The 288,358-nt window shown below is 39.4% G+C and overlaps 1 protein-coding gene across 6 annotated transcripts; it reads left to right on the top strand.

The window, feature by feature from the left end:
• The first annotated feature begins 122,970 nt into the window (after positions 1 to 122,970).
• NRP1 (neuropilin 1) lies at positions 122,971 to 261,826 on the top strand. Of its 6 annotated transcripts, none has more exons than XM_049624782.1 (18): positions 122,971 to 123,037; positions 123,705 to 124,218; positions 127,655 to 127,829; positions 179,482 to 179,663; positions 185,668 to 185,895; positions 192,080 to 192,235; positions 195,033 to 195,199; positions 220,133 to 220,288; positions 223,705 to 223,849; positions 230,905 to 231,236; positions 235,791 to 235,935; positions 239,338 to 239,442; positions 243,805 to 243,864; positions 249,619 to 249,756; positions 253,591 to 253,865; positions 254,342 to 254,438; positions 256,716 to 256,766; positions 258,900 to 261,826. In XM_049624782.1, exons 2-18 carry the CDS (start codon positions 124,146 to 124,148, stop codon positions 259,187 to 259,189), a joined length of 2,775 nt encoding a protein of 924 aa, XP_049480739.1. In that variant the 5' UTR covers positions 122,971 to 123,037; positions 123,705 to 124,145; the 3' UTR covers positions 259,190 to 261,826. The 6 variants fall into 6 exon arrangements, with proteins under 6 accessions (XP_049480739.1, XP_049480740.1, XP_049480743.1 ...); XM_049624783.1 differs by lacking the exon at positions 122,971 to 123,037 and adding an exon at positions 123,297 to 123,311; XM_049624786.1 differs by lacking the exon at positions 122,971 to 123,037 and having other exon boundaries at positions 124,129 to 124,218; positions 239,338 to 239,421; positions 253,594 to 253,865.
• Positions 261,827 to 288,358: the final 26,532 nt, after the last annotated feature.

Here is a 288,358-nt window from a genome sequence, read left to right as displayed (position 1 = left end):
AGAAAGGAGAAAAAAAAGTGACGGTATAAAGGCAGGAACCACAAAAACAGTAAAAATGAATATTTCTGTAAAAATAAGTCAAGAATAACACAAAAAAAGATACAAAATATAGTAACATATCTAAAACATGGATAGAGAAGAATGTGTTCAAATTTGAACGACCATCAACTTAACATAGACTGTTATTTGCAAGTTAGGTTATATACAAACCTAATGGTAACCATATATCAACACCCACTAATAATCATGCAAAGAATAAAGAGAAATAAATTCAAATATATCACTAAACAAAATCAGCAAAATATGAAAGAGAGAAAGACAAGAAAAGATTAGAAAATTTCTAGAAACAACCACAAATCAAGTAATAAGATGTCAATAAATACATATCTATGAATAATTACTTTGAATGTAAAAGGAATAAATGCTCCAATCAGGATACATAGCATTTGGAATGGAAAAAAAAAAAAAAAAAAAAAAAACACCTATATACTAGAAACAGATTTTAGACCTAAGGACACCTACAGATTGAAAGTGAAGGGATGGAGAAACATTTATTACACAAATGGATGTCTAAAGAAAGCCAGGGTAACAATACTTATACTAGACTAACTAGACTTTAAAACAAAGACTGAAACAAGAGACAAGAAGAGGACTATATAATCATAAAGGAGACAATCCAGAAGAAGAAATAAAAATTATGAATATTTATGCACCCAACATGATACCACCCAAATATATAAAACAATTAATAACAAACATAAAGGAATTAATTGATAATAATACAATAATAGTAGGGGACTTTAACTCTCCACTTACAACAATGGACAGATTACCTAAACAGAAAATAACAGAGGAAACAATGGCTTTGAACAATGCACTGGACCAGATGGACTTTACAGGTATATTCAGAACATTCCATTCTAAAACAGCATAATATACATTCTTTTCAAGGGCACAAGGAACATTCTCCAGAATAGATCACATATTAGGCCACAATACAGGCCTCAACAAATTCAAGGTGATCAAAGTCATACCATGCACCTTTTCTGATCAAAACTCTATCATACTATAAGTCAACCACAAGAAAAAAATCTGGAAAGACCACAAATTCATGGAGGTTAAACAATATGCTACTAAATAATGAATGGGTCAACCAGGAAATCAAAGAAGAAATTTAAAAATACAGGGAAACAAATTAAAATGAAAATACAAGAGTCCTAAACCTTTGGGATATACCAAAGTACTAAGAGGGAAGTATATTGCAATACAGGCCTACCTCAAGAAGCAAGAATAATCTCAAATAAACAACCTAACCTTATACTTAAAGGATCAAGAAAAAGAACGAAGCCTAAATCCAGCAGAAGAAAGGGAATAATAAAGATTCGAGCAGAAATAAATGATACTGAAACTGAAAAACCAATTAGAACAGATCAATGAAACCTGGAGCTAGTTCTTTGAAAAAATTAATTGATAAACCTCTAGCCAGACTTATCAAAAAGAGAAGAGAAAGGATCCAAATAAATAAAATCACAAATGAGAGAGGAGAAATAAAAACCAACACCACAGAAATATGAACAATTATAAGAGAATATTATAAAATATATGCCAACAAATCAGACAACCTAGAAGAAATGGATAAATTCCTAGAAACATATAAATTACCAAAACTTAAATAGGAAGAATTTGAAAACTTGAACAGATCCATAACCAGGAAAGAAATTGAATCAGTAATAAAAAAATAAATAAAAAAAAAACCCCTCCCAATAAACAAAAGTCCAGGGCCAGATGGCTTCCCAGGAGAATTCTACCAAATATTTAAAGAAGAGTTAAAATCTATTCTTCTCAAACTATTCCAAAATATTTAAAACGGAAGGAAAGCTTCCAAGTTCATTCTATGAGGTCAGCATAACACTGATACCAAAACCAGATAAAGACACCTCTAAAAAAGAGGTCTATAGGCCAATATCCCTGATTAATATTAATGCAAAAATTCTCAATAAAATACTAACAAACTGAATCCAACAATATATTAAAATAAGCATTCAACACAATCAAGTGGAATTTATTCCTGTGTTGCAGGGGGTGGTTCAATATTTGCAAATCAATGAACATGATACATCACATTTAAAAATGAAATATCATTTCAATAAATGCAGCAAATACATTTGACAAAAGTCCAACATCCATTATGATAAAAGCCCTCAAAACAGTAGGTTTAGAGTGAACATACCTCAACACAGTAAAGGTATTGTCTTCAATGTGGAAAACCTGAGAACTTTACTCTATGGTCAGGAACAAGACAGGAATGTCCACTCTCACCACTTTTATTTAACATAGTACTGGAAGTCCTAACCACAGCAATTGAACAACAAAAAGAAATAAAAGGCATCCAAAAATTAGTAAGAAAGAAGTAAAACTTTCACTATTTGCAGATGAGATAGTACCATGCACAGAAAACATGAAAGATTCCACCAACAAACTATCAGAACTGAAAAACAAATTCAGTAAAAAAAACTGATATCACTTAGAACTGATAAATGAATTCAGTAAAGTCACAGGATACAAAATCAACATAAAGAAATCTGTTGCATTGCTATATACCAATAATGAAGCCAAAGAAAGAAAATTAAGGAAACCATTCCATTTACAATTGCACCAAATACAATAAGATACCTATGAATGAATAAATGTAACCAAAGAGGTGAAAGACATGTACTCTGAAAACTATAAAACACTGAAGAAAGAAATTTAGATTACACAAAGAAATTAAAAAACACTTCATGTTCATGATTGGAAGAAGAAATATTGTTAAAATGTCTATACTACCCAAAGAAATCTACATGTGTCATAAAATCCCTACCAAAATACCACCAGTATTTTTCAGAGTGAGTACAATCTTAAAATTTGTATGGAACCACATAAGACCCTGAATAGCCAAAGCAAACTGAAAAAAGAAAAACAAAGCTGGAGGCATCACAATTCCGGACTTCAAGTTATATTATAAATCTGTAGTGATCAAAACAGTATGATACTGTCACAAAAATAGATACACCGATCAATGAAACAGAATAGAAAACCCAGAAATTAACACACAAGTATATGGTCAATAATCTTTGACAAAGCAGGAAAGAATACCCAATGGGAAAAAGAATATCTCTTCAACAAATGGTGTTGGGAAAACTGGACAGCAGCTCGCAAAAGAATGAAACTGGACCACTTTATTATACCATACACTAAAATAAATTCAAAATGGAATAAGAATCAAAATGTGATACCTGAAACCATAAAAATACTAGAAGGAAACACAGGCGGTAACCTCTTTGACACTGGCTGGAAACTTCTTTCTAGATATGTCTCCTGAGTCAAGGGAAACAAAAGCAATAATAAATAATTGGGACCATGTCAAAATAAAACACTTCTACACAGGGAAGGAAATAATCAGCAAAACTAAAGGCAACATATAGAATTGGAGAAGATATTTTCAAATGACAAGTCTGATAAAGGGTTAGTATCCAAAATATACAAGAAACTTAATGAAACTCAACACACAAAAGTGAATAATTCAATTTTAAAAAATGGGCAGAAGATATGAATAGCCACAACAGATACATGAAAAGATGCTCAATATTACTTATCATCAGGGAAATTAAAATCAAAACTACAATGAGATATTACCTGTCAGTTCAGCTAAAATCAATAACACAAGAAACAACAGGTGTTGGTGAGGATGTGGAGAAAGGGGAATCCTCTTGCACTGTTGGTGGGAATGCAAACTGGTGCAGCCGCTGTGGAAAACAGTATGGCAGTTCCTCAAAAAGTCAAAAATACACAACCCTATGATCCAGCCATTGCAGTACTAGGTTATTTACCCAAAGAATACGAAAATATTAATCAAAGGGTGGCATGCACCCCAATGTTTATAGCAGCCTTATCTGTAAAAGACAAATTATGGATACAGCCCAAGTGTCCACTGACTGATGAATGGATAAAAAAGATGTGGTCTATACATACAAATGAATATTATTCAGCCATAAAAAAGAATGAAATCTTAACATTTGCAACAACATAGATGGAGCTGAGAGTATTGTGCTAAGCAAACCAAGTCATCATAGAAAGACAAACACTGTATGATTTCTTTCATATGTAGAATTTAAGAAACAAAATAAATGAGCAAAAAGGGAAAAAAGAGAATGTGGTAAACCCAGAATTAGACTGTTAACTATAGAGAACAAACTGATGATTACGAGGGGTGGTGGGTGGAGGATGAGTTAAGTAGGTGATGGGGATTAAGGAGTGCATTTGTAATGAGCATCAGTGATGTATGGAAGTGTTCAATCACTATATTTTACATCTGACACTAATATAACACTGTATGTTAACTAACAAGCATTTAAATAAATTTTTTAATGACAAGGCAACCTACTGAATGGGAGAAGATGTTTGCAAACCCAATAAGTGGTTAATATACAAAATATATTAAAAACTTACACAACTCATACCTCAAATCATCCAATTAAAAATGGGCAGAAGACCTGAATAGACATTTTTTCCAAAGAAGTGGCCAACAGACACATGAAAAGATGTTCAATGACACTAATCATAAGGGAATACAAAATCAAAGTAAAATGAGGTATCACTTCACCTGTCAGATGGCTAAAATAAAAAATAAAGAAATAACAAGTGTTGGTGAGGATGTGGAGAAAAAGGAACCTTCATGTACTGTTGGTAGGAATGCAAATTGGTGCAGCCACTATGGAAAAAACAGTATGGAATTCCCACAAAAAAATTAAAAATAGGTTAACCATATAATCCACTAACTAGACTACTAGGTATTTACCCAAACAAAACAAAAACACTAATTTGAAAAGATATATGCACTTCTATGTTTATTGCAGCATTATTTACAATAGCCAAGATTTAGAAGTAACCCACATGTCCATCCATAGATAAAGAGGTGTATGTATGCAATGGAATATTACTCAGCTGTGAAAAAGAATGAAATCTTGCCACTTGTGACAACATGAAAGGACCTAGGGGTATTATGCTAAGTAAAATAAATTAGAGAAAGGCAAATAGCATATTGTTCCATTCATAGGCAGAATTTAAGAAGCAAAACAAATGAACAACAAAAAAAAAAGACAGACAAGGGGCGCCTGGGTGGTTCAGTCATTTAAGCATCAAACTCTTGATTATGGCTTAGGTCAGGATCCCATGGTTCATGGGATCAAGCCTCACATTGGCAGGGGGAGGCTGTCAGTGTGAAGCCTGCTTCGGATTCTCTCTCTCTCTCTCTCTCTCTCTCTCCCTCTCCATGTATCTCTCTCTCTCAAAATAAACTGAAAAAAAAATGAGAGAAAGACAATAAAACAGACTCTTAAATACAGAGAACAAACTGATGGCTGCAAACCCATCAGAGAGGTGAGGGATGGGTGAAATAGGTGAAGAGGATTAAGTGTACACTTACCTTGATAAGCACTGAGAAATGGATAGAATTGTTGAATCATATATTGTACACCTGAATCTAGTATGGCACTATATGTTAATTATACTTCAATTAAACAAAATGTTCTTAATGTGACCTGTGGGTGCACTGTTATGTTTGATCTGAGGTTGGGAAGAGCCTCTAAAATGAAGTCCTGCTTGTGCCATAAATCATATGCTCTCGTCCTGCACTTTTCTCCTCACTTTGTCCTGGTTCCTTTCTCTAAGCAGTTAAATATGTGTATGTCTTTCATATTGTAAAATTACTACCTATCCATCCCTTCTCAACTTCCAGCTATTATCCTATTCTTCCTAATGCCTCAGATGTGGTCTACACAGATGGTCCATATTTTCCCACCTTCTAGTCACTCTTTATATCACAGAAATATGGTTTCTATTATAACCATTCCACTGAAATAAAATGTCCTCACCAAAGGCATGAGCAACTTTGTTCTAAAATGCAATTCATACATTTCAGTTCCTTATTTACCCACTTTCTCTTCCTTCTTCTTGAAACACAGTTGCATTAGGTTCTGTGATATCTTTCTGTCTTGGTTTCCTTTGCACTTCTCCGGCCACTTCTTGGTTTTCCTTCAAGACCTCTTTGTCCTTTAGATGATAGTGTTTAGGGTTTTGATCCAAGGATCTCTTTTTTCCCTCAACATACTGTCCCTGGGAAATTCCCTTGGTTCATCTACCATCTTTGAAGTAATAATTCTCAAATTTATATCTGCAATTTATATCCATCTCCTAGTTCAGACCAATATCACCAGCTGTCTACTGGTCATCTCAAGATAGACTTTAAGCCTTAGTGTTGAATGAAATTTCCATTTCACATCCTCACCCCCACTCCCATCAACTCTTCCTTGTGCTCCTAATACCAACAATTGGTTCCAACATCAATGCAGCTAGAATCTAGGAGCCAGCTTGACTCCTCAGCCTCCCTTATTGGCCTTATTCAACAATCTAGAAGTCCTAATCTGAATTTTCCATAATTCCATCTCCCTTTCTCCATCCCCAAGGATCCTTTCCTAATTTAGGCCACCATTATTACCTGTCCAAATTATTACAGCAGCCTCCTAAACAGCCTCTGCTTCTGGTCTCATCAATCATTTCTCCACTCTGCTCTCCAAAGTGACATTTTTAAAACGACTAAACTAGAGGCGCCTCAGTGGCTCAGTCTGTTAATCTTCCAACTTCAGATCAGGTCGTGATCTCGAGGTTTGTGAGTTCAGGCCTCACATCAGGCTCTGTGCTGACAGCTCAGGGCTTGAAACCTGCTTCGGATTCTGTGTGTCCCTCTCTCTCTGCCCCTCCACTACTCGTGCACTCTCTCTCTCAAAAATAAAAACATTAAATTTTTTTAAAGAAAATAAAAAACCAATCATGATATGCTATTATTTAAATCCTTCAATATTTTCCCTAGCACTGTCAATAAAAAAAAGTCAAAAGTCCTTAAACGGGTTTACAAAATCAGCAAAATCTGGTTCCAATGTATCTCTAGCCCTGTCTCTTTCTTCCCACCTTATTTTATTAGAGTGAAAATCTTTTACCTCCCCAATCATTCCACATTCTCATTTTCTCCCTGGCTTTTATGTGTACTGTTCCCCTGTCTCTCCAACTGGCTGATCCCCAACTGCATCCTATAGGTGCCCTACTCTTTATTCTAATGTGGTTCTTGCATTGTTTATAATTGCTTGGCTATTCTCATATTTTCACTAAACTGTGAACTCTAGGGGGACTGGGATTATGTCTCTACTGTATAAGAACATAATAAATACTTGATAAATATGTGTTGATTATGCAAATAAATAAGCACAAGACACACACCTCATTGGCTGCTCATTATTCTGACTTTAGTAGGAGATTTGCTGAGTTGGATTTCCCATCTAACAACTTTGTTCTTAACCATTGTTATGATGCCTTCCAAAACTGTTAAAAATGTTCTTTAATTTTTACTGAGCACTTTGAAATAGTGAGATAAATACTCCTAGCAAGGTGGCCTATTTTAAATAAGATCTGGGTCTGGCTTCACAGCACAAAATGGGCTGCCTTTACTGCAGTGATGTCACTAATGGTCGTTTGTTGCAAGCACCAAAATTTACTGCTAGTGGGGAAGGAAGTCACCAAGTATGTTCAAGGCCAGATTCAAACAAATGCTTGCTGCTATTTGCAGGGATCAGTGGAAGACTCTTTCACATGCTTTATTCTCAAAAACCCGTGCACAATTATTGCCACGTTTGGAAAGTAAGCAAATTAATACAAAAGGTTACCATATTTCCTTCCTAGTTATGACATAAGCTTGTGATTGCACTGGTTAGAAAACACTCTTTGTTGAGAGTCAAACAGCATTTTTTTAATGAAATTTTACACAAAGGCAGTAACAATACTATGTTTTCACTTGTGATTGTCAGGTTTATTCACAAAGGAGGTGGCAAAAGTAAAAGACATTCCAGGTTATTAGGGTGAGTTAATTTGAAGGCAAGGGAATATTAAATTTAGGCTTAACAAGTAAAAGGACCTCTGGCAGAGTTGGATCAGGCATCCAGATAACCTCTACTTCTTATTGTACAATGTTCTGAGTTCAAAGGGATGGCAAGATTTAATGTGCTTGTCACTGACACTATACTGACTTGTGCATATGCAGTCTTGTTTTGGCACGAGCACCAGGAGAAACTATTACGCCCAGAATTCGTGATCCCCAAAGACCACCAGGGAGCCGAGTCCAATGCAAAAGCAAAGAGCCTTTATTCGAGGTAGCTCGAGCTCAATCCCCTACCTGCACCGACGCAGCGGTGAGATACTGGAGAGAGAGAGCGAGTTTCAAAAGCACAAAGGTTTTATAGGGGTCTAGGGGCAGTTGGTGAGGTAATGGCTGTGGCCTCAGCCCATTGGCTGGGGAAGGGTCGGAGTCCTGTTTCGCAGGTCGCCGGGCATGTTTTGATTGGGAAGTTTGAATGGGTGAGCAGGAGGTTACCCAAGGGGAGGAGGCATGGTCTGAGGTTTCTGCGATTTTCCTGGAAAGGGGCCACGTTGGGGACATAGTCACTCAAGGTGGAGGACTCAGAACGAGATGGAGTCGGCCAGCGTAGGTCCGCTCTTTCAAAACCTCTTTAAAATACGAGGTTAATACCACATAAATGTGACTCAAGATCTGAAGTATAATCTTTAGGTAGAAGGGTTATTCAGTGCATAAAAAGGAATCCTATCACTTTAAAGCAACAGCATTTATAATGCACATTCCTTGTAAAAGAAAATTACGGTAAGTTCAGGATTTCAGTTGAGTCCCCTGGGGAAGGGATGTCCCCCAAACCCACATGCTAGAACTGGTTTTGGGTTTAATTCTCCCAGTCTCTTGCTTCAAAGTAATGAGGTATAAACTTTACTTTTCCCCTTTACTTCTTATTTTTGAAAAGGAGCAGTAATATTTTTCTTTAGGACCGGAAGGCTAATTAGCTAATGTTTGCCAAGAACCATGAAGATGAAAAGGCCTATATTAAGTCCAGAATTATAACTATTATTGTCACAAAATTCAAATTAGCTCAGAAATTTAGGTTTGATGACGCAGGAGCCCACATTCAGGATTCTAGTTAGATTGTGTCTATAAACAGTCAAACCAATTCCCACAATGATTCACATTCTAAGTATTTATGGGTTCAGCATGACTGTATCCCAAATCATGCATAACAATAAAAATTAAACTGCATTCCTACTGATAATTTAGAAGACAATTGATAAAAGGGATCCCCAAAAGCTTTGTCTGTGTTGCTTCCAAGGCCAAATCCCTGCAAAGTTAGCCTGAGGAGAGACAGCCCAGCCAAGTAGAGGGTGGTGCAGACCAAAGGCAGTAGATACAGACTGGCAGCTGGAAATGCCAATTATACCAGATAAAGCCACTCGTAAATCACAATGCTATGCACTAAATAATTTAGTAGGGAAGAAACCAAATCAGGCAACTATCTTCAGCCCTACTTCCTCAAAGACCCTTCCCTGTACACCATTTTTCACACTGATCTGTCATTAATTTTTAAAATATTTATTGAAGAAAGGTATTCACTGTATGTTTCTCGTAAATGCTCTTTATCAGGTTGAGAAAGTTCTCTTCTAGTCTTAGTTTGCTGAGAGTTTATGGTTGTTGTTTTTTTTAAAATGGGGAATGGCTGTTGGATTTTTGTCAAGTGCTTTATTTGTATCCATTGAGATGATTGACTGTTTTTGTTTTTTTGTTTTTTTTTTTTTGTTTTTTTTTGTTTTAGTTTATTAATATGATGAATCACATTGACTTTGCAACGTTAAATTAACATTCCTGAGATAAACCCCACTTGGGGTTTATATTATATATAAATTATATTATATGATATATATATATAATAATATATATATTATATTTTTATGTATTATATATTATGTATAAACACATAATTATGTATAATTTTATATAAAAGTACTTCTATATATTGTTGGATTTGATTTGCTAAAATTCCGTGTAGAATTTTGCATGCATGTTCTTTGGGGATGTTGTACAGCTTTCCTTGGAATGTCTTTTTTTGCTTTTGGTGTCAGGGTAATAATAAAATAAGTTGGAAATTATCTCTCCTTTTCTGAAAGACTTTGTGTAGAATTAGTATTATTTCTTCCTTAAATATTTGGTAGAGTTGACAAATGAAACCTTCTGAGCCTGAAGCTTTCTTTGTAAAAAAGTTTTTAACAACACATCCAATTTATTTAATAGATATATTTAGTTTCCAATGACCTGACTACTTACCAATCATCTTTTTATTATTGGTCTCTAATTTTTTTTAAATATGGAGAGCATACTTTATGTTACTCGGGTCCTTTTAAATTTATTGGCACTCCTGTGAGAGAATATGGTTTATCTAGGTAAGCATACCATGTGCACTTGAAGATTGTTTACTCTAGGTTGTTGGCTGAAGTGGTCTAGAGATGTCAATTAGATCAATTGGTGGGAGTGTTTTTCGAATCTTCTATATACTAATTTCCTGTCTATTTGTTCTACCAATTATTAAGATAAGATTATAAAAACCTCTGATTATAAATGTAGGCTTACCTATTTCTCCTGTACCTCTATCAGTTTTTGCTTCATGAATTTTGAAACCCTTCTATTATATGCATAAATATTTAGGATTATTATGTCCTCTGGATTAATTAACCCCTTTATTATTATCAAAGGGTCTTTTTCTTTTCTTTTTATTTTAATGTTTATTTATTTTTGAGAGAGAGAGAGACAGAGCATGAGCAGGGTAAGGGCAGAGAGAGACACAGAATCTGAAGTGGGCTCCAGGCTCTGAGCTGTCAGCACAGAGCTAGACGCTGGGCTCAAATTCACCATCTGTGATATAATGACCTGAGCTGAAGTCAGATGCTTAACCGACTGAGCCATCCAGGTGCCCCTGAAAGGATCTTTTTCTATCCCTGTTAATGTCCTTTGCCTTGAAATATACTTTGTCTAATACTGCTATAGCTACTCTAACTTCTTGAAAATTCATTTTTGCACAGTATACTTGCATGGTTTTTGTTTGTTTGTTTGTTTGTCTTACTTTTAATCTGTGCATTTATATTTAAATATGTGTTTCAGGGCACCTGAACTGGGTGGCTCTGTCCATTAAGCATCTGAGTCTTGATTGCAGCTCAGGTCATGATCTCACGGTGGTGAAAGTGAGCCCATGTGGGGCTCCATCTTGGGCTTGGAGACTGCTTACTTAAGATTCTCTCCCACTCACTCTGCCCCACCCATACGTGTGTACATACTCTCTCAAAAGAACAAATTAAATAAACGAATGAATGAATGAATGAATGAATACATACATACATACATGCATACATACATAAAGTGTGTTTCTTCTAAGCAGCATTTAGTTGGGTCTTAACTTTTTTGGTAATATAATGGCCCTTGCCTTTTAAGTAGGAGATGTGCAACTGAAATGTGCTATTTCACATTTGATGGAAATATCATATGGACAAATGCAGATCTACAATCTTGTTGTTTTTTTTTTCTATTTGTCCCATCTGCTCTTTGTTCCTGTTCCCTCTTTTTATGCCATGTTTTTGATGAACTGCATATCTTTTTTATAATTCCATTGCATATCTTCTAATAATTTTAGGTGCTTCCCTCCCCTCCTCCCCCAGCTTCAGATAATTTCCTCAAATGCGTCATCTGGTCAAAACTCAGATCTTCTGCACGCCTCAGAATTCTATCTTTCTCTCTCCCCGCTGTCTCATGACAGTATGGTGTCTCGTGAATCCTAGCTGCATTGGTCTCCCTGGACTCTCAGCTCCATTTCCTCAACTCAGTGAGACTATCAGACTCTGCCTGAGTTCCCCTTCCCTACACAGTGGCTTGTAAGTAATCTGGGGCAGTAGCTGGGGCAATCATAAGGCTTACCTCATTTCTCTGCCATCCCTCAGGGATCACTATCCTTTGTTGTCTGATGTCCAATGTCTTGGAAACTTTTGTTTCATATATTTTGTCTATTTTTATTTTTGTTTTTTGTTTTTGTTTGTTTATTTGTGGGGTTTTTTTGCTTGTTTCAAGCAGGAGGGTAAATCTACTTCCTTTTACTCTATCTTGGCCAGAGGCAATTCTGGGTAGAAGGTGATTTTGACAATCATGAGTTATCCTGATGCAAATTGGACATGTTTTAAAACATGAATCTGAAGATTTTCTGAAACTTTTCATAAAATGACCTAAAACGCTTAAGAAAACTGGTTGGGGCATTTTCTTATGTTAATTAGCTCCAAAATTTATAGCACCATTAAAATATTAAAGCAAAATAACCCAGAAACAAATAGCTAATTCTTGCCCCAGTTTAACAATCACTGAAAACACTAATGTAACCTTTCTCTCAAGGGCTTAGTTAAAAGGAATGCCTGTTAGATTTATTTCATTTTCAGGAAAGAGAGAGGTCATTATGGCCTAACAATTACCTAAGTCCTTCCTTGATTTAATCTTAGTCTATAAACACAGGTCTGTGTTTTGAAGACTATTACACTGAATGAAACACACTTATTACTGATATTCGTGGCTAAATGTATACCCCAGTGTTTGGAAGATGCATCCAAGAAGCTAATTTACCACCATGAGTTATCATCTGAAAATATATGTCTTCCACATAGCACAGTCTAAAAATATTCCTTTAGTACTCAAACTAATGCTTTATAAAGAAAAGATGAAGAAAACCATGTGAATTCTTATATATTTTCCATATGTAATTTTTTAAAGGGCAGGATTTTTTTCCCCTTGGTTGTATTTATTTCCTGATTCTATGAGATTTTTATCATATACCTGCTATTTGTCCTCACTTTTTTCTCAAACCTTTCAGTTTTCAAGAGCATCTGATATAAACAATGCCAGTGCCCTAGATTTCTATGTAAATGGCAATGTCTGAACATTCTCTGGAGTAATTGCTTAATGACCATCCGGCTTGGTTTTTTTCTGGACAATCAGTCCTTGCTTCTGAATCATCACATTTTCCTCTATTAATCCCTCAAATTCTTTAAATCTAATATTCACATATGCATATGTTAGATTTTAAGAATATATATATGTACTCATACATATGTATGTATGTGTATGTATGTATATATGCACTATATATATATATATATATATATATATATATATATTTTGCCTAGAAGTAATTTCCTTGATTTTGTAAGAGTTTAAGAATAAATAATTAATTGGGGCACCTGGGTGGCTCTGTCGGTGAAGCAACTGATTCTTGATTTCAGCTCAGGTCATGATCTCATGGTTCATGAGTTTGAGCCCCACATCAGGCTCTGCACTGTCAGCATGGAGATCCCTTGGGATTCTCTCTCTCTCTCTCTCTCTCTCTCTCTCTGCCCCTCCCCCACTTGTGCTCCCTTGCTCTCTCTAAATAAATAAATTTTTAAGAGGAATAAATAATTAATAAATAATAAATTATTAGTAAATAATAGTTTGGAAAAGCAAAGAACTATTTTAACTTCCTGGGAGGAAGGGAAACACACAGATTTGTCAGAAGTGGAATTCTTTCCGTGCCCCATCTCTTTGAAACCAAAAATGCCCCCTCACAGTGATAAACAGTCACTGACTTTCTCCACACTATCTTTCTGGAAACCTGAACAGAATGTAGTCCCCCAATTTAGTCCTTCATGGTTTAATTCGCAAAACCTTAACTGACCTCAGGAATCTCACAATGCCTCTCTGGTTCTAGAGCGTTTGCATGTTTGGCCATCCCTCGTCTCTGAACTGGTGCCTCTCCAGCTGTGTATACTTTGTATCCCTCAACCTTCAGTTGGCATGGCTGACTGTGCCCAGCTTCTGAACACTGACGTTAGCTGCTGCCTTGATTTTCACTTGACCTTCCCATGTCCATTGACGCTGAGAGGGCCAATCACCATCTTGAAATATGTCCCTAAGTTTCCTGAATTTCTTCACCAAATCTATTTCCAATGTCCCATTTTTTTTTCTTTTTCAGTTTATTTTATTTCTTTAAAGAGAGAGTGAGGATGAGCAAGGGAGGGGCACAGAGAGAGAGACAGAGACAGAGAATCCCATGCAAGCTTCATGCTGTCTGCGCAGAGCCTGACATGGGGCTTGATCTCTTGAACTGCAAGATCGTGACCTGAGCCAAAATCAAGAGGCAAACACTTAACCGACTGAGCCACCCAGGAGCCCCTCAATGTCTACTTTCTTATTCTGACTACGCGGCACTGGTATACTAAGTGTGCCCATTTTTCCTCTTTGGCAGACGTACAGCTAAATGAATGTAAGCAAGTGGCCAAGGAGGTAGAGAAAACTAAAAGAACACTGAAATATGTCCAGATAGAAGCTGCCATCATGCTAACCTATTTTGTGTTTACTGTGACCTTTTGCCACTAAATGGGATGAGAGAGGGAGGTGAGCGTGGGGAAAATGGTGTGGAAATTGAACTGGGGCAGAAATGATGGGAAGCAAAAGAATAGATTCTAAACATTTTACAGAGAAATGACAGAAAATTGAAAGTTGAGTCAATTGAAAGGGAGGAGATTGAAGAATTGGTGAAAAAAATGAAAAAAGATACATCATCAAGGGAGTTAGAGAGCTGGATGTGACAGAATTTTTTTTCACAGAAGAAAATCATGTTTTGCTGGGACCAGATTTTGTCCATGTTAGGTATATTTCAGCACTTAGTTCTGTGAAACGTCTGGTGGTACTTTTTTGTTTCTTTTCCCACGCAAGTGTTTCAGTGGATGTGGAGGTTTGCTATAAGCTGCTTTCACCATGCAAAGTATTTTTCCTACAAAACTTTCCAAGGTACCACGTTTCAAAACTCTATGGGTGAAAACATGGTAAACATGAGGACATTGTTAGAAGATATTTTAACTGGGCAGAGAAAAGAAAACTGAGGCAGGTGCTGGAAGTTAGACATAGACATTGCACACATTTTATGTAAGGCAGAGTCTAAATGTAACATTTTTCACAGAGTGCTGCATGCCAGAGAAAGGAAGATTCGTGTACTGATTATTGCAAGAAATCACACATATCAAGTTTGATCTTACAGTCCATATGTATGCAAAACACCAATCAAAATGATGGGAGTCTGCTTTTGTAGATATGACAATATTGTACGCAATTGATATTTATTTACCTCTGTAACTGCTTCATAAACAGTATGCATTATGAAGTCAGTTGTGGCTTCCTGGAACATTCTCCCGGACTTCCTAGTTTTAAATCTTCTCCTATTGTCTCCTCTGCTTTGCCAACCTATTTATGAGAAAATGGGTGGGCTCTGCTTATGTCACTAATGATAATTATTTATATCCTTTCATTAGGGATCATCAGCTAAATCACCCCAGTACTTAAAAGTTCAAAGCATCTATCTATATTAATTTCAAGTTCCTATGAAAGGAAGAAGATACATCTTCTATTTCTTTATCTCTACCAGGGCAACAATGGAGCTGCTTACCAATTTTTCATTTTTCTCAAAAATAATGAACTGGGTCTTTTCCACCAGGATGAAGGGGGTAAATCAAAAAGGGGAGCATTTACTGGCCATTAGCAAGGTCACAATAGGCAAATAGTGATTGCTTATTTCTGTTGTAGACATAACAGGAAAAAAGTTAAATACAGTCAGTTCCAGTTCTACCATTTAGCATCTGAAATATTTTCTCCTTTTTCATCATCCACCATCATTGACTCAGAACTGACCTCATAGGTGTAGAAGACAGCAAGGGTCAGAGACAAGAGAACTGGGTGGGAAGGAGAATCAGAAAAAACAATAAGCCTCTCTGGTTTTAAAAGGCCAGGTCCGAGGATAGGGAAGCATACATGCGGTTAGCAATACTAATTGATTGCAGTTTTTAAGAACTCTTTTTCTTAAAGTTTTCTTTCTTTCTTTCTTTCTTTCTTTCTTTCTTTCTTTCTGAGAGAGTGCAAATTGATTGCAGTTTTTGATCTATCTATCTATCTATCTATCATCATCTATCTACCATCATCTATTTATTTTAGAGAGAGAGAGAGCACGAGTGAGGGAGACGGGCATAGGAAGAGAAAGAGAATCTTAAGCAGGCTCCACACTGAGTTTGAAGCCCAACACCAGGATTGATCCCACAACTCTGGGATCCTGACTTTAGCTAAAATCAAGAGTCAAACACTCAACCAACTGAGCTACACAGGCCCAAGAGTACTTTAAATTAGGGTTTCTTGAATATTGTCTTTCTCTCTTTATCTCTCTCTCTGCACATGTACATAGGTTTCACAAGTATTTTAAAGGAAAGATGAAGACTTTCACTGTCTCTCTCAGGATGTTCAAAAGTATTTTTTTTTTTTACTTTTTCAATGTTTGTTTATTTTTGAGAGAGGCAGAGGCGGAGCATGAGCAGGGGAGGGGCAGAGAGAGAGGGAGACACAAAGTCTGAAGCAGGCTCCAGGCTACAAGCTGTCAGCACAGAGCCCAATGTGGGGCTCGAATTCACAAACCATGAGCTCATGACCTGAACCAAAGTCGGACCAAGCCACCCAGGTGCCCATGTTCAAAACTATTTTAAAAAGCTAGCTGGAATTTTTTCTAAAGTTGGTTCAACTAATTGGGGTAGGCTATTAGACACTTAGTTGCTAGTTTCATATGCGGTTAAAATTTCATAAATACTTTTTTGGTGGTGTGTGTGCCACCTTATGCACAAACACATTTTCCATTGGCAGAATCGTGAACTAAATAACATTTTAGGGGTGCCTGGGTGGATCAGTCGGTTAGGCGTCCGACTTCAGCTCAGGTCATGATCTCACAGTTTGTGAGTACAAGCCTGGCATAGGGATCTGTGCTTACAGCTTGGAGCCTGGAGCCTGCTTGGGATTCTGTGTCCTGCCCCTCCCCCACTCATGCTCTGTCTCTCAAAAACGAATAGACATTTAAAAAAATTTAAATAAATACATAAATAACATTTTAATAAGTATCAGGAAACATGAATACAAGGCCTGACTTTGACGTTAGCATGCAGCCTTGGACCAGTCACATAACTTCTCTAGACCTTGGTGTGCTGGGCTATAAAATGGTGGTAGAGAGAAAGACCCCAGGCAAGGAAGGGCAGGTTAGTAATGTTAGACCAAAAATGATCCTTCCCTTAAGGGTCCTTTATGGGAAATTTGCTTTAAGTTTTTTCCTGTCATCTCTCATGCTGCAAGCATTCTATTAGAGGAGGAGTACATTTCCATGAAAATTACTTGGTTTTTATTTGTATTTGTCTTCCCATGAAATGCTTGCCCGGGCCCCAAAGATAACCTGTTTCCCCAATCAGACTTAAAATAATGTATATCTAGCTACAATATATATCTCTTGAAAAAGGAGGGCCTGCAGAAAAAAAATTAATTTCTGAATTTCAAAAAACACTGTTTCCTGAGACATTATCTCTCAAATAGGAGATAAACTTTTTTTTTTTTTTCAGTATTTGAAAATTGACGGGAAGAATTCAAGTGTATTTACTCTTACTTTGTCTCGATCTTGCTTCCTCTCTCTTGAGTCTGAATGCAAATTAATTTGCAAACAAATTCAGAGTACTAAAACAGTCCACACATTAAAAAAAAACATATCTAGAGAATATTGACTCTTACCTGGAATACCGTTGTTGACATATTGTCTCTCATTTTTCCCTTTCTATACTGGTGGTGTCCTTAGTAGAGTTTGTATTTATCTCTGTATGAAGCTGGATTTCACTTTACTTTCTCTTTATGGTCTTATCACATCGTTTACAAACACTTTATCTCTGTTACAGAAAATAAATGAAATTCCAGCCTTTCGATGAAATGTCATGCTGAAATGGATGGTCCAAAAATCTATATTTAGATGAGTGACTCCTGTTTGAGGAAGACATGATAAATGTTTCATGCATATAAACTGAAGGATGATGGATTTAATGATCATACCCTAACTGGGGAATGCTATTTTGGAATAATTAAATGTTCCATCATTTGCAAGTCTAAATAGTCCATTGTTAGTTCCTGTTTTTGTCTGTCAACAGATCCTTCCATTTTCTAAAGGAAATTTATCATTAAAACAATTGAAGTGATAGCAACATCCCACCAGTGTGTTAGCAATAGCACATTTCATGGGACTCTAATTCATAGCTACAGTTTAGGAAAACTTAATTTATGTATGAGTCTGCTTCATAAATGACAAACATGACAAGTATTGTTTAAAGGCTAGTGGTAGATATTTATCTTCAGGTATTGAGAGAAGAGGTGGTTAAGTCTTTTGTCAGATGAAAAAAATCCCATAGAATACAAAGCATTCAAAAACTATTTTATGATAAAATAATAATAATTTCACAATTTCCTTGTTAATCCTTATATTTTAGAGGCCGTTACACTCTACATTTCTTTTTAAATCTTAATTATTGTTCAGCATTTCAAAATAAAAATGTATCTAGTTATCTAATTATAGTTATGTATATATACTTTGATATAAATTTTAATATTTGACTTCTCTAGGTTTTAGTCTGTTAGGCTGCAAAATGGTGGTAGGGAGAAGAAGTGGGACTGGAGAGTATAATATTTTTGAGATATAAATATATTTAGAATTGAAAAATATGCTATATATGAATAAACATTGCTTCTTTCTCATGAAAACTCTTATTCTTATTTGTAAAACTAAAAGATATCCCCAAATTCTATCAAAATGTTTGCATCATGTTAAAGATCTGTATACACCTTTCTCTCTCTCCCTCTTTAGATAGGTAGATGATTTAGATAGATGATAGATAGATAGATAGATAGATAACAGATAGATGATAGATGATAGGTAGATAGATGTATATACATATAAAAATCTTAATTGGGAATGGCATAGTCAATGCATTAGTAATACATACGAATAAAAAATTAATTAACAATTAATTGTTAATTGCTGATTTATTGGCTTCTCGCCCCATCACTGACACAGTTATATTTGTATGAATTATTTGCATATAGCTATGACATGTAAATATTTTTGAGAACCTAGTCAAAACCTCACTATTTCCATGACAAGGTCCTAGAAATGAAAACACCTAGACCAATTATCATGAAAACCTAGTTACATTACTGACCAAATTGAATCATTGAATTATTGATTCAGATGTTATCCAATTAATTATTAAGATGGCTGAAAATACCAGACAGATCGTCCCATGACTAACAGATTTTGATTGCTTTGTATGTGCTGTGCAGTCCATATGTGGAAACTTGAACATTTGTAAATAGGTAGGACTGATTGGGCATGGCCAGATGGGCTTTGCCCAAGTTAGAAAAATCATTGCAGGCCATCCAGAACTTTCTATGTATCAATGCAGTGGCAGAGACATGTTAGTGAAGCAATGACCAAATTGCTTCCAATTTGATCCATGGAGTAAGTCATTTGTTGGAAGATAGTCTGCTTTTAAGAACACTGTATTAAAGATTTTCAAACTCTACTTGGACAGGGTGTCTTGCAATCCTTGATTATTTTACTTAATTCAAGTATACCCAGACATCTTATTGATTTTGAATGTCCTAAAGCAGGTCCCCACATCTGAACAAGACCATTTGAAGATGTGTGAGTTTCTGCACATAGGCTATAATGAAACACAGTGATCCAAACCTACCAAATCTGACCAAGTCAATTTGATAATTTTAAACCCTTTAATGGCCAAATGTACTACAGTCCTCAAAACTATTCCTGGAAATTTTAAACTGAATTTATATGTGATTTCTACCATTAAAGATATAGTGAAGCTATATGATCTGTAATTTAGGTGTTATGAAGAGAAATATCAATGATTCAACAGTTTGTTCCCCAAAGGTAAGGTCTTAGACTGAAAATAAGCTTGTAACAGTAGACATAAATGGATTTTTATGAGTTTCCTTAGGAGAAAAAAAAATCTTTAAGAAATGTTTCAGTTAAGGGGTGCCCAGGTGGCTCAGTCAGCTAAGTGTCTGACTCTTGATCTTGGCTCAGATCATGATCTCATGGTTGGTAAGGTTGAACCCCAGCTGGGCTCTGCACTGACAGTGCAGAATCTGCTTGGGATTCTCTCTCTCCCTTTCTCTCTCTCTGCCCCTCCCCTGCTTGCACACACTCCCTCTTTCTCTCTCAAAATAATAAATAAACAAACAAACAAATAAACAAACTTTTATAAAAAGCTTAAAAAAAGAGAAATGTCTCAGTAAATATTTTGAAAGTAATTTGGAGAAAAGAAAGGACTCCATCATTGGATATGAGAAAGATAAAGCATTGTTTAAACTATGAAAAAGTGATTGTTGATTTGTTGTGAGCTATATTTTAAGTGTTTTTCAAAATATTTTTGTAATCAAAGTGGTATTATAACCATTAAAATATTGGAGTAGATACGAGTATCAAAATCATGTCATGGCTTGAAATATTTTAAAGAAAAGCCAATCTAATTTTAACATCAATGAGTGACATGTATTTATTGCAGCCCTTGTTTGATTAACCAGAAGTTTGTTATTAAAGAAGTAATAAAAGTAAAATGTACCCTCAAAATTTTTGATTTAGTGAATTGGTATAGATACAGTTTCATCAGAGATTAACTGCACTTTAATCATAATCCTAACAATAAATGAACATCAAACCATACTTCAAAATTATGGGATGCTCACAGAAAAAGTTAATTTAAAGAGGAATGGAAAGACAGGGCTGCCTTCAGGCAGCTGCAGTTTGGATTGCAGGAAATATGCAAGGTCATGTAGGCTCCTAGAGAAAAGAAAACATGTCTTACTCCTCTTTTTATTCTCTTACAGTCCACTCCTCAATATCTTCTTACAGAACTAATAATTTGTAAACAGTTTTGTAATTATTGAGACATTGCACAGGAAAAACAGAAAAGAAAGGAAAAACCACTAACTAATTGTAAAAACGGAGTCTTACTGCTCACTGACCTTGCTTGTTGTTTATTGCTGTTAAATAACTTAGCGTCTTACTCCTGTATAAAATTAAAACCAGATCTTCTCTGCCTGGTTCTCAACATTGTTGAACCAATCAAATAAAAGATGCATATGCCAGTACTTTGAAAATGGCGAGACTCTAAAAGAAGGAATTGATGATTTTGTTAGCTGTATCTGCAACTCAAAGTGGACAAGTTTGATTGGATATCAGAAAGGCATGTTGGTGGATTAAGTGCTGACATTGGCCATCCAGTCATGTGTGGTTGGAATCACCATTTCATCTGTCTTTTAAAATAGAGATCTAGGGGAGCCTGGGTGGCTCGGTTAAGCATCCAACTTTGGCTCAGGTCATGATCTCGTAGTTTGTGAGTTCCAGCCCTGCGTGGGGCTCTCTGCTGACAGCTCAGAGCCTGGAGTTTGCTTTGGATTCTGTGTCTTCCGCTCTCTCTGCCCCTCCCACACTCATACTCTGTCTCTGCCTCTCAAAAATAAATAAAACATCAATTTTTTTTAAATAGAGATCTATCACTAATTGATCTAGATTGAGAAAGGAATAACTGAATAAAAAAATATAAGGTGACAATATAAGGTTCCTGTCAATAGTACCAGTTATTTTTAATACAAACAGAGGACTTTAAAAATTAAGCTAGTATTGGGGCGCCTGGGTGGCGCAGTCGGTTAAGCGTCCGACTTCAGCCAGGTCACGATCTCGCGGTCCGTGGGTTCGAGCCCCGCGTCAGGCTCTGGGCTGATGGCTCGGAGCCTGGAGCCTGTTTCCGATTCTGTGTCTCCCTCTCTCTCTGCCCCTCCCCCGTTCATGCTCTGTCTCTCTCTGTCCCAAAAATAAATAAAAAACGTTGAAAAAAAAATTAAAAAAAAAAATTAAGCTAGTATCTGGGTATGTTAGTTTAAAAAGAAAACAAACACAACTTCTAAAAAGTTGGGAGTTGCTATGGACTAAATTTTGCCCTCCCCCCAAATTCATGGGTCATAGCCCTAATTCCTGCTGTGACTGTATACGTTTTTTACAGAAGTAATCAAGGTTAACTGAGATCATATGGGTAGGGCTCTTATCAGATAGGATTAATATCCTTATAAGGAAAAGTGGAACCGGATCTCTTGCTCTCTCCTTGGGCATGCACTTGAGGAAAGGCCTTGTGAGCACACAGGGAGGGGGCAGCTGTCCACAGGCCAAGAAGAGGGATCTCACCAGAAACCCACTACCCTGACACCTTGATCCCAGACTTCCAGCTCCAGAACTACAAAAAAACAAACTTCTGTTTAAGCCACCCAGTCAATAGTATTTTGTTATGGCAACCCGACCAGACCCACATAACGGTTGTAAAAGAAACAAAACATGGATAATTCGTTTTGAAAGCTTAAACAGAATTTGTAAGGACCACATTAAGAATGTATATTTTTAAAAAACAATGAATGCATATTTTTAAGCACTGTGATACTTATAAATTAAGTACTCTGCTTTATCCTTGCTTTTATTTTTTGTTCCTTTCCTTTCCAAAAAGTTTAAGAATAATAAAGATATTGCTTATTTCTGTCCCTCCCCCCTCCCTTCTTTAACAACACAGCTCCATTAATAGGTGAGCAAAACATTGTCTAAGGATTCTTCTGAGTCAATGGCAAAGAAATTGAAGGAGACAGCAGATGTTCTCTCCTTGGAAGCCTGGGAAATAATAATCCTGGAAATCATTGCAACTTTTCATTAAGCACCTACTAAGGGAAAGACACTGTTCTAAAAATTGACATGTAATATGTCGTTTTTACTGAGAAAATGCTGTCAACTAGATAGTTTTTCTTTCTTCCCTTCTTCTTTTCATTTGCTCTAATTTTTGGAATATTGACATAATTTATTTTTATAGAAGTGAAACATAATTGCTAATTTAAGAAATTATAGATAAGGAATAAGAAGAGAGGAAAAAACCTCCCCAATCTACTACTCAGAACCAACACTATTAATGCCATTCTAGACATGCATGTTTAGAGATAGATGGATGAAAGACAGACAGACATATACACATGTGTACATATTTACATACATGTAAACAGAAAATGGGTTATTATACAAATAATAAAGCTAAATTGACTAAAATTAAAAAAGAAAAATGAGTTGAAATAAAACTGGAGAAATTGGTGAACTTCAGATAATATTTCTTCACCAAGAAAGATCTTAATTCTTAAATGTTCCACATAAAGTTACATTAAAGTAAAAATATTTAAAAAAAATTAATAAGACAAAGTCACATTTATTATTACTGATTTCCTACTTTAAAAATGGAGAAGTTAGCATACTCATACCCTTCTTACCTCTTTTTTCTCCTCATTCTATTATAACATTTACATTCTGGCCTACATCCCTAATTCTCCCAATTGCCCAGATGTATTTTTATATTTAAGTAGAGTGTTTTGGTTTTTGCTTTGTTTTGGCTTGGTTTTGCTTTTTTTTTTTCTTTCTTTTCTTTTATTTACTTTTTATTGAGAGAGAGAGAGAGCATGTGCACAAGTTAGGGAGGGGCAGTGAGAGAAGGAGAGAGAGAGAATCCCAAGCAGGTTCTGTCAGTGCAGAGTCCAATGCGGGACTGGAACTCACAAACCTGAGTTTGAGACCATGACCTGAACTGAAGTAAGACACAACCGACTGAGCCACTCAAGTGCCCCTGGTTTGGCTATTCTTAATAGTTTCTCTATTTCTGTTTGGCTATCTCTTTCTTGCCTAGATTCCATCTTTTCATAGATTTTTCAAGAAGGGTTCATAAGAGATAAAGTCCCTAAATCTTCTATTTTTGAAGATGTCTCTGTCTTGCCTTAAATTTGAAAGACAATTTTCCTGGGTATAACTTTTTTTTTTACTTTTTTGGATCACATTTTCTTTTCTTCAGATCTCTTGTTTAATGTTGCCACACCATCTTCTTAAATTAACTATCACTGTGGGCACATCTAACCCAAATGATTTTCCCCCTTCAAACATGATCTATTTTCTCTCCTATTTCATTTTGTCCCCATAGTGCTTAAGAAGCTGAAGTGAGCTTTTGAAGATGTAAATCAAATCATTGTATCCCCTGCTTGAAGTTCTCCTATTAATACCCATTGGATTTAAAACAGATTCCAAACCCCTCCAGTGTTCTTCAAAGACCCTCATGATTCCATTAGTCTTGCCAATTTCTCAAACCCCCATTTCCCTTACTACCCACCCTGACCTGCTCTTCTGTTTCTCATGCCTCAACAAACCTACCTGTTCCTGTCTTGGGGTCTTAGCCATCTACCAGTTCCTAAGGTTACTTGTGGCTCATCACTCTGTTCCAGCATACATATCACTTCCTCAGAGGCCTTCTCTGACCACCCTCTCTCTCCCACCCTGCCACCATTCACCAGGCTTATTCATATTGTTCCATTACCCAGTTTCCTTAGCTTTATTTTCCACCCTGGACTGTCTGTCAATGCACAACTCAGGACTGAAGGCACACAATCAATCATGAGTTCATGACCATCCAATATTATTAGTTCATGCATAGGCTGTCTTTTTATTTTATTGTATTTTTTATCTTCTTTTGTATCCTCAATTTCTCCAAAGGCATCCCTTCTTGTGATACATTGTGTTACATCTTCTTTGTCTTCCTTTTTTTTTTTCCTTTTCACTTAACATAGGTTTTTGAGACTTTACATGGAGGTACATATGGATCTATTTCATTCATTTTGCGCATTATGTAATATTTCATCATTTGCATGTCTCCCATATTTATCCATTCCATTATTCATAACCATTGAAGTTTTATTTCAAAACTGTGTTATCTCAAACAACATTGTGACTATCGACATATATGGCTTTTTGTGAATCTCTGTGAGGGCTTTATGGAGATAGATACTTAGGAGTAGAATCACTGAGTTGGTAGAATGTACACACTCAAATTTTCAAAACTCTTTGAAATTGCTTTCCAACACACTGCATCAGTTTGTGTTCCTCCCAGCAAGTGTTTCAAGGTTGAACTCTGTTTTAATTCTCTTTATCTTCTATTGACACTTGATATCATCAAGTTTTTGCAGTTTTACCAATCTAGTGCTTTTTTAATAAATCCCACTGCCTTATAGTGAGGCTGAGTTTCTCATAAGCCATTTGGCTCTCTATTTCTATTGGGTTAATTTTTTTTTTTTTTACTTAAAGAACTTTATGTATATGCTACATATTAATCCTTTAGTAGTAATATAAATTGGAAACATCTTTACTCAGTCTGTCTCCTACCACACTTGTTGAATATAAGTCTTTCATATTTATTCAATAAATTCCATCAATTTCCCTTTATGATTTATGATTTTTACATGTCTTTGAGGAAATAATTCCCCAAAACAATGTCACAAAAATAGCCTTCTACTTTGCTTTCTAATATATGTGTATTTTGCCTTTCATGCTTAAAACCTGAAACCATCGGGGATGTGTTTTGGTATATGGGATGAGATATTTTGACTTTTGTACATATGATCAACTAATTTCCTCAGAACAATTTATTTAAATATTGATATTTCCCAAACGTTTAATTTCTCTGCTGTCATATATTAGGTTTCCATATATATGAATCCATTGTTCTAGTTTAATACTATAAATTTGAAACATGTCTTTATATATGGTAGAATGATATCCTCAGGAAGATTTTCTTTTTAAGAATATTCTTAGCTACTTGTTGGCCTTCATTTGTCTACATAAATTTTAAACACTTAGTCTAATTTTGCTAAAGCTCCTACTGGGATATTGATGGGAATAATATTAAACATATACATTAATTTAGGGAAAATTAACAACTGTAAAATATTGTCTTCTCATTTTAAACCATGACCATTTTTCCATTGTTTAGGTTTCATTTAATATTATTGAGCAGAGTTTAAATTTTTTTTCTATAAATGTCTTGTGTATTTTTTTGTTGTTGTTAGGACTAAAACTCTGCTCTTCTCTTGCCAGTCAATCTTGTCTCTTTAATGCTTTGGTTTCATATTTACAGGATACACAATTTTCTTTATAGCTATTATTCACTGAAAAATAAACTTAAAATTTTGTACTTTCCTACTTTCCAATAATTCATTGCTTTCTCCTTGATTCATTTCTCTACTTTCTGATTTAATTCCTCCAAATTTCTCCAGAACGTGATTAAACATTTAGTGTTGTAATATGTCTAAATATTTTCTTATTTTAGCCTTGCATTTAAATAACAGCTTAGCTGGATTTTTTTTTTTTTTTAAATCTAGGTTTGAGGCCCCTGCGTGGTTCAGTTGGTTAAACGTTCAACTTGGGCTCAGGTCATGATCTTGTGGTTGGTGAGTTTGAGACCGGTTGTGGGCCCCTGTCCTGACAGCTCAGAGCCTGGAGTGTGCTTCAGATTCTGTGTCTTCCTCTCTCTCTCTGCCCCTTTTATGCTCACACTCTGTCTCTCTGTCTCTCTCTCTCTCTGTCTCCCTGTCTCTCTCTCTCTCAAAAATAAATAAACATTAAAAAAAATCTAGCTTCAAATTCTTTTACTTTGTACTGTTAAACTCTTACTCCATTTCTTCTTTCTTCTCATGTGGCTATTGAAAATCTGATGTCCTATCCTTCCTCCTTATTTCTAGGTAACCCTCTTGTTATTTTGAAAGCTTACATGTTCTGTTTGATTTGAGTGTTCCGAAGTTATTCTGCATTGTGTACATTATATTTTTTCTCTAATTTGTCTTATACAGCATGCTATACAATTTTTTAATTAAAAGTTCTGATGTAATTCTTTAAATTTGAGAATTTTTGACTATTATTCTGCTTTTAATTGCTAGGCTTTGTTCATTAATTCCATTTATCCTTTTTCTTTCAAAGAATTTGAACTTCATATTTGCTTTTGATACATTTTGTGGTCATCTTTCTTAGTTTGGGGCTCTTTATGATACCTGCCCATGGCAACCTACTTTGTAATCCTCAGATTTAGTCTGAAGAATGGTTGGGACATGCCTTGACCATTTTCATTGTACAAAAGTATCTTATTCATGTATTTCTTTGCTTATTTATTTTATCCCTCCTCATTAGACTGTAAACATCCTGAGAACAGCAGTTTTGTCTATCCCAACTACAGTCATTGTTCTAAAGATAATGCCTGACATTATACAATATACCCAAGAAATACGTATTTTATAAAAGAATATGGAAAAGATTTTCTGTACCCACTAAAACAGGGCAGGCTATGCTGTAGAAACAAACAACCTCAAAATCTTGGTAGATTATAACATGTTTATCATAGAGCTCCTGCCTGAGGGTTCTGCTCCCCTCCATTCTCACTCATGTACACAAGCTGATGGAGCCCCCTCCACCAGGAGGTTGGTTGCACAAAGTAGAGTAAAGTGATGCAAGACGAGTTCAGAAAGATAGTCATGAACCAGATCAGGTGACCTTTGAAAGTGAAGGTATAGATTTTGGATTCTGTGAGGGAATTCAATGGAGGATTTTAAAAAGAGGAATAACATTATATGATTTACCAGGTTATTCTTACTGCTGGTAGGGAATGAATTGAAGGCAGGAGGCAAGAATAGAATCAAGGAGACCACTACAGAGGCTCCAGCAGCATTTCAGGTAAGAGATGATGATGGCTTAGAGAGACGTGTGGCAGTGGGAGATAAACAGCAGTAGATGGGTTTGGCATATGTTCTTGACGTCAAGTTGACAGATCTTTTGGAGGATTAAAATAGAGGGGATAAAAGAAGTCAAGGATGACACCTAGGTTCTTGGCTTGAGTAATTGGTAGATGCTGGGGTATTTTTCTGGCAAGGGAAAACTGGCAATATCTTTGTGGTAAGAAATCAAGAATTCTGTTTTGAACACCAAGTGGAGAGTCTATGAGTCATTTAGAAATCAAATAACCAGAAATAAGCACAGAAGTAATAGATTTGGGTTCATTATCATATAGATTATAGCTATAGCCATGGGACTTGCTAAGATTACTGAGGGAAGAGAAGGAGCCTGGGATTATGGCTTGGTTATTAAACAGAGGAAGAGGAGCTGGGGAAAGAGCCTAATAAGAAAAACTGTCAAGATGGAGGAAGAGTGTGGTGTCAAGGAAACCAAGTGCAGACAGTGTTTTTACAAAATAGGGAATGCTCAAGTGTTTTTGAAGGATGGTAAAATGTCAAGTAAGACAAGGAAAAAGAAATGACCATTGGTGACTGAAAAGAGCAATTTCAGAGAGATTTCTGGGAACAGAAGCCTGATTGGAGAGGACTGAGTGCTGAAATGAGGTGAGAAGTAGAGTTTTACTCTAGAAAATTCTTTCAAGAAGTATTGCTATGAAGGGACCTTGAGGAATTAAACAAATCATGCAGAATGTACTCTTTGTTTCCTCCTTTCGTCAGGGAAGAAATCAAGTACTTGGCTCAAGTGAAAGAACGAGGAAGGAAAAGAAAATGAACACATAATGAAATTTTCACAAAATCAAATGGAAATAATAAAATAATTTTCTTAGAAATCTTTAGATATAAATTAGTCGTTCATTGCAGAAAAGATTTTTTATTTGTTTTGCAAAAGAGCTAAAAAGCTATGTGACCAACCAGACCTGAGCATTTGTTCATTATTTTATATTGCTATTAAAATGCTGTAGGTAATTTTCAGTTATATATAAAGAACTAGCAAGACAGCTATATTCTTATAATTTAAAAATTATCACATGTCAATAAAACTATTAAATTATAATTTTAGGCCATTAAAATGAATAATTTAAGGCTATGAGGAGAGCTTTCACTTTAATAAGTTCATAAGGTGTCAAACTTTGCAATTTATTATAGATTCTCCAGCTAATATGCCATAATTAATGCGAATGAAAAATATTTCATTGCCTAAATATTCTGTTTACGTATTCCTTTCTAATGATGAAACAAAAGGACTAATTTGTTAAAGATGTTCTTTAATTGACTCCAAAGGGAATACTTAGAATATAATTTGCTGACTGGTTTTGTGCAATTCCTGATTCCTGGTACTCAATGACGTCCATAATTTTATGATGACAAAACAGTATAATCATGTAGTAATGTTATTCCCAAGCACAACAGTTCCCAGTGGATTTTCACTACCAACTGTATGGTTTAATAAAAAGAACACTGGGGATAAGATTTCAAAAGGTAGAGGTAAAAAAAGGTCCCTCTGGCAAAGTACACCCTTGCCACCAAGAATACAGACCTGGGAGAAGGTAGGCAGGTGAGACAGATAGATAGATAGATACATAGATAGATGATAGATAGATAGATAGATAGATAGATAGACAGCAAGAAGTATTATCATTTACTGCCAAGTATTTGCCCAGTTGGGGAAAACAAAGTTTCCCTACTTTAGGAGAGAGTAGACTTACACATCTCTTCACTCCATACCAAATATGATACACACTATTAGGTATTAAGGGGATAGGATTCCACCACCTATGAGGAAGGGTGATAGCTTTATCTGCTCAGGAAAAAGATATAAATTCTGCTAGGCACCTTCTTTTATGGTACTCCCCAAATATCCTTGTGGCTCTTATTGATATCAGCTGGGTACTTGCTGTCTGTGCTGCATGTACACAAAAACAACTCATCAATCCCCTCAGTCATAACCTAATAATTCAAGTCACAACCTAATAATTCAATATAGGCAAATTGGGCTTAAATTTTAGCTAGTATCCTACAGATAAATTACATTTTATTATTAATTGTTTGGGGCTCATATGTGTTAACAATTTAGGGGAGAATTTGGAGGCAAAGCATTTGTTTGAAGAGGCAGGTCTTATTAGGGCTTATTTAGTTTAGATTAGATTTTTAGAAGTTCACCATTCACAATTTACTTACATAAATAAATTACCACATATAAACCTTAATTTGCTCAATGGGAAAACAATGATCGAATTAGCAACCATTCGACATCCCCAGCAGGATGTTTGTGAGATCCTCAAAGACCATGTCAATAAACGTTCTTAGCTAAATTCATACTACTTTACCAATAGGAGGCAGCTTTAAGCCTACTTCATTTCCAGTGTTCAAACATTAAAATTCTAATCACAATGGATATTTGTCAGAATATAACCCATTTAAAGGGTAAGAACTCCTACATTTTATGACCCCAAAGAAAACTTTAGTGAGCTGTTCATAGAGCCAAAACTTGCCTTAGCTCTGAAATCATAATGGACAGAACAAATGTGGGCCCATGACATGGTCCTGACATTAGGAAGTAAACATCACATGATGTCATGTGAGTGGAATATGAAATGTGAAAGCCAAGCCATTCTTTAACCCTACCTGTCATATGTTAGGCCCTGTATTAATGTGCTCTGCCAAAATGGGGTCTTTACTACTAAAGAGACATGGAAGTTTGGACTAGGTCCAGAGGAGAACGTGACAATTATTAATGACTTGGAAAAAAGACCTATGAAGAAAGGTCAAAGAAACTCAGAACTTTTCAGAGAAGACTTAAGTATCTTCACAATTTCAAAGTGGGCAATTAACCAGTAGGAAACACAAAATCAAGAAGAGGAGTCTGGCTGTTAAATTTGTCAGACAGAAGAAGTTTCCAAGGGACAATGTGGAATCTTATCTGGGGGTGATTACAGGTTTGATGATCTTTTGCTTGGATGGTTTCAATTTCATGTTATCTCAACTCCTAGGCTTAGACTTAGGAACCTCTTAAGGCCATTTGTAAAAGGGGTGCTTGGGCTTATCTGAAGGGCAATGTTTATTCCTTGTGTCAACATAGAGCTGGAACCAAAGAAATTGAGACTGTTCTTTCATTCTGGCAACTAAATTGTCACTCCCTCAATAAAATTTGTTGCAATAAAAGTCTACCCAGTACATACAAAAATCACTTGACTGTTCCACTTTGGTTTTAGTTCTTTCTTTGAGGTACCCTTTTTTAATGTCCCACACATACTTGCTAAACACTCCCTGAATGTATCCTGTACTCCCTTATGTCTGAACCTTTTCTTATTTTCTCTTCTCCCCCAGGAATGTCTTTGCTCACCCTTTCCATCTGTTAAAATACTACTACTTTATTTCATATTCCTCAAGGCCAATTCAATTGGCATTTCCTCCAAATAAACTTCCTTAGTTTTCTCCTTCCACTCTGTTGGAACTAATCTCTCCCATATGCACATATGGAAGTATAGCTTCTATAGCACTTTGTACTTTTATTTTACTTCTGTTTTTGAAAATAGATGCTCAATTATTTATTTGCCTCTCTTCTAGAGATAAAGTTCCTTGAGGACAAGAAAAAGTATTCTTTCTTCTACTCCCCATAGTGCCATGCATATAATAAATAAGAATATTTCTCAGGAAATACTCTCTGCAGTCATGGACATGAACCCTTGAACGTTCTTTTCTTTGTAACTGGAATACACTGTCTTATTCTAAGAAAAGTCATCTGTCTTTCTCCTTCACAACTCTGCATAGAATTTATATCTTCTATTATAATTTTTAACCTAATTCCACTGAGATATTGGTTCACATTATTCTAGACTCTAGACCAAAATCTGTATTTGTTACCTATTGCTGCATAATAAATTCCCCCCACATCTTAGTGGCTCCACATTTTCATTATCTCATAGTTTTTGTGGTTCAGGAATTGAGGTCTGGTGTACCTGGTCCTCTGCTTCATGTTCTCTCAAAGGTTGTAATCATAGTGTCAGTCCAGGATAAGAAGCTTCATCTAAAATATCAACTGGGGAAGGATCTCCCATATGGTTGTAGGCAAGATTCAGTCTCTACAGGGTGGTTGGCTTGAGGTTCTTTGTTGGCTACTGGAAGAAGAATCTCTCAGTGCCTTGCTACATGGCCCTCTCCAATATGGCAATTTGCTTCATCAAAGCTGTTAAGAGAGAACATCTTTATAGTGTAAAGCTTATCCCATCTCATTCCCAGCTTATTTACTGGTTCTCAAGCCACCTTAGATTAGTGAAAATAGAATCAATTCTTCTCCCTCTGTAACTCCTGATGGTGCACCATAGTGCATAAAGTGTGTTTGACTAAAGATGTTCCTTAATGAAATTCAAGTAAGTTTGAGAAATGTAGCAAACTCTGCAACTCTCAGAAGACTCACAAAACAAATAAATATAGTAAAAGATCTGTAATATATTAATTTGCCATGGTAAAGAAAACTGTTTAATTTTATTTTTTTCAGGGTTTCCCAAATTTGTTTGGCAAGGGACCCCTATAACAACCTATGAAACTACTGCTCTGAAGAATGTGCTTATATAAATAAGGTGTTAATTTTATAGCAAGAAATAATCCCTTCTGAGAGTGTACCCAAAACACAGAGAAACTGAAAGCACTTGAGAGGCATTGTATTTCATATATGCTACCCAGGAAAGTAGGACAGAAGGCAGAGTGGTACTTAGAAGCACCATTGTGCAAATTCTATGAAGGAGTTTGATAAGCAATGGTTTGGGTGATCTCTGCACACAGGACATATAAGACATACCATCCATCCAAGGAGCCAAATTATGGGTCTTGCTTGTGGAAGTTACTTCAAATAAGTAAATAATTAACCTACTTCTTGCAACACTGGAGCATACCCCCATCACTCTTTTTCCCTTTCTACCTCTTCCTCCCCACAGGACTGTGCTTCTTGGATGTAAACAATGTCAAGGTAAGATGGGGATGTAGTGGGGGGAACAGTGTAGTGAAGCATTTCTAGGAGAGGACCAGGATATGCTTCAGACAGCTCTGAAATGTGTGAGCCCTGACCAACTGCCCACCAACCGCCGATTTTATCCTCTAATGAGACTTCCTTATTCCTCCCAAGCACAGTTTTAATAAATTGTCCTGGAAAACATCAAAGTTATTTGAAAAGGTCCATTATGGCATATTATTTCTTTATGCAAAATGGCTGTTTAACAAGATTGCCTCCTTGAACTTTTCACATGAATAAGAAAGCCAATCTCATTTGCTAATGGAGGCTTTACAGCAGATCCTTTTGCTGCCCTTGTCTCTCTTTACCATTATTTTATGGATAATAATTTACAATTTGTGTAAGCTGGGGGGGGGGGAATACCCTAGAGCATAGGGTGACATTCTCTGTGCTGCCATATGGTGTGAATGTCCCTGAGGCACATTTTAAGGAAGCCAGCCCTGGCCCCTTTGGCAGTTTGACAGGAAGTAGAGAAGGGCAGGTGATACTTGCCACTGAGGTGAGGCCAGGGCTAGCTTCATAAGCTCCCAGCCTTTGCTCAGAAACTCTATTTGTAAGATGCTGTTTGCATCAGTTATGGTTAAGAAGGCAATGGATTCGTAAGGAAGGAGTCATGCCGCTCTTACCCCTGATTTGAGCACAGAGTGGATGATGTGGATAATTAGGCTTCTGCTGCTGCTAATGATTATTCTAGTGAATAAGGGGATAGAAAAGAGTGAGCAGTAGAAATATCTTAGCAAGAAAACATGTACTGAATGTGAAGCTTGCACAGCACTCAGATCCTTAGTAGACACCCACCTGAGTTTTGGCACTGGTCAAAAATTGGTGAATTTACCATCTATAGAAATTACTTCCTTGACATCATGGGATATGTTTTATATTCTCTATTTGGGAAATTCCTATGTAATTTTATGTTAAATGGGGGAATTCCTTCTGAGCAGCAAGGAGAGATGTTTTCAATTGTTTTTCTGAAGGGGAAAGAAAGGAGGTTGTAGGAGACAACCCAGGATCCCTGGATAGGATGAGAAAAAAGAGAGAGAGAACTGGGGCACCTGGGTGGCTCAGTTGGTTGAGCCTCTGACCTTGGCTTGTCATGATCTTTCAGTTCGTGGGTTCACGCCCCATGTTGGGCTCTGCGCTGACATCTCAGAGCCTGGAGCCTTCTTCAAATTCTGTGTCTCCCTCTCCTCCTGCCCCTGCTCGGGCTCTGTCTCTCAAAAATAAATAAACATTAAAAAAAGTTTTTTTAAGAGAGAACTGGATTAACTATACAAGAAGGTATAATAAAACAGAAAGGAAAAAAAAAGGAAATTAAGAAGTTATGGGATTTAATTTTTTCAAAGGTGATGTTTTGAGTAAATCATTTGAGGGAAAAATTTGAGGGAAGGTTGCAAAATTATTAGTATATCAAGATTTTCATTAGGGTAAGAAAGAATGATTATTTCTTTTATGAAACTTACTTTCTTCACGGATAAGTGGAAAGCTCCTGAAAAAAAAAAGTCTATTGACTCTGACTTTGCCCACTTTATGCCAATTGTTATTTAATCTTCCTGGTTGCCAGTTTCTTTGACTATACCTGAAATATACCTTCCTTTTCAACAAAGGCTGCCTTAATAATGGAAAGAATCTCAGGACATCAGAAACTATGAGAGTTGGGAAGAAGCCAAAAGGCAGGAGATGTTTCTTTGCTGAAATTTATTTTGGAGAATTTGATACTTCAAGATTTGCGTGATGTCAGAATGCCAAATCAAAAACATCAGAAAGAAAAATATGTTTTTCCTTCTTCAGTCAGCCTTTATTCTGTGTAGAATCCCTTCAATTAAGAGTTGTAAATGATTCAATAAATAATAATAATTTCAAAAAAAGTATATCAATTTAAAAATAGTTAAAATTGAAAATGGACCGTCTTGAGAAATTTTCAGTGGTATGTGTCTGTGTGTATGTACATGGCCAAAAGGCCTTCTCGAGCAGACAGAATAAAATTAAATTAGGAGATGTACCCTTAAAAGACTGATCATAAAGAGACCCAGTACCTGATGGTGATGCCAAAAGCCCTATAAAAATGCCTATGGATAGCAGGTGCCATCAGGCGATGATCAAGTTGATTGTCTATCTGCATCGAAATGGCTCTCCACCATGTAACTAATCACGTAGATGAATATTACTGTGATTTACACAGCAAAAAAATAAAATCACTTAGCAAAAAGGCCATGATTTAATGTTTTGCCTTGTGTTTATCTATTATTATAATCAAAAAGTACCAATTACCCATCATATTGGTCAATATGGTGGCCCAAGTTAATTAAAATACTTATTGAGTACCTCCTATGTGGAAGACTTTGTACTAACCACTGTGGAAGACACACACACACGCATTCACACACACATATACACACTCACACACACAAACACGAACTGAATGATACATAAATCCTGCTTCTAGTTTCTTAAAATGTATGGACACTTTTATTAGATGAAAACTTTGAAGTATTATTCCCATGGTGGGAATACTTTGAATTACATAATCTAGGTAATCCTGAAGAGTTTGTATGTAAATATTCACAAACAGGATTATGTTTTAAATGCTCAAGGAAAGTTTGCTAATTTAAGAATCATAAATTGTCTTACATAAGGCAAATAAAGGGAAGAACAAAGAAAGAAAAAGAAGAAAAACTTTTGATAATTCCAGTAGTCTATGTTACTTGTAATTTTTGAACTTTATACTTATTTATACTTATTTATTTATACATCTGTTATCTTGTAGTAATAATTCCATTTTTCAAACAACAAAATATATCCAACCTTTTTTTTTAAAGTGTAATGTAAACATTGCCTTTTCACAAATGCCAAAAATGTTCTAACGGTGTGTAGAACAAAGACAACTTATAAGGGAAAAAAAGGCTCCTTTCACCTGAGAGATCACTTCTAGTGCATGGTGTGGTAAAGAAAATGTTTACTACTTGCCCATTTAGAGAAAATGTCTTTTATTCACTACACTGGACCATACTTTTATCCTGTGCTTTTAAAAGATAAAAGCAACAGAATGCATTTACACTCCTGTTTTAAGAAAGGATATTTGTTTAAAAATATTTTTTTCTTTCTTAAATGAATGGGGAAACATTAAAAATGTAATTTGAATGACCTTTTTTGCAGTAACCTAATGTATGTATTTCCTGACATAATCCTAATTTATACTACTATAGAGTTGAAAAAAACACATAAAGAACAAGCAAACATTTGTTTGTTGTGGTTGATATATACATGTAGTCTACAGATATGAAGGCTTATGTTAAAGTTTTAATGTGAAAAAATATTAGAATGCTTTCTTTTCATTTATTCTGATGGCTATGAAGGTCAAAGAGAGATCAATCCACAGAGGCCAGTAAAGTTAGAAGTAATTTAATTAGGGTTGTCTAGATCTGAAATATCATCTAATCCACTTATTGCTGGGGGGAAATATGTGTATCTATATTTGTCAAAAGTGATTATGTACTTTTATAACCTGTGAAGAATTATACCACAAACCCCATGAAGAAGACAGCCATACAGGAAAAAAAATGGAATGGGCAATATTTATTGTCATGCTCAATATTGTTTCAAAGTACAACAGTATTTTTTTTCTTTCTTTATGAAAACTGCATCATAACAACCACAAAGGTCAGTTAAGAAGTGTTACGCACAGCCCCTTGCCACCTAAAGGAAGCCAACTTGTTACATCGACAAGGGTGACATTGCATGGTCTCTGGGCCCCTCCCAGGAGATCACATTTCAATGTCATGATACTTGCTGGTGTCTCAGAACCTACTGTGTTGTAGAGAGGCCAATGTGATCCATTGTCACCACTCACTCTGACCAAGTCAGTTCAAGAGATAAGACTTTCAGACAAACTATAATATGTAAGCTACAAGGTAGAATGCAGAATGTGGGGCTCCAGAGAAGCTTTTTGGTGTGCTGGAGCTCTCATTCACTATTTCCACAGGACGTCATGTGAGTGGTGGCTCCAAAGGACTGTATAATTCACCTGGATGTCCCACACAGGAGTCCCATGTATCCATGGTGGGCAGAATGCACCTGTTTTGTTACCCTATCTGAGATTCCTGAATGCCACTACCAACAGGGCACTATTAACTGGTGGAACATTTGTTCTACAGAACCTCATCATTTTTTCCACTCAATCTTTCTTTGTAGACACCAAATCCACAGAGAAACTGATAAGAGAAATTATAATTAACAATTAATAAATAAGTCTCCTCAGCAAGGAAAGTCCCTTATTCCCGAAGGTTTCTAGATGCATTTAGCGACTAATTGCATAAGCAATTCTGTCACCCGTGACCTTGCATCGAGACCTCTCATTATAAAAAAGGCTTCACCAAGTTAGTCAATTTGTTCCAGGAAAATGGAGTTGATGTAAAATTTCAGTCCTGCCTATAGAGTTTTCAAAGTGCAGGCATATGTTGCCTAGAGTTCAACTCCAATGAGGTTTGAGGCTTTTATTAAATTATCCCCATTTCATCGAGCATTTTCCTGAGTCCTGCAAACCTCTAAGTGAATATAATGTTATTCTTACCTTTTTTCATAGTCCTGTGTGGGGCAGAGGGGGAGAGGGGTACGGGAGAATGAGCTTTGGGTTCATTGGACCACAACCTTCTGAATGGGCCTCACTGTGGAGAGGGACTTTTTATCCCTGACAGGATGGTAAAATAGTCTAACTTATTCGGATCTGCATTCCTTTTGCAGTCCTGAATCTAAACAACCAAGGTTTGTAAAAGTTTAAAACTCTGTAGTTTTTTTTTTTTTTTTTTTTTTTTTTTTTTTTTTTAATGAAACAAGAAGAGTATTTAAATGGCAACAAAGAAGGGAAGCTGTTAAGCCATTCCCATGATTGGCTTCCAATGGAGCAACCGGTGCGGAACAGAACTTGAGGGTTTCATATTGAGTTCCAGATTGCCATATGGGTTCAGATGAAAGTTAAAGTCAATGAGTTGGATACTTTTCAAATCAGATACATGAAAATTTGGTAGGAACACAGGGGTGGGTTTAAAAACTATACTTTAATTAAAGATCACAACATGTTTTCCACAGCTTTTCTGTGTTTAGGCTTGGCAAGCCCATGATGAGTCCACACTAATGACCACGAACAGAAAGAAAACTACTTGTGTCTCGTGTTTTTACAACACTGTTTATAGACTTCTCTTATGGTACTTATAAATTGTGCTAAAAAGAACTTGATATGTAGGACCAGATAGACCCAGTTTTGAATCCCAGGCACACTACTTACTGTATGACATTGAACTAGTTGTTTAACTTCTAAGTTTTCCTAGTGATCTGGTTATCTATTACATAATGACCAACATTCCAGAACTTAAGGATAAGGCAACAATGATTTTAGTATGTTTGTGGATTCTGTAGATCAAGAATTCAGTCAAGCCACAGCAGTGATGGCTTATCTCTGCTTTACAGTGTCTGGAAAGATGGAATCTATAGGCAAACTGAATCGCCTAGAAGTTTTATTCAGTACCTGGGTCAGGATAAATTGAAGGCTGGCTCAGCTAGGACTGGCACCCAGAGCATGTAGACATGCCCTGGGCTTCCTCACAGCATGGCAGTCTCATGATATACTTCTTCCATGATGGTTCTGGGCTCCAAGAGCAAATGTTCCAGAGGTCAAGGCAGAAGATACATGGCCTTTTAAGACATTTTGTCATTTATCTTGTACTCTACCAGTCAAGACAGTCACAAGCCTCCCTAGATTCAAGGGGAGAGGATATAGACCCCACCTCTCAAAGAGGGTATCAAAGAATGTGTGGCCATGTTTTAAAACCACCAGTACAACCTTATAGGAACATGGTGAGGATTAAATTAGAAAATGTAAAACATTATATTTCCAGTACCAGGAAATTAACAGGTGCTTAATAGATGGAGTTCTGTTTAGTACCTTGTTAGGGTTGTTAAGGTACAAATCTTACTGCCCACTGTAAGTTCGCACAAGATAAGTTCAAGTGGAATTCATGGGGTTACCCTGCACTCACGCAGTGCCCTGGCATATGCTTCATACACTTAGCTAAACATTTACTGGACTGTTTTTGGTTATAAGCCTGAGACTGTGAATGAATTAATGAAACTTTTGGAATCTTGTAGTAAGCAATGATACCTAAGATAGTTTATTAAGAAATATTGTTAAAGCCCCAAAGCACTTAAAGTGGTGCTTTAGAATTACTGACAAATTATCATTTCAACATAGGTATTGCTAAATGTGCAAAAGCAATGATTTGAATTCATGAATATATAACTGTGTAATTCTTTTAGAAAGCACTGGGATCCCTTATTGTCACTTACCAATGTCATTTAGTTAAAGTCTTAAGAACACAACTTTTCCTCAAGTTCTTCTTGTTTTTTTGTTTTTTGTTTTTTTTAATCCACACTGTATGAGATTGTGCAAACCAATGAAAGGAGAGGTTAGACAGAATTTTCTGGCCAAAATGAATTTGCACAGCTGTGAGCAATAAAATACAGCAGCCATGGCAACCCTCTCCAGTGTCCCGATAACACATCTGAAATGAGGTTATTAGAATTATTAATTCACATTAGTGGCTACTAAAATTACTACCTGCAGATTTGCTGCTTGAAAATCCTTTCTGTGTGTGTCAGAAGAAGGCCTTGTTTCCAAAGGGATCTAGGTACTTAAATAGATGCAATCTATTGTGTGTAAGGTGTTAGAGGAAGACCAATGGATTAATAAAGCTCGCAGTGCAATCGGGATAGCTGCCTTGTGAGGCAAAGAAAGCACGTGTAACACTTTGTTCTCCTGATGGTGGCAAAGGACCAATGAGGCTCTGATGGCCGGAATGATAACTGGATGCTCCTGAATTCTCTAGAAGGTATTACTTAAAATCCAATGCAGTGTGGGCTGTTTCATGAAATTCTGAGTGGCATAGAAAATATTCTACCTTGGCGAGCCATAAACAAAATTAAAAGAAATCAGCTGAAAAGTAAGTCATTTGTAAGGAGGTTATGGGGATTCTTGGAGAGCCCATGGAGACTTGGCTAACTCCCTTCCATCCCCCATTAACTCAACTCAAAAAGCAGATGCCTGCTGTTTTAAGCAAAAGAAGAAACACCATTACAGAGAGGCCACGGTAGGAATTAATCAGGGGGAGCAGCTATACGGCTGAGAAAGAACATTTTATTTATGGAAATGAGCAGGAAAAAACACACACACAAGGGGAAGAAAATCTACAGGTATAGGAAAGAGGATGCTGAGGTGACAGAGCTGCCTTCCTTGTAGCTCACGCGTGCCATGTGATGTGCGTAGAACCAAACATCTGCAGGAATGTCTTCCTGGTGACAATGGTACCCCTAATCCCTGGAGCAGGAGCCCCGTTCAGCCTTGCATAGTGTCACAGAAATGGGAGGCATGAATAAGAGGTCCTGTGTCCCTTCTGAATTTTGTCCTAGTGACTAAGAAGGGGTACTCCATACTTCTGCCTTTTTGATCTAGCTTTGCTGGGTTCTTCATCCACGCAAAGGCAGTCTGCCCTTGACTCAAGAATAGTTGTCAGCCAGAAGCCATCAGGCTTCCTCCACACTGCTAAAAGTGGGGGTCTTTTGTTTTTCTTTTTATTGAAGTATAATTAACATATAGTGTTATATGAGTTTCAGGTGTGCCATATAGTGATTCAACAAATCTATACATTTCTCAGTGTTCATCAAGGTAAGTGTACTCTTAATCCCTTTCACCTGTTTCACCCACCCTCCACCCACCTCCCCTCTGGTAACCATCAGTTTGTTCTCTGTATTTAAGAGTCTGGTGTTTTGTCTATTTTTTGTTCTTTCTTTGTATATTTGTTTTGTTTCTTAAATCCCACATACAAGTGAAATCATATGGGATTTGTCTTTCTCTGTCTGACGTTTTGCACTTTGCATTATGCCCTAGAGGTCCATCCATGTCGTTGCTGGTGGCAAGATCTTTTTCCAAAACAGGGAGCCTTTGATAACCTCTGCATAAAGCACCAGGAACAATTGCAAGGGTTCTATTTAACCTTGCTCTGAGTCTCCAGAAGTGGGCGCAGGAACCAGGAGACTAAGACAGAACACTGATAAACACCACGTAACTCCAGAAGCCACATTCTCCAAACAGAACTTCAAACACACAATCCGCAGAGGACTTGGGTGTTGCTTACAGATTCTCAGAGCAGTCTGAGTCATATATAGTTCAGAAGTCAGAAATGCTGAAATTGCTGGGACATTCCTATGGTTTGTGGGATGATTTGATAATATGTTTGTATTGAATCTGGCTGGAAAACCAGAAGGTATGTTTACTCAAAGAGGTCACACACAGAGACCTTCCTAAATAGGAATTTGTCATAGAGGCTGGCCTCAAAGAATCATTGATTCCCACCCAAGGAGAAGAGCTTCCATGAGATTTTTCTAGTAGCAGAGACTAGATCGTATCTCTGTAAAGTATATACCTGCAAAATTCAATTCTATTCACAATTCCACTGTATCTAACAAGTAACTATTGAGTACTTAGTATTTTGAAATCCCATTGCCTTAAAATTCTTACCTACTGGCAAAAATGCCACACCTCTTTCATGGAACTACATGAAAAAAACGTTTTTTTAAAGGATTAACTGCTTTACATATTTGGGCATTGAGATGGCCCAGTCTTCCCTTTGACTTGATTTTCAGTTAGCTGGCTTTCTTAATCACAAAAATAAATATACATTTTTCTGATTACAAGGTAAATCAAATCATTGATGCAAAAGCACAAAAGTAGAAAATGAATACTATTCCAAAAATCACCACTTACAGGTAGCCACCTTCTAATCTTTTTCCTGTGTGTGTGTGTGTGTGTGTTGGTATTTCTTCAAAACTTGCCTCTCTGCCACTTGATCAGTATCCATCACATCCACTTAGATTCCAGATCCCCCAAGCCCTCACCATAAGTCCCATATGGTTTCTTTTCCTCAATCTCAAAAGTTTTGGATGCAACCTCAACAATTGCTTTATGCATCTCTGGCTCTTAAAGTCATGCATTATGTTTACTTTTGGGTTACGAATCACTTCATTTATCAGTTCCCTGCTCATCTTCACCATCTTAACCTTTATCCTCGTGCACAAGTCAGCATCAGAAATTTCCTATCTTGTAGATAGGCACTATATCTGCCTTTAACTGCTAAGAATAAGAGGATGGGGTGGTGCTTTTGTTTCTCTCGGAAAAGGACAGGTGGCCCTGGCCATCTGGGTGTCATTTATCCCAAACATTTGCCTTTGATTTCCCAGACTTTTTCCCCAATTTCTTCCAGAACACTTGTCCCTTTCCTCTGTCCCTTCCCACCCACACTCCTGTTTCTTCACAGCCTGTCCTCTGTCACTGTTTTTTGCCACTTCCTCTGTACTTTCAAAATCAGTCTTGTGTTTGTCTTGTCAAAATCTTATCTGCCTTCTTTCTAGTTATTTAGAAAGTTTTATTCACATTGATACATAAAAATTCTGACTTTTGTCATTGGCTTATCCAAGAGTTTTCCCATCCCCTCTCTATTCCTCTCTTAATTGTAATCACCAAAAATCCATTTTCTCAATCTACAAAAAGCAGGTTCTAAAGCTTTGTGATTCAGAAAAATGCACTGGAAGGTACACAGATGTGGATGCACAGAAAACAATAAAATCTGGACAATGAAATCATCTGATAAATTCTCTGCCAATTGTGTCCATGCTCTTCATGTTTTCCCCTCTTGCTAAATTTTACTCTTAAGACATTTCTCCTACATTTGTGGAGTGAGTCATGACTTGGGTGTTGCAATCCCCTCTGCCCTCCTATTTCCTAGACACATCCTCTCTCTGGTCTTGACTCTTAAATGTTTCTCCTCATATATCAAATAACCAACCTAAAAATGAACCCTGTTTGTTTCCTTTTTAAGACACCTTCTTTCCCTTCTTGACTGTCAATAACACCTCCCCGCTTCCCAAACTCAGGGGCTTATAATCATGTATTATTCCTCCATTTCCTTCTCTGGCCACATTTCATTCCCATGGGACCACCGCTCCACTTCCTGAACAGAAATCTTACAAAGTGAGCGTTTTCATTCTCACTTCCACTGGACTTTAGTTTAGACTGAAATAATTTCCTGCTCAACCTGCATGCAACCCCAACTTCCTACCTTCCTAACTCTCTTGCTTCTCCCTTCTCCTTCCTAGGAATCTAAAATTTTACTAGCAAAATATTTTATTTTCTCAGCCCACTTCCCTATGTCCCCCACACCCGCAGGTGTACCCTGTTCATGTAGTTGTTCTTGATTTCCAGAAGTATTTTTTTTTTGTTTTTCATATACAATTCAGTGTTTCATGATATTTATGTAGCCTTCTCTTTTATCTCAGGCTCTGGCATCTTTCTTTCCTGACCTGCATTAGCGACTGGCTCTCATAAGCATCCTGTTATGGCATCTTTTAACTTCTATATTTATTCCAACACACTTGACTTAAAGCTTGAGCACTGAAGTATACATATTTTATCTACACTATCCCCTTCCAGATGAATAGTTTGGTTGCAAATAACCAGGATATGCTAGATTTTGTTACTACATAACAAATGATTTCTAACTACTTCTTGTTTTGAATCACAACAAACAGTGCCACAAGGCATCCTTGTTATTATTTCTTTAAAAACACTTGGAGCCCTTGTACAGGAAGTGGGAAGTAGGACAGCCTTGGAATAGCCTTGAGGAAATATTGTGTTGTGGAAACTACTTTTGGGATTACATGGGACATTTCCTAAGACCCAGGTAAAAGCAGAAGCAAGAGAAAGATAGTCTAGGCTGCTTCCCAGGGAGTTTTCACGCACTGAAAACCACAAGAGTGTCTCCATGGCTCACTTAATGGAGAAGGTACTTGAGACCTTGGGACTGATTTGTCTAACTTTGGTGTAGTTGGATTGGTGTCAAATATAAGCATCAGTACAGTGGAACCGGCCAACTTTCTGAAATCTTTCCCTTGGTTCCAGACACCTCCTCTATGATGTTTATACTAACCCTGGAGCTAGAAAATCCTCTTGAATCGGATAACTATGAAGACCTATATTTCCTCCAGTCCATCTTAAACCTGTTCATTCATCCCTTAATAATCAACATGATGCATTAACTTTCTCCCTTTGACTTTCAACTCTTAGCTATCGCCTCCCGAGTCCTTCAGCCCAAAGATGCGTTGAAATGGCTGATGCTGTACAGCTGTCACAACCAAACACTCAGTTTAAATGTTACTTCTTCCTGGAAGAATCAGTTATTGTCTTAATGTTGCCCCAAGCTGGTCCCCTCAGACCACTCCTGGGGACTCTGCCACAGTTGCTTGCGCTGTTTCACCTCTTAGATTTTAATACATATTAGAAAAATCTAAATGAGATTTTTCATTGGGGTAATTTCAATTTCTTCCCAAAAGATAGGCAGGGAAAGCAGCGGGACGCTTTGCCAGCTGCAGCTTTAGCACTTTGATGGAAGGATGCAAACTCAGTCTTTATCTCTTTATGGATCACAAAGGCCTGAACTAATTAGTACTTATTAGAAAGCCAATTAGAAATACATTTTATTTCTCCATGTGGTGTAAATGGAATATACCAAGGTTGATTGTGGACCAAGATATGCTCTACAGCACTAATGCAGAAGTGGCAAGAGAGCGGAGGTATGGTTCTCTCTTTTTCACATGCAAACTTGACAAAATGCTATGCACGGCTGGGTCTATGGCTAATATCCATGTGCTGTGGGGAATAAATATCCTTGCCTACTTTTGATCTAACATCCCTAGCATTCCAACAGATCGCTCACCTAGAGTGTTTCCTTTACTTTCTCATTTTTCTTCATTATCAAACCTATTCAGCTAAGATGTTATGTAACTGGGTTTAGACACCAATAACCACACAGATGTGACATCTATTTTTGAGAACCTTCCATCTTCTTCTCTGACAACCCTTTTACTGTGTTATCCAAAGGTGCTCAGTCAGGGTTGATATAATACCACCTCCCACCTCCCACTTTAACCACTCTGTCTTGTGCTGGCCTTAAGTGTGCTCCTGACTTTCCTCTTAGAGATGCTTTGCCAATTAGCTAGGTGATAAATACAAACAACTCAGATCCATATTCTTCCATAAATTTCATACTCACTCTATCGATATTAGAATGCTAATGACTGTTTATCAAATATAAAATTCATTATATGTCTGTGTATCAAGCCATTTGCCCATCCATCTATCCGTCCATATCTGTATCTATGTCTGTATAACCCTCATTCCCTCTCCCTCCCTCGCTCTCTCTTTTCTCATATGTGCGCACTTTAATAACAACCTATATAGCTTAGGAGGTTGGAAGAGTGATGTCTTTTCCTGTCATATGCCTCCTTTTGGTTCAGACTCAGTAAGTAAACCATTTTTGGCCCTCCACTCACAATCTGGACCTTATGTGTTTATATTAAGTGTCACCTCTTCCTTCATTAGACAAAATGCTTCTTATTAGCCAGCACTGTGCCCATACTGAAATGGAGATCATAAGCTCAGTAACCTCCATGTGGACAAAAATTATTTGCTAATTATCAGAAGTACTTGCTCAGGAACTTGGTTCTGCCCCACTGTTACTGCTGAGCTGACTAAGCCATCTGCTAGCCTGCTTTCTTTTATTGTACAGTTTGGGGCCTCCCGTGTGTCATTCTGAAAGCTGCTATTGCGACTCCCTAAGTTACTTTCCACTGCTCATATTCTTTATTGCCTTTGTCTTATTTTAGAATCTTAGATTGTTCTCATTCTTCACCTGTCTTTGAGCTTAAACAAAATTGGCCTGGTTGTATGGGTCACCCTTTATGTGGTCATTCGAAATTAAATGAAAGCTTTCAAACAGAAAGGTCTAATAAAGACATTAACTTATTTTATCCTATAATATCAATGCTTTTTTTGAGGATGGGGTAGGGTGGTAGGGGGAGATTTTCATGGTTTGTAACTCTAATCTAAAATGCCCAAGAAATTCCATCACCCATAAAGTGAAAAGCAAACAGACATCCACAAAAAAAGCACATTCCTTATGCCCCTAATATTGCCTTCAACGCACTGGCTACCTGGCTGACATTTACACTGGTATTTTCTTCTAGTTTTTCCATGAGATTTGCTTCCTTCCCCTCTTTCAGTCATCTCCCTGGTATTAACTTGTTATAAGTAGAAATCTGTGGCATGTTTCTTCTTATTTCAGGTGCCCAGATAACACATGGATCTTCATCTGTCCCTAAGATCAGCTCTTTCTTTTCATTCTAGGACATTATGCTGTGCTTTTTTTATCCCCTCTTATATATCTTCATGTTAAACAATCAAGGTTTTGTACCCATCTTGTGTTGATTAATGAACCTTAATTCTTGGAAGAAAACTCTGAGACAAGATTTTTGAGTCGTTCCTGACTCAGCGAAGCTTCTAGCATTCCCCTGTCCTCAAAGCCCTAATACGAAGAATGTCCGTCTGACAGAACCTGAGTTCATTGCCCACAAATTAAAAGTGTAATTCTTTTTCTTTTCAAAGACTCAGGCATTTGAGCATTGGAATGCTCAACTCTGAGGTCCCCAACTGCACAACATATTTCACATCATCCTTCTGTATTACATATTATTCATTCTTGATATTATTCCCAGCCATGTTCTTTGTTATTATACAGATTGCTGATGTTACATTTTTGTAGACATTTCTCCAGTACCATCCTCACTTTCTCTCTGATGGGTTAAACTTCTGCCTGTCTCTTTGAGTCCTGTTCTAGTCACTTTGATGCATTGTGATTGACAGTTTTTCTGACCCCCCCCCCAGGCCTCAAGAAAGGTCTGTTAGTGCAATGCCAGTTCTCCCTCCACTTTTCTCTGGTGAATGATTGGGCAGGTGCTCCAGAACTTGTTACCCAGCTCCCCATTGGTCCTGCTGGGACCACCCAGGTGCAAGTTGCTTTTGCTCTTGGGATCAGAGTTAGCTGCCCAGGTAAATGTGGTTCTTGCCTCTGTATGCAGAGAAAGACTCCAGAAATTTTTAGAATTTAAAAAAATATTGTTTTTATTATTTCTTTTTGAGAGAGACAGACAGAGCACAAGCAGAGGAGGGACAGAGATAGAGGGAGACATAGAATCTGAAGCACAGAGCCCGATGCAGAGCTTGAACTCACAAACTGTGAGATCATGACCTAAGCCGAAGTCTCAGACCTGAGCTTAACCACCTGAGCCACCCAGAAGCCCCCAGAATTTTTTAATGTGGGATGGGTCATCAGAGATTTCTATAGTTCCCTAGGAGCTAGGACTGTTGGAGTGTTACCACTTTCTAAATTACTAAAAATGCATTTTTGTTATTTATCAGATGGATTGGATATGATTTAAACTTCCTCAGTTATGGTTTTCATATCTAGAAATTATGCATGCATTTTTATTATCTTTGATGGATGTAAACTTTTTAGAATTTGGCAATCCTAAGGAAGCAAGATTATGTCTCAGAAAGATGAATTCTAGCTGTTTCTTCTATCTTTAGTTCCTTCCTCATAGGCCTGGTCTTCCCCAACTCTGGTCAACAGAAATAAATACAGCTTTCCTTGCCATATGAGGTCACAAAGCACCATTTCACCAGGGGTACCCCTGGGCCAGGTGCTCTCATCTGGACTATGTGAGCCTGAGCAAGTTATTAATAATAAACTGTTCTCTGAATCCTCACAAGGTATATGTGCAGCTATGCAACCTTCCTGTAAATATCTCCCCACTTCTTCACAGAAAAGGATTTCAGTACATTAATCCCAGATTCCCTTTGTCATAGATATGCACAATTTCACCCCCATGTCATTCAGGAATCTATGACAGCGCCTTCCTTCTGTCCATCCAACTGTGTCACCACTAGTAAATGTGATCCCTCAATGACACGCTAACAGCTTTTATCCTTGGCCTGTGTATCAGTATTGCTGCCAAACCAATGCTCATCTTATCCTCCAGAATAAGTCAGAAACAGCTCCCTTGATGAAGCTGACTCTGTACTCTCAACTCTGGAATCTGAATCACAGCTAAAAGGTTTGTGAGTCATGGCCACGGTTTTAATACCGAAAGTTCCCAGGGCCAATGTGCCAGTGTGGGCAGTCACTGGCTTCTTCTTCAACCCCCATCCTGATGATGACTCAGCTTTCAGCTCTTGTGATTTGCCCTCTTCCTTTTCATTAACCCTTCCAGATCTGTTCTTCCCTCTGTCATCTGGTTTCTCCTTCTGAAACTTTAGGGGAATTAACTGATTAATTCACCCATGCCAAAAAATTCAACTGCTTTTTTTTAATGTTTATTTATTGGGGTGGGGGGGAGAGAGACAGCATGCAAGAGTGGGGAGGGGCAGAGAGAGAGGAGGACAGAGAATCCAAAGAGAGCTCTGTGCTGACAGAAGTGAACTTGACTCAGGACTCGAACTCACAAACCATGAGATCATGACCTGGGCCGAAGTTGGACGCTTAACTGACTGAGCCACCTAAGCACCCCCAGAAAATTCAACTTCTTAAGTCTAATATTTCCCCATCCTTTTTATTTTTCCTTCTTCCTTCTTTTTCCTTCAAGCAGCAATTCCTCTCATGTGGTCACTTGTCTGGCTACTCCTAGCTACTCCTCAAAGAAGCATCTCCCATTCTGATGGAGTCTGTGCTCTTCCATGATATTTCGTACAGCCCTGACTTCCTCTGTGTCTCTTACAGCTTCTCTGACCTCCCACCGCAGTGCTGTCTACAGTTGTTGAAGGAGTTGTCTCTCTCCCTCTTTTGTCCTTGCAAAGTGGCCATCAGGCTTAGCTTATGTATCTCTCAGATTGGGAGGATCTTGCCCAAATATAAAACTTCAATCACATGACTAGACTTTTAGGGAACCAGTATTCCTTATGCATCCCAAACTGTCATTTCTAGAATGGACAGGGAAACTAAAAAATGGTCAATGTAGGTGACAAAAATATTCAGGACAAAACAGAACAATATCCTATAATCAAGACTTTAAATTACAATGGCAGACAAAATAGGTGAAAAGAAAGCTAAGAAGCATCTTTCTTGGTGGATGGGATAGTGCCATCTTCCTACCTTCACCCTCACAGATACTAGAATTTTCTCAGTAAAAAGCCACAGACTTGTGGGATTCCTTTACTAACCCCTTTTCTCTCCTAACCATGCTTGGTGCCACTAATACTATAATTGAGAGCAGATAGGTATCCCAGCCTCTCTAGAGCATTCAGGGGCTCTTTAGATAGGAGGAGAAGGCAGCAGAGAAACAGCCAGACTAGCTTTCTGAGTCTCCATCACAAACAGCTGGCCAGTTTCTATGTCAGATGAACAATAATTTCATGTACATTGCTCAAAATTCAGTAAATCAAAAACTATATTGACTTTCCATGAAAACTGGCTCACTTTCTCACTATTCCATTCTCCTGCATTGTGGTGTCTTTATTCTTTGGTTGAACGAGAACTTCAGGTTGGCTTCCCTTCCCTATCCCTGATATCCAGTCTGTCACTACTCTTTTTAGACTCTTCCTCCTTCCTCCTCCTCCTCTCCTCCTCCTCTTTCTTCTTCCTTTTCCTCTTCTTCTTCTTTTTTGTTCATTTTAAATTATTTTATCTTTTCCCATCTTAGATCAGATTGCCACACCTATCTGGTGGATGGGAACTATGGCACCTTGTGTTTCCTTACCCTTGCCTATGTTCTTGGGCAATGACATTGACCACCCCAAACCCTGCTCTCAGGACATCCTCTCTCATTCAAGGATGCACCATGGCTTCATTTCATCACTATACCAAAAGCAACCAACCACACTTACTAAATTTAAAGGTGGAACACTATTCAGTACTCCCTGTAGGATTGCCGTCAATCTTTGTTTGTTTTTTTTTCAGTATTATTTTGTTAAGTATATGCAGCTCATGATTGCTCTGATGACTTTGTTCTTTTAAGTATTATGTAATATCCTATTTTTGTCCCTATTGTTTCTGCCTTAAATTCTAATTTGTCGGATTAACATTACCAAACTAAATCTCTTTTGATAAACATTTGTATGGTGTCTCTTTTTACTCCTCTTCATCTTTAATCTTTCCGTGTGATTTTAAATTATCTGTTTTAAGCAATATATACCTGGATCTTTATGATATTGAATAATCTCTCTTTCAATAGATGGTTAATTCATTACTTTCATTGAATTTTATTTACTTTCAATAATTTTGTTTGGACTAATTTCACCATCTTAGTTACCATTCTTTTCCTTGACTTTTTTTCATCTTTGCCTTTTTCTGTAATAAAAATATTTCTGCATTTTTGTTTATATATTTGTTTTCTTCCACTACTTTTGTAATTAGAACTTGTGTTTCCATTCTTTCAGTGACAACTCTTAATTTTTTAAACATATATATTGTATATTTTGATACTTATATCCTTCTGTTGATCATGACAACCATATCAGTATGATTTAACACTCTCTGAAGAATGACCCTCTCATTATCTTATGGTTATTGGTTAGATTGTGTTTTACATTTTTTAGTTATTTTAGGGTAAAAAAAATAAACAAATGTAATGTCCTTTAATCAAATTCTGTTATAATCGCTTTTAACTTACCCAGTGCATTTAGCTTTTAATGTGCTCTTAAGAGTTTCTATTTTGATCTCACCCTTGAGATAGTTTAACTGGTTTTTAGATCATGCTGATGATTATTTTTCCTCACCTATTTGTTTATCTGCCATTTTGTTCTGGATAATATATCTTTTCTGTGTTATGAACTTTAAGATTTTCTCTTTATCTTTGATATCTACAAGTTTATTATGAAGTGAATGGGTATGGATTTGTTTTTATTTCTCTTTCTAGGTACATGGAATGTGCTTTCAGTCTGAGTACTCATGCCAGTCTTTTCTTCCCAACTGTTTCCTCCATTTTCTTCTGCTGGAACCCTTACTAGATATACTCTGGTGGTTTTCACCTGGCCTTCCTGTCTCTCAGTGCCTGTTCATGTGTATTTTCAAATCAATCTCTCCCCACCACCACCACCCCACCCCACCCCCCCACCTAGCCCCAGCCATTTGCTTCATGCTGAGTACGCTGTATCTTAGCAATGTCTTCCAAATGTGTAATATGTTATTCCACAGTTTATCCTGTATTTTGGATTTTTATTTTTATTTAATTACTATATTCCTCAATCCCAAAATTTTAGAATTGGTTCTTTTCTATATCCACCCATTCTAGTTTTATTTCTGCCTTTTGTTTCCTACTTATATTTTATGGTTTCATTTATCTCTTTATGCACCCTAAATGTAGGTCTTTGTCCAGACTTCATCTATGCTAATTTCTTGTCCAGATTTTTTTTTGTCTACTTCCTTCTTTCTTACCATTAGTTTTCTCCATGTGGCTTAGAGTTTTGTTTTGCTGGTTCATCCTGTTTGATTGGTTTCTTTCTCTCTTCCTCTCTCTTACATCTTCATCCTTCCTAGTCCAACCATTTGCATCTGCTTCTACCTGGTCCCTGAGTTCCAAGTGCAGAACCAGACTTTATAATGGTCATTTGGGGACCTAGTGTTTTGGGGAGAGGAGAGATGTCACAGATGGAGTTCCTTATCCTGAGACTGTGCCTCTACCTCCTACCTTCTTGGATTTCCAATTACCATCATCTGTAGTCCCTAGGCAGCAGTCGATAACAGTTTTTCCATATCTTTTTGAGAGCTTGGAGAGCCCAACCTCAGCCCCTGGCATTTGTCTTCATCTCTTGATTTTTTTTTTAAATCTCTTTTACCCTGTAGGAACTTAGTTCCCATTGCCTGCTGCCTGACCTGGACTCCATCCCACCCGTGGCTATGACCCTGCTTACCACTTTGTATTTTGTTTCACTTTTGTTCCATGGAAATGTTTTAATAGTACTTCAACTTAGCTATTATAATTTTCCCATTTAATACTTAATCATTTCTTGGTATTTGAAACAGATGGGAGGTGTGCCAAAGCCCTGCCTGCCTGTACCAGCTTGACCACAGTTCAACACTACTTCCAACTACTCACCAAAATAAGATGTTTGGTTGAGTTAGGAAACCAAACACCTCTGCCCATGCTGTATGCAATAACATATTCAAGTCTTATGAGACTTATAACCCAACTCCCTAGTCCTTGGCAAAGTCTTCACCAAAGCCTCCAACCCTTAAACCTTCGCCTCTCCTTTGAATTTCCCAAGTAGTGTAGATCTCAAATAGAAACTTAACATTCATAGCCTAGTCATTTTATGAACTATTTAGAAGGCCCATGCTTTACAATAACTTGTAATTGGTGGAGGCATAATTAAACTAGTTAGTAAAACCAGATAACCCCCAATTAATGCTGATTTTATTGTGCCTTATTTATCAATTGGTTGGTTATTACAAAAAGTGACCAAAAACTTCCTCTCTTTGACATTTAGAGGCATTTGTACATATTGCTATTATGCATCTATTTCTATTAACATAATATAGTAAAGAGTTCATTTGAGTTGTAGGATTCATTTTAATAATGTAGTATAGTTTTTGGTTCTAAACCTATATAGTTTTAAGTTTTGAATTGGACCACTGTATTTTTCAATTATATTTTATTGAATTTTAGAAAGGAGAAGAAATATATCTTATTTATTTTTTTCAATCAAATATATTAATATATTTTTTCTTTTTTATTAGGTTTTTATTTTAATTCCAGTACGGTTAATATACAGTGTTATATTAGTTTTAGGTGTACAGTATAGTGATTCAACAATTCTATACATTACTGTGTTCATCATGATAAGGGCATTCTTTAATCTCCATCACCTATTTCACCCATCCCCCCACCCACCTTCCCTCTGGTAACCATCAGTTTGTTCTCCATTGTTAATAGCCTGTTTCTTGGTTTGCCTGTATTTCCTGTTTTCCCTTTTGCTCATTTGTTTTGCTTCTTTTTTTTTCAAGCATTTTACTTCTTAGAATTTATTGCACAGATATATATTTGAGGAATGACAAAGATAAACAGAATAAAAATACCTAAATGTCCATTAGTAGTGGTCTTTTAAGGTAAGTTAGAATGTTCTGTTAAAAGTCACGTGAATTCTATACCTACAGATATGAAAAGATTGCTTAAAGTCTGTTACAGAATCAGATGTAAAGTTACCATTTATATTATGTATAAACATGCACATATTTACTACACCACATGCTCAACTATGCATACATTATCTTTGCATGAATACATACAAGAAACTGGTCACAGAGGTTGCCAGAGATGAATTTACTTTTAACCAACCATGTGTTTGCTTTTCAAGCTTTTTACTATTATATGGATACCTATGCAAAATGGAGAAAATATTTCCATTTTCAATTCATTTTGCCATGTTAAAGAGTATTTCCAAATCTGGAGGATTTACAAAGACCTAGCAGCATCTTTCATCAACGTCAAGAATCTACTCATAAAATGTTCCATTCGGTACCCATAGCTTAGCCTCTAATTTTATTTAATACTTTCACTCATATTTTCAATCTTTACAGCTGAATTATAAGCCCTTTGGTGGCAGAGAATGTCCTGCAGGACCTTGAAGAAAGGGACTCAGCTCTGTTTGTTCATGTGAACCCAGGATCTGGTACACAGAAAAATCTCAGCAAATGGTTTGCTGTGTTTGTTTGTTTGTTTGTTTTGCTCCATCAGTTCATTTTTATTTTCTTCAATCTTATCTGTAGTAGATAAATAAGAATGGGAACAAATACCTGTTACTTGTGAAAGGCTTTGTTCAATTTGAGGCACAAGCTAAAATCAGGAGTAGATTCTTAGTACACGGAGATCAAGATGATATGATGAGCCACTATTATTTGGGTTGTTTGAGGGAGCTTTTCATGTATCTCAAAGTTCCTCAGGCACAGGGTTTTGTCTTCCACTTATTTTTACATCTCCCTTAGTGCCTAACAAAGGAATTCATACCTACGTAGGTACTCCACAAATTCTTGTTGCGTGAATGCCACTTTCAGAGACTCCTAAATGGTGGATGTGAGAGCTCGAAAACTCCCTGGAGAAATCAGCCTAAAATGGGCTTGGGGAGACTGGTATCTGTGTAAAGCAATACTTTAGTATCAGGCGTTGGACTCTGAGATGTGCTACTTTGCCAGTAGGATCATCAGTGTGGCAAACCTATTTCCAGTGTTAATATTAAATTCTCTATCTCGTTGTGTCCTCTTTCCCTGGTCCCTTAAGTCCAATGGCTTGACAGTTTTAGATAATGCAAAACAATGGTAGTGCTTGGTCTTTGTCTGATTTGTGATTAGTTTTTCTTGGTTATTTTCGTACTTTAGCATTTCATCTGCCTCTTGAGACTTTGATGCTGGGCACATATTTTATTTATCTGAATTTTAAAATGCTACCATCCTTTGTGAGAAAAGATAAGTAAAAGTGCTTTTTTGGTCCCCCTGTGGAGCTGTTCTTTGTTTTATCAGTAATGCATGTGCTAGGGAACAATTTTAATGGGATCTGTTCTGAGTGTCTGAAGGACATATGCAGATTGGATTTCATTCCTCAGTGAATTTTCATCTGAGAAGATTGCACCATCCTTACTATACCCATGCTTTAGCCTTTGCATGGCTGTGGTAGACTGAGTAACAGTCTCACCCCCCACTCCCCAAGATATTCATGTCCTGATTCCCAGAACCCATGAAGGTTACCTGATGTGACAAAATAGTCTTTACAGATATGATCAAGTTAAGTATCCTGAGATGGGGAGATTATCCTGGATTGCCCAGGTGGACCCAATGTAATCATAAGAGTCCTTGTAAGAGGGTAAGCAGAGGGAGATTTGACGAAAGGAGAGGATGAGGTGATGTGACAATGAAAGCAGAGAGTGGAGTGATACTCTTTGAAGATGGAAGAAGCCACAAGCCAAAGAATATAGACAGTCACTGGAAACAAAAAAGGCAAGGAAACAGACCCTCCCTTCAGAGCCACCAGAAGGAGCCAGCCCTGCTGACACCTCGACTTTAACCTCATGAGTACCCTCTGGCTTCTGGAACTATCAGAGAAAACAAACATGTTCTTTTAAGCCATGGAGTCTCTGACAATTTGTTACAGCAGCAACAGGAAACTAATACATACCCCATATAGTGTAAGCATCCAACTTGCTTATATAATGACAAAGAACCCTGGAAGCTCTCATTGAACAGTTCCTTAACAGCCACAGAGTCCAACAATCCAAGTACTATTTGAATCCCTGTTATGTTATCCATGGCAATGATCACTGGAAGGAGAGGAAACCATCCATCTGGAACATAGTCCACTTTACCTCTGACAGCTACATTCAGGGGGTAGATAATATACAGTATAATAGTTCTTCCTGAGAGAACCTTCATGCAATGGAAGAAGAGAGCCAGATAGGTTTAAATTATGAATGCATCTGAGATCCTTCAGCAGCACAATAAGGATAAAAACATATACCTTACAGGGTTGTTGAAAGGATTAGAGATCCTGGCAGAATACCTGGCATGTATGGGTCACTAACAAATGATAAACACCATTATTTTTATTGTGCACCAAATAAATTTGCTTCAAATAAATAGCTTCATCCAATTACACAATCCGTACTTTATCGCTATACAGGAAAAGTCTAATCCTTCCTCTTACATAGACAACCTTTGCAATACTAACAATAGCAATGCGTCTTGTGAGACTTTATCTAGTCCAGTGAAACCTTTCCAGATTCTTCAGCTGTAGTTCCTATGTCATGGTTTAAATCTCCTCCATTATTTTCTAATCTCAAGCTCTATTCCATCCTTAGTGTAGAAATAAGACACGTGGAATAGGATCTGTTTGAGGGGTTCACAGCACCTGTGAATGGAAAGACAATATATAAGCACCCATGTTCTCCATTAAGGCTATCATGCAGCTGCTATGACTCAGAGTGGAAGATGGGCCTATGGGTAATAACCAGCCAGATGATAATCTCTGTCTTTAAACTGACATTTGAGGGATAATCCTCAAATTTGTAGTCCAGTGCCTAGAAAGTAGGATAGACTCAGGAGGAACAATTTGATAGTTATATATATAGTTATAAATATAAACAGTTATATATATATATATATATAAATTTATATATATAAATACACTAATTATGTATGGGATCTCTAAAACATAGTGCAGTGGCCTCTCTGATTTTACTTTCTTGGGATAGAAAGCAAGTGGTCTTAACCTGCAACAAAATATTCCTCTAGTTCTGCCTTTCTCATTTTGTCATTGACCTGCATCAAACCCATTGATAACTATCCTGCTTGGCTCTTGCCTCCCTCGGCAGCCCTCACCTCCTACCGCCTTGCCTTTATCTCCTATATCCCCACCATAGCAAACTTCCAGCAGCTTGGCAAAGTGCCACTTCCCCTTGCCCATAAGTCAATCTGCCTGGTACAATCTTCTCCCCCTCCTATGTCTATTTCACCTCCTATTTGACTGTCAAGATCCATCTCAGTATTCACCTCACTCAGGACCTCCTTCTTTACCCATCCCACCCCATCACCACCACAAGGATGAATCAGAGCTCCTCTGTATGTGGATAATACCATGTACTTGCTGCCATCATAATATTTGTTTATATCTTGTTGTATTTGATGATCATGTGTCTCTCTCCCATGTGAGTTTCTGAACTTCTTAAAGGTTGGGATTTGTGTTATTGCATGTACTTAGCACAGAGCTAGACTATGCAAAGAGTTCAATGTGTACATGCTAAATGCAAAGATAAGTGCTCACGAGTTCTCTGGTACTATATGCGCACCTTTGCCTAACCATTCTGTGTGTCTGGTGTTCTGTCATTATGTCACCAACAGGGATTGTCACACAGCCATCTCACATGGTACTCTAGATGCCAGAGCTATCCTAGTACAATTTCTCCGTGGAGTAAATGCTCAAATAGACCCAACAAACCCATAACTTTGAAAACTGGAAATGATTTACCTAGGAAAAACAGCATGGAACAACGCTTTGAGCTCTCTAAACCAGGTGGTATCTCGCAAACTAGAATGTGGTTCCTGATTGATATTGGGTGCTTGAATTACTTAACCCTGTCTCCCCTTTAATCAATTAATCATTTATAAAAAAGACCAAATAATATAAATGATTATTTATTTATTGCTTTTATTCCTTTCTTTAAGCACTCTCTAGACTAGTCCATATTTCAGTGCATGTCAGCCCTCTTCAATCATTTTTTCTTGACACACACTGATCTCAGAATTTGGTATTTATTGCAACCTACTTAATGTATTGCGGTGTGGGGCATTTTTTTCCTAATAGCATTTAAAAATGTGTGCTTATACTTCCATAAGAATAGTTACCAAATTTTCAATACATTTGTATTTGATAATTTTTGTTTCAAAAATAAATTACAAGGTCTTCCACAATTCCTTTGGTTATATCCTATGCAGGGGAGAAAATCTGTACAAAAGGATATCACTGTAAGTTTATGTGGAAAAAGTAGAGAAAATTTGCTTTCACACTTTCTAGCAAGTCTTTAGTAATTCTTATTCCCCTGAATTAACTAATCACTGACGCTTGTTCTTAAATTTGTTTAACAGGTCGGATAAATGCTGACTCAGCATTTATGGCTTATTTAAGAGAGGTAAAATTTATGTGTGTCTCTTAAACTCATTGGATAAAAAACACAAATAGTAAATCTAGGACACACTTCACACAAGTCACCAGAGGAGGTGAATAGTGTCAGATGCTAAACATGGGTCTTTTCTGAGGGAGAAAATTTTGTCAGTTTCCAATCAAACACAGGCAACTGTAACAGCTATGCTCTGCTCGCTACCTGCCATGTCACTTAACTGCTTGGTCAACAGTTTCCTTTAGAGGTGCACAAATAAGCTTTATTGGGCCTAAAGCCACTTTTTTTGCTTATGCTCAAGCCCCATTGAACCAACCTAAGTAATCAGTTGCTTTTCGGCACCTGTGTATAACACAAGAGACTGGGAAACATCCGGTGGCTTGGAGGGAAAACTAGCAAGCAGGACAAGTCCCATTGGTTTGTACAATAAAATGGCTCATGCATAGAAAAAGTAAGCCATCTAAATAGAGCGTGTGGAAATTTACTAGGACTTCTGATTCTTTTCCATGGAAAAATCTGTTTAGTAAAAACACAAGATAAAATTTAGACTATTTTCTGACTAGATGAATGCACAAGAGCCTGGGAATAAGAACATGCTAGAATATAACAATCAAATTAGAAAATGGGCAAAAGACATAGACACTTCACTGAAGAGGATGTACAGATGGCAAATAAGCACGTGAAAAGATGTTCCACATCAGTAACCATTAGGGAAATGCAAATTAAAACCACAATGAGCTATTACTACACACCTATTAGAATGGCTAAAATAAAAAATAACAAATGCTTGCAAAGATGTTCAGAAACTGGATCTCTCATGCATTGCTAATGGGAATATAAAATGGCACAGCCATTCTGGAAAAGAGTATGGCTGCTTCTTATGAAACTAACCACATACTTACTATAAGACCCAGAAATTATACCACTAGGTGTTTGTTACAGAGAAATAAAAATGCACATTCACACAAAAACCTGTACATAAATGTTTGTGGCAGCTTTATTCCTAATAGCTAAAGCCTGGAAACAATCCAGATGCCCTTCTGTGGGTGACTAGTTAAGCAAATGGTGTTCCATCTGCAGCATAGAACACTACTCAGCAAGAAAAAGGAACTTTGGACTAATGATACACAGAACAATTTGGATAGATCTCAAGGGAATTATTTGAATTTAAAAGGTTATGTACTGCATGCTTCCATTTATATAACATTCTTGAAATAGCCAAATAATAGAAATAAAAAAACATATTAGTAGTTGCCAGCGTCCAGATAGTAGGAAAGAGAGAAGTAGCCCAAGGTATCCTCATGATGAAACTGTTCTATATTTTGACTGTTGTGGTGGTCACATGAGTCTACACATGGATAAAATTGCATAGAACTAAATACATGCACACTAAAATAAGTGCATGTAAAACTGGTGAATTTTGAACACAGTTGGTACAGAGTATCAGTGTCAATTTCTTGCTTGTGATATTGTAGTATGGTTACCATCAAGGGAAACTGGATGAAAAGTGCATAGGAACTCTGTGTTACTTCTCAAAATGAAAAGTTAAAAAAATTTTAATGTTAGAAAAATATCTGTAGGTTACTGATTGATAGGATTACAGTTTTAGGTTGATAAATTTGCTCTTCTGAAAAATGGTCACCTTAGGGTTTCAACATTACTCAGGGTTCTAAAGCAATGGATGACAGACCTGGACATCACCCTCAATTTTTTCCCTGTTTTTATTCTCTTCCACACTAACTCATCAAGTTCTACTTCCTATACACTCCTTAAATATTATGTCCTCCCTTGTTTCTACCGCCATTGTCTTGGTATGGATCATCATCTTTCCTTAGAGACTATTCCAATAGTCTCCTGACTAGCCTCAAAGTCTTTGTTCTCTTCTTCATTGCAGTCCATTATCAAAAGTGTAATAAGCTAGTCCTCTTTCTTAAAAAGAAAGTTTGCCTTTCATCTACTTCATTGACTCCCACTTACCCCCAGGATAATAAAGAATTCTTATATATTAGAGAGAAGCCCCAACATGCTGGAACCATTACCTTAGTATCTACCATTATTTTTCCCTCAGGACACTTGATACTTCAAGGATTTTAAACTACATGGGATTTCTATTCACACCACAAGTACTTACACTTCCATACTTTGTCCACACCCTTCCCTCTCCCTTGAATGATCCATTCCACCCTCTTACCTTCCAAGCAGTCTTCTGCAAAAACTCAACTTAGATATTAGCTTCTCTATCAAACCTCCCCTGAAAACCTAAGTAGAATTGATCACTTTCTTTTGTGTCTCGAACATACTGTTGAATTTATAACATTGGTTCATATGTGTTGATGTACATGTCTCTTTCCCTTCTCAGGGTGATGAACTCGTTAAGGACAAGTTCCATGCCCTCTCATCTTTATCTTCTTATGATCACACACAATGTTTATCAAACAATAGGCACTTGATAAGTGTTTGATGAATTGAGTTAGAGAAAAATTATGGAACTCCAGCAGTCTGATTGACTTGGATGTAGCTATTTGGTATCAGTAATGAGAATTACAGCTGTGATTAATTTCAATGATGGTCCCAATTAATAGCCTCCCATTACAATGTGACTTTGCAGCTCCTCCCATCGGGAGGGGTAGTCTGTTCCCTCACACCTTGATTCTGAGCTGGTCTTGTGATTTGCTTTTGCAAACTGAAAGTGACAGAAATGTCAGTGTGCCAGTTCTGAGCCTAGGCCTTGAGAGACCTCTTGTGATTCTGCTCTCTCTCTTGGAAAGCTGCCCAACCACTATGTGAATGAGCCAGGCTGACCTGCTGGAGGACAAGAAACCACATGAAGGACAGCCCAATATTCCTAACCAGGCTATGCCAGACAAGCCTATAGTGAGCCAGTCCCTAAGACAAGCCAACAGAACTATCTCTATGACCTAAAGTTGACAGGAGATTTATAAGTGAGCCAGTTGAGACTAAGAAGACCACCCAATTGACCTGTAGATTCATCAACAAAACAAAGTGATTATTATTGCATGCCACTGATGTTTGATTGTTTCTGATATAATATTAGTTTGGTAATAAATAAAGATGTGAAAATTAGTACCAGAGGTGGAATGTCGATGTAACCAACATCCAAAGTATGCAGCATTGATTTGGGAAACAATGTGTGAGTAGAGGATGGAAAAACAGTAAGTACACTCTTAGCAAAGGCTAGAGAAATGGTGTAAATATTGTTTTCAAAGCTAGAAAAATGGTGATCTGTGTTATGAAACAGCAAAATTACTTGTAAATGGTCATCCCTGCACATTACATGAAGTGAAAGGAGCCAGTCATAAAAATCCACATATAACTCCATTTGCATGGAATGGCCAGAATAGGCCAATCAGTAGAAATAGAGGTGGAATTTGAGGAACTTAACAGAAGGCCATAGAGGAAAGGAAGGAAAAATAAGTTACAAACAAAGAGGGAGGCAAACCATAAGAGACTCAAGTACAGAGAACAAACTGAGGGTTGATGGGCATGGGGGGGTTGGGAGGGGTGGGGAAAATGGGTAATGGGCATCAAGGAGGCACTTGGTAGGATGAACACAGGGTGTTGGATGTAAGTGATGAATCACAGGAATCTACTCCTGAAGTCAAGATTACACTGTATACATTATATGCTAGCTACTATGACAATAAAATATTATATATATGTATATTAGATTAATTAATGTTTGCCAGGGGCTTGGGGAAGAGAGAAATGGGGAGTGACTTCTGGTGGATATAGGATTTATTTTTGGAAGCACAAAAATTTTCTAAAATTAGATAGTAATGAGAGTAGTACAACCACTGAACTGTACAATTTAAATGAATGAATTTTAGAGTATGTGTATTATTTCTCAGTAACGCTGTTATTGAAAAAGCTATCACCTGCTGCAAAATAAAACATGCTTCATCAATCAATCAATAGATTGATCAATCAAGTATCATATATACACACATATATATGTATATATACACACACACATATATATACATATATATATATATATATATATACACACATATACATATAAAACCTAAAAAATGCTTGGTTTTGGTTAAGTGCATTCTCCAGGCAGAATGTTAAAAGTGTTAGCTGGTCACTTCTAGCTGCATATGGCAAGGTACATAATCAGAAGATGATGTAAAGAAAGCTCTGGACAGTGTGTAAACAGAATGACTTGATGGATTGAAAAATAAAACACTTATTTCCAGTCTCTTTAGATAGCAAAAGATTCTTAATGTAAAACTCTGCCTGAGGACACAGATCAAATCAAGGGTATCATTGTGTGACCATTTGTTTAAACCTCTGAAATAGTTAAAGGACACATTGAGACAAATGATTCAATTGCCACGAACCAAAGGACTTCTAAAATATTAATGGTATAATCTCTCAAAAACGGAATCCCAAAGTAGCAGTTGATAAATCTAGAGAGCCATATCTACAGAACAATCTTGGGTATTGGCTTTGTCCAATAAGGTGAAGAAAATAATCAGATTAATTAGGAAGTTATATAAGCAAAAGCACTGCCATTCTAGACTAAAGGTGATTGAGATTGTCCAAAATGTTCAAAATATTCTAAGCATCCTACTTTCTGTAGGCAGAAATATGTTAAGAACCTCATTCATCAAAAAAAAAAAAAAAAAAAATCCATTCATCTGCCAATATGGGTTATTTCTTCAGATAGAGCCAATGAGGATGATGGAAAAGAAGAACATCTCAGAGGCCAGGGACAGGATCTCAGAGGATGGCATAAGAACTTTAAAACAAACAAAAAAAAGGGGCGCCTGGGTGGCTCAGTTGGTTGAGCATCCGACTTCAGCTCAGGTCACGATCTCGCGGTCCGTGAGTTCGAGCCCCGCGTCAGGCTCTGGGCTGATGGCTCAGAGCCTGAAGCCTGCTTCTGATTCTGTGTCTCCCTCTCTCTCTGCCCCTCCCCCGTTCATGCTCTGTCTCTCTCTGTCTCAAAAATAAATAAAACGTTAAAAAAAAAATTTTTTTAATAAATAAATAAATAAAACAAACAAAAAAAGACCAAGGAATCAGTCACAAGAATCAGAACCAAGGTTCCTCACCACCAGCCAAGGTCTAATCAAGAAACACTCCCCATCTCCAGAGTTGGCGGCACCCGGTAACATTTCCCTGGTGAGTTTCAGAACTGCTATGGGTCAGTTACTGCTAGTGTCTCCCATCCTCTCCCTTTTTCAAAAGGAGTTTTTATTGCAGTGATTTGCCCCTGTGCCATCATGATATGCTGGGTCTCTGGTGACACGTAACTTGTCTCTACATTTCACAGACCTCTGGATCAAGAGGATACACATTCCAAGAGCCACATGCAGAGCTGATATTAAGTTTAATGCCATGATTGGTTGAGATTTTGTCAGTCTTAGCAGAGTCTGACTATATTTTGCATGTAGGAGGGCTATGAATTATTGAGACCAGAGGCAAATTGCTATGAATTGATTGTAGAGATAGCCCCAACTAATGGCATCTCTATATCTGCCCTCTGCTATGTGACTTTGCTGCTATTCCCATCAAGAAACAGAGGCTAGCTCCCTAGCACTTGGACCTGGCTAAATTGTCTATTTGCTTTGACTAATAGAATATGGTGAGGCCAAAGTTATGCCAGTTCTGTGTCTAGGTCTTGAGGACTTTCACACTTTCACTTTCTTTTAGAATCTTGCTTCTGCTAGGAGAACAAGCTTAATAAGCCTGCTAGATAATATGAGAGACAGAGTGTAGAGTATAGAGTATGAGAGAATTCAATTGCCATTGTTATTCCCTAGCCAGTGACTATAGAAACGAACCAACATCCAGAAGCAGAGCCACCTGGCCAACTTGCAGATGACTGCAGATGCATAAAGAAGCATACCAAGATGCACTGAACCCAGTCTAAATTGCCAGCCTTAAGAATTGTAAGCCAAATTAGTGTCTATGGGTGTAAGTTTCCAAACTTGGGGCAGTTTGTTATGTAGAGATAGTTAACTGGTACAATAACTAACATAAACTGGGTACCTACTCAATGTTAGGCATTGTTTTATACACCTTGTAGGTATTAGTTCATTTATTCCTTACAAGAACTCCGAAGTAGGTGTTTTTATTATCTCAGTTTTACAGAGAATGAAACTGAATTAAAGAGAGTTGAAATAATTTGCCAAGGCTACCAACCAGAAGGTAGTAAATCCTGAGCTCAAACTCAGAAAGTCTGGAGAGAAAGTCCACGCTTTTAAGCAGTATACTATACGATTGCATTGAGCAAGCAACTTGAGACAAACACCTTGATTTATTTACCTTTGTTTCCCCAATGCTTGGCATCAACTAAGGGCTCTAAAAATACTAAATTTTCCATTTGTAACAACATGTATGAACCCATTTTTAATTTCTACATGTTGCTAACTATAAGGAGCCATTATCTGAGGAATAAAGTTCAAGTCCTTTAACATCTATCTAAAAAGCAGCTTATAATGTAATTTCCTCTACCCCTTTCCCTCCATAGTGTACACACTATTCCTTGATAATTCTCCATAGGGATCTACCAACGTGTTCAAGTGTTCAGTAAATATTGAGTACATATGGTTTGGCAGATACTGGTCCTCTTGCTTTTTATGCATTACGGATGGCTCAATTCACACAACTCTATGAAGTATTTTATCCTAATTTATAAATGTGTGCAAGTATATGATTTTTTAGTATACAAGTACAGTTGTAAGAACAGAACCAAAATATCAATGATTTAAACAACAGAGAAATTTATTTATCTATTGTTTAACAGTCCAAATATAAACCAGGGAAGGTTGGAAACCCCACAGGGTTGCAGATCCAGACAATTTCTATCTTTTTGCTACATTATCCCCAACCCACAATTTTTGCTATATGGCCCAAGATGGGTGCATTGGCTCCAGCCATCACATGTGGATTCCAGCCATAAAGGAGAAAAATAAAGGCAAATAAGAAAGCATCTTCTTTCCTTTCAAGGAAATGGCCCAGAACACACCCACATTTTTTTTCCATGTTCCATGGGCCAAAACTTTATCATGTGTTCACATCTGGTAATAGCGGAGGCTGAGAATTATAATCCTTAGCAGAGCAGCCATGTTCAAAGTTTAAAAAAAAATGTGTGTAATGTGAGAATGAGAGCATAGGCACTGGGGACTACTGGTCACTGTTGTCACACCCACTGGGTCACATCCAGGTCACAGAGCTAGAGAGTGATAGAACTGGGATTTAATAAATGTGGGCCTGCCTCTGCCACCTGTGCTTGGTGCATTGTGCCGCCCTTCTGCTTTCCTCTCTCTTGCTCCCTCAGCAAGTTGTTTGTGCTTTCCTCAGAGCACTTGCACTGTGTTACAGTCGTGTCTGTGCCTCTTTGTCTCAACCGTGAGACAAGACGTCAGGACATCCTGAAGTCACAGAGCTATTTTAATCATCATTCTTGCTCCTAAGCCTTCAGTATAATCCTAATGACCATTGTGTGCCAGGCAGTGTGCCAGACTCTGCATTCATTCACCCCCCCATGTGAAGAACACTGTACTGATGTACTCGTTTCAGAGGCCAGGAAACAGACACTTCAAGAGATTAGGTAACCTGCCCGAGATCATGCAACTAGAAAGTGTCCAAATGGAGATCTGGAATCTGCACCGCTGGCCTCCAAATCCTCTTTTACACTGTCTATTCCGGACCAAGCTTAGCCATGGAAAGTCATGATTTACATACAGCCCTCCCATTCACTCAGTAAGCCACTTAATTATGCCACTGAAAATATTCCCTTGGGAATTATAAAGAATAGTTATTTTGTCCGTGTTCTCCAAGATTTTTTGGGTCAGTTCTCTTGGTCTTCTTCTGACAATTTACTCCTTTCTTACTTATCCTTATCCAGGGGTTTCCTCTCTGCTGATTTTATTCTTTTCCTGGGAGGTTTTTTTCTCTTTCCTTCGAAGGCAGGTACCCCACAATTATATTCTCTGAGCTCTGCCCACCCTTCTCGTCCTCTCACTCAAAGACAGCATCCAGAACACTCCTTTGGAAGCTCCAGTCAGCCAAATTCCCGATGAGTCTTCATCTCTCCCTTCCCTGTCTCCCCTGTTCTGGTGCACATCCACCTGCCCGTGGACACTTCCTCCTGTTAACTATGCTAGCCATCTAAACTTGTCATGTCCAAAATGGAACAGCGTGCCTCTGCCTCTCCTCCAACCCAACCCCAAAACTAAAATTAAAACATAAATAAATTGACTCCTGCTTATTTTCCTTCCTATATCAGGGTATCATTTTTTTCTGTATTTCGCCAACTTTAAATGCCATAGTTGCATCTTACTTCTTTTTCTCCTTAGCCCAGTCCCTTCCCCTGCCCTTCTATGGTTCTTTTCCTACTCTATTGTTACCCTTATGTCAGATCCTGGCCACCTGTGACAGGGCACGACCTCTCAACAAGCCTCTCTGCTGCCCCCAGATGCATGAGTGTGGGCTGGGACTTGGGGCTTATCTCCCTGCAGCCCCCGTCTCCCTTGTGGGTTCCCATAGAACTGCACCTTGGCTCCCTTGGTCCTACCCAGCCTCTTCCCACTGGCTTCTGCCCAGCAGTCACTTCTACCTTCCACTCCCATCAGGGGCTAGGCAAAGGCTCAGGGATGGTCACATTTGGACACATGTGCCTTGCAGAATCTCAGGGCGGAGTATGGCTATGGCCCTCCCTGACCCAGGCTGGCTGTACCACTGACCACTGTATGGGAATTTGGCAGAGATGAGCTTCTCATCCACCCTGATCCAGGAACCTCGCACCTTTAGGTGCCCTGAGGCCACCCATCTGCTATGGGTTGAGGCAGCGGGCCATGGGAAGGGAATACGTATGTGGCTTGACTTCCTCACCACCAGCCAAGGCAAAGCACACTTGTACAACAGCTGGTGGGAGGGAGAACCCAGCAGCTGAATGATGGGCTCTAGCCAGGCACCCATGGAGCACAGATCTTCCCCTGAGAGGACCCTGGTGCCCTGTATATTATCCCTAAAACACCCCTTCAACTCTAGTATCTCCTCACTTACTGGACAACCTGGCAAACAGGCTGCAAGTGCTTTAACCCAGTGTGTAATTTCTCCTTGCTCTGGACACGTGAACATCACCAACATCCTCTCTCCCTATCTCTTTCCTTCCTCCTGCTTGCCTGCCTTTGCTCATGCTGAACTCCTGTTGGAAATGCCAGTCCACACCTCAGCCCCATTGGATTCTACTTACCTGAACCCTGTGCGTCCTGCAGGGCTAGGTAAATCTCTCCTCCACGATGTCCCCATGATTCCCAAGGGATGAGCTCTCCCCTCTAAATACGTACATCACTCCCATACATTTGGCTACTTTACTGCCTTATATTTTCATCGGTTACACATATATTTCTCTTCATTCTAAAGGAGATTTTAAACCTGTTGAAGTATCTGGGTCTTAAAGATCTTTGACTACCATCAATATCCAGCACAGAGCTTGCACACAGTCAGCCTACAGTAAGTAGCTATTGATTGTTAGAATGTGGACAAGGCGTGCAGAACAGACACTCCAAGAGGGTTGGCCAGTATCTGCAAGAGTGTGGAGGTGGAATACGTGTAAGGGACAGAAGGAGGCTGCAGAGAAGGGGGTAGAAGCTCGAAGAGGAGACTTCTTGACAAGAGCCGGGGGTCCTGGTGGGGAAGTGAAACATTTAAAAAAATCCCAGGTCACTGTATCTAATGAAATGTCAGACTGGTTCTCAAATCCTCTGCACAATTTTGCATTCCCACTCCAGTAGCCTCCAGGTGCTGTTCTCATACATTGATCTCCCTAATTGTATCTCACTGTTCGTTTGAAATGTGATTTGCAAATCCAGCCCGTTGCTTCAGAGCCCAGGTCCTGGCAACTGCTTGTGACTGATTCAGACGAGACTGTTTGAGGATACTCTCCTTCCCCCACCTCGTACATGTTTGCTGCAAGTCCTGTCTCTCAGAAAGGGTCTTTGTGCCACTATTTTACAATAATATTTTGGATAAAATGTTCAGTTTCTTCTTTGTGATTCCAGTCAGATGGAGAAGATCTGAGCTCAGTGTGCAGGAAAGGGCAGAGGATCTGTAATTTTCCTTAAAACAGTTCTTGGCCAGAGCCCTTGTCTAATTTGTATGATGCATTGCTTGACAATGTTACGAAACACCATGCTGGCCTACAAGGCTAATTTATGGAAATTACAAACATGCATGGATTGGATTCTTTTTTATATTATAAAGTGGTTTGACGTTTTGAATTTTTGTTGGCTTTTTAGTCTCTGAGGGATGAGTGAGCCCAGAAACTTCCTAACGTTCCCATACATCAGAATCTTGCTAATCTTTTGGTGGTCTGTGAGTCGAAAAGCAGCAAAGCCTTTGAAAATGCCTCCTGCATTCTGTTCCACATTGCATTTCAAAGTTTCTTTTTGATGATTTTATTTTTGGGAGACCTTCAGAATCCTGTTTGTAAGTTGGCCATTTTGTTCCTATTGCTTGATATTTCACTAACATCTCAATAGACAGTACATTCAGCCAAAAGTACTCTGGACTCATACATCAAAGAAATCCTTAATGAAAGTACATTAAAATCAGCCTTCAGGGTCTGACTTAAATCACTAGAAATACATTTACACTGTAAAAAATTTAATTGAAAGGATTTTCTTTTTTTCAAAAATGTATGTAGTGATCTGATCCTAAGTATATTCCAAATCCAAGGTCATCTTCATAATGAAGCAAATAGCTACTGATTTGCTTAGCTTTGATGATAAATTCCATTTTTTTTCCCAGGCAAAATATAAGCCACCAAGGATTTGTCTATTAGGAAATAAGGTTGATGCACTGGGTTTGTCTTAATTTACTATGTAAGTAATTGTTACTTGAGATAATGTTTAAATAGTTCCTAGATACTCCTTTTATTCCAAGAAAGGTAGCCTATCACCTGTTTTCACCTAAATGAACATGTTTTCTAAATTTAAAAAAAGTACATTTTTTGCTTCTTTAATTAATCCCTTCTTCAATCCTAGAGACCATAAAAACAAAAGCAAAATATTTCTTAAAGTCACGTATTACTCTCTCATCTTCTCCTTAAAAATGTCAATCAATTTATTCTGAAATCTTCTCGTAATTAAAGTATGGAATATCTTACTTTTTATTCATTCATTCATACCATAGACATTTTCCCTAAGAATTCTCATTTCTCCATTCCAATTTTGGCTTTGCAAGCAAGCCTGCTATTTATTTCTGGTACTGTTCGATGTCTCTCAATTTAATCCTCAAATAATTATATTCAAACATCCAAAGAGCACAAATGTAGCAGCCTATTTAACTCAAATTCTAAATCACAAGTTATTCATGTTAATGGTTATAATGAGTTTTTAAAGCATATATTACCATTATTTAACATGCCAGAAAAGGAGTTCAGTGTTTCTTTTCCTCATGAAATTTCAAAAATCACTAGAATTAAAATCACATCAGACATTTTTGGCTGACCTGTGAGTATCACAGGGCAGTGGTCCTCGCTTCCCATGACTTAGCACCCTCTTTCTCATTCGGTGTTCTCTTATGTAGAGAGGAAACAGCAACAGAGGATCAAATATCTGGATCTTTTCCATTTTTTTCCATATTTTGTCCACACATTTACACAGGTCTAATTGGCAAGATATAAATACGATGATCTTTTTCTGAAAGGAGAGCTTGTGGCATCATCCATATTCTCCATGCCTTTATACATGCATACACACACACTCATGTACACACACACACACACACACACACACAGGATCTGTTACTGCTCCTTGTGAAATTACCCCAACTGTCTATGTTGGGAAAACTAGGAATATGTCCTTACTCTGCAGCAAGTCAGCTCATTCAGACAATGGAAGCCTGGAAGTTAGGACTTGGCACTTGGCTTTATTCTCCTTCCCAGAAAAATGCAAATACCAGCGCTGTGACCAGGTTCCATATCCTCCTCACCACTCCCTGCCACTAACCCTGCCTCATCCAGGTCTCATTGCCAAACCCAAGCCTGAACAGAGGAGAAGAGCCACAAACACAAGGGGGTGGGCTCAGACCAGCAGTGGAGCAACAGGTGCAGAGGACTCGGTCATAATCCCAAAAGGATTCCATGTCCTAACACTGCTTTTGTTACTGACTGGACCAGGTTCCTTGGACACAGCTAGAGTAGAAATGAGGCCGAGCCCCAAATTTAAAGGCACAGGCAAGGCTTTGTTGGGGGCAACAGCTGCAGCTGAAAGGAGACACAGTCAGACAAAGGTGTCAGACTGGCTCCCTGAACAATATCCAGGGAAAGGCTTAAAGGGGCTGAGGTGGGAAAGGAATGATGTGTAAACAGGTAAGGGTGGGGAATCCCAGTAAAGTGGGAGCACAGGCGCAGTTGACAGAACATGATCTGGGTGTGGTTTTTAGCATTAAAATGAGGGGAGATGTTAGTGAAAGGTCAACTTTGGTGACCCTCTTGTTTCAGATCAGTTTGAACAGGTCTGGGCTTGCTCCTTGGTCCCAGCTGTACTCTGGAAGAAAAGCAACAAGAGCCAGTGGAGGGTGCCCCGGGTGCATAGGGACTGGTTACCAGAGTCCTTGACTGTCTCACTTTCCCTTCTCCCTCCTGTTTCCAGGCAGGGTTCCCACATACTGGCCTCCTAGGACCAAATTTCTGGTTTTCTTTAACCTCTCTTAAGCCTTCCTTTACTGGCCATCTATCCCCATCTGCTGCTTCAGGAATTTCTCTCATTTCCTTTCCAGAACAAGGTGGACTATCAGAGTCCACTCTGCAGACTCACCCCAATTCAGCATCCTCCCCTAAATTGTTGGTCTGCGGGGTGGTAACTATACCCATGATTCTGGAAAAAATCTCCTTGTTAGGTGTATCATCAGTTCTCAGTGGTGAGCAAGTTAGTGGAAGGCTACTTGGCATACGGGCTTTCGTGAGGATCATCTAACTGTAATGCTTGGCATCTCAGCTATTCTGGCCACATGCATATTCCCTTCTGTCTGACTCTAGCCCAACATTTGAAGTAAGTCAACAAGGTAATCTTTCTAATACCGATTCTTCCATCAAAGGCTGCTTGGATTAATAGGCAAACATTCAGGCCTTGACCGTATCAGACTTTCCTTTTACTTACATTGTCTTCTAAAATATATTATGTAAGCCAAACACTATAACTGAAATTTCTACTCATTCGGAATTAGTTGCCCCACCTGCCTGTCTGACCAACAATGACTCAGTGGGAACTTCTGTCTATCAATGTCAGAAGGTCTTCAGGATGTTCTTTTGGCTGTTTCCAAAGTCATTCCAAAAAGCATTCCTTCAGTGCTGTAATAGAGGCCAGATTTGGTATTCAACAGCACAAAGACTTTTCTTTCTTTCCTGCCAACTTGAGACATCCTTATAGCTTTAAAGGACAAGAATATTCAGTAACTGCCAAGACTGAATGAATCAGCCCCCAAAAGCTATAGTAAAAATTATGTAGGAAATAACAGGCCAAGAAAACCCAGTGCAAAACAATGGTCATTTTACATGTAAATTTCATGGCCTTCATATTACAAAAGAAACAAACAAATTAGTAGAGACCTTAGCCCCAAGGAAATTAGTTTGGAATTTAGAAAGTGTGACAAATAAATTTAAAGATTTTAACAAAACCTGGCATTTTTAGCCAACACACAAGTCTTGTATTTCATCAAACTTTTCCTTAGATCATAAAATGCTCCGTTATGAATATATTGGAAACACGATGAACTATTGTTCTTGGCTTCTTTGCAAGAAAGCAATAAAGTTGCCTTTTTCTTGGCTGTTATCTAGATTCTTGTCATTATCCATGACATTGCGTGAACCTGTATTATCTTTAATTTTGTTTTTGCAAACTAATAGTCATAAGAAAATCTCCTTTTTTCACTTAATGATTTGGTTTATTTTCAGTCTCTTTTTCAGTATGATCTCAGCTCCCAGGCAAAAAGGAGTTGAGAAACTTGTAGAAGATTGACAAGGGCAGAGGACTGCAGTTGGCAGGTAGAGGCACAATAAAGCCCTGATAAATCTATAAAATTTTGGCTTAAATATCTTAAGTAGCACTACTGTTTAAAACCTGCCCCAATATCATGGTAGTAGGGAAAGAATTCCAAAATATTGGCCAGTTTAGTGGGCATTCCCTTTCCTCTGGTGACCCAACACCACAGGAGAAATACACTTAGGAAGCTGAACAATGATATCTGACTGATGTGTGATGGCTACCCTGTAGGGGTACCCTAAAGGGTTTAGGCCAAGGTGGCTAAATGCGTTCTCACTAAGACAGCAACATAGGTTATGAGACAAACACTTTAGTGACTTCATATTTACTTTGGAGTCCCAACACCAGCCACTCTAGATTATTGTCTCATTATCTCCTGCTCTGGGCATATTATTCATAGACAAGGTGGGGGCTTATGATGGCAACAGAAAGAGAAAATTATTATTAAAAACATTTCAAGAACCCCAATCTCTTGCACATTTAGAATATGAATCAGGCAGAAAGAAAAAGCTTCATGTTTGTCAAACAAAAAGCATCCTGATAGACAAATAACATGGAAAGTTTAACATTAAGTTAAGGCAAAAAACAACCAGGGCTCGTAATGTTGTCCATCAAGGACGGAGACGGGGGGGAATGTGGGCAAATGCTACCAGCATGTAGACAGTGACCTGGATAATCCAGGACGTTCCAGGTAAGGGAACAGTGCTTTCCCATGCCCTGACTCCCTCTGTCTGTGGGGGGCCACTTTATCTAAAAATCTCAGTTAGTTAAAACTTCAAAACACCTACAATAAAACTGAGGGACCTACAGAAGGTACACCTGTAAACAAGACTCCTTCCCTTTCAAGGTCCTGACGGATAACAAAGGACCGGTGGTAAAAGCCTAGAAATAGATACAGTATGAGTGCTGTGAGGGGGTTATTTAAATAGACCCTGAGGTGAGGGTGGGAGGATCCCAGAAAGCATGAAATTGGTTCAAATCTTACAAATGAAGAAGGAAAGAGATTTGTTCAAGATCCCACAGTTACCAGGGTGCCTGGGTAGCTCAGTGGGCTGTCAGACTCTTGATTTTGGCTCAGGTCATCATCTTGGAGTTGTTGAGTTAGAGCCCTGCGTCGCACTCTACACTGACAGTGCAGAACCTGCTTGGGATTCTGTCTCTTTCCTTCTCTCTGGCCTGCCCCGCGCCCCCCCCCCCAAATAAATAAATCAACTTTAAATATAAAAAAGATCCCACAGTTACCAGTAGAAACTGAGTCTTCTACTTCCTCCATTATGTAGCACTACCTCTCCAGGACTCACATTTCTGAGAAATAATGAGGTTAATGGAATTAGATAACTCATAACCCAATTTCTCGTTTCTCAGTGAGATCAGGAAGGGAACTATGAAGTCAGGATGTGTGTGACAATGAGATAGGGCAGTTCAAAGAGGACCAAGGGTAGACAGGGGTTAGTGCTGATATCTATCAGGGAGGGGACTTCTGTCCAGGATCTGGGAAGTCTGCAGAGGTGTGCAGAAAGGACTGAGAATTAAAAGCAGGTGTGCGGGAGCAGCCACACAGGTCAGCAAAGCAGAACAGACGAACCTGTTCTGATGTGGTGCTGAGGAATAGAATATTTACTCAACCTAGGTCAGAGGCTCTTTGTTTTCCAGTTTTATGCTGTTAGAAACACAAAAGACTATTCCAGAGAGAGGCATGCTTTACAGGTCCTGACAAACGCTACTCACAGAAAATACTGGATATAGGCTTGTTAAGAATGAGGATTTAAAGAATCTAGCCGACTTCGCGAAATAACCAATTAAATTAGAATTAATTATTGAGAAGAATGTACATACATATATGTACATACATATATATTTGGGTCTCTGGAAACAAATAACAAAACCAATTAGAGCTACTTTGCATCCAAAAAAAGAGGAAAAAAAAGAAAATTTACTCTCAGTATACAAAGTCACTCTATGGAACTCAAGGTCAAGCAAGCCTCAGGCTTCAGCAAGGAACTAGAATAGAAGTTGCTGGAACTCTCCACTTGCCCAGCCTGCTTTGCTCTGTAGATTGCTTCATTGTTCCCTCTCTGCATTTTGCCTGTGCTGCCTGACTACCACACTGGGCAGGAGGCGGCCACCCCCAGATCCACAGGTCACCGTTCAGTCACAAGCAGATTCTGATTGGCAGGACCACAGACCTAATGCCAAACACCTGAAAAGAGAATATGTTCATTCCAGCTCAATTCCAGAGTCCATCACTGGCCTAAATGGCTCTATCCAGGAAAAGTGCCCCAGCAGAGGGAAATGGATTGGGGGCTGAGCAGATGGTTTCCAGAAAAAGACCTGGAGGTAGGGTCCTGAGGCATCTACTATGTATTCATTCCTTAAATTTAAAACTAGGGACCTCCAAGAGCTTCTAGGCCAAACCAGTCATTTTGTAAATAAAGAATATGAGGCTCTAAGAAGTGAAATGCTTGCCCAAATTTATAAACCATATATATGGCAAAGCCAGAATTAATCCGAAGTCCTCCTATTCCTTCATTCCTTCATTCAACTCATGTTGACTTATAGCTTGTCAGCTTACTACATGTCAGGTCCTTGGCCAAGGACTAGAAATAAGTGTTGTATGCCAGACAAGATCTTCTCCTTCCTGGAGTATACAGACATGTGGGGGAACAATCACACAAATAAATAAAAGTATAACTCTCATCGGTGTTAAAAAATTGACAGTACCAATTTTCATTTTGCTGTTAGATGTCATTGGCTAGGTCAAAAGAGTAGATATCAGCACTCAGAAGAGGAGTTTCACCTAAAATCAACTTTGACAGGCATGATATCGCCAAGATGGTTGCATAGGAGGCTTCTGACTGGCCCTTCCTTCTATGGACACACTGCAAATATAGCTACCCACAGACCAATTACCTCTGAGAGAAATCTAGAACTAGTTGAGTGACTCCTGCACATTGGATGACACAGAAAATACCCACATCAAAACACGTAGAAAAGGCTGAGACACTCTTGCTATAAACTGCACCCAGGACACAGTGACATGCATTTGGGAAGGAACCCCCAAGTCTAAGCTGCTCCTTGAGGGCCAGAGGATTTGGACCACACTTAAGTATCCTGACTTCTAAGGCTGCCACTCAAGGGACAGTCTCTCACACAAGGGACAGACTCCCAAATCACCTAGCTCTGAGAGTCAATGAGGTTTGTATTTACCAGATCCATAGCACTATAGCAAACAAAAAAACAGTTGTTAGATGGACATCTGAGCACTCCCCTTGGTTATATCCCCAGCTCAGCGCAGAGGGAGTAGGGAAAAATAGCCATCCCTCAGTTTCTTGCTGGAAGGGACTGCATACTTTCCAAGCTGCTGCCTGAAGGTCCAGCTTCTTATCAGCCCGTTGCTAGGTGCTGACTGAGTTCCTCCCCAGAACCCAAAAAAGCTGGTAAGCACTTTCCCTACATTCTCCCTCCGGCTCACTCTAACAATAAAACCAAGTTTCCAGCTTCTCTCTGGAAGGAACTTGTTCACACATTTAGTGCCCCAACTTCTCAGCTTTTGTGGTGGCCACCCAAGGGATAAGCCCTCAAATCACCTAGCTATGATAGCCAACAGGGCTCAGCATTCACAGGTCTATATTAAACAAACAAACAAAGAAAACAGTTTTCAAATGGGTGTGCAAGTACTTCCTGCAGATATCTTCCACCCTGGGCTCAGCACAAATACCAAATGGAAATAAAGAAAATCCCATTTACAATAGCATCAAAAGTATTCCTAAAATACTTAGGAATAAATTTAACCAAGGAAATGAAAGAACTATACACTGAAAACTGTAAAACATTGTTGATAGAAATTGAGGAACACACAAATAAATAGAAAATATTCCATACCCATGAATTGGAAGAATTCATAGTATTCAAATATCCATAGTTCCCAAAGTTATCTACATATCCGATTCAATTTCTCTCAAAATTCCAATGGCATTTTTCACAGAAATGGGAAAACATAACCTTAAAATTCATATGGAACTACAAAAGACCCTAAATAGCCAAAGCAATCTTGAGAAAGAACAAACCTGTAGGCATCACACTTCCTGATTTCAAACTACACAAAGCTGTAGTAATCAAAACAAAGTGTAGCACTGGTATAAAAACAGACACATAGGTCAATGGAACAGAATAGAAAGCTCAGAAAGAAACTCAAGCATATTAGTCACTTAATTTTTGACAGGGATGCCAAGTGGGGAAAAAATAGTCCCTTCAATAAATGATGCTGGGAAAACTGGGTTTCACATGGCAAAAAAAAAAAAAATGAAACTGGCCCCCCAACTTATACCATACAAAAAAAAATCAACTCGAAATGTACTAAAGACTTGAAAATAAGACCTGGAACTGTAAAACTTCTCAAAGAAAACATAGGCAGTAAGCTCCATGACATTGGTATTGGCAATGATTTTCTTTGGGTTTACACTGAAAGAAAAAGTAACAAAGACAAAAATAAAGAATGAGACTACATCAAATTTAAGAACTTCTGCACTATAGGGGCACCTGGGTGGCTCAGTCAGTTAAGCCTCTGACTTTGGCTCAGGTCATGATCTCACTGTCCATGAGTTTGAGCTCCCCTTCAGGCTCTGTGCTGATAGCTCAGAGCCTGGATCCTGCATCAGAGCCTGGATCCTGCATCAGAGCCTGGATCCTGCTTCAGATTCTCCATCTCCCTCTCTCTCTGCCCCTCCCCTGCTCATGCTTTGTCTCTCTCTCTCTCTCTCTCTCTCTCTCTCAAAAATAAATAAAGATTTTTAAAATTTTTTTAAATAAAATAAAATAAAAGCTTATGCACCATAAAGGAAACCATTAACAAAGTGAAAAGACAACCTGTGGGGGAAAAAGACAACCTATGGAATGGGAGAAAATATTTGCAAACCACATATCCAATAAGGGATTAATATCCAAAATATATAAAGAACTCATACAACTCAACAGCAAAGTAAAGAAATTTTATTTTCCCTAAATTTAGATAACATTTTATTTTGCTTAAATTTAAATAAAAATTTAAAAATGAAAAAAAAAGACAAAGGACCTGAATAGATATTTTTCCATTTTCCAAAGAATACACACATATAGGCAACAGGTACATGAAAAGGTGCTCAGCATCACTAATCACCAGGAAAATGCAAATCAAAACCACAATGTGATATCACCTCACCCATGTTAGAATGTCTATTATCAAAAAGACAAGAGATAATAAGCATTGGTGAGGATGTGGAGAAGAGGGAACCCTTGTCCATCACTGGGGGAAATGTAAACTGGTGTAGCCAATATGGAAAACAGTATGAAGCTTCCTCAAGAAATTAAAAATAGAACTACCATATGATCCAGAGATCTCACTTCTGGGAATATAGCCAAAGGAAATAAAATCATTATCTCAAAAAGATATTTGTACTCTCATGTTCATTATAGCATTATTCACCATACCCAAGGTACAGAAACAACCTAAGTTTCTGTCAGTGAGTGGATAAATAAATAAAATGTGATACATACACATTTATACACAACGAAATATCATTCAGCCTTAAGAAAGAAGGAAATGCTGCCTTTTGTGAGAAGATGGATGGAGCTAGAGAATAATATGCTAAGTGAAATAAGTCAGAAAAAGACAAATAATGCATGCTTTCCTTATATATGGAATTAAAAAAAATAAAGAAAAAAGCCTTCCTCATAGAAACAGATAGTAGAAAAGTGGTTCCAGGGGCTGCAGAGAGGGAGAAATGGGGAGAGACTGGTAAAAGTATACAAACTTTCAGTTACAAGAAGAATAAAGTCTGAGGATCTAACACATAACATGGTGACTATAGTTGAAATTTGCTAAGAGATAGATAGAACTTAGGAGTTACCACACACACAAAAGGTAAATATGTGAGGTGACGGATATGTTAATTAACTCAATTGTTGGAATCCTTTTTAAACATTTTTTTTTAACGTTTATTTATTTTTCAGACAGAGAGAGACAGAGCATGAACGGGGGAGGGTCAGAGACAGGGAGACACAGAATCTGAAACAGGCTCCAGACTCTGAGCTGTCCGCACAGAGCCCGACGCGGGGCTCGAACTCACAGATCGTGAGATCATGACCTGAGCTGAAGTCGGCCACCCAGGCGCTCCTGGAATCCTTTAACAATATACACATGTGTCAAATCACCACACTGTATACTCTAAATATACTACAATTGTATTTGTAATAAAATAAACTTAGACACTTCATTATTTCATCAATCAATATAGTGTGTGTAGACATGTTACACTATTATAAAATCTTGAGAAGTGGTTTTAAAAGCACCCATAGCTGTGGCACAGCCCTCAGTGTGACTGTTTACCAGCAAACAGCATTTTATCAATAGACATTAATTTTTGTTTAATTGGCATTGGCTGAACATTTGGAAACAATGAAAATATTCCATCAACTCAGAATACAGTCTTTTTCGAAGATTCTTATAGTACAAGCATCCTAGATATTTCTTTTTTGGATATCTGTGGCTCCTTAACTGAGATGTTGTCATCAAAAATGTAAAAGCCTATGAAAAATTAAAATGGCTTTGGTTTGGCTAAGGCCCTCAGCTGAAAGAATATCATCACATGTCTTCACTTCTCTTGTACGTATGGAATTGTACTTTGGAGATTTTTTTTCTTTTCTTCCTTTTGACTAAAACCAAGTGAGTTGCAAAGTATCAAGCCGCCTTGCTTCTTAAGAAAGTACTCTTGATTTTTAGGTGTCATTGTTCTCTCCCATTACCATGCAGCAGGTTTCTTCTCTAAACAAGTGGCATTCTTAATCTTTCCTTCCATTCCATGCAACACAAACTGAGTTGGAAAAAAATAACTCCAAAATAGCATCTTTCTATTTTTGCAGTTTTATATGATTATAACATGCTAGAAATGTCACTATAATTATAGCAACAAATTATTTCAACAATCCTCACAAGTGATGCTATTTATAGACACTTGGAGAAGTATACAGAGCATGAATCGACCCTGGCGGAAAATCTACTGAATGGCTGTGCTGTAGCCTTGGGCGGGTACCACCTGGCACCAGGTGATTAGATGCGTCCTGTGGAAACGAGGTTCCGGGAGTCTTCACTCAAATGCAAAACATAAGAAACAGAATAAAGGAAAGAGGACATTTAACTGATTATAGCTTGGCATTCACTCTGCATTCCTAGTGTGTTAGATACTATTTTAAAAAATTACAATCACTGTTTCACTCTCTTTCAAGACTTAAAGCTGACTGTTCTATCAGAGAGACCTCAGGTTCAGGAGAGGTAAATGGCAAGGGAGAAATGTTTAGGTCAGGAAAAGAATGAGATATCCACCTATCTCTTATCTGTGATCATTTATGGACTATTGAAGCTGGAAAGAATACAAATAGTTATTATGGACCATGCTTACTTCGTTCATGGCAGTTTAAGCAGATTGGCTGGACGTGTTTGTTTGTTACTGGGTTTTCCCTTTTTTGTTTTTAGTTTCTTTCATTTTATGGTTTTTATATAGTATTGCTTAACAAAGCTGTAAATTCAGGGATGAAGTAAATTTCACAGTGGCTCCTTTAACCTCTACTGCTCGGATGCATTTGCAGAAACTGCACTTTAGCTCAGAGATTCAGCCTAGGATGAGATTTAGAGAGCAGGGAAAACCATTTCATCAAAAGTAACCCCTCAGTAAATCACAATTTGCTCCAAATTATCTGTGTTTTTGCATATTGGTTGACGAAGCTCTCTTCCTGGGTCACTGAGTAGAGTTGACAGTGCTGTCATTCTGACAGCAATGGGTAAGTAGCTTCCCTTCTCTTCCCCAAAACCTGACCATGCCTCTCCGGGACACCTCCCAGGAAAGTGTGAGCACCAGCTGCAGTAGCTGATAATGACAACCCTATGTTTGATTTTTTTTTCCTAGCAAACAAAAAAGATGTCCCTAATTTTCCTAATCTCCCTGTGAATGTCCACCTCTGTGTCATTAAATGTTCACCTATTTTAAACTCTATCAGAGATTGCTTTTTTCCTATCTGTATTTCTCTGGTGTGCATTATTGCCTCGAGTATGCAAAGGTAAATTTGCCATTAGTTGGCTGTCATTATGTTGTGGGAGTATACATACAGAGTGAAGCTTAATGCAGGGCACAAGGTTGAACTTCCGTGACTGTTGCATGGTGCCGAGAAAGTGATCTGGGGACACACTTTATGGGTAAATGGCAAGTGCAAGAAAGGGGTCTCCAAGGCAGATGACAAAGATTTCCAGAATTAATTGCTAGTAGCTTCTTCTGATCCATGTAAAGGACCAACCTAAGTAGGAAAAATAGTAACAATAAGAACAACAAAAAAAACAAACCCAACAACATGTGTACAGCAGGGACTGCAGCCGCAGCTCCATTTGGAATGAATAAACATGTGTTAATCATTAGAGTTTGAAACTGATCCCAGAGTATGTTGCATTATAGCTACAGACGTGAAAAATGCATATTTGCACAGACAATAACTATGAATGCTTAGATGGCGACAAAGCCATCCCTCATAGTGCAGAGCTCAGGATGGGCTGGGGAGGACAACGCAATGTTACAGGTCACATTTAAGGAAGGAGGAGATGAATTTTCTTCAGAAGCAGCAGGATGTTCCCTGGCACGCAAACTACGGGCTTTGTAAGAGAGCTCCAGATGGATGCTGAGAATAAGATACTAAACACAGCAACACCATGCTAGTTGGACAGCTACCTGACAGCATTGGAAGAAGCCTGCAGAAAGGGTCCCTTCATTACGCTAATAATACATGGGCTTATGTGGTTAACTGAAGCCAAGGGCTGGGGATAATTTTACAAAAAGGAAAAAAATTTAGCTGCCATGGTAACCTAGACAACGACAGATCTTCTGGATGTGACAAGATTCCAGTCTGAATTATACAAAGTCACCATAAGCCCAGAAAGCAAAATGGATTTAATTAGTTGGTTAAAGTCTGCAGTACAGGAAAAATGGCAACATTTGTCCTTTATTCTCTTTCCAAACTAACAACATTTCACTAGTATGAGCGTTCCTAGAAAAGGAGCATTTTTAGCTAAGCACGTGATTGCAAAACGATGCTTCACATGGGAAATCCCCAAATTTAAATTCCCTCAAAACTCCAGATCCAAATTAGCCATGACTCCTTGAAGGATGAACAGAGAATAGGCTTCATGTCATGTCATTACTAAACATGGAGTCTTCAAATGTCCCTCCCTGTAGCCACAGATGCCAGATTCCTAATTTTAAGGCTATTAAGATAACTATAGCACAGGAACCTTCTTCATCTTATTAATCAAAATATATTTTGGTAAGTACATATGGCATATTGAATATTAAATAAAGCAACTCTCAACAGAGAAGATTCCTATAAACTAAGATTTACTAACCAAAACAACAGCCGTGTTATCATAGCCAGGCCTGTGGGGGGATATTAAAGGGCACTGAAAACTTTTCTAAAATTGGAAGACTTGTGGGGATGTTGCCCATGTATTTTGCCTTCCTATAATTGTCTTTTCCTTGGTGTCTTAACTGTGTATTATAGACTATTAAGATTATACAATTATTATTACTACTATTAATAATAATAATTGTTACTATTACACCTGCTTTATAACTCTCTTCCTTTGGTTTTCTAACCCCCATTTCTGGGTAATCTTGGTCCCATTCATAGCTCCTCTTCATGGAGTCCTCGTTCTCTCCTTTTCTGATGTCAGCTTCGACTCCTCATCTCCCATTTCTCCAATTTACCATTCGATATTTATATGTTTCCCAAAGCCTCCTCTCATATCCACAGTTAAATTCTTCTCCCCGGTCCTTTATTTCCATAGGCTTCTGTCAATGCAGTCATTGCCCTTCCAGGGTTTCTAGTCGAAGCTTCAGAATTGGTTATCTTCACATCTCATGTCTAATCAACCACCAAGTCCTGTGGGTTCTTCCTTCAGATTCTCCCTCAATCCTGCCCACATATTTATACTTGGCAATGTCAAATGAACTGCTGCTCATGAACAGATCATAGTCCCTCAGGTCTGCGTGCCTGGGAGTATGTGCTTTCCTCAAGTATCATTAGGTAAAGAGCAGTAGAAACTCAAAATAATTCTCAATGAAGGGATATTGTGTAAAGATTCAGAGAAATCTCATGGAACTCAAGGTGGGAAGCCAAGAGTAGCTGGCAGTCCCAGAGCTGAGAGTGGGAAGAGCGCCAGGAACTAAGGGGGTGTTTCTCTTTACTCAAGAGGTGCTTCATTCCCTCAGTTTGCTTGAAGGCCAACCGTCTCTTTATTCATCAACATGCAAATGACTACCAGGCATCAAGACCTTCCAGCTCTATTTTCTGTCACCACTTGGCAACATACCTGGGTCTCTCAGTTCAAAGTTCAAGGGAAAGAAAAGATTGGACCAAGTTATCTGTTTAACCAAAACCACACATATGTTTGGTAGCTGGACCATCAGTAGGCTGCCTTTGTGTCAGGTGGCACGTGCCTACCCCTTAGGCAATGAGCCTGATTCAAGTAGTGGGAGCCGTAACCATTGTGGCCATTTGCAGAGACTGCAGGTGGAGGATGGTCTTTAGAAGGGACCATGGGGAGGACAGGCAATGAAACAATTCTTGTCAAAAGTGCTGTTTCCTAGAACACTCTTTTCCCCACCCATCTACTCAGAATACTCCTCCTACTCATTCTTTGAAACCCAGAAAGGGTCACTCTTTTGTTCACCATTTCACTTATTTTGCTCAGAGCCCCAAGCAGAAACAATCACACCCAGCTCGGTGTTGTTGCTATTTCTTGAGCTTATATCTATTACTGCATATAAATCACTAAACTGTAATTATTTATTTGCATGATTGGGTCTCCCACTGGACCGAGCATCTCTTCAGGACAGTTTTGAATTCTGTTCATTGCAGTATTCCCAACATTGAACACAGTGTCTGGTAGTAAGTACTCAACAAATGTTTTGTTGACTGAGTTGCTTTTAATATGCTAATTAATTAATTAATATTTATGAATGTTGTCTCCCAAGTCTGCCCCTTGCTTTAGGGAATTAATTGTATGTAATTGAAAGGGCAGAAGTTGCAGTTAGAAGCAATGAATTAGAAGCATCTATAGAAATATGGATGAATCTTAAAAATACAGTCCTTAGTAAAAAACAGAAAGGAAGAGAAGATATGTAATGAATTATCATTTGAATGAATTAAATTTTTAATGCACACAAAATGTAGTAATATTTAGGAACACATACAAAAAAACAAATATACAACAAACACACGGAAATTTTTGACTATGGAAAGAGAGTAATGGAAAAAAGGTACAAGAATTTTTAAGAGATAAAAACAAATAAATAAAATAAGAAAGGGGTCTTACACAGATTGAAGATGGTAATGTGCCTTGATCCAAGGAGAATGATGGACTCAACCATCTGCTTTGACTTCAAAATAAAGAATAACAAATGGAATGAATTTTAACATTATTAAGGTTTACATTGGTTTACGTATCCTAGCTCTTGTTTGTTGGTGAATTGATACTGGGAAAGTTACTTACATCTCCTTGTACTTTAGTTTCCCTATTTATAAAATTGGGATATTATCAACTTAGTAGGTATGCCTTAAAATTAAATTAGAAAATGTATATAAAACACAGGTCAAACAGCAACTCAAGAAATATTCATATAAATGGATTCCTATGCTGTATCCCTGCTTGCATTTGCCTTTGGGTTCTTCCAGATCAAATTTACCTACTATAAAAGACAAAGACATCCTGCCCCTATTCAAAAATTTTCCATTATTTCCTGATTCCTATATTATCTATTTCCCACTTTGTTGGAATTGGGGGGTTAGTGGTAACAAGGTAGAGGTGTTAGAAATGATGTCTTAAATCTTACCTGTGAGTTTAACACAGTAGAGGAAAAGGTGGCTGAGGGAGACAATAGAGAGGGCATGGAAGGATATTGCCCTTGTACCACAGAGTTAGACCATGGAATTGGCTACTGGAATGACTATCACACTCCTATAATATGAGAATTGGAGTGCCACCCAGTGATCCACTAATCAATGCTTAGCAACTCAAGGCCAACCTTACTCACTTCCTTTCATAAATCTTGAGCTCCAGGTAAACTGATTTTGTTATCATTCTCTCTGTAGGAGTGCTGACATTTCCTGCTCTGTGACTTTCCTGAAGATATTCCACACTTGGAATGTCTTGTCTCTTGTCCCCCTATTTCAATACTATTCATTTTTCAGGGACCAGCTAAAACCCAAACTTCTGAAAAAACTTCCATTGATCACTTCAATTTTTGAGGAAGCTCTCCTTTCAAGATGGTCACATTTATTTGGCATTATATACTACCCCCTCATAAGTTTGAGTCATCTGTTCAATCTGAATTATATATTGGGTGTATAGACTTTTATTCTTATGGTATCTTAGTATCTAAACAGTGATTTATATGTAGTAGACCCTCAAAAAATATTGTTTAACAAAGAAGTCACTTCAATAGCCTAAAATTATATAATTTTTAGGTGAGTTAACTGAAGGCTAAAATCTCAACTTGTTTTATCAGTGAGGAGACAGCAGGTAGAGGAAATAACGTCATATCTATGAATTAATGAATACATTTGTTCTTTTAAATTTTGAGTTTCCCTGTCTTTTTCCTAATCCATAGAGGTTTATGGGGATATCTTGGGATGATACACAACCACAAAGGGCCTTAATTTCAACCATTTGTGAAATGAAAGTGTTTGATTAGAACTTTCTTCAATCAAAATCTTACAGAGAAACCCAATCAACAATAACAACACACACACATGCACACACACATACACACACATACACACACAAATACGTAGCTGCTGTGATTGAAGATTCCCATCATCTTTCCCTTACTCCATTCACCAGTTACTTGGAAGTAGAGTTTGAAAACCCCAGGATGGAACCAAAGGCTCTCAGACACTTGTTAGTTGCTGACTCCATGACTGCAGGAAACTGAACACCTTCTTGCTTCTTTCATACCATCCTCCATTTGGCAGGCTATCTGAGAGGTACAAATTACTTAATAGGCCATTCAAAGTAGTAGGAGTTTCACTGCCTTCCCAAGATTCTATGAAGATCAAATGAAATAACATCAGTTGAGGTGTTTGCCAGTAATAAATCATAGCATAAAGGCATAGTGGTATTATTCATATTCAGATGGTGATTGTTGTTGCTTTTACCATTTTTATTATTAACTTGTAACACTACTTAGAGATACTAATTTTACTTAAATATGAGGAAATGAGGACTTATAGAGGTTAACTAACCTCAAACCAGGCAAATTCTAAGTAACAGAACAGTGATTTTAATTGCAGGCTTTCTTATCCAACATCCATCTTTTCACAACATGCGTCCTCAAACTGAATTAAAAAGGCTGCCTGAAAGAAAAGATGGTTTTTGAAAAATATGTTTAAAAGAACACAACTTATAATGTCCTCCATGACAGTAACCCTAACTGATATCTCTGAAGAGCTTGGAGTGAATCATTTTGATCCTTGGGGCCACCTTGAAACATGGAAGTGTTGGGGGTGATGGAGTAACAGCTTTTCATGAGCTTGGGATGCAATAAAAGATGTCAGAGGGAAACAAAGCCAGCTGGTGGAATTTACCGGAAGCCAGGGATGAGTGTTTCTGGTAAGAGTAAACTCTATTCCCTGGGATATTACTCTGGTTCCTGTTTGTCATCTCCTATACTGTTGGTAATAGTTGGACACATTTCTATGCTTGGTTTCTAGGCACTCCCAACCACATACTAACAAGTTTAATCTTTGCTCCCCATTGATCTAATACCTCTCATAGATAAGACCTTCACACTTCCACATATGTACACTCTGCTTTGTGGTGTCAAACTTATGTACTTGTTTTTTTACTCTGCAAGCTCAAGACCCATCATCAGTCATGACAGGTAAGACATTGAGACTGAGACTGCCTATATTACTCAAATGAAATGACTTTCCCAAGATCATGAGAACACAGACAAATTCAGTGTCCAGATCCAAAATCCAGCTGTCTTCCCACCACATAGTTTTTTGGATGAAGCATTAAAAACTGGTCTGCATATTATTACATTGCTATCTGATTCCATTAGTGACATACAAGCTTTGTGAAATACAGTGCTTTCTTCCTCTGGAAGCCATTTGATTCTCATATAATCAAACACTGAAAGTATTGTATTTCATGTCCTCACAATCAACATGGAAGGTAATGAATATGGAGCATGTTTGGTTTTAAGAAATCTCTACATGAGGGGTGGAAGGGAGCAGGCATGGTGTATATTCATTTGTTTGACTTCATTTTATTGTCTTTTGCAAATCCTTTTTAAATTAATTGATTGGGCCCAATGAACAGGTCTTTCTTTTCTCCTTCCCACTCTCTTCTCTTTCCATAGAGATCCCTCTGGGATCCCAAAGACATCTATTCAGAGAAGAGAGCTTGAGACATAAAGGGGTCCATGCTTTGCGGAAAGTCTTCAATACCTGCTGTCTCATTGGGCTCCATGTGTGTCAATAACTTTACTTCTGGAAGGTGCTGGTATGAACATTCAGATTCAGGACAGAGACTCCAAAACCTCTAGTTAAAACCTCTGTCCTACTAGTTTCAGAGAATCTAAGTCTTCCCTCTAAGGTTTCATTTTTGGTCTCAGTACTACAAAAAAGGACATGTTTTCAATATAATTCACAAAAACCAGTCACATCTGGCGAATTATTAGTAAATACTAAATAATTAAGCTTCAGTTCAACAAAATTTGAATCTAATGTCATTAGGTGACCTCCATTTGGAGCTTCTGTTAACTACTTCGAGTCTAAAACTGGTACAAAACCCTTTCAATTCACCAATGTTTAAATTTTGCATTTCAATTTAGGAGGAGAAACAGGAAATGAAGAAAGAAAGAAAATTATTACAGTTCCAAATGTCTAAAAGTGTTTAACTTCAGTTTTTTTTAACTTGGTTTTCATTTTATTCAAATTAGTGTAGGCACTGCAAATAAAATTTTAGAATGCAGACAGAAGGTCTGTGAAGCATAAATTATAGGTGTTTTCCCAACTGGTTTGTATAAAGGATTTGCTAGATCATAAAAGTTTAATTCACTAAAAGTCAATTCTTCTGAAAAAGAAATTAACTTGGTTTAAAGAATAATATTCATTCACTTAAGGAGTTTATACTGAGTGCCTAGGATGTACCAAGCATTGTGCTTAGTACCATGGGAGACATGGATATACATATAGGTATATAATCTAGAAGTTTGGTGAACTTATTTGAAAAAGAAGAGGAGAGGGACAGAAAGATATACCTATAATACTGGAAATGCTGGCAAATCTAGTTTTTGCAAACATGATATATGTTGAATTTCCTCTGCCACAGTTTGGATGCATATACCTTATCTATAAAACAAATATCTATCTAGTATTTAAGCACCAGTGAAGATACAATGATGAATAATCTGTAACCCCTGCCCTCAAGGAGTTTACAGTCTCGTAATCAATTTGATAACTAGGTGATTTTTTAGAAAAAGGGGTGAGCTCTCTATTCTCCCAAAGTAAGGATCAGTAGCTTTGAATACAGGAATTAGGGAAGCAGCAGAACCAGGCAGTATCTGGGTTGAATTCTGTAGGAAGGGGATGATGTTAAAAAGACTAACAACTAACTTTTGAGAAACAAGCTCAACATAGAAGAAAAATAGACTGGAGGGAGCCAATTTTAATTCCTGAGCCAAGAATTTACCACGGCCTGGATGGATGATCCAATCTGAGAAGAATCTGTAAGAATGGCCTCTTTATCTTTACAAAGCTAGATGCCTTATCCTTGGTGCCTGCATGCTCCTATCAATAAGGAACTGGTACCCACATCTGGCTATAATAAGTGATGAGTCCTTCCCCCCAAAAAAGATTCAGAGTTCCAAGACTGAAGCACAGAAGAAAAAATTGCAGAATATACATTCATCCTGCCACCCACCCCCACCTCAAGCAGGGTGCACAGTGCCAGTCCCCCTTCTCAGTATTGAGAGGACACTGAAGGGACTATGTCATTGTCCACAGTAACAGCAACAACCAATTTAGATCCTTAATGACAGTCATCCTGCACTTTCTCCCCATGCAGAATCTAGATGAAATAACAAGCACACCAGAGATGAGGTAAGAAATTAAAGTCATAAACTCAGACTCTAAGAGTGTACCTTAGTGTAACATTTAAATTTTAGCATTAGAGATTGTCTATCTACTCATAATATAAAAATAAAACACAGTAAGTCTTTTAAAAATCTGGCTCAAAAACTTTTTCATGAATTGATTTGAAATGAAATCTATGACATGTTCTAAAAACTCTTGAATCACTTAAAAAAGAATTCTGTAGAACCACGGAAACTTAAGGCATGGATGTTACCTTAGGAGGTAATATTCAAAATTGATTATGGGATTCTCCTGGGAATTCTCTATCGGAAGTACCCATAGTGTAATTCTGTACTGGAAACCAAGGATTACCTGTCCTTCAATATTCCCCCTATATCATCTTCTACAAAATCTGCCTCAGTAAGAATCTGCATTCTCAGGGCGCCTGGGTGGCTCAGTGAGACTGACTCTTGTTTTTGGCTCAGGTCACAATCTCTTGGTTTGGTTCCTGAGTTCAAGCCCTGTGTCAGGCTCTGTGTTGACAGTGCAGAGCCTGCTTGGAATTTTCTCTCTCCCTCTCTCTGCCCCTCCTGGACTTGAGATCTCTCCCTCTGTCTCTCAAAATAAATAAACTTAAAAAAGAGGGGTGGGGAAGGGTTCCTGGATGGCTCAGCTGGTTAAGCATCTGACTTCCGCTCAGGTTATGATCTTGCCATTTCAGAGTTTGAGCCCCGCGTTGGGCTCTGTGCTGACAGCTAAGAGTCTGGAGCCTGTTTCAGATCCTGTGTCTCCCTCTCCTTCCCTGTCCCTCCCCCACTCGCACTCTGTCTCTCTCTCAAAAATAAATAAACATTAAAAACATTTTTTAAATATAAATAAAAAAGAATCTGTGTTACTCACATTCCCTAAAGTAATTTGCAAATGGGATTCTGTTTGCCTACAAGAGATGGAACAGGGTAATTTTAACAACAAAATTTAATTTGATCTAGGAAACATATGAGGGAATTTTAGCCATTCAAAGCAGAAAAAAGGAATAATAAGAACTGAGGCTTCTCTTTTCCCTCACTTTCCTCAAAACTTGAACTTCTGGCAGGACCTTGTTCATTCTTTCACTTCTCAAACCTGCCATTCTTTGTTTCCAGTTTTTACCTTTTTCTTTAATACCCCATTCTCCTTATTTAAAGCCAAATGTGGAGTTATTAAAAAGTAATTTTTTTAAAAAGAGAAATAAAATTTGTAGAGTACATACCAAAAAACCCCTACATTTTATAAATTATAAATCTGAGGCATAAGGAATTTAGTGACTTGCCTGAAGTCACACAGTGAACACATCAAAAACCTAGGGACCCAGCTTCTAGGAAGATTAGAGTCAGATAGACATTGACTCTGGAGGCAGAATAATAATGAGATAACGTTTGGAGATTAGTTCCAAACCTGCATATAGTAAATACCCAAGAAAAAAATCACCATCATAAGTTTCTGTCTTCAAAGATGTCAGGATGATAAGTGCTGCAGAGGAAAAAAAAAAAAGGTGGGGGGGGAGGAAAGTAGAAAGTAAGGAGGGATGCTAACTTCATTGAGAGAGATGTATGTCGTTCACAATAACCCTGCCCGCTGCCTCCTGACGTAGCCCCCTTTTATCCTGGCTCTTTGCTTTAAGACTTTTTTTTTTTCCCTTATATCTCTTGCTTCCTCTACTTTTTGAATACTAAATGTTTAATACCCAAGATAAAAAATATAAGTTCTGCACTCAATAAAGAGAGAGGTGAACGACATGGATACAAAAATTACTTCAGCAAACTGTGTATAACTTGGCTTAATTTTTGTCAAATATAGGGATGCCTGGGTGGCTTGGTCAGTTGAGCGTTGGACTCTTGATTTGGACCCAGTTCATGATCTCACAATATAGCCTGCTTGGGATTCTCTCCCTCTCTCTCTCTCTGCCTCTCTCCTACTCATGCTTGTTCTCTCTGTCTCTCCCTTTCTCTCAAAATAAATAAACATTAAACAAATCTGTCAAATATAAGAAAAATGGTTTCAAGTTTTAAAAAGAAAACCCAAAATACACAGAAAAACTAAATTTTGTTGAAGACCCGTTAGTCTTTGCTCATTAATCTCAGGATAGTTGCAGAAAGGTGAAATCCATTCAAACAAGCTGTGGTCCCTAAAATTGAATTTTCACCGAGTCCCCAAACCTCTCTGCCAGTATCTCATTGACCTACTCATTTTTTGTGTGTATCCATCAAATATAATCCTCCACACACTGAATTGAAAAAGGAGTTAGAGTCAGAGTATTCAAATAATTTAGAATTTTTATAGCAGCTGATATCTATTATTAAATTAATTTTCACCTGTAGGATAAAACTGAAGTGTTTTATGGGCATCTACAATCTTAAAAACCTTTATTTCCATTTTAAAATAACTGAATACATGTTCTGGTAATCTCTCTTTCAGACTCTTCTTCTATGAAAAGAGGGTAGATTCACAACCCCTTTGGATACTCAAGCAGGAGAGGACTGAGAGACCCAAACCTTTAAAAGTAATTTTAATGCCATTTAGAAATTATCTCATCAAACCTAAGATGGTGGCATGAAGTAGTGAGAAATCTTTGCCCTGACACTCTGGTGGGGTTGGGAAAGGAGACAAACCAAGTTTTCTAGAACCAATTGTGCTGGAAAATGCTATATGGTATTTTAAAAGAAACACCTTCATTTTTCCAGGTCCCAATTTCCTCATCTATAAAATGATGGGGTTATGTCAGCTGCTTCTAAGTTCAGGAATTGAAACTTAACGTAGTCAATTTCAACCTAAATATCTTCCTTATCTGGGGTGCCTGGGTGGCTCAGTCAGTTAAACATCTGACTTAGGGCTCAGGTCATGATCTCATGGTTCATGGGTTCAAGCTCCATATCTGGCTCTGTGCTGGCAGCTCAGAACCTGGACCCTGTTTCAGATTCTGTGTCTCCTTTGCTCTCTGCCCTTCCTCCGCTCATGCTCTGTCTCTCTCCCTCTTTCTAAAATAAATAAATTTTTTTAATTCGAAATATCTTCCCTATCTTGCTTTATACCTCAACCTGACCAGTGCCATCTGTCTCAGGAAAAGGAAACACCACTCACCCAGGTGGTCACACCCGTCACCTAGAAGATGTCGTTCATGCCTTTCTTTCTCTCACAACCCAAATTCAAGCCATGAGTACATGATTTCTGAACATATCCTGAATTTGGATCTTTCTTTCTATCATAATTGCATTCCAAACTACCTCCCTTTCTCTTCTCTCCTAATGTATTTTCCTGTTCCCGCTTTTGCTCTGATAAGGTTTATTCTCTACAGAGCAGCCAGAGTGATCCTTTTAAAACATACATCAAACCCTGTCCCTTTCCAGAACAAATTCATCCACAAGTTTCCCTTCAATCTCAGAATACCTTGGCAAATCCTTACCATGCTCTGCAAAGGCCTACACAGCTCACTTCTGGCTATCCCACCAAGTATGACTATATTCTCCCTCTGCCTATTGGCCTCCAACCACTCTGCCCCCCTATTGTCCCCACTCACAGTCTTTGTACACACAGCTCCCCTGGCTAGAACCCTCTCCCCTCACACCTGGATGGCCCCCTATTCTGCTGCACAGGTCTCTGTTTTATTGTCACTTGCTCAGAGATACTCATGCTGACCTCCATATCTGAAATAACTTCCCTGTTACTCTCTCTGAATCCCCTTCCCTTTGCTTTATTTTCCTTTGTACCTCTATCACAAATGTGTTAGATTGTTTCCATAGTGGTGCACAATGAATCATGGCTCCTGACCATATGTAGCTCACTCTGAGCCCCTGGGACATGAGCAAAAATGACACACTTGATAAACACTTGTTCTTTGGTGCTTGTTCCCATGGAACCCTAGGACCACCCAGGGTCAAAAGACCACATGGACAGAGGATCCCAGCCAGCCCCACTCTGCCAACTGAGCCCAGCCACCAGCTGACCTTTCAGTTCAAAGCGGTCACATGAGGGAGCCCAGGTGAGGCCAGCAGGGACCCCGCAGCTCATCCACAGAATTGTGGGACATAATAAACCATTGTTTAAGCCACTCAGTTTGGGATGGTTTTTTATACACCAAAATATAACCAACACAGCTCTGATGGCATATTATTCCTTTATTGTTGTCTTCCCATTGACATGTGTAGCCTATGTGCATGTAGGGACTTGGTGCCAGAGAGTGTTGTGGTGGCAAACTGCCAAAGGAAAAGTATTTGAGAAGGTAATCCCAGCCAGAACGAGTGCAGACCAATCAAAAATATCTTACAATATTTCAGTTCATTCACACAGGCAGTGTCCATGACCAAAACCACTGCTGTGCCCATCCTGTCTTCCTGCTAAATCAGAATCCCCTCAAGCTGAAACCTTAGCTCACTCTATTATTGATTTCTAAACATACCCATCACTGAGCTTCTAGACCCTTGGACAAAGAACAATATACTTTTTAAGTAACCATTATTTTATATCTGGTATAATTAAAGTTATAAACCTGCCATTCCTCCCACCACATTAGAAAAATGACTTCCCCACACACTCGTAGCCTCAGGCAAGATGGGCAAAGAAAACTATGTTCATGGAAGAGCTGTCAGTTCTATTGATGATGAGCAACATGGATTGAGAGGCCAGACCTAACACCCTGTCCCCTGCCCAGTGGGCTGGTAGAGCAAGACTGGGGGAACGAATCAGAGAAACAGGCATGGAGGCTTTAAACTGAGCCCAGAAGTGAGCTGAATCTGAGCAGACAGTAGACAGGAGATACCATTTGTTTTTCATAGTCACTACTCTTGGGGACACCCTGGTGTCAAGTAAGGCAGGCAAACTAGGGGCTCGTTTGCTTGGGAGCCATTCTTGAGTTTTCCCACAGGCTACACTGCCTGGAGCAAGTTCATTCAGCACTCTGGGTTGTAGTTTTCTTATCTGCAAGAAGAGGAAATTGTCCTAGATGGGATCTAGGGCCCTTTTAAGCTAATGCTATGAGCCTAAATCAGTAATACCAGAAAGATGCTGTTTATCACCCCCACATCCAAGAGATGAACAATGAAGTCACTATTTTTATCAATTGTTAGACACAAATTAATAGTCCTATGAAGCAGTTTTTATGAAACTGCTCATTCCGCATGTATGTGCTGAACACCACTGCATGTTGGAAACTGGACAAGCACACAGGCCAGGTGAGAGGCACAGAAGACAACCCCCTGTGGAAGGCTGTAGTCAGTTCATAAAGGATCTTGAGTCCCCAGTGGCTTTAAAGGAGGAAGTTACTGGTCAGCGTGATTCAGAGGAGGCTCATTCTGGTGTCAGGGCTGCTGGGCAGGGGGGGAGAAGCAGATGGTGGGGAAGCCAGCAAGAAGGCTGTCGCAGTAGTGTGAGTGAAACAGAAGCATAAAGATCTTCCTCTGTTATGCGGGCAAACTGTAACAAAGAGACCCAAGCAGGCCACAGCTCAACACAAGAGGCATTTCCTGGGCAGTGGGTCAGCACCGGGGGTAGTTCCTCCACATGGGTTGTGCCATCCGCATCTCCACCACCTCATGGGGACTCATGGCGAGCAGTGTACAACCAACAGAAAATGAAAGAGCCCAGAAGACCTCGTGTGGCAGGTTCTCAGAGACCACACCTGAAAAAAACACATTTCTGTTCTGTGTCCCATTGGCATGGCCTGGATGATACAACAGAGTCTGGGAAAACCATGTACTCCTTGACAGTCCCAGGAAGACAAAAACTTTTGGAAAACTACTGGAAGTGTCTGCTACAAGATGTGAGCTGACAAAGTAGCAAAGACAATAAGATGAGGGAAGGATGGAATTAGGAGACATTTCTGAGATTAAATCACAGAATGTGGTGACAATTTGGAAGGAAGCTAGGGAACAAAAGGGAGACATTTGGTGATGACCCTGAAATTTCTAGCTTAGTAAACTGAAATTAAAAATATTGCCAATAAGAAATAATGTTTTTGAAGGGCAACTTAGTGTTATCCATCAAAACTTCAAATGAAGCATATCTTTCATACAGACATTCTACTCTAGGAACTTCTATATAGAAAAATTGATTCTCTCTCTCTCTCTCTCTCTCTCTCACACACACACACACACGCACACACACACACTTACACACACACATACACACATGCAAAAGCATTTCTTGCAACATAGCTTGCATTAGTCAAATAAGGGAAAACTACTTAAATGTCCATCAAAGAATACAATAGGATGAAATATGATATAGCCACATAAGTGACAACCATTAAAAATTGCAAGAGTGATCTATATGTATTGACAAGAAAAGATGTTTAAATTGTACTGTCACATTTAAAAAGCAAGTTGCAGAATGATATATACAACTGTTTTTGGAATAAAAATATATGTATGCATATTCATTGAAGAAAAATTCTAAAATAATATACCAAAAACCATTAAGTCATTACTTTGAGAATTATGTATTATTTAAGTTTATTTTTATAGAGTTTCTATCTTCACTTGAATAATCAGGAAAATATATGATTAGGGGTTTTATTATTCATCTATTCATCTAGCTAGCTAGCTTCTAATTTATTTCCCAGGATCTAATTTATTTCAAGGAGTACATAGTTTCCCATGTCTGTTTAGGTTTAGGAGAATGGTCAGAATGTGAACATGTATGTGTGCATGTGTGGAAATGTGTGTTATTTTTGCTGTTCCTCCAAAACGCTTCATAACATCAGCAGCTTTCCCATTTTAGACAAGAGTCTCTGAGAAGTTAATGTGCTTCCTCCATATCACAAGCATCCATATGAAGGATCTTTCCTTGGGCTTCAGGGAAAATATGAAGGCCTTCTTCTGCTATCCTTGTCTGCACAAGACCCCCACAGGCAGACATTAGTGGTGGCTTGGTGGCAGAAGGGTGGGCTGAGTGGGCAGAGAGGGAAAGGCAATGAGCAAAATAAAGAAAGCTGTGTCTTCTTTTGGAAGATCATGTGGAATGTCAGCTAAAACAACCCCCTGTCTATTTTCACTTTTCCTAGTTCTTGTTTCCCTTTTCTCTTGATCCTTCTCTCTGACTCTGTTTTTCTCCCCTCTGCCTTTCAGCAAAAGATGATAATGAGAAGAGATATAAAAGCCAACAAACCTTTAGCTGTTTTTGATATTTGGAAATGTTGCCTTAGTATTTTTTTGTTTGTTTTGTTTTTGTTTTTGTTTCTGATCACAAGCCCTTGAGAGATACAAGCCGTGCAATTTTGAATTTTTGTTTGTTTGTTTGTTTAGAAAGAGCAGGAGGTATGTAGAGAGAGGAAGGGAGAGAGAATCCCAAGCAGGCTCCACACCATCAGCACAGAGCTCAATATGGGGCCTGAACTCACAAACCACAAGATCATGACCTGAGCCAAAACCACGAATCAGATGTTAAACAACTGAGCTACCAAGGCATCCCACAATTTGAAAATTGTGTACCCTGTCTTCTATAGGGACATAGTCATGCCCATAAAATTCTATTATTAAGCTCTTGATCACAGGTACCATTTGAGAAATAAACGGCAATTGTTGAGTTTTTTAGTTGTATATTGATGTTACCAGTTAATTTTTGTTTTTCTCTTTCTTCTCAATCCAGTTATCTCTCTCAAATGTATTGAGTGAAATAAATAACAAGGGTGTACATTTTGTCTTCCTGTCTTGTTTTTTTATTTCTTTTTTTTTTAACATTTTATTTATCTTTGAGAGACAGAGCATGAGCAGGGGAGGGGCAGAGAAAGACAGAGAATCCGAAGAAGGCTCCAGGCTCTAACACAGAGCCAGATGCAGGGCTTGTGAACTGTGTGATCATGACCTGAGCCAAAGTCAGAGACTCAACCAAATGAGCCACCCAGGTGCCCCTTCCTGTCTTGTTTTTGATGAATCATAAAAGGATCCATATCAAAAAATGTAAAAGGCATTTCACATGCAAAATATTTCACAAAAAATGAAACTAAGACATAAAATATCACATATATTTGTATCAGCTCACAGAAACCTGCTATTTCCATGTAATAAGACATTTCATAGGCTACCCATGAAGTCTGTTTCTTAATATTATAGCCACTACACACACACACACACACACGCACGCACACACACATGTACACACACACAGCGAGTTGGGGGAGAGACAAAGACTGACTTGGCTTAGCAAATATCACTAATAGCCAGTATTGTTGCAAATTCATCTTTATTGCTTTATGTATAAAAATAAATTTAAGTATATATTTAATATGCATCTAATGTAACAATAAATTTGTTATAAAAATAATCATTAGAATGCAGATGGTAAGACTTTGTTTCTAAATAAAGTCGGCAAAAATTACTAAAAATGGTTTATTAGGTTCTTTTTTAAATAAAGGAAAATGATAAGCCTCAGTGTGTGTAGGATATGTCTGCATCATGCAGGTTTACTTGGAGCATAAGAATGCATACTGCTTCAGTAATTCGGATGAGAAGAAAGAAGTTACGATATTTTAACTTGTAATAAAAATCCATCAAATATGCTTTTCAAAAAATATTATTGTGTGAATGTCTTAAATGGCTATCATTTCTAGGAATCTTCTTTAGCTATCTCTGCCCTCAAGAAAATCAAATAAATTACACTAGACCAAGCATTAATTGGTTGCCAAGATTCATTTTGGTAAAAATCATTCTGGAGTTATAGACGTTCATAAAAAGACTAATTGCAAAGTGGTTTAAATTATTGTTATTATGATTTAATTGTTCAAAACAATTTTCCTTTAAGAGTATTTTTTCCAAGTCATTTATTTCACTTTACCAAATGACCTTTTAAGAAGTTCTGTAATCAGCATACTTTGTCAAGCCAAAATAGGAAATATGCAGAAATACTCTGGACTGTTTGCTCTCTTTTCTTCTCTGTCTCTTTCTTTCTTTAGGAAAGCCATGAATTTTATTATTAAAGTAATTCAAAAAGATAGGCACCTATAAAATTAAAAACAAAAGCTCAACCTTAATGCCATTAGGCTCATTAATTTTATGTGAAAAATAGAAACAGTATGTTAAAGTAGTATGCTGAATATTTAATATGAAAAATAATGTGAAATGGCTTAAACATATTAGATGTAATATTAATATATAATATAATATAAATATAAAATAAAATATAAAATGCAATACCTAAATATATGATGTGAATATATTTATCTTGTAACACTTTGTATTTAAAGTCTTCTTTATAGGGAGTCTTTGAAAGGCCCCAAATATTTTCCTTTCCACAGCGTATAATTTAGCAACATGTCCTTTCTGTGCACTGACTGATATCAAAGTGGTTCAATAATCAAAATATATACAGAAAAAGAAATTCAACTCAGTATATTTGCATCTGCTTAATGTGAAAAATTTTATTGTCATCTGAGTTCCCAAAATAAAGAGGAGGATTGGAGACTGACAGTCTAGCTTGTGGCCCTTTTTCTATCCACACATTGAGCACAGGGCCCATGGGGTAAATATGAAGATGTGGGCCAGCTGACCTTCCCATCTTATGAAGAACCTGAGTAAAGAATAAAGTTAGGAAACAGGATGGAGTTCATCTACAGATGATCAAACTCAATATTTTTTCATAGTTAAAAGCTGGGTGTATTTAAAATAGAATTTACTCTTGGGGCGCCTGGGTGGCTCAGTTGGTTGAGCATCCGACTTCGGCTCAGGTCATGATCTCACGGTCCGTGAGTTCGAGCCCCGCATCGGGCTCTGTGCTGACAGCTCAGAGCCTGGAGCCTGCTTCAGATTCTGTGTCTCCCCCTCTCTCTGCCCCTCCCCTGTTCATGCTCTGTCTCTCTCTGTCTCAAAATTAAATAAACGTTTAAAAAAAATTTTATAAAATAGAATGTACTCTTGATAATAGTTTGAGATTTCATCTATATAATATTAATCAGTAAAAACACAGGTTTATCAGATTCTCTTTTAAATCTAGCATTTATCTCTGGTCTTCAAATGGTATAAGAAGGTGGTGACCAGTGTCACGTATGCACAAAAAGTGTCTTCTACCAAAAAAGAAAAAAGAAAGAAAGAAAGAAAGAGAAATTAGCAGATGTAGTATGCATTAACTGTTCTTTAAAACTTTGTGGCCATGGTAAGAATATGGAGGAAAAACAGAAGGTGAAAATGTATGCAGATGAAAGGATCTTGTTATGGACTGAATTGTGCTCCTTCCCCCAAATTCATATGTTGAAGCCCTAACTTCCAATGTGACTATATTTGGATATAAGACATTTAGGGAATAATTAAGGTTAACAAAAGTCAAATGGGTGGGGTCCTATTCTAACACCGATGGTGGCCTTATAAGAACACAAAGAGACACCAGAGTTCTCTCTTTCTGCTAGTGCACAGAGGAATTCCATAGGAAGACACCATGAGAAGGTGGCCAACTGCAAGCCAAGAAAAGAAGTCTCATTAGAAACCAACCCTAACAACACCTTCACCTTGGACATTTAGCCTTCAGAACTGTGAGAAAATTAGTGTTTTGTTGTTTAAGCCACCCAGCCTGTGGCATTCTGTTATGGCAGCCCAGAAAGACAATGCCAGTTTAAAAAGTGCTTCCATTTGTTAGCTAATGGAAGGTGAATGAAAAGAAAAAGGAGACACAGGACAGGGGCAACAACTGATTGAACAAGTCCCAGAGGAGACTAAAGATGATGGAGTCTTGAACACAGAACACAGTTCACAGAACACAGATGACTTTCATTGAATAAATCAATTGCTCTAGAACATTTTAGACAGAATTTAGAGAACTTAACAAGCATTCTGACTTAGTAGGTGCAGTATTTTCAAAAATGCTTCAAAACAGTACCCTTTCCCTTTTATCTCAGAAGAAATAGCTCCTACTCCAGAACCAAACCTTCCACTTGTGCTTAGGATTTCAAAACTTCCCACCCCCTGAAGACATCTTAGACTTTCTCTTCATTACATTCCTGGCCAGGCCTCTCCTTGAGGTCTCTCCCCACCAACAACCACACCCATATACCCTATGCCCAGGCTTGAATTTTCTAGCCTCTTGTGACTTACGAACCCCTTTCATAATGATCTTGCAAATCATCTCCTTTAAATTTCTCCATGGTATAAAATGAGTAAATTTTAAGTTAAATTTTTTTTAAATTTTACATCAGTGTATTATTAAAAATTATATCACAAAATTCATTTAAAATACTCTCCTATAATATTAAATCTGTGTATAAAAATGTTTAGCTTTTTCCATTTATTATATGACATAGTACTGTTTGATTTGCTTTAATTATGTAAAAAAAAAAAAAAAAAAAAAAGATGGTTTAGTAACAAATCCCAAAATGATACTGTATGCAATTTGGAGACTGATGTATATTAAAATGTAGATTAAAATTTAATTACGTGTTACATCATCAGGATTTGACTACTTTAGTAGCTGATGTTTAGAATCCCTATATTTTGCAGTTTAAAAATCAACTGGTTCATTTATATAATTGTTAAGTTCTAATGATGATATGAAAGGAGTTTTCAGGCTGTTATTTGCAAGCACTTTCCAAATAACGTATTTTTATTAGATGAAAAGCCAAACTAGATATGATAACTACTCTATTTTTTTCTCTTTTTCTGTTTTTTTTAAGCATTTGAGGCATCTTGAAGAGCTTCTTCAGAATTTTGATATATGACTTAGGTGGATTAGGTGAAAATCACATAGAGGCAAACATGCAGAAATATTATCATGTGCTTTTCAATAATTTCTATTCTGACATCAACATTCCTTACTTTATGCCTTAAACCCAGAGGCCCCTTTGTCAGCTCCAAGACGAAATTGAACAAATTGCTTAAAAATTATATGATGATTAAAACCAGTGGTATTGGGGCGCCTGGGTGGCGCAGTTGGTTAAGCCTCCGACTTCAGCCAGGTCACGATCTCGCGGTCCGTGAGTTCGAGCCCCGCGTCGGGCTCTGGGCTGATGGCTCAGAGCCTGGAGCCTGTTTCCGATTCTGTGTCTCCCTCTCTCTCTGCCCCTCCCCCGTTCATGCTCTGTCTTTCTCTGTCCCAAAAATAAATAAAAAACATTGAAAAAAAAAAAATTTTAAAACCAGTGGTATTCAGTCTAGTGACAACCTTGTTATTTCCATCTCCACTTTCTACCATGCTTGCCTATCTGGTGTGTATAGGGACTCTGGCATCCTGCTGCTATTACTTACTAGGGCACAAATCCCTTGGAAAATCTTGGGGAATCTCTGGGTGTCCACAGATCACAGATCAGAACACATTGCTTTAGCCCCTTGCTCTCAAACTTGAGTGAGCATCAGAATCAAATGAAGGAACTGTTAAAGCACAAACTGCTGGGCCCCAGAAAATCCAAATTTTCTGATTCAGTAAATCTGGAGAGGTGCAACAATTTGCATCTCTAGTGAGTTCTCAGATGATGCTGAAGCTGCCAGGTCCAGAAGCAGGCAGGAAGAAGCACTGCTCCACCATTGCAGACTGTTTAAAGTGTTCCCATTTGTATCCAGGGTCCAGGTCTCAGCTTTTTCCCTTCCTGGAATGCCACTCCCCCAGCTCTTCCCATCCTCTGAGTTCTACCTGTGGAAACTCCACCCCCACCTGTCCTTCAAGGCAAATTTACTACACTTCCTCTAGCCAGCTTTCTATTCTGCCCAGAGTTCCCCATGTTCTCCCCTGTGAGACAGCCAGGTGGATGCTTGCCCAGCATGCACACATTGAGCACAGACTACGGGCTAGGCTGCAAGGAAAATGTCCAGGATACAAAGATGTGTAAGCTGCAGATCTTCCCTTTAAGGAGACCTCATTTATGGATCTCACTCTTGTTGGCTGAGTTGAAAACGCCTGGATTGTGACAACTATGTCTTATTAATCTCTATATCCCCTAAAGAGCCTCATGCACATTTAGGCATTTAATAAGGTTACTTCTAATTTTAATTGACTCATGAAAAATATTATTTACTTATTCAACAAATACTTATTGGATGTGCCATGATGGATGAGGAAGACCTAATCCCAGCCCTTATAATAATAATGACACATGATGATTTATTGAGTGCTTATTATGTGTCAGACACTGTACTGAGTGCTTTATATTTATCAACTCATTTAAACCTCAAAACAAGTCTATATGATGAGTACTGTAATTACTTTGACTTTACATTGAGGAAGTCTAGGTAATCTGCTCAAGGTCACACAGCTAGGAAGAAAAGGAACCAGGATTTAGGGCCCAGGCAATCTGGCCCTAGAGTTTGCCATTTACCATGACAGTACAGCTGATGAAACCTATTTTATTTAGTAAGGGAGGAGGGCAGTAATGCTGAATGAATTAAACACAATCCTAATATGTACTATGAAATGAGAAGTACAAGATGTTGTAATACTAGATGATGTAGGGGCAAACTTGGTCTTTGGGGATGGTCAGGAAAAGCTTTCTTGAAAAAATAATTTCAAGCTAAAATACAAAGTGCAAACAGGAGTAAAGAAAGCAAAAGAGAAAGAGGGTAAAGTGGTGTTACAAGTCAAAGAAAAGGCATGTGCTTAGTTTGAAAGGGGTGAAATATGTTTAAGGAACTGAATGCTGGGGCGCCTGGGTGGTTCAGTCAGTTGGGTGTCAGCTCAGGTGGTGATCTCAGGGTTCCTGAGTTCAAGCCCCGCATCCACCTCTGTGCTGACAGCTTGGAGCCTGGAACCTGCTTCAGATTCTGTGACTCCCTCTCTCTCTGCCCCTCCCCCGTTCACACTCTCTCTGTCTCTCCAAAATAAATAAAACGTTAAAAATTTTTTTTTAATTAAAAAATTTTTAAAAAGGAACTGAATGCTTATGTCTGAAAAGATGCAGCTGAAAAACACTGGAAGCAGATCAGTCAGATTTAGGCATCCTGTTGGGGATTCTGAAAATCATCCTAAGAACAATGGGAAGCCACTGAAGTTGTCTATGTAAGACAGTTGTATGATTGGATGTACACAGATTGGAAAAGAACAAGTACAAATATGGACACTGGCTGGTAGGCTACTTCTATAGACTAAGCAAGAGAGGAAGATGGCTTATATTATGGTGTTGGCAGTGGAAAAATTGAGAAATGAATGGATTTTAGCAAGACTGAGAGAGAAGATAAAACTTATTGCTAACTGAATGGGAGGGCTGAGGGAGAAGTGCCAAAAAGGACTCTGATTTCTGTCATGCAGAGGGAGGTGACAGAGAGTGACTGAAGGGTGACTTTTAAATTGAAACCAGAGTGATAAAGAAGAACCAGAAATGTAGGGATCTAGACGAGGAAATTGCAGGCAGAGGTGAAAGTAAGTTCCAAAGCCCTGATGTGGGAATGAGCTTGATGTGTGTGGGATGGCAGTGTGGCTGGGGCACAGTGGGATAAGCAGGGTGTGGAGGAGAGCAAAAAAGAAGACTAGACCTGAGTCATCACAGCCTTGAGAGTGAAGGCAGAGAATTTAGAATTATTCTAAGTGAAATGGGAGCCACAGAAGAGTTGCCACATAATGGAGACATACATGCACATGTTTAAAAATTGTTTTAGCGGGGTGCCCGAGTGGTGCAGCTGGTTAAGGATCTGACTCTTGTTCTCGGCTCAGGTCATGATTTTGTGGTTCATGAGTTTGAGCCCAGCATCTGGGTCTGTGCTGCTGGTGCAGAGCCTGCTTGGGATTCTGTCTCTCCTTCTCTCTGCCCCTCCTCCATTTGTTCTCTCTCTCTCTCTCTCTCTCTCTCAATCTTAAAATAAATAAATAAACATAAAAAATTGTTTTAGCTGCTTTTGTAGAGAATTGTTTATAGCGAAGCCAGAGTATACATAGAAAGACTTGCAAGAAGCTACTATAATAGATCAGGTGATACTGGAAGCTTTAACTGGGGAAATGATTATACTTAACATTTAAAAGATCATGGGTGTTAGATTTTGGCCTAGACAACTTATGGATGGTGGTATTTACTACTTACTAATGTGGTGCATGCTGGGGAAGAACTTCTCAGGTGGACAAATATCAAGGGTTCTGTTTCCAATGTGTAGTTTAAGATGCCCAGCAGACTTCCCAGTGGAGTTACACTGACAATCAGGTATGTGGGTCCAGGGCTCAAGACGAGAGCTACTAAGAGTACATTTGGAGCTTTGCTTGAAGCCATGGGACTGAATAAGATCACTGAGTGAAACATGGAAAAGGAAGGGACAAACCCTGAGCTCTGGGACACCTCAAATATGGGCCACCTGGATCGTTAGGACGGAACTAAAGAAGTGACCACCACGTATGGCCACCTGCACATCATTGTGACCTTGACCAGGGCGATGTCAGTGGTATGGTGGCAGCGATAGCCTCATGGAATTCCAGTGAGGAGACAAATCAGAGGGAATGACACTGACTACTTGTGTCTTAAGTTGTGTTGTGATGAAACCCAGGGGAGTGGCGGGGGGCTGGAGAGGGTGTGGGAAATACTATAGCATATCTGGGTGCAGGGGAGAATGACTTTGAATAAAGGAGTGGCAAGTAGTGGGTAGCGAGAGAGAGAGAGAAAGAATAACCATAGGACTTAGTCCTTGAGAAGGCCAAAGGGGGTGACAGAAGTAGAGGAGATGGCTTTAGACAGCAACAGGGATAGCTCATCAACTGAAATAAGAGAGAAGGAATACTATATGGGTGCAGATAGTTAGGTTGGTACAGATAGGTTAGATAGATACAGATAGCAGTTAAGTTGTTAGATAACGTGGAGGGAAGATGAATTAATTCAGTTTCACTCTCTGCTTATATTTTTCAATGAAGTATGAGTTGAGGTCATCAGCTGAGCAAGATGGGAAATTGAATACAGATATTAAAAGCAAATAAAAAGTGACATAGTCAGAGAAGCAAGTGGAAAAAGAAACTACCAGAGAAATAAAGCAGGGTTGTACAACAATGTCCAGTACAGATTGTGGTTATGAATATAAGTGAGACCGGTCAGCACAGTTATGTGATCTTTTCCCCCAACATTGTTCAGCTGTTTTGGTGAAGCGTGGATGCATGGAAAGATGGATAATTGGTTGAAGCAAGGGTGTACATATGCCAAGCAGGTGCAATGAAAGAAGAGAGGGACAACAAAATGAAGGAAGTGGTTGTAATTATGGGCTGTGCAAATAAAGGTAGGTGAGGAGGGAAGGAAGAGAGGCACTAGATTTGAGATCTTGATAACATTTAAGAATCTCCGGTATAAGGTACCAGAGCATGTAATAGGGTAGCAAGGATAGGCTGTGGTGTCTCAACAGAATTATGTTTAAAACCAAGCTAGTTTCTCTTGCATTATAGGTCATAATCACTTATTCAAAGCTAATCTGGCCAGATGCATTCACTATTCAGAATTTTTCAAATTTCCCAAAACATAGTGCATATGTGTCATATTCCAATGGGAAACAGGGGCACTCTCCAATCAAACACATATATTTTTCTGTAGCAAAACCACTAATTTTCATGTGAAGTAGGATAAAGACTATTAATACCCTTGGAACAAATCAGATCAGGTCATCTTGCCAGATGAGTTGTCAGAACTGGTGGGATGTGGCCTCCAAATGAGTGGCAAATAAATAAATAATCAAATAAACAAAGGTGTCAGAGCTATTTGATTGGGGATTTCAGATAAGAGATTGTGAATACAACAACCTCTGTGCCCCCAAGTCATTTGATTTTTAATTTTCTCTCGTTTTCTTTTTCTCCAAGAAATTTCATATACTTCCCAATTAACACAGCCATAATGCTCAAACAATAGCCATAATTTTAAAGGTCACACATGTTTACAATTGCTCACCTAGAGGAATAAAGTTTTACACCAACCCATGAAAAACTTAACCTCCTGTAAAAATATGTGAACAAATGTAGACTTGCTTCCGTAGGGAAGGGAAGCAGGGGGCAATTATCCCAGAGTGTGCCAGCTCTGGAATTGCTCTGGGGTCAGCTCCATCCTCTGGTTTACATTCGTGGGGAGGATCCACCCAACAGCTGTGTTTCAATCATCTATAGAGATACTGTCTCCCACCCACTACCCTAAGTTAGTGAATTGTAATAAAAAGCACAGAATTGAATGTGCTGCGAAATATACATTATGTTCCATTGTGTAACTGTGTAATTACTGTACTATACATGCTGGGCCAGAGAATGACTGAAAACTGAAGAATTAACCAAAGTTATGGCTAATCCTGGGCCAGATCCAGCAGGCAGATGAAAGGGAAAGTCCTGATATTTTGCCAAGGCCAGGGCTGTAGATAACTGAGCGACACATGGGGTAATCGAAAGAATTAATTGACTGAAAGTTCAGATTAGAAGGTTGTTGAGTGTGGCAAGCTTTGTCCAGAATGGTCTCTTGGGATGTGGTGTTAAAACAAACAAAGAAAACCACATAGGATATTAATATTATTTTAATAATCAATAAAAATCTATATAACCTTAAGTTTTAATAATCTTTCTCTGTATCAAGCAATGTTTCCATTCCACCATTTAGCAATGTTTCATCATGTTGTTGCAAGTATCAACCTTCTTCCTTGTTTCTTTTGTAATTTACTGAGGTAAATCTGTTTTCTTTTAGGATAATCTTTCTAGCCCAACATTCCTAAGCAGACAGAGTTTGCAAGAGTGGTCCATTAAGAATTTCATCTTTCCAAAAGCTTAAGAAAACCATACATTTAATTAGGATAAGGCTAAGAAGCTAATTAACCTTGCAAGTATATTCCTGAGAAAGTACATTCCAAGTGGGAGAAAGTGAATGAAAGTAGAAAGGTAGAGAGATGTAGATGCCCAGGGAGTTCATTCCAGCAGGACAGAGAGTGTAGGTAGAATTAAGGAAATTGAAGAGCAGAAATGAATGTCACCATCCAGTTTTGAGTCTCTTAAATGCTAGCCTGACAAATTGGAATTTATTTAGTTTGTTTGCAAAGACAACACGAAGGTTTTTGAATAAGACAATGGCATTATCATATTTATATAGCTTTTTTCCGTAGAACTCAAACCACTTCACGTTCTTCTGAGTCATTAAATATGTCTGTGGCTTTAGGGTAACATCAAGTTAATTTGAGTCCTTGTCCTAGTTTTTACTGACTTCCAAGACCTGGAATCTATAAATTAAAGTCTGCCAGTGACTCAAACTCTCTGAACTTCATTTTACTTCTATGTAAGTGGGGATAATAATACTAATTTTATAAAGTCCCTGTGAGGATCAAATGAGAGAATATGTAAACCACATTGTGGAGTATATGGTACAAAGTCAATGCTCATTATAAGTCAGTTCTCCTCCCAGGCCTTCCATGTCTTCTAATAATTAGAATGATAACATCAGAAAGAAAATATCCCTCCTGTAAGCCTTTTCATTTTCTCTTTATTCAATTTGAGAGACTTTTATATGGCAACTTGCTAGATCCTAGGACACCAAGATGAATAAAATAAGGCTCTTTTTCTCAAGAATTCCACAGGCTAGTGAAGGGAGCAGAAACCACATCAATAACCAGAACACCAAGTAAGGAGAATTAACAAAACACTGGAGGCTTAGAGGATGGGAGCTAATCCTTGCCAGTGGATCTGAGATTTCACAGGAGAGCTGATAGTTTAGCTAGGCTTTCAAGAATGAGGAGGTAGACATGTGAGCAAATCACAGAGGCATAGAGGGTGAGTTCCTAAAACAAGAAGGCCAATAGGGTGGACTAACCCAGTATGAATCTGGAAGGAATATGAGAACAGGTTATTAAGGAATGTATTTATCCTACTGTGAGTATGAGTTTCATCCTACATAGAAGCAGAAACCACAAAAAGTGTTCAAGCTGATTTGATATTTTAGGCAGTGGTGCAATAGGATATACTGGAACACCAGAGCAGGAACACCTCCAAGATCCACAGAGACCTTCATGTTTCCAGCATTGGTATCACGATGGAAACTGTAACCAAGATGAAGGGTCCAAGGAGAAGAAAAGTAGGGAGAAGTGGGTTGAGGAGTGAGATGAAATTCTTTGGGAGCCCTTAGACTTGCATTGGCTGTGGCACAACCAGATTAAATCTGCTTTGAAGTTCAGTAAAGAGATCATGATGGATTCAAGGAATCACAGGTTATAGGTAAGGGCTGAAGCCTAGCATGTGACCAGGTTCAACCATGAAAATATGGAGTGTGAAGGAAAGAGGGCTAAGGGTGAAATGAATGATGGGGATCACAGGGTAAAACATGGTGTGAAGAAAAGAAAGGATTGGTAACAATAACACAGGGGCACCTAGCAGGCTTGAGCTATACAGCATGCAACTCTTAATCCCAAGGTTGTGAGTTCAAACTGTATGTTGGGTATAGATATTACTTAAAAAAATAAAAAATAAAATAAGTAATACAAGTGGAAAAAAAACAGAAAAAGAATGTCTATGAAGTCAATGGAGAAAGCCAGAAAAGACCAACTGTGTTGTTGGTTTTTTTTAATGTTTTTATTTGTTTTTGAGGCAGAGAGAGACAGAGCATGAGCAGGGGAGGGGCAGAGAGAGAGGGAGACACAGAATCCGAAGCAGGCTCCAGGCTCTGCGCTGTCAGCACAGAGCCCGACGCGGGGCTCAAACTCACCGACCATGAGATAATGACTTGAGCTGAAGCCAGAGGCTTAACTGACTGAGCCACCCAGGCGCCCCAGACCAACTGCATTTTATGCAGAAAGAAGGTCAAAACATGTTTAGAGTGAAAATACATATATAGGTCTTTTTCCTTTATTCCTTTATTTATGTATAAATAAATATAATAAAATATAATATAGAATAAAAATAAATATATATAATATAAATTTAATACATAAAACATATCTTTTATCGCCATTTAACAAACAAGATGAAATGCTTACCTGATTTTTTCCATGTATTATGTAATGGCTCCAAGTAGAAAACATTTCCTGAAGAGAATATCATTTTTTCTCATTCTTAGATGATCTAGATGGCATCATTCAGTCTTTTGTGTCCACACTCATTATAATACAATCAATCCTATATAATGACACAAGATACATTTTCCTGAGACTACCAATCTGCTACTTTCCTATTCAAAGAACTTTGAGTTACTCCTAATTGCTTACAGGATAAAGAATAAATCTTTTCCTTTGTCATTAATGACCCTTCGTATGCAAGCAACAACTTCCTGTCCTGTTACTCTATTACATGAATCTTCTCTCTCTGGTTTATTCATTGTCCTCAAACAAATCTTATGCATTTATGCTTCTAATAGTTTTTTAATACCTGATATAATTCCCTTTATCCGACCCTTAGAAACAAAACGAAATGCTGCTATGTAATTCCTGAGCATCCTGGAAGGCTTATCTCAAGTATCATTCCCACTAAAGTCCACTCTGCTTTCTAGACCTTTGATAGTTTTCATTTGGTACTTATCAGGCCAGAGATGAGAGAATCTGAGCAGGGCCCCTGAAAGACTGTGTGACCTTTGGAAATATCTCCAGCCCTCGGTTTTCTCATCTGTAAAATGAGATAATTTTTAAGATTCTCAAGCTCCAAAATCATTTTGTTAGAGTGGGCAGTAGGTTCTAACAGGATACTAGAGGCCAGCAAAGAGGAAGACATGGGGCAACACTCCACAAGAGTTGGATCAAACCAGACAGCCCAAGATGGTGGATGCCATGACAGGAACCACCCCCCAACCCCGACCAAATTAGGAAGAAAAAGCAGGAAACACTGCTTCCCACCCCAAGAGATGAATATTCCATCCCCTAGCTAACAACTATCAATACAAGATAGAAACCCAACCCCCAGAGCATGCAGCACCTGCGCAGTGCTCTATCTCTGTCTCTCTCTCCCACTCTCATATCTCCAGAGTGTACTTGTTGCTTTCATTTTCATAAACTTTCTTGCTTGTGTTGCTCATCCCCTGTGTTGTACGTCTGTCCTCGAATTCTTTCTTGAGACAAGACCAAGAACCATCTGCACCTCCTTCAGGATGGGCTAGGTCTAGGCCCTAGGGTTCAGGGTCTCCCCAGTTCACCCAGCAACAATTTGATCCTATATGTTATAGTGCGTGTCTAGCTAAAGAGATAGGCACAGAACAAAACAGAACAGAATAAAACAAACCATGATACTAGGCACACACATGCGGATGTGCACGCACAGACACACACAGACACACACAATATTCCAGCAAGGAATGAAATTGAATATCTTCTAATGAAATGAATGTACTAATACTGATGAAGGAGCATGAGGTAGGCGGAGGGGCAAAACACAAGCTAGCACACACCCCCTCCCAAGGTGGGATTTGTGTGATATTCCTTGGACACTCCCGGCTGCCCAAAAACAAGACAGGACAAAAAAATAAATTGTTAAACTGATAGGAGTCTCCACCAGCTTACCAGAAAAAAAGCAATCCCATCAACAGCCTAAAGTCCAGGAACTGCCTACTGTCTTAATGTTAATGTTTTGCTGGAGGGAAAAACAACCTTAGCTTGACAATAGCTAGGCCTCCGATTGTCTGTGAGCCTTTACCATATGACAATCCCTTTAGGAACTTCCTCTTTACTTTATCTCCCCCACTCTATAAAATGGTCACCCCTGACACTTACAGCGACGCTCTTCCTGCCCATGGGTACTGTCCCCATGCTTCAATAAAATTACCTTTTTGCAGCAGAGACGTCTTTAAGAATTTTTTCTTGGCCTCCATCTCCGGACGGCCCCTCCCCCCCACCATCACCTCAAAATTTCATCAATACTAAGACTTTGCCAATGAACTTGAGTTTGGAAAAGAACATATATATGGAATAGAATGACAGTAACACAGGAATCAATTCAAGCACCTCACAAAATTGGAAGCTAAAAGTGTAGAACAAACTTAAGCTTTTAAAAAACGTTGTCAATAAAATGAACTTAGGGTCCCTATTTTCTGACTTTGATGACCTCCTGGGATTCATTTCATGTTCCCCTCTCATGCACACTGTCCCATTTTGACATACAATATCCTCTCAAATCTCTCTGAGTATATTAGTCATAGTTTCCATATTTTTTTAAGTTCTTTTTTTCCTCCCTGAATTTTCTCTCTTTCTTATCTATCTATTTTTGTTTTCTGGTGTTTTGCTTTCACACTGCAGGATTTTCTCAAATGCTTTGTGATCCATGGTTGGCCCTTCAGACTTAAGATGAGGGAGCAAAACAGTTGTTTATATATCTGCTTTTCTTACTGAACAGTAAGTCCTTTGACCAGAAGGATTATGTTTTGTTTACCTTTTTTTTCTTAAACACTTTTGCAAACTTGACATGCAATATTAAAATTATAGTATTTAGAACACAGGAACTGATCCACTCTTTTCTATCCATACCATATTTGGAGTAAGAGTACCATTAACAACCAATAAGGAAGACTGAATCAGTTATGAAACTTCATTCTGTAATCAAAAGTTGAATAGTTATATCATTGATCACACAAATGGAGAGGTCACCTGGAAAAGAACAGGCAGAAGGAAATAAGGAAAAATGGGACATTAAAGGCAAGTCAGATATCTGAATGACTAGACATGACTGTTGTACAAATACCATTACTATGATAGGCACTCTCCCTATATCAGGCACTATCCTGAAAATTAAACATCTAACTCTTGCAGTCCTATGAGGTAGGTATTATTTTTTGCCCCATTTTACAGATGTGAGATCAAAAGGCAAAAATACTAAGTACTTTGCCCAAGGCAACACTGTTCATAATTGGCAAAGCTGAAATTTGTACCTAGGCTATTCCTAGAATAGTCATTTAATCTCTATAGACCTAATTATCATACATTAAGGGCTTTAGAATTTGGAAGTGAATGGAATTTATTAGAATTTAGAATTTCAATCAGAAATTCAATTCAATTAGAATTTCCCAGTGATGAACTAATAGAATCAAATGTCAGGGACATCAAGAGGGCACGTTTGCAATGGTCAAGAAGTTAAGTCTTCAAGATCTACTCCAAATCCAAGAGTCTCTGATGGCAGTTTTATGTGCATATATGTAGTCATCCTTTCCAAGTAAAATGTAAGATTCTTGGAGGTATGAATAATGTCTTAACCTTTTCCGTGTTTTATGTTCTCTCCATACTGTTCTGTATGCATAGTAAGCAACAACTATTTGTTGTTTAATTTTGAAATACTTTCCACTGACTAGCCTTTTAGAACAGGGTCGATTATCTCTTCTCTGTGATGTTTAGCATGAAGGCAACAGAACAGATTGATGACTTCTAAAGCTCCCTTCCAGAGCTATGATTTGGTAGGGGACAAAAATAGACAGGAAAAAGCACCAACATCCTTATGTCCCTCTGTGGCACAGTTGGAGAGTGCTATGCCAGGGTTTCTGATTTTAAAGGTTGTTTTAAAAAAGAGAGAGAGAGAAAGAGAGAAAGATAAAATGAAGTTCTGAGCAAGTCTCAAAATGGCTTATTGATCATGTCACGCAGGTCTTCTAAACTCCATCCTGAGTATATACAAAATATCAAATACGTGTTGGGAAAAGGAGCTAGCCTTTCTGATGGCCTCAAGGATATGTCAGATATAGCAGCAAGTTATCTAAATATTTCCAGACTACAACATTGAAGACAAGACAAGAGGAGCAATCACAAAGATTTTGCAAAACAATTGTCAGCAATAAGAACATATCTGACAAGTTTGGGGGTAATACTTCTTAAACATCTCTCTAGGTTGTTTAAATCCATTTGAAATCATCATTTTGTCTCCAAACAATGACAATTTGATATTACAAGTAGAACATTACAGTAATTTTGAAGCAAATGTTACTGGGTCACTTTGTAACTGACACTACATTTAAATACATTATATTATTTTTTTAAAAGCTGAATGAAAGTGCAAAAAATATTACTGAGTTAAGAAAGTGAGAGTATAGGATAATAATAATGATGCTTTAAACCTAGTCTTGAAATTTTTAGACAGCGTACATAACTATTTTCATCCAATAGCAAAAGCATACAGACATAAAGATTTGAACAAAGAGAATTAGATGTTCTTGTGTTGAGAGAGAACTGAAGAGCAGACCTCAAAAGTCTTTGAAAGCATCAAATGATCCTATAATAGTGAGATATGGTTGCTTATAAAGTTATAATTATATCCACATTGAATAAAACAGCTCCTAACCTCCAAAAAAGCCATTTACAGAGAAGATAGAAATTCTACTTACCTGCGGCCCCACCCTCCCAAACCACAAAGCCTCACTGATGGCAGCTGTTCCCTCTCACCCTCATCTTCAACTGCATGTCTTTGGCTGATCAGGCTCTTCCTTCAGGAATATGAGTACTATCAGGACCTCAACCAAGGCACTTCTTTAGAGCCCCACTATCCAGAAAATTTCCCCTCACAATCCTAGGAGTAGAACCCAGCTGCCAAAGCCTGGCTTTTTTGAGCTTTTCCCTATTATTACCCTATTGACTTAGTGTCCTTGCCCTTCTTAAAAATAACCAGGTCTAGGATCATAAGAAGCCTCACAGCTCATGGCTACCAATAATGAAAGTTCAGCTATGGGTGAGTTTACAATGTCTTAGTGAACTGGCCTGTTGCCTATCTTGTAAAACCTTGTCTCTGTGGGGAACCATGTACAACCCTAACCAACTAATTTTGAAACAGATATCTAGAGCATAACCCATGCCTAGGCTAGGGACCACCCATAATAATAATCACCCCCAAATAAGCAGCAGGAGCTAAAACTACAAATTGAAAATATTCCACCAGGGAAAGAAGAGGAACTAAGACATTGGGAATGCATATTTAATAGTTGTAGCTATAGAAAAAGAAAATAAATTAATACCCAAAAACAAAAGCAATTAAGAAGGCTTTTTAGGTGAAACTACTAGCTAATAATGCTGTCATGGGAACTCTGATAAAATGCTTACATTGCAGTCTGACAGATCCCAGAATCCTCTGATGGTCTAGGAAATCAAGTTATTGAAAACAGTGTCTTTTGTATTTAGAATGTCTTCTCTGCTTTGGAGTAAAAAAAATGTGTCCACACTGGATGTTAACAATAACCAAAAGGAAAAGAAAGGAAACAAGCAAACAAACAAAAATCACTCTCTTTTTTTCTTCTTCTTTTCCAATGGAAGCACTAGAAGGAACAGTAAAATAACAAGGCCATGGTATCAATCTGTCAGAATTAAAAGGGACATAGTAAAGGTCACAATTGCGTAGAGTGCACGAACTCAACACCAAGAAGATTTGGAAGTCATTTGGCTTTGACTTAATACCGTAAAAGTGTTTGTGCTTAATTATGGAAGCCCTTGGGGACTCGTCCCTTTCCCCTTTGAAGGTGGGGAGTCACCAGTAATGGAAATTACCTGGTTGTGAGATTAAGAAAGACAATGTGCTGGACACCAACGAGGGGCCAACATGGTTCTGACAAATTACAACCAAGCCTCTCTTTTAGGGCAGCAGGATATCACTCTGGGGGATTTTTCCATCAACCAAAGTACACCTACCTGGATCTTTGTAGATGTGACCTTCAATTAAGGCAATGATTTCCTCATTACCCATTTTCCACAGGCTTATTTTACAGAGAAACTCCCAGGGAGCATGAAATAGGAAAACTCAGAAGGAACAACAAAAGGGATTTTAAAATCAGGATAGTCATTACAGCCTCAGGGGAAAAGGAAGAATGTTTTGGGAGCCTTTATAAAACTTTTATTTTATTTATATTGTTTTCCAAGGACAGCTTTTACTAAGGGATGTGGTTGTTAAAATCACAGCAAAGGTACGCTTTGTCAGATAGATGAAGAAGCTCTACTCTGACCTCCTCATGCTTTGGGCCAGCAAGACACTGAGGAATATTTTTATCTTAGCCACAAAAACAAACCTATCTTCTGGACTTAATAACATGGGGAATATTTGCTAGAGCCAACCACAGCTTAATCAGTATGAGCTCATCTAATACCCCTATGAAGAACCAAAAATTGCCCCAGAAAATGCTCCTGTGTCAAAAGCATGGTACTGGGTAGGTAGAGCTTTCAATCTCACGAGCAAGTCTGCAACTGAGGTCCAGATTAATCTGAAAAATACTCTGAAACATAATGTGCCCTTGATATGGAAGCTAGAGGTAACATAAAAGGAGACCCACAAACCAAATGTGTTATTTTTTGTCTTCAACTTGACCTAGCACTGGCAAGTCTCCATTATTGCTCCCTGAAGGGAAGTGGGAATGAAAGAGCAGAAACCCAGCTTGGTGCATATTCCGCTTCCATTGACAAGGGTACCCAGAAAGGCAGAGCATGTCCATTAGCACAACAGCACATGGTCAGAGAAACATAAAGAGGAACAGCCTTGCTTTAACCTGTACTTTCTCAATAAACCTTTTCTTAAATTTTTAATCTAGTTAACTCACAAAGATCCTTTATGAAATAAGTACTCCTGTTCCCAGCTGAATAGGAATGCTGACTTGCCCTATACTTATGAGAAATCAGGCAAAGAAGAGTTTTGGTGAGGGGTGTTTTGTGGTTTCTTTATTTTGCTTTCTCTTATGGTTTTCATCACTCCCTGCCATTCCTCCAATAGTACTATTTTTATTTTATTTTATTTTATTTTATTTTATTTTATTTTATTTTATTTTAATTTCTTACTGACAGTATATACAGATGGACACAGGACACAGTCTTCAAGTCCACTGCAAAGCTTCATGGTTCATGTTAGGAAAACAATTCAGAAAGAAAATACACTGGGAAGGTTTTAAATATCACATGAGCAAAGGAGCCAGTGTGAGAGACTCCCTGAGATGTCCTGGAATAGCACCCATACATTCAAGGTCTTACAGAATATTGGAGAATGAGACACCCACTCTAATGTTTAAAAAAAAAAAACTGCTCTCAAATAGTAAAATTATCATCCTATTTTGCCACTGATAAGGCCTTGAAAGATTACTGAATCCAATGCCTGTGTTTTACAGATGAAAACCCTGGCAGCCCAGCAGGATGAAGCGATGTGTTCAGTACTGCACAGAGTTGTGGTAAAATGGTAGCCTGGACCCTCTGGGTCTGGACTCTCAGCACAGTGCTCTGAAATTAAGTTGTACTTTCCTGTTATATGCTTTCATAGGTAAGCATCTCTCTGACATTGTTCACATCCTTATTTAAGCAAGTATCTTAAAAAATTTTTAGGGACAGCTGGTGGCTCAGCCAGTTAAGTTTCTGACTCTTGATTTCAGCTCAGGTCATGATTTCACAGTTAATGAGATCGAGCCCCAAGTGGGGGCTCTGTGCTGACAACAGGAACCTGCTTGGGATTCTCTCTCCCTCTTTCTCTTCTCCACGCCCCCCAACCCCTCTCTCTCTCAAAATATACATTAAAAAATACTATTTTTAAAGAGTAACATTATGTAAAAAAAAAAGTCTGGTACTATAAATGTGTGTGGGCCTGTTCCAAATATGTCTCAATATAGTCAAGTAGTTCTTTTGTTCCATGAGGCTTAACATACCTCAAGAAAACGTACCACATAAGACCTGCATTAGAACATATTGTTCTGCGTTCTTTTCAGGATGTGATTACTGTTTATTGCAAACTTCACACCAGAGTCTACCAATCATGTCACCCTAAAAACTGTTTATTTGTTGAAGAAAACAAATTATTTTATAAGTGATTCTTAGGCTGTGTCTTCACAGCAATCTCCCCAAAGTAGATATGTTTTTATTTCCCCCTTGAAGGCAACTTAACATTTTGGAACCCCAGTGGTGGTACTCTGACACCATTGTGCACAGATTCCTTATTCATATCCTTATGAGGGTATCCTGAAAATTTCCTGGCCTCTAAGAGCTTACTAACTTGGATTACATAGCCCCTGAAATTTCACCATTCTGTGGGTTAAATCTTGTGCTCTTACAGTGAGTGCTATATTTTTTTTTAAAGGCCTTTGTGAAGGAGCAGGGAGAAGAGAAATAAAATGCAGGAGAGTCACTGAAAAGAAGGTGGAGTTAAAAAGGAACTCCTTCACCTGCTTTATCATTTTACTGACAGCTAACCTTAAATGAAGTTTGAAATAAAAACTATAGATGCATGCTATGTCACAGTTGGATATTTGGATAAAAATCTAAAAACAAAGGAAAGCAAAACAAACACACACTGTCATCCACCATAATAAAAATGAAGAACTGAAAGTTTGGTAACTGGTCACTCCCAAACAACAAAGAGACTGGTCTGCTGAATAGTGGACACTTGTGGCTTCTGGTGACCTGGCATTCCTTCCTACTTCTTCCAGGAAACTAGAGACCCTCTTTTTCTTTTGGAGACTGCCTCTCTGCACTCCGTCTATCATGCGCCCTCATGCCCACAGCTCTGGTTGGGCAAGTGACCCAGGATGACGAACAAGAGGAATCCATCTCCCTTGACAACTGCCTGCTCCAGGGATGGGCACATAAACCAAGCAGATCCATCTGGATTTTATGGAAGGTAAGTACATATTTTGGGAGAGAAAGCCTACCTCTGAACCCTTTCTCTACTAACACAATCTACAAAGAAGGAAGCTTTAAGTATGGACTTGCTATTACCCTTGACACTGCCTGGAGAGTGCCCGTTGGAGAATGAAGCCAGCTCAGATGAAAACACACATATCCTGCTGATTGGCACCAATTGAACCTTTGGCCTAGCTATGCCTGAGGCTAGGTCCACATCTTGATTTCCCAATTAGGACCATTAAATCACTTTTTTGTTTAAGCTAAAACGGACTGACAAGTGACAACCTTGATTACCCCTCATCAACCTGGAATTTAGGAGATGCTTCCTTTTATACCTGACAGGAAAGTTGCTGTCTTATATCTACATAATAAAAGATATTCACCTGACATGATCAGAGCTAATAGGAACTACACAGATATCAAGAGTTGATCTGTTTCCTACAGTAGCACCTGTTTAAAAACCCAAGGCAGACCATTTCAAACCAAGGTCCAAAGAATCTTAAAAATCAATGAGACAAGAGTTTGCTTAGGCAGGCAACATTAAATTTGAGTATGTTTGAGTAAATCTGAGAATGAGTTAAATTTGACTACATCCAGTCCGTGTCTCAATATAATTCCAAAGTCTGAGATATCACAAAGGAATTTTAAAATCCAATGGAGAAATATGCCTTTGAATGCCAGACTAGAGACAATAGCACAGTGTGAATTTAAGATACCATTTGACCTCATAAAACACAAGCTAGTGGATATTTTATGAATTTTCTAAAGAATAAACCAATTGTGTTAAACTTATTTTATAGTTTTACTTCTATCTTCCTTAAGATACAAAGGAATATCAATTGGTAAAGATAAATTCAGAACATCAATTTCCCACAGTTTATTCCATCACAGAATTGCTGCATAATCTTGCCAAATTTGAATTCTCCATGTATCTTGGTTCTTCAACCTGTGGCATAAGAGGGAGAAATGATCTCTTTAGAGGCTGGTGAGACCCAGGTCCACTTTGAACTCTGAATGCAAATTGTAAGTAGTAAAGTTCTCATGGATGCTTGCTTTTTGTTTCTTTCTTTCTTTTTTTTTTTTTTTTGCTTTTCATTTCAAAATGCAAGCCCATATATTTTGTTTTATCACCTATCGCTTAACAATTTTGCTGTCTCAACTTTTACATTTCTATTATTTTTAATTTCTACAACTAAAAGTTATACCAACAAAATTGAGAAGAGAAAGTGCAGGAGCGTCTCTTACTAAATATTTTCCCTTCCTGTCTACATTGCTATTTATTGTCCCTGCTGAGGTGTTTATAGCATTTGTGCAGGAGGAGAATGTGCCTGCAAAAGGTAACTTGTTGAATGACTAGTCTGAGGAACTTTTACAGTACAAAGGTTCCCCAAAGGCTTCCCTTGTTCTGCATGCCTTCCTCAGGTCATACAAACTTTTATGTGGCATTAGGACAAGTCCATCAAAGCAATGAATTTTGTAGCTGAAAATCAACCAGCAAGTATATGTTACCTCTTATATAGGAGAAAAGGTGCTTTGACAATCTATTGGTTTAACATAATAAACTGAAGGAAGAGGGCTTGTTGAAAATGATGCCCACTGACAATAGTCTATCAAATACATTTGACTGAACTATCAAGACAGGAAATTGTATAACAACTCAAAGTAAGCAAAACAATCACCTATGTATCTATGGAAAGTGTGTGCAATATTGTTGTTGAATCTTGACTTTCCAAAGTTGAAGAAACAGTTTATTTCACATGGAATATTCAAACAAGCAAGTCTGTGGATGGCTTCTATAGGGTGTAAGTGAACATTTAAAATTCTTCTTTGGCCATCTCCAGAAGGATAAAAGACAAAGAAGAGATTGGGTGGGAGTGGAAGACATTGCAAAGAGTTATTTGGAGTGACACTTTCCTGTACATTAGTAGACACATTCATTAATTTGTTATAAATAATAGTTAGAAAAATTCCCTTTTATTAAGGCATTATTAAACACCTACTTTGAGTCACTAAAACTGAAATAATACCATGAATATTTGATTACTAGGTCAGTAGGGGTTAAGCAAGCTTTTATGTTTCATGGAAGCCAATTTTTCTAGGAAAAGTGTCCCTAGTTCAAATTTTCAACCTACAAAATTATCAAAACAACAGGAACAGCTTCTCTGGTCAGTCTGTTCTTCATTCCAATTATGCTCATCTCCAGAGACTTTCAATACCTCTCTCTCTCCCTCTTATCGCATGGGACAGGAGAAAATGGAAGACACTGGAGAGAAACTGTCCCCTACCAGGACAGCAAACCTCCATGCAATTACATCCACCAGCTCCTCTTTCCTCACATGGCTATGACAGAGAGGCTGTGCCTTATTTTCAATATCTTTCCCAATACTAGATTCTACCCATTGGCGTTTAAGAGTGTTCGAGAGCACCCATCTTGAAAGCAAACAAGAAAGAGAAAAAATCAACCTCCCTCCACACTTCTTCTTCCAGGGCTATTTTCTGTCTCCCCCACCTTCAGTAGAAACTTGCAAACAGAATTATCTTTGCTCATTGTCGCTATTTCCTTACCTTCCACTCATTCACTAGCCTCCTCCACGCTGGCCTCTAGCCCTGTCCCTCCATCACTCCACTGGAAAGACTGTTGTCAAAGTCACTGTCAGTAGTGATTGGCCACTACATCCAATTGCATTTCAGTCCTCATCCAACTAGGACTCTCAACAGTATTTCAACTTGCTTGTCTAGCATTTCCTGTTTGAAATCTCCCTTCTACTTGACTTTTATGACAATATACTCTCCTGGTTTTCCTTCTACTTCTCCAGCTGCTCGTTCTCCAGACCTTTTGTTGAATCACCCTGACAATCCAGTCTTTAAATGTTCCTCAGCGTTCTGTCTTGCTCTCCTTTTCCAATTCCCTTAGTAATTTAATCCATTCCTTCCACTTCAATTACTAAATTCTTATAATTACTGGATTGTAATATCACAATCTATTGCTACATACCAAAGACTACAAATGTATATCTCCAATCCAAACCACTCCTCCGTATTCCTACCTCATTTGATTGTCTCAAAGACACTAAACACTAAACCTGGATCAGATCAAACTCATGATCTTCTTTCCACACTAGTCTTTCTTCCAGTGTCTTTTGCCTGTTTGAAGACTATCACCACCAATTATGAAAGCCATAACCTTAGGGGTTGTCCTTGACCACACCCTCTTCTTCATTAGCATAGCCATTTCACCATCTGTCCTGTTATTACACCTTCTAAATACACCAGAAATACATCTTTTTCCAACCTCCACTGCTATGATCTTTGTTCATGTTCATATTCAGATTCTACCATAGTTACTTCCTAACTGGTCTCTTGGCTTCTTCCCTTATTCTACTCTTAACCTATTCCCCACATAGCAGCTGGAATCATCTGATATGAACACAAAACAAAATTAAATTCTGCTAACATAAATTTTACAATTCTTAACTGTGGGTTTGTTTTGTTTTGTTGTTTTTGTTGTTGTTTTGATTTTTGTTTTCAACTTTTAAATTAGTTTTTACTAGTTTTTTTTCAAAATTCCTTAAAATTTTAGTTCTCTGTATAAAACTATGATTAAATGTTAAGAGAGAACTACTTCCCTGTTTGATTGCTCAAATTATATTTTATACATTGTCCTACTTAAAAACAATCCCTTGGAAATTTTGAATATGTTCTCCGTAATGTTTTTATTGGTCTGATGAGTGTTTCTATTGGTTATTATTACCTTAATTTTCCTAATTAAAAAGTAATTCAATAAAGGCAGAACAATCTAAGAATATTCTTTTAGACAAATAATACATAATTTTCAAATTCTAGCCCTGACCTCTAACACCAAAAACTGTTTTAAATCCGATAACATGCTTCCAATTTTAGCATTGTCTTCCTGCATCTTGTTATTGCATGTACTGTATTATAACTTTGTCTTAAAACTTTAGATGGTAGCATTTTCTCCAACATGTGAAGAATTTTTAAAGTAATTTTTTATTTACTTAAATTTTTTTTAACATTTATTTTGAGAGACAGAGACATAGAATGAGCAGGGGAGGGGCAGAGAGAGAGGGAAACACAGAATCTGAAGCAGGCTCCAGGCTCTGAGTTGTCAGCACAGAGCCTGACACGGGGCTCAAACCCATGAACCATGAGATCAGGACCTGAGCCTAAATTGGATACTTAACTGACTGAGCCACCCAGGTGCCCCTTAAAGTAATTTTTAAAAGGCCAAAACTGAAAGATAAGAAAGTAAAGGTTCATTTGTTTATTTTCTTCCTTCCTCTGCCAATCCAAATTAATGACATACCTGTGGATGAGGTCCAAAAGACACCTCCTGAATAGCAGAGTCCTTTGACAGAAGTGTCATTTGTAATATAATTTTAAAAAATAGTAGTAGGGACTCCTGGCTGGCTCAGTAGGAAGAGTATGCAACTCTTGATCTCAGGGTTGTAAGTTCGAGCCCCATCTTGGGTGTAGAGATTACTAAAAATAAATAAATAAACCTAAAATAAAATAAAATAATAGTAAATTAATTTAAATTTAAATTTCTAATCTTTTCCCAGTTTCACTTCTTCCATCCTTACATTTCAAATGTAGGTTAGCTCCTGCTAAAAATATGTTGTTTTATTGCTTTTCTGAAATATGTGGGCTTGGTGCTTTAAAAAACTTGCCTAGACTTGATATAGTTTTGAAATACCAACCTCAATCTCCATATTGCATCAACCTGGAATACTTTGAGGAAGTTTGTGGCTCAAATGGCCCTCCCGGAGCAATGGATCTCATCTTATTTCTGATAAATTGATGAGAGCTTGATGAAAAGAACCAAACATTTACCACCCAGTCTATTCTTAATGGCGGGCAAAGATTCCAGCCCTGCTAGGGAGGTCTGAGTCCCTTATTCCTCTGCAGTTCCAGTGTGGGAGTCTATGGGGCTCGGTGTTGCCCACCCAGGGCCTCCGCCTGGCATTCTGGAAGTATGCTCCATGAATCTTCCCTTCACTGAAACTGGGTCCTATCTAGTCTGGGGATTTGTGATGTCAGGAAGAGCGATGTGTTCGTGAGATCAAAATAAAATCAACCTAGGAACACTGCCAAATTCTTCCTCTGTCTATCACTTATTCTCATATAAAGGTCGGTCTGTCTCCCTTGCTGGAGAATTGCGGAAATCTAAAACTGACCCTCTTCAGCACTTCAGCGGAATCTAACAGCAGAGGAAAGAGGTTGTTAGCAAGGACAATTTGCTCTGTACCAACCCACTAGCTGGCAATTATCAATCAGTGTGGTAGGGCTCCATTCCTCAGTACTGTGTAGAAACTAAGAAGTCTAGAAAAGCCTCAGATCAGGTAAGCCCAGAAAAATCAGAGGCAGAACTTAAATTTGATATTTCCCCCCAGCACTTAGTGCAAGTCTTATTAGTTGCTTGGAGAAAGCCTGGCTAAAGTGTTCACCGGTGAGCAAGAGAGAAGACAGGAGTTTTTTTGTTTTTGTTTTTGTTTTTGTTTTTTTCCTGCGTGTTGACACGCTGAAGGAGCCCTTCCTCCGGGAAAGGAGGAAGGGAGCCAGAGGGGGCGGCGAGGTTGCAGAGTGGGGGTAGTCCCTCTCTGAGCGTCTGATCTGGTGGCTTTATTTGTTAGCGCGGTGGGTCCAGGCTGGGAACTGCACACTCAGCAGGGAAAGGGGAAGAGAGATTGGCGGCAGTTTTATAAAAACAATACAGCTCAAGTCTCCCGCGTGTGCCCCCTCGCTCACCCCGCGGAGGCACAGTCCGGTCAGAAACGGCTCCCTGGAGCGAGTGCGGCCTCCTAGTTCCCAGTAGGAAGAAGGCGGGTGTTTGCGACTGGAGGACGCCCTGACCGCTGCACGCCCCTCCCCATTCCCCTTCTCTGTCAAACCGCCAGGTTCTGAGAGGCGCCTTTCTCTCCGAGCCCGGGACGGAGGTCGCTCGGGGTCACCCCAAATCTGATGATGCCGCTCGCCCTGCGCAGCTGGGGCTTGGGACTGGCGGGGGTGCGCTGGAGGCAGAGAGGACACGGGGAGGAGGCGACGTGCGCCTGTCGTAGCCAAGCGCCGGGGCTTTCCTCCGCAGCGCCTGCTCCCCCGGGTCTGCGCTGGGCGCGGCTGGCGCCCTGGTCTCGCCTCCCTCCCGCCCTCCCGCCGGCCGCCAGGGCCCCCGGACGCCGGGCTGCCCACGGCCCCGCCACTGTCCCTTCCGCTCAACCCGGGCATTTGACTCCCGGCCTCGTAGCGCCACCTCCCCACCCAGCGCCTCCCGGGGGTCCGAGAGCCAAGACTCGGGAAACTGATGAGGGGAAGGAGGCGCCCTGTGGCCGGGTCTCCAGCTTGGAGGCGGGGGCTTCCCGCACGCCCGCAGCGGGAAGGAAAGCTGGACCCGGAGAGAGCGCGCGGTGAATGCCGGCGCCACGGCTGCACCTCCGCCCGGCCACTAGCCCGCCGGCACCCCGAGGGGCGCGCGCCATCGCGCGTTGCCGGGGCCGCGCGCCTCGGGCTGCCCTCCTCCCGTCCCGCCCCTAGTTCTTCCGCCAAAACCCTTGACCAGAGTCTCCTGGCCAACATTCTTAAATCTCTTTTGCCAGCTCTTTGCGCCAGGTAGGAATAAAGCTCTGCTTTCAGGGTGTGTGAAGAACGCCTATTCCCAGAAGGTGTAGTGACCTTTTTACCTCCCGCACGAACTCCTTGGGAGGGGGGTCCGAGGGCATTTACCCTCTCAAGGGCCTGATCGGTGGCCGAAACGTTTGTTCCCTATTCTTGCTATACATATCCTCAGAGGCCTTATGCAGCAGTTCCGGGAAAGCCTTTGGGGATGGAACTGGGGGGCATCCAGTCCACAGTGAGGACGCGCCGCCACGGGAGGTGGGGGTGGACAGGAGCTGGAGGACTGGCATGACAATTGCCTGTGGCCTGGGGCGGGCACCATGCGAGCCCTGCCAAGAGCCCTCCTACCCCGCTACCGTTCTCCCTCCCAGCAGAGGCACAGAAACGGGGGCCCCTGGACTCCTAATTGCCAACCCCCGGGAACACCTGGGCTCCAGAGAGACAAGAGTCTGGGCGGGGTCGGGCGACGGCTGCCCCCTAGCTGAAGGCGCACCACTTCCCACCCTCCCGCGTTCCCTCTGTCCCGCAGGAGAGGGCCCCAGATCTCAGTTAACAATGGAGCCCCCGGTGCGCGGCGGGCACCCGGGCACCACTGGCGCCCGGCAGCGCGCCCTGCTGCGGGACAGGGAGGCCGTGTGCGGCTGCAGCACAGCCTTGCCCGCTCGAGTGGTCTGATTCGGATTTACGTGGCAGCGACACTGTCAACCCTTGCCTGGCTCTGTGGTGCGTCTCCCACTCCAGCCTAGCTTTCCCGGGTCTCCCTCGTCCTGGCCCGGAGCGCCAGGGGAGCCCTGCTCCTCCTCGCCCCAGGCCTCGGGCCGGCACAGCGGGAGTGACCCGGCAGGCCCAGCGCTCCTCGCCGCCGCGGGTCGGGGATTTGAAGTTGCTCGAAGCTGCAGCCAGCTCCCGGGCGCGCCGCACTCCTCCGCGGCCGGATCCCGGGGATCCTCCACCAGCTGCCGGGCTCTCCCCCGGGGTCCTGAGCGAGCGCGCAGAGGTAGGCTAGCCCGACCCAGTCAGTCGCTGGCACCGACCTCGATGCTTTCTTTCCAAACACACACACACACACACACACACACACACACACACACACACAGACGCCCTGGGCGCAGACCCCCCAACGCCTCCCTTCCCGTGGATATCCTTCAGGGCCTCCGGGAGAGACCGACAGACGGACGGGGAAAGCACACGGAGGGAAACTTGTTCCTTCCAGTCTCCTGTCAGGCAATTACTGGCGAGCCTGTGCCGGCAGAGGGGAGGGAGGAAGAGAGGGAAGGGCTCCAGAAGGGGAGGGGGAGGACGAAGGAGGTGGGGGAGGCGGGGGTGCAGTTGGTGAAACTCCTCTGTCTCCCGCTCATCTTTTCATTGCGTGCTCCTCTCCTTCGCGCAGACACCCCAGACCTCCCCTGGGCGCCAGCTCCTCGGCTCCAACGGGTCCAGAAACAAGCCGGATTTTTTTTTTTTTTTTTTCTGGAAATTGGCTTTGGTGTGTTTCCCTACCTCCCTCCTCCCCCGTCTAGCCCCCCCCCCCTTTTTTTTTTTTTGAGACATGGCCCGGGCAGTGGCTCCTGGAAGAGGAACAAGTGTGGGAAAAGAGAGAGGAAACTGGAGCTAAATGACAGGATGCAGACGACTTGAGACACAAAAAGAGAAGCATTTCTCTCGGATCAAGGCATTGCATCGCTGCTCTCCTTTCTCCAAGACGGACTGAGGATTTTACAGCTCTAGGCGGAGTTGAAGCTCTTCAGATTGTTTAGATTCCCCGCTTTGCTCTATTTTCCCCCCACGTTCTGGTTCTCCCGCGTCTGCCTGGGGATCCGGCGAAGGGAGAATGGAGAGGGGGCTGCCGCTCCTCTGCGCCGCGCTCGCCGTCGCCTTCGCCCCGGCCAGCGCTTTTCGAAACGGTAAGTGACAGGCGGAGGCGCGTGTGACAGCGCGGCGCCCGGGCTCCCCCGCTGCCCGCGTCCGGCCGGGACTCGGGCTTCCCGCTCCAGCCACGGGACTCACGCGGAACTGCCGGGATGCACCGGGAATAGCCACCTCCTGGGAGGAGGAAACTTTTGTCCAGGAGGAGAAATAAAAAAAATAAGAACGGTCGGTTCTGGGCAGGAAGATTTCAAGTCCTCCGCCTCCCTCCCGAAGTTGGTTGTTTGGTTATGGGGGTTTTCCTACCTCCGTTACAAGGCAAAGCTGCCTACCTTCCCAGATCAGCACACCAATTATCTTAATAATGTTTCCTCCCAAAGGCAATTAGATGAGACTCCCTTTCAAAAATCTGATGGCTGTTGAAAGTTAATGAACACTTTGCCGGGAGAACTTCCTGGTTGTTTTGCAGCTCTTTGAAACCATCTCCTCTGGTGGGTGCCTGCAAGAGATAGCGGCTTTGGGGTTGCTGGACCTCCCTCCTCTGTCTTTACATATCGCCCCTCATCTGTCTGAAGTATGAATGAAAGTTACATAGTGTCAATAAAGGAATCTGATATATACAGTGTAAGACACCGGGATATCTGAAAATCCCTAACCTAGCTACAGCTTCCACTTAGCTTCTAACACCACTCACTGCTAAGTAAATGAAAGAGTGCTGGGATATAAACAGTATTCTGTAAACTAAATAATATATTTTAAAATGTGATCTGGTTATAGGCATGTTTAACTTACACTTTAAAGTAGGTGAAGGCAAGGATATGGAATTATCTTTACAGTAATTCTTCAGCAATTATTATTAACTATTTATCAAATATTTACTTTTGTCTGGCTTAGGTTTCAATCAAAGTAATTAGGAAAAAAAAAGAACACCCACTACTTACTGTGGTATATTGTTTTAATAAGAGGCCACAAGTGGAGGGGTTCATACCAAGAGGAATTTAAATCACGTCTTTATGATAGGAGTTAATCTCTCTAATATGCTTTTTGGAGGTTTTGTGTTTGAAGCAATAGATTTCCCCCAACAGCCACCAAGCAGTGTTCTAAAAGAAAAGCTTAGAGGTGACACACACACACACACACACACACACACACACACACACCTGTAAATATGGAGTTCAGTTTATTAATGAACCTGAGTTAGTGGCATCTTTCTATTATCTGGCTGGCAAGGGATGAAAAACATTCTCCTCCAATTGAAAGAGGTCAAGTGGTTAGACTTTAGAAATTACAGTAACCCAACCTCTGCCCTCTACAACTCCCGAGATTAAGTCCTTAGTAGGGATATTCACAGGATGGATTCGTAGCCTAATGCAAATAGCTTCCAGACTTTAGATTGTGAAGTCCATGGAGATATATATATATATATATATATATATATATATATATATATATGGTATATTTTTAAATTTTCTTAGCAGAAATCTGGGGAATGCTGAGAACCTGAGCTCCAGTCTGTGAGCTTGCCTGGTTAAAGCCATGTTGCTATGCGTTCAGTGACCAGAGCCAGTAAATGCCTCTGTAACACAGCAGACCTCTTAAAGCCATGTCCACCTCCACCAAGTACCAGTGTCTGCTAAATTAATTCATTAACCTTATTTAGGTCTAATGGTCCAGAGTCATTAGAAATTGCTCTTTCTTAATCAACTGTTAGAGAGATTTAACAGAGCCAGGGAGTCTAGCAGTCCACATTATCTTATTACACTGTCACTTTCTCAGAAGTCACAGATTAAAGAGCTCTGGTGTGGTACCGAGTCTACCTAAATGTCTTCTGAAGTGACTCTGTGGAGTGACTAGAAACAGTGCTGTTTTATTTCACTCCTCTTACGGATGCCAGACACTGCCATGATGTTTGTATAGAGCTGGATGAGACTTAATGAGATGGGGTCACTTTCCAAGTTTTCTACACATTTGAAATAATGGAAAAGCCTCAGTAGAATCACATAACAGAGTCCAACATGATCATTAGTTGAGATCCTGAACTCTAGTTGCAACATTTCTTCTTGGCAAGCCTTAAGCTTTTAAAAGCCAAGGCAAAGGAAACCAGTAGAAGGGTACCCCCCAGTCTAAGAAACAGGGTCAGAAACATCTAGCAATTGAGAAAAACAATGTGATTTATATTGTCTTCTTTTTAATTTATGGGAAATGATTTCTGTAATGCATGTAGCTTTATGCATTTTTGATGTGCACTTCATCTTTCATTTCCATTTGACCTGGTTTTCCTGTAATAAAATTCTGTAGATTTATAAATTCATGCTGAGAGCAAAGAATGCCATTCTCTTTCCACAGGGAATCTATTAGATGCAATATTAAAATCTATATATACCATTACTGAAAATTTGTGATTGATAGGCTTATATATTTCACTGCTTTCATACCTATTCCTCTTACATAGTTTATGCACCAAATTTTTATTGCTTAAAATTAAGCATCAATAAATGTGGCAGCATTTCAGGCTGAGACTCTCCAGCATGAAATCCATCATAAAAAGTGACAATGAGAATCTACGCTGAACAATAAAGCAGCCCAGTGACTGGTTTATTTGGCTCTCAGTGAATCACTTCAGCATTTGGTTTTTGTTTTTGTTTTTTAAATGAGGGCTCAAAACTAGTTAGCTCACCTTTCGCAGAATGTGAGACTATGGCTTACCATACCCGGACCTCATGTGTGGTAGGATTTTTTTTTCAACATATAGGGAATTAGAATTAATGCTGGGTGGCTATTTATTTTTCTTTCTGCCCAGTAGCTTTGATCTAGTCTCTAGGACTGAACAACTTTACTTGGAGCGGTAGAGCAGAATTATTTCTGCTTCACCAAATACACTTTGTTCTCTGTTGATCTGGATCTCCAGAGCAGAGATAACTCAAAATCACTTAGATTTATGGGCAGATAAAACAACAACACAAAAGGTTTGGCTTTAAGCCAATCGAAATCTTGGATGACAATCCCCACTGATCAATGACATAGACCAGGCTTATCATCAAAAAGCCACACAAGGGGTCGAATCACTTCTTTTAGTCACCTTCCACTCAGAACTTGCTACTTAATGCGATTACACTTCTTGGGGGATAATTAAGTCTAGTAGAAGCTCCCTGGGGACCATGTTAACATCCATTGAGAGGATTTAATGTTTTTAACGCTAGAAGACCTTTTTTCTTGGGAAGGAACTTTGTGGGGGTAAGGGTGGAGTCCTGTCAGATGTCAGTCTACTTTTCTCCTGTGCTAACCTTCCTGGGATCAAAGAGTGTTCCTTGGTGGGGGGTTGCTATCAGTGCCACCTGAAGGGCCTGTGGGGACCTCTTGGAGTTCCCCCTACAGAGTTGTGGAATGTTTAATAACCAGTAATGTTTGTATAAAGCTAGAATACCTAAATGGTTGTCAGGGAAAGATGTTATAAAAATGTTATTTTTATTACAGATAAATGTGGTGATACTATAAAAATTGAAAGCCCAGGGTACCTTACATCTCCTGGTTATCCTCATTCTTATCACCCAAGTGAAAAATGTGAATGGCTGATTCAGGCTCCTGACCCATACCAGAGAATTATGATCAACTTCAACCCTCACTTTGATTTGGAGGACAGAGACTGCAAGTAAGTGAGAAAGTATTTGAACAGGGCACCACACCACCATCTAGTGGTCATGGATGCCTAAGGGGGGAAGTCTGTGTGTACAGTATGGGATATAAATGGATCCAGGAAGGATTCTGATCTAGACCAGATCATGTATCAATGGTATGGAAATTAAATTATGTTAAGTAATTTCTGAGTTCCCCAAACTAGCATATTATGTTTAAATGTATAATCTCTCAATTTTTTTTTTCCTGTTAACACTTATGGTTTCAGAACTCTTTTGTTAAGAAATGTATATTTACATTTCTTTCTCTCTTTTTTTTTGTTCCTGGAAAGGGGAAGAACTAGAAACCCAAACTTTCACTTCAGATTTTTTTTTAATATTGTGGGATACTAACATATATAGCATCAACAGATGATGAGGTTGGGTATTTTTTAACAAATCTGTGACACATTTTGTGATTTAAGGACTGAATCTTATTGAGTTTGACATGACAAAAGCAAAGTGTCATTGAATAAAAATAAGGCATATAGTGTAAGCTGGATGAGGGGTTTTCGTTGTAGATTAATGATTGCAAGTGTCTTATGGAAAATGCAAAAAAAAATGTTAATGCATAATGAATACAATGGGGCTCAAATGTAAATTATTATTTCATCTATCTGCTTTCATCTTGCTAACGCCTTCTACTGTGAAGTAAATAAGCATCAATTTATGCCAGATTTCCTTATTATCAAAATATCCTCACTATAGATACAGTCTAAATTTTATCTCTTCACTTTATATGAATGAGCTAGTGTGTGGGTCTTGCTTTGCACAGTGTAGAAAATGTGTTTTAACATTGCAGGCAGCAGTCTTCTCAGATCCAGGATTTGCTCTTCTCTCTGGACATCCACGAGACCACCTGTCTCTGTCTTGTCCATGTTACCACATTCTGCCACCCTGCATGTGATGTGTTCTCCAGATACTTGAACCTGAGTATCTATCTTTAATGAATGTTTGGACAACGAAATAGTTTTAGCCAAGGAAAACAATCTACTTAAATCTCAATTCTAAAGTGTTTCTCGGGGACCAATATGTTTTCCCAAGTTTTAAAATGGATCAGTTTGATATAATTTCATACGATGTGAGTAGGCTATGGTTTCCATTGGATATGAACATTATTATGCAGGCACATTCGTTATTAAAAATGTTCTATTTGCAAACACATAGCCTTTTTAGGGAAGAACAGAGTAATATGAAAACGTTCCCACCTGTAGGAAGTCCTTAACGACCTGTTGAGTTGGTGGGGTAAACTAGTGTTTCATGGGCAGGGAAATGAGGTCATCGGAGTAATTCAACATTCTGGTACCTAGAGAATTAGCATACATTCATACACTGTTGATCAATTTCCAAATAATCAGCATACACTAGAGTGTAAAAAAAGTATGCTGATTCCAATTTAATCCTTGTTCTGTGCCTCAGGGCATTATATTGACTTCTTAATCTTATATGAAAGTTGCCATTAATAGAGTGTTCCAGTGACTGCTAAGAAACAGGGAGTTTATTGTTGTTGCCAATATTCTGTATGGTGGTTTTACAGCATCAGTCACCTAGAGAAGCTGGATATTTGTTCTCTCTTTCATTTTATTTTGTTTTGTTTTTTGCTTTTTGAAAATATTTAAACTGCTATAAGAGATATTTTTAAGAGATGGTAAAACATGTTCAAGTAATAACATTTTTCCAAAGATAAGATGCCATTACATTTTAGTAAACTCATGTCTACTAAATCCTGATCTGAAAATCATGACCACAACTGCATATGATATAATAGCTAAAACATTCAAAATAATCAGTAGTCAGTAGCAATGGTGTGCTGGTAAGGGTTGAACAACTGGTTCTTGGAAGGGGGTGGGTCAAGTCCTCATTTGTAACATTTGCCAATTTCTGTAGTGTAAATATTCCCACCATGGCCAGTTTCAAACTATCTATGTGATGTCACTGTATGCAGACTTGCAAAGAGACGTGCATGAGGGGTTCTTGTGAGCTGGTGCAAGCTGGAGTAGAAGTGTATGAAGGGGAAGCCAGTCAAGTGAGTTAATATGTGTTAAGTGCGTATCACAGTGTCTGGCAGGCAGTAAGTCTGCAATAACATTTGCTATATCATAATGGGAGGTGGAGGGTTGTGGAATTGGAAGAGCACTTTTTCAATGTTCTTTCTTAAACATGACAAGAAAAGGGAAAATTATAATTTATAGCAAGGGAAAATTTTAGTGATGTCGACAAGGTATTCAAGAAACTGACATGACCAAGAAGATTGTTGCTGTTGTTCTGATAGAGGCGAGACTTTTCAAGGCTACAGAGTGAAGTGGTTTCTTAACTGTAGCGAGTAGGGATTTGTTCTCTGTGAAGGTGCCATCTCCTGGCCAGCCTTGAAAGGCTGATAATGTTTAGCCTGATGAAGTCAACGGAGATGATGGCATAGAAAAATAGCTTTGTGCCCTGTTTTGAAGTGTTGCTACCTGATTGTTTTATCAATAAAAATTCAAAAAATGATATAGGAAGAGCAGCTTAAGACATTGCTGTCACTATATTTTCAGGCTGGTCCATATGTGACTCCTGGTCACTGTTGCACGTTGCAGTTGAGATATAAGTGTAGCACAATTCTGACAATCTTTTGTGAAAGCTGTGAGAATAATCTACAGCTTTAATTTAAAATTAAAATTCCCTACAAAAATGAAAAATACCAATAACCCTTGGGAGAACAAATTCATAGGCAAAAATTTTTTGTTGGATGTGCAAGAGCATAGTTTCTTTGTTTTTTACATTTTAGTGGGTTTGGGGTGGGTTTTTGTTTTTGTTTTTGTTTTTGTTTGTTTGTTTGTTTTTTGGTCATTTATAATAGGCTCCTTCCAAAAACATATTTGAGTTGATACAAAATTAGGTACAATAAACCAAATACAGCGAGCTGGCAAGCTTTTAGTTATCATTCCTGTTAAGATCAAACTGATTGTCTTATTTGAGATATTTAATATCTTCCCCTGTTTCAGCTACATTTTATATCTAAGAGCAGTAAAAAGTCCAATGTCATTGGGTTATTGGCAAGATAAAATAGGGTAGTGGCTATGAAAGCCCTTTGAAAAGTTAAAAAGCTTCCCTCAAAAGAAGTTGCCACTGTTATTATGATACCTTTAACAACTTGGTGATGGTTAGAACATTTAGAAATATGAAACTTAAGCATATGTCAAACTAAATACATAGATCCAGTAATGGGATGATCCACATAAAATATACCTGGCAATTTCTCTTGAAGCTTTCTAGTATTTGTACAGTCAACTTCCACCATGTGAAAGTTTAAGAAATCAATTCCCTAGCACATTTGCTTATTGAGGAACATCCTTAAAACCCAGGTAAAATTCTTTTTGTGGAGTGTAGTGATGGATAAGTAATTAAATAGATTAGCTCTGGTAGGAAAAATATTTACTTATTTAAATTGGTATTGTTTTATTTATAATTAAATTAAAAACTATGTGATATTTTTTAACAATATACTAATGCAGTATCAATTTTTCATGTGAAGAGCTCCAAGACCAACCCAACACATAAGCACTATGAACCTAACCTTACAAAAGGTTTTTAGAATGGATATCAAGGCGTTACTTCCTTAGGGAAAATGGATGTGCAAGTTTGTGCCTGATAATTTTAAAATGCAACAATCTATGCTTCAGGTTGCAGTATGAAAGTCAGGTTTCATTACGAATAAACATAAAGACATACTATTATAACTACCAGAGTTCTTTTATTGAACAATGTATAGTATTGATCAATCAATCAATCAACCAATAGAGCAGTAGAGAATCTGTCTGTGGCTAACATTGCACTAAGACGTTTAGCTAGAATTACCACCTGGTTTTATTGTTATGTTGATAAAAGAGAGGTGGCTAGAGAATATTCTGAAGGAGGAGAAGGTATGGAAGGAATGTACCAGTAAAATCCTCCATACCTGTGAAGTGTCAAAGCATAGTTACAAACAGAAAAGAAAGAAAAAGGCAACCTGCTGAAGTGTTTTTCAGAAAACAGTGTTCATTGTGACCTGTAAATGGTTTTCAGCATTTACGTTGAGCTAGTTAGCTCTTACTCAGCTACAGTTTTCTTCGGTGGTAAAGCAGACATCTTGAATCTCATAAAACTTTATATCTGCATAATAAACAAGAATGTCATTGATACAGTAGTTAGAATTTATGGAACTTTTCCGGTTTCCCAGCAATGCAAACTATCAGCATGATAATTTATAATGGGTTGTGACAAATACTGCTGAGCAAAGAGGTGTGTGATTACATTCAGATCAGATGTCCTCATCTAGGGAGCAATAAAAATTTCACAGACTTTGGGTTAAAAACATTAAGAAAATGAATGTGGAGCTCCAGAAAGAGTCTAAAAAGGTGGTAGTATTGGAGGGAGCAAACTCAGTAGTGGTCTTCTTACTGACTGGTTCCTGGCTCCAATGGCTGATTTGTCAGTTGCTGTTTTGCAGGATTTCACCAAGACACAAGCTAACATGGTACAGATGCTTTTTTGTCTATAAGAGATTTGTAATCTGTTCTTTGTGTAACCAAAAGTAGGTTTTTTTTCTAATTCAATGGAATCAAAGGAGATTTCACTCTTGTAACTTCATGTGAAGTTTAGTTATAAGAAAATTCTAACTAAACAGAGATAATACTCAAGTTTGGGCATTTGTTGGAATAGATCACACACTGTTTCTTTAATGCCACTTTTAAAATTACCTAAGTTATTATGAACTTAGAAACACTGGTCATTTCATTTATTTTCATAGACTATAAACTCACTGAATGAAAATTAATGTTATGCTAGTTTCTCAGGTCTGATAATTTCCACCAATTTAATTATCCAATGGCCATTTTGTCATTTATTGCCAATTTGGGGAAGTATAAGTTCCATTTTTGGTTTCCCTGAGTGCTATTTTCTGTTTCAGTCTTTTCTTATTTTCCTTTGTTCCACATGGGTTTTTTTTTTCCCCAATTAATTTTGATTTTTTTAAATGCTGCATTAAAATATTATTTATCTTGATTGGTAAGTTTTTCATTTTTTTGTTTTTGAGGTGAGTGCCTTACTCTAGTCCCAGTCTTGCATTTGAGAGCATCACTTACACCCAAACAAAGTCTTTGTTTTATGGAAAACAGTATTTTAAACCAAAATACTTCTCCATTTTCTATATGAAATATAGAAGTATAGGTTCTTTTAATTAAGGTATGATATGTATGTAGAAAATACACACAGTGTGAAGTTTGATAAAATTTTATAAGGTGAGCACATCCATATAACCAATCCAAAGTAAACATTTCCAGCTTCCTATGAAGAAGCCCCTTATGTTCGCTTTCAGTCACTAGCCTTTAGCTTTTTAAGGATGACTACTATCCTAACTTCTGTGATTCCATTTCTATAAATTTCAAAGTCAGACAAAACTAAACTATAGTCTTAGAAGTCTGTATGCACTATCCTTCAATATGATAAAACTCTTTGGAATAGAGATAGAACAATGCATACTATTCCCTTTCTAATAATAATAATAGTAATAATAGTAATAACAATCATACTGAAGTGTACTCTAATATTTTTTAGTAACTCCTGTAGAAATCTCTTGTATTTGTTACATATATTATGCATATGTTAAAATATACACAAAGTTTTCAATCTGGAGCTTGCTTTAGATTCAAGGCAAATGCAGAAAAATCTTCCTTTGCTTTACTTTTCAGTTTTTCATTGTTGATTTTCATCCCAAGTAACTTCCTGACATGGTCAGTGTGAGAGACACCACTCAATTAAAAACTTTTGAGTGGATAAGAATGAACCCTTCTTAGAACAACTGCTGGCCAATGTTGTTGCTACCACCTGCAGCCTCCTTGGTTACTACTCAGGCAGATAATTATCTACTTTCTTCCTTTTGATTTTTTTTTTTTCCATTAGCACTGATTCAATTTGAACAAAACCCCATGTGTTTAATAAAATTAACTTTCTTTATTATTTTTTACTATAAGCAGTCACATTTGATCATAACGAATTTTGAGTATTATAGGGTTGTTTCGCGTTAGGCATTTTGGTAATTTGAAAGAAGAAACCTTTATGAGAAACTAAAAGAGAAGGTTAGTTGAAATCTTATCAAATTGAATCAACATGTGCATGGCATTTCCAACCAGATTTCACTTGGGGAGCAGACACTTAAAAATTGATCCAAATGAGACATATGCCTTCAGCCGGCATGCATATTCTCAGCTCCTTTCTTTCCAGCATAAAACTTGATACTTGCATGCATGCTGACATACTCCGGCAGAAGCACACACACAAACACATATGTGCATGTGTGTGTGTGCTTGTAAAGGAGGCTACAAAATAAACTTAACTAATTGCTGTTGTAGTATTCATCAAGGCTGATCATTAAGCCCAAAGAAGAACAAGAGACAAGATTAGTGTTCAGATCAGGTTCCAAATGCCTCTTAATTGGGTGTTTGTAATCAATCCTGATTGTAGGAGTCAGTGACTTGGCAGAACATAGCACCTCAAAAAAAGATTTTTCCTGCTATTCTGTGGTTGATAGAACTGTGTCTAGTATCTAGGTCAGTTAGGGATGGCATGAGGTCAGGATAACTCTCAGATTGGCTGTGAAGCATGCCAAACACATTATGCTGCTTATGTTTGAAATCACTTAGTCTTTGCAGTTAGCTTAGCAAATGAACTTCATTCATTCAGAACTCTACTAAATTCTGCAGAAGAGCAGAGAGGAAAAATAATCTTTTGGCTTCTGTCCACTCAATTGCCTTGTAACTTGGATTCTTTCCTGATCACACCCAGGTCTATATTGTACACATTTTATATCTTATTCAGTCAACATGTTTTTTTCCCCTTTAATTTAAATAGTTGATAGAGTGTTTAGAAAGTAATGGTCATGGCTGGTTCTTATTGTTGGGTCCTCACTCCATGCCTGCCATGGCACTCACTAAGCACTATGTACGTGCACGGGATGTCACTTAATCTTCCTATCATCCCAATTTTACAGATGGCAGCACTGAGGTTTACAAAAGTTAGACTGAGCCCAAATGCTCAGCTGCTGCACCAAATCTCTTTCCATCTTTGTGACTGATGCGGCTTGTGATGTCCCTTTTGAATGAGAAAATTCTTATGAAGGGTTGCCACCTTATCTTTTATTCAAGTAGCCATTTTCTTCTATGAAACACCTCACACAAAACTTTGAATACAAACCAACTAACTCTGGGGAAGGACTCAGTTTTGGAACTCTCAGTTCAGATTAGGTAAGAACCGCTAGAAATGGTGCACAGAAACTTCACACCAATTGGTGATTTTCCACTCAGTTAAAACTTGCCTTGGGGTTGGGTGGCTTAGTTGAGTGTCGAGTCTTGATTTTGGCTCAGGTCATGATCCCAGGGTTGTGGGATTGAGCCCCGCATAGGGCTCCACACTCAGTGTGGAGCCTGCTTAAGATTCTCTCTCTCCCCCTTTCCCTCTCCCTGCTCACTCTCTCTCTCTCTCTCTGTCTGTCTCTCTCTCTCTCAAAAATAAATAAAAAATAATATAAAACAAAATAAAATAAAATGAAATTAAAGTAAAGTAAAATAACTTGCCTTAACTTGGGGATGAAATCCTGGGGGGGGAAATATCTAAATTCTGGTCCCTTTGGTTGGTGGAGTTGGAAAGCACAAAGCACATACAAACACAATATTTATGTAAAGCCTGATAACCAGGCAGCACAAGCGTTCGATTTATGCAATTGGTTCAGGGGACATGTGAGATCCCAGCTGGGTCCAGGGCTTTTTCACAGGCCCAGAAGGCAGCAGGATGCCTAGTCTTCCAAGCATGGCTCATTTACTTAATCTCAGGCAAATGTCAGGAAAGTTTTGCTCTCTCATGTCTTCCCTGTCTGTAAAGTTTTGATACTTCTCTTTGCCATCATGACTCTGTAAGGGTTAAATGGAGAATGTTTGCTCAGGCACTGGATTCCTATGAGAAACAGAAGAGTGTTTTTTGAGAAGAAACAGATGCTCCAGAGTATTTTGTTTTTATCTGGTCAGATACTTGTATAATCAGCTGGCCAGGTTGGAGGTGATGGCTTGTTGCTTCTGATTGACTGGCATGTCACAGAGAGAGCAGCCAGTCCCAGGCTGAAAGAGGATGCTGAATGTCTCCTTATTCAACTTCTTAAATTTCTTTAGAACAGCCAGAGGTGCCAAAGGCCAGTCAATATATTTGTGATTCCAACTTCTTGCCTGACTCTCCAACCAACAGATGCTATGAGCAGGGAAGCTATTGTGTGAAATATAAGCAGTCACTGAAATGGCATGGAAAAAAAATTAAATGTGCTCAAAATCTTGTTCTGAGAGAGATAACTTTAAAAAAAAATTGAAGGCACTAGGGATGCCTGGGTGGCTCAGTCGGTTAAGCATCCAACTTCAGCTCAAGTCATGATCTCCCTGTTTCCTGAGTTCGAGCCCCACACTGGGCTCTGCACTGTCAGTTGTCAGCGCACAGCCTGCTTGGGATTCTCTCTCCCTCTCTCTTTCTCTGCCCTTCCCCACTCATGTGCTCTCTCTCTTTCAAAATAAGTGAACTTAAAAAAAAAATTAAGAGCACTAAATTCCCAAATTTAAAGAAAAAAGAACAGGCTCTTGACCCAAACAAAATAAAGGACACAAAACCCCACAAGCATGGTAGCTTGACTTCATCTCGTTTGGGATGATGATTTTTAGACAGAGCAATCCCTGGCAAATGAGACTGATATTTTACCTTTTATCTCAGTTCATACCTGCCTGTTCATTCTTGAATAGCTTGAGAAAACAGGCGTTTATTTGTAACACAGTTGGTCACAGAAAAAGATGATTAAAATTTTAATTTCTGGATCAATCCACTGTTGAAAAAATTTCAGCCACTAGAAATGACGAATTCTCATTAGTTCGACAATGAGAGTGCATTTGCATCTCTCTCCTACCACCCATCTGTTCAGGTTCTTCATTGTAACAGTACAGGTAAAGGTTGGTCTCCCCATTGGGTAGTGAACTCTTTGGAAGTAGACACTGTGTCTTACTTTCATTTCTACTCTCTACCATCCCCACAGTGCTTTGCACATATAAGTTAGTGGAACTACACAGCTGACTTTTCTTGAAATTGAAGTCTGGAAAGAAGAGAAGAGAAGAAAACAATGTTGCCCTGAGTAGAGTTCACAGTGGGCAGTCTGGGGGACAGACTAGCAAAAGTCAGTGAAGGGAGAGCAAAGGAGCAATTCTGGTAACTGTCCAAGTGGGTGTTCTCTTGGTCTCAGTGCCAGTTTTTCGAAAAGACATGATGGCAGCCACTCCCCAGACACGGAGGTTCGTTACCGAAATCTGGCCAGGTTCCCCCTCCTCCATCCCCACCTGCCTAGTCAGAGGCATCAGAACTGGAACTTTCTTTGTTTTTTTGTTTTGTTTTGTTTTGTTTTGTTTGTTTGTTTTAATTTATTGTCAAGTGAGCTAACATACAGTGTAGTCTTGGCTTCAGGAGTAGATTCCGTGATTCATCTCTTACTGATGACACTCAGTGCTCATCCCAACAAGTACCCTTCTCAATGCCCATCACCCATTTTCCCCGCCTTCTCCAACCCCCCACCCCCATCAACCCTCAGTTTCTTCTCTGTATTTAAGAGTCTCTTATGGTTTGCCTCCCTCTCTGTATCTTATCTTTCCTTCCCTTCCCCCTATGGTCTTCTGTTAAGTTTCTCAAAGTCCACATATCAGTGAAATCATATGATATCTGTCTTTCTCTGACTGACTTATTTTGCTTAGCATAACTTTGGAGCCTCAGTTCCCAGCCACACAGGCAAGGCTGGCTGATCAGCTGGGGAGTGATCAAGCAGAAGGTGGGGGGGGGGGGGCAGGGGTTAGCCTCTCATACATGTACAGCCCACTGCTCTTACCCTGTGTATGTTTGAAATGCATTTTAGCCCTGGTTCCACTGGAGCCAAAACATCACCAGAACTGCCCTAGAAGCGTCTTCCCTTCTACAAGCGGTAGCCCGTAATTTCATTTTTCAATGAAGGTTGTTGACCCCGGGCAGAAGGAAGAGTGAGGTTTTTTTATAGAACTGATTGGATTTTCTTTCTTTCTTTCTTTCTTTTTTTCTTTCTTTCTTTCTTTCTTTCTTTCTTTCTTTCTTTTGAAAAAGTTTTATGTTTTCCTTATCCTTTATTCCATTGCCAATTTTTTTGTCCCTGAGCAACTGTTAGGTTATCTTGGTTCAGTCCGTTAAGACATCCTCCTTTCCCTCCTTAGCGGATCTAGCCTCATATCTGGTGTGTGTTAGTTCATTAACAGGAGCTGGAGATTTCTGATTGTCGGGGGAACATGTTAGCAGCTCCTGTGAAAAGTGTTCTGGTGAGGATCAGGGGCATGGAGTATAATTGCACGTCTGCCCTTCATTTCCATCTGTGAGGCAGGACACAGGGAAGGTGGGCGGGGTCACAATCTGTGAATGGCTGGGTTGTGGCGCTGTGAATACTGTGGTTTTCACAACCTCAACCAGTGCATCTCAGGCAGATGTAACAACATCAGGCTCTGATGGAGCAACACAGCCTAGACATAGCTTCAATTCCTCTTTTTCCTTCTCTTTCTGGAGAAAAAAAAAAAAATTGCTTTCCTTCCTCTACCTATCTCGGTGACACAGTGTTGATGAGATAACGTAGGTGGAAGTAGCTTAGGAATACAAGAGAAATATGTTAAATAAAGCCTAGGTATTACTATAACAGGAAGTGCATCCGCAGGTTTTGTTCCTCAAAATAAGTTCAGACTGTAAACAATAACGTCTGCATCCTTACGAGGAGGCACTTATAAATATTTCAAAAGCACTGCACATGTCTACAATGGAGATAGTATCTCATGCCCAGCATGTATTCAGCAAACAAGAATTTCTGAACGTTCTTATACTAAGTTTGGCTGGATAAGTGGGCTATAATTGCTGTCTTCTAAAACTCTGGATGGGTGGAGTTTCTGGAAAAATCTCATGGAAGATGCTATCTCAATGTCACAGACTTGATAATAAAATTCATGGCTTTAAAAACATAATTTTCTCAAGTTTGCCTGAGGACTTATAAATATATGGTACATTCAGACAGTAAACCAGCCAATACTTTATGTACAGCAGGAGCCAATATCATGGTGGCTGTTACAGGAGGGATGCCAGTCCTTTCCGACCAGTTAACCAAAATTGTGCCAGTCCATTCATGTCCACAAAAGAGGAAATTAGACGGATTTTGTGTTAGAAATTTGTACAGAAAAGCAACTGGGAAAATACATGTCTTTAAATTGATGATTCATTGCATTCCTGTCCCTGTCCCTGCACTTCTGGTGGCCCCGGATCTTTTAACTTTGCTGTCTCCTTCCCCTATTTCTGGTTGTGAGAGATTTCCCAATCGTGAGGAGATGTCTCCGTGGCTGTGATGAAAAGCACGTTCTCAGGAAGTCCCTTGAGAGAGTGGCAGAGGAGAGATTGCTGTTTTAGCCCCCTCTCCCCACTTCACCCTCATAAATGGCCTTAAATGATACAGTCATATCTGTAGCTTCTCAAATGCACTTTCAATTCTGTTTTCATTTGAAATGCCTTCAGGTGCGTGTGTCCGGGAGCTCCAGCAGAAGTGGTTTGCTTTCCTTCTTGTGGGACCATTGTGGTTCTTCACAGGTCAGATAGATTCTGTAGGACTTTCTTACTCATGAGTAAAAGAAATCCTCCTGGGAACTTGTTACCCTTCACACAAATATTTCATCTCTCTCTCTCCCTTTCCTCTTACTGCCACAAATACTACACTCCACAACTCTACCTTCTCACTTAACTCTTTTCCACATAATTCCTGTCCCCTCCAGTTGATTGAAACCTCTTGTTGAAACGTTACATTCCAATTATTCTTCTAATGCCTCGACCACTAGCCTTGCCTTGGCTCTAATTTCAATCTATGTACAACATTATACACAATTTGCTACTCTCTACACATCGGGGCTTCCTTCTTTCCTGCATCTCGTCATACTGAACCATCATGGTTTCCTCCCCACCTCTTTTTTTCTGACTTTCTCTTTCTCTTCTAACTAAAAGACAGGCCCTTGCCAAGTTTCTGCCTTTGCCCTGAATGTCTTCTCCCTGAATTGCCTTGTTGATCTTAGTCACTCAGCTCAGATAATACCCAAATTTCTGTCCAGCCCTAGACTTGACCTACGCATTGGACTCAAACTTCCAAATTCATATGGGATGATGTTGACTGCCTGAGTGGTAGACCATTGCTACAAATGAAAAATCCGATTTTGTCCCACCCCTGCATTTTCTTTCTCTTATTGACTCCTTTCTTTCCTGTTTATCCAAACTCGACACTCTGGAATGTCTCCCAATGCCTATTTGTCCCCCAGGTGCAGTCAGTTTAAAGGCCTCTAAATTACAAATCTAGAAGGTCTTTTTTGTTACATTTCTTCTGTAACCACTCAAGCCCTAACACTTTTAACCCCTTCTTGGTGCTGTTGCGCTAGCCTTATAAAGGGACTTTCCTTATTCTTCTTCCTTGCTTAGAAACATGGAGCTTCCCATTTCTCCTTGCTTCTGTCTGTACTTCTCAGTCAGTCTTTCACAACATAATTTCCCCCATCCCTCTGGCCTATCTCCTGTGGTTCCCCTATACATCCTAACCAAAATACATTGTAGTTCTTTAGACTTACTCCTGCTTTCCCACCCCACACCTATTCATAAGATGTTTCCTTCAGAAAGGTGGGAAGGGTAAACACTGTTCCCTGTGAAAATGTTACATATCATTCTAATTGAATCTGAAATGCTGCTTCCTTCATAAAACCATTCACCGAATAAACATGGTTTCTCTTTCTCTGTCCTCCAACACCTTAAAAACTGTATTTATACCTCATTCATGTTCTTTAAAATATTCTACATTGTGTCACAATCATTAATATTCTGCTACTCTTCATTCAACTAGTTCGTGAGTTGCTCAAGAATGGAGGATGACATTGATTTCCACTGCTTGCAGGGCCTTGCGTAGTGTTTCAGCTATTATAGGTGTTTAATTAACATTTCCGAACTGAACTGACCAACTGACACCCAGCGAGTCTTCTCCAGTGTGTCTATCTAGCGTGGAAGAACCAAGCCAGCTTTACAGGGAAAGCTCTAACTTAATCAGACTATTAAAATGCACACTTACACTTCTCATTTACATAGTAAACCCTTCATTTTCACAGGTAGTGGAGTCAAACTTACATTTTCCTTCTAAAAACCGCTAGGTTTAAAAACCTAGATTTCAACAGGTGAATTGCTTTAGCTAAATCTCGAAAAAATATGCAGAGGTAGTGCTTGACTGAAAGCTTTGCTTTCTGTCTTACACTCATCTCCATAACCTGTTTTGGAGTTAGAGACATAACATGAATACTATTGTATAGGTATATGTCCTGATTGCTGAGTGTTTTCTGATATCCCCACAACTCTTAAGACCTTGTGTCACTACTCTGAATATTTTGTCCATTGTATATTTATATCTGGGCTCATGTTCAAACCACCTTTATGTAAATTTAACACAAATAATTTAGAGCTTTCGTCCATTCCAGCTGGCAACCTCAGTATATGCACATGTTAACTTCCCAGCAGATCACTGGGGAAGTTGTATAAAGTTAGGTTCTCTATGATAGAAGTCAACAGGGCATACAAACTGTGCAGAATGGTGTAAGTTTGTTAGTCTATATCGCCAGATAAATACCATGCCCCAGGCCTTGGTACAGCCACTTGTAAATACCACTCTGGGGAGGTGTTAGATTGAGCTAGCCCAGGGGTTGCTGCAGTGGGGTGTTTTCTAAAATGGACAGTACAGGGTTTCAGCTACTCCTCTGGTTGACAGCATGGCAGTGTTTCCTAAGTGTTTCTTAAAGTTGTGTGTCACAATGAGCTAGTGTCAACCCAAGGGGAAGACACAAAGAAAATTGTAGGTTCATGGCTACACCTACAATAGCAAGTAACCTCAGCCACCATGGCTCATTTTTAGATTTCTTACTACTTTACACTGAGTTCTCTGGGATAGTTCCAGATGTTTCTGTTATCTGTCTTATCTAGAAACCCATAGCACATCCTCATTCTCCCATGTCCAGGTTGCCTGCAACCAGAGAACAGAATGACTTAGATGACAAACTCTTGCATTTCCATGGGTATAAAAGATTAGCTGGGGCAGAGGTGGGAGTGCTACCTGACCAGGCCCTCATTTTATGCTACTTTGTGCCAGTCTGTGTTGACCATGTTCATCGGTCCCTCGGGAGACTTGCTTAGTTAACAGTGTGCCCTTCATGTATGATGCCTATAGGAACCTATAGTGATCCTGAATTCTAGAAGCGATTCAGCATTTATGTAGCTGTGGGCTCCAGTATTTCATCTTTCTGGGCTTGCATTTCCTCATCTGTGAAGTGAGAGGATTGGGCTCTGTGCTTTAAGCTGTCTTGCCTCTAATATAACAAGAGTGAATGTGTGCAGGGGAATTCTGCTGCCATAAGAGCATATTCCAAAGATGTCTTTTCTGGCGATTTTTCCTGGCCCTGATCCCTGGGCCTTCCTTTTTCTTTGACAAGACCCCTGCCCCTTTTTCTTTTGTCTGTCTTAGCTGTAAGCTATCCCCACTCAGCCTTTTGTAAAATGGCCCCTCCCATTTCCTTACTCTTTTTTTTTTTTTTTGCCTCTGAGACACTCTTATGTCAGAGACACTCTTTTATGTCAGTTTTCTACCCCCAAATGGTATCAGACATTTTAAACTCTATTTCAGCAACATTTATTCCGAGGAATTGCCCATTTTCCCACCTGACTTTAATCTTCCCCATTACCAGGTCTGTTTCAGCTAATCAGTCATTTGGAAGAACTGAGAATGTGGTCCTCAGAAATACTCATCTCTCGTTCTGCTGTCGTTGAATATGATATTTGCGGGCAGTGGAAATTTCGCATAGGAATGAGTTGTTTATTCTTGAAACTAAATGAGCCACAGGCCAAGTTCGAAGTGTAATTTAACTGCAATTGATAGCCTAAGTGTTAATCGAAACTTGGATTTGATCACTAACACAGAAGTAGCTCTACCTTACCTTTTTGTTTAACATAGTTTCTTAAAATTAGATTATAAAAAATAGAAATTACATTGGAAAAAATACAAAGGAATGACAACAGCGATTTTGTTAATGAATCCCACCTCACTCTTTATGTCTCAGAGGCAGTGTAAACTGTGTAATAAGCTATGCATCTATTTGTAAAACAGCCTCGAATTAAGAAGCTTGTTCAGATGCCATTGTAAAAATAATTTTCTGAAATTGTGGTCTATCAACAGGAGATAAGATGGCACTTTGTTGTCGCCTGCTGAGGCCCATTATGAATATTCTATTTCAGAAGCAAATCACACTGTAAATACAATGTTCAGATTCATTTATTTCCACAATAGCATTTTTGCAAAGGTGCAATTTCATAATTTGACTTAGCATTGATAGCACATCATCATTTCAAAGCTCTTTATAACCACTGGTTAATTCACACATCCTTAGGAAATTGTTTATTTGTACCAGGCCCATTTTACAGTGAAATCACCAAAACGTACACAGATAAAGCAACTTACCAAAGACTAAACAGGGAGAGAGATGTGATTAAAATGTGCTGTCCTTCTCCTGAGCACATCTGACTAGGCACTTCTGAACATACATGTGTTCCCAATAAAAACTAAGAGCTCTCTTAATGATTCTATTACAGGCAGGAAACTTGGTTTAAAACAATAAATCCAAGTCATTCAAGATGCAAATGTAAACAGGACCTGAAATGAAAGAACATATTAATTGTACTTTTCTCCTCCCTTTGGTCCCCCGAGCCATATTTTTGTTAAAGCAAGTGATCAATGGTAGACTAATGTCTAAAGTTATTTAGCTAATTCCCAGCATTAATTGGAAAATGTCTAGTATTTCTAAACACCGCAATAAAAAAAGAACTTGAACTGTCAACCCCCATTATTTTTGTCATTACATCCTTCCTAGGACTGACCCTGGGATTTAAGCTCTTCATGCTTCTTATCCATGTTGTTTTAGGGTTTGGTGTAGATATCATTTATACAGGCCCTGAGGCTGATGATGATCATGAGTTTACCGTTCAACATCCATCACAACATATTCTTAAAAAAATACATGGTGATAAATTCAGAACTTATAACCTTGGAAGTTGAGGTCAATTCAGACACTTTCCAAAACATTGTTTATTTGGACACCAACATTCCTCCTTTGAATACCTCAACTGTTGCCTACTATTTCATTCATTTGACAAGTAATTATTGACTACATAGTATGTGCCAATGACTGTTCGGTGATATAGCAGTGACTGTAACAGACATCATCCCCTTCCATCATGGCACTTATATTCTAGAAAGACGGTGATAAACAGAAGAGAGCCTCTGTGGCAGGAGCTGTCCTTTGTGCTCACTCTGTGCCCTTCCATCTTGATCTTCATTATCTTCACCTGCAGTTTCCAGACTGTCCCACCTGGGACCTGACTCTCTCTCCAAATAAGATGCATATAAAAACATCTGGCTTAGGCAATTGTTGGTTGAGTGTCATGTTTGTTCCTGGTTGCTGATGCTCTCTACATGTAACCTCTGCTGAGGTTCCAGACCCTCTCTGACTCAGCCTTCAGTCACTACTCTTGCTTCCCAAGCTCACTCAATCTCCAGCCCTAAATACTTGACTGGTGCATGCCGGCTATCCACATCTGACACTGGCTAGGAAGGTCCTGCCTCGGGTCCTGGCTCCTTTGACTATAATTATGGATCCCAGTCCATCCTCTTTTACTCTCCAGCAGGCTCTGAGTGACAGGTTTCAGGAAGCAGTGGACATGGACAGAGTGAACATGTGGCCTCCAAAGTTCCAGGATGGTTTTGGGTTGCTTTAAAGTATATGTTTGCCAGAGCCGGCTCGGCAGGGCTGCAGGGGACATGGCCTCTGGGTGATTCATATACAAGAATCTCTCAGTGGGGACCAAGCACAATCAGCCCTCACATTTTAGAGTTGGCTTATAGCCTGAGCAACCATTTTACTCTTTCTTCAAGTGGCAGAAATTAAAGAGAAGACAGAAGGAAACTATAGGAAATCTTTTCTCTCTCATATTCCTAGCTGGAGTATAAAAATAATAATACTTTAACAAAAATGGAGCAGAATGCTTTACCTTACCATTCCATCTTCGTCTCTTTCCATTAAAGGTCCCCATCCACTTCCTGAACATAGTGAGGGGTAATAGAAATAGAAAGGAAGAGATAATCCTCAAGGAGACATGGACAGAACTTGACCAATGATTGGATCTAAGGGGAGATGGAGGCTGGGATTAGCGACTCTGGGTATCCCTGTCTTCAAGACCTGAAAAAACAACAGTACCAGTAACATAGATAGTAAAAAAGCAAGGTAGTAGGTCCCATTATGGACATTTTGAGATGCTTTTGAAATGTATACACAACATTCGATTGCTTTCGAAGTAAGATGATCCAGTTCAATGCTGATAAAAATGGGTTTGACCATTTTGTCTTAAGAGAAGGAGGAAAACTAGAATTCACCTACCAAATCTGTCAAAGATGGCAAATATGTTTGGTATGGATTAGCAGTGGCCTTCTGTAGTACATTTGAGAAAACTTCTTGGAAAGGAATGGCACAGTAGAATGCAGTGCCTCCCACAGGCTTGAGAAAGAGGTGGTAGTTCAAGTGCTACAAATAGCCATCTTTAGTCTGTACACAGAAGCAACCTCTTTTGGAAATAGGCTAACCACAGAATGGTAGACAAGAGTTTTATGTAGAACAAACATTTTTGTTGATTAAGTTAAGGCATGAGTATTTTTTTTTCTTGAGCACAGAGTTATCCGAAATAGATTTTTAAGTCTAATTGCTATCAGCCCAGTGACAATTTTTGGATTATTTGTCTTGAAAGAAGTCTTATGTATATATTCTATAGAATCAATTTTAAAAACTCAAGATTTGCAGATACTGTGAAAATATACATTATCATTTTTATAGTTCTAAATAAAGATTTTCTCTGTGGCTTGGCAAACTCTACGTTCTGATTTACACAATAGGCCTTTTATAGAGACATGCACACCACACTGAGGTTGCATATATATGATGGACTCATGCTGCATATTTTTCCTTTGAATAAATATTTGAAAAAAAAAAGACACAAGAAAATAAGTTACCCATAATCCTACCACTCAAAGATAACACTGTCTTCTTTTTGTGTATCTTTTTTTAGGCTTTTCTCTTTGCATTTGGAAATATGCATATGTTAAAAAAAATGAGACAATTCTCTGTAAACACTTTTTATCCTACCATTTTCTCTTCAAATTACATTTTAAGTATTATATTAGGCCCTTAAATAGCTTTTAAGACATGACTTTTATAAATCACATTGCCTTTGCAAAAATAATAATTTTTATTAAACTGCTTAGGACATTTATTTTCAATTATTCAAAATTATAAGTAATAACAATAATGGTGAGATGAACATCTCTATGCACATCGTTTCGTATCTTTGAGAATTTCTTTGGAAGAGATTTCTAGAATTATGATTTCTGAACTGAACAGTAAGGACAGTATTAAGCCTCTTGAATACAAATTAGCAGCTTGCTTAAGAGGGTAATTCTCAGAGATAGGGGAGGTTGGTGAGATTTACTTTAAAACCATCTACATTTTCAAAGAAATTGATATTTTTATGACCTAAATTGACACTTTAAATCAGGAATTGGCACACTTTCTGAAAAGGATCAGCTAGTAAATATTTTAGGTTTTGCTGACAAGATGATCTCAATCTCAACTTCTCAGCTCCTCCATGATAGTGTGAAAGCCCTAGACAAGTAAATGAATGAGCATGGCTGTGTTTCAATAAAACTTTATTTACAAAAACACACAGACCAGTTTGCTGTGCTGGCCGTAGTTTCCCAACCCCTGTCTCACCTGAAAATTCTGCCAGTCTGTGAAAACATCTAAATTTGTCACCAGCAAGATTTGGGAGCCATGTTTTGCAGTGTTCCCTTTGTAAAGATTTGAGCTTGTAGGATTGTAAATCCCAACTATAGTCTAGGGAAGGGAGTAAATTTGCTTTTGTTGAAAGGCAATTTGGAAACTAAGCAAGGAAGCTATGAATCAGCCTGTTGTTTCAACATATGTAGATTATGAAGAAGTCTATACAGTTAAGCTTCTGTTTGCCTCTGCTGGGCAGCTGTAGCTCTGCCTTGCATTTTTTCTTAGTGTGCTTCCTTGAGATATTCACTCTAGCTTCCACAAAAGTAGTCCCATCTATGTACACAAACTAATTTAACTCAACATTGATTCAATCAAGGGCTCCATCACTCATTAATTCCAGCATTACTGCACAATTCCTAGGAAAACAAAGCTGACGCTGGAAGAAAAAAAAAAAATCTTATGAGAAATAACTTTGTTCTCATGAAACTTACTGAACAGGGAATATTTTTCCCAGATGTTAATCATGTAATTGCTTTTCCTTAGGTGACCCTTTATGGACCAGCTAAAAGACATCACTGACTACCTTTAACAAAGGTATAAAACAAAGGAAATAAACCAAGTGTAGTCTAAATAATGCTACTATGTCATAGATAACTAGCAATTATTTGTCAAGGAAATTAGTAAACTAGCCACAGGTGTAATATATATTTTAACAGTCTTTATGGCAAAATAGAGGATGAAGAAAATTACTTTCAGTGACTGTCGGATCTTACAGAAATGGGCATGCATGTGCGTGTACACACACACACACACACACACACACACAGACACCCCCTTATGACTTTAAGAATGCAAAAGCAGCTGCCTTGGTAAACACCACATCTGAGTCCAGCAGTAGTTTTATGCTCATTGTTTCTGTCTCTTTTATTTATGCTAGGGAAACAATGTGAGCTAGATGCAGACAGCATCTCTGCCAATAATAGAACTGTGTTTGCTGGGGAGCCCAAGCAAATAACAAAGAGTTAGAAAAAAATGGATTTGACCTTAGCAAATTAATATAAACAATAACTTCCCTGCACACACGCACCCGTACTCATACACACATACACATATTCACACCATGTATGTATAACAGCTACAGTTAAAATTTTGGTTAGATTTTTTTTGTTTTACTAAAGGACCCCAAATTGTGTTCCTATCATAAGCTTTTAGGTCTAACATAGTTTTTAAAATGTATGGAAGTTATAAACACATACACTGCTTGGCAGTTAGCTAAAATGATAACCCCAGATTTATATTCTGACCCTTCTGTTGGGTGGATGAAGAAACTGGAGATTTAACAGTGAGTGACTTTCCCAGTGAGTGAGGCTGTGTTACAAGCTTGTTTCTCCTGATTCCCAGAACAATAATTCCTTCACCCATTCACACTGCCTCTGTACCTATGTTTCTTTTCCTATTTGTTGTTTGTTCTGGGTAGTATATATTCATGATTTGTTATTTGGGACACATGTATCTCTTCTGCAGCTTGTCCTTCAAGAGGTTGAGAACTTATTCTGTGTCATCTTGAAAGGTAGGACTGGGACCAGTGAGTAAAAATGATGGTCCTAACACACCATCACAACCCTTCTAATTGTCATAAAATATGACTTCCTGGGAATGTAAGCTCAATCTTGAGCTATTTTAATTTGAAAGGTTTACACGTTAAAAAAAATAGTTTTAGTACATTATATATATTTATACAAATGCAATTCAGTACCTTATAATAGTTGCTATATGACAGAAAATCTTCAGACAGAGTTATCAGTGAGGTCACGCAAATCAATGATTCCCACTATCACTGTGTGCTGTGAATTGGTCCATGGTAATGTCACAGAGTGCCCATTTGTAGCCTGGCAGAACACACGTTCCTGATGCACAGTGTTCTATAGCAAATCACTTTTCAATTACAAAGAATTGATTTGATTCTTTACATTACTTTAAATCAAGCTGGATGCTTTTGCTTTTCTGACTTTCATTGTTTAGACTCAAAGTATGTGGTTTTCTACTCAATTTCTACTCTAGTGAGGGACTATTTCATAAAGCAGTGGGCTCCCATTACCCCCAGAAGCTTTCAAGCAGTGGCTTGATGCCATCTGTGAGGAGTGTCATGCAATTCTGTAAAATTTCAGACCGAGACTGAATCGGGTCCACAAATAAATGGAGATGAGTAGATTGAATGCCAACGCCATGGCCATTGGTTTAGATGGAGTCATTTTCATTTCATTCCCCAGAGTGCATAATGAAAGACACAGCTTATCTCAGAGCTAAGTTTGACTTGGAAAATAGCATCACAACAGCTGCTATGGGACAATCATCATGTTGTAGAGTCCTGGTGCCCTTGGGTACTGAGAAGCAAAGGAACCAGTGAGGCAGTATGGATTAAAAATAAATAAATAAATAAATAAATAAATAAATAAATAAAAGGCATCCCAACCAGGATGACAGAGAACCTCACTGAAGACAAAATGCTACCAACTGTCTCTTATGGTTGGGGTTTGGTTTCTTCCCCATTCTTTTCTTAGCTTTCTCAATCTTTTGCAGTGATGAGTTAGTACTCCTGGGGGGCTAGGGGTTCAGTTCAAATAAAGAGAAGTAAATCAGTGAAAGAAGAGGAAAGGGAAGCCAAAAATAGAAGGTACTATAGTGAAAACATGTCTTGGGTCAACTCCTAAACTAATTATTATAATGTATTTCAGTTACCTTCAACCGTTTGACCTTTTTTTTCGTGTGTTAACCAAATTACTTTTCGTCATTTCCCAAGAACAGCTAAGTATCATACAGGGAATATTTGTTCTGTCATATGATTTGGTTGAATCCCCCATTTATATCTTGATGGAAAAATGGATTCTCAAAATTTGAAAAAATCAGAATCTTCATTTCTTCTTCCTTATCACCATGCTAATACTGTTTTATTCTATTCAGTAAAAACAAAAGGCAGGGGCATATATCGCATGAAGTACCACAGTGGGCAGTGGGCACTGGGCTCAGGATGATGAATAACGCCTTGTTTACCATCCTCAAAGGGGTACAGTAAATGGGGGAAGCAGGACTGGTAAACAGATGTTTTATAATTTAAGATGGTAAATGCTATAACTGATGAGTAAATGAGGCGGTTTCCAAGTTTGGTTATGTGGGCAAAGCTTCACTTTTCTCCTGCCACTTCCATCCCATTTAACATTATTTACTTTTTTCTCATTAACCACCAACCTCCCATTTAGAGAGGAAACTGAATATCCATTCACACCCACAAATTTCGGCCTTTCACTTCATTTCCCTATTATAATGAAATAAGGCCCTAATCATTGTCAACTGGAAACTAAATAAGGTAGAGTTTAAACATGAATTGTTATTGATCTGTACCACCTACAACTGTATGAAAGGCAGAGACAAAGAACTGTACCCTGGAATGCATCCCTTGATATTTAAAAGTTTATCATCTCTTTTGGAATATGGAGTTTATCCAAATAATGAGATAGCAAATGAAACAAGGCAGTCTGGAAGTGCCAGCTGAGTGTTACAGAGGAATGTGTGATAAGAATTCAAAGCACCCGTTTTTCCTTGTCAGGTAATTAAAAAGAAGAATGAGTTCTACAGATAAGATGAATACAAGAGAGAAGGTCTTTTAGAAATGTTTGTTTGTTTGAGTACACTTTGATCTATTTGTCCAATTTAGAGAGAAGGTAACTGATAGCGTTGATTGCTCTCTCTCACTTCACTCTTACATAATGAGGTTCACATACAGGTGTGATTAACTAGAAAGGAATGCAAAATCTCGCTATGGTGGAGGGACAAATTTTGCCTGAAATTGGTAGATTGTAGTGAAATTACAGAGGGGTGATTAACTGCCTTGGACAAAGATGTATTCAACTTTGGAAATATGAGCTGTGACTATAAAATGATAAAGTTTACTTTATAAACAATCATACCCAGAATTTCTGCCTGGAATGATGTCTCTACCTTTTAAGTCATTGACTGTGCTCCCATTTGTCAAAACCAGTTTCGAAGTGACCTCAGGGCCCTTACTAACCACAGGGATAGAAGCGATCTTTGTGTTTACAGTTATTATTTTTATTTCTAAACTTCGAGGTCCCCAAACTTGCCAGAGCACCTCCCACACCTCTCCTGTCCCCCTTTGTACTGTGAACAGGTCTGATCAGCTTGCCTTCCTTGGCTGTTAATCAGGACGGAGGCTCCAGGCCTGGGCCTGGATTTCTCAGAGGAAATCTTAACTTTTCTCCAAGCCCCACCTCCTCATTAACAGACCAGCTACAACTTACTCTTCCTGCATTTTCTGTGTGGCTCTTGCAGTCCTGGCAAGATGCCGGCACCTCTGCCACGGATGGTAATAAAGTGCCCTCCAAGAGAACATCTGATCTGCAAAGTGTTAATGGTGAAAAACTGGGGGGAAGTCCTTATCCAAAAGCCATCTTTTGATCAAGGAGGGGCCCTCTGCCTCAGAGGAAATCTTTCCTGTTTACAGACTTCTGGGGCTTTGAAAAGCCTTGGCAGACAGTGGGCCAGGCTCCTTAGCTTTTACAGAGGGGCAAACAGGATGAGACCAGGATGGAAACTACATATCATAGGAACCCAGAAGGACAGGAAGTAACAACATGAGAGGGAACTCTTGATTAAAAGTATAATTGGAAAGGTTTGTGGGAGGTGGGAAGGGGATAATGACATTAAAATATGTCTGTAGATTTTGTTCGTGTTTGTGATAGTACAGCCATTAGCCCACCTTTTCTTCAATTGGTTTTCTTTGTCACATTATTCTCCAGTTTGGAGAAATTTGATCTTTTTTTTTTTTTTTTTTCCCCTGCATGAAGATTTTGTGCTAAGTCTATTTGGGAGAAAAGGCAATCAAACTTCATTATTTTGATTATTATTAATTTCTTTTTTTTTCTTTTTTTAAATATGAAATTTATCATCAAATTGGTTTCCATACAACACCCAGTGCTCATCCCAACAGGTGCCCTCCTCAATACCCATCACCCACCCTCTCCTCCCTCCCAACACCCATCAACCTTCAGTTTGTTCTCAGTTTCTAAGAGTCTCTTATGTTTTGGCTCCCTCCCTCTCTAACCTCTTTTTTTTTCCTTCCCAATCCCCATGGTCTTCTGTTAAGTTTCTCAGGATCCACATAAGAGTGAAAACATATGGTATCTGTCTTTCTCTGTATAACTTGTTAAGTGAAATAAGTCATTCAGATTATTATTAATTTCTATGTGAAGTGGAACTTGGGAAAGACCTTATTATCCTTTGTAGAATTAATTATTCTAGAATTAATAATGAGGATATTGAAAATAAAAGAAGTAAGTAAAGGATGAAATTGCCATTCACTATGCTTTTCCTACATCCTGTTCTCCAAGAATGACATAGATGGTTGTGAATTCTTTTTAAAAAATGGCTCAAAATTAGACATTACTATTAAAGGAACATTTTTTTCTCCCTTCAAAAACTGTGTTGTGTGTGTGTGGTGGTGGTGGTGGTGGTGGCCATTGAACTCCCACTTGTGGATGGGGATGTCCATGAAATGCCCCACTAATCTTTACTCCATTTCCTGGCTCCACCCAGCCTTCATGTCACCACTGAGCCACACCCACCCAGCTCTGTATCCCACACTACAGGGTGAGCCATGATCATCTGTTTCCAGACAGAAGTCAGTAGTAACATGTTTTATAATTGTAGTCCTATGCCAACTAGAGAATAAATTGTCATTACCAGATGGCTCCATGTTGCAGAAAATGTGCTAGTACAGAATTCTGCATCAGCCTCCTTGACTTGCACCCAGCAGGTGATATTTATGGACTGCTTACAAGTTGCTCACATATGGCATTCTAAAGAGGTTTGTAACTTTTATATGCTGTCATCCAGTTTATTTATTTTATGAAAATCCCACTCCAAAGGTCAGTCTCGTTCTGTCTACCTCCCTAACTTCAGCCTGAAGGAAAAATCCTGAATGTAATCTCAGGACAAAAGAGCTAAACAAAGGGACTTTCAAACTCTCCAAATGTAGTGCTCCCCCCCACACACACACGTCCCTGCCACGCTGCTCATCCTGACTGCGGGCATAACCCCAGTGAGAATGGGGTAGCATCTCTCACTTATTCAAATGATACAACATTCATGTGCTTCTGTGTGGAATCATCTGCCAGCACTGGGCTTGGTTCAGCTCATATGGAGGAGAGACCCCAGCAGCAACCCTGCGGAGTGAAGTGTAGTCAGTCACGTGGGAGGGCAAGCCATGGGCACAGAAGCAGAAGTGCCCACAGACCCCTCCTGCCAGGCACGCCTGCCTCAGTCCTCAATGGGCCCTGGCCATCAGGTAGGAGCCTTGCCTGGCCACCGTCCAAAGTGGAGCATCAGGGCTCCCACCTGAGACAGTGACACATCGGTTCCTGAAAATAGTTCTTCCTGACCTGGATGCACTTTGCTCTGGACATTGGCATTCCCGACTTCATCATCCTTGGTCCAGGTAGACACTCAAGATGGGTGGAAATTCTACTCATTTTTAGGTCAAGGAAAATAGAAAGAAGATGTTTTCTTGTCCTCGGGAGAGCTAATCTACAGGAGTGACATTATTTGGTCATTGGAAACATTTCAATACTGAAACGAACACAAGGTGTCCCCATGGTGGAAAGAAGGGGCAGGAAAGAGGGGAGAAAGAGGGGGCAGGCTGCCCAGGAGCCACAAGGTCCAAGGACCATGAAGATTTTAGACGTCTTGAAAGTCAAGTTCTTCATCTTCATTTGGTAGGAAATAGGAGACAGCAGGAAATTTTTTAGAGCATGAACTTTTCAAGTGACTTTTCCAAGTCACATAGGTAATCTTTTCCCTTTTCACAGATTTCTTTAGGTAATTAGAGAGCATATCATAACACAGAGTTCATATGGGGAAAATGGAGGCCAGTGATTCCCCCACAGTTCAACAGGCACTGTCAAGCTAACCAGGATCCAGTCATTATTCTCAACTGATTGCACCCCTCCGAATCAGTTCCTGCAGCAACTTGTATTTTTATTTTTTCAAAACGTTTATTTGCTTATTTTTTAGAGAGTGCAAGTGGGGGAGGGGCAGAGAGAGGGGACAGAGAATCCAAAGCAGGCTCTGAGCTGACGGTCTGACAGCAGCAAGCCCAATGTGGGGCTGGAACTCAGGAACAGTGAGATCATGACCTGACCGGAAGTCCGACTCAACCAACTGAGCCACCCAGGTGCCCCTGCAGCAATTTTTTAAAAAATACCTAAAACTGGGCCCTCAGATAATCCTGAGCTAAGAGCCTGGGGATGGTGCTCAATACTGGTGAGCGGAACAGACAGAGACCCTGCCTCAGCACCCAGGCCTCTGGCCCACAGGTCAGCCTGCAAGGCTGATGGACCCCTGCCTGGGAGAGCCAGTGGGTCTAGGGAAGGCTGCTTCTGGGGGAAAGGAGACAAGGCTTCTGTGGTAGGGGTGGGGCAGGTTTGGCTCAGCCTCTAGAAAGAGTAGGGCATGGTTTATAGAGCCCTTTCTCTGGACCACACTGACCCAGGGTCAGCCACTTACTCTGTGACCTTGGGCAATGTAATCTCATTAAGCCTCATTTCTCTCAAGGACAAAGTGGACCTAAAAATAGTACCTGGTGGGGTTATTGGAGTATGGAATGAGATTATACAGGGCAAGTGCCTAGAAAAGCTCCTGGCGCACGTAAATGCTCATGAATAGTAGGTGGTAACAGTAGTGGCGGTGGTGGGAGTATTTTGATTAGTGGGAAGAATCTGGGGTTTCCATTCTGGCAACATTCCAGCCTCAGCCTATAACAATAACAGCTACAGTTCCTGTGGTGTCTACTGCGTGCCTGATGGCATGTGTATATCTTTAATCCTCACAAGCATGCTGCAAGATATTGCCATCCCCATTTTATGAAAGAGAAATGAAGTATAAAAAAGTTAAAAGATCTGGCTAAAACCACAGAACTTGCAGTGGCAGAACAAGGGTTTGAAGCCAGAGGTCCTTCTGATGCCAAAACCACTGGAGGATCTAGGTTACCTGACCAGATACTGAATTATGGGAACTTGTGTTCCCTTCCAGCTGAGCAGGGATCCCAGAACCCCTGACCACATGACTGGTACTAATGTGCTTATTTCCGGGGCAATAACTGAAAAGCACTTGGGATCTTGGGAATTCAGGCATGACATAAGGTTAGGACATTAAATGGGACCTCCAACTCTGAAGTTGAAAAATCAGGCTTTTCTCAGGGCAAAAGACGGCTGTGAATAATGAACAGGGGCTGCCTAGATGGGTGGGTGTTGGCTGTGTGCAGGCAGACCCCTCAGATCCCCCAGACTCCCTTCAACCTGGGCAGCACACCCTAATGGAGCAGGAACCACATGAGCCCACCTGCTGGTAAGTCCCTAGTCACCCAGGGTAGAAAGAAGACTTTCACATGCTGCTCCTGGGACCAGTGCTAGAAATAGGTTCTCTTAAAGTTCCCTATCACAAACTGAAAAAAAATTTCCTAGGGATCCCAAGATCTTAAAAATCTGCTTGGCTCCAGAAAAACAGGTACATTTAATGCTCATCTTGAGCAAGATTAACAGGATAACGTGAATTTCCACTGTGAACTGACGTTGATAAGTATATTATTAATAGGAAAATGTAGTACTCGTTTTCAGAGAATAATGTAATTCCTAAGAATGTTTTCTTAGAGCAGGGTCCAAGGGTCTAATTTTCTTTTTTAAGTTTATTTATTTATTTATTTTGAGAGAGACTGACACAGCACGAGCTGGGAAGGGGCAGAGAGAGAGGGGGGCAGAGAGAATCTCAAGCAGGCTCCACACTGCCAGCACAGAGCCCAGTGAGGGGCTTGAACTCACAGACTGTGAGATCATGACCTGAGCTGAAACCAAGAGTCGGTCACTTAACCAACTGAGCCATCCAGGTGCCCCAAGTCTAATTTTCTAGAGCCATGAGATCCATCTGACTACAGGATCTCAGGAGATCATTGAGAAGGTGGTCCTCTGTTTTTTTTCCCTCCCCTCCCTCTGTCCTCAGACCTGCACAATTTAAGGCAGTTAACCCTACCTTGAGGCCCAAAGTGTTTGAAGGAAAAGTAGGTTTGCTGGAATGGAGTGCACTTTGACAATATGAGATACAAGATGGAAAGTAAAAACTGCAGAGTCCCCAGAAATATTTCAGAATCCATATTTATATTCAATTGAAATCTAAAGAAACAGAAATTCATGCAGATGGCTTATAGGAACACCCTTGAAGAAAACAGTTCATTAATAGACTACAAGCGAAATATTCACCCCTTAAACAGTGTGCTGCTTTTTATAATAAGACACACAGGCTGTGGCCATAACTAAATTTGCCATAAATTATATGGCATCACCACAGACAGTAGTGTTTAGTGTTGGGTTACAGTACAGATTGTGTAGACTCCCAATCTGTAATTTATAATCAATTTGTAGAGTATTTAAAGTTGCAGTGAAGGAAAGATTTTTATTTGTTTAAATTGGATTATTAGGACTGACATGCTAATGCTGTCTGGACTCTGGTAGCCCAGTAGGTGCCTTCCAGGGAACTGACTGACTTGCCTAAACCAAACTTGGTGTGTGGCCTTGGAGCACTTGGCTGCCAGATTACCTGTTCCCATCCTATCCCTGCAGCTCTAGAGTAAGAACAGACCCCTTGTGCCACTCCTGGGTAGTGACTGCTCCAGATCAATCTTCCTGGCACTCCTGTCTGCATTAGCCCTACCCTGAGTGCAGAAACTTCTTGTGCTTCTCATCAAAGAAAAAGCTTATTTCCAGCTGGCTCTGGGCTGGTTTGGGTATAAGAAGCAGGATTAAGATGAAAGGAATCATTTTTCATAGGTCTACTTAAAGTAACTAAAAGGAAAAGGAGATGGAGAGTTCCAGAACAGTCAAACTAACCTCCTGAGAGGTCAGTGGACCAGGGGCAGCTTGCCTTCAAACAGATCTTCCTGTCTGGCTGTCGGTTCCTGCCCTCACTGAAAAGCCTGAGGATACAGCTGAAAGAAAAGTGTTTCCCAAACTTAAGGAATATACTTATCCCCCCTTCAAGAAAAGCATTCCTGCCAACCTTTAGTGTTGAAAATTATTTTATTATTATATTGCTTACTATATACGTACAAACATGTGTTCATGTCCTATTTATGTTTAGCATTCCCACAAAATAAATAAAATAATGCAAGTTTACACATTAATCTTGACATAACAACAAAACCAAAACACTCAGATAACAGCGTCAATTTTACGTGATGAATCATGGCATTTGGCAGAAACAAAATCCCTGTCATTGAGTAACGTAATAATAGCATGATGGGTTTGCAGTTTTATACTTAACTTATTATTAACTTAATTTCCTTGAGTTTCAGCACAATGGACAAGCCTTCTGGCTACTAGCATGGCCTTTGCTGTTTTTCCTTTTTAATTTTTTATTGTTTAATTTGTTTTAGCCACTGATGGTGGTTTAAAGTAATGGCGTATTAACGATGGATTAATTTAATGGTGTAGCCCAAAATATTATTATGTTGGAAAATAATAAAAAGTTGTTCACTGCCTATTTATGCCTGGAGTTGTCACTTGTGAACTACTGCCTATTAGTTCCCCAGTGACTAGACCATGGTGCCAATGGCCAGGATCCCAGTGCTTTAGGGTTCAGTTCTATGTTACTCCTGTGTTATCTGGTATGACTCGCCCATCCCAACCACTTGTGTCTGTTTGAATGAATGGGAAGCCTTTGTCTACACAGGGAGCCATGCCTTCAGGTGGTCTGCACTGCTCACTCATTTAATCATAAACGCAAATACACGCGTGACTACAGAAAGACATGGCAATGTTCCTTATATGATGGTTATCGAGGCGATCTAGAATATGTTTGCAGTACAGGTTTTTAAAAAGATAATCATCAAAAGGAAAACCCCATAATGTTAAATTCTTTTATAACTGTTTGACACTTGAAGAATGACTGGCCTTAGGTCCAAGTGCCCACATATGACGTATTAGAGATCGTATCAGGGCAAGCCACAGGCTCTGGATCTTGATCATAGCTATGGTAAAACCAGAACCAACATGACTATTTTTAAATCCTGGTGTGTTGTTAATGGAAAAGGCCTTTGAGATCTTCTGGGGCAATACCTTTAGGTTACAGATGAAACAAAGGCCCAGACCAGTCAAGTGACCTACCCAGCATCACCCGAGTCCCTCCTGACTCTTTGACCAAGGCTGTCCTGTCACTGCATTGGCTTCAGAGGGGCAGTCAACCCTGGCAGCTCAGCAAGTTGGTAGCTGTGGCACAGAGGAAATGTTCCTTGTTTAATGTTATGGATTTTGCTCAGATACAAAGTGAATGTCAGTTCTCTCCCAGGTTTCACTTACATCGGGTGAACCCTTCAGGATTTCACAAAGACTGGCTTATTACTGCTTTTCTTCCTCATTAACTTTCCAGTGCTTATCCTTCTGGCCCTTTCTATCTCTGAGCAGTTGCTAGAAATGAGTTTTGCTGAAACATTATTTTGTGAAAAAGATCACACCCAGAAATAAGGACTTACATATGTTAGCAGGAAGTTAGATGTCACTTTAGACTTCGTTACGATTCTCACATTCTAAGAGCTTAACCCAAAGCTTTTGAGAAATGTAGGGACCTCACCACTACATAAAACATCACATATACATAAAAATCAGTAAGTGATCAACACCTTACATTGCAAGAAATAACATCAATTTTAACTTGAGGTTGTAAACCCCACTCTGATTTTATATAAAGTTCTACTTTGTTGAATTTGCTCACACATGTTATTGTTCAAGGTAACATGAAGTAAAGAATATATTTAGCTGGTATTAGTGACCTCTTTGAGTTGTCTGAAGAAGGAACATTATCCACGCTACAACTGTGATGGAGGACTACACATTGGGTATGGGGGAGTGAAATTCATTCATTCACATGGTAATGCAAAAGTTGATAAATCCTCAGTATGGTGATAATGCCACATACCTATTATACAAATCAGCTATGTTTTAAGGGATGTTTGTGGCTTTTAAGCGTGTGTGTGTGTGTGTGTGTGCTGTTGGCAGATGTCAAGCATTCCTCCTTCAAAGATAACAAATGTTTTTTGTCTTCTCCCTCTTGCTGAATGCTGAGTGAGTGTGTTTTAATAGAAATGCTGGAATGGGGAGAGAGAATCCAGAGTCCACTACTGACTCTGCTGCAGTCTCCTGGTCGTATGACCTGTAGCAGTCACATCACTTACTAGGGGCTCTGTTTCCTTATCTGTAACATTTAGGGGTCAGAGAAGATGCCTGCCAAATTCCCTTCTGTAATTCTTGTTCTTGATAGCTTTCTTTGTTTCTAGCACGATGAAACAAATTGTGTGTGATTAAATACACCATCACCATTATAAAGATGTAATAGTCCAAACAGGTTGTAAAATTCTAAGGATGCAACGCTCTTTCTGTTTTCTTCCACACTGGAAGCCAGGGTATCTACTAAAGATGTTAGAATCAAAATTGGCTGGGCCAAAAACATTCCAGGGAAGGAAAAGCCTGGAAAATTCCTTCTCAGATTACTATATTAAAGTCTATATTTCATAAATGTCTCTTATCTCATCTCAAAAGAAATAGAGAATCTAAGTATTCTGGAATAAAAATAGATTGTTATTTAAGTATATGTGCATGCGTACATTGAAATAAATTGGAGAAAAGAAGAAATGTTCTGAAACTGAAACGAAACAGGTTGGAACTGTCTTCAAAAATTTTCTTTAAAGTAGAGGTTACAGAATGCAGGAATAAGTTACTAGGGAAGCTGTGGAATTTCTTTCTTCAATGGGTTTTAAACGTAGGACAGACACAAATCTGCTCATCTGCCTGAACTGGATTAGGTTGTACAAATGAACTCAAGCCCTTCATTGTTGATTCCCATGAAAATGCTCAGATGCCTTTCTCTGCCCATTAAGGTTCAGGGTCAAAGTCAGCACAATGGTACATGCATAGAAAACTTAATTTCCTCTCCTCCCATATTTGTAGCTAAACATTAACTGAGCCCATCAGAAGGCTTGAAATCATTTATTTTTTTCAAGTGGGGACTTTAAAAATCACTTTGCTTGCTGTTCACATATGTGCTAGAGAAACAAAGGAGCCAACAACTGTAGAATCCTGTTATTCAAGAAAAATCAGGGCAAAAGTAAATTTGTAGAGAAAGTTCATGTTCTTAAACCATACAAGTGAAAACATGTTTAGGAAGTCTGTGGAAAAATAGTAGCTAGGGTATCAGGATGTTAAAACTCACTCTGATCTTGGCTACTCCACTTCTCTGTCTCAGTTTCCATATTTAAAAATAAGGAGCTCAAACACAATTTTCAAGGACATTTCAACTTGAAAATAGATATATAAAAACCTTTCTCCCTCCCTCGCTCTCTCTCTTTATGTAATATATGGCAATATATATATGACTGTATATGGCATATATGTGACTATATATATAAGATAGATATGTGTGTGTGTGTGTGTGTGTGTGTGTGTAGAGAGAGAGAGAGAGAGAGAGGGAGAGAGAGAGAGAGACAGAGAGAGAGAGACAAGGTATATAGATATATACGTATCTTCTAAATTTTGTCCCCATTTAATTGACTCCCTAATTCCAGGAAACACTTTTTGACCCATGTTTTAAATGTTTATTATAAATGAGTTTGCAAGCCCTCGGTTTTCTCTAGAATTCATGCCGACACTCTTTTGAAGATTCTATTTGCATCTACTCTACGTACCCCACAGATGTCTTACTGCTCTCCACGTCTCCACAACACAGCTCTGTTTAGTGGCGCGCTATGGTTGCTGTTGTTCGTAGTTGTCTGGAAAAGTCTTGTCTCCAAATTACAGTGGCTTTCTTTTCTCTTGCCCTGAAGCAACAAATGATGGGAGAAATCTGTGTATGTTTCTGTTCTTCAGAGTCAGAGCTGCCTCAAGCGTAGAATTCTTAACCCTCTAGTTTATTCCAAATGCAATGAATTGCTAAATAAATGAGAACCATGGGCTGCCTATCAGGGCATTTGTGTAAGTTAAATTAATTTTTAGAACCAGATTGCATTAGTTAAGGCTGGGATCTTAATGTGCGCCGACAAAAATGTCCAATCAGCCTACCAAGGTGCCTGAGATGTATTGCCCAGATAATAGCTGAAAATTTGAACTTGGCATTTTTATGGATTGGTTTGTGTCTAAAAGGCAGGCAGCTTTTAAAAGCCCTGCATAAACACTGCTTTCTGTGGACACCTATGGCGTGACTATTTATAAAAGTACCCAATCATTTTTCCCCTCCTAAAAGTGCTATTGGCAGAGGAGGGCTTGATATTTAATCCATAACCTGCAACTCACTGCACCCCACAGTGGCAAAGAACACACAAGAGCCAGAAGAAAGAGATCAAGAAAGCATTAAAAATGTCAGGCCACAAGACCATGTTTAAATTATTAGGTGAGATGCTGTCCTGCACTGAACAATGGCCCAGCACACCTCCAGGCCCAACTTCCTCTCCACTTGCTCTGTTTTGATGGGTTACTGCAATCTGTTCTGAAATTGAATTTCAGTTTGTTTCAATAGCATTTTGCAGTAAATAAGAGTGACTCTGGTATCTTGTTTGCGAATCTTGATGTAATAATCAGAAGTAATTGAAGCATGCACAAGCCACAGAGACTTATGACATGTTTTTAAATAAGTATTGACTGATATGAAACTAATTTAGCTAAAACTGGAAATCGGACTCCTCGGAGAAGGCGTGCACAGAACACAGGGTCTGTTGCAGTTGCACTGAATTGGCCTTAAAAAATGGCTCGTTCAAGTCTCCTTACCTTTCCTGAGGAGTTTAGGTGCAAGTTAGTGGCAGGCAAGGTTGTGACCCCATGAATAGGGCTAATCATCTGACAACCGGAATTAATCATTTGTCAGTCCTGTGGTTTGGATTAAGTGGGGTCAGTCATCCACGACTGCCTCGGTGGCTCCTATGGATAAGAAAACCTCTTGGTAACAGAGGCACACAAAATCGACTGCAAATGACAACATTTTGTGTAAACCAGCACAGATTTGGAATCTTTTTGTTTTATAAGTGAAACTTCCTTAGATAAGATTGTAATCTTTTGTATTTATGCTCATGCTTACATGGATCTATGTAACTACAGACATCCCACATAACCATCATATACATTCTCACTTGCAGTGTGCCTGCTGGACTTATATTCCACTTAATGCTACTTAGGTACTGAAAAGGAGAAATAAAAGAACAAACCTATAATTTACATCTCTAAGCCTTATTACAGACAAAGATTATTAGAACAGGCCGTGCTATTCTCCTTAGGCTCCGGATTTAAAGCAGGTGAAAAGCGTTTGAGGATAAGAATTTGGAATTCAAGTGATGGAAAAAAATAGTCTAAAATGTTGGCTTCCACAGATACTGACCTTAGGTACAAATGGTGGTGAATTCTTTTGTTCACACACTAAAGAAAAGAGAATGGATTGTGTTTAGTGCACTCAGATTAGTGATAAAGTCTCTGAAACCTTTTGATGCTTGTCCCCTAATTGAAGGAAGTAGAAGAGAGTGATAATGCAGAGAGGGAACATAACAGAAAGAAAATAATTAACAGCTTCATTAGGCAAATTTTACCATTTGAATGTGTTTCTAGCACACAACTAATGTCAGTTGGATTGAGACTTTATGTGGAGCAAATTTCTTTAAAAGACAATGAATTACAACATATAATTTGAAATGCATAAATGCTGCCCTTATCAGTAACACTACCAGAGATCACAGAAAAGTTGAGGTCTAAACAGTATATTTTCCTAAATAGAATCTTGAAGACATGGACCTCATTAGAATCATCATTCCACCTGTGGAAACAGGATTGACAGAGCGACTGGGGATTTATAGACGTAATACCTATTATCACTAATAGGAGTTAGGTACCCAAATCCCAGAACGGTAGATGAGACTATGCCCCTAAGTATTTGGCATACTCCTCTGCAGAGGTGTTGTTGTCGTGATGGCTATTTTAATAAGGTTTAATGTAATTGAAACAAAAGTAGAACCACCCGGGGTCTTGAGTTTTCCCCACAGTGATTGATATCATTTGTAGAAAAAATTTCTTAGAGCATAATATGTTTTCTTCCAGAACCTTTAGTAAGCAAATTAGACAATGCAGCTGAAATGTTGTTACAATATCAATACCAAAGAGTTGGACTACCTGAGTTATGTGATGTTTGTTGCGATTTTTCTTGTTTATTCATTTTCTCCATAAGCATGAGCTTTTTTCCAGGGAGGCAGTTTTGTTTCTGATTCTCATAAAAGCCCGAGATAAATAGAGAGACATATTTTCTACCTACCAGAAATCTTATCAGGGAAAAAACTAGGGCATGGCAACACCTAAAAACCAATTCCAGGGCAACACTGGGCAAATATAATTACCTGGTCCATACTGGCTAACAAAGGGCTCCATAAATTCAAGTGGAGGAAACATCTACAGATGACTGACTATAAGGAAAGCTTCACAGAACAGATGAACCTTGAGTTGGGCTTTGAAAGAATGGAATTTGGTTTGGCAAAAATAAGAAAAGAGGAACTTCTAGGAAAAGAGATGCCAGAACAATTCTGTGCAGTTAATCTTAGGTGAGGGGTGTTAGGGAAGTTGTCTCTGGTCTTTGTAAGAGTAGTACTATCCCAGGGGTGGTGACTGGGCAGAGAGGCTGGGAGCAGAGGCCCACAGGAGTAGCCAGGGGAAGACTCTTTGGGTTTGTGTCTTCAGACGACATGCCTTCAAGTCATCGTTTCTAATTTCCTTTTTACCCTGCCATTTCTCTAGTAGGCCTTTTTTTAAGGCCATTATCAGCATTTCTATCTACATTTAAACACTGTTTTTCAAAAGTCCAGGGGAGAACAAGGGAGAGATGTGTCATGTTGTTTGCAGCCCCAGAAGAGCCTGGCTGACACTCTACCTTGAGCCAGCTCTGAAGTACTGAACGAGCAGAGCGTGCTTGAAAGGCAGTGGGAAACACCTTGCTAGAGAGATATCTTCACATCATCTTCAACTGGCACGACTTCTATTTCTTGGACTTTCCGTCTAGCATCCACGCTATTGGTTTGCTTTTTGGTCCCTGACAGTGAGGTCGAGAGCCAAGGATGAGAAGTCAGCTCTGTCTACACTGCCACTCATACCCTTGACTCTATTCCAGGCACTTCTGTGCGACTCTAGGTGAGCAATTCAGGAGTTAATTCAGCTTATTCATTAGTAAGTTCAGTAAAGAATTGCCTGTGACACCAATGGTTTAACAAAATCGACCAGCTACTCTGGTCATGATGTGGACATAGCTGCAGTAAAGACACCCTCACATGTCACAGGACACCATGTATTCACTCTTTCCTTTCAAGCCTTTAAAACAATGCCAAGTGTAAAAGCTCTGTCAGCTTTGCAGAAAAAGAGTGCTGCATAAATATAAGCTATTATTGCTTTTCTCACCAAAAATTATATATACACATATATGTGTCACACATGCTAAGAATACTTTCCTCCTTAATTGCAAAGCATAATGGGAGTAAAAATCAAAGCTTTTGCTAATAGTCTGCCATTTGTACAGAACATTTCCATTGAACAGATCAATATTATTACTGTTCAAACATTTACACAGCCTGTGTTTAACATGTCTGTCACACATTAAGGGGCAAGTATTTTTGAAGACATTGGATTTTAAAGAAGAAAAATTAGAAAAACATCAAGTTGAAGTTATTATTTTTAATGACTGCTAAACCCAACATTCCTTCTGCTTTGATAGTATTTGAACTATTAACCTGTGTTTCTGGAGTGTATGTTCATCAGTGAATAATTAAGGAGGAATTCAGTAGTAAAAAACTGATATAAAAGCCATTTGATTCTAAACTTACAAAAGCCTATTTTAAGGTTTAAAAAAATGATTAAGGCTATATGTGTGCTTAATTAATGAAAATGGGTATTTCGCCTATGTCTGGCAAGGAGAATTATTACAACCTGTCATTAGGAAAAGTATCCTGAATCAATGACATTTCTACAGTATAGCAACAATCTTGCTATATTACACTCACACACACACACACACACACACACACACACAAATGTTAAAGGGACTATCGCTTGGCATGAAATTACATAGTAGTGTGTGTGAGGAGGAAGGGAGTAAGAGAAAATTCAGCATATAAATTTAACAGTTACAAAAATAGGAACATTCTCAGTCCAGCATTGGGAGTTCTTGGCTGGTGTGCCTAGTTTGTAAAAGAAAAATCAGCAAAATAAATTCTTTCTCTGGCATCAGAAAGCCAACCCTCAATGTGAATGTGGAAAATTTTTGTATTAAATTGTCATCTGGGCATTTCTTTTGCCCTCTGGCTCCATCCATGGGGAGACCTAGAGCAGCCCTTCCTCTGCCCTGAACCTCTCTCCATTTCCTGGGTCCCTGCTCCACAGAGACAATTTGTCATTCCCATGGCAAGACCCTGCGTCAAGATTGCCTAGCCCCAAATCAATAGGAAAGGTGGAGGCTGGAGAGTATGGGAATGGAGGGAGAAGGAAAGCATGGTGGGGTATGGAAGAGAGGAGAATAGAAGTCTAGCCACCCACCCTGCCTTTTGTGGCACCAACACTACTCCAAGTGCCCACAACATTACAGTGTTTGAAATACATATGCACTTTCCATAGTGCTCACTGTCCTTATACTTGCTAAAATAAGCTTGTCTCAACAACCTTTGAGCAATTTGAGAAGTGGTTCCTTACATATCTGTGCTTTTGCCTGTTTTCAAAAGTGTCAGTCTCATATATGTGTTCTTTAATTTTTTTCTATTCTTATAATACCAAAAAAGTTAGAGACTTTAGGGTTGTAATGCTTATCCACAGATACCTGAAGAGCTGTCTTGTGGAGGAGGAATTGAATGTGGTCTTAGGATAATGGGTGGAAGCTACATTAAATACTGAAGAAGCATTTATTGAGGGAGCAGATCCAAGGTAAAACAAGGAACACACAATAATCATCAGGATGACAAAGATGGAATGAACTCCTTGTCTGGACTCAGTCCATCTCCTCTTCCTATAGGTTTTGGAGCAAGGCTGAGCAGTCCCTTGGTAGGAATCTCAAATTGGAAGTAAATCCTGATGACCATCAAGACCCTTTCATCATCTCCTCACAAATGGGATGTAATGGTTTGTCATTCATCAAAATACAGTAGAATGTTCTGGTTCTTCTGGTAACTGGATTTGAAATATTGCTCCACTCCCCTTAAGTGTTTTTGGCTTCAGTTTTCTCATCTATAAAATTTAATTTTTTTTAATTTTTTTTATTTTAGAGAGAGAGGGAGAGAGTGCATGAGTGGGGGAGAGGAGCAGAGGGAGAGAGAAAGAGAATCTTAAGCAAGCTCCTTGCTCAGCACAGAACCAGACAGGGGATTTGATCTCATGACCCTGGAATCATGACCTGAGTTGAAATCAGGAGTCGGATGCTCAACCACCTGAGCCTGCCAGGCATCCCTATACAATGCAGTATTGGTCTCCTATCCCTCAGATCTCTTCCCACTGTAAAATTTGCTAGTTCTCTTCATGGTGCTCACCACAACATGAACTACATAGTAAAAATCAGGACATTCCCAATTCCTGCTCTCAGAGTTGCAAACTAGAGTAATCTAACCAAGTGCATCTGTCAGGCGTGGTCAAGCCTGTTTTACCAAGTATAGGGATCAGTCTTAGGGATCAGCATTGTACTTGTTTAGCTAGAAACAGTTGCTAAAACAGTTTTCCAAGCACTGATTAAAATTAAATTCCTAACATTTAAGGCAGAAAAGAGGAAGGAATTATGTTGCCAAATTTATCTCTGTCTTCGCAAATTTATGTCATCACTTACAAAATTGATTCCCTTCCTGAATTTTTTATTATTTTTGACCTGTGGCTAGTTCAAAGTCAGTGACTTTCCAAAATAACACTTTGAAAATACTTTCTGATGAACAATAGTTCCACAGGTATTATGTAATAAAAGACGCTTACAATCAATAGATTGGCACATGTTGGGTTAAACCAAGTTAAATCAAGGTTTCGGACCTGTGGGACTTCTCAGAGCCTTTAATATACTGACATAAATTGTGAATATTCACAAAAGGAACATTATGACATGTAGCATTCCCAGATGATTTGGGAAAAAAAAAACCTATTTTTTCCATGAAACATTTCATGAGTATTCTGGGGAACACATTTTAGGACCAATTCTCCACTGTTTCTGCTTCCGTTAAAAAATAATAATAATAAAGGCAAACACAACAGATTGGAAATTGATGAAAACAACAATAATATTATCTAGGTAATTGGCCATTACTAGAGAAAAAAAGCAATCACAATTAATGAAATATCTGAAATATGGGATATTTTTAATGTAATGTGATAATCTCAAAGACCTGCACTATTTTAAGTAAGTTTCCCCTGAAGGATTCTCAAAGGGCCTGTTTTATTGTACATTTGTAAGTGAGCACTTATTTGCCCCCAAATAATTCAAGAACGAAAATGCTGAAAAACTACCTTGCTATCTCTCCGTGTGACTTTACACTATCAATTCTCTTAACAAACTTTTATTTATAAAGTGCAATAAACTGTAGCCCTCTACGTTAAAAGCGTTCAAAGAAAGTAAGCTGTTTAAATACAGTGAAATGTTCAATGTTTCATGTATTCTGGTTTTTAATGCAAAAAGTCACCTTTCCTTATGGAATGATTAGTCAAAGTAAGGGAAGATAAAGCACAGCCTTCTATCTCCTTTGCCTACCTGTCTTGTTTTTACAGCTGAGTCTTTACTATCATCAAGAGGAAATTTTTTATGGCTTTCTCTAGCTTATGTTGTGATAAAGAGAAGAGTGTATTTGGAAATGCTCCCTTTATGCTCCCTTTTGTTTCAGCAAACTTGACCATATTCCCTTTTCCTTTCTGTGAAGCTTGCCATTAAAGACACCTTGGGGTTGGGGAGGAGTTTAGATGGTAGGACGGAGGTTGTCTGATCTCCCGGTTGAGTCAAATCCATGCTTCCCCCACAGAGCCATTTTGGCAAACTGACCCCCTCTGTGTTCATATGGTTAAACTTAGATGGTGCTTCTGCTTTTAGTCTACTGGCAATGTTTATGGCCACTGCTTTCTTTTCTTCTAAACACGCAGTTACTCTTTAAGGTCTGCATAAATCATGGGGCCACCTAGATCATTAAAATCCTTTCTTCTCTCCATGAGCTTGCTCCTAACACAGAGATAGTTCGAGTCTTGCTCTATACCAATTAATTACTGAGTCTGTAATGCAAATCAGTGATAAGAAAAAATCATATAAACTAATGTTTAGGCCAATAACCAATCATTCCCTGAATATATTTTTTAACTGGTTTGCACGTTGCAATATAGAAGAAACCCTAGTTGACATTTGAAGTATTTTATGTCCATAGATATATTTCTTATTACATACATTATTCTCTGTATTACTAATCGACTTGGGGGTTCAGAATATATGCTAGGTTAGTAAAACTACTAGTGACCCAGTCATGTGCAGCTGATACACCTGTTTTTCAAGTTAATAGAATCTTAAATAATGAAAACCAAAAAACAGAAAAGAATACTGTAAGCATGGATGCACCGAACTCTAAAGATGGCCTACAGCAATTCAACAGTACACTGCTTTCAGTAAACATTAGGGGTTAAAGAAAAGACAAATCTCCCTTTGACCATGATCTATTTTTCTCAAGTGTATTTCATTCTAGTATTATAAATGCATTAGGCCCACGGTGCCTGGGTGGCTCAGTCGGTTGGGCGTCCAATTTTGACTCAGGTCATGACCTCACAGTTCATGGGTTCGAACCCCATCTCGGGCTCTCTGCTGTCAGCACAGAGTCCACTCTGGATCCTCTGTCCCTCTCTCTCTCTCTCTGCCCCTCCCCTGCTTGTGCTGTCTTTCTCTCTCTCTCTCAAAAACAAACATTAAAATATAATTTTTTTTAAATAAATGCATTAGGCCTATACCTAAAAGATTCATATTTCTTGGTTATGGCTAGCTTAGTGATTTGTATCTTAGGTAAACTCTAGGACCTACTGAACAGAAGTGTAGAGTTCCAACTAGGGTCAGTGCTCCCTGTCCATACTAAAATTCAACTCAATGTTGCTTTCACTGGTCGTGTCACTAAAAGGAAAACTAATCTGTGTCACTAGACACATTTTTCTTTGGCATTTTTTTTTCTTTCCACTTTTTTTTCAGAAAAGATGGGTAGCCATTTCAGGGTAAGGGACTTCCCCATTCCAGAATGAGTAATCTCACCTACCTGACACCATAGCATTCTACTGTAATTAACCTGCAAAGAAAAAAAAAAAACTTAAAAAAATGAGTATTTGCCAACTTTAGTTCCTGCAGCTCTGATTTGCAAACTACCTAGATCCCCACTGAATAATTACTAATTAATCAGGAGGATATTTTTAAAATTCTTGAAACTAGCACCTCAGGTCCTATAGTCTAAAGCAGAATTATTGCTTTATTTCTTTTTCCAAACAATGAAAAAGGAAACTTGAGGATTATGATTTTGTGACACTATAAGCCAGAGTCACTGCCTTTCTATAACTGGAAGTTGCACCCGGGGTGCTTCCATTGTACCAATTATGGGGGCTTTTGGAGAAAATTCAGCACTGCATGCTAAGAGTACTAATCCAACTGCACATCATTAAATCAGTTGGGCACATCAGTGGAAACACTTAACAGACTTAGTGATTTAAAAAAACATATTGTGGTTATCTATAAATTGATTTCTTTAATTCCATTATTGACAATGGCTTTCATTGATTGACTTTTGGTGGTAGTACTGGGGCAAGACCTACTGCCATCCCAAGTCATATTTTTCAGAATAACATGTTATCATGGTCATATTCTGAGACTTAGTCATGTGACTGATGGATCCCCCTGGGAGATAACAGTAGTTAGATTTCCTGCACTACCTGAACTACACAGTCTGTTTTGAGCTTGGTGGCATACCTTTTGGAAAACAAAGCTGTGCCCCATTTACTTTTTGATACATTCATCTCTTTCCTTCTTATGCATTCCAACCTCACTTGGGAAGGGACATCAAGACTGGCAAAGGTCATTACATTCATTACCTAATTTAACCCTCCCTATTGTCCTGTAGGTTAATCCTCACATGAGTTGTCCATTGTACAGGTGAGCAACAGAGGCTCACAGAGTTTGGTTAATACCTGCCCAAGGCACTCAGCTAGTCAGTGGCACAGTGTAAGGACTTGGATCACAGTTGTCCCAATTTGGCTAAATTGACTGCCTGATGGTCAGGCACGTGGCACTTCCTTGCCTCACTGACCCCTGTGACACTTTGTGGGAGGTCAAGTATAGTGACACATCTTGACAGACCAAAGGTGCCTGAGTGGTTCCTGAAGTTCAGAGCCCAGACCAGAACCCTGTTCTTCCTGCCCCAGATCTCTCCACTGGGCCATGTTATAAAAAGCTCAGTTAACTTAAAAAACTCAAAATTATTCCCTTTGGAGGGCCAAGAGGAGAGGAGCAGAGAGAAGAGAATATCTTTTTAGAAAGAAAAAAAAAAACAACCTTAAAGATACAAGGATTTAAAATAAATAAGAAGGAAGTAAATGTGTCCAAAAAAACCCCTCTGTCACTTCCTGATGGCTTGACTTGCTATATAAACCCATCTTGAGACAATCCATACAAGTAATTCCTTTTTTTTTTTTCCCTGAGAACAGTGGAAAGTTGGCAAGAAGTAAAAATTTTCTATGAAATAGGGAGGCGAACAAGTTGTAAATGATGTTAATATCTTCCAGATGGCACAGTTTTACTTGGGAACTGAGTTTATTGTAATTAAAGGCATGTGAATTTTTCTATAAATACTGAACTTTGCAAGTTTGACACTGAAAGACTCCATCACTTCTGGAGGATAGTTGTTTTAAGGGAGGTGTTCCTTCTCTTCCATTTAAAATGCATCATTGAATTTCATAATCTGAGTTAAATCATAGAAATATTTTCCCATGTGAAGGACTCTTTTTTATCTTCCATTCCAATAAATCTTAATTACGAAGTGAGATTCCTCAGAAATGAGAAATTTTAACTCCAAACATTTTCTATTAAAATTATGTATTTTGACCATTATTTTATACCACATGTCTTGAATTCTTTTATGTATTTATTTTTAAATTAAGCTATTATCACTTTTCTGTCTCCAGACATATGTGTTGGGCAATCTTGGAAGTTCTGTTTTTGCTTCAAACAGGAGAGTCTGGCTCACTCCAGAACCCTGCTTTCCTTTTCTCTGCAAGCAATGCCTGTGGGCTCAGGGATCCCAAACCAGCAGCCAACATGACATGAGAACATTAAAATTGTTTCCACGATTGCTCCAATTTCCTAATCCCATCCTTAGTCTTACCCTGTATCTACTAATCTCTGCTCTACCAGGTGATGCAAGTGGATGATCCCTGTTGGCTTCGGTTTCTACTGTAGCTTCCAAGCCCCGTATGTCCTACCAGAGCTTGGTCTGTGTGGTAGGCAGAATTCTAAGAAGGGCCCCCAGGATCTTTGGCCCCTGGGATGCACACACCTTCTCCCAGTTATTCAATCAGCCATTAATCCAGGTGCTGCTACAAAGGGATTTTGCTGATTTAATTAAGTGGCTAAACCAGCAGACCTCAAGAAAGGGAGATGATCCTGAATGAGCCTGACCTAATCAAATGAGCCCTTAGAAGGGACTGAACTTTTCCTGAAGACCATGAGGCATGAGTAAGGCAGATTTTCTGCTGTTGGCTTTGAAGCTGGAGAGGGCCACATGATGACAGGTGCAGGTGGTCTGTAGGATCTGAGAGCAGCCCCCAGCTGACAGCCAGCAAGAGAGTGGGGATTGCAGTCCTGCAGCTACAAGAAACTGAATTCTGCCCTGGTGGTGTGGGCTTTGACAAGGACACCAAGCTCAAGTTGAGAATGCAACCCTGCTGACACCTTGATTTTGGTCTTAGGTTGCCCCGAGCAGAGAGCCCCAGCCATGCCATGCCAGACTGCTGAACTATGTGACCTAATAAATATGTGTTGTCTTTGGCCCCTCTCTTCACGGTGATTTGTTATGCAGCAGCAGGGATCTGTCTATAACCTGCTGGACATTTATTATCTCAGTTTTTCTCCTATGCTAGTCCTGACCAGCCACGGCATCCCTCGTAATCAACTGCCATCCCTTTGCATGGCTCCAGGGAGAACCATTTAATATCTCTTAATTTTACTCCAGTAAAACTTTTTTCTTTAACACTTTCTTTCTTTACTTTTGTAATGCCTCATTTCCTGGGACTGTTAACTCTCATACATATTATTATGTTACTATCTAGTCTATTAATCATCAGTTTTCAATAGCTGCAATAAAATTATGGATATTCATTATAATGACCCTGAGGCATCACAAAAGCTTAAAGATGAAAATTTTAATGTGTGAGATTAGCTTTATGAGTTTTACTATACTCTGATTATTGAGAACAAGTTATCTGACTACCTACATAAAGAAACCCTTACTATACTGAATCAGCAGAACCACCTTCTGGAAAAGATGCTAGGGAGACTGTATTGTGTTGGGATTTCCTGCAGGAGAATTATCTGGAAGCCTGTGGACAAGTGCAAGATTAACATCTTGCAAGCCTTTGAGGAGGACAATGACAAGACAAAAGCGTTTGCAACAGTTTTTGTTCTAAGAGAGGTAGGGGGTTGGCCTCCCATTCACAATCTGTAAAGTCAGTTACAGGAGGCATGGTTTGGCTGGAGTACATCCAGCAGCCACTAAGCAAAGCTACCTGTTTTCTTTAGCACCACCTACTTCCCAGCTCTGTGGCATGGGCACAGCCAGCTGGCCAGGGTTGTCATCCCTGCCCTCTGGACCTTGAGCTCTGTACTGAAGAACTCCAGGGTAGAGAAATGGCAATGTTGATAAAATGCCACTCTCCTTATAAGTGAATGGGGTCACCACTATGTTGGGTAGCTCTGCAACTGAAATAATGCTCCCCCATGCCCAGACACTGTCAAGAGCATATCACTTAGGGCAACTATTCATAACCACATCATAAGTATAGCTATAGTCAGGCTATGGACTAGAAGTTAGGGGTGTATCAAAAGGATAACTAGACTTGGGGCATATCAGAAGGATTGCCAGAATAGAAATAAGGGGGACTGACTTTTAGAAAGTGTCAGCACAAGTTAAAATGAGGCTTAGCTTAAAGACTCATGTCCTACAATCCTACTTATAATACACAGAGTGCATACAGGAAGAAAATATATATATATATGTATATATATATATATATATATTATATATGAAAAAACATGTATCATTAGGAAAAGATATTTAGCATTATTTTAATAAGGGAAAATTACTTTATTAAGTTAGAAACAAACATTAAAGGGGAATATGACAAAATATTAAACAAAACAATTTTCTGTCTATAGTATAAATTTAAAATTTTTGCCAGATTCAGAATGGCTTTCTTAGAAATTGGCACTTCATAGAATCAGCCAGCACAACCCAGTTTCTCTGTCCCTCTGAAAATGTCAAGGGCTCTCTGGCCATGCCCAAGGCTCAGGCCCTCTGCTTGTCCTGAGTTTGGTGTGTTACTACCTCCTTCCTGGGAGGAGTGGCCCAGGCCAACTCCAGCTCTGGTGGCAGTCAGAGGGGCCTGCCTTTCCCACTTATCCATCCTGGGGAGTGCGGATAGGCCTGCATAACCCAGTCTCTGTGCCTGCCCCATCCTTACTGGAGTAATCTGTGTTCAGACCCCAGTGCCAGCAGTGGGGAGAAACCAAAATTTGAGCTGCTATTCGATAACACTCTAGCACCCTCCTCTGTTTCATCTCTATTTCTCTACTGCCCAGGCGGGGCTTGGATTCTAGTCATGTGGTCCCTGAACATCCAGCCAAAGCAGGAGGACCAGGACCAGGACTAGAATAGCTCTGGAAGAGGCCCATTAAATGACCACCACCAATTCCACTGAAACTTTCAACCCACGTGACTCCCTGGAGGCCAGTGGCTCTCTCTTATCTCTGTCTATGTCTGTCTCACACATGCACACATGCACACAAACCTCCATACACACTGATATGTCTGTGTATATAGCTCTAGCACACTGTTAAGAAAAAAATCAATGAGATATTAGTCGATATGGTGGTTTTCTAGCAACAATGACCAGTTGAAAATGAATTATGAGTTGTTAATAAGTAATTCTAAAATAATAAGGTCATACCCATCCTCCACCTCTCAAAATATATGTATGAGAAAGAGTAACAAGAACAAAAATAGGAATCAAATTTGCCCAAAAGTAGGCAATGTCGAAAGGATGCAAATTTCTTCATCTGTGTCTCCCACTCAGTGCTTCCCCAGCTCTGTGCTCCCTCTGGGTTGGTACCACCTGATCAGTGCCTTCCTGGGATCATGGGAAAGACTATGTTAGATAGTACATCTGACAGCACTTTGTAACGTGGAAATTACCATACAAATGGCAAGTATTATTGCCAGTATCAGATCACATCTGATTCATTTTTACTTTCTAATACTTAAAAAAAAAAAAGCACACAGACTTTCATTGATCCAGTTATTTTTTAAAAAGATGAAGCCTTTGATTTATTTCCAAATAAAACCTCATAAAAAATAGTGTTTTCTGACCAAGAAATAAAAAATTATTAGCTAGGCAACAGGATATTGATTTGCTACTTTATATACAGATAGTTAATGCTTTTCAAAATAACTTTTATTTGATTACAAAGAACACTTATCCATTGTAAAAATTTTGAAAAATACAGAAATGACTGAGGAACATAATCTCACTACCTGGAGACAATCACTTATTAATGGCTCTACATACTCCCTTCCATTTCTTTTTCTTCATATGATTAAGAATTGAGAATATACTGTATATAGGGTTTTATGCTCTTACTTTTCACTTATGATATCATTAACATTTTTCCTATGTTATAAAAAAATCTTTTGTTGAATATGCTTTTAGTGGCTGAATAATATTCCATGATATGAATGTATATAAATTCCTTCTTGTTTCCTTCCTGCCTGCCTTATTTCCATTTTCCCCCATTATTCTAAATAAAATTTCAGGAAATATTTTTGCATAAGTATTTGACATGATTCCAGATTATTTCCTTTGAATGGATTTCTAAAAATTGTTTTTACTCAATAAGAAGCCATGAACCTTATAAGCCTCTTCATATATCTTGATTAGAACATTGCAAGCAAGCCAGAACTTAGGGGTGAATATCATGTAAAATCACTCAGAAACACAGATACAGATACAGACTAATTGGCTTCTTCTAGCTCCATCATTGTATATTTTTATTTCCAAATCCTTCACTAATGCTCTGAGAGTAAAGCCCGTTCTCTGCTGGGGAATATGTAAGGTAATTCTTGGACAGCGGTGTAGTAATCGTTTACAGGTTGTTCAGTAGGAATAGCTATTAATGCCTTGTGCAAAATAAACCAAAGATCCAAAGAAACACATTTTTGCAGGTGAAAATTATGTTAGCCAACATCATTTCTCACTCTGGTTTATGATGTCAGGTATCAGGTTTCTCCATTATTAATGTACACATGCACGTGGGGGCAGATCCTCTTGGAAGGAGATTAAAAAGACGCCACCACCTATAACCCCCCTTCCTAATCATACGAGAATGTCCAGAAGCTGTGAGGGGCTGGTACAGTAGCTCCCCTGTACAGACAACACCCCGCAGAGGATTAGCTTTCTTCCCATTAGCGGGCTCCACCATGGAGAGTCAGGGGTCATTTGTACTCACCAGAGAAAACCTGACTTGAGTAAAGTGTGCTATTCTTCTCTTCAGCACTGCGTACCTATAAAGCCTCTGAAACCACTCTTTAGTGACTGAGTACATTTCTCATTTCCCATCCCTTCTCCCCCTACTTGGCGATTTTCCTAAAGCCGTAATTCAAACTTCCCAAGAGAAAAAAAAAAATAATCTCTGGGTAATCCTTTCAAGAATTCTTAGAAGGAAATCTTTATTCTTTTATCATTCTTATGGGAAACCTAACTCATGATTAGTATTAGGACTCAGAATGTTTCACCACACACGTATACCCAGGTAGGGTGAGGGAAGGGGGAGTGTGGGGGCAAAACACCCTTTAGCTTAAGGAATTTGTGCTCCTGGGGCGCCTGGGGGACTCAGTCAGTGGAGCATCTGACTTCAGCTCAAGTCAGGATCTGGGTTCGTGAGTTGGAGTCCCACATCGGGCTCATTGCTGTCAGTGCAGAGCCCACTTTGGATCCTCTGTCTCCCTCTCTCTGCCTCTCCCCTGCTTGTGCTCTCTCAAGACTAAATAAACATTTAAAAAAAAAAAAAAAAAAAAAAAAAAAAGAGCTTGCTCTCCCAAGCCCGGGACACTCTTGAGAAGTGCCACCATAGTACCATACCCTAAACCAGGAACCATGGTAAAGTGTCTTTAAGTTGTAAAAGAGTTAGTTCCCAGTAAATGCAGTCTCCTTAAGGGAATGCATTAAGGTAGGAGAGTTAAGAAAAAAAGTGGCAGGATACCTAAAGGGGGAGAGGTTGGTTGTCCTCTAAATATTTAAAAAATCCACGTGACGTTTACATTCCTGTGCTAAGTGGACAGGATGAGGTTTGAGGAAGGGCTTCCCTGGCTGGGACCCTCCAGGCCCCTGCACAGAAAGACAGTGCGCTTTGGACTCAGACGCAGCTTCCCTGTCACCTGGAGCAGTCATGTTCTGGAGCCGGGCTCCAAACGGATGGGCATGTCAGCTTGCTGGCCCCTCCTCTAGCTTCTATGCGTGGGCCCAGCTCCTGAGACAAAGTTCCCGGCTCTCCTCCGGCTCTTCTCCAACGTGTGGGTTCAGCACGAGAGTCAAGCAAGTGGCCCGGCTTCCACCTGTATAGGTCCCCGCCGTCATGACCAGGGATCTTGACATTCCAAGAAGTGCGGCGTTTGCCACACTGGAGCACTAACAGAGCAATGTGCAGCCGCCTGGGGGAGCGAAATTTGCAAACTCAGTATCTCGGGCCTCAGGCCAATGCAGGCTGGGTGCGTTGTTGTGGTGACACATTTAGTCTCTAGGGAGGGATTGCTGGCATGCCTGCTGCATTCCTGGCACCACGTTTGCCAGCAAGAAACTTATGGAGTGGAACTGGTATCAACTCCAGAGGGAGATGCAAGCTGCTTTCTTAACTTCCTTGGCAGTACTACCCTTTGCAACTTGTGCACATAAACCCTCCTGAATATTTACATGAACTGCTATTTGTGACACTCTTTGGGGCCCTGTTGGATGGTGCTTTGAAGGGAAGTGCTAAAATGATAGCAGCCTTCCAGTTTATAAATGTAACTATTGTATCCCCGAATAATTCAATTTCCTAAAATTGGCACTTAACGATGCAATGACTTATCTCTTGCTGGGAAGAGATTCTAATCCCTCTCCTCCTGTTAAAAATAGCTTTTACTGTTGCCAAGAGGAGAGCCTGGTATTTACTATTAGAAGATATGTGAATTAAAATACTAGCTTCTTTCTCTGTTGCAACTTACTGGCACTATCTTAGCTGAGCTCTCTCCTACCTGGGAAGAAAGGCTCCTCACAGAAGTGCCCCCAGTTCTTAGGAAAGCCTGACCCACCTCCCTTATTTGTGCCTGGAAAGCAAAATGCACTAAGATTTGGCCACTTAGTATTCAGACCATGTCAAGATTCAAGTAAAAAGCCTATATTGCACCATCACCAGGCCAAACATAGCCAACAGTTCAAACCACAGTTAAATTATAAGCAAACATGGGGCAAAACATGCAGACCTGTCTAGTCAATGAAGCAGTAGAGATAAAAGGAATTACTACATAAATGCCAATGTGGAGGCTTAATGAATACAGAGATGGTGTCCTTTCCAGCTGCCCCCAGTTAAGTGTAAAAGGCCAGTAAGGATTTTGAGCATAATGCTTTCTTCCTCCTCTTCCTCCTCCTCCTCCTCCTCCTCCGCTTTTTCTTCTCCCCCTCCTGCTTCATCTTCTTTTAACATGCAAAGCGTCTCCCAAGGTATTGAGAAATGAACAATTCTGTGCATGTCCATAGTTTTGCAGAGGGGTCAGCCAATGATTACTACTGGAAACATCAGATGCAGCAAAGGAAATGCAGTTAATACAATAATTCACATATGTTAATGCTTAGTTCCATCAATGTCAGCTTTATTTTCTTCTTGATATACACAGAGCTGGCACACAATTTTAACTGATGAGGTAATGTCATTTTTAATTTAGAGAGCCTTAAGCTGTCCACTCTAACTAGTGATATCATCTTTGCAGTTCCCTCGTGAGACTTTATGTAAACATAAGTAATGTGTCCTGGACAGTTTGAAAAGAGATTGTTAAAGATGACATTGGTCATCATGAAGATTTCCCCCACTTTGATCTCTTTTAAATTGCCAGATACAGTTTATATTACTGCCATATTCTAGCCATTCCTGAAATTAATATATCCCAGGACTTTTGAACCAAGTCAAACGCAGAAATAAAATAAAGGTTTGAAATGAATGGACTGTAATGTTTTCATGTCAGTTCTAGAAGAAAAATGGAAGACAGCTCAGATTATCTGGATCCTAGGTGACTTGGTAAATAACAAGAGAGGAAAGGGAAAGGCACTAAGAAGTGTGTAACACCAAACAAACAAAACTCTTCCTATTTTTGAGGGGGAATGCTAGTTTGTTGGAGACGGCTCCCCACCTCTTGGAGGTAAAGAAGCATATGTGTTATCTCAGTACAATATTTAGAATAATATTTTATTGTGACTTCCTTTACCATTTGTCTCCTTAGTGTACTATTATTAAGCCCGATTTTTTTAAAAATCACATCACTTTGGTGACTTGGAGTGTGTCACATTTCCTTTTCAAGCAACAATATTCCTTTAAAGATTCAGGCTGGTGGGTATAAACACAGTAATTTTCCATTTTTAAATAAACCTTTTTCTTTGGAGAGATTATGTTCTGCAATTCAAGTATAGCTTTGGAGAAGATGATCTGTGTTTTAACCACTGTGGATACTGAGAGAGTTTTTCCTAAGAAGTCTGGAGTTTGGTAGAATTGAGTTAAATAGTAAAGAATCTGTTTATTATTCTGTGGCCATATGTTTAGAGAGTCGCTCACAGAAATCAAAGTATTTTTCATGGAGAGCTCCAGCCAAGGAGACATTTTGGATTCATAAAAGAACTTCACAGTTTGAAAAGAATGCATAGCATTATGTATTGACACCCCACCACCACAGACAAAGGAACACAATTTAATAACAGAGAATTGTGCTCGTGAGATTTTTCTTTTTCTTGTTAATTGGTTACTTTAACTGACATTGTCTGCAAGTATAATGGACACCATTATTCTTAATAGTTCTGTGTTGCCAGATGATGTATACAGACATGATGTAGTCCATTTTGATTATTTCATTTTGCTAGATTTTTATCCCTCCATGTAATACAGTGGTGAATACAGATAGCACTGTTTTCCTAACAGACTATGCTGGATAATGCTGCCTTCTATATCACTGAAATTAAAAGGGCATTTCTCACTAACCTGTTGTCTCCTGTATTTATGTTAGGTATGACTACGTGGAGGTCATCGATGGAGACAATGAAAATGGACGCTTATGGGGAAAGTTTTGTGGGAAAATTGCTCCTTCCCCTGTAGTGTCTTCAGGGCCATTTCTTTTTATTAAATTTGTCTCTGACTATGAGACACATGGTGCTGGATTTTCCATACGTTATGAAATTTTCAAGAGAGGTGAGTGACTTCCTGCAGAACAAGTGTGGCTAAATGTTCATTACCATTGTTTGATTCCATGAATGACAAAGGGAAAAGAAGACAAAGGCATAATGCTTTGATCTTCTTGTAAAAAATTGTATATTCCCATTACAAAACTGTTGGAAAATACTTTAAACAAAGGAAAATTACCCAATGTATGGAAGAAGTCGTGTTTAAAGATTTTTTTAAGTGGGTCACCTGGGTGACGCAGTCGGTTGAGGGTCCAACTCTTGGTTTCGGCTCAGGTCATGATCTCACAGTTCATGAGTTTCAGCCGCACATCAGGCTCTGCGCTGATGGCGTGGAGCCTGCTTCAGATTCTGTCTCTCCTTCTCTCTGCCCCTCCCCAACTTGTGAGCACGCGCGTGCTCTCTCTCTCTCTCTCTCTCTCTCTCTAATAAATAAATAAACTTTAAAAAATATTTTTAAAGTATTTCAGGACTCAAAATTGCATCATTTTAATGTGGTGACCAGTGTTTATAGGGTATATATTCTGTAAAACTCTCTAAGAGCATTTATTCTTATCTTTCTTCAAAAATAAGTGTGATCTTCTCTTGAAGTTTTATTTCTTTCATTCAAAATGTGTGAGTCTCCTTTATCTTAAAGCCATGTACATACATCCTGTTTCATTACAAAATTCAAAACTAGTATTTCCCAGGAAAGGGAAAGCAGTCTACTGGTGTTAGAGTTTCTAAAGCTGCTGAAGGAAGAAGAGGCTTTCTATTAATGTCTGTTAAGAAGAGGAATAGTTAGAGAAAGAACCTCTTGGAGGAAACAAAACAGTAAAGCTTTAAATGCCATTCCCCTTAGGAAATAAAGATCTTTCTCCCTCTACAATATAATCACTTAGTAGTAATCTTCTGTTCAAATGGTATATATTGAGATGGATAGAATCTGACAATTCCTAGTCTCCCAGCCTTGAAGAATTGAATGCACATATCAGTCAATTGATAAACAATGTATCTTTATCCAGATGTCACTGTTTTTTACAACAGCTGGTAGATTCCTTTAATGTGTTAAATTTAACCTTCCATTTTAGGTTGGCAGTAATGTGGTGGGTGGGAGTTCCAATCCAGGGACAGAAGCTTAAGATTTGAGTGTACTGTCCTAGAATAGGAGCTTTTTTTAATAGAAAAAAATCTAGTTACATCAATTACAGAGTCTCAGCGGCAACTGAGAATAACAAATAGGAGTCATTAGGAGTTTCTAGGAACATAGGTACAACTTCTTAAAATTTCAAAGAAATCTGCCATTGCCCCATACAAGTATGGATAGATAGAAACAATTCTGCAAACATTTGAATAAATAATAGTATACATATGACTTCAGTATGTACAGCTGATTACATATATACATATTTTCTTGTGTTGAAAGCTGTTTGACCTGTTGTAGAAATCATATTGTACATGTATGTATATGGACACACACACACACACACGTATCTACATTTGCTCACTTACCGGCATATGGCACTATAAAAGAAAATAAGGTGTCAGAAAGGAATTTAGGAGTAGCCTTTCATTTTCAGTGTTTCTCGAAGATCTGAAGATAGTTGAAAGAGGAGAGAGAGAGAGAGAGAGAGAGAGAGATCTATAACTAAGTCATTGAGAATTCTTCATATTCCTTCCTAATGAACTCAGCCCCCTATACTTCCATTTCCTCAGAGGTACTGTAATTTCCTTATCCTGATCTCCAACACCACCTTTGAAACTTGAAGCCTTATTTTTTCTCTCTCTTCTTGCCTCTCTATGTCCAATATGGCTTCTAGTTCTTTTGAATTTACATCCAAAAGCCTCCAAGAGTCATGCTGCCTTTCTGCATTCACTACATTAACTGAATAGGCCCAATTTGGGTTCTCCCTATGTTTTCTCATGCTACACACAGCTTCTCAAACAGTCATCAAGCCACTGTCCTCCAAATGCTTATGGCAGGTGTCCATCACCTATTGGGTCAAACCTCAATGTCCCATTGGGTCAAGCTTAAGGCTTGACATCAAGTACTCCCAACCTTCTCCAGCTTCAAATCCCACAGATCCACACCTGGTTTCCTGCCTCGGATAGTGCACTGGGTAATGTCCAGCAAACCTGAATGTGAAGTTTAATTCTGCCTCTGACTATCAATCTGAATGTTCAGAGACTTGGATTCCTCATCTGGTAAATGGATAATAGTATCCAACACAGGTTTATTGAGAAGATAAGTTGAGATGAAAACATGAGAAACATGTAGCCAGTGCCTGTCACCAAAGATGTGTTCAGTAAACAATGCTTATGGATGAAGCTGGTGCCATTAGCTTTCAGAGCCTTCGCTCTCTATCAGTTTATATCCCTTAACCTCCATGGAAACCTGGCTCTGGCTCTTTTCTTTCTTCTTCTCAAAAGCTTTTTTTAATTCTTCTACTTTTTTTTCCTATGCATATACCCAACTTGTCCTCTACACATGCAAGTGCACACACACATACACACAATATACACATAATGCATATTATGTATACACACATATATCCAAGTATGTTTCACTAACCATTATGCTTCTTAATATTTTCAAATTTGTTCATATACGCATATTTTATTTCCCAACCAGATTGGTACCACCTGAAAAATGCAAAGAAAACATCTTTCCCCCCCTCACTGCATATACTATAGTCCTTACAGGTGTTTCATAGAAAGTCATTAACGAATACATTTATGCATACATATACAGGTTCATGGATATTTTTTTTCCTCAAAAGCCATTTAATGATATTATAGAATCCATGAATCTCCTTTTTTTATTTTTGAAAACATACCACCTCTTCCAGAGTGCAGCAATTTCAAGTTTCCTCAAAACACATAAATTATACTAATTATAGTTGGCCCAATAAATGAGTCTTTCACCTGTTGGCCTTGAGGTTTTCTGGCACTAGATTACAGTTCTAAGGAAATTTTAGGCCATTTCTGCATCCCTAAGGCTGCATTTCTCGAAGGCCACCTTTGCAAATGTCAGTCAGCAAAGCCAGTCCCCACCTCTTCCCATGCTTCCTGGAGCCACCCTGGACACCCTAACTTTCTACCCAGGTCCCTCACTTTTCCCTTCTATGTGTCTTTTCCTAGATGGTGAAAGATTGGGCCATCAACCTGAAAATTATTCCCACTCACCTAAAACAATTTCTCCAGGAAACCCAAGCATCACTACCTATCACTCCTCCCCTGTCCTTCCCTTGGTCTGGGTTATCCAGCCTCAACTGCTGGAAGAAGCTGTAGACATTTTCTTTGCGTGTCCATGTGGGGAAGACATGGCATTTATTGAGAGCAAGACTGATCCCTTCACATGTTATTTGGTTATGAGTCTGGATTTTAATAATAATTCCAAGGAGACCATCTTAGCTGTTACCATTGTGTACCCTTATTGTCATTAACAATGAAGCGTGGCATTCTTACAGCCACACAAGGTCCTCCAAGTCTTACAAATAAATCAAAAGCACAGTGTTCACTGGCGGCCAATGCCGTGTGTCACCTCTCACAGCAGCAGCTCACTCATGCCTAGACACACGGGGCTGCTCTCCCTCTCTCCTGTTTAGTGCTTCTGTACTCTCTACAGAGTTCCTTCACCCACTCCTGCCTTGCTCGTTTTTGGGAAGTGCTTGCTCATCTGTGGCAAACCTATGCAACAGTGAACAGGAAAAATATTAAAACAAATGTTGATGTTTACTGGACAAGTAGGAAAATACAGAATCTTGAAGTTTAAAGGGATTTTTTTCCCAAATCCTAAAGCCCACCTCCGATTTGTTATGTACAAAATCTGAAGACTGGGAAGGTTAGGAGGCCACTCAAGTTTACACAGCAGGTTAGCAGTAGAAGTAGGACTGGATCACAGATCTGGTGCTCAACCCAGTTCTCTTCTACTACTCCATGGAATTTCTCCAGTTTTTGTCACACTCCTTAGCAAACCTGGGCCAGCCTTAGTGAAAGCATTGAAATTATTTGATTTTGAAAGTATGCCTTTAATCCCTGTCATTTTTTCCTCTTATTAAATCTTGATCTCACCTGGATAATTTTACCTTTTTAAGAAGGAAACAATATTAGTACCTGAATTGAACCCCACTGTCAGCTTTTCCTTATAAGGATCTTAAAAAAGCATCCCCCCCCACCCCACACTGCCCCAGGGAGGAAGCTGGAGGTCTCCAGGTTCACTCTTCCTACATCTTAAAAATAAAATGAAAGGGATTCCAATATTTTATATATATATATATATATATATATATATATATATATATATATATATGTGTGTGTGTGTGTATATATATATATATAATTGTAAACTATAATGTCTTTGTAAATTAATGTCTTAAATTGGCAAAGTCCCTGTCATCTTAGAAGCCACCCATGAACTTAGAAACAGAATATAAATGATACAGCACATTCTGTAATCTTCTTACCTGTAATTGACATGGTAAATGTCACATGTTAGCAACTTTAACCAGAATCAAATAAGTGAGTATCTGAAGCCACCATGGTGAAGGATGAGCCACATCTGTGAAGGCTTTGGAAGGCATTTTAAACAAGTCAGACCTCTAAAGGCCAGGTTTATTGTGTACATCTAGTAATTTTTATTCTTCTGTGTCTCCAGTGCCACGAACATCTAGTATGTACATGGAGAGCAAACAATTGATTTGTTTTCTCAAAAGCCTGCCAGACGCACTGAGGTGGAGATTCAGCGTAGCAATTCTAAACACTAAAAATAGAGATCTGTTGGTTTAATTTAATCTGTATTGATGCCTACAGTGTTGTCTCTAGTACTTGGCTCTGTGGGAGAATATTTAGTTAAGAACACTCTCAACCAACCTCCTTATTAGAGCTGAATCCATGCATGCCATCACAGGGTGCCCATCAGTGAGACAATGGCCCAGGGAAAGAATTGTTGAATTGAATATTCCCAGGTTGGATCTTGAGTTTCAAGAGGATCAAGTCGTTGCTGATTCCCAGAGATCCTTAGGATCCCTTTGAAAATCATAGCAGCGGTGATGGTGATAAGGGGTCAAGTTGATGTGCTCATATTCTTGTAGATGGGCCATTTTCAATGGTGTGGTGAATACCACCCCATTTGCCGCTGGACGCCATGAATCAAAATTGTGGTCATTCATACGGTCATAAGGTCAACTTGCACTATAGGTGTGTATGAGCTTGACCAATTTAAATTACCAATTACCATAATTTGTAAAGTGTTGAAAACCCTGAATAGTCACTAAAATTATACACTATAAATAGACACATTACACACCCACACATGTATGTTAAAAATAATTTTAGAATGGCACTGTATCTGATACATTGGGGAAGGCAACAATGTCAACATTGATATCAAGTGACTTCTAGCAACACGGCCTGTAATCACAGTTTATCGTGCCCTCACTAACAGCCACACTTTACCGGCACACCTGTGTCAACACCACTCAAAATGAGTCACTCACCCTGGATACATGTACGAATTACCTTTCACATTTAGTTTGTCAAAGAGGCATAGGTCACATCTGGCAGAGTTACTGAGTCACTGGTGTAGGAATCTGAAACCCAAACTCCCTCCACTGAATTCTCTCCCTCGCCTTTGTAAATGTTCTATTTCACCAATAAAGGGCTGTCAGCCTCAAGATTTAAAGATTTAAGCTTGAAGGGGCTATAATTATTTCTCTAGGGCTCTGTCGAGATTTCTGTAGCTTACTCATTCATTGTTCCCACATGATTTGATATTTGTCATTTTTTTTTCTCTGAAACAGCAGAAGTTTTTAAATTGCTTCACACAAATGGAAAACTAAGGTGAACACAATAAATCTGAACTTGACTTTCCATACCTATCACTCCTATAGTAAGGCTGAGTAATGAGTGATTTGGAAAGTGACTATAATCGTGAGCTTTTGTTAGAAAGATATGCTGCCTTTACCCAGGTTATTTGTTGGTGAAGTTGTGTGAGTGGGATTTTCACTTTGCTCTTTCTTTTCTTTTGCTTCTAGGTCCTGAATGTTCTCAGAATTACACAGCACCTAGTGGAGTGATAAAGTCCCCAGGATTCCCTGAAAAATATCCCAACAGCCTTGAATGCACTTATATTATCTTTGCACCAAAGATGTCAGAGATTATCCTGGAATTTGAAAGCTTTGACCTGGAGCTTGACTCAAACCCTCCAGGGGGGATGTTCTGTCGCTATGACCGGCTAGAAATCTGGGATGGATTCCCTGATGGTAAGAAGGGCAGGAAGCATCCCCAAAAGGGGAGAATCTGGGGGAAGGGCACTGAGATCCTTTTACAAGTGTCATGATACATGCATCATTTTTTAAAAAAATAGTTCAGAAGGAGGAGATAAAACAAAGCAAAATGGTAACTCTCTTTATGAAGAGTAGTGATGAAATATTTGAGCTCAAAAGACAGTAATTATCTAGTCTAATTTCTTCAATTTATAGGTAAGGAAACTGGGGCCATGAACGATTATACATGGTCTCATAGCTATTTTTGTGATAGAATTAGGACCAACACATGGTTTCCCTGACTAAAGTATTTGCCTCATTTCATTGACCTGCCTACTGGTCATTAACTCACAGACCTGAAGAGATCAGTTAAGTCAAACAATTCACTTGACAAATGCAGAGACTAAAGACCAGAGAGGTTAAGTACTTGATACAATTTTAAGGGTGAAATGGCATCCATTATGCGGTTACCAAAAATTTAGAAATTTAGAAAAAGAAAGAGGATGTTTGGACATTCCTAATTTAGACAGATTCCTTATCTGCTCCCTAGGGAATTTTTATCTTTGGCAATTTGAATCATCTCAACACATCATCTGTATACATGGTTTTTATCATCTAAATTTATCCTACATTTTAAAATATATTTACTGAATACCTGCCATGTACCAGGCACTGGTCTAGCTACTTAGTAACAGAACAATCAAAGATGGCTGCCCTGCCCCCCACCCCCACCCCCCCCACCCGGAGTTTCGATTCTGCCAGGGGCCATTGGACAATAAACAATACACTTACAGATGAAAGAATTCTGTCCTTGGAATGCAAAAAGTGAGAACTTCTGTAAACAACAACAACAACAAAAATGAAAGAAAGGAAAGTAGAGTAGAGCAAAGGCATGAAAAGTACTAGGGTTAAGAGACGGGGATATTTAGGTTGAAATTTTAAATAAGGTGGTCAGGTTCGGCCTTATTACAAAAATGTCATTTTAGCAAAGATTTGAAGGAGGTAGGGGGCAGGGGGGTGGCCATGTGGACAGCTAGATGAAAGTTTTCCATTTCTATCCTTGTGAATTAGAAGGTGAATGGCAAAAATACACACCCAAATCCTGAAAAGAGGGAGATAATATCAAATAATTTGTTGCAGCTGCATTGCTTGTCTTGTGTTTAGTCTGGTTTAATATTAAGATTTCTCTAGAGAACACACTCTACACAGATCAGGAAGGGCAGCTTGGAAGTTCTTACGAATCATGCAGTTAGAAATATGTAACCACCTATAAAATAGAGTCAGATATTATGATCAGGCTGGAGGAAAGAATATTTAAATAAATATTAAATTGTAAATGAAGGGCAAGTATCATGTGAAAGAGATTGCCTTTGCCTTTGAAATGACATTAAAATTCTCAGCGTAATTCAATTTAGCTATGTTCCTCAACAGTAAACAGCAATGGAGATAAACTGGGTTTAGAGAAAGCTTATATTGTCATTGCAGTAAGTGGGTGAGTTATCATTGGTGTAGTTTCGTCTTTGCTCTTTTACTATATAAATAGGGTTATCATGATCTTATCGAAACTCTTCATTAAGTAATGAGATTTGCCCAAACAGAGTGCTGATTGATTTCTAAGTATTCAATCTGATAATTAGGAAAACAATATTATAACAGTATTGTAATAATAGTTGGAACATTTAATAATGGGTTTATTTGTTCACAACCCAAATTTGCAGCCTTCCATTCTAGAACTTACATTTAAATTGACATTTGAAAAGGAGGTCCAATCAACCAACTTATTTAGAATACTTTCAGAAAGAAGCACATTGTTATTAGTGTCAAGGGTTTTTCAAAGTAGTAATTTTCTGGCTCTAGAAAATCACTGAGTTGAAGCGAGGAACAATTAACAATAAGAGTTATCAGCCTTGCAATTCACTAATGTTTTAAACTACGGTGCACTTGACTTATTCCCAGAGAAAACTGGCCTTGGAATATGGAAACTGTGTTTGTATATTTGTTAAAATTTACCTAGCCTTGTCCAGCCTACACCAGCATAACAGCTCTCTCCTTTTTAGGCAAAAATGACAGACTTCCCCTCCTGGGTTTGTCAGTGGCACTAGAAACATTTTTGTTATACTAGTTCAACACATACAGTCCCTTGCCAGCAAAATTGCTTTTACTCTTTGATATCCCTTCCAAAAACAACAACCAGAAGGCGCTGAAGGCTTTTAACCATCGAGTGATTTTATGTTGCCTTTTATCATACACATTGAATTAGGTGACTATGTAATTGAAAGCTACCCATTGAATAGGATTGACTTTGAAGAAAAGCAGTTTACTCCCAAACTCAAGTTGAGGTACGCATTGTTGTGAATCACACATCTCTGTCTATCACTCCTTAAGCTCCATGGATTCGGAAGTAGCGACTCTGTAGTAATTGGTGGAAGTTTACATATGGTTTGTGAGCCATGAGCTGAGCACACTGCCCGGCCCTGGTGGATATTGCAAATGTTTGTGCTGAATTCTGGAGCCAAACACGAATGCTTAGCTCACACCACATGGGCACACATGAAGTCAACTCTCCCCCCAGGCTTTAGCTGCTGTCGTTACCTACATTCCAAAAACTATCAACTATTTGAGGAGTAAGTTTCATGAATGCTAGATTGAGCTCTGTTTGGATTTTATTGACTTACTGTTTATATTAAAATTAACTTCTGGGGCGCCTGGGTGGCTCAGTGGGTTAAACGTCCAACTTCAGCTCAGGTCATGGTCTCACAGTCCGTGGGCTCAAGCCCTGCACTGGGCTCTGTGCTGACAGCTCAGAGCCTGGAGCCCGCTTTGGATTCTGTGTTTCCCTCTCTCTCTCTGCCCCTCCCCTGCTCATATGCTGTCTGTCTCTCTTAAAAACAAATAAAAACATTTAAAAATAAAAAATAAAATTAAATTAAACTTCTAAAATAGAAATGATATAAACATAAAATTATAAACATTCCAAAATGTAAATGACATAAATGTGCAATTTTTTTTTTTTCTGGGGAAAAGTTGCCAAGTCCAGATATTCTCCAACAAAAAGTTTATTATTGTAGGAAAACAATACCTGGTCTATTTTGTACTTTTTCGAAGTGATTACCTTTTTTGTTTAGTTATTCAGAATGCCTCCTTTTGAAAGTCTGTCTTTATAGCAGATTGCTGCCTTTATTTTTTTGCCCCCCACCATAGAAAGGGAACAGGAGACCAAACTGTCTCATTCTGAGGTGAGAGATTGGAGAGATTAATTATTGGAGAAATTAATGGAAAAATACAAATAACAGGGTAATGCCATTCCCAGTTGCAGTTATATATTTTAAATAGCACAAATACTTTATTGCCTTCACACCTGGAAAGATATGGTCACTATGCACCTACTGTCCCCCCAAGAGATTGTTTAGCACATATTGCTTACTTAAATTCTTCAGTAATGCAATTGCTGAGTTCCACTTCTGTTTTTGTGGGTTTCCATTCATCTCCTTGGCCTAACGGAAAGAGGAAATCCAATAGCTGTGTTCATGTAAATACACAAATGAGCACATGCATGAGATAGATAAGTACTGTGCCCACTCTTGCTCAGATCAATATTGCATTAGCTTGCTAGGCTAAGTTCTTGCTGTTGTTCAGGAAAATTCAATACTTCTTTGTCTTATAGTCGAAAAAGCCTTTTCACTCTCATATCTTGAGGGCTCCTAAAGAGAGTTGCACACTGCTATCCGGGGGCAAGGTTCTAAAGGACAGAAGGCAGATTTACCCGGCATGTCTTAAACATTATAAACCAGTGAGTCATGGAGACTCTCTAAATTATGAGTCTGCATTAGACAAGTTCTCTTCTGTTTGCTCTTTCAAAGAGACTCCCCCTCCCTGCTCCCCAGAGGAATGGAGTGGTGGGGGGAGGGTGGAGAATCTGCAGCCAGAGTTTAAGGGGTTGAGTGTGGCTTCCCTTGTGCACTTGTATTCTTGGCGGGTCAATGGCTGTGGTGATCAGAGACCGGCTCCGAGGACTAAGGCTGTAAATGTTTGCCCACAAGCTAAAGAAAAAGAAAGTTATGAAACCACAATAATGGAATTTAAATGAGGGGAAAAAGTGAGAACCTACGAATGGACTCTAGGCCTCTCATTAAGATTGTAAATCAGAAATGGGATTCTTTTCAAGGAAAGGAAAGACCGGAGTTTATGGCTCTAGCTCGGTGTTTTCATGCATATGTCATGGGCAACTTTGTGCTCCATAGGGAAGAAAAAAGTGTTGAATTCATTCAGAATGATGAAAATCTGCCAAAGGACTAGCACTTGTAGAAGAAGCTGAGGCTCAGATTAAAGCTCAAGAGAAACAAAACTGCGAGTTTCATCTCCTGAGATGCTCTCTTCTGCCAACTGGGAAACCTGATAGAACAACATTTTCTTCCCATAACAGAGTCCCTGTTCATGACCATGGCATGCCCTGTAGATAATCTGTATCAATTCCCCTAATGGGCCAGGGTCCTTGTTTTCTTCATAATAAAGCAGGCTACACACACACACACACACACACACACACACACACACACAATGGTTGGTTGCTGGAGAATGAGGAGTTACAGTAGAGAAAACTGTTTAAATTCAATCACATCAATTACTATGAATGCATGGTGAAGTTATCAGATATTTGAAGTAACCATTTTTCACTAACTCGAATGTGGAAACACTTTGGTTTAGTTGTAGTTTTAGGTTTGCTTTAAGAGGGCCAGCCAAGAGCTGAAAACCTGTCAGCCAAGGATCTGAGCACTCCGAAAAGCAGGGTGCTTGGACTAGCCAGCTGCCTACTAGGAACTCAGTGGGTAGGTGAGGCTCCAGGGAGATCAGTTCTTATGAGACTCACTTTTCCAATCACATTGGAACCTGCTTCTAGTCTTCATCAGCTGCTTTCTGCATCCAAGCTCCACACACGGGCCTTGGCGCACCAAGTCCCTTCTGTAGGCCCATCCTTCCAGAGAGGGGTCCACCCACTGTGCTTCCTTGAACAAAGCAATAACTCTTAGTTGAAATGCAGAGAACCATGGATTTCTTGGAGGGGAAAATGGTCCACACCAGATTGTCCTTCTAAGCCCAAACCATCTGCTATGTTTTTACCATATGTGCAATGGAAAAAAAAAAAAAAAAAAAAAAAAACTAGAGAAAAGGGGATTTTTTTTTTCCTTGCTGATGATCTGGACAGGGAATTGGAGAGATTCTCCAAGCCCAGAGGGCTTGTGCACTATCTATGTGGCAAGTTGCAATTACTAACTGCCAAGGTTTATCTAAAAGCACTTCAACAAAGGGGTGGCCAGTTTAAGCCCAGTTGCAGTTTGACATATCACAAATTAATCAGTGTTCCCAATTTTTCACTGCCCCAGGTACTACTTTTTTTCCTGATATGCACAGTCAAATGGCTCCTTTGGGCCATCTTTTAGCCACAGGACCTAAGTGCAATGTGGTCATGTCTCTTAAGTTTGGGAGAGAAAAAAAACAGAGAAAAGTCAGATGCATTTTCTTTTCATTTTGTTTACAACTTATTATTACGTATAAATTATTGGTGTCTGTAGCTTCTAATTTTTTTAATTGTTACAATTATAAATTATCCATTAGATAGAGCCCTGTCTGTGATGTTCATCATAATAAGGCTCCAGAACTAAAAGATGGAATGAAGAAGGAAATTGGGGTTACTCAATGTTGAATCAGATTCCTGGCACTGGTCTGGTTGCATCCGGGACCAGTTCCCTGGATCTCCTCATAGGGTGGGGAAAGTGAGTAAGGCAGCTTCCAGAACCCTTGGTGATCACAGCCTAGCTGGAATCTTTCAGCACTGGGCAGTGTGTGCAGTTTGGTCCTGGAGATGAATGTCAAGGTGACACTTGACAGCCCAAATCTCATTCACTGCAGATGAAGCAAGCATTTTGATTCTGTTCCTGAAAACAATCCTGCTCAGTGGGGAATGAGGTTATATGCCTGTTATTGCCCTTCTAAGCACACTTTAAATCCCTCTCCACAAACCTGATCCAATATGTTCACAGTGAACCAATTAACCAGGGAAGACTTGCTTTGGGTAAGAAAACACTTCTGGGTTCTGCCAGGACCCATGTTTGCAAATGGTTATTCTTGCATCTGCGGTGGAACAAAAGATACTTTAATGTTCTCTGCATTTCTCCCTTTCTAGTTGGTCCTCACATCGGGCGTTACTGTGGACAGAAGACACCAGGTCGAATCCGTTCCTCCTCGGGCATTCTCTCCATGGTTTTTTATACTGACAGTGCAATCGCAAAAGAAGGCTTCTCAGCAAACTACAGTGTTTTGCAGAGTAGTGTCTCAGAAGGTCAGTATTTATTCACCCTGCAAAGCCCTGTGGTAAACACTCCATGTTATTCCTCCTCACACATCTGTGGCCACATGAAACACTAAAGAAATGGTTTGTGAATTGGAATGTCAAATATTTATTTTTCTCTTTTAAATGGTTTTTATGGATATCAATAGGAAGAACTGTTTGGTGTGCTTTCTTAAGGAAATTGTGGATGAGAAGGCTGCTTGTGAGCCTCTGAAATTATGGGAGAAAGTGGGAAATGGCAAAACAGTGTCCTGAAACAACGAACTATAGCCAGACCCTATCTGGCACCCTTGAATGTGTACTGGGCTGAGAATCATAAAAGGACAGGCATTGATCACAAGGGGTAGGAACAAATCCGCCATAGTTTATTGACAAGGCAGTCTTACAGAATAGATGACACCTGGTGGATTGGTTTGTGAAGACACCAATGGAAGCCATTTGTTTTTTTGTTTTTAGGTGAATAAAAGCGGATATTCGTGTAAAAGAAGCATGTTTTAATTTCGGTTATAGCTTTCCACAAAAGAAAGAGGAAGTACTATGTTTCACATCTTATTAAAATGCTCAACTAACTCAACCCTTCTTCAAAGTTTATGTGGTGTCCAGCTCTTTTAAGGGCCCAAGGAAAACACCAGAAAGAACAATGAATAAATTGTGTATTTCATCAGGTCTAGCTGCCAGGTTGTAAAGTAACATAGGGAAGAGGACAGGGGCTGTTTGGAGACCTTTCCTGCAGATATACTAGTATCTTTTTTTTTTTTTTTTTTTTTAATATTTGTCACATGGGTGCCCTGGGTGGCTCAGCTGGTTGGGCATCCCACTCTTTTTTTTTTTTTTTAAGCTTTATTTATCTTTGAGAGAGACAGACCAACAGAGCGTGAGCAGGAGAAGGGCAGAGAGAGGGAGACAGCATCTGAAGCAGGCTCAAGGCTCTGAACTGTCAGCACAGAGCCTGATGCAGGGCTCAAACTCACGAATGATGAGATCATGGCCCAAGCCAAAGTCAGACACTTAACCAACTGAGCCACCCAGGTGCCCCATAGATATGCTAACATCTTTTCTTTTTTAAATTTTTTTTTTTTAACGTTTATTCATTTTTGAGACAGAGAGAGAGCATGAACAGGGGAGGAGCAGAGAGAGAGGGAGACACAGAATCTGAAACAGGCTCCAGGCTCTGAGCTGTCAGCACAGAGCCTGACGCGGGGCTCGAACTCACGGACCGTGAGATCATGACCTGAGCCGAAGTCGGACGCTTAACCGACCAAGCCACCCAGGCGCCCCTGCTAACATCTTTTCTACCAGATCTTACTGGAAAATGAAAAGGCCAATTAAATTTCAAGATCTTATTTGTGCTTAATTTGATTAATTAATTTATATATGTTTGTGTCTATAAATATTTGTAAATGTTTATTGAGAGAGATAGAGAGAGAGAGAGAGAGAGGGAGAGAGAGAGAGAGAGAGAACATGGGGGAGAGGCAGACAGAAGTAGAGAGAGAGAGAGGCCCAAGCAGATTCCACGCTGTCAGCACAGAGCGCGACACAGGGCTGGATCCCATGAACCATGAGATCATGACCTGAGCTGAAATCTAGAGGTGGATGTTCAACCAGCTGAGCCACCCAGGCACCCCTATAAATATTTCTATATTACAAATAACAAATCTAAGCTTAAAAGTATGAAACCAGTGAAAGAAAACCTTCTATGCCATAAAACTTCATCTATTATGATAGAAAATTCAGAAAATGTGCAAGTTTGGTTAGTTGGCATTTTTCTTGATGATTGAGAATCCTTAATCTCTAAAGCTTTTTTTCCCCATGTTAGTACTTTTAGATTCACATTTCTTAAAGTTGATTATTTATTTCTCTATGTCATATTTCATATCAATGTCATATTTCATTGTTTCACTGAGTATATGAGGCCTAATGGAATACATGCTTTCATGATTCATAGTCATCATTGTGAGCATTATCATTTTATGTTGTAAAACTGTGGTCCTCCTTGGGACCATATGATACTGTGGTTTACTTCTGATGGATACTCTTGTGTTTTAATAATATAAACTAATGATGTTAATAATCATGACAAGGCCAGGGCAGGAGGCATGAGAACAAAGGGAATCAGGGAGAAGTGGCCCAGGTGCCAACTACAAAGAAATCTGAAAGACAGAGAATTAAGGTCTACTATTCACCAAATATGGATTATAAACAGACATAGAATCTTTTTTCACTTTTACTGGATCTTAGAGAAAATACTAAAACTTTTGGTGTGTACTCGTATGAACTTTGAAAATAAATCAAAAGTGCCATCATTTCCTAGTAATTTTTTTAAAGTATATTTATTTATTTTGAGAACAACAGAGTCAGAGCAAGTGGGGGGAGGGGCAGAGACAGAACTGCAAGCAAGGTCTGCACTGCCAGCACAGTCTGATGTGGGGCTTAAACTCATGAACCATGAGATCATGAGCTGAGCCAAAACCAAGAGTCGGGACCCTCAACTGACTGAGCCACCCAAGCACCCCCTAATAGATTTCTAATAGTATTTCTGTCAACCTAGGTCCAGTTAGGAAAATAATGAATCCACTACAAGATCTTCAGAACCCTGTTTTTAAAAATTACTGCCATGAATTTATTCCCACGTATCAGTAACACATCTCAATAAGTCCCCCACTGTCATCTTCTGTAAGATTTTGTGTGAATGTCAACATGAATGTTTTAGTTTGCCAGATTATAAAAAGAATCTGCCTTTCAGGTCCCCTATTGTTTTCATGACTTTGGGCCATTTTTTCCCCTCTAGATTTCAAATGTATGGAAGCTCTGGGCATGGAATCAGGGGAGATTCATTCTGACCAAATCACAGCTTCTTCCCAGTATAGCACTAACTGGTCTGCAGAACGCTCTCGCCTCAACTACCCTGAGAATGGGTGGACTCCCGGAGAAGATTCCTACAGAGAGTGGATACAGGTATGTAGCAGGAGATGTGGCATCTTTAGGGTGGAAGATTTTGGTCATCTAGAAAAGGTGTTGAAAAAAAGCAGTGCAATGCCTGATGCCTGCAGGTGAGAAGACAAAAGGAATGGGCACCAAGTGGCATCACCCTGCAGAACCATCAGGTCACTGCAGTCTAAGAAAAGCAGGCCTGGTTGATGTCCTTAAAATTCTTTTTTTTTTTTTTTTTAACTCTTCAGAGAATGCCCAATTGTCTCACTTTGGTAACAACTAAAAGATCTGATTTTTCCTAACAACTACACATTTTATATTCATATACTTCCTCCTTCAACAGATTTTTATTTCCTTGATGAAATATATTGGCTCAACCAGTAGACTTGCATGAAATAGTTATATCAAAGTACAAGGCTTCTTATTTGTTCAGAGTAGAAGAAGGAAAGAAAGGAGCTGAGGTTTGCTTTTCCATACAAGTGTACATAGCACATGCCCAAGAAAGCAGTGGGAGCAGATCAAGGGCACTGGTCTTTGTGGGCTGTGTATATACACATGTATGTCTGAAATGGACACATTTGTATCCTTATTATGACGTTGCTTCTGCTTCCCTCCCTTTGCCCTGATACCCCCTTCCTTACCATTACCCTTACATCCCTGACAGACTCTCCTCTTCTGCACCATGACTCCCTTGCCCCAACTCATCCCTGGCACCAATCCTAATACCTAAGCCTGGCCAACCTTGATGTCTGGATACGCCCACTCAAGACCTGATGCTCATGTTCTTGAGTTTTTCACCCACTGTCAAATGAAACATTGGGTATCTGGCTGTGTGGGTTAAACTGTGGGCAAATTATACAAAGTTATTTGCTGAAGGATACAGGCTTCATTTTCATAGAGTAGGCAAAGCTTGTCTTACATACATTGCAAGATATATAAAAATGACTAATTCCCAGAGAGAGTTTCTAAGCAAGAAAAAAAGCAAGATGATTAATCCCCTACTTTCTATATTCATTGCTGTTTCAGTCTCTTGAGCACAAATCCCAGATTTTGTTTTACTTTGTAAAGGTCAATATTAGTTTAACATACACTTAAAGTGAAATGGCCTATTACAGGAGACTGAACTCCTGCTAACCTCTAAATGATAACACTGAGAAATGTGTAGACGGTGAGAAAAGATGAGATTTTTACCTAAGGATTGCTGAATCCAGCTCTAGATTAAGTCAGAAGTTAAATGAATTTGCCTATGTCAAAATAGCTCTTGGTAACTTGTTTTTTCACATCCCCAAACCAACAGGCAGTTCAGTATGATTGACAGACGTGTCTCCAGAGGAAAGCTTGCATTTTGCAGTGCTAAGCATGTTTGCATGGTAATGTGGTCCTATTCTTGGTAATGTGGAAAGTGCTCAATAATTTAGGGACAGTGTTGGGCTTGCAAGACTTCTGAAATTGCAACTGTAGCAATTCTTCTGTGCAAGACAATTCTGTGTCAGTAGAAACATTGAGACAAGATGGGCTCTCACAAAGCATTTGTCAACAAGACAGGATTTACATCCTTCTCAGGAGCTAGGCAAAAGGAAAAAAAAATCTGAAATGGTCCGACTCTTTCTATCAAAGCATAGAAAGCAATGGTTAGGAGAAGCTACGTAACCAAAATCTCTCAAACAAGGTTTACTTATTACTCAAGCTACTCTCCATCGGTCAGCTGGGGGTCTGTTCCACATCTTCTTTTTTTTAAATTTTTTTTTCAACGTTTTTTATTTATTTTTGAGACAGAGAGAGACAGAGCATGAACGGGGGAGGGGCAGAGAGAGAGGGAGACACAGAATCGGAAACAGGCTCCAGGCTCCGAGCCATCAGCCCAGAGCCTGACGCAGGTCACGATCTCGCGGTCCCTGAGTTCGAGCCCTGCGTCAGGCTCTGGGCTGATGGCTCGGAGCCTGACGCAGGGCTCGAACTCAGGGACCGCGAGATCGTGACCTGGCTGAAGTCCGACGCTTAACCGACTGCACCACCCAGGCGCCCCTGTTCCACATCTTCTAACACCAGGACCTGGACAGAGGGGACAGCTGTCATCTCAAATATTGCTGGTCACCAAGCAAGCAAAGGGAAAAAGAGAGCACAGCCATTGTGCTAACTCTTATGGTCCCCTCAAAGAGCGCTTTCACCCATTTTCATTGCCAAAGCACATCCCATGGCCACACTTAGCTTCTGAGGGGTAGCAATTCACTTCATGCTGGATGGAGGAGAGTTAGAAATTTGGTGAACAGCATGAATGACAATTGTGCCATTCGTAGAATAGTTACCATTTATTGAGGGTTTACTATGGGGCCCCACTTCTGCTGAGTACTTGACATATTTGTATTTCATCCTCACAGTAATCCTGTGAAGGAGGTGCTATTATCCTCATTTTACAAAGGAGGACCCTGAGGTTCGGAGAGATTAGTAAATGCCCAAGATCACAGTGAATGACTGGGTTTGGAATCAGGGTCTGCCAAACTCCCAACACCTGCTTCTTTACACTTCAGTCTCCTCTGTCTTTATCATTTGTTACCTTTCATATGAATTCAGGTATATCTTGGGACATAATTCCCTTCATGCCTTTCCTTGTGAGAGGACACACGGAGATGAGTCGGGTGCTTACTCTTTCTAAATCTAGCATTCAATGCCCTTATGCCTCCATCCCTATGGACGATGAATATCAGAGAGACTCAGCATCAGTTCACCTTGAGGTAAGATTATCTTTTGCTCCTTCTGGAGCTCACTGGACTCATTTACATGTTTGTTGTATCTTTTCCCTCATGATGGGAGCTCTTATCATTCACCCATCACCTAATTATGAATAATTTTGTATGTTTCCAGCTTTTCTGAAACTCCTTGGAAGTGGTTGGCTTGTTGTTTTCATTGGGTAGATGTTTTACATTAACCACCAAGTAAAGCATAATTGAGGCTGAGGGCAAGAGGCGCGTACCTCCAATCACAGGAGCATTAGCGCACAGACATTTCTATTTATATGCACATCAGTATGCGGTTGGTATTTGTTTTCTTTTTCTGCTTTTTCACATTTTGCATGAGATATACCCCCACAAAACATGTTGCTGTAGCAACAAGAACAAACACTTGCATGTGTTAAATTAATAAGACAGTGTTGGAAGCTGACTTTCCTTCAAGACAGGAACAGTCTTTGGTTGCCATTGTTTTCTCTAGGAAATTACTGAGTGACATAAAAAAAAACAATGCGTCGTTAACCGTGGGTATGAACGTCTACATTGGTGCTTCCTGTGAGATCTGTTGTCTGCCAGAAAGCTTAAAAACAAGTCAAGAGGCAATTTAGTGGGAAGGGGCATAAGGGAAGTCCCCACTCGGAGCTTTGCACATGGTCACATCCTGCTCAAAAGGCCACTTCATATCCTGAGCAGCTAAAACCTCCTAATGGTCAACAGCAGAGTTTAATCACACTTTGAAATTTGCCCATGTTTTTCAGAGTATTCCACTCTGTCCTGTTTCTTGGAGCTGCTTATCTTATTATTCATTTAGTCTTTTTCTTCCTTTTGTTTCTGGTTAAACAATAAAGGATTCAAAGTAAAGACTCCGTATATCAGTGGTGTTATAAAAATTCTTAATTTTCAAGCATATCATCAGAGCCCAAGCCATTAACCTCATTGAAGCTGAATTTCTTTCCCTGTAAAATAAAGGTATGGTAGCCTTCTCCATTCAAGCTGTCGCAGTTCATGATACTGTGAATCTCAGAGAAATGCAGTCTTGGGCTTTCTTCTCCTCTGTGCATACTAAGTGCGTAGCATACTGTCTGCTCCGGAAACGTGTTCTCATGGATCCTAAGTGTAGTCATTCACACACAAAGCAGAATTTAATTCGTTAATTATTTCAATGTTTTATTAATGATAGTGTTCACCACACTGTAAACAGATTTATCCTTCTCGCTTTAATTAAAGCTCTTGGGAGCACTCTCCTCAAAACAACTGTGACTTTTCCCTGATTAAAATGCCAGGAGACGAGGGGGAAAAAAGGCAAGAGATATAATGCCTAGATGGGATATGACCTTTGTTGATCCGAAGAAATAAAATGGCACCAGGGACTAATCGATTACCACACCCTCCAGTGAGTTTAGAAATAGAATTGCTTGATAAACCGACTCAGGCTGAAACTCCACTCTTCTCCAAATTTGGGGGCATTGTCTTTTGTGGGAAAATTTTTGGGTACTAGATTATTTATGCTGTCACTTATCCCAGAGAAGCAGAAAGTGAAAGCGCTGGCTCCTAAACCCCATCCTGTTTGGTTTGGTAAATCAGCCCTTTTATGGATTAATCACACAGAAGAAAGAAGCCTCCACAAAGATACTCTGTAGCTCTGAGAATACATCACCGAGCCCCCAGAGCAAAATCGTCTTCTCTCTCCACTACCTCTCTCTATTTACTAGTACAGATGTTCATTCTGAGGAATGAGGAGAAGGAAAGTTCCAGAAGAGAGGAGCTAGCACTAACTTTATGAGGAGGCTTGATTCTATATTTTCCTTTTGCCTTATGTATGTTCCTGTTGGATAATATTCCACATTTTCTAACTGAAGGAACTTTGAAAGCAGACATCAGCAACAAAAGGCCTTAGTGTGGAAAGGAGGTAATCTGAACTGAGTCATTACACACCCACAATACCACACACCACACACCCTCAGTCGTGTTCACTCACTTACAATCATAGTGTCAAAGAAAGTAAATGCCCTTGTTAATGTTCAACATGTGAAACTGATCAGGCCAGGCCTTAGGGTTGTTTTGTGGATTTTAAAATTAGTTATAAGATTGGGGTGCTGGGTGGCTCAGTCGATTAAGCGTCCGACTCTTCATTTTGGCTCAGGTCATGATCTCATGGTTTTGAGATCAAGCACTGTGTTGGGCTATGCTCTAGGCATGGAACGTGCTAGGGATTCTCTCTGTCCCTCTGCCCCTCCCCCCACTTGCACTCTCATTCTTTCTCTCAAAAATTTAAATAAATAAATAAATAAATAATAAAATTAATTGTAAGACACGCTCTAACAACAAAACTTTATGTTCCTATTGCACTTTTTCTTTTTTCTTTTATTTATTTATCTTTAATTTTATTTTATTTTGAGAGAGAGAGAAAGAAAATGCAAGTGGCAGAGAGGGGCAGAGGGAAAGAGAAAGAGAATCTGAAGCAGGCTCCATGTTCAGTGTGGAGCCTGATGCAGGGCTTGATCCCATGACCCTGGGATCTTGAAGTGAGCCGAAATCAAGAGTCAGCTGCTCAACCGACTAAGCCACCCAGGCTCCCTACTTTTCCTTTTTTAAAGCACCTTTTTGTACATATCCCAGTTTAGTCTTAGAATGTAAGTTAAATAGGCCAAAGATTTACATCCTCAACTTCATGTGAGAAAACAGAGGCTCAAAGAAGTTAAATGGTTCATGAGTCCCAACTTGCAGAAAAGATGCAACTTGTGGGGAAAATCGGGCTTACACAATGGAAGTGGACTTCCTTTCTCACACGTGAGAATGGAGTCAGTAGGCACAGAGAGATCATGAAGGCAGACAGCAGCTGGTGAGTCACCACTTGTGGCTGGACCTGACCCAGGCCCAGCGTGCAGCTGGCTTTTCCATAGCTCTTTGGCCATTCGAACTGTGAGTTTTTCACCTTACACTCTCAAATTCTCAAATGCAGTAAACTGAGCAATTCTCTCACGCCGACTCTACAGAGGAAAACCACAAAGTCCGGTGAGGTCGTAAGGCCCCACAGGTCCTGGAGGAGAGACAGTCATTCAAATAGCCAAGTTCCTATAATCCCCAGGCCAAGGGTCTTTCCTCTAGGCCAGGAGGTCCTTCCTGGCTTATTGCCCAAAGGCTTCCCAACATCTCTCCAGGGCTGTGAGTTGGAGCTACCAGCAACTTCCAGAGTGGCTCAGTCATCATTAAAACATGGAATTAACAGTTATGACTTGCTGATAATGGAGACAAAAGGCAATTTAAAGGCATGGGCTTGATTTCAGGAGCTAAGAAGGGGCCAGCTGGATGCCCTGTATTGGAATAGTAACAAATGGAATGAAGTAACTCATGAATTCTTGGAAATATTCCCTCTGAGACGTGGAATTATTACACATTTTTAGGAAATCTTAGGTGGGAAAAGTTAGTGCTCCTCATTCAGTTAAAAGAATTTATTTGGAATCCTTGTTTTTATCTTTAAAGTTACTTGTCTCCCAAAATTAGGATAGAAACTGAAATCATTTATCGTAAAGCCTTAGAATATCATTTATTTTAACAGGCTTCATGTATAATTTTCTTCTAAAATTTCTGGAAAAATCTTTTGTTCTCATAATAATGTGTTGAGTATGGAACAGGTATCGTGGATGAAATAGTTTTTGACATTTTCATACAATTGCTAGTTTTTAGCAGGTTTATAATCTGTAATGCTGTATTCATAATTGGTTCCATTTGCCGAATTGACTGGTCCAGAACATATATTGAGCCACGTTATCCTGACTGTAAACGGTCTGCTTATAAACCAGACACTTTAGAGGGTACATTATCTCATTCAGATCATTAGTAAATTGCTGAAATCGCAATAAAATGATCCTTTATAAATGTGTAACTAGAGAACTGACAAAAATAGCTCACTGGGTTACCCAAATGTGGAATGAGACATGTAAAATATAGTGTTGGCAAATTTAGGGAAAATATAGCTGTTTGACTGAATGTTTATTCCCCAGGTGTGCTGCCTGTGTGTGTGTGTGTGTGTGTGTGTGTGTGTGTGTGTGTCTGTGGTGCAACTAATATTGATATGCTGTTTTAGCTAAAACATTGATCTGGAAGGGAGAAAAATTGCTTTAAAAAAAATTCCCCCAAGATAAGTCTTTCATTATCTTACCCTGTTTCTGCAGGGACCTCTACTTCCTGATAAAATGAATGCTTTACATCCTATCACAGGGCTGTTTTCTCTGACTAGGTTCCACCCAGGAAGTCTCTGTTCCCAAAATTCCTCTCTGGAGGAACTTTTCCTTTGCTTTCTCTTGTACCTTGTTTTCTCAAGTTGTTGAAAGTCATTTGAAGGAAATACTTACAGAAAACATGTACAGGGATGGGTTAAAGTCAGAACTTGTTGCTGCATTAAAGGAGGTTATGATTTGGGGAACATGGAATAAACGTGTGGCATAATTATTTAAGATATTTTTACCTGACTGTTTTGTCATCTACAAAATACCAAGATCATTTTAACTGTTTTGATCAAATCAACCACTTAATTCAGTTTTAAAAATCAGTCAAATGATTTTGCTAATTAGTATTTCATGTCAACACACCCCAAAGAGAATGTGTGACATTTAAAGAAACCTCTTAGATTTTTATGATGAAATCACTGGAAAGACAATATTGAAAAAAAACACAACTATTCAGGTAGAACTACACTTCACATAGATTAATTTGCATACCACACACATTTCATTTGTTTATGGTTTTGGTTTCTTAATTGTTTTATGTCTATTTGGAACCAATATTCATAGTTATATTCTAGAGGACAATTGTTTTCTTTCCAGGATAGCTCAGCTTTAAGTATAAGGCTAAAAGCAGATGCAAACATCATTTTATCTAAATTCCTTATTTTGCTTGAGTTAAGAGGTTAAGTGATTTCCAAGACCACATAGCAAGTTAATGACCCAGACCCTGGACTAGAATCTTAGCATCCTTGCTGCCCCTTCTTTGTTGCTACTCAGTTGTAATACTGTACAAAGATGAATTTGGGTCCTTCTTGAAGGTGACATCGTGAAGACCAGGTAAGCACATTTAAGTCCCAGCATATTCCTGCTTAGTTACTGATTGGTAAAGGATGTCTATCAAATTGAGCAGTCATTGCCAAAGCTTTACCTTTGGCCAATGACTGGACTCTGTCCCGACCAGAGTTTCTCGATCTAAACAATACTGATGTTTTAGATTAGATAATTCTTTAATTTTTTTAATGTTTATTTATTTTTGACAGACAGAGAGAGAGAGAGAGAGGGAGAGAGAGAAAGAGCATGAGCAGGGAGGGGCAGAATCCGAAGCAGGCTCCAGGCTTGGAGCACAGAGCCCGATGCAGGGCTTGAACTCATGAACCGTGAGATCATGACCTGAGCCAAAGTCGGATGCTTAACCAACTGAGTTGCCCATGCTCCCCTAGATTAGATAACTCTTTATTGTGGAGGCTATCTGTGCATTGTAAGATATCTAGCAGTACCTCTGGCCTCCACACACTAGAAGTCAGTAACACACACACACACACACACACACACACACACACACACCCCACACACAAACACACACACACACCTCAATTATGACAGCCAAAAATCTCTGTAGGTATTGTACAATGTCCTACTGGGGACAAAAATCCCCCTCCATTGAAAACCATCGGTATAGAAGATGCCCCAAGTCCTAATCAAGTCATTTTTTAAATAATAAGGGTAATCACCATTAATAAGGTTGATCACAAAGGAAAGGTAAACTGGTTGCTTGGCTGTTTTTTGTCACATTTCAATTGCTTATCATAGATAATCATTTGAATAGAACCGTAGCTCTTTTGTTTTCCAAAAATACAGATGCATCTGTTTACCTTATGCAGGAAAACAGCATCATAAACCTCCTGGTTTATTTATCTTAAGCTTCACTATTTTTAGCTTTTAAACGTGAACTGTTTTTAGCTAAATAAATACAGATGTGATTTCAAAATACTGTAGCTTGGGTCTCAAAATGCACTGATAAGGATTGGATTATGAAAAGGAAACACAAGGATAAAATCACAAGTCATTGTTGACAAGATATAGGAAAAATAAGACTGAAATGAGCCCCTCCACACCTGGACATTATGTGTCACTGACCTTTGCCAACGTATTTTAATTTTTTTGCAGTATGTAAATCAAACGTGTGTGTGTGTGTGTGTGTGTGTGTGTGTGTGTGTGTGTGTTTTCACTTCCATGGTAATCAAGAGTAAGGAGCTGTGTTTGAAAAACTTGTCTATTGCTTATTAACTTATCTTTTCATGGGAAAAATACTATTAAGTTTCCAATTTTGTAACCTAAACAACAACACATTAAGAGCTATCAATTCCAACCAGTTTCATATCTGTGGACCAATAAGAAGGCAAGGTTGATGGTTTCACATCTGTTTTGGGTGAAAGGCTGTTCCTGTCTGTGGTATTTAAAATTTAAAGAACTTCTGTTATTATACAATTGGGAATCCTCAGGGAGTAAAATGTTAATGAAATCCATAACATGCACAGATTTTATGATAGCAGTTTTAAGAAATTCCTTTGGTGGGGTTTGTTGATTTCTGTCCCGGTGGTAATAATTGTACCTTTTACAGAGTGCATTAATGTTCGCATTTAGGAGCAATGGCTACGTTTATGCAGCGTGTAATGTAACACACGAACTCCTAAGCTTTAAATAACTTTCATATCGTAATTTGAAAGCCCTGGAGAAAAAATGTGTGTTCTTCAGAATTGGCACAACCCACAGTTTAAAACTTACCTAGCACGTTCACAGCAACCTCCTCCGAAGATGGAAAAGGTACACCCTGCAAATTCCAAAGCCTGGATGCAGATGGACATTCCAGACCCTCTTATATTTCTCATTTAATGCACCATTTGAAAGCTCTGCATCAAAAAGGCAATTTTGATCAGCATCACAATAACAATTTGGGATGCTGACCTACAAGACAGACAGATACTCATATTTATTTCCTTTCTCCACTTCCACTGCCCTCCCCGAAGCTTTCGAATTTCACTTAATTCTGTGTTCAGATAAAGAGAGGAAAGCAGATTAAATCAAAAATGCTCTATAAATCCCAATAGTAATAAAATGCATTATGCTTTCATATTTCCAGCTATTGAACGGAGTAAGCATGTGAAACTAATTGCACACATTACGACTCAGAATAATCACATATGTACTCATGCATGTGACATGCAGGGTTTTTTTTTTTTAAGCTCTCTTTGCCTTAAGGGGTTAAAACTGCATTTATGACACTCTTAGAATTGCCTTTCTTCAGAATAGTGAAGTCTTACTTTTACCAAAGTTTTGTTTTCTCACAATTCTAATGCTTTAAATTTCTGACTACATTTTCAGGATTTAGCAGAAAAATAAATCAGCTCCTTTATTCTTTGAGCAGGCCTGAGAAGGACTATCTATTGATAGAATTCTTCAGGGGATGGATGATTGGACCAGACAGCTTCTGAAGTCTTTTCAAGCATTTAAGATTCTGTGATTCTATTAGAAATAAATTTACTCTATCAGCTGGTGCCCTGGGCTTTGCCTAAATGAAAACATAAATATATGAAACATAAGTGAAATTCATTTTAAATACTCCTGATTACCATGTGAGGCAGCACATAGCAAAAATGTATTCTCAATTCAAAACATTTTCTCTTCTTCGATCAAGTAATTGTTTAGGTTGGTTTCACCATGAAGTTTATCTGAGGATTTCACATAGAAACTTCACTAGTGAGGCCTGTCTTCCTTGGTTCTTTTGTACTAGCTCACAGGGATGTGCAGCCCACCAGGGAAGATAAGATGAGGCCCAGAGAGTTCATCGTTCGTGTCTCCCCAATCTTTGAAGAAAATATCTGTAAGGCATAAGCTTACCTACCATTACGGACTGTTCACACCTTAAAGTCCTGCCAATACTCAGTCTTTTTTTCTTTCCTTAAGAAGACAAATACCACATTCAATTCTGAGGATGTTATAGGCCATAATACTAGCCCAGAAAAGTGACAGGGAAAAAAAGCGGCCCCAGGGAACCTGGATGAAGCTGTATGAAGAAGGACATTACAGTTGTCTTATGCCTCCAAGACTTGATGTATTTACTTTGGGCTAAAGTTGATGCAGATAGATCCATCTCAGAGGAGAGAAAGACCAAGACCCAGGGAGACACGCAGGCTAATAGCTACAGAAAGTGCAAGAAATCTGACAGAGCTTTTAGTTTGAGAATCTGGAAATGAAATCTAAAATTTGCAGTGGGGAGTACCTGTGATAATAAAAAAACTAGCAAATTATGAAATATGAAATACTGAAGAAAATGTTCTTTTATATTTTAGGAGAGACACCACGCTCACAGGAAGAAGAGATAATAGCTCTTTTTTATGTTCCTAGTCTTAAAAAATGAAGGTATAGCACGTAGGATTTTCATGGGCTAATTATTTAAACCTTATTTTAAAAATCCAGGCTAGTCATTGCTACTCTCAATCAGCAACATTCTATCACACACACATTATACTATTTCTGTAGTTTTAACTTATGTTTCCAAATATTGCAATAAGGAGGCTCTAATTTATTTAGAAAGCTCCAATGCCAAGACAGCAAGAATTCATTTACTTAACAATTCAATTTCCATGGAAAGAAAAACCAGTCAATACATTTGTACATTCAATATGGTATTTCCTCTCAATCAACCACTAGGAAATAAATGAATCTTCTTTATTGCGACAAACGTGGAAGGCATCTTACGTGATCTCCATCTGCACATTCCTGTGTTTTCTGGGCAGTAGGACAAAAAGGAAAAGGAGGCAGGAATAGGCAATTTGGGGTTCATCCTGTATATGCTGAAATTCAACTGTGATTATTAATTCCTGTAATACAATAATCCAGTCCCCTTAGCCTAAGAACTTTGCGGTTTCAAGAAGAATTTACGTTAACATCTGTTTATCTACTTATCTTTCTTTGAAGTGTCTAGACTTAGAATATTCATGTGTCTCATATAGAATTCATCTTAATTAAAATCTTTTTATCAAAAGTAATTCAAATGTTATGAAGCAGTTCATTTGATTTCTTTTTAAATACTGGCAGTTTTAGTAAAACCATGCAAAGTGATGTGTTCTTATCCTTAACTTTGCGTCTAAAATTATAGTAACAATGGGATAGGATTCTTTCTGCTCCAAAAACTTGCAAGGGTATATGAAAGGGATGCTTTTTTTAACATTTCCAAATATGTGCCTTAGCTCCATGTTTTTCTGTCAAGAAGTGCCCCTTACACACACACACACACACACACACACACACACACACACACACACATAGCAGTGTGGCCATGTTCCCCAAGAAAGCATTTCACCTCTTGTCACCTCCAAGTGTATGGTTGAAATAGATGTATCCAACCACGTGTTAAGAATGGTTCCAGTGGATAAATGCAAGTCATAGCTTCCATTATGTTAAGGACTTTAGGCAGTGCTAGGGGACGAATAACATGATATGCTTAGTGTAACATCTGTGCTCATTCTCCTGTGGTTTGAAAGTAGTCATGCACATGCATTTTTCCCATTGTGTGACCCAGGCTGAAATGCATGAAATTAATATAGATTTTTTTTTTCAGCCTGCATTTGGATGGCAAAGCAGCATATCTTCAGAACACAGAATGATGTCATGCTTTTTCCCTTTCTTCTAAGGGGAGCCTGGAAATCACTAATCATTATATAACATTTCTCCTCTCCTTGTTTTCATTGCCCAGCTCCAACACGGAATCAGTCAGTCCAAAACTACAGAACGTTCCTTGTGAATTGTAAATGCAAATGATTTTCTTAGAGAGTAATTTTTGAAAATGCATTATTTCAAGGCTTTTCTTGTCCCCCTTTCTCAGTGATCTTCAAAAAGAATCAGTATACACTTCCTGGATGAACGATAAGCTTCCAACAGGGAAAACGCAGTTGACCAAATATTCAATCGTGATGTTCATTTCATCTCTTCTCAGGAATGATTGGCATCCTTTCAGAGACTAACTGTTGACACACACTTTCTGATGGCCAGCTGTACCTAGGCAGTCTGTTCTTTCTCTCCTTTCTCATCTCCGGGGCAGCATTCCTTATAACCTTAGGCGGTGACTGACTTTAATCTCAATAATCCCATCAGCTCCTTGCTGGATTGTTCATGCCAAGTGGACGAGTTTTCTTGGACACCTGCACTTGCAGATTTGCCATCAGCACATGAAATTCTCATTAATGTGACAGGCCCACCTAGCTCCCTGAGAAATACATGGAAAGTCAGTATAAAAGGATGCTGTCAGAGTTTATAGGCCAAGAAGCTGATTTAGACGGTTGCCCTCATCTGCAAGTCTTTAGTTTCCAGAAATTCATCCTTGTGTTTGTTTTTGAAACCAAGCTTTTAGGAGGAAGGAGAAAAATTAAAGTCATGACTTACTGGAAAACTAATAATAAACAAGTCTTTTTGTTTGTGCTGGAATAGACAGATGCCTTTGGAGTACAAATGTGTGTTTATCTTGAGTCAGTTAGGGATCTCCCCACTAATGCAGATAAAACTTAACAGGAAGAGTGGAACAACAGCTTCTGAAACAAGTAAATACACTTTACCTGTACATGACGTTTAATATGCTTTTTGGTCTTTTAGGCTTGAAAATCTCTTTAAACTCCTGATAGACCTGAAAGATGTATGTGTCATAACTGAGGTCACTGCATCTAGAAAGGGGTGATGCGATTTTTGCCTCAGTGCAGAGCTCTAGTACTCCTGCCAGGAGGCTTACTTACGAGGCTGTTTCTCAGACACCATAGACAAAAAAACCCACAAAATTCACCAAAGGCCTGAAATCTGCATGCATTTCCTAGCCACATACAGCTATAATTCCAACGTCTTATAAAGCCCACACGTTAATTTGGTAAAACCGTAGAGACCTATAGTTATGCAGTGAAATGTTGATGTTGTTCCTTTTTAGAAAATACAGGAAGGGTATGGGAAAAGTCTAAGATACCAGATACATAAACAGCCAATACATAAACATCCTGTGGACATCATGTTTGCAATTAACTTAGCTCTAAAATAAAAGGTTTGCGTGAGGTTGAGAGCCTGATAGACATTGTGAAAAAAAATTTATGGAAGTCCTACTGTCCTTTGGGGTGACTTGTGGGAGGAAGGACACATACTAAGTTACTTGAGAGGTCATCTGAGAAATAAGTGAGAAGGAATACTTCACACAGCGTCAACCTAGCCCATGAAACTCATTGTTCAGTGGACTCCAGCCTCAAGTAGTGGGCTTTTCAAAGGACTGGAAAGTTTATGAGTAGTTATACTAGTTGCAGTTATAAACGCCAAGATAAAAATAATCACATTCCTAGCTTACATGCACAAGTTAGTTGGCCAAACACTAACTTTGCCTTTAATGACAGGCAGTTGGCTTTTGTTTGGAAGAAAGGGGTTTCAGATCTTGCCAACAATGGTGGACAGACACAGCATTGAGTTTAAATCCAACAGATATATACTGAGTATCTGCTAAAGATTAGACACTGTATGTAAGAGCCAGGTGAATTTAAAATGAAAGTTTCTGTCCCTCCTTCAGAAGAGTTAAAATCCAAGTCCACTCACACACACGCACACACACACACACACACCAATTACCCAAGTGACTAAGAGAAAAAAATATTAGGGTCACATTCTTATGGTTAATGTGTGTACGAATGCTTCATTATGATCCTCATAATAACCATGGGTTGTAACTAAATAGAGTAAGCCTTAGTGTTTTTGCTGGCAAGACGAGAAGACTAAGGCTTGGGATGGCTAATTAACTTGCTTAACATTGTCCAGGTCACTTTTTAATGTCAAAGCTACAGAGGTACTTCTGGACCCTGTGCTATCTGCCACCAGTTGCTGCCTGCATCACCCCAATTTTTTCCCTGAAGTCTAGAATTGATTGAGCATATATAATGCAGTCTCTCTACTCTGTACTGAGATTTATTGTTTACTTTACTTTTTCCCTCACTGACTAGAGGGCAGGAATCTGGGAACCTTCCCTCTCTTTCACCCAAGTATCTAAGACTTATTTGTGTTATAAATGAGTAATTGCCAGTCACCAACTTCCCTCCACCGAAACAAAAACGCTCACCATTATAAGCTCATGTTCTTTTTTTTTTTTTTTTTTTTTAATAAGCTCATGTTCTGAACTCGATGCCCTCTCCTTAAATGTTTGAGGAGCGAATGGTATGATTTCAACAGCAGTATGAATCCCTGAAGTAAACAAAAGGTTTTTATGCCACTTCACTGAAATGTTTTCTTTTAAATGTAGATATAAACTTAGGGTAAGACTGCAGAGTGTGCCATTAGAGCTCAAGAGAGAAGTCCCTGACTCATGCAGATTGAGGTTTAGGTATGTTCCCAGGAATGCTTGGATTCCCAGAGGCAGGGAGAGCCCGTATTTCAGCAGGATTATCTCAGCAACACAGTACATGCTCATGAGCTTAAAGCTTAATTACAAATAAGATGTCATTGTCTCTCTGTCACTAGCCACGCCCTTCCTGGCCTGGACTTGTGGACCACATGAAGGCCCACGCAAAGAGTGATACATGCTAGGGGGAGGGGGCAGGGAGGACACTTAACCTTGATCTCTAAAGCAACTTTGCCAGGAGATATTAGATAGAAAGAAAATATGCATCATATCCAGTATTTCAAAATACAGACAGTTGGGTGAGATATTTTTCCAGTTGATTCTGCCTTTAGCTCAACAATCTTGGCCCCTTCCCCTGCCAAAATCTTACCCCATCTTATGAGATCCAGTTTGATTCAAATGACCCTTTTACCATAAACCCTGTTCTTTCTCTTCCTGGAAGGAATCTTCCTTCTTTGGAATCCCATAATGCCTCATCTGTCAACATGGTGGTGTTTTTTACTTTCAGCCATGTGTTATCATTATTTCCACATAGGCCTACCTGCTTCCAGAGCCTGGCAAACAGTACATGTGTGTTGAGTTTAATGGATTAGCTGTTTTTACTGGACACTTGAGATCCTTCAATTTAATTTCACACTTTCAGCTTGAACATCTATGATGTGTAACGTGCCCTAATTGTGAGCATGCTCCCTCGCTCCATTTATTTGTTTATAGTTTGCCCCCAAACGTTTTTAAGAAGAAGAACAGTAATTAATGTTTATCTACATAATACAGTGTGTCTTAATGTCCAGATTTTAGAGGTTTCTCAAGTAAGAGAGGAATTCAAATGGAATAACTGTCTGGTTTTTCTGCACACAATTATATCTGTTCAAGAAAATCTAGAAGGAAAAATACCCTCAGGTTTTGCAGAGAATATGTGAAGACTTTCTGCTCATACGTGTCTTAAAGATGTTTTTCATAAACTAAGCTGAGCATTTTCGGGTGGGTGTCACAGTCCCATGTGCTGCTGTCAATCCAAAGATCTTCAAAGCCTAATCTATCTTCAAAGCCTGTATCTATCACATGGAGGAAATGTAGACCAGTGGTGGTGCCTCCATTCTAGAACATTCCATCTTTATCGTTTCCATATTGGAGTGATTTGAGTAGCTGGATTCTGGAAATGACTCTAGTTGAAATGCTAAAGTATTAACCTGCTGCGCGGAGTCCCTTTTGTTTCTTTTTTTGCCTATGCCACTTGCCAATTTTAACAGCTACAGCAGATTTTACTATTTAAACAGAACCAGATGGAACTCCAGTTCAAAGAACATAGCAGAATTAAATATTACTTTTTTAATTAGTTGTTTCTGATTTATACCCAAAAAAATTAACATGAGATAGAAAGAATGTGCAATAAATTCAGACACAAAGGAACCCACTTAAGCATTGTCTCTCTTTATTAGCCAAAAAAAGACAAAGGTCTGCCCTTGTTTAGGGACATGGTTTTTCTTGCCCCTGTCCTTGTTCTTATGCTGGAAGTATAGTGGCAAGTCAGGGAAACCAGGCTTTCCATTGCGTTTCTGCTGTTACATCCTTATCTAATGTTATTCTAACTGGCTGGCTCACATCTTCCGATAGAAGAATTCATCTGTTCATTCATGTAGGATTGTTGTACTACTGGAGTTTTGTTATAACCAGTAGTTTGTTTCCACCCAAGAAAAATGCTTTCCTTTAATTTAGCTATGGGGGAGAAAAGAGACAGAGAGAGATTAATACAGGCAATTAAGACCAGAAAAGAAAATAGGTAAGGTTCTTCCTGCCTTGCACTTTTCTCATACTTGGATATTTTTACTCTTTACCAGAATTTAAAAAATATTTCCTCATTATCTTTTGCTTAAAACAATCCATCCCTACCATCTTATTTTTCAACAGCATAACTGAGTCATTTGCAAAGTTTTGCTTTCTGGTAGCCTGTGTAAATTTTAAACCCACAGTCAAGGTAATCATAAATGATTTCATATTTTCTATGATTATACAAAAACGTAATTTTTAAAAAGAATGATCAGATTTCATTATTCTTGACAAAACAATTCTTTCAATACTTATCAAGTTTTTGCAATACAGATGGTGCAACAGCATGGGTGAGTGTTTGTACATGGGCCACGGGTCTCCTCTGGGTAAGTCCTGGCCCAGTCACAGGTGAGCTCTGTGACTCTGGGCAAGGTCCACCCACCAGTTAGTTCCTCAGTTGCTTTGCCCATAAAATCTTCCATGTGTGACTATTGAGAATTCAAAGAGATAATCTTGTAAATTTAGCCCTTAATAAATGCCTGATACATAGGGACTGCCCTGTGGTTTTCCTGTTAATATAGTAACTTCAGCCATAAGTATATTTTTTATGTAATACAATAATAGTGAAAAAACACATAGATAGAGAATTATGTCACTGGCTATAAAGTGGTTATATTCCAGTTGGTAACTATACAAAGTCCAAGATGCTAGGTTAAGGAATGCAATGATCAGATGCTTGAATTAAGCCCTCAGATCCTACAACAGCATTGATGTTCAAATGACCAGGCTCTATCAGAAAACATGTGTGTTATCTAAGGAAATGAGACAATTACTTAAAAAATATTTTCTTTAGCTTGTGGTGTCTAGTGATGAATTAAACAGTTCTTTGAGTCATCAGAGATGCTCTAAAAAAAAAACCCAACACACTCTCCCCCTGCTTCAAAGTATTTTTCCTGTTTTTAATCAGACTTCAGTCCTTTGTCCTTTATTTTTTCAGGCTCTTGTATTGACCTGCTATGGGAATGTTAGAAGATGGTAAATGCTTCCTTACCAATGCTACCTCAATGGGCAGTATTTTATTGAGCAAGACAGATTTTCATTTTAGAAATGAGGCTTTCCACATTATGACATTACCAATGGCTGGTTATGTATTATTATAGAAAGCAACGATATTCATTTCATGGCTCGGAGGCTGCATGCTGGTGTTTAAATGGTAGTTTGCAAAGGTTTGCTACGTGATTTACTACACAATGCCAAGATGTGTGCTTTGTCCAAAAGTGATTCCCAGTACAATGTGTGCCTCTCCTGGCTTCTCTTTATCTGGGGAATGTGTTTCCTGCCATTACTAAGACAATGCCATGGCCATAAAGTGCATGTGGATTATACCTGTAGACATCTTACAACAAACGTTGAGTCAGGATCATGGTCAGGATCTATGCTGTAGGGGGTCCTCACCCCACAGGTGCTGCTAGCTCTCTACCCCCTGCCCCCCCAGAAGTGGATGAGGACAGGATTTTACTATTGCACCTCTCCCCAAACCCGAAATGAAAATTGGTCTTTCCTCTTCTGCATCTACTGTCTGACAATATTTTCTCTTTGAGGATAGAGCACAGTGAAAGTAAGATGTGGGTAGACATTCTACTAGCAGTGTTAGAATTTATATTTATATTTATATTTATATTTATATTTATATTTATATTTATATTTGAAACAGGATATATTGGGTAAGCTATTGTAAGCTAACTCAGAGAGTGGCCGACAGAACTCAAAAGTAGCGTGCTAGACTTCTGCAAAATAGTCTACATACTACCAGATAAGTACCAGATGTTTATGTGCATCACACACACAGAGTGAAACATTCAACAATTTTAGCGAATGCACTGATGCTCGGCTCCATGCATACCCATCCCATCATCACACCCCCTTACCATCACCCTTAATGTCAAACAGAAGTGCATCAAACTCAGCTGTAAAATCACATCCATCTTCCAATTAAAAATAAAGCAGCTGTGAAATAATGATATTCTTTCAAAATAAGAAGATAGTGATTGGAACAGAGCTGATTGGATTTAGGGAAAGCAGGTTACTTAATTATGGTTATTGTGTGAATGAGTTTTTATGGAAAGAAAGGAATTATCATTCAGGATGATGAACCCTCCAAAACACAGAGGGGTGGCATTATGTAAAACTATTCTGGGGTTATATCTTTGTCTTTCCAGCCCCCTGTCTTGGGTCACCAATCTTGTCTATTATGATGTGAGGTTGGTAAGAGCTCATCATAATTCAAAAAGCTAAACCAGCAAGAGGATGGCCAGTGGCTGATTTGGAAAGGTTTTTGTGAAAACTATGTCTTTTGGCTTGAAAATGACCGGAGCACAATACTCTTTAAAGAGCCATACACTTCTTAACAAATAATGTCTATAGTGGTGAGGGAGGCACAGTAAGTTGTTTAGGGTCCATTTATTTCATTCATTCATTTCTTCCTGCTTACCTCTGCACTTCCTGCTCCTCCTTCTCACCAGAACATTCCTTCCCTTTGTGCCCATTTGTCCACTTCTACTGGGTACCCTTCAATACCCATCTTAGACATCAAAGTCTGCAGTGAAATGTCTGCAGTGCCCCAACTTCCAATTCTCTGGGTAAAATTTTACTCCTTCCCCTGTGCTGGATCACATTTCATGTGTATTGATTGCCCCATTCTGTCATCATGTGTTTGTGTTTCCAACACTCTGACTGCTCTTTATATCCTCACCACTTGATACAGAACTTAAAAGATGAGTGGTATTAAGTGTTCACTGAATGAATGTCAGTTAGGTTGAATAAAAATGTTCACAGGTTGAACAGATCATGCTACAACCATACTGTGGAACACCATGAAGCCACTGAAAATACTTTGGGCAAAAACTTCTATCCATAAAACTAAACAAAAAGCAGGTCATCAAACATAGACTTAATATGACCTCATTTTTTCTGATACTAATAAAACATACAACACAACATTCACATATAGTTTGCATAGGAAAGAATACTCTGGAAGGCTGTTATTGGTGGCTTTCTCCTAATGTTGGTCTTATGGAGATTTTATTTTCTTCTTTAATCTTCTCTGCAGCTTATACATTTTCAATAGACATCTATTACTTTTCTATATAGAAAAGCAGATGTCCCTTGCAAGAAATCCTAAAAGTCTGTATGGAAGTAGAGCAAAGACGCAACCTGACGGGTTCGGTGGTGGAGCCATGAGCTATCCCCCAAAACCCCGGGGGAAGAAGGTACTTCATTCTGTCTACCTGACTGAAAAGACGAAAGAGCGATTTGTTGTCAGAAAAGAGGAAAAGGTTATTTTAGGTCAAGAGAACTTCACGTGGCAAAACAGGGAAACAGAAAGGCTTATTTTGTGTCAGGAATAACAAATAATTTCACGTGGCTGGAAGGGATGGTTGGAGAGGGATAGATGCAGCAGGTAGGACTACAAAGGCCAATGGAGGCCAATGTCATGGTTAGCAGAGCTGGCTTCACCGGTGAGAATGGTGTAAACACCCAGGCTTTAGGCAGTGAGTCCTTCCGAGTCTCCTGACACAGACACGGGAAGTGTGCCCAGCAGAGCTTCTGAGGCTGATGGTTTTGCTTCTCTCCCAAACCCAGTGAGTCACTCCAGGGTTGTTGTTAGGGCATTCCTCAAAAACACCTAGGAAGAAGGACTTGAAAGAACACCCCTGGTGTTGCCCATGAGAGTTCCCGCAGTGATAGGGAGGCTGTGTCTTGGTAGAGTTCTGACTACCATCCGGTTTTAATTGCAAAGGTTCAGGCCCCAGCCCTGATCATTTTGTGAGGTTGTCATTCATCCTTACTAAACCCAGTGGCAGTAATGTGAGGAAGAAAAATGAAATGAAATTTCAAGTATCCCAGTGCAGTATAAACAAGAGAATCTGCAGAGTTTTCAAGCACAGCAGGAAATTTTATGCAATTACAAGAGGAGGTTGCTAATGCATTTCATTGCTGTTGAGAAAAGAAAATATTTTTTTCTTTTTTACAAGTGATTCGTGTACATGTTTTAGGGCCTTTCTATCTGGGACCTTGGACGTTTCCCCTGTTGGATACCCAGTCAATTCCAGTCTGTTGCTCCTTCCTTTAAGTCAGTTGTTTCTAATGCCTAGGGTTCTTCCAGTTGACTACCAATTAAATTCTCTCCTACCTGGTAACCAAATTTTACCCTAAAAACAAAGTTTAAAAATTAGGAAAAGGACAGCCAGGGAATGAAGTACTAGAGTTATTTCAAATCAGCCTAAGCTGAATGTGCACTCTTGAGAATTTAATCATTTCCAAACTGAAGAGCCATTTGTAAGTTGGACAGGAAGAGTTTATTTAAATAGCTCTGCTTCATGCTCCCTTGGACGTCAAGACTCGAAGGGCCCTTCAGCTTGAAAGTGGATATGGCATTGGGCATGACTCAATGGATAGTCAGTAAAGCACTAAGTGTTCTGAGAGCATTTGAAAACAGTTGAAATTGTTGAGTGCAACCATGTCCAGAGTGCCCATTAACTTTCAGATTGCAGCGTTAGGAAATCAGAGAGTTTTTGCGGCAACTTAAAATCACCTGATTATTTGTCTGGAATAGAGTTAGATTTAGGGTTGCCAGAACATCCAGTTAAATCTGAATTTCAAGTAAACAATGGACCAGTTGTTCATATGTCCCAAATATTGCACGGGACGTACATGTACTAAAAACATTTGTTGTTCCTCTGAAATTCAAATTTAACCTAACAGTCTATATTTTTATTTGCTAAATCTGGCAAACGTGGATTTGCCTCCTTTTTTTGAGCTTTGTATACAAATTCATACAACGTATTATAGTTCACTTGTGAAAAAAACTCAAATTTCAGAAAAAAATTCAAATAGCAAGTACAGGCACTTGATAAAAATGTGTTGGGTAAATATTTATTTGTTAAAATTAAAGCATCTACCATTATCCAAAAATATTAATTTCTATTAAAGTCTTGCTCATTTTGTCTCTTAAATCTGGTAATAGCAACCAGAGCATAGACTTTACATCTTTAAAATCAGGTAAATGAGGGGCGCCTGGGTGGCTCAGTCGGTTGGGTGTCCGACTTCAGCTCAGGTCATGATCTCACAGTCTGTGGGTTCGAGCCCCACGTCAGGCTCTGTTCTAACAGCTCAGAGCCTAGAGCCTCTTTCGGATTCTGTGTCTCCCTCTCTCTCTGACCCTCCCCCGTTCATGTTCTGTCTCTCTCTGTCTCAAAAATAAACGTTAAAAAAAAATTTAAATCAGGTAAATGAGATAAAGATGTTTTTACATTGAATGGTATCCTCTTCCTTTCTAGATGAAGTCTCCTATTATTGAATTGTGTGACTTCAACTTGGCTTTTATGAGCTAGTAATACAGCTGTTTTTCCTGGATTTAACTTTGTGTTCAGTTTTGAAGTGAATTGGCAATATGTTGATTTAACTACTCTAAGGGCCTTCAGGAAAAAGCAATTCATGAAAGACAATAGTCATTCTTCATGAGGCTGACTGTACATAAAATGGAAATTATTTAGGTGTCCATGGCCTATAGGACTGGAGGGTTAATTGAAATTTTGTTTTCTGAAAATTGGGTTGTCATGTAGTAAGTGGAAAGCAGGATTCAGAAGTTTTGGTGGTAGGTAGAGGGTATACTGCAGGGGAGGGTGTTGTTTTCTTTTTCTTTTTCTTTTCTTTCTTTCTTTTTTTTTTTTTTTTTTTTTTGGCTTTTGTTGCTATTTTCATTGGAAAATGGCATTCTATTACCTAATAATGAATGTACTGTTGAAACATCTTGTTACTGTTAAGCAGTTGTGATATGCAATTACTTTCTGTGTCCTGTAAAAAGTATTTGCCAGGGGTGCCTGGATGGCTCAGTTGGTTGGGCATCCAACTCTTGACTTCAGCTCATGTTCTCATGGCTCATGGGTTCAAGCCCCACATCAGGCTCTGCACTGATGGTGTGGAGCCTGCTTGGGATTATCTCTCTCCCTTTCTCTCTGCTCCTCCCCTGCTTGCACTCTATCTCTCTCTCTCCAGATAAATCAATAAACATTTTTTTAAAAAAACTTTCAAAAGTATTTGCCATATATTTGTATCATTTCTTTAAAGTATTTGCATTATACAGAAATACAATAGAGGGTATGACAAATGGAGGAAAACAATTTTAAACAAATAATCAAATGTATCCCTAAAAAAAAACTGAAAACATTTCTAATCTATAGAAACAAGTAATGATTTTTGTTTTAAGATCATTCTTGGTTATTGGGGCACCTGGGTGGCTCAGTCAGTTAAGCATCTGACTCTCGGTTTCAGCACGCGAGGTCATGATCTCACAGTTTGGTGAGTTCAAGCCCCACATCAGGCTATGCACTGACAGTGTGGAGCCTGCTTGGGATTCTCTCTCTCTCTTCCTCTCTCTCTCTGCCCCTCTCCTACTCACACTGACTCTCTCTTAAAATAAATAAATGAACTAAATTTGTTTTTAAAGATTATTCTTGGTTATTAATGATGGAAATAAGGGAAGTAAAAGAAAAAAAAAACACTGTAGTTGACCCTTACACAACATGGGTTTGAAGTATGGGGGCACACTAAAAAGTGTATTTTTTATAGTATTGTACTGGAGGTGTATTTCCTTATGATTTCCTTAATAACATTTTCTTTTCTACAACTTACTTTATTGTAAGCATACAGTATATAACTCATATAACATATAAACTATGTGTGTATCAATTATTTATATTATCTGTAAGGTTTCTGGTCAACAGTGGATTATTAGTAGTTAGGTTTTGGGGGAGTCAAAAGTTATACACTGATCTTCAACTATGGAGCAGGTCAGAGCCCCTAACCCCCCTCATTGTTCAAGGGTCAACAGTATTTTACTTTACAGAGTACATGGAATCATAGGAAGTCAGAGTTGAAAGGGGTCTTCCAGGTTATCTAGCCCAACTCTTTTATTTAACAGACGAAGAACTGGAAATCTAAAGTCATTAAAGATGAAGTGATTTGTCCAAGGCCCAACAGCTAGCTAGTGGCAGAACCAATACTAGAGATTTGAGGGCCCGATGCTTAGATCTTTGCCCCACCCACTCATATCACAGGGTCACAGGAACAACCCAAGCCACTGCACACCTCTGCCAGGAAATCGTGGACCTTCAGGCTTTGGTCACCCTCTGTCATCACTGCTGTGATGCTTTCCAAGTAGCCCAACCTTCAGGGGTACGAGACAGGCTAGTGAGAGATGAAGATGAGGCTACAGTGTTGAGGAACTTCTCCACTGGAAACTTACAGTAGGAGCTTGTGAACTCTAGCCATTGTCACTTGGAGGCATCAGTCCTTCCCAGATGATGCCTTGGAATCCACTTGCCTCTTGAGCTGAACTGCAAGAGAGGCCATGGAAAGATATGGGGAAGAAAGAAATCTAAAGATGAAACAGATATCCTTACTTTGCCTTCCTGGTCTCCCCTCCATTCCAGATTATAAGTCTCTGGCCCATTCTCCAAACCACAGCACTCCTAGTGCTTTCAAAGTCCTCTTGTTTCTGTCTGGAAGGGGACAGATGCTGAAGAGTGATGAAAAATGGGAGCCCATTAGACCTGAGTTTTAGTCCAAGCCTCTCCAACATCCAATTTGCAAGTTTATCTTGTCTTTTCTAATTTTATCTTATCTTTTCTAATTGTAAAATAACACATACCAATGCATCGTTTGGAAAGAATTTTTAATCTCTTAGAAAATATAGCAAAATGATATTGAAACCAGTGTTCACTTTTGTACCAAGATCAAGCAGTTGTGGTTGCAGCAGTCTCTTCCTGGAACTGCCAAACTCGGACAATTGCTGTCTTAATCCTAGCCATGCCTTTCTTTAGAAGGAATGAAATGGAGAAGTTAGGGGATGTTGATGCCAGGTGGAAGTAGGACCTATAACTCTCAGGTGGCTGAAAACTGCACTGTGGAACCCACGGGAAAAGATGTTTCAGGTTATGATGGTGCAGGGTGAATGATTGACTAAGCTTGTATTGTTTTGCAGGTAGACTTGGGCCTTCTGCGCTTTGTCACTGCTGTCGGGACACAGGGAGCCATTTCAAAGGAAACCAAGAAGAAATATTATGTCAAGACTTACAGAATAGACATTAGCTCCAATGGGGAAGACTGGATCACCATAAAGGAAGGAAATAAACCTGTCGTAAGTTTCACTGTCAGCCCCTCGACCAATTCAGTCTTTGAAACGGATGATCAATTTTTACTTGTTTGTTTGGGAGCTTTCTGTCTGGCCTGGTTTAGTTTGGGATTGATTTAAAATGAAAAGTGCAATTTGAGGTTTATATCTGACCAAGGGGTGGGGGTGGAGGGGTCTCATGTTCCCAGATCCAGAAGCCAAGAGGAAATTATACAGATGCTTCCTAGAAAAGTCAATACCAGCCAAATTAAGTGTTAGACTCAAGAATCACTTTAACCCTCCCGTGGGGACACTGAGCATGTATAGGATAAGCACTGTCTTTTTAGAACCTGAGGAGTTGTTCTGTTTTGCTTCCCCGTGTTTCTTCATTGTCTTTCATAGATTCCTTCTTTCTTCCTCTCAGTCATGGGCTGGTTTTAGAAAACTCCTTTTCATCTACCCTCTGTGGCTCACAAACTAATTTACAAGAGTGTTTGGCCGTTTATGTGAAAATGAATAGAAGAAAGGCAGTTCACAGTGTTCCCTCAGATCACACAAATGACATGATGTTACCTCCTCACTGCTCTTAACAAAAGAAGACACACCAACCATGCCCTGCCCTGGGTGCCCTGCCCTAAATCATTTGGAGCTGAGTTGTTTTTCTCAGCCTGCGTGTTTATTTGAAGTTATGCTTGCTCTGATTTACTCATCAAAAGATTTCTGAGATCTCATATTCACTGTTTCCTCAAAACTAAAAGCTTGCCCTGAAGGCCAAATAAAATGCACAGAAATGATAAGGATAGTAGCAAAGATCCAGGTAACTTGAAATTCAGGGTTTGGGAAGAGGCCAATTAACATGTCCTTGTCTCTGTTTTGAGCATGCATGGCCTGATTTTCTCCTTCTGGGTCTGGAACTAAGAAGAGCCATAGTGTGAAGTGAGAGAACTGTTAATTCCTTTTGATTAGCTGCAAAGCCCCCACTCTTATTTAGGGCAGAGAAAATGAAAGTAGATATATAGACAGTTGCCCTGTGGGAGGGAAGGTCTATGGACAGCAAGTTCAAGGCCACTGACTAGCCCTGGAGGACATGGAACCAGTCCTCCATCTGGGGAAGAAAAATCCTCACAGTCAGCATTTGTGAAGCTTTAGCAAGTAAAATTTGACCCTAAGTTTCATGACTTAATCTTGACATATTTTTGAAGACATGCTTTAATTTCAAACAAACAAACAAACAAACAAACAAACAAGATATTAATGCCCAGGACACAACAAGAAGAGTAAGGAGAACTGACCTCAGGCCTTCAGGCCATTTCTTTAAAACATGAGTGCTACTTCTCCACGGTGTCCTCGTCAGCCGCTGGCCATCAGTCATTGGCATGGCCCAGAAGGGGCTGTCCGAGAGCACACACCAGGTTCTGAGGGGGTGTCTGACGATGCACAGAGCTCACTCTAGGTCCACTATCAGGAACATCCTGGCACATGGAAGGGCTTCCAGAGTGGGAGACAGAAAGAATAAAGAAGGATTCAGCAAAGATATAGGTGCGACATCCATCTGAGCACTTTCATTGAACCTAAATGCAAGCCAGACGTCCACCTGGCATCCAGTTATTGTTGTCCACCCTCCTTTCCCTTTACTTTGCGGCCTCTCAGACACTGACCCCTACCCCCTTCCCTGCTTTCTTAGCCAATGACAAGGCCAGCAGCCCTCTTTATGTTGAGTGGAATGTATGTACCTCCATGGTTTTCAGCAAATGTGAAGTCCCCTCAGTGTGAGCCAGAGTTCACCCCCAGCCTGTGCCGGGGCATGCAGTGCTCTTAACTGACTGTCAGGCTCTCCCTGAAGTGGACTTGTTGACCCTTCAAGCGTTATATGGCTTGGGACTCTGCTTCCTCTGGCAGCTGCCCATTCTTCTCTGTCACACAAAAATGCTCCCACACAGATTGTTTCCCAGAGAGATTTGCTAAAGTAGGACAGAAATCCAAAAGCCATCACAGGCGAGGATAAATTATGATATTAAACCATCTCTGGAGAGGGATCAGGCTAACGGCCAACTTTGTAAAGCATTTGACCACCTTCAGTCACACAGGCCACTTAAGCTAAATGAAGTAAAAACGTCAGCTCGACCTTTAGAAGTCCTTTCTCCCAGGGGAAGAACAAGTCTTGGGAAATTGTGGTTCTCCTCTGAGAACTTACCTGGAAACGTGGGGAGGAATCTCCAGGCCTCCAATGGACTCAGTAATGCTCAAGTGACACAACATAATAGGAATATGGTGTGGCTGTGTAAGAAGCAGAGCACTAGCTGATTTACTTTGACACGGGATATCCCCAGTTCAGGGCCAAAGTGAAAGACAGGGAAGTAGAGGCTTTCAGTTCCTCCTGAGGTGGGTCTAGTGCCGGATGTTCCAGCATGGAACCTGCTGAAGAACACAGCAGTGGAGCCACGCCCAGGAAGAGTAGTCCCGACACATCCTTGTGGGAAACTCATTCATGACTGGCACTTACTATATTTGCAGTTACAAGCCTCATCTTTCTTAAAATAAAATGGCTCATTTTTAAAACTAGAAGCAGGAGCCCTGGAAAAGCTGATTTCCAGTTACATATCATTTATAACTTAATGTTGATTTTGACCGCTAAAACATGATTTTACCAATATCCAAAAAAGATGAAAGATCATTACTTAGTTGGTGTCAGGGATAAAGTTTCCCATCAAGAGATGGAGTTAAAAGAGGGGAAGCTACTTGACACAGTGCTGTAGCTGGGAATATAACCTAGAATTTTCAAAAAGCCAAACCCTATGGGGGCACCTGGGTAACTCGGTTGGTTAAGCATCTGACTTCAGCTCAGGTCATGATTTCACAGTTCGTGGGTTTGAGCCCCATGTTGGGCTTTGTGCGGACAGCTCAAAACTTGGAGCCTGCTTCAAATGCTGTGTGTGTCTCTCTCTCCCCACTTCCCCGCTTGTGCTGTCTCTCGTGAATAAACGTTAAAAAATTTTTTTTTTTTTTTAAAGCCAGACCCTACACTGAACTCAAAAAGTCCTCCTTCTGGGGGTTCCTGGGAAAGTAAAATAGAGTGACTTCCCATGCACCATCTATAGTATTATGTAGGTCCTTATGATAAAGTTAATAATTTCCAACTTTTTTGGATAGCCTTTTTTAGGTAGCCTTTAACAAATGTTGTCTTTGTAATAGTGCTTTTGGAGTCTCTAGGATCTCAGAAAATTGAATGGATGATTAGAACAACATTCTACATTACACGTGATTTCTTCTGATTGCCATCATTTGAAAAAAATAACATGACAAATTACTAATGCCACCTCAACCTTTGATGGGCAATGCTGAAATTATAAATAATTTTTATAGGCATTTGTGGAAACATATTTTTGTATTTGTCTTAAATCTGAAGAGTCTGTCATTAAAGGACCCTTTCTTTTTCTATATAGATCTTTCAGGGAAACACCAACCCCACAGATGTTGTGTTTGGAGTTTTCCCTAAACCACTAATAACTCGATTTGTCCGAATCAAACCGGTGACTTGGGAAACTGGCATATCTATGAGGTTTGAAGTCTATGGCTGCAAGATAACAGGTGAGCTCCAGCTTGAAGATGGCCCAGTTTTGATTTATGTAAGCTTTGCAGTATAGGGAGTTTTTATAATTTTATGAATGGGAATTTTATAATTTTATATAAAGCTGGTCGTTTTCTTTATATAAATCTGGTCATTTTCAGTTGGTAGTTAAGGGCATATGCTTTGAGTTTAGACATCTGCGTTCAAATGCTGTTGATACTCCTCACTAGCTTATTTTGTGAGGGAATTTATTGTCTTTCAAAGCCTTAGTGATCTCAACTAGAAAACAGTCATCATGCACCATGCAGGATTGTTGTGATAATGGAGTAGCTCGTGGATATAAAGTGCTCAGCACAGCCTGGTGCTAAGCGACACCTTTCCACTTGACTCCAAGCTCCATGATGGTGAGCACTGTGCTTTTCATCCCTGTTTCCTGGGTGCAGGGCACACTGACAGGTGCTTAGTCGATTTGCAATGAAAAATTATTGCATGGCATGCTCTCCACCTTTTTCATTTTGATGCCTATGGTTGGCTCTGTCAGCCACAGTCAAGAAGGAGTTTAACTTATGAGAATTTCTCTCTTCACTCACTCTACCTGGACAACTTTTTGTCTCAATATCTATCCCTCTTTTATTGAATGCATACACTAATATTAGAAATTGATCGGTCAATGTTTCCTCTCTTTTTGTTTGTTTCTTCTGACATTCACAGGACTTAAAAAATCTCTGTTAAATTGATGTAAGTAGAGGGATTATACCCATTTGAGAGATGAAGGTGTACTCTGGAGGCACGAAATGGCTAAAAAAGTGGGCCAGCTCGGGACAGAGCTGGAAGTAAAAGAACTGTCGTCACTGTCACTCTCACTGCATTTCTCTGGCGATTCACTGATCTTCCTGTGCCACCATTCTGTATTCTGAAGTAAATACTAGTCAGGCCACAGTTCCTCTCCATTTAAGTAAATACATTGCAAAGGTTTCACACACACACACACACACACACACACACACACAAAGCAGTACAATGTAAACTTCAGTGTAAGTTTAAAAGTTAAATGGAATCAGTAACTGATTCACCAAAAAGTAATTAAAAGTGAACCACTTTTAAAAGTCTCTGAACTGTCTTTTAATATTATGTTAGTGTACATAGTTAGGACAGTTCGTCTCTTCTTCCATGAATGCTAGTACTATTGTTTTTATTTTTATCCTTTGTAGGATAATTATATCGAGACAAGGAAACTACTGAATTTAAAAAAAAACAAAAACAAAAACAAAAACAAAAGCCCCACCACCTGGGCAATTTTCAATGAAATTACAAGCCATTTGGACAAGAGCACCACAAGAAAAAACTAAGGAGAAAAAAACTATCCTTGTTTATAGGAGAGTCCATTTTGGCAAGTAATAACTGACACCTGATTTTACCAAAATCATATTTATTTCCATACCAGAGACAGGTTTGTTTATTGTTTCAGGACCTAAGACTAAGAAAGTTCAAGGCCTTGGAGGCAGGAATTGGGTGGAGAGAGGTTTGGAGGAAGAAGGGATGTTGAAAAGTTAGATATAACCTTGGCTTTTTTTTGATCAGCAGTTACATGAGAAAAGTTCTAGGTCATTTTCAGAGAATTACAAATTTCAGAAGTTGCTCATAAATTTGTAGAAACAAGGCCATTTGAGGTCAGGGTGGAAATAATTTCTGGCTCATTTCTAATCTAATGTCATTGCACCAAAAAAAAAAAAAAAAGAAGAAGACGAAGAAGAAGTAACTTTGTAAAGACTCCAAACGTATTAGTCTAAACTCTGATTTCTGAAGTTCTCCTTTTAGTTCAATAAAACACACTTAAATTTGAACCTCTCTTTCCATTTTCACAAGGATTTCCCTGAGAGTTCATTCTAGGTGTGTGAGTCTTCACAGGTGAAGAAGGCAAATACTTTATTGGATTTTAAAACCAAAAATGTTACATGACTCAATGTTAAAGGACTAATTAAATGTCTAGTTTATTTATTTAAACATAGATGTCTAAAATAGCATACACTATTTTCACATATATTTTATTTTACTATTATTTTAAGGAGCTATTTTTTCCCAAAAAAGATACTGCTTTTAAGTTCATAGTGCTAGTATTTTTATCATGACCCCTGATATATTTTATATACTTCTCTCTAGTAAGGTAGCTACAATCTCCAAATAACTGACCAAGGCAGATTTTTGGGAAGGCAGCATGTTATAAGGACGGTCACGTGGACAGAAAGTGTGCAGACATCTATCCAGGCCTCACTCTCGACTGTCCACTTGGTGAATGTGAGACCATGGGCAAGACATTTTGTCCCTCTGAACTCCATTTCCTGGTCAGTAAGATTAACCTTAATTCAGCTGAAATGAAGATTAAATTGAAAGTATTTATAATACACTTGGCCTAGAGTCAGTGTTAACTAAATGGTACCCAGTAAATTACACAGTGAATGGTACTGCATGAACTGAACCTAGGACAAGTCCCAGCAAGCAGAGTTTTCTTCTTGATGACCAGAAGCAGATAGTTTTCAGCTTTCAGAGGCCCTAGTCCCCTCAGAATAGAGACTGATGCAAGAGAACAAGGCTGCAGTGTCCCTGCTGGACTGTAAGATCCGTGAAAGCAGGGGCCATGTTTGCCTTACTTTCTATTGTATCCTGTATGCCTGGAACAAGTGCTCAATACATTTATTTTTGAATGAATGAATGGATGAATGAATTGCAGTTCTATCCACAAATGACTGAATTTCAAAATACCACCCTCTCCTCTTCAGTTGGCAATTCCTAACTTAAACTGGATTAAAACAAACAAAAACTATTGAATTAAGTTATCCTGTGAATACATCACTCGACTTCCGAAGTCTCCAGAGCCCTTAAGTTTTAACCTAATTTTTGTATTCAGAAATTATTTTTTAGAAATACAATAATCCTAGAGAAGCCAGAGTATACAGTGTGGTCACCATGTAGAGATATAAAGAAAACAAGATTGGAGCAAAAACCATTCTGTTTTAAAGGTGATTGCCAAAGGAGCATTTTCATTATTTTGACAAAGCAGGCTTCATCATTTCGGCAAATATGGATATGTGGGGAAGATAGTCTTGGAGGATTACTGCTTGATGTATGAGAACATACCACAAACTCGTTTAACTTGTGTTTGTTAACCAGAAGTGTCTTAACTGGTACTTCTGCTCACATCAGTGTGTTCCTATGTTAATCAAAGTTTGGAGGGATGATCTCAGGTGCCACAATATCCTGAGTCATCATGGGAAGATTAAATTATGCTCACTCAGTTTCACCCATCAAATGCAGTTATCATGAATGAACCCTCTCATTCTCTAAAACAGAGTATTTGATTTACCAGTATATCTCAGTTTTCCTATTAAAACTGTATAATTTTACCATAATATATCAATGAAAAGAATGACCTTAATTCCCCACCACAGAACTCATCTCTCCCTTCCATCTAATATTGCTTTTTAAGTTGTCAAACAGGGTTGCCAGGTAAAATACAGAATGTCCAGTTAAATTTGATGCCAATAAATGACAAAGAATTTTTTAGTATAAGTATGTCCCATGCAATATTTGGGACATACTTATACCAAAAAATTATTCATTATTTTAAATTCTAATTTAGTCTGGCATCCTGTTTCCTGTTTTGTTGTTTTTCTTTGATTGTTTGCTAAATTTGGCAACACTATTTCCAAAGGATTTGACATGCAGCCAGGCTAAAGCACATCTGAGCAAGCCTGCTATGGAAGAATAGAACTAGATCCTAGCATCTTATTCAAACCTTGAAATGTTAGTGTAACTTTTCTCCTAATCATTGCTAAAAGTGAGTTATTAAATTGTTGAATTAATAATTGTTATTTAACATTGTTAAAAGTGCTAATTTTTAGTTAAAGGCAAATCAATGTGCCTCTTCACTGTTCTTTTTTGGATGAGGCAGACTTATAGAAGGAACAAGGGTCTAACTGTACTGTGGATATGTTAGCAGAATGGGGGCTGGGCATCACTAGGTTTGTTGATATGTAAACTCTGCCTTAGCCAAGTCTGCATTAGAGAAAGGACGTTAATCTGGTAATGGTTGTGCTCTCCTTACAATATTCAAGTTAATTGTGTTTTTGTCCAGATGGTAACATCTGGTACTTATTACTAGCTAAACATTTTCTTTATAAAAGCTGATTTTGAATCAGACAGGTGTGACCACAGTGACCAAAAATGTGACTTCTATTTTTAGCACTACAATTTCATAGACTTTGTATAATTTTTTTTTTAATCCTCATTGAATTTATTGTATCCAGGTCCCAGCCAAGAGCAGCTACTGTGACTGAATTACAGGAAAGGGTGCTTGAGAAAAATGGCAGTTGCCTTTATTGTGTTAATAAGTTGATTCACTTATCAAATATTTGTTAAGTAAATACCATAGAAAGCAGGGCTCAAGGAGTCCTAGAAAAAATTTAAATATGACTTGGCTCATGTCCTCAAAGACAAAATCTGGTGAGGCCAGTAGCAGCGATCCAAGGAGCTGCATAGGGTCATCAATATAGAGAAATGCACAAAAGTGCTAAAGAAGATTCTCATAGAAAGAAAACCATGCCTAGTGGGAAATATTGGGAAAATTGTAGCATTAAAAAATGGCTCAAGATTTGTAGTGGTTTAGGTAGTGGGAAGGGCAAGATAATGGGGACTTCCTAGTGGAGGGAACAGAATGAAAGAAAGCCTCCCTCCATCCCACCCCCATAAGGAAGTTTTTCATTCCATTATTTATGCCTGTCACAAATGGGGTAAAATGAGGAGAGGCTTTCAAGGCTGCAGTATGGAAGACAGGACATGCATAATTCCGAGCCAGGACTGAATGCTTGGATAAAGAAATGGCATGACGGATAAAGAAATGGCATGACCTGACATGTACGACTCAGTGGAAAGTATCTGAGCAATTAACTCTTAAAGACCAGCTGATAACATGGACACAGTTTAATCTCATTAAATGCATGCCTCTCATTTAGGATGGCTATATTTTTTAAGCTAAATTTTAGTTATATTATGCAGAATTGAGTTGTTTCAAAGAAAAATAGGTTATCATTCTTATGCATGTCTTTGATTGAGCATACAGTTTTGAGAATAATTGAATGATTTGTTATTAAGTGGCCAATCAATTAATCAATGATTGATACTCTCCTTATGCTCAGAAGCTACTTGGACTGCTGCAGAAGATGTAAAAAGATCTGACGCTGTTTGTTGCTTTTTTTTTTTAAATGTTTATTTATTTTTGAGACAGAGAGTGAACAGGGGAGGGTCAGAGAGAGAGGGAGACACAGAATCTAAAGCAGGCTCCTTCCAGGCTCTGAGCTGTCAGCACAGGGCCTGACGCAGGGCTCGAACCCACGAACTCTGAGATCATGACCTGAGCCGAAGTTGAATGCTTAACTGACTGAGCCACCCAGGTGCCCCTGATGCTGTTTGTTGCTTTTGAGAAATTTATAATTTAGCTGTGGATGCAAGATAACCAATCTTAAAGCATGGAGAGAACAATTTAATGCTAAACTGTGTGCTACTTCCTGCACATGCAATCATATTTCTGACAAGGGAGACTTTGGAATAAAGGCTAGAATAGTTTCAGACGTTTTCATGAAGTGTTTAAGATGGGTTTTAAAATTTCAGCAGAACTTACCTCTGTCAACAGGAGGATAAGGGGCAGCAGGAACATTTTGAGCAAAGATAATGATGAGGATTGTATCTAGGGTATACAAAAAGATGGATTCACTGAAATATGCTGTCAGTAAGAGGAAACAAAATTAGATAAACAGAATGAAACCAAAATGAAGATTTCAAAGGCTGGATAGACTTTTTATATAGTCCTATAAATAATGGGGGTACATGGAAATTTTTTAAAGCTCTCTTTCTTTTATTATTGTGGTGAATACACATCACATAAAATTTATAATTTTGGCCATTTTAAGTGTACAATTAAGTTGTGTGAAGTACAATCACATTATTGTGCAGCCATCACCACACTCCATCTTCATAGCTTTTCACGATCACAAACTGAAACTCTGTACCCATTAAATACCACCTCCCCATTCCTGCCTCCCACCAGTTCCTGTGGCCACCATTCTACTTCCTCTCTTTGTGTATTTGAATCCTCTCCATACCCCACATCAATGGAATCATACAATATTTGTCCTTTTGTGTCTGGCTTATTTTACTTAGCAATGGAAGATTTTTGAGCTTAAGAATGACATTGCAAAAAAAATTTTTTTATGGAAAGTGAATTGGCAGTTATGGATGGTATAGATTCATAACTGGGGTCTGACAAGCCAACCAGACCAGTTAGCACCTTGGCCAGGAGGGTGCAGACCAGAGTAATGCCAAAAGGAAATGAGGACCACAAGGCAGGACCAACCAACATACTTTTTTTTTTTTTTTTAAATGAAAATATGACAGGATTTAGTAGCAGAACAGGAATGGAATATATAAAATAGAGAAAGACTAGATGACTAGGCAGAAACTAGCTGGTTGGCGGTTCCACTGGTTAAAACACAGAGTTTGATAAAGAGATTCAGTATCAAGGGGAAAAGGACCGTTTGGGTTTGGACATGGTACGTTTGTGACGACAATGGGATTTTCGTGTGGAAAGCTCCTACAGCAGTTAGAACAAGGGGTGGGCAGAACAGCCTCCGGCTGTTGGAATTACTGATTTCCTATCTCCAGCCTATCATAAACTGAACCTCTGTTGGGCAGGGCCTGTACTGGATCTAGGGCTAAGTTCTAGATACCAAAGGGACTGGAACATCAGTACTTTGACATTAAGCTTGGAAGAACTCAAAAATGGGGAAATGTATATCTTCACGGAAGAGTTTCCTTCTTGGAATGTGAGTGTGGGAGGGAGTGCTATAAGTCTAGGAGAAAGGTTTGAGGGAGGGAGAGCTTTGGTTTAATGTCAAATGATCCAGAGACTTAAAAATGTATATGAATGGGTACAATGTTCCTATTCAGTCTGTGGTATTCTCTTTCTAAGCATGGAGAGTTATAGAAAATCATTTTACATCATCTATTTCATTCCACCCTCTAGATTATCCTTGCTCTGGCATGTTGGGTATGGTGTCTGGACTGATCTCTGACTCCCAGATAACAGCATCAAACCAAGGGGACAGAAACTGGATGCCTGAAAATATTCGCCTGGTAACCAGTCGCTCCGGCTGGGCACTGCCACCTGCTCCTCACCCATACATAAACGAGTGGCTCCAAGTGGACCTGGGGGAAGAGAAGATTGTGAGGGGCATCATCATTCAGGGGGGGAAGCACAGGGAAAACAAGGTGTTCATGAGGAAATTCAAGATCGGGTACAGCAACAATGGCTCAGACTGGAAAATGATCATGGATGACAGCAAGCGCAAGGCTAAGGTGAGATCCAGGGATGGGAGCAGCTGCTGGGGAGGAAGTCATGTCATTGACTTAAATCCAGGACCTCCAGCATTTTCCTGAGGAAGTACGACTTTGTATTTCTTTTAAGCCATGACATCAGTGGAAGTGTGGATGGTGTCCGTAAGACCCCCATTCTAGGGAAGACAGGAATGAGATGCTAAAAGTGGTATCTGAGATCAACGCAGAAAAGAATTACATTGCTGGCCGCCTCTCCTTCCTTAGGGAACAGGGGAAAGCTCGACACTCAGGAGACAGGGCGGCCCAGAGCCTGGGAGCCTGGGGACTGACAGGGCAACCCAGCAGAAACTCAGAATCTCTCAACAAATTTTAATCTGTTAGCCACTGCCCCACCCCCATCCCTTTTCCCTTCTCTCACCCATCCCTCATTTAAGTGGTTTTTGGGGGGTTTTTGTTGCTGGATTTTATTTGTTTTTTTTGTTTTTTTTTTTTTTTACATTTTAATTGTGGTGACATACACATAACCTAAAATTTACCATCTTAACCTTTTCAGATGTAAAGTTCAGTGGTGTTAGGTACATTCCTACTGTTGTGCAACCGATCTCCAGAACTTCCTCATCTTGCAAAACTGAGAATCTGTACCCACCCCGCAATGACTCCCATTTCCTGATGCCCCAGCTCCTGGCGACCACCATTCCACTTTCTGTCTCTGTGAATTTGACTTCTTCAGGAGCCTCCCATAAGTGGAATTATACAATATTTGTTCCTTTGTGACTGGCTTACTTTACTTAGCACAGTGTCCTCAAGTTGGAGCAACAGGATTCCATTTCTTTTCAAAGCTGAATGATACTCTACTGTATGCACATACCACATTTTGTGTATCCATTCATCCACCTATTGCCACTTTCATTGTTTCTGCCTTTTGGCTTTTGTGAATAATGCTGGAGTATGTTTTTTTATGCCTTGGAACCTTTTAAAATACACTTGGCTCTTGATCCAATGATAAGGGAGATATTCCAACATTCATCACAACACGTGGTATCGTTTTTTTTTTTTTAACCAAACAGATTCTTTAGGGATTATGTTTTACTCAGGCTGGTGGTCAAACTAATTTGCGTTTTCTTTTTTTTAGTATATGTGCTGCCGAAGTGAGCACTGATTTGCATTTTCTGAGCACACAACACCAGCTAGGCCTGATGATGGCTGGTTTGAGTGTGAATAAGTAACAACCCATAGACCATCAGTTCTGTGTGCACTGAGGGAAGTATTCAGCTGATGGCACTTCTCACACCCAACACAACTGGCTTTCCATTCCAGCTTTTGCATCTCCGCTTTGCTCAGGACCTACTCCTTTTGTGAAAAGATTTTAGCCCATTGGAGGGAACGTTATCCTTGCTCCTACTCTAAACGACTGTGGTGATGTGCCTTGAATATAGTGACTCAGGCCAAGGGCTTTGCAGGCAGGAAACAAAAGCCCAATGGCACAGCCAGATCCCCCTCTGTCCAGAAGCTGGACTCTGCAGAGACCACCTGTCCCCACTGGCTACCTATCCACCAAGGCCGTGGTCAGCACCAGTGTGGCAGGCCACTGACAGTGATGATGCTGTCGGAAATGTAAGAATCTCTCTCCAATCTCGCCCCTACTTAACTTGTGGTTTCTAAACCATTTCCAGTGTTTTTTTTTTTTAAATCTACATTACAGCTACTTTCCTTCTTGTGTTCATTTCATTCCCCACCCCCTTTATGCCTGCCCGTCTTGTTTTGATAAAAGAAAAAGTAAAATAAACACCAGAAACCGGAGTTCCCCTTAAGAGCCCATCTTTTCAGAGGAGTTGTGAGCCTTCTGACTTTGTCACAAAGTGTGAATATGCCACACATCAGCAGCATCCTGGTGCTGTTGTGACAACAGCAGGTGTTGTGACACCTTCAACATGAGGGTTCTAGGAGAGAAAGAAAACAAATTACCATATGCTTTGGATAAGGTGCCTCATCGAGTCTGCAATTAAGTCTAGAGCTATCACTCTACTGTAGTACATTGCGCATAGAATTCCACCAGGAGCCAGCACGCAGGTTTCGATCTTAACAAAAAACTCCACTCATGAGTATGTGAGATTTTTCTCCTCAAATGTGATCTTATCCGTCATTATCATCCCCCTATGATATTTAAAACCACAAAAGCCTCTAAATTATTTACATAGAGCCTAATCTGTCATTCCTGACATGTCCTTCTCCTTAAATAAAATCTTTAAGATGCAAAAGGACATGGGTAAAGCCTTCAGTTTAGGTGCAGTGCATATTACTAAATTGTATAATGATACTTAAAACATACTCTATTTAAACTTACAAATGAAGGTCACCTGCTTAGGATGCCAAGTATCTTTTGTGTAATAGTAGAATGAGTACTGGGTTTTATGAATAAAACAGTACTTTGATGGCTATAAAATCCCCTATATCCTGCTCCTCACTTCCTACCCTCAAGTAGTACATGATGGACAAGGTATATCAGAGTCTTTGAATTAAGCAGAGAGGAGATCTAAATGCTTAAATCCCTCTTCTTCTAAACCACGGTGAGTAACAGAACACAAAGATATTTCATAAACAATCTTATGTTAGCAGTGTTAGCTCATTTCCATATAGATCCTCGCTGCTAATATTCTTTCCAGCTCATCACGGACAGCTTTTATAATTTTCTACATTGTCCTAATTCTTTACTCAAGTTAAAATTAGAAGAAGAGCTGGGAGTCTATAGCTATAAGTGCTTTTCTCCTGTGATTGTTGGAGCTATATTAACATAGAACAGGCATGCATAGTAATGTTGTTTTCATTATAATTATATCTCACTGATGACACTTAATTGGGCCTAACAATAATATATGTCAGATTCCCAATTATTGGAAGCAACTGTGTTCCATCAAGAGTGCAGAACCCCAATAATGATTTTACTCTTCAAAATAGAGAAGGCGGCTTTAGGGGAAGAAGTGAGTCTGTGTTAACCATGTCCTTTAGATTTCTGGAGACTTTTCTGGATTGGATAGGACCAATTAATTTATTTCTGGAACTCAGAGAACCTCTGGCCAGATCACAGTCAACCCAATCTGTCTGTTTTCACTTACATGTGTGTCCCTTTTAGCCCTGATATTTCTACCACTGAATGATCACATCTTTTGCTGGCTTATGACATCTTGATCCAGGAATCGGGTATGGTCCCTGCTCCTGACTGACATGGCCTGGTGGCTGGCCATCCACTCAATCTAATCTACCAGTCAGTAACCAAACTGCAATACATTTAAAGAAAAATTAAGGAAACTAAGTATGTGGCCTTGGTTATAGACCTTAGTTGCCTGAATGTAATGAGATTAGACATGATTATTTCTAAGGGCAGAGGCATCATAGCAGTGTGGTGAAGGGCCCCAATTAAGACTGCCTAGGTTTGAATCCTGGCTCTGACACTTACTGTACGTATGGCCTTGGGCAAATTACTTGACGTCTCTGTGCCTCACCTGTCAACTGAGGATAATGATAGAATGTACCTCAAGGAGTTGTTTTGAGGATTAAATGAATTAATATACTTTAAGCACTTAGAACAACGCCTTGCACCAGGAAACATGATGCGATGTTTCATGTATAACAAGACACTCGCAATGATAAGGCAACTTGATTTTCCTAATCTCCTTCCCCACCTCCCTTTAGGGGTAGGATTAAAGAATAATGTTGGGAGAAGAGGATAGAAGAAGGCTTATCTATTTCTTGAAAAAAATATTGTTCCATTTTCTTATGATTCCACTCAAGGATTTTGACCTTCCTGTCAATGTAAAAAAGGAAATAAAATAATCAAGTAGCAGCACGGGCAATGGGTGGCCTGGCCCCTGAAGAATGTCACAGTGACTTCAAGTCAGGAATGTATTTCAAAAAAAGGAGTCCATTCACACTGCAGTTCAGCCAGGCATCAGAGCCTCACTTGATAGCCAGGGCCCTTGTTACTTTCCTGAGAGGCTCTTTTATCTACAAATGCCTCCAACTGGTGGTTCTGCTTAAGTAAATAGCAATTTCAATGAGTTGGAATAACCCCAGTTCCTAACTAAATAGCACTTGTACTACATTAAATTTAATATCTCCTTCTTCAGGAATTTAATCACTCCCTCTTCTACAGGTTTTAGCAAACTAGGACCCACTTCTTTAAGAGAATGTAACAGGAGTCGTCACTGAAAATGTGGTGTCTAACATAGCTCTGAAAAATGGCAGCTTCTCTTCCTGACTTCTCTTCCTCCACCTCAAGGAGGTGGTAGAAGTGTCACTTCTTGAAGGCACATCAGCATAGCATTGAAATCGTGTCTCATTAAATCCTCAGCTTCTGGTATAGCCTCAGTGTGTACTTCAAAGTTTCTGAGAAATGACATCTGTCACTTCTTAGAGAAGGTTTAGTTGTCCCCCCCCCCCTTTCTCATTTATGAAAGAAATGTCAGCCATTTACGAGGTGGTGGGATGGGGTCTGTTTCTCTGCCCTATTAAGAGTCCTGGAGGGATTCCTCTATCAAAACGGAGGTTTTATTGATAATGGTGTTTCTCCTACTTCAGTCTTTTGAAGGAAACAACAACTACGATACACCAGAGCTACGGACTTTTCCACCTCTTTCCACACGATTCATCAGGATCTACCCTGAGAGAGCCACTCATGGAGGACTGGGGCTGAGGATGGAGCTGCTGGGCTGTGAAGTGGAAGGTAATTACAAAGTCCTGAGTCCCTTCTAGTTTCCCGCTTTTTAATCTCTTTCTTCATGCATTTATGCCCCTGATGGCGCGGCTGCAAATTGCCAGCTTTTTCCCCTGGGTGATCCTACCTTGTGCCTGTCAGTCTGTGAGGCTCGACGTTCTAGCACATTCCACCAAACAGTGCCTTCAGAATCCCACTTTTGTATTGGTTGTTTGTGGAACTCTCCTCAGATTCTTTGGGTTGCCTTCTTTGACTTTTTTAAGTTTCCTGAGGTGAAATTTGCATAACATAAAATTCACCATTTTTAAGTAAACGATTCAGTGGCATTTAGTACATTCACAGTTATTTTTGCGACCACCACTTTTATCTAGTTCCAAAGCAAAACCCCCACCCATCAAGCAATTTCCCCTAGACCCCTGGCAATCACTAATTCCTTTGACTTTTTAGTGTTGTTTAGCCATCTGTGTCCCATTCAACTTTCTGTCTGCAGTGTTGACTGCCATCTCATACTAGTGGGAAACAGCATTTGACAGACAGAACCACCACCATTATCTTGAATGAACTGCTTAGGCTACTGCAGAGAAACAAAACTTTACATGAGATAATATGTATGAATGTACGGTGAGGTCTGTTTGAGGATATTACTGCATACACTTATCATATGAAAGTCATCTCAAGGACAAATTCAGCTCACACACTGACCTCAGAACTGCACTTACCTCTGCATTTTTTAATCACATAATAAATAAAAGGAATGTTTGAAAAATGATATGATAGTTGTTTATTGTACCATCTAATGCTTTTGTGCATTAGAATTCCCATCTGCCTTAGATTTGGGCATAAAGAGTAACCAATTTTTCCATCCCCGTAAAGGTCTTTCTCTAGTTTAGCTCAAAGAATGGCTATTGTTGGTACCCAGATGTTAATCAATTGAGCATATGCTCATGGTTGTTTCAAAGAATGCTTTTTAATATCACCTTCTTGTGGTTTCAAAATTATTTGTGTTTTGAGCTACCCAAATATAATTACATTCTTGAGCACATTAAACATCATAAAACTTTTCTTATGCACTAAAGAATCTGAAGCTATAAATCACCATACTAGTGAATAATTCATAGCTACTTTTGTATGTATTTATTTTAAAGCAGGCCATTATCTCCCATTCTTTATTGTGTAGTTGTTTCCTTATCTGTAGTCATATCTCAGACCTCTGAATTATCCAGTCACTATCAGCACAGACTAAGAATGACTATGTGCCAGGACTTTGGCAAAGATACCAAGAAACAAAGAGGGATGGGCAGATTGAACCCACTGCAGACAATGTTCGTTCCATTTACTGGGAAACGTGTTCATCTGGAAAAGGGAGTTGGTTGCCATGATGCAGGTCATCAGCCTGGATTCTAGAAAGCAACACTGATTTAAGAGGTGGAATGAATGGATGGCTGAAAAGACTGAGGTTGGTGGCAGTTTGCCAGTGTCAACTCTGTAGTGAGAGGTACAAATCGTTGGTGAAGAGATTTGCCACAGATGTTTCCAAGCACTCACAAAAGTGAGGAAGTTGCCCTTAGCCATAAGAGAAACCAACATCCGGGGAAAGTAATGTCAAAACTTTTTGACACAATCTGTGAAAGGGAGTGTTTGTTTTTTTTTTTTTTTCTTCCTTAAAATGATTAACAGGCCCTATTAAAATATCTGCTTCATGACTGTGCCATGGGACATACCTAGAGGGATACGGGAAGACGGTGAGATATAGCTGAGCCTTCTGCAAGTGTCTATCCTGTTTGGGGCTAGCATTTACAAGACACAATTAGAGAATCACAGAAGATAAAATATATCCAAGTAGTAAAATTGGGAAATAAAAATTATCCACTTTCTATTTTTTAAATTTAAACCAGGTACTACCCTGGGCCACTTCCAATGAGGAATTCCTCCTTTATAAATCCCATAAGGAATGCAGATGAATAGAGAGTTTAAAATACTTAAAAGTGGCATGTAACTCAGTGAATACAAGCATCTGGATTAGCAGGGAGGACTCCGCTGATTCACTGATAGCAGTAAGTGGAGCCTAAAATGTGTGTGTATGCATTTCACAAAGTCTAGATGGTGTGCCTAAACACTGTGCACATTCTCTGTACACATTCCTAGTGTGTGCTCTGGGCAGCTGAGGAAGTTGAAGCTAGCTAAATTTCTTTCTTTTTTTTTTTTTTTTTTAATGCTTATTTATTTATTTTGAGAGGGGGGTGTGTCAGAGAAAGAATCCTAAGCAGGGTTTGCGCCGTCAGCTCAGAGCTGGACACAGTGCTCCATCTCATGAGATCATGACCTGAGCCGAAATCAAGAGTCGGACACTTAACCGACTGAGCCACCCAGGCGCTCCTAACTACATTTCTATATTTGTCATAACTCTGCTCAGTAATTAAGCACAATAACAAAGACTATCAATTTTTTTATTGAGAAAGAAGCAGTTACCAACACATTCCCAGACACATGGCCAGAAGCTATTAGAGAACAGGCCCCCACTCCCAGTATCTTGTCTGGTTCTCAGACATTGAGAGCCGTACATTATCTCAAGCCTTGCAAAGTGAAAGGTAATGCCAAAAACTGTAAAATATTAAACAGATTGCAAGAATGAGTAACAGGCTGAAAAATAATAGACCAAACTAAGTTTAAAGAACTTCAAAAGCAGTCTTTGATTAATGTTGGCTACCTTTCAACTACACACTCAAAGATACAGGAATACCTGTCCACAGTGGAATGCAGTCTTCCGGGAGTTAAGGGAAAATGACCCCAGGACATCTAAGACAGCTCCTCTCAAATACCTGCTCTGGAAAGGGGGATCACAAGTTGAGAAGCTTACTTAAAGAGAAATGGAGTCATTCACAATTTTCTTTCTTTTTTTTTTTTTTTTTAAAGAACAACATTGTACTAAAAGTGAATCTTGAGACTCCCTTTTGGAGAAAAATTCTAATACAAACCTAGCAAGCTTAGCTAATACTAAGAAAGTAAAAGAATTCATGACAGGCGAATTCTCTAGCCCATTGAGAATGTAAGGAAAAACAGTTGAAGCAGAATCTCTGTCATCAAAGTTCTCAATTCCAGGGTCATGAATAAATAACCAGTGAGAATGCAAGCACTTTTCACAAAAAGGATGTTTATGTAGATAGCAATGTATAAAATGCTAGGGCAGCCAGCTCTACTGAACAGATATGGATCAAATACCAAAACAAAGCAGTCCCCAATGAATTCTGCCAAATCCAAGTAGATTTAGCTCCTGAAAGGGAGGCGAATCATGCTCCTGGCCTTCTTACCACAGATTAGAGTTTTCTGCAAAGGTGTTAGCAGACTCAATAGCCAGAGCCTTGCAAATGCATTTCAGAGGTGTGAGGTAGTAATCCTTGGATCTTGTTTCAGCACCTACAGCTGGACCGACCACTCCCAACGGGAACCTGGTAGACGAGTGTGATGATGACCAGGCCAACTGCCACAGCGGAACAGGTGATGACTTCCAGCTCACAGGTGCAGAAACCATCTTCATCCCATTGCTGTGCCATTTCAGTCATGTCGTAGTGGAGACCTGCTAGTGCATGTCTGTTCATGTTTGTGTAGCTCCTCACGGTGGCAGCCATCATCAACTGGGGTCACTGCTTCCTTTCCTCATGCCGTCTGCCGCCGCCGTTTGACACAATTATTTTAGCCATTTTCAGAGCCAGAGGCTAGGATTTTCTTAATTCCATAAGAATTTCTCTATGGATCCATGTGCTAAACTCATCCTCACCTTCAAACCCCCACCCCCCACAACACGTGCACCACCCCTACACAACCACACACTTTAGAATGTTTATTTGCATTTTTGAACAAGGGGAAAATGCTTTGAGTGGAACCTTTACCCACTAATTGATGAAATTAGGCTTATATTTGAAATGCAGCTTTTAAGTTAGGGTTTTGTAAATCATTTTTACATTGAAATTTACAAAGGCTGAATTACTTCTTATTTCACATCAGCAACGACTAGCAAATGTATCAGGGACGGTGTGTGCCAAATACCTCACTAATTAATTTAGAGTATTACTCCATAACATTCTAAAACCCTAAGAGCTACAAAGTGACCTTCTCTTCTACTTGGAATGGCAGAGGAAATATTAGACAAGTGGGGAAATGGGATTGTACCACTTGGAAATTGGCCAAGGCAGTAGGATTTTCACCCTATTGTTGCCAAAGGCACTGTGGGACCTTTATTGCCACTTGGGTCAAATGCAGTTTCATATAGCATCTGACTCTCATTTTAGATTAAACATGAGCCCTTGGATACAGGTCTGTATTTTTAGCCAGAGGTGACTCAGAGAGCCCACATAATTAATTTCCATGGGCGAAACTGAAGGCGTTACCATGTAACTTCATAATAGTGCCGTGTTATTGGCTAATGCATTAATGTAAAAATCTGGAAGGAAATGTCCCACAGTACATTTCCAATTACTTCAAAAGCTCTCCTCTGAAGGAGGAAGAGAGCTCGGCACTCAGATAGAATAAGAGGTGAAATGTAGCTCAGAGACATAGTACCATGAACTTGGTTTACATTTAAATCCCAGCTCCTAAGGCTGTCTCCCTCCAAACTTCCAGGCTAATCACTTACAGTCATAGGGCCAATAAATGTTACTATGGGCTTTTGAAAACAAATCTTGTGTGTAAGCAGCCAAAAGCCACAAAAATTAATTAATGTAGACGCATTTTCTTTGTGAGATGTCAAGTTCAAGCTGAAAACCCTACAGCTGATGTTAAGAACAGAGTACCATTCTATGAACCAGGTCCTGTGGAACCTTCCCAGGATTGCTTGTAAACACCCTGACACAGACCTCAGGCTCTTTGTGGACCCTGTCACACATCTGTAGTGAAATTCCTCATAAAAAGGAACGACTGTAGTCATCACAGTATACCCTTTCAATTGCCCTCTTGTGGAGAAGGTTCTTTTCTTTATAAACCCTAAAGTGGTCAGTTAATATTGATTAGAAACAAAGCCTCAGATTTACTTCTCATATCAGAACAACCAACCTTCTCATTTTTGGATCAGTTCATGACTGAATCAATTGAAACTGAACCCTTTGAATGAAATAGGGCAAGTATGTTAGCCTGGAGCAAATTATGTATGCCAAACGAGTAACAAACCACAGAAAATGGGTCATTTATAGTAGAAACACTGACAGTCTTTTAAATGTACAAGGTTATAGTTTATCTATAGCATTTAACATCATTTATTGGTAAGATAGAAAAAGTTCTAGTTTTTTTTTTTTTTTTTTACATATTACAATGGCAAAAAAAAGTTATTTTCTCGAGCCAGCCTATTTGTCTCAACATTTCTATGAATCAGACATATGTTAAGAACTTCCAGAGGTATTGATAATGCCTGCTCTACGCCCCCATCGAAGAGGTGATTTCAGAAGGCATCTCATGTTTCAAATTCATTTATTGCATTGCAGCCAGTTTTGGGTTTTCTTCTTGTTGTTGCTGTTTTTACTTGTTTTGCTTTATGAAGTTACTTGTTCTCCTTTTCTGAGAAAGGGTGTGCTCCTATGTAAGCTTTTCTGCAAGGAGCAAAATCCTCCCTGACCCAGGTATCGCCTTGCATGGAAACAGCTCACATCCTAGGCTCACACACACTCCTTGCTCCTTCAGTCACAGGCTTTGCTGACAGAGCCTCAAACTTGGCACGTTGAGTGTAATGGAGCCAAAGTGAAAGCATCCTCACCTTATCCTGATAGGAGGGGGTGTGGAAATTAGGATGAATGCTCTCTTTCATGGTGTTTGGTTCCTTAATGCAGATGGTGTCCCTTTAATTTCTCCTCCTGGGTTGGCTGCTTTGAATATAGTGGCGAATAAGTATTTTAGCAAAATGCTCATTACTTACAAACAACACTGAATTCCAGGTGAACTCTACCAAAATGCATGGAAATGAGGAGAGATTTTGCTCTCCCACACTGCTTGCCAAGGTGAAAATTCACCCCTGAAGTTACTCATTTGCAAATGCTGTTGAAGTCATTAGATAATACAATTAGCTTCAAAGGCACCAGGAGGCCAAATTTCTCATTGGGTCTGTGCGTACCCAACATCAGAGTTTGGCTCCCAACGTATAACAAAACTGATAATGCATATCAGTTTTAAAAAGTGAATTTTCACCTTGAGTCTTTCTCCCTTGAGACCACTGGGAACAGAATGCTAATGTATTCTGGCCTCCCTCCAATTCTGCCATTATAGATTCACCTCCTTAACCCATAATGTATATAATTCTTTCTTCCTAATGCTTGCCTCATTGAGGCCACGCACACGTGTGACCGCTCATCCAGCGTATTTGCTGGGAAAGCAAGGGTAACATGACTTGGTGCTGTAGTCGATTAGCTCCAAAATCTTCATACCATCCCAAGAGCATGATTTTACTGCTCTCTGATTCATGATCTAGATGATTTCTGCTCTGTGGCAGCTACAGGGTGAAACTAGGACCTGGCCAGAATAGAGATGATCACACATCTTTATTGAATGATCCTACTGGAAGGTGTACAATGGCACCTTATAACCACCTCCCAAACTTTCCCTGATACTCATGAGCCCACCCCATGTCCTTCCCCTGAGTCTGCCCTGGGCTTTCCCTCTTGGGGTAACAAATAGATTATCTCTGATCATAATCTGCAAAACAGATACACATAAGGAGAAATGGCTCCAACACCTTATGTAATAAACAGCAAACCGGTGTTTCCCCTGCACTTAGTGGGTTATAAGCCTCACCTGAGAAGCTTTTGCAAATTCAGATTTAAAGGCCTGAACTTTGGACATTCTGGTTCAAGGAGTTCCAAGGAGGACAGGCGGATTGGCAGCTGCAGTTTCAGCCAGCGTTCAGGTGATTCTTGTGTTTGGCAAGTTCAAGAACACGACTTTAAAACAGAAGTGTAGGGGCACCTGGTGGCTCAGTTGGTTAAGCTCAGGTCCTGATCTTGTGGTTCATGGGTTTGAGCCCCACATCTAGCTCTGTGCTGACAGCTCAGAGCCTGGAGCCTGCTTCAGATTCTGTATCTCCAGCTCTCTCTGCCCCTCCCTCTCTCTCTCAAAAATAAACAAACATTAAAAAAACTAAACCAGAACCAGAAGTGTAATAATGAGGAGGAGCAGAAAATGGAAGCGCCAGGGTGCAGAAGAAAAGAGGGTGGAGCTAAATCAGCACCTGGTTCCCTCACCAGGAATTCCAAAGTTGCCCCACTGATTGAGAGCTCACAACATTCAGGATATTCTTTGTGCAAACTTCCAGTTCTCTGGGCCTGTGAACTTTTTCTGCAGCTTCTCCAAATCACACACTGGGCAGAATATTTGTCCTTGGGAAAAATAAACAACTACAGCAGCAAAAGAAAGGAACTGCTGTCGCCCTCTTAAACCTACAGTTTTCAAAATAGAATGTGGGGAGCAGCCCTACACCGCCCCTGAAGGCACACATCTGAAACCTTGGGAAACTATTTGAAGCTTAAGAGGCCCAGGTCAAGTTTAATTCCCAAGTCACTGGGGACTTGTGGAGGCTTTTGCCCTTCACTGTCACAATGGTGTAGCACGCTTAGCCTGGGAACCAGGGAATGCCCTTGGAACAAAGTCTGAGACTGTCCATACCTCCTGGATGCTTTATGAGCAAATGTGTTGAGTAAAAACTAGTGGTTTATTTGAACTTGCTATCGTGGTGGACAAAATCTAAGTAAAACAAATTACTACAGGCAGAATTAAAGGAAGGATTTTCTGTGGAAAATGTTCGCCTCTAACAGATGTATGCACACATGCAGCATTTCTTTAATGCTTATTATCCCCAATGCTTACTTTTTCTCATTTTTGTCTGTCACTATTTTTGTTTTTCAGGTGGGACCACCGTGCTGACCACAGAAAAACCAACAATAATAGACAGCACAATACAATCAGGTATCCAACAAAACAAAATGGCGTAGATTCCACGTGTGCTTCTCCCCCTCCCCCCCTCCAAATAGTGCATGTCCGCCCCCCTCCACGCCCTGAAATAGTGCCCTGCGCAGCTTCTTGGTTTCGGTTTCCCCCAAAGTCCTAGAAGAGGGACGCCACGCAGCATCTGGTCTCTAAGCATGAGCCATAAATATTGCTTTCCTTTCATCCACATGTATGTGCAGCCGGGAGTGAGGTTTCCTTCTCCATCAGTAATTGCCAAATGGTGACAATCCCAGCTCCCGACTGAAGGAACTGAGTAACATACTTTGTTTAACGCAGCACATCTAGGACATGGACTGTGTTTGCAAACTACAGGAGAAGGAAATCTCACAGGCAGCAGCCTATTTATTTTCATCACAATTCTGCAAAACCGAGACAGGCAAAGTTTGTCAGTTTTGCCTGCCACGAAGTTGGCAGTTTGACAACAGCGTTTCCAGTGGGCGTGCCACGAAGTGGGGTGCAGGAAACCAGGGCTCTGATTGTGCGGGGGGAGAGCGGCGCCCTCGGGAGCGCCTCCGCATCCTTTTATTCATAGGAAAGCATAATGACTTTTCAAACCCTTGGCTTGCTGTTTATCAGCGGCCAGCGGCAGTGAAATGGCAGCCTCCCCCCTTCTCTCTTTTGTATTTTGTTAGTATTCTGTAAAATTCTTCCCCCCAGACACACACGAAGGGAAATGGTCAGTATAAGCAATCAGAGGTTTTAAATACTTTAAAGTTAATCATTAGAGTAAGGTGACCAGGTCAGTTTTCCAGCTTCTCCCATTTCCTTTATTGAAGCTCACTCAGCCTTGGCCTCCACAGTCATTTATTAATGGGGCGTGTGGTGTATATCAATGTTTCCTCAACAGTATGACACTACCCAGCTAGGCAGAAAGTAGAAAGGACTGCTCTAATTAGTATGCTTCCTTAAAGGACACTGTCACCGTTGACCTGATTAAACTGCAAAACAAACTTCTCTTCACTTGAACTTAACCCCAAGTTTCCCTGTGGTGTGCTCAGGTTGACAGAGTTCTTGCTACCCCATGGCTCAGACACCCCCAACTACGGAAAGGTGAAACAGAAGAGTATCTGTTCACCTAAATTCAGAAAAAACTATAGTCCAAAGTACTTTACAAGTTATAAAGTATGGCCTTCAGGGGTTGTGCAACCACGCTGGATGGCTGCAGTTGGTCATGAGTGAAGCCCGGCCCCTCGCTTGTTTCCTGACTTTTCTGGGGGCCCTTGGCCCTCTTGGGTGGTTTTCTGTGGAGTAACTGCCGGCTGGCTTTTTGTGACCTTCTGTCATAGGGAAGAGGGCTGAGGTGAAAACATGAAGTTCTAATGATGTAACAAACATATTAACTGCTCTGTTAGTTTTTTCTCTTGCCAGAGAGTTAATTAAAACCACTCTAAGGGGCGGCCAGGTGGCTCAGTTGGTTAAGCGTCTGACTTTGGCTAGGTCATGATCTCAGAGTTCGTGGGTTTGAGCCCTGCGGCAGGCTCTGTGCTGACAGTTCAGAGCCTGGAGCCTGCTTTGGATTCTGTGTCTCCTTCTCTCTCTGCCCCTCCTCGGCTTGCATGCTCTCTCTCTCTCTCTCTCTGTGTCTCTCAAAAATAATAAACATTAAGGGGCGCCTGGGTGGCTCAGTCGGTTAAGCGTCCGACTTCGGCTCAGGTCACGATCTCGCGGTCCGTGGGTTCGGGCCCCGCGTCGGGCTCTGGGCTGATGGCTCAGGGCCTGGAGCCTGCTTCCGATTCTGTGTCTCCCTCTCTCTCTGCCCCTCCCCCGTTCATGCTCTGTCTCTCTCTGTCTCAAAAATAAATAAACATTAAAAAAAAAATTTTAAAAAAATAATAAACATTAAATTTTTTTTAATAAATATTTTTAAAAATTAAAAAATAAAGCCACTCTGAAGTTGCCAATGAACTTGTTTCAACTCCTCTCTCCTCTTGCCTATCAAAAGAGCTAGGGATCATTTAAAAACTAAAAGTGAGCAACAGTTCTAGAGAAAATGGAAAGGTATACACCGGATTCCAAAATGGGATAATTCTCCCTGGAGGTGGAAGGTTAGGCATGACTTTGTGAATGCATTCGGTTTGTGCATGAGTTCAAGGGCCAGCCATCTCAGAGGGTGTACTGTGGTCAGAGCACAGATGTACAGATCGAGAACCAGTAAGACCCATAGCGACCACCATCTAAACCAGTTTATGTCAAACCAGAGCTTACTGATAAAGGCTGTCTGCTCTGGTTTTGAGTTCCACAAATGACCTTGGTTTCCTGTTTTTCCATTGCTTGAGTCCTGAATCTGTCTCCCAGTCTTTGTGGATAATGGATAGTCTGACCTTCTTTGAGGAGTTCTGTTCATTGTCACCTTCTGGCTAAACCAATGCTCAGAACAGTTCAGTAGGCCCAGAGTGTACATAAAGTCAGAGGCCAAGTCTGATTTTGAGGTGTTCACCCAGTGGTGGGACCCACCTATCTGATAATTTGATCTACACTGTTCTGCAGTTTTCAGATTCTTTGGACATCTTTACAAGCAGCAAACTGAACCCCTGAACTTTCATCTAATCTCATTTTGCTGAAACCATTAGATACTCAAGCAGAGTCTTAAAATTTCATTTTTGTGGATTCTTATCAATATAATAAACTCAGTGGATATATAACATTCATATACTGCCTCGGTTGTAATCAGATGCATAAAAGCCTATTAATGCTTTGCCAGGAAATGATGAGAAACCCTGCATTTTAAATCTAACTCCCCCTGCTGAAACATCTCACCCTCTGAGGATCTGCAAACACTCCTATAGCAGCTCAGAGTATATTCCTAACCTCTGATTACATGGGCCTGAGCACCTCCACTTATTTGGACTGAAAGACCAGTCTGTGAGTAAGCTAGTTAACATCCTCAAAAGAAGTTTTGAAAAGCAGATTCTAAAATTAAATCCTTGTGCATATATGGTGCTAATGATTTGACTGTGGGCAAGATAGTTCAACAATTGCAGCTGGTGCGTGCTCACAGCGGCTGTAAATTTGTTTTAAGTTCAGAATATTGTTTCCTGCTATTTTTAAGAGTCAAGAAGGGATTTAGCCAGATTATTCCCAATGAATTTAATGAGAATCATGCAGCCACAGGGCCTGGAGAATATTTTGAAGACGGAAAGGTCAATAGTCCTATATACTTAACTTCATTCATCAATTTGCTTTTTTCTCTTTCTCTTTCCTCTTTTCTGTTTCTGTCCTTCTTTTTTCCTCCCTCAATCTCTTTTTTCTTTCCCTTCCCTATAAATGTTTGTGTATATTTTATGTGTTTAATAGCCTTTCTGGCCAGGCTTGAATTTTCAACATTTTCTCACCCCACACCCCTCGCCACCATATGCATTGATTAAAAAAAAAAAAAAAAAAAAAAAAAAAAAAAGAGTATTTCCTTTAAATTAGCAAGATTGCCAGAGATTATATGATTGGGACAAGAAGATGAAAGAGTAGTAAAATACATAACGTTAGAGCAGATTGCCTTGTTAAATTCCTAGGACTGGAAAAAACATGAGAAGATAAACACAGACCACTGAGCAGTACAGCTGCAGAAATGCTTGAGTCCTCCTTTCAAGCAAGGCTGTCCTATGTCCTGGTCATTACCAAAACATCCAAGTTCATATATTGTATTGTTATCACCAGAAAATTAAGAGCCAAAATAATGCATGGTGTGGTTTTCTATACTATACAATAATAATTTGATGTATTAACCAGAAATACAACCAGCAATGTGTGTGCTGTAATGGCTTGCTGCCTTCCTACATGTGCATGTCTTCTAAACTACATTTAAGGAGGAAACTCAAAACCACACACATATTAACATTTTCCAATATTAACATTTTCTAACATGAGATTATGCGGCAGTACATTCCAGGTTTGTGGGTGTTGACATCCAAGGTTGCTCAACCATTCAGTCACTGTTCAATGGACTGTAGTTCATCTGCATAATTCAATCTTGCTGCTCAAAAGTGTGGTAAATTTTGGAGAGGGTTTCTCATGCTTTAAGAAGCCCTATTTCATGGTTAGGATAAACTAGACATGAAATATATCACTCCAGTGACACCATAGCTGTGAAATACAGCCCTTTTGCACTAACACAAAGTCCGCACGTTATATGCATCACGTGGCTCACACTAGAGTTACTTTCCCAAACTGGCCCTAGGCACCCTTCCACCCCTCACCCCTCGGGAGGTCTCCTTGTCCCTGGATGGGAGAATCCATCCAGTTCCCTTTTGACAATGCATATGGTGCATTCCTTCCAAAATTCTACATTAGCATTTGAAAAGGGTTCCTTGGAAACTAAAAATGCAAAGTAAATCATCCTTATCTATTCACTAAATCTTCCCATTAAAATCCCTCCCGCCATTGTTAAAGTGGGGGAGGGGCAATGGAGCCCAGGCTCCGAGAAGAAAGCAGGCTACGTCGTGTTAAACGCGGACAAAGTTAAAGATCAAAGCGAGCTAGGATCTCAGGCTGACCCTAATACAACATACGATACTATACCTCCCTTATTGTACATAGGAATTGTTTGAGGAATGTTCAAGATCCAATTGGCGAGACGCCCTGGGCACCTTTCTCTCCGTTTCAATGCTGCCATCTTGTGGACTACCTAAACTCAAGAAGCGGTGACCTTCCTTCATTAGAGAAAACAGCCGCGCTTTGTGTGTTTAATTTTATGTAATGGGGGAGGAGTGGGCCTGGCAGAGGCAGGAGAATTTTATCTTTAGGATTATTTTTATTATTCGCTTCAGTTTACCAAAAACAAAATCCAAGCCATTATGATTTCATTTTTTCCATACTTAACAAGAGAAGCTACTTCTAAGAAAAAAGGGAGTTGAGTAAAAAAAGTAAAGCTATGGGGGTTTAAAAAAACACCACAGTCAAATAGCACCTTGTAGAACACACAAAATAAATAATCCCTCTGAGAATCCATTCATACTTTCTTTTTAGATTCCAAAGGAAACACTTTGAACATGAAAAAAAAATTTTTTTTTAATGCGCAGCTATTTAAAAATGCTTTGGCTTTACGTGAACTTGCCTGGGTTTTAAGTGGGGTGAACAATTTACATACACATTTTAAAATTCACTAAAAAAGCAGAAACTTACATTTAAAATTGATTGACCTGATACAAAGCACAGAAGAAAAAATAATCTTAAGAAATGCTTCAGAGATCTGACCTAAAGACCTGAGGCATTAGCCAGAATGGTGAGAATACACATAGCCTCCAGAATGAGACATCCAGCCCAGTCACATTTCTAGACTTTTAAGGTTCACAGGTCAATCTGTACTTAAGATTCTTTTCATTGGTGGATATCAATTTATATAATACTCAAGAATAGAGTATCTTTCATATTAAATATTGTGGACCAAGGGAGAATGCTACAGATGTAATATATATGCCTTGGAAAGTAACCTTTCTGGAAATTTTATGTAAAACCAATTTGGCAGGCAGTCCATAATCTTTTTAAAGCTGGATAAAAAAAAAAAAAATCCTAAACGTGATTTTGCAAACATTTTGACATCTCCATGCGTCTTTTGAGTTTCCTGGTAATCCTGGATTTTGTGGCTTTCCCAGAATTTTCAAACATACGTTAAGTTATATAAATTGTGCCTTCTGTGAGCAAATTAAAGGCCTTTCTGACCTAAATGATTAAATTTGTCTTTCTCTGCTTTTCTCTATATTTCTTTTCCACCCACTGAAGAGTTTCCAACATACGGTTTTAACTGCGAATTTGGCTGGGGCTCTCACAAGACATTCTGTCACTGGGAACATGACAATCACGTGCAGCTCAAGTGGAGCGTGTTGACCAGCAAAACCGGACCGATTCAGGATCACACAGGTAACGGAGAGTTCACTTCAGCCTCATTTCTTTGAATTAGCAAAGGTGTGGCTATGGAGGGTTTCTGTGGTCTGTGGGACCAGCGGTGTTTGAAAAGCATACCATGCGTTCACTCATGCCTTCCTTTCCTGGAATTACCAAGCTCTCCTTTCCTAGAAGGGATGCTTATCCGCCAAGTGGTAGAGAAAGCTGATTAAATTTGGCAACTGGCTGCCTCTCTGGTAAATAGCAAACTGGGTAAAGATGTGTGAATAAGTACCTGTTTCATACTTTTCCTGAGCTGTTTATGGCAATTTCAAGTATACTCAAACAGAAAAGGCTTAGTGAAATGAACCCTATATGTATATAACCCAACTTCAACAGGCACTAAATCACAGGACTCTTATTTTATCCCTATCACCCCTGACTCTGGATTATTTTGAAGCAAGTCCAGACATATGTCATCTCATTTATTTTGCAGCTAAAGAAACAATAAGTGAGACTATTGCTTGCTCTTTCTTGACCCTTGACGTGGAAGTGGAAGAAGGTGGGGTGGGATTCTTATTCTTTAGAGGAAGGTTGTAAATCTAGCCCATTTTTTCTGAGCAGGTGGAAACCTCACCCCACGCCACCTCCTGTCTTGCTTTCCTGCTAAGATTAATGAGGGGCAGAGGGATGGGCTGGGGGTTACAGGGGGCTGACAGCCACTCCAAGAACTTTTTATCCACCACCATCCTGTTTTCCTCTTAGTCATCTTGTCACCCAGTGTAAAGATCCAGCGGTGTCCTACAAAGACCACATATACACACACTCCCATACACAACAGATACAACCCACCGACTTCTACCCTACTCAGGGAGACTTACAGGACTGTTCACTGAAGAGGTGGCTTCTCAAATGATACCTTTGAGGGGCATTTTCTGAGGCTGAGAAATCTCATTAAGCAAAATTGCCCCATGCTAGGGCTTTGGGCCAGTGGGTCAGTGGGCCAATGGACGGGCAGAGGGCACTTCATGCCTCTCCCATTTTATTGTTCACTTCTTTTCCCCCAGTGAATATAACCATTAAGTAGGTTGAATTGGCCGCCTTCCACCACAGCTACCTCTTTTCCTAATGAGAATGACAAGGAAATTGGATAAAATTGGACTCCTTCAATTCTGAGACACTTTCAATTGAATCTTAAGACAAGCAGTTTTAGAAAACTTAAAATACTTTGACTGTAAATGGCACTGTACATATAAATGGCATCAAATTAACCAAATGCAATTAGCTGAAATGAAGGCAGTAATGGTGGAAAAATTGATGCAAAGTGAAGCAAAATGGCTCAGTAGGATCTGACATTCAAAGGAGGTTAAAAGCTATGTTAGCCAGAGACAAAAGCTAAAAGGCTTGCAGAAGTAAAGTGCTAATTGAGAAAATGAAGACAGAGTTCCTGACCCAGAACTGTGATAAAACCCCTGAAAGGGAAAAATATCAACGCTTTATGTGTTGGAGTATCAGAAAAGGAGGGCTTGTCTTAGATTAACAGCTGAGAAGTGTGATTCCTTCAGAAGGATTTGTCTCTTTTGTTCTCCCAGACACCCAGATTTACCAGGTCTGCCCTGAAGAGAAAAAGCCTCCTGTAGCACTAGGAAGGCAATCATTTGCTGAGAGAGAGGGGCGAGACTGATATCTGAAAGGCAGGAACTTGTTAACATAAAAATCCTAGACGAAAAGAGCCTACACCCAGCACACATGCACATGGACCGACATTACACAGTATTCCGCACTTTGCAAATCAGACCTGGAGATTTCTTTAAATTAGCAATATCTAGGTAAAATATCCTGCTGTTCAATTTTGAATTTTTTCAAAGAAACCCACGTGGTTTTCTGCAGTTGACTTCTAAGAGGGAAGCTATGTACCTCCTTAAGGAGGATTCCTGAAGCCCATCATCTTCCCTGGTTCATTGAACAAGGGTTGTTTGAGGAGCTCTATTACTTTAGATTAGATGCTGAACTGGACACTGGAGATTCGGGAATAAAGGAGGGTAGCCCTGCCCTGAGGAGCTCACAGTCTGGTTGCAGGTGAGAAATGATTACTGTGCTGGCGTGAGGGTGCCCCAAGGTGGGGGTGAGCAGAGACAAGAAAGGTAACACGGGGGACCAGAGAAAGCAGTTCTGTCCCGGAGACTGTCTGAGCTAGGATGGCATGTGCAGACGTGGAGGAGGGATGGCAGGTGGTATGGTTGGGCAGGTTCCTCTGTGAAGCAGTTAGATATGTGGCAGGGGGGGTGTGTGGCCTCGGGTGTCACGTGAAGAAGTGAAGAGGCTAACGGTAGTGAGGAGCCACTGACAAGCTTTGAGCAGAGGAGTGACAGGAGCATGTTTTTAGAAGACCACAGTGCATCGGGGCAGAGGTCATGACAGATTTCTCAGGCAGCCATCTTTCCTCTATCCAAGTCCAGTTTTCTCCTTCTTTCTTCCACCTCTTCACTGACTAGCCAAAATAAACCTCTTGGACTCCATTAGTGTGCTTCCTCTCTGCAGCATCTCTAACTTCAGTATTTTTCCCTAAGATGGGCATGTTGGGCACAGAGGCACGATGGGTGTGTTTTCTACCTGCCCCTGCTGGTAGACTGATACCCTACTCACCTCAGGGAAATGGCAGTGTCACACAGATAGGGTAAAGTAGTGGGAGAAAACAAACCCCAAGAGTGACTGAGTTCCCTTGGTCATGAGAGCGCGCCACAAAAACAGTATCAAACAAACTGCTGGAATTTCCACCCTCTTCGTATTTCACCCGTTGGTTTCATTAAGAGTGTTTTGGTGCAATCTCATCTAAGCAGCCAGGTGATGGAAGCAAGTTGCCCACTGATGCATCCACCTGGACACTGTTGATGCAGGCGAGCAGATACAAGGACATGCCCACATGTGCACAGTGAAAAAGTATCTCACAAACACACAAACCCCTTGGGAAGCAAACAAAACATCCTGCTGCCCACTGCGGCCCAAGCGTCAGATTCGCACTTACATCAGGTGAAGCGTTAGAGTAGGTATTTCTATTTGCAGAGCAAACAATGAAACATGAGCTGTGTGTATAGACCAGGTGGTGGCAGGGGGAAATGTTCCCACTGGGGGTAATTAAAAGCAAAGCCAAGAGTAAGTCCTTGCCGCCCGGCAAGTGTCTACGCTGCCAAAATGGCAAGTTCTAATAAGCCTCAAATATGCAACCTTGCCTCTCCTTGAACCAGAAGCCCACATCAAACAAGAGTGGGACTTGAGCTGAGATTCAAGCTCTCAGGTGTATTTAAGGAATTTATAAGCCATTAAAATAAATGAGGAAAAAATCATCTGACTTTGTGGGAAAAAGAAGATGACTAGATTATTTGGAAAAACTGCAACTTTATTATTATCAAGAAGCTATAGTGACCTAAGTATCCTCACCCAGCTGAAATGATAAATAAGAAAACATCAAAATATGTTCCATTTAATGTCTGTGTTCACATCAGTGCTGCTGAAACTATTTTAAAGTTGCATGAAAGTAGGTCTGCCCTCTGCTTTCAGTGTGCTTGCAACGATGCAAAGGCCAACTGGAGTCACAGCCTAGATCCATGTGACAGTGCATTCCAAATATGTAGCATCCAAATTAATGCTGCTTCACAGCCTTCTCCCAATTAAGCATCCACTCACAGAGGCTTGGAGTGCAGACCCAGTTGCCAAAGAGGTTCCCCAACAACAGCACACCGCTCCCTTTCCACTGCACATTTGGGTTCTTGGTGCTTAGCCTAGGAGAGAAGGTTGAGTCACGGAACTGGAAAGAAGAGGTAAAGGATTCATACATTCAGCCACTCTCCCTAACCTGGGTTTTTGTCACAGCAGGAGATGGCAACTTCATCTATTCCCAAGCCGACGAAAACCAGAAGGGCAAAGTGGCTCGTCTGGTGAGCCCCGTGGTTTATTCCCAGAACTCCGCCCACTGCATGACCTTCTGGTATCACATGTCTGGTTCACACGTGGGCACGCTGAGGGTCAAACTGCACTATCAGAAGCCAGAGGAGTATGACCAGTTAGTCTGGATGGCCATCGGACACCAGGGAGACCACTGGAAGGAAGGGCGTGTCCTGCTCCACAAGTCTCTGAAGCTTTATCAGGTATGCCCCTTTCCCTTCCCCGGGTGGGAGGGCAACTCCTTCAGAGACACTGAGATAATGTTGAAAATCATGGAGAAGAGATGTGGGAATTATTCCAAAGATGATTTCGGGCATTTCCCGAACCTGGGATTTCGCTGCAATCTCAGTAGCTTCGCAGTCTCCAACATTATAGGAATAGAACCAATTTGCTGAGAAAGAGGAGAATGCTACTTTATAATCTATTTCTGGCTGCCACAATGAACATTCCTTTTATTTGGTGCTTTCCCCAGTTTAACGTTTTGAGTTATAAAAAGAGAGTGTTAGAAGTTTGATGCCATCACCAGGCAGTTAACATAGATTGATGATCGAAGCGCACGCTTACGTGAAATCTCATGAATTTAATTTATGTGCCATAGATTGAACTGAACAAGCGTTTGTAAACACTGCTATTCAGGACCGAACATTTCAATACTGTGAAAATGATTTCATTTTGTTAGGTGATTTTTGAAGGTGAAATCGGAAAAGGAAACCTTGGCGGGATTGCAGTGGATGACATTAGTATTAATAACCACATTTCACAAGAGGACTGCGCAAGTAAGTGTGAAGTGCTGTCGAAACCAGACGCACTTTCCCAGGGCACAGTTATTTTCACGTGATGGTGTTTGTCTTGTTCATTTAGACCTAGAATTGCAATGCAGGCTATAGGCACATCCTGTGAAGTGCAAATTTTGATGCAACAGGGCATAAAATCAGGTCAGTTTATCTTTAGCTATGTCCTGTCCTAACCCAGTTCATTTAGTGTCTGATTGTACCTGCAAAACCACATAAATAATGTGGAATCCAAAAGCCGTAGCTCAGAAGAAAGACTCACAGTTTACAGGCTATATATACCATGCCAAAACATTTTGATGAAAAGTGGAAAACTCAGACATCTGGATAATTCCAAATATCTGAGTCTGTAAACAAAACAGCAGGCCGTTGAAAATTTTGAGCACAGTGAACTTAATTAAGGTTACATTTTTAAGGAATCATAGAAGCTATAATTCTTTGCTTTATTACAAATAAGTAGATGTTTCTGACTCTGAAAATAGTGGAAATGACTCAAGAGAATAAATGAAATTTTGAGACTTTGCCTAGTATTACAGTTTATGGTTTTTATTGGTCTGGATGTATAGATGAAAGTTGACATAGAAAACCAATTCATATTCCCTGGTTCTTGATATGTAATTATAAATAGAATCACTAATGGCAATGTAATAGCACAGTAATTAGTCTTAAGCTCCATTTGCTACACTTAAACTTTTGCTATATATCATATAATAGGATGTTAATTATAACAAAATGGAGTAAGCCTACTGGGCAAATTTAAGACAAAGGGGGCCTGTTGGCTGTAATGGGTTTTTGGTCATTTCAGCAATTTACAAAGCTTTTAATATACAATATATTGAATATATGTAATCCTAAAGTGGCAATAATTTGATATGGTCAATTAAAGAAATTAGGGGAAAAAGAGCAGTGAATAAAGATCTGCTTCTTCGTACTATGTAAGGAAATCTATTTAATGCCACACTACTTAGCAGGTCTTCACAAGAAATGATAAGACTTAATATTTCAGTTGCAATTACTCTACAGATTGGCCACATCCAAGTCTACACTGTTGTTAAAATATGTATTTCAGGGGTGCCTGGGTGGCTCAGTCGGTTAAGCATCCAGCTTCAGCTCAGGTCGTGATCTCAGGGTTTGTGAGTTCAAGCCCTGCGTTGAGCTCTGTGCTGCCAGCTCAGAGCCTGGAGCCTGGTTCCGATTATTTGTCTCCCTCTCTCTCTCAAAAATAAACATTTAAAAAAATACGCATTTCATGCAGTTACACAGGCTTTCCTATTCCAAGATGAGAATTATATTTTTAGAACGTAAGAGTAAACTCCCTAAACTAAGGAAAAGAAATCAAATTTAATTCCATTCATCAAGTTTTAATGGACTGCATATTGTATGCAAAGCAGCATCCAAGTGCTCCGGTGAATATATAGAGGGATTGAGACAATTCTGTGAGCATTTTTCTTTTCATGTGACTGGTCCACATGGCTATAGCTGTTATGAAGCAATGTACTCAGAAAGTCACAACTAATGCATTGTCAAAATACTCTATGTTGCTGTCACAATAAAAAGATGTCTAAGATAACTGTATAATTATTCATCAAATATATATCCTTGAATATTTAGCTATGGATGCTATGAGACTATCAACTATTTATTACTTATCCACACATTTATGCAACAAATATTTATTGAGGCACCTTTTATGTTCTAGACACTGTTGTAAATGTTGGGAATATAGCAGTGAATAAAGTACTCAAACTCCCCACCTCCTACTCAAAACCACATGAGCTACTGGGACTCTTTTCCAGAGGGTTTTTTTTGTTTGTTTGTTTGTTTGTTTTTTTGTTAAGACACAGGACACAGTCTCTTGCCTCAAAGAGCTAGGAAGCAGTTATCTACAAAAGCACAGGATGGTAGCCATATGCACAACCCCACTACTGTTTCCTGTTTTCATCAGACTTCTCCCCACACTCCAGATGCCAAAACCATCACCCTCCACTCTTCTCTTCAAAACATGGATAGCTGTGCTACCTGGATTTTGATGTGACACAGATATCCTAGTCATCTGACATTGCCCCTCTATTGATCTATAGTTATGTGGTAGGGTGGGATTAGACTAAAAACTCTCAAGGAGATCTAGCAGAACCATTAGTGTGAAGAAGGGGTGTGTGTGTGTGTGTGTGTGTGTGTGTGTGTGTGAAGGTTTATGTGGTTGTGTGTATCGAATTTTGTTGGCAGTTCAAATATCTCTTTCAATTTTGTTTAACTTGTCAGAACCGGCAGACCTGGATAAAAGGAACCCAGAAAATAAAATTGATGAAACAGGTAAATTTTTCTTGCTGACCAATTTTTTTTTTAATTTACTATGGCTTTCATGGTAAATTTTATGAAGCAACTTTCTGGAATGTTAGTGACCTGGTATATCAAAGCAGTTCAAATAAAATAAACGTCTCTGCCCATGGAGCTGCGAATTGTCACAGAGTGAGTGCTCTCTTCTAAGCTGTCTGGAGGTCTAGGGAAGCCACTGAGGCAAGTCCAGCTTGGGGGAGTGGCTGAGCCCTGGGGGAGCGTGCTCGCCCTGCCCTCCCCTGTCTGAGCTGGAGGAGCCCCTAGAGCATAACTGTGTGAAACACTCTCACTTTACAACTGTAGAAGTAGGAAACCAGTAAAGACCATGACTTACCCAGAGACCAGTGCTAATTTTCATACAGTAATTTGAAGCCAACCTAAATTCTTGTCTGGTTGATATCCAGACATGATCTTTGAGGACTGGAACCCAATTTTTGTGATAAGCTGTTGTGTTCAATCTGTTTCCCTCCTCCTCTTCATGGGACCCCTAACTTTGTGTTAATGAAGACAGTGATGAGGATGAGGATGATGATGATGATGGCAAGGATTTATTGAGGACCTAGTATGTTCCACACACTTTACATATGTATCTTCTATGCTCTCTAAAGCTTATTTATCCCCATTTTGTACACGAGGAGGCTGAAAAACTCAGATCAGTGACTTGCCTTTAAGTAGCACGGTTAATTGGGTGGTAGCCTCGGATCTTACACGGATTAATCTGAAAATGTATGTTTTTCTTGACTACTTTGTGATCAAATACAAGACATTTGATCAGAGTTGGGCCTTGCCTACTGCTATTTTATTTCTAGAAGCTTCTGTACCTCCCAGCCAGCAGTTGTGGATTGATGGACACTTGCCCCGGAATCACTCACAGCTGCTGCCAACATTTCTGTATCCTACACATTAGCATAGGCACCTGTTGCCCGTAGAAATGTGGACTGGCTATAGTCAGACTTGGACTTGATAGACACAGATAAATATGGCACTATACTATGACATTAGTAACATTAACACCCAGCTCATTCAGCTTAGTTACACAGCCCACCACGCTGAGATGTAAACTTTATTAGAGGTTGTTTCAAAACAATGTTTCAAGGGAGAGAATATTAATATGCCCCAAGGCTTGTTTTCCCCTGTTTAGGGACTTGCATCTCATATTTTTAGTTTTCTTTGATTGGAATCTTTGTTGATCAGAACACCATTAAGTAAACACTGAATGTTGTGCATTAACATTTTAGTCTCATTTCTAGTACCACATAATTAGGCTCAGAGCTCCCATGTTAATAATTTTTCATGTTCCACTCTAAAGAAAACATTTCCCCAGTGACTGAACTGCAGAGCAGTGTGACTGTCTCCAGTGAAACCACCAAGGCTGCAAAGATGCTGATTATTAACTGTGTTCTATTCAGCACAACACAGACACGGTCTCTAGCTCTGAGCCATAACCCATTTGAAATGTCAGCAGCAAGCATCCCCTTTGTCCTGAAAGCTCTCTCCTTCTTGAGTGAACCCACAGTGGATTTGGGGGGAATCTGTTTGACTTGAGGATTTTACATGTGGAGGAACAAACACGTGTGTAAACTGTGCCCAGACTCGCTGGAAATGGTGCCACGTGAAAGGGCAGCTTGGAAGATTTCCTTGTGCCTGGTTTGGGGATCAGGCAAACACACAGGTCATGGTCAAATCCCCTTACTAGCCAAATGTGTGACTAAGCATTTTGCAGAGCTTGATGACCACATGTTTGGCCAGGGACTGTAAACACAGATTGTGATCTAGCACAGATGGTGGGCTGTGCAAAATCTGAATTCGATTAGAACATAACCCTCCCTGTATGTCCAGAATCAGTTGTTTCCATGTACTGAGCTATCTATCAGAGTCACAGCACCGACTCCCCAGAACTCTCCCCTCCCATACCTCAGTTCTAAATCTTGGTGTTTCCCGCACATGGGGGAGCCAAACCCCACTTCAGAGATTGCCCGCGGGTCCTTGAGAGAGGACAGACGAAACTGGAGTGTGGGATTTGCTTTTTTCTCTCCTTTTTGTCTCTTCTGTCCACTTTCATCTGGTATGTTGGCATTGCTCATGGGGCCAATTGTTCTTTTCCCCTAGGGAGCACCCCAGGCTATGAAGGCACAGGAGAAAGCAATGAGAACATCTCCAGGAAGCCGGGCAACGTATTGAAGACCTTGGATCCCATCCTCATCACCATCATAGCCATGAGTGCCCTGGGCGTCCTCCTGGGTGCCGTGTGTGGGGTCGTGCTGTACTGTGCCTGTTGGCACAATGGGATGTCCGAAAGAAACTTATCTGCCCTGGAGAACTATAACTTTGAACTCGTGGATGGAGTGAAGTTGAAAAAGGACAAACTGAATACACAGAGTACTTATTCGGAGGCATGAAGGCAGACAGATGAAAAGACGAGTCAGAGAATTGAAGGGGAAGGACGTAACTTGAACGTGCTGGGGAACTGTTTGTTGATCTCTCTCACTGTACAGGCTGGGAAGTGCGTTGATGACGCTGAGCCAGGCTTTTCTCAGGAGCATCCATGAGTACGGCCGACAGACATGAACAAGTTAGCTGTGTTCGCAATCGGAATCATGTACAGTCAGCTTTTTTCTGTTGGTTTCATTTGAATAATCCAATGCTGGTGTTGAGACCAAGTATGAATGACTTAATGATTCATTTCGACTCTCCCTCCCCATTCTCTCTCCTCTTCCTTTTATGGATTCTTTTCAGAAACTGTGCAAAATCCAAGATGCTGGCACCAAGTGTATTCAGCGGGGCCCTTTTGATGGACATGCTACCTGTAGCCCAGTGCCCAGAATCTATTAGAATAACTGCACTTCAGTGGACTCCTGAAGCTGTACTTGTGTATAATTGCCCGCGTCGTGCATAGGCAAAGAAGGGTTAGGATGTTTTATGTTAAAGTGCTGTAGCCTCAGTACCAGTATAGTGTGTCAGCTCTGTTTACAAAGCAATACCGTCAAATTTTCTTGATGTTTTCCAGTGTTGTACTAAACCTCGTGCTTGTGAACTCCATACAGGAAACCGTGCCATCACCAAACACTGCTGGCAACTGGGTGTGCTGCCGACAACCGCAATGAAAAATCCTTGGCACTGGCTAGTCTATGTCCTCTCAAGTGCCTTTTTGTTTGTACTGGTTCTCATTGTGTTACATTAACAACCTGCTCTGTTTCTCGCTGGTGAAAGCCCTACTCTTTAATCAAACCCTGGTGGCCCACTGACTAAGAAGAAAGTATATTTTAGTGTGAGATGTCAGCCCCTGGGAAGGCAAGGGCTCCGAAGATTTGGCAATGTGGCTTAATTGTTCTGCTTTTTCCGTAGTTCAATTTCATGTCTCTTGACCCTTTTGTATAAAGCTGCAATATTCTCTCTTATTGGTCTTTCATATGGAATGTATTTTCAAATGTAAACTCTTTCTCTCCTCTCTCTTTCTCTCTCTTTGTCTCTCTGTCTCTCTGTCTCTCTCTCTCTCTCTCTCTCTTTTTTCTCTCTTAGAATTTAAGCATTTGCCATTGTCCAGAAAAGAAACTTGCAGCTTTAACCTGCTGGTAATGGCAAGCAATTTTGCTAGACTTTATGTTTAAAAATAAATAAATAAGGGAAATTCCTAACTTTGCCCTCCAAAGTCTAACTTTGGTTTTCTTGTTAACTGGTTAAAGTGACAGTATCTTTTTTCCTTAAGCCATTTGTCTGTCTGCTCCAATCAAAATGATCTGAGATAGAAATGTTTGCATTTAATAGAGTGAGAAGCTGAGGGAGAAGGAATACTAATTGGCTTTTAAGTGAGACCCAAAGGAAGGACTGAATACAATTCTCCAAGTATCCAAAAATATGAGATTTTTACATCCAAATATGCAAAATGACCCTTGAGAACCCTCTTGTTTTGCTATTGAATCAGACAAGGGAAATGGAAGAAAGAACAGTTAATTTAAGAAAGTGACTATAAATCCTGGTGCCTGGGGGGAAGTATTTTAAGATAATACGGGGAAAGAAAACAAGTAAAGTCAAAACAAATCTTTAAAAACATCCATTCAGCAGCAACGCTGAAAAAACAGACTTGAATGAATGCACCTAGAAACTTCCAATGGCTCACAAAGAAAAAGCCTGCCTTGGGACTGGTAAGAAGGAAGCCTAGAACCAACAGCACAGAGCCGTAAATATCTTATCAGGCAGCATGTGAATTAATCCAAAGAAGCTGTGGTTGTTTCCCGTGTATTTGTATCAGGCCATGGTGTATAGAATTTTAGATTGTCCTTCCTACATTGCCCTGGGTCCCTTTCAGACGCATTTGTGGGAGTCACATTTGCATCATGAATGGGTCAGTCCATTCATCTTGGTTTAATTGGATTATGAATGCCTTTTGTTTCCAGGAAAGTATTGATCACTAGGAAAAAAGAATAGATTTTTATCCCCAGAGGCATTCATTCAGTTGTTACAATCATACCAGGATGAAAGCACCAAGATGTGTTTTTGGTTTTTTGCTTTTTTTTTTTTTTTTAAGGCAACAGACTTAGAGTTGTCCTTAGTCAAGGAAAAATGATACTGCAACTTTAAATTTTAAAGTATCTTGCACTGATAAATATATTTAAAAATTATATGTTTATAAAGTTATTAATTTGTAAAGGCAGTGTTACAAAATGTTCAGTTTATATTGTTTTAGATTGTTTCGTAATTTTTAAAGGTGTAAAATAACCTATTTTTTCTTTATTGAAATCTATAAGACTTTCTGTAGTAAAATGTTTTCATTTTACTGGTATATGATTGCTTCATGTTTTGTACCATCATAAAATTTTGTGCAAATTTTTTTTACAGAAATTTTTATTTTCTATGACAATATGACGCTTGTAAATTGTTGTTTCAAAATGAACAGCGAAGCCTTAACTTTCAATGACATTTGTATTCTCAGACACTGAGTAGCATAAAAACCACATAGAACTGAACTGTAACTTAGATTCCAAACTATGACTACTACATTCCAAAGAAACAGTTGAATTAAACATTTTCATAAAACACCCACACCTGATGGCTTTTATTATATTAGCTTTGTTCTTGTTAAAGAAATTGGTATTGTGCCAACATTGAATCACTTCCAAGATTTTTTAAAGTTCTTTTTCTTTTCAAAATTTTCTTTTTCAAAATTTATTTTACAAAGAGAGAGAGTGAGCTGGGAAGAGGGGCAGAGGGAGAGAGAGAAAGAATTCCAAGCAGGCTTCACGCTCAGTGCAGAGCCTGGCATGGGGCTCCATCCCACGACCTGAGCTGAAATCAACAGTCACTCAACTGACTGAGCCACCTAGGTGCCCCTAAAGTTCTTTTTTTAATTTTTAAAGTATATCCTAATTAGGAGAGAAAGTTAAGAAGACATATCCCAAAGTAGAATACTGAGCCAAATTAGACACTGTCAGGATATAGGAATATAGAATTTAGCCTTATACACAGAAATTTTTCAACCCCAAATCTTATGTCAAATGCTCTTTATTCCATTTGGTAAATCTTTTTTTTTTTTTTTTAATGAAATTCACAAACATCTGTTGGTAAGTCTTGTTTTTATAGAAAGTAGGTATTACACTGACAGGGTTTATGCATGTGCCTATGTAGGTGTAAGGCAGTGTTAAGCATGGCATTACAACTGGCCATTTGCTAATTCTTAGGAAAGTTTCTATTCCATCTGGGACTAAAATAATAGTAATAGTAATAATGATAATGACAGCAACACGAAAGCAAGAGAAATGTTAAGCCAAAGCATGCTGAGTATGACTCTTTACAAAACTTCTTCCAGCAACCCTACTGTCCACAGACCAACAATTCTTTGTTTATCTATAATCCTTTGATTGTAGGGAAATTTGAAAGCATAGGAACTTCTTGAGAAGTGGGCTGTTCTGTATAGCTCTTTGCAGGGAACCAATATTCCTGCTTCTCTGGACATTTTTGCCTTTTGCATCTTCCAAGATTTATCTAAGAATAAGACATTTTCCCTATTGAGGGAATTTTCAAGTCTCTCTGCTTAGAAGAGAGAGACAGAGCTGGGTAATCACTTCACCGAAGTTAAATTCTACCTACTTTCAGGGATGTTTCCAGAAAACATGATGACTGGCAAGCGTCTATCAGAATTCATCTAGAGATGCTTTCTGAAAAATGCTAAGGGCCCTCAATTAATATTGTCTCTGTCTCATGTTTGAGAAGGCCTTAAACATAGATGTTTTCACCCTGTGTCACCCCTGGTTAGCTGCTAGGCTATGTCCTTCTTACTGGGTGTAATGAGCTACATCACTCTATAATACTTCCCAAAGTCAGGAATTAAATGTATCATAAGGGTTGAAACACTTAAAAGCATGAAAATTATTTATTGTTTCATCTCCTGTCTTCCCTAATTACTTATTAATTGCCACTCGGGCTGAATTACACTAGTTCTTTTTGCAAATCAAATGGATTTTGTAACATTCCATAATATTTCTGCTTCCCAAAGGTAATTATAGCTGTTGTGTTGCATTAAAAAGCAGTTCTGTTAAGCATTAGTTCTATTTCCCTAACCTATATCCACTAAGGGATCTTTACCAGCTTTTCAACTTGGAGGTTGAGAAAGGGAGTAAAGGGAGCCCCAAAGTAAGTAGAACTGAGCACCAAAAGTAGGTAAGACTAGATTAATAACCTTTTTAAAAACCTGTCCAATGAAACATTGCAAGATGATTCAAATGAGAGCATCACATTATCACATTGCATGCAATGTGTTAGCAATAAATGTCCCTTGAACCAATCGTATCATTTTAGGAGGAAAAGAGTAAACTCCACTGCACCAGAATTTTCTATGGTGATGTCATTGTACTGCTTTTTATTGAAAGCATTACCTATTTTCACAGCAGCTCTTTGAGGTAAGGTTTGCAATATTATTCCACCTTATAAATGAGGAATCCAAAGTTTAGGGAGGTTGAATGATGAGTTCAGTGTATCTCTAATCTCATCTCCTCTTCCATTGCTCCTACCATCTCACAGCCCTGCATTTTCTTGCAAGGTGCTTGCACAGGGCCTTGCTACTCAAAGTGTGGCCCAAGAATCAGCATCAGTAGTGGCATCACCTGGACACCTATTAGAGCTACAGAATCTTAGGCCATACCCCAGACACACAGAGTCATTTTAATAATATCCCCAGATAACCTGTATTCCCATCCATTTAGGTTTGAGAAGTGCCAAAATAGTCTTCAGTTAATGCTGAGCCAGGTGTGTGAAAGTTTGCCTCACTTCCAATAGTGATTTTGAGACACTCAGAGATGGGGAAAATACACATGCCTGCAGGTTTCACAAAGCACTTTCCAGATGAGTCGGAAAACAGACTGGATGCAACCTGGAAAACAGAAAGTAAAATTAGCAAATGGGCAATCCCATTCAGAAGCACGATTGCTCTGGAGGGACCTACACATACATGGGCTTTTCTGAGACTGCAGAAATAGTGCTGATGAAGTATTTTGCTGGGCAAAAACTTTAAAGTGCTACAGAGCATAGCAAATACTCTACTCATCAGAGTATAATTGGGGGTGGGGTGGGGAAAGGAGGACCCATTTGTAAAGAGCCAAATCCTCCTACCCAAAAGAAGTTGCCTTATTTATTCAACACACACAGTTTACTACTTTACAAAGATGTTAAAATCCTGAATGGTAAAACTAGACTGAATCCTACTTGATTTTCCTTTGATGATTTCTAATCTTATTCCTTAGGGTCGTCTGTACAGCTGAATGGAATGATACCTATTATGATATAGGAGCTTAAGAAATGCGTAACACTTATAGCCAGTACCTACTGGTATCATTGCCCTGTTCGTGGTGTTAGGAAGCTGCTTGCTCTGGTAGAGTGTGATGCTGGGATTGGACATGCTGTCCTGTGAGGAGCTGTTGAGTCTCACCCTTGTGCTACTCAAATGAAATGTCTTGCCCATATGGAAAGCAGGTCCTGGTCCATCATGATGCTCCTTTCAGGGATTCAGACATCCCCCCTACTCCATCATTTCTGACATGCGCTAATGCCACACCCTTCTTCAAGGCCTGATCATCACCCTGACAGGATACAGTGCTGGCAATGCTAACAGTGCTAACAATCTTGATGTAATCCAGTCGGGAAACTGTACCATTGTTAACTTGAGCTATCCTTTCTCTAATTTTGTCCAATTTCTGAAAATCATTGATGTTGATTAAATTGCTTCTTGACTTTGAATATGTGATATCTTTAAAGCAGATTCAAATCCTCAGGTTTTTGTTTTGTTTTGGTTTTGGTTTTGGGGGTTTTTGTTTTGTTTGTTTTTTGGGTTTTTTTTTTGTAATTCTTCTGCTGTGATTCAAGCCCTCCATCTAAAAGGATCTTCTTTTTGGAGTCAAACATAGTTTTTGTTACATCAGCTTCTAATTCTCTATGTATTTAAGTTGCTGTTAGTTATAAGGAGAAATACTCTTTCTGGCATCCAGATAACAAATCATCCCTTTGATTTAATTTCATCTATTGATTAGGAGGTTTGGGTGGGTGGAGAGGCCCAGGAAGTGGCACCCATTCCATATTTTCCCTGTTCCTTAAGCACACGGAACTAGGACATCAGCTATGTGTACTTCAGCTAATGAATGAGCATATGGTGGCATCTACTTCGCATAAATTTCTTAACTCCTTATCATCATAACCACTACAATTTCCTGAATGTTTACTGTGTACCAAACTTCACTATATGCTTCAGTTAATCCTTAAAACAACCTTATTATGTTTTAAAGTTACAAAACAAGTCCAGCAAGGCTGAGAAATATAATTGATATCAAACAATTAGTTAGTAAGTAGCATTTCCAAGATTCAAACCCAGATCTGTCTATATTCCAAATGCTACTCTAAGCTACCTCCAAAGGTGAAGAAAAGGTCTTCTTGTTACCAATGTCATTTGTTACAGGAATGTTCTAGAATGAATGGAACTGTGATCTCACTTTACTGTTGGTCCAGGTGTTAGCTTAGGCTAACTATGGCTTGGCTATGCAGTAGTAAGAAATAAACTTCCAAGTATTACTGAGTCAACACATAAAAGGATATATTTCACTCATATAAGGCTATGGTGAATCAGGTAGCTCTGCAGGACACTTCTGTTCCAAGCAGTGACTCAAGGATCTGGGCTGTTTGCCTCTGGCTGCAATACCAACCAGAACACGGAGCTTCTAGTCTCCGTATAAAAAAAGACTAGCGGGGCGCCTGGGTGGCGCAGTCGGTTAAGCGTCCGACTTCAGCCAGGTCACGATCTCGCGGTCTGTGAGTTCGAGCCCCGCATCAGGCTCTGGGCTGATGGCTCGGAGCCTGGAGCCTGTTTCCGATTCTGTGTCTCCCTCTCTCTTTGCCCCTCCCCTGTTCATGCTCTGTCTCTCTCTGTCCCAAAAATAAATAAAAAACGTTGAAAAAAAAAAATTAAAAAAAAAAAAAAAAAAAGACTAGCACTGTCTCTTAAGTGCTGCAGCCTGGGATTGGCCCATGGCCCTAATTTTAAGGGTTTTGAGAAAAGCGGGGGAATACATGTATACTAAAGAAGTAGGAGGTGTCTCTACCACAACTTGCAAAGGCAAAGCCAAACTCTTACTGTACAAGGTAACTGAGATTATTCACTATGCCTGCCTCATAGGGAAGTGAGATCTTTCAGACTGGAAACCAATCATAACCTAGGGAGAGAAATAACCAAGGATGAGCAGTAACATGAGATGAGATGGCTTATGTCAAAGATGAGACTCCTGGGGCACCTGATTGGCTCAGTTGGATGAGAATCCAACTCTGGATTTTGGCTCAGGTCATGGTCCCAAGGTTGTGGGACTGAGTCCTGCATTAGGCTCTGAGTTGAGCATGGGGCCTGCTTAAGATTCTCTCTCTCTCTCTCCCTCTCTCTCTCTCTCTCTCTCTCTCTCTCATTCTCTCCCTCTGTGCCTACCCCCTGCTCTCATGCTCAGGCACTCTCTCTCTAAAATATACAAAATAAAATAGGAGGGGACAAGATGGTGGAACAGCATGGAAGCTTTTTTTGCATCTCTCACCCCTGAAATACAGCCAGATCAACACTAAACCATCCTGCACACCTACAAAACTGATTTGAGGATTAACACAACAATCTGCACAACCTGAACCAGAGAACTCAGCAGGTACACAGCACGGAGAGGTGAACTGAGGGAGAGAGAAGCTGTGGAGGTCAGGGAGCTGTTTTGCTTGCAGAGAGAGGACGGACACAGGGGGAGAGTAAGAAAGAAGCTGGAGAGAAAAGAAAGAGTATGCAAGGGACGGAACAAAAAAGGGAGAAAGGAGAAAGAAGAGGATTTAAATTCCATTAAGACTCTATAAACAAGGGGAGTGCAGAGTCTGAAACTCCACAGCTCACTAGCTGGTGGAACTCTGGTGCGAAGAGCGAATCCCCAGGAGCAGACTGTGAGGTCCTCAGGGTCCTTGGGCTGCATGGGGCGAGGCAGTTCCCCTGCTGGGAGGACATTTGGTAGAGGCTGTGAGGCCACCCCACAACCAAAGATCCCAGCGGACCCTGGAGAACAACCACATTCACAGGTGTTGGAACAAGGACGTTAAGGGGGAAGCCTGGTGTCAGATGTGTGTTGTGATTTTTCATATTCCCTGAAACTCTGCTGCTACATGATTGTGTGAACTTTTTCTGGGGTGGGCTGGCACCCAGCTGTAGTCTCTGGGCATCAGCAGCAGCACGGTCCTGCAAACATTCTTGGTTGAGGACCATTGCTCAGTGAGACCATCGCTTGGAAGGTCTGAGTGGGTCAAAGCCGCAGTCTCTCAGAAGTATGGGATTGGGAAACACAGCTGCATCTGAGAAAAACTCAGGAGGGAGGTGCCTGATGGCTTGGTCCTGGACAGTGTAAAAGCAGGGTGTGGACAGAGGGAAGTGTGATTGCTGGTTGGGGAGAGCACAGAGTTCTGATACTAGAAACTGGGTAGCTGGGTAATACCATTTTCACCCCTCCCGTGCATGCACATACACACCTATATGTGCCACTACAATCCAGCCCATTAAGCTAAGCAGCACCATCTAGTGGATAACAGAGCCATTACACTAAGCCCCACCCACTGGGCCAACCTCGTTCTTCAGGACACCACAAGTCTCTCTGCCTGCTTAGTTTACGGATTGTAAAGTGCTTCATATGAAGTTTGACTTCTAGGGGAAACCAATGTAATTTCAATCATATTTCAGTCTGTTTGCTGGTCCATCTATTCAATTTTTTTTATTTTCTTATTCTTGAACACAGAAAGAGAAATTTCTTTTTATTTTCCATTTTTATTAAAATATTTTCTTTCATTTTTTCTATTATATATTTTTTACTTTTTTGTAATTTTTTTAAATTCTATTTTACTTCCATCATTTCATTTTATTCTATTTAATTGTACTTATTTTTTCAAATTTTCAAACTTTTTTTTCTTTTCTTATCTTTCCCTTTTTTCTCTCTCAAGCTCCTTTCAACAACCAGACCAAAACACACTTAGGATTTAGCATCCTTTATTTGATTTTTTTGTGTTGTTTTTAATTTTTTAATTTTAATTTTTTTTTTACCTTATTAATTCCTTTTCTTCCTTCAAAGTGATGAAATGGAGAAATTCACCCTAAAAGAAAGAACAGGAAGAAATGACAGCCAGGGACTTAATCAACACAGATACAAGCCAAGATGTCTGGACCAAAATTTAGAATCACAATAATAAGAATAGTACCTAGTGTTGAGAACCGATTAGAATCTCTTTCTGCAGAGATAAAAGTTAGTCAGGATGAAATAAAAAATGCTATAACTGAGCTGTAATCTCGAAAGGATGCCACAGTGGCAAGGATGCATGAAGCAGAGCAGCAAATCAGTGATATAGAGGACAACCTTCTGGAGAATAATGAAGCAGAAAAAAAGAGGGAGACTAAGGCAAAAGAACACAATTTAAGAACTAGAGACATCAGTGACTCATTGAAAAGGAACAACATCAGAATCATAGGGGTCCCAGAAGATAAGAGAGAGAAAAAGTGGTAGAAGGGTTATGTGAGCAAATCATAGCAGAAAACTTTCCTAACCTGGGGAAAGACACAGACATCAAAATCCAGGAACCACAGAGGACTCCCATCAGATTCAACAAAAAACGACCATCAATAAGGCATATCATAGCCAAACTCACACAGTACTCAGGCAAGAAAAGAATCATGAAAGCAGCAAGGGAAAAAATGTCCTTAACCTACAAGGGAAGACAGATCAGGTTTGCAGCAGACCTATCCACAGAGACGTGGCAGGCCAGGAAGGAGTGGCAGGATATATTCAATGTGCTGAATCAGAAAAATATGCAGCCAAAATTCTTTATCCAGCAAGGCTGTCATTCAAAATAGAAGGAGGGATAAAAACTTTTTCAGACAAACAAAAATTAAAAGAGCTTATGACCACTAAACCAGCCCTGCAAGAAATTTTAAGGAGGACTTTCTGAGGGGAGAAAAGATGAAAAACAAAACAAAACAAAAACAAAAGCAAAAACACTAGAAAGGACCAGAAAACACCACTAGCAACTGCAAATCTACAGGCAACATAATGGCAATAAATTCATCTTTCAGTACTCACTTTGAATGTCAATGGACTAAATGCTCCAATCAAAAGACATAGGGTAACAGAATTGATAGAAAACAAGATCCATCTATATGCTGTTTACAAGAGACCCACTTTAGACCTAAAGATACCTTCAGGTGGAAAGTAAGGGGATGGAGAACCATCTATCATGCTAATGGTCACTAAAAGAAAGCCAGAGTAGCCATACTTATATCAGGCAATCTAGACTTTGAAATAAAGACTCACAAGAGATGAAGAAGGGTATTATGTCATAATTAAGGGGTCTATCCACAAAGAAGACCTAACAATTGTAAGCATTTATGCTTCAAATGTGAAACAACCCAAATATATAAATCAATTAATCGCAAACATAAAGAAACTCTTTGATAATAATACTGTAATAGTTGGGGACTTCAACACCACACTTACAACAATGGACAGATTATCTAAACAGAAAATCAACAAGGAAACAATGGCTTTAAATGACACACTGGACCAGATAGACTTAACAGATATATTCAGAACATTTCATCCTACACACATTCTTGTCCAGTGCACATGGAACGTTCTCCAGAATAGCTCACCTACTGGGACATAAATCAGCCCTCAACAAATACAAAAAGATTGAGGTCATACTGTGCATATTTTCAGACCACAATGCTATGAAACTCAAAATCAGCCACAAGAAAAAATATGGAAATATAACAAATACTTGGAAACTAAAGACCATTCTACTAAAGAATGAATGTGATAACCAAGAAGTTAAAGAGGAAATTAAAAAGTACATAGAAGCCAATGAAAATGATAACACCATAGCCCAAAACCTCTGGGACACAGAAAAAACAGTCATAAAAGAGAAGTAAATAGTAATCCAGGACTTCCTAAAGAAACAAGAAAGGTCTCAGATATACAACTTAACCTTACAACTTAAAGAGCTGGAAAAATAACAGCAAATAAAGCCCCAAACCAGTAGAAAATAGGAAATAATAAAGATTAGGGCAGAAACTAATGCTATCGAAACCAAAAATAACAAACAAACAAAAAAACAGTAGAACAGATCAATGAAACCAGAAGCTGGTTCTTTGAAAGAATTAACAAAATTGATAAACCACTAGCCAGTTTTATCAAAAAGAAACAGGAAAGGACCCAAATAAATAAAATGAAAGAGGAGAAATCACAACCAACATAGCAGAAATATAAACAATAATAAGAGAATATTACGAGCAATTATACGCCAATAAAATGGGCAATCTGGAAGAAATGGTCAAATTCCCAGAAACATATACACTACCAAAACTGAAACAGGAAGAAAAAGAAAATTTGAAAAGACCCATAACCAGTAAAGAAATCAAATTAGAAATCAAAAACAAGAATCCAGAGCCAGATGGCTTTCCAAGGGAATTCTACCAAATATTTAAAGAAGAGTTAACACCTATTCTCTTGAAGGTGTTCCAAAAAATAGAAATGGAAGGAAAACTTCCAAACTTCTTTCTATGAAGCCAGCATTAACTTGATTCCAAAACCAGACAAAGACCCCACTAAAAAGGAAAATTATAGACCAATTTCCCTGATGAACATGGATGCAAAAATCCTCAACAAGATACTAGCCAACTGGATCCAACAATACATTTAAAAAATTATTCACCACGATCAAGTGGGATTTATACCTGGGATGCAGGGCTGGTTCAATATCCAAAAAACAGTCTATGTGATACATCACATCAATAAAATAAAGGATAAGAACCACATGATCCTCTCAATAGATGCAGAGAAAGCATTTGACAAAATACAGCATCCTTTCTTGATAAAAACCCTTAAGAAAGTAGGGATAGAAGGATCATACCTCAAGATCATAAAAGCCACATATGAAAGATCCACCACTAATATCATCCTCAATGGAGAAAAACTTAGAACTTTCCTGCTAAGGTCAGGAACAAGGCAGGGATATCCACTCTTGCCAGTGTTATTCAACATAGCATTGGCAACCTTAGCCTCAGCAATCAGACAATGCAAAGAAATAAAAGGCATCCAAATTGGCCAGGAGGAGGTCAAACTTTCACTCTTTGCAGATGACATGATACTATATATGGAAAACCCAAAAGATTCCACAAAAAAACTGCTAGAACTGATCCATGAATTCAGCAAATTCACAGGATATAAAATCAGCGCACAGAAGTCAGTTGCATTCCTATACACCAATAATGAAGCAACAGAAAGAGAAATCAAGGAATAAATCCTGTTTATAATTGCACTAAAAACCATAAAATACCTAGGAGTAAATCTAAGCAAAGAGGTGAAAAATCTATACACTGAAAAGTATAGAAAGCTTATGAAAGAAATTGAAGAAGACACAAAAAATGGAAAAAGATTTCATGCTCCTGGATAGGAAGAACAAATGTTGTTAAAATGTCGATACTACCCAAAACAATCTACATATACAATGCAATCCCTATCAAAACAACACCAGCATTCTTCACAGAGCTAGAATAAACAATCCTCAATTGTACTACTAGGTATTTATCCAAGGGATACAGGTATGCTGTTTCAAAGGGATGCATGCACCCCTATGATTATAGCAGCACTATCAACAATAGCCAAAGTATGGAAAAAGCTCAAATGTCCATCGACACATGAACAGATGAAGAAGATGTGGTATATATATACAATGGAGTATTACTCAGCAATCAAAAAGAATGAAATCTTGTCATCTGCAACTACATGGATGGAACTAGAGGGTATTTTGCTAAGTGAAATCAGTCAGTCGAGAAAGACAATTATTGCATGAGTTCACCCATATGAGGACTTCAAGGTACAAAATAGATGAACATAAGAGAAGGGAAGCAAAAATCATATAAAAACAGGGAGGAGGATAAAACATAAGAGACTCTTAAATACAGAGAACAAACAGAGGGTTGCTGGAGAGATTGTGGGAGGGGGGATGGGTTAAATGGGTAAGGGGCATTAAGGAATCTACTCCTGAAATCATTGTTGCACCATATGCTAACTTGGATGTAAATTTAAAAAATAAATAAATTATTAAAAAATAAAATAAAATAAGATAAGATAAAATAAAATAAAATAAAATAAAATAAATGAGACTCCTGAATATTGGATTAGGAGGGGGCATCTGCCACGTGGAGGCAGGTCAAGAGACAGGAAGTGAGGAAACTGAGCTAAGGGCCTCTGAAATTATTTCAAGTCATCGGGTCCAGAGAATAAGGACCTTAGGGGGCAGTATGTGGGAGTTCTCTGTGAGTTTGGGGAAAAACTTTTGTATTTCTCATACATTTTGTGTATTTCTATTTGATTTTCCTGTTATATTTAGTCATTTAGTTTTTAGTCATTTGGTACTAGTTAGTAATTTTTAAGTCCCTATGGATCTCAACTGTCCAAATAGGAGACAGGGAAAGGTTTTTGTTCATATGTGGCCAAAACATAAGCAAGGAAGGCAAACAATACCCAGAGCTCCTCCTTTCCTTCTCTACTGCAGTTCCTATCTCCACTCCCTATTATAGTTCTTTCCATAGAATTTATCACCTTTCATTCATGCTATTATTCATCCACACTAAACATGCAAATTTCATGAGGGCAGTGGTAAATATTTGTTGAATAAAGGAAGCATGGTGAGCAGCTGGGAGAAGATAATTTTGAAGGAAATGGGAAAAGAAGACACAAAGTTAGGGTCAGGCTTAACCTCCCAGGATGTTCTTCTAGAGCAAGAACTTGGAGGGTTGGCACACCACAATTTTTTCTTAAAAGAGATTTCTTTCACACCCTGCTTGTTATGGAATTTCTCAATAACAGAATGGCATCTCCTCTAATATTTATGTCTTGCATAGAGACAGGCAATCCCCCTACCTAAGTTTCTCTTTTTCTTATTCCTACCCAAAGGCAACATCATTATCATATAAGATTTATAAAGTGAGAAATCACCCACAGTGTCTCATAGCAGCCCAACTAACAACACTGAGAGGATGAACTTTCTAGAAACACTGTTGAAGATGCCATGTCAGTTTAGCTCTGTGGGATGCCAACTTTAGAGATGAATTTGGGGAACACAACTGGGCCACCCACAGGATCAGTTAGGAAAGCAGACATCTTCCTTGAGTGATATTGCTTGAGGATTATTGAAAGATTTCCAAAAACCTAGCTTTGACCCTGCTTCTCATACCAAAATATAGATGAAACAAAGCTACTATTTTCTCTTCTCCCAAGATTTCATTTTCCATGTAAAAATGATACTTTTAAAATAATAAGACTGTGGTAGAGCTAGAAAAACAAGCACACTCACAGAATGGAAAAGTTGAAGAAATTTAGGAAGATGGAAAACAAGCAAGACAGACCCTGGACTTTCTGAGTGAAAATAATGAATAATTTTAACTGCCTCACATAAGTGAAGGGGAGAAAATTAAGCAAAGAGGGAGACAGAGAATGCTGGGAGGGGGGTTATAAATAGTCAAAGAGAAAAGAGAGAGGAATTGTAATTAAAAAACCCTGTATCACGAACTTTCCCTCTCCTGATAACTATGAAAATGAGATTAAAGTTAGCAAAAATCAGCAAATATAATCATTAAAAGCAACTAAAAATGGTAATAAAACCTATTTAAGGAACTTCAAAACCTGAAACCAAACAATTAGAAAACTCTAGAGCAGCCAGGAGCAGCAGGGGGTGTAGCATAGCCTAGCTTATCACCTGATTCGACCCCCAGAGGGACATATCCAGGTAAGTCGAAGACATGTGAAGGAGTCTCACTAACAGTGCCAAATATTGAGCTACACAAACTGCAAGGATGTTCTCATCTTTTTTTTTTTTTTTTTTCCTTTTTCAACTGAGAAATGAAAACTGTTTTGGAAACTATTTCCCGAAATAAAGGGAAAACTGGTGGAATAAGGAGAGGAGAGGACCACGAAGCTCTCTGAATTGGGGAAGCTGTCTGAAGTCCAAGAATACACCCTGGGAATGAGCTACAGTCCACTGTTAGGTGAAGGGAAACTTGGTGAGGCAGAACCGGCTGTTTCTTCAATTTCTTCCTTTAATAATAGAATTCCCAACTTTCCTCTGCACACATGACTGTCCAGAAGAAAGACTGCATTTCCTAGCCTCCCTTGCAACTAAGTGTGGCCATGTGACTATATCCTATCCAATCATATGGAAGAAGTAATGCTTGAAACCTCAGGTTAATGGCTTTAAAAAAGAGAGAGATCTGGCCCTTTCTTCCCTCCTCTCCCCTTGCACTGGCTGGACATGAGTGTGCTATAAGAGCTCGTATCCACTGTAATGCATAGAAAACTTGTCAGACAACTAGATACAAAAATTTAGGATCCCTGATACTACAGAGCTTCTGCTGCCTCTGTACTGTCAACCTGGACTGCTTACATTCAAGTCATTAAGTAAGAGAAATATAAATATCTACATTATGTAAATCACTACTGTTTTGGCCTTTGTAGCTGTATCAGTATTATATCTAACACTTGATTAGATATGTAATTTAGAATGTTTAACAAAATCTTAGAGGAGAGAACTGGGCCCAGATATCGATGAAGACTGCACCAAGATGGTCTTGCTTCCTTTCTCATTTTCTCACCCTATAGGTCAGATAGAGTGGGAAGAGAGTGAAGACTTACTCATGCTAGGGGCACATGGGTGGCTCAGTCGGTTGAGTGTCCAACTCTTGATTTTTGCCTGGGTCATGATCCCAGGGTCCACATTGAGCATGGAGCCTGTTTGGGCTTCTCTCTCTCTCTCTCTCTCTCTCTCTCTCTCTCTCTCTCCTCTGGTCCTCTCTCTCCCCAGATCATGTGGTCTCTCTCTATAAAATTAAAAACAGAATAACACACTCTATATCACAACAAAGAGAAGGTCCAGTCCATGTGGTCTAAACATAACAAGATAAAGAAGAAGCTGGCACCAGGCAAACAAATAACAGAAAACACGAAAACATCATGAAAAAAAAAAACAACAGATATTGTAATCTAGAAGAAAACAGAAATCAAAAAACAAGAGATTTAGTCACAATGACTTGGTCTTATGTAGAGAACATGAACATAATAAATGAAAATATAGAATGACAGAAATGGGGTTTTTAGACTCAAGACAAATTGAGGATCAAAATAGCATTATTAGAGGTTTAATAAATAATTTAAGAAAAAGCAAAAATACTATTGAACATAGAATTACTGACATAGAAAGGCAAGGTTTGAGGTTATTATGATAACTGCAGATGAAAAAGAAAAATCAAAGCATTTGATGAACACTACTATAAACAGAATAAAAGGCAATCCAGCATCAAGATACTTTGTATCCCTGTGTGAGAGATTCCACCTAAGGAAAAGAGGATGTGTTGAGAGATAATACAAGAAAATGACCTTGAAATAAAGAGGATACTGAATATGCTTATTGAAAAGAATACTGTGTTTCAGGAAAAAGTGATACAGAATCCTAGTTACATCCTAGTTAGGCTGTTGGAGTATAAGAATACTAATTAATGTTTCAGATATCCATGCAGTAAAGGCAAACAACTAAGAAATAAGGCGAAAAGCCAGTTTGGCCCTTCCTCAGAGTAACATACAAGTATCCATTTAAAACAATGGAGTAAAGCCTACAAAATGCTGAGGGAAAGAAAATGTAACACCAAGAAAACTCTGCCAATCTGGAATGTTATTCAAATACAGAACAGACATTCTTAACAATAAACACAAAATTCATGGAGCACAGTACCCCGAGCTGCTCTTGAAAGAACTACCAGGGATGCCCGGGTGGCTCAGTTGTTTAAGCCTTGGACTCTTGATTTCCGGTCAGGTCACGATCCCATGGTCGTGGGATCAAGCCCCACAATGAGCTCCACTCTGCGTGGAGCTTGTTTAAGATTCTCTGTCTCTGTCTTTCTTTCTCTGCCCCTCTCCCCCACTCATGTACACGCACACTCTGTCTCCCCCCTCTAAAATGAAAAAAAGATAATTAAAAAAAAGAGAAAAAACTACCAAACAATTAAATTCATACAATTCAGAGATAGATTGAAAATAAGAAAACCAGGAATAGAGAAAGTGGTGAAAGGTAAAAGCTATGTGGGAATTAAAGTCATCCTACAGAATGTGAATGTTATAAATTTAAGTAATGCAAAACAAATGATATGGCTAGAATACCTATATCAGGATGTAAGGATAGTGAGTCGAGAGAGAGGGGGAGATTGCTGATGCCCTCTTGTTTCAGAGCTAGGATTCAGAACACATTGCTTTAGATTACAACACCTGCTTGCTCTTTGTCACAATTCTGACTCCTTAAAAAAATTTTCCCAAACTCCTCTGCTGAACATAAAATGATCTTTTAGACACTAATATTGCTGGTAGTAAAGAATCATTTTTTGACATTCTACATTTCCTTCATTTTCCTTTAATTTTTCCCATTGAGTAAAAATGAATTCAATAATTTTCATTAAAATTGAATCTACAATACAATCAATCACATTTATATAAAATAATTTTCTCAATCCATTTATCAATCTGCATTATATCTTTACTGTTCTAAAAGTAGGGTTATTAACAAGTGTTACTTTTTGACCTGTATTTTTCTGTACTTACAAAAATTACAATAAGAAAAGAAAGAAACAGGTATCTGATTGATGCAAACACTTGATGTGCCATGGCAATTTATTGTTTTACTATCTATTTTCTTTTTCCCCTTATTTCAAACAGGCAACCGTGTAACTCCTCGTGTCCAGCATTTTTGCTAGATGACAAGCAGCTGACGTCAACTTTGCAAAAACATTAATCCATTAAAAATTAACATTAAGAATCTTACAGTGAACGAGAAGAGGGAAAAGATTTTGGGGGCAAGGAGTGATGGCATTGAGATTTGCTCAGTCTGGAAATGGAAGAAAAGTCTCTGGATTCTATGCACCCCACAATGGCTCCTAGGAAGGGAAGGGAGATCCTACTAGCCTATAATTTCTTATGACCTGAGGATGGGAACAATGAAGAAATTATAAAACAAAATGGAAATTAATATTTATTATATTCTAAATAATAAATAAAGTGTATTTTTAAAATAGCTTAAAAGTATCACTTTAAGTTTAAAGTCCACATGTCAGCTCTTAAGGCTATATTACTAAGATAATATATTAGTTAGTCGAAAACTTGGTAAGAATTGGTTTATCTCATAATGTTAGTTTACCCACTATCACTGAAGGAAAGTGTGGCTCTTATTTTTTTTTTAATTTTTATAATGTTTATTTATTTTTGAGAGACAGAGAGAGAGAGAGGCAGGGAGAGAGGGAGACAGAGGATCCAAAGAGGGCTCTGTGCTGATAGCAGGTGTGGGGCTCAAACTCATGAACTGTGAGATCATGACCTGAGCTGAAATTGAATACTCACTGACTGAGCCACCCAGGTGCCCCAAAAGTCTCATAGAAGATGAAACATTGGGTCAAGAAGACCTTCTGGGGAGGAAGGAAACCAGGAGCACTGGGAGAGGAAACAGCTCTGGAGGGAACCTGGATACCTGGAGAAAGTATCAACAAGGGAAAGAAGATGGGAAGAAAGAAGGGAAGGAAGTATGAGAACAAAAAACAAATGGCCTGTATTCTCATTTTTCAAACAGTTCCCAGCAGGAAAATGAGGTTTTTGTTGTGTTTGTTTTTCTTCCCCAAACCAGTAGGTTGTCAATCCACACTGGGATCATATAGTAAGTCAGAGTATTGGAACAGCCAGCCTGGCACAAAGTAGGAGCTCAGTGAGTTAAGAAATAAGTGATAAACTTTATAAATAAGTTAATAAATGATTGAAAAATTCCATAATCCATAGAGTATAAGGTCCGATGGAGTGGGGTCTAGAAGGTTATATTTGGCTGGCCAATGACTTGGCCTGTGTAAATCATAAGAAACAAACAACTGTTTATAAAGCATTTAAATGTTACAGGCCTCAAGGCATCTTTGTTTTAGAAACCACCCTGGGAGTAACTTATTCTAGAAAGGAGATGCTTGTGACAGCAGGTCAGAGTTAAATGGCCTGGCTCAGGCCTGTCTTTGGCTACCCGATGGCCCAGACCCCTGGCACCCACCCTTCACCAGGGTGCATTTGTGAACCTGTGGCTGACAGACATTCTAGGCTCTCTTACAAAAGATGGTAACACACCCCTCAATCTCACCCCATTGCCACACCTTCATCATCAAATCCCTGGCAACATTTGAGGATTTGAAGGTCATCTTGAAAGCAGTATTATTTGTTCTGTCACCTGACAATGTTACCCCACAAAGTCATTCTAGTTTATAACTCCTTGATGTAAGTTCCTGCATTTACACTCTTTTTAGCTCACACGAGAATATAGCAGGCAAAGCACTTTGCAGGTAAGCACCTTAGTAAAGGTGTTTTTCCAAAGGAAATGTTATTATTAGGTCACATTTTCCCATCATGCTCAGAATTCCTTTTGAAGTCAGTGAAACCTTTCTGCGGAGTAGCCCAAGCACAGAGTTCTGCCATTGTGTAATGTGCCTGCTTGCCTTGGGAGCCTCAGTCCTGGGGGAGATGGGGCAGGGAGATGGAGTGAATGTTTATAAAATACAGATCCACAGATAGACACTTGCAAGTGGAAAGTATTCTTATTATGGAATCCCAAGGTAAAGAACACCTTCTAATGCAGAATGGCCAATGCGTCATGCTGTGTTGCAGTGACTTTCGACTGCTACTCTGAGCTCCGGAGAGCATGTTCTGCAAAGCACATGTCAAACGCTACCATTAAGCTCTTCTAACCTCTTGTTAGTAAGCTGGGCAGAAACCATAAGTGAAAAAAGTCACAAACACAATGATCTATTATTTAAAAAAACTAGACTGCTATAGATCTTAAAGAAATTCCGAATGATTCCATTTCACTTCTGAAATACATAAAAGATTGTTAGATGAAATAAAAGCAAGCAAAATGTTTATGTTTGTATAGTGACACTTCAGTCATTTCTCATACTTGGTTGGCAATAGGTATCTTGAACGATCTGCATTATACAAATCTTATTTCTAAGTTCACCTACTTTCGTTTAAGCAGTGGAGAGAAATTTCTTTGTTAAACATTGCATTAACTCTTCATAACTCATGCTAATTTGCAAACCAACACGTGCTACTTTAAATCAATATCATCACATGAAAGAAGGATGGAAACCAGAAATACATCAAGATAGAAAATGGAAACCAGAAATGTATCAGGGTGATTCAATGTAGGCTTATACCTTGGATTTGTTCTGATCATTAATAGTCAAGATAGCATTTTGTATAGTGGAGAGGACAATGGCTTTGACTTCAAGAGACCTAAGTATTTATCTAATTCCTCTTTTACTTCCCTCCTTCCCTCCCTCCTTCCATTCTTCCTTTCTTCCCTCCATCCTTCCTTCCCTCCTTCCTTTTTTCCTCTTTTCCCTCCCTTCCTTTCTCCATAAATATTTACTAAACACCTATTTGCACAAGGTGTTATGTGACATAAAGAGATATGTAAGATCCAATTTATGCCCTCAAGTGATCTATAGATTTGTATGGGAAATAGGAATGACAGGATGATAAAGCTATAACAAGGGTTGAAATTTACCAGTCCTAGATGAAAATGCAAATTCAATTGTGCACTGACTTCGTAACTTCATTCACATTACTTAACTTTGCTAAATCTGTTTACACATCAAAATGGAGTTTACTTATAAAAATGAAGATAGTTCTATCTGACTCAGAGACTGCCTATAGAGAGAAAATTGTCAAGGTGTCTAAAATACACAGAAAACTGTCCAGTGAGTTCTTTTCTTAAAAAAAATTCCGGACTCAAAGTCAGAAGAGGTGTGTACAAATTCTAACTCTGTGGCAGGAATGACGAGGTCCTGTAACCTCTCTAGATCCCATAATCTCCCTCAGTGCAAGAAGAGAATTGAGTTCACTGATGCTCAACACCTCCTCCACTTCTAAAAGTTACTTTTATCTCAGCCGGTGGAGAGACCCTTGGGATTTTTGGCAGAAAAATTACTTAGGTTGATTAGAAAAGTTTAATTTGGTAGCAGTAGATTGATCAGGGAGTGTGCATAGAGTTAGCAGAAAAAGACAAGGATATCTGTTAAGAAAAATCTCTTTTCTCCACACCACAAAACAGCCACCTAAATAAGCAGCACCTACCTAATAAAAGAACATAGAACCTTTTGTGGTTTTTTGATTCCTCCATAGAACCACGCACACAAGCTATCGCTTATAGCAGAGTTTTATTTAAAGTTTGGGAGTGAAGAGTGTGTGTCTTGGGGACGGGGTAATAGGAAGTGGGCATGAGAGCCACACCATAGCAATGATTTAAAACAGAACCGTACATGGTACATCCCTTAAAAGTCCTGAAGAAGCTATTCCCAACACTGGGAACTTCGCAATGGGCTTCTCTTCTAGAAAGCCCCAGGCCTCACGCACCACCCCATGCTGTTTCTTTGCTGCTAAGATACACAGGTACAGTTTCTCTTCTTCTTGGCCTTGCTCATGCACTGCTCCTCCCCAGTCCAACTGTAATGACAGCTGATATTTATTTAGTGTTGATAATATTCCCGATATTTAAGAACTTACTGTGTGCCCAGAGCTATTTTAAGCATGTATTATTTAATCCATACAATTCTGTGAGTTGAGTATCATTGTGATAATCACCATTTTCACTTACAAAGTATGAGATTTAGGCACAAGGAGGTGAAGGTGACCCCAGTGAGAATGTGGAGGCAGAACTCAGGGATAAGCAAGCTTGATTTCAAGGTATGTGGCATGCTTCCCTCACCAGCTTTGTCTCTCCTTACCACAAACCCTTAGTCCTTCTTTTTCTTAAATTTTTTTTTCAACGTTTTTTATTTATTTTTGGGACAGAGAGAGACAGAGCATGAACGGGGGAGGGGCAGAGAGAGAGGGAGACACAGAATCGGAAACAGGCTCCAGGCTCCGAGCCATCAGCCCAGAGCCTGACGCGGGGCTCGAACTCACGGACCGCGAGATCGTGACCTGGCTGAAGTCGGACGCTTAACCGACTGCGCCACCCAGGCGCCCCATTAGTCCTTCTTTTTCTTATCTTCCAGGTCCCAAGGTAAAAATCCCTTCCTTTTTTGGTGCTCAGAAATTTCAGCTTTCTTGTCTTGTTTTACCCAATCCCATGGCCTTGTCTAAAGCAAGGCAGCATCTCTGGGCCTCTGATCAACGTCCTTCATTGGCTGTCCCCTGTTGCTCTTCCTGGGACAAACCTGTTTTCACCTGATTCTTGTTCTCCCTGGGCAGGATGGGCTCTCTCCCAGGACTCCCTGGATTCTCTCCAAAGCCAGAGTCAGCAAACAAGGCACAAGGAAAGAATGCAGGTGCCTTAGTGTCCCCTCACTTATAACTCCAATCAGACTGCCACTCATCTCAATCTGAATATAAATAACTTGATTAAAGGTGACTTACAGCCAAGTCATCCATTAATTTCCATCTGAAAATGTGCCATCCCCTAGAGTTTATTATAAAAGGATTGTACCTGTACCACTGTCTTCAACATCAAGAAAGGAATCAATGTACTAACCTTGAAATAAGAAAAAAAATTGAAGACCCTATTACTGTCTGCGGCAGTCACCTTCCAACTATTTTACAGACTTATACTTTTGTGGCTTGTGTTTACTTTTCAAACTCATTTCCTAACAATCTCCTGTTGGTTGCTAAAAATCCCTTTTTGACAGAGAAAACACAAAGGTAGTAACCACCTGACCTAGTGATTCTGGATCCATAGTGGCCAACGTAGTAATGAAACACAGCTCCTTCTAGAGAAACTTGACCTCTGAAATCCACTACCATGGGTTGTAACCTCCTCTTGCACTAAAGCCTGTCTCAGGACTAATCATGCCTATTTCAGCACAGGTCCTGGAGGAACTGTTAGTGAGGCACAGAATGGAGTGAAGAATAATATTTCAGAGGGAACAGGAGGAAAAATTGAGGATCTTGTCATTTTAAATCATGGAGAGGTGATCATATAAATTCCTGGGATCTTAGAGATTCATATTTCATTAACTCTTAGAGGAATAGTATCAGAATATGGCACAGTTCCAATAGGATTGAAATTTGTCAATTCTTCTGTTGAGACCACTGATTTTTCTTTAACATCTACTTATTTATATTGAGAGAAAGCATGGGAGAAGGGCAGGGAGAGAAAGAGGGAGAGAGAATCCCAAGCAGGCCCTGCACTGTCAGCTCAGAGCTCATTAACTGTGAGATCATTCCCTGAGCTGAAATCAAGAGTCTGATGCTTGACGAACTGTGCCCCGAGAACACTGATTTTTATCTATTAGGTGTCAAGGTGTCAGCATGCTGTTCTAACACGAAAGATAAGGGAAACTGGTGGAATTACTGCTATAAAGAAGACATGGGGCAACATGGTCACCCCGCACATGGGAGGGTGGGATCTCTAGATTATGCTTCAGGACATTTTCACTTTCCTGGTGCAAAGATTCTATCAAAATCGGCTAGTGGCTGTCTTGCTCCAAACGTGAGGAAAAGGTGGACAAAACACAGTGACTGTGTTATAGAGGGAACAAACTGAAACTAGTGAGCTGACTGGAAAAGACAAACAGAAGAGAAAAGCTCTTCACCAAAAGTCTCCAAAGAAACCTTGGTTCTTTGAGATATTTCTATGAAAAGGACTCTGTGGACTGATGTTTTTGAGAAACATTACATGGAACTACATCCTCTGGAAGAATCAATCACAGCTGCTTTGATGTGCTAATATACACTTTAATCTTTGATTCAGAATTTTCTATACTTATTTACCTATGGAAGAATTGTGTGTGTGCAATACTCTGAAAATATCCCCATTCTGAGAAATGGTTAGATAATAATAGACTAAAAATTAGATTTAGTTGCAGGAACGAAAGACAGGAACATCATGGCATGTTACTGCTGGAAACGTTGCCTCAAAATGAAGTGGTCCTTAAGATCCTTTGTTCTGGTTGAGCAGATAAAAAGACCAAAAAAACCTAAGACAATTATTGATGAGGGGGCACAGATGTTTAGGAATCTTAGGCAAGAACTCTTGACCAGAATTTACAACTTGTTCCCTATTCGGTTCTTTCAACAGATTCTTTATGCTAATGAGCCTGGCATTATCGCTCATCATCATCTCCTTGCTTAATCACCCTTGATTGCCTCTGTTGTGCATTCATAACCTCAGGTTAAACAATGCAGACAACGCTTTCCTCTTCCCTCACTGTGACAATGTATCATAATTGAGCCATTTCTGCCTCTCTGGTCACCCTCCTATTCTCCCAAGTGCATCCTCTGTACATTAATCTGCTAGTTAAATATTGATAGCAAGCGGCTCCCTTAATATTTACTTTCTTGCTCCATTATTGCTACATACAGGGTGATTATTTGTTTCTGTCTTCCCAGCCTGTTTAATCAGAACTGAGTCAACTTTCCTATGTTTAACCTTCTTGTCCAATCAGAGCTGGAGAGTGTTTGGAGTGTGTTCTGACATCAGCTCTGAAATAATTCTCTAGGTTTGGTACATGTGCCATCGTAGCCAGCAGGGGTCAGAAGGGCATTTCTCTCTGGGGTCAAGAGTGTTGGTAGTGAGAAAGGAAAACCCTAGAGGCACCATCTGGAGTTGAACAACTCTCTTTGAGCATTGTCTTCTAAGTGTAGCCTAAGAGAATTGGAGTGATCTGCCAGCTTTTGTATTTTTTATGGAATGTTGGTGCTGGAACCCCTACAGTGGGTAAACTGGTTGCAAGACTGGGCATCCCAACAAAGACTGTATGGAATTGGGGAAAGTGTCCCTACCAAAAATAAAGAAACCTGGATGCAACCCCTGATCTGGATGAGATTCCACTGGAGGCTTTTGAGCAGGTAACTGAACTCTCTCCATTTGCCCCACAGGGTCATGTGGGAGCATCAAGTGCTAAGTTGACAGAAAGCATCTTTAAAAACATACCATTCTCTGCTGCTAAGGCATAGAAATGTAAATATACTGCTCAAAGGCAAGCAAACAAATCATTTTGCTTTAATCAGAATGGTGTGGGTGGTAGTCTTCAACTCTTGTTTTTCAAACTGGAAGCTTCAATACCTGCCCCCAACAGAAAGATCACAGTTGCCTTGCATAGGTGTGTATTTAGGGGGACAGGACGATGATTAAATTTGGGACACACTGGTGTTACTATCAAAAGAAAAAGATGAAACAGGTGTGCTCTGGGCTGTTTCTAAATCCTGGGTCTGGTTGGTTTATCAGTGACTTAGGAACTGTCTCCCTGCCTCTCCACCCTACAGAGGAATACAGGCAAGCAAGAAGTGAATCCTCCAGAAGGTCACTATCTGATTTTCAACAAGAGTGCCTGGCAGTTGAGAGATTTTAAGTAATATAAGAATCACATGCAAGCACATGGTTTAAAGTTTCCCCAGTGGTTGCTGATAAGGCGAATATTCCTCTGCATTGATAGAGTGAGTGGAAGGACACAGTGCTAACTTTTCCAGGTGATTCAACCCGTCCTCCGAGTCCTGGGAAATGCAAGGTATCTGTGGCACTAGTGACATCCACAGTCATGGAAACTGGAAACTAAGGAGCTATCTTCCAAGTAGTCCCCTTGTTTTGTGCCTGGCCTATTCTTCAATGGTTTTGATTATTTGACATTCCTCTAAACTCCATATCCTATCACACTGCCAGACATTTTGCAAATGATTAGAATCTCTCTCCTCTCCTGCTTTCTCTTCCTCAATTGATTGTCTTGGAACTTCCTACACATTCTCAGAGATGCAATTCAAATTTCTCATTTGGTATAAGCCTTCCTAGTCCCCACGGTGAGAGAGAGTTACCTTCTAGGCCTCTGTAACACCTTGCACAAACTCTGTTTATGGGAACATCACATTAACTTTATAACTATGTGTTTATTTCCTTTACTGGTAAGCCTACAGACAATAAAATAAAGCTCATTCCAGGTGGTTCAATAGGAGGAATTCAATCAATAAACTAGTTACAAAGGTGTTGAAAGAGTTGATAAGCCACAGATGGAACAATGAGACAAGGCAGATTTTGGTGACACTGGAAGGTGCCAATGACTGCCTGACCTGGAGGAACAGAGGCAAAAAGAGCTGTTGTCAGAGCCCAGAAGCCAGGGCTGGATCTGATCCATGAAAGCTGGGCCCACTGGGACACCACCCAAAAGCAGAGAGATATGGGGACAGATGTGCCTGCATCTCCCTAACACCCATCCTCCAGTCTCCTGCTGATAATCCCACTACCTTAACTGTGGCCCCAAGCCAGTTGCTAAGGGAATCTGGAGAATGCAGGTTTCAGGAAAAAGTCTGAGGTTAGATCTGAGAGCAAAGAAGCAAATGACTGGCTCAGTTTCCTCCCTCAGAAGACCATGAGCTTCATTTTTGTATCCTAGGCACTAGAAAGACACTACATGAATCTGTTGAGTAAGGTACTGAAAAAGTGAGATGTATTTTTTTTGTATTCTTGTCAGAGGGGCTTAAACCTTTTTAGAAAAATAGTATCCACTTTTTTGGCCTACCTTAAACCACTTTCTTTTTTTTCATCAAATTGAAAAGTACTCTTTTATTTTCCTTTAATGATGGGATTTCCATCTTTGTCTGTTGGCTTTTCACAGTTTCTACATGCCCAGAGTTCCAAGAGGATGATGATAAGAGGCAGCTGGTAATCTTGTTTGAAATTTGCATTGAGTTCAGTCATCAGTTCCCCAGGGCCCTACTCTGTAGGCCAGTCAGGCTAAGAAAGGAGCTTCTTTGCTATCAGATATTTTTTAAGTCTTTTCATTACCAATTCACCAGGACAACACGTAATGAGGTCTTGCAGTAGCAGATAGGGAATTCATTTCTCTGCCAAGCGGCTGAACTTGTAGCTGCCACATTGTGGACCATTATCTATAATTACTTCATGGGTATTCCACAAAGATAATTTTCCTTGTGGGATATAAAAGGCAGGTCTCACTGAAGGTTTTGTAGATTAAGCCCAGGCCAAAGCAAGATGAGCTGGTGTTGATATCTAAGTGGGGGTGTTTCTTTTTTCCAGGAACCATTTGGCTTCTGCCTTAACCATGAAGCCACCTTCGGTGAAACAAGTGACAGTGACAACTGGATGGATGCATCATTATTAGTCTCTAAAACTTGGGGTTCCTGGCTCTTTACCAATCTTTATATGCAAATGCTCTATGCACAAGTTTCTATTTCAGTCATGCCATTCCTCAGAACTTGCTTATAAATCAGCTGGGTGCCAGATGCCTCACACAAAATCAGGAAAAGAAAAGACCATAGGGGGTGTCTGGGTAGCTTGGTCTGTTAGGCATCTGACTTCAACTCATGTCACGATCTCACAGTTTGTGAGTTTGAGCCTCACATCAGGGCTCGTGCTGTCAGCGTGGAGCCTCTTGAGATCCTCTGTCTCCCACTCTTTCTGCCCCTCCCCGACTCACCCTCCCTCAAAACTAAACATAAAAAAAAAAAGACAGAAAGAAAGAAAAGAGCATAGGCTCCTCCATGGAGAAACAAATTCTGGAAAACTCAATGAAGGGAAAAATAAGTTCTTGTCTGAGGAAGGTGGGTGAGGAAACAGCAGGGGTGTGGCAGCATCGTATCATCTGCCTGAAAGCTGACCGTGCATGTCTCCTCCCAACTCCATGTTCGGTGATGTCACAGTGGTAGCTGGAATTGGATAAGAGTGGGAATATTTATACTATGCACACTGGCAAACTCTACAAAGTAGGGCTTCTTCATTTTCCTTCCTCTTCAGGGATCTAGTTGTAACACATTTACCAGTGCGGCACCAGGGGCTGAAGAATCCTTTTATTTATTTGTTTGTTTGTTTGTTTGTTTGTTATTTTTCAGAGAGAGAGAGTGTGAGTGTGGGAAGGGCAGAGACAGCAGGAGACACAGAATCTAAAGCAGGATCCAGGCTCCCAGCTTTCAGCACAGAGCCCCGTTCAGGGCTTGAACTCACAGACAGTGAGATCATGACTTGAGCCGAAGTCAGACCCTTAATCCACTGAGCCACCCAGGCACCCCTGAAGAATACCATTTTTGCCAATGCCTGCCTTTGATAGAGGCCATCAAATAAAGACCAGCAGGAACTCACCAGCAACCAAACAAATCCAGTTGATTAACTTGCTGTACCCAGGGTGATGGGACACCACAGAGACCGTGGAATGTCTCATGATGGTTAAAAGGGACTGGGAGGCACCTGGGTGGCTCAGTCAGTTAAGCGTCAGACTTTGGCTCAGGTCATAATCTCCGGGTTCATGAGTTTGAGCCCTGCATCGGGTTCTGCACTGACAGCCTGGAGCCTGCTTGGGATCCTCTCTCTCTCTGTGTGTCTCTCTCTGCCCCTGTGCTTCACTCTCTCTTCTCTCTCTCTCTCTCAAAATAAATAAATAAACTTAAAAGAAAAGATGGACTGGGGAAGGGGGAACAACACTACACTGGAGGCTGCCATGAAGCAGCAGGCTAGAAATTGGCTTTGCAGGTGTCCTCCATTATTCAGGAGGCAGGAGAATGAAGCAGGGCTGAGGAAGCCCCTGGGAAAGGAGCTGTCCTCAGGTAAGAGAATAGTGACCCTTCAAAAGGAGAGAAGTTAGCCATTATTTAGCAGCAGTGGTATTGCCGTGGAGACACCTGTCTGTTCAGCCTTGACCATGTTCCATCAGAAACTTTTTTTTTTAAAGGTTCTATTAGGAACATCACAGTCTGATTAGCAGCAGTGCTAAGAAGTGAAGTTGAGGTCCTGTTTTCTTGGAAACTGCCAAGTTTAGATAACTGTAGAATGCTGTGTCCAAGCCCCTTGTTGCCTGCTTTGAATCCAAGGCTGTCTTCCCTGTGTCAAAGTGACCCACAGGCTCAGAGCCTCCAGGCAAGAGTGGGGTGTTCGTTCCCAACAAAGTGAATCAAAAGCAACACTTCTAAAAGCGTAGGATGTGAAAAAACACAGTTTCTCAGCATAATTTCACTCCTTTCAATGAACAAAAG

The sequence above is a fragment of the Panthera uncia genome, chromosome B4 (assembly GCF_023721935.1).
Source record: "Panthera uncia isolate 11264 chromosome B4, Puncia_PCG_1.0, whole genome shotgun sequence".
NCBI classification, from domain to species: Eukaryota; Metazoa; Chordata; class Mammalia; order Carnivora; family Felidae; genus Panthera; species Panthera uncia.
This window is presented reverse-complemented; position numbering and strand designations above follow the sequence as displayed.

Excerpts from the sequence above, each read along its gene's own strand:
- NRP1 (XM_049624782.1), top strand. The coding sequence starts at position 124,146 with ATGGAGAGGGGGCTGCCGCTCCTCTGCGCCGCGCTCGCCGTCGCCTTC. Across the intron at positions 249,757-253,590 it reads ACCGATTCAGGATCACACAG|CAGGAGATGGCAACTTCATC; the intron begins GTAACGGAGAGT and ends TTTTTGTCACAG. Across the intron at positions 253,866-254,341 it reads AGTCTCTGAAGCTTTATCAG|GTGATTTTTGAAGGTGAAAT; the intron begins GTATGCCCCTTT and ends TCATTTTGTTAG.